At 38.6% G+C, this 259,323-nt stretch overlaps 10 protein-coding genes across 20 annotated transcripts; 4 read left to right on the forward strand and 6 right to left on the reverse strand.

Moving 5' to 3' along the window:
• Nucleotides 1-17,474: 17,474 nt before the first annotated feature.
• On the forward strand, nucleotides 17,475-41,084 carry LOC134633815 (testican-2-like). The gene is given in 9 exon segments (XM_063482883.1): nucleotides 17,475-17,521; nucleotides 28,099-28,213; nucleotides 32,325-32,433; nucleotides 32,922-33,042; nucleotides 33,750-33,869; nucleotides 33,973-34,191; nucleotides 36,177-36,239; nucleotides 37,187-37,324; nucleotides 39,021-41,084. Coding segments are annotated over 9 exon segments (1,059 nt in total). The 5' UTR covers nucleotides 17,475-17,493; the 3' UTR covers nucleotides 39,167-41,084.
• A 1,763-nt stretch (nucleotides 41,085-42,847) lies between these two features.
• On the reverse strand, nucleotides 42,848-50,117 carry sar1aa (secretion associated, Ras related GTPase 1Aa). The gene is made up of 7 exons (XM_063481967.1): nucleotides 50,041-50,117; nucleotides 48,592-48,664; nucleotides 46,899-47,018; nucleotides 46,190-46,255; nucleotides 45,108-45,211; nucleotides 44,871-45,002; nucleotides 42,848-44,777 (listed from the first exon to the last, which is right to left on the reverse strand). The coding sequence occupies exons 2-7, from the start codon at nucleotides 48,647-48,649 to the stop codon at nucleotides 44,661-44,663; spliced, it is 597 nt and encodes a 198-aa protein (XP_063338037.1). The 5' UTR covers nucleotides 48,650-48,664; nucleotides 50,041-50,117; the 3' UTR covers nucleotides 42,848-44,660.
• A 950-nt stretch (nucleotides 50,118-51,067) lies between these two features.
• ppa1a (inorganic pyrophosphatase 1a) lies at nucleotides 51,068-54,972 on the reverse strand. The gene is made up of 11 exons (XM_063482884.1): nucleotides 54,817-54,972; nucleotides 54,560-54,624; nucleotides 54,167-54,220; nucleotides 53,909-54,028; nucleotides 53,737-53,823; nucleotides 53,528-53,654; nucleotides 53,291-53,418; nucleotides 53,041-53,126; nucleotides 52,053-52,122; nucleotides 51,701-51,740; nucleotides 51,068-51,622 (listed from the first exon to the last, which is right to left on the reverse strand). Exons 1-11 carry the CDS (start codon nucleotides 54,875-54,877, stop codon nucleotides 51,594-51,596), a joined length of 867 nt encoding a protein of 288 aa, XP_063338954.1. The 5' UTR covers nucleotides 54,878-54,972; the 3' UTR covers nucleotides 51,068-51,593.
• A 1,901-nt stretch (nucleotides 54,973-56,873) lies between these two features.
• lrrc20 (leucine rich repeat containing 20) lies at nucleotides 56,874-60,641 on the reverse strand. Of its 5 annotated transcripts, none has more exons than XM_063481969.1 (5): nucleotides 60,500-60,641; nucleotides 58,275-58,363; nucleotides 57,870-58,019; nucleotides 57,527-57,694; nucleotides 56,874-57,437 (listed from the first exon to the last, which is right to left on the reverse strand). In XM_063481969.1, exons 2-5 carry the CDS (start codon nucleotides 58,342-58,344, stop codon nucleotides 57,301-57,303), a joined length of 525 nt encoding a protein of 174 aa, XP_063338039.1. In that variant the 5' UTR covers nucleotides 58,345-58,363; nucleotides 60,500-60,641; the 3' UTR covers nucleotides 56,874-57,300. The 5 variants fall into 5 exon arrangements, with proteins under 5 accessions (XP_063338039.1, XP_063338038.1, XP_063338042.1 ...); XM_063481968.1 differs by having other exon boundaries at nucleotides 60,363-60,641; XM_063481972.1 differs by lacking the exon at nucleotides 58,275-58,363.
• A 1,139-nt stretch (nucleotides 60,642-61,780) lies between these two features.
• ndr2 (nodal-related 2) lies at nucleotides 61,781-66,301 on the reverse strand. Its single transcript, XM_063482230.1, has 3 exons — nucleotides 66,037-66,301; nucleotides 63,759-64,501; nucleotides 61,781-61,933 (listed from the first exon to the last, which is right to left on the reverse strand). The coding sequence occupies exons 1-3, from the start codon at nucleotides 66,299-66,301 to the stop codon at nucleotides 61,781-61,783; spliced, it is 1,161 nt and encodes a 386-aa protein (XP_063338300.1).
• A 1,039-nt stretch (nucleotides 66,302-67,340) lies between these two features.
• pald1a (phosphatase domain containing paladin 1a) lies at nucleotides 67,341-131,670 on the forward strand. 5 transcript variants are annotated; one of them, XM_063481975.1, is made up of 20 exons: nucleotides 67,341-67,521; nucleotides 78,221-78,418; nucleotides 78,622-78,724; nucleotides 79,691-79,870; nucleotides 80,285-80,449; nucleotides 80,540-80,700; nucleotides 81,300-81,375; nucleotides 82,220-82,374; nucleotides 82,470-82,566; nucleotides 82,754-82,858; nucleotides 83,217-83,312; nucleotides 83,397-83,531; nucleotides 84,424-84,540; nucleotides 84,876-85,055; nucleotides 85,199-85,396; nucleotides 85,655-85,795; nucleotides 85,888-85,959; nucleotides 95,386-95,526; nucleotides 117,828-117,983; nucleotides 129,833-131,670. In XM_063481975.1, exons 2-20 carry the CDS (start codon nucleotides 78,234-78,236, stop codon nucleotides 129,980-129,982), a joined length of 2,613 nt encoding a protein of 870 aa, XP_063338045.1. In that variant the 5' UTR covers nucleotides 67,341-67,521; nucleotides 78,221-78,233; the 3' UTR covers nucleotides 129,983-131,670. The 5 variants fall into 5 exon arrangements, with proteins under 5 accessions (XP_063338045.1, XP_063338047.1, XP_063338046.1 ...); XM_063481977.1 differs by having other exon boundaries at nucleotides 78,224-78,418; XM_063481976.1 differs by lacking the exon at nucleotides 67,341-67,521 and adding an exon at nucleotides 72,109-72,282.
• Nucleotides 131,671-139,569: 7,899 nt separating this feature from the next.
• LOC134633817 (A disintegrin and metalloproteinase with thrombospondin motifs 14) lies at nucleotides 139,570-201,772 on the forward strand. 3 transcript variants are annotated; one of them, XM_063482886.1, is made up of 23 exons: nucleotides 139,570-139,976; nucleotides 140,084-140,243; nucleotides 140,669-141,090; nucleotides 156,191-156,347; nucleotides 159,762-159,958; nucleotides 173,438-173,521; nucleotides 177,928-178,084; nucleotides 180,231-180,336; nucleotides 187,296-187,439; nucleotides 187,566-187,698; nucleotides 187,898-188,011; nucleotides 188,216-188,364; nucleotides 191,140-191,312; nucleotides 191,513-191,646; nucleotides 192,447-192,570; nucleotides 192,816-192,896; nucleotides 195,240-195,403; nucleotides 195,490-195,655; nucleotides 197,417-197,549; nucleotides 197,738-197,945; nucleotides 198,064-198,193; nucleotides 198,780-198,887; nucleotides 199,007-201,772. In XM_063482886.1, exons 2-23 carry the CDS (start codon nucleotides 140,165-140,167, stop codon nucleotides 199,570-199,572), a joined length of 3,729 nt encoding a protein of 1,242 aa, XP_063338956.1. In that variant the 5' UTR covers nucleotides 139,570-139,976; nucleotides 140,084-140,164; the 3' UTR covers nucleotides 199,573-201,772. The 3 variants fall into 3 exon arrangements, with proteins under 3 accessions (XP_063338956.1, XP_063338955.1, XP_063338957.1); XM_063482885.1 differs by having other exon boundaries at nucleotides 139,570-140,243; XM_063482887.1 differs by having other exon boundaries at nucleotides 139,570-140,243; nucleotides 177,928-178,075.
• A 407-nt stretch (nucleotides 201,773-202,179) lies between these two features.
• star2 (steroidogenic acute regulatory protein 2) lies at nucleotides 202,180-205,323 on the reverse strand. The gene is made up of 7 exons (XM_063482091.1): nucleotides 205,260-205,323; nucleotides 205,040-205,147; nucleotides 204,827-204,960; nucleotides 204,540-204,698; nucleotides 204,083-204,267; nucleotides 202,970-203,063; nucleotides 202,180-202,390 (listed from the first exon to the last, which is right to left on the reverse strand). The coding sequence occupies exons 1-7, from the start codon at nucleotides 205,321-205,323 to the stop codon at nucleotides 202,298-202,300; spliced, it is 837 nt and encodes a 278-aa protein (XP_063338161.1). The 3' UTR covers nucleotides 202,180-202,297.
• Nucleotides 205,324-224,996: 19,673 nt separating this feature from the next.
• Nucleotides 224,997-233,595, reverse strand: tbata (thymus, brain and testes associated). The gene is made up of 8 exons (XM_063482327.1): nucleotides 233,403-233,595; nucleotides 230,473-230,637; nucleotides 230,264-230,352; nucleotides 229,524-229,673; nucleotides 229,173-229,254; nucleotides 227,421-227,586; nucleotides 227,290-227,330; nucleotides 224,997-225,092 (listed from the first exon to the last, which is right to left on the reverse strand). The coding sequence occupies exons 1-8, from the start codon at nucleotides 233,593-233,595 to the stop codon at nucleotides 225,004-225,006; spliced, it is 975 nt and encodes a 324-aa protein (XP_063338397.1). The 3' UTR covers nucleotides 224,997-225,003.
• A 12,692-nt stretch (nucleotides 233,596-246,287) lies between these two features.
• Nucleotides 246,288-253,851, forward strand: qrfprb (pyroglutamylated RFamide peptide receptor b). The gene is made up of 6 exons (XM_063482192.1): nucleotides 246,288-246,654; nucleotides 247,876-248,034; nucleotides 249,838-249,899; nucleotides 250,390-250,625; nucleotides 252,714-252,811; nucleotides 252,942-253,851. Exons 1-6 carry the CDS (start codon nucleotides 246,288-246,290, stop codon nucleotides 253,337-253,339), a joined length of 1,320 nt encoding a protein of 439 aa, XP_063338262.1. The 3' UTR covers nucleotides 253,340-253,851.
• The last annotated feature ends 5,472 nt before the right edge of the window (nucleotides 253,852-259,323 follow it).

Genomic DNA, 259,323 nt, shown 5'->3' on the forward strand with positions numbered 1-259,323 from the left:
AATGAGGAAACGTTGAAAGGAAGAACAATAAGAGCAGCAGATGTAGAGGGTATACACAGGATGTTATACAAGCTCCTTTATGACAGGCATCAATGTCGAAGCTGTAATCATGACATCCTGCTGGTGTCAAGATATCAAATCTCCCCTGCCCTCAGATTCGCACAAATTCAGCCACACAAAGCAGGAGAACAGGTTACAAATGACAGCGCACAGCTTAATTAGTCCATAGCTTCGATTAAAAAAAAAAAAGAAGTCTTTGAGCACTTGTCGTATTTCTTCATCGCAACACAAGTTTCACTTTGCATTCTGGTGCATTCGGATGAATCCGCTCAGTGGGAGCTCAGGCCATCACTCGCATGAACAATACTGCGCTGTTCATTCCCAGCCAGATTCCTTACATCTCTCTGAGCAGTGCAGAGAGGGACCTCATTAAGTAGCCATGCAGCCTTTCAGCCAACCACAGAGGGCTGTTTAAAGTTTGCACCTGCTCTACTGCCAGCTTTGTTTTTAATGAGGCTAAATTGCCACATATTTTTTTAGGTAAACGGCTCTTCGGTTCTTTTGGTTATTAAGGTGGTCACAGTGAAGAAAAATATGAGGGATCATTAGGCTTATTGTTGGCTAGGAATTCATTTGATTTACTACAGTGATAAGAGCAATAATTAGATAACTGCAAGTGCTACTCCAATTTTACCCAAGCCTCTCAGCGTGCTTAAATCTACATTTTCAATATTCATTAAGGAATGCCTGTAGAAAGGGAGAACAACAGTGTTTTATAAACCAAACCAGCTCGAGCTTCAGGGCAGCAAAAATAATGTCTTTTATTATTAAAAATCTGTTTATTATTTATAAATGCAGTGATTTTAGATGTAGACATGCAATGAGCTCAAGTGATGGCACGTCTGACACACCTGGCAGTGTGTTTGTTAGTTACAAGTTTGTATAAGCTCAAGTTTTAATCCACACAATTAGTTTGATTCAAGCTGTTCATTTGAAATTTGATTAGACTTAAAAAGTGCCTTTATGAGACTTAATAAACCAAACAATTAATCAATCAACTAATCAAACTGAAAAAAATAATCAGCACATTGTACATGCCGTCTTCCCTTTTGGAGCAATGGTGGCAAATGTTTTGCAGTCAGAGGGTTGCAAAGCGGTTTGCAGGTGGGCAGCAAATGTAGACCAGGCAAAGCAACTTGAATAGCTTGCCACATATGAGATTTACAAACAGGATGCCTAAAAGGGTATGATATGAGCCATCAGCTGGTTAACAATAAGATCAGTAAATCTCCTGGGGTTGTGGCTGAGCGTTACTTTTTGCACTGAATAAACTAATACTTGTTTTATTCCATATTCAGAAAGTCTCCTGCAATAAATCAAATAGCTGTTGCATAGCTTCTTGGGTTAACTACCTTACTCCATGTGATTAAGATTCAAAGCTGATCAGGAAGAATTAGCTTATGACCCACTCTTATGGTGTTTTCCTCCCAACTTTGTTTAATCTAGTCTGAATCAGTTGATGATTTTGTACATTTGTAACTTTTTAAAATAAGATAACTTTATTGTCATCCATAGGTGAAAATCATTCTGTATCAGGCAGCTGCTGTCATACTCTGAGAGCAGGCAGGACTCAAAGACCCAGAATGCAGATCGGTCAATTTATTGACAGTGATGTGAAAAAAAAAACAAAACTATTTACATTGTATTTTAAAAAAGGGAAAACATCCAGGGTCTCTATGTACAGTATCCTAGCCGACTGTCCGATAAATTCCACTTCATCTTTAGACTCGATAGCAAAATAGACTTCTCTCTTTCCAACTCAAATGCACAAATCCTCCTCAAGGAAAACAGTGCAGGCTCCTGGACAGAAGAGAGAATGGTGAGAGGTGCGTACACACGGACTGTGATTCGTTTAGTGCTCGAGCACCGACTGATGGCATGTCCTCAGTATTTGAAGGGAGCCGACTGATCACCAGATGAGAAGCAGGTGAGTTGATGTCATGTTGCCATGTCGGAGAGTGGGGACCAAGAGGATCCTGCTTCTGAAAGGTAACGTGTTACAACACACACCGTTCCTTCCTGTTTTCTCTACCCTTTATAGAGAAGGGCTGAAATCATCACTAATCAACTAACTCCAAATAGCTGGCAGCTGGACTAGAGTGAAATCTCCACTCCCACATAGGTGTGGCCTCTATCTCACACAAAAACACAAAAGCATCCAATATTTGAAATAGAAAATATGCCAACCTGATGTTTAGTGGGAGATTCTCTCAATTATCCTACCATGTCATATTTTACAACACACACACACAGACACAAGCAGAGAGAGAGAGATGGAGAGTGAGAAAAACTGGCAGGAGGACTGAAGGACTACGACATCTGCAGCATCTAGAAACTCAAACATTGACACAAATGAAGACAAAAACCCTAAATGGACACACAGACCTTGGAATAAGTAACAATTAATAAATAATTAAAAAAACAATTAACCTCAAACACCTCTCCCCTTCTCTGTCATTCAGTCACAAGCTGTTCATTTATCAGTTTAACTGACAGAGAAGCAAAACAATATTTATGGCGGTTATACATAAATAAGGGCACCCTGTACCTCCTCCCAGAGTTTATCAATGCAAACTGAGAGTACAACACATGTGAGGGGTCAGAATAAATCTTGATAGCCAGCCAAACTGTAGTTTGTTCACGTTCAAAGTGCGACTACATGTCCACAGAGTTTGATTTAAACCGACTAAACAGCACAGGTGCGAAAACGCTCATAATGTTCTGCGACACAATGCTTGCTTCTCGTCGGCGCTCACACATTACTGTCCACTGAGCCAGATTTGCCCATTTAGCAGCTGGATCTGGCCATGGGCCAAGTCTTCATATTTATCTTCATCTATTTTGTGACAGGCCGCAACAAAGCTAAGGTGGTGCTGCCTAGCATAATCCCTCTGGAGTCACTAATGGCTTGTGAAAACCAGTGTTTGACTACTAATTGTGCTGCAGCAAACAAACTAATGCTTCATTCACAGATTAAAGTCATTCTGTGAAGCCAATGAGCCGGCCGCTGATCCTACATCAGCACAGCTCCAAAGTGAGGGTTCTGATAAATGCAAGTCCAGGGCTCACCCTGTTTTTTCTGCATATGAACGGCAAACATGATTCTGTTTCATCATGACACTGAGCTCCTTTACTTAGCTCAAAGACACACTGCCAGCTGTGGGTTTTTTCTGCTCCTGTCATCAACCTCAGCCATTTATTAGCCTCCCACAGGATTTATGCTCCTGCGCTAACAGCCAATGTAATTACGGATATGAAAAATTAGAGGAAGAAAACAGTATGCAATTGTTGGAAATATGATAATGAGGCCTATTTCCAGTTAAAAGTGAATGACAGAGCGAGGGTTGAAAATTAAGATGGGACAAACCATAAACGTTAAACGAGCTAATAGTTATCCGTATTTCCTCTGCTGTGAATCTGATCAGCCTATCACATCAGCTGTGGTTTTTTTTCTCGTTGCACACTAATGAGATCAAAATAGCAGAAGTGGTGGAATGAGATGCCTTTTTGTCCTCTTGTGATTACCATGCATGTCTTTTACTGGTGCCGAGGTTTGCTGCGAGTGTTTGGGGCTACTCAGATTCGACTCACAGTAGGAGGAGAGAAGAAAGAAGGTCCTGCAGGCTTTCCAGCACCACCGTTGGTGATTCTTAATTGAGTGGAAAGAGTGCTTTTTTTGTAGTTGCTCTTATGGAGGAGCACTTATCACTGGGTAGCAAGAGAAAGACATTTGCTTTTTCATAAATATCTTCTGAACAGTCCAAACATGCGTTTTAGTTTTGTTTTAGTATGAGCAAGAGAAAGCAACTTGTTGTGTTAGGTGTAGATTAATGTGTCTCATAATGGAGCTTGGCTGTTCCTACAACATCAGTGTTAACTCACATCAGCAGCGATGATGGCCTGAATTCCATCTTTTTTAGCTATTAACTTCGCAGTGAGTTGCTGAAATGTCGGGCTGAATAATTAGTTGTTCCAAGGTTCTTCTGCTGGCTCTATTGTTCATGCATTATTTATAGTGGCATCTGCCTGAGAGTTGTCTCTGTACTGGGGAAGCTCCTCTATGCCTGCTGCTCACAGAGCGACGAATGCTGCCACTCTGCTTGTGTGTCTGTCTTCTCTCATGGCAGGCAGGGTGGCACACCCAAAATTCAACCAATGATCAATTTTTAGCCAAAAGAAGAAGAAGAAGAAGAAAAAGTCTGATACCACTGCTTTTCTTGAGTCTATAGCAAAATGTGAAAGTCTGGGAAAAATCATAGAGTTAATAATAATAATAATAATAATAATGATTATGAAAAGTTACTATTGCTTTTCACAAGGGGAGAATGAAGTTTTTCCTAAATTTGATGGCAATCTATCCAATAATTATTACTCCAATTCTGTTTAATAATCATCAGGAATCTGTAATTGCTCACAAAAATTGAATCCATATATCCGAGCCGTGGACCAACTATGAGTCCTTGAGCATAACATTGCCATCCCTGCAGCGATGCTGGTAGCCAGGATCACAAGCAAAAAGGAAAACTTAAAATTAAGCAACAAAGGGAAACAAATTTAAAAAGAAAAGAAAATCAAAACTAGACCCTGTATGATTTTAACAGATAATTTGTTTCTGATGGAAATGGCTGTGTTTTTGTTCGATGTGTATCTGATGTGAGATCCTCCCCAGAGATCATTTTTATTCAGTTATATCTTTAGCTTGGAAAAAGATAATTGACACTTCAGTGCTTTTTCTCAATTCACTAAAACCCATTGACTCATGTTTTCAGGGACATGAGTATTATTAATTTTACACTTTCAGCAAACAGGACTCTCAGTAGCTGAAAAAATGGAGCCAGAGTTTAAGTAGAAAACATGCAGCTCCTCAAATATTCACTGGAAGCTAGCTTCCGAACCATTCCCACGTTAAAATTCACAGCTTGAAGCAGAAATTAAAAAGGTTTACAGCTTAGCAACACATTTGATTTCTCTTTAGCTGACTATTTTGTTTTGTATAAATCTCATTTAAATTGTATTAAGGCTGGATTAATGGTGTTGATGCTTTAAATGACAGACGTATACTGATACAGGCGGCTATAGTGTCTAGCTGTCTGCCAAATGGCACTTCAGGTAGTTTGAGTCACACTTCTTGAATGCATTTGGGTTGTTTACGCCTTTTTGGAGTGTTTTTGTTGGAATTATCTGGCAAGTAATTTGTTTTTGTTACAGTTAGTTGTACTAACAGGTGGTTGTCATGTCTTTGTTTTCAGTAAGTACAATCTCTAGTGGTGTTACTTAATATTTCAGTGCTAATTAGCAAGTGAGATGCATCCATAGGTTATGTTATGGATGCACCTTGATAATACAGCTAGCTAGAATTAAAAAATAACTTAGCAGTCGACCTGCTTGGCCAAATAGAGACCCATATGGCTCCAGAAACCAAACAAATCAAGACAGCGAGAGAGGAAATGCCTCATATAACTGTAAACGAAAATACAGTAGTCCATCTTCTATGTGCAGTCTATAATTTGAGACTCATATCCCGAATTCTGTAGCCTCGATAAGCCATTCCCCTATAGCTAGAGAATGGAAATAAGATACTTTTGCATGCTTTTCTATATTTCTCACTGCCGCCTGTCTTGACAGCCACAACTAGAGTCAAGTGTCAGATGTGAAAATGTAAAACTACAATAATTATAGCCGGGCTACTAGTTATTACTAGTTAATAATACATACAAGGATTAAAATACCACAGATCCAATATCCCAAAGACTGTCTGTACTTTAGATCACATGATAACCAGTTTACTGTCTATTTAAAAACATACTCACTGTGGCCGCTCACTTTGAATTGTATAATAGCTTTAAACATTAGCCGTATAAAAGCTGGACAAATAAAATATAATGCATGTCCTTGCAGACAAAATAAATGATGAGGTTGGCATTTGTCTCCGGGAAGTTCATCCGCCAGTAAACTACAATGAGATCCCTCTCTGTTTATCTGAACAAATCTTATTGTACACAGACACAGGGCATGAGAATCAGTTTACCCTTCACGATGTAAACACTCTGGATCGCTTCACCTGCTGAAAACACTCTCCAGTAAGGGTGCAGTCGTGGGACCTGTTATTTCTGTGGAATGTGCTAAACCTGGTTAAAGAAAAAAAAAAAATACACAAATAACAGCGCATACATTAGATAGGAAAAAATAAATTAGGGCTACTGAAAAGTGTTGTCCTGAATATATTTAGGTCTGCCTACGGTGTTTTTTTTGTTAATATATTTTTATAGATGTGTGTTTGGGGCCACCCCATTATTGTTATGAATTGCCTAGGTCCATGCTGCACTAAACACATGCTCCAAGCAAACACAGCTGTATTGCTTATGTTCAGTAACAATGGGTGTAATAATGCAAGGTTCTCAGGTTCAACCTGGCATTGATAGATTCTTTGCTTTAGGCCACAAATCATTCACTGTTGAAACAGCAGGGCAAGTACTTTACAATTAGGCCAGGCAGCTACAAAAACTTAGAGGACATGCTCTTGCCTGGAGAGAATCTGCTTCTTTTACTGTCTTGCGTATGTTTTATTTTCATGTTGGACGAGATGGGGTTGACTGCCCCGGAGCCATACTGAGGAGCAAGGAGAGCCGAGCCACATTTCTGTATTAACCGTCAAAGCAAGAGAGAGGTGTCAAGGGCATGCTTGCAAGGCCTACGATCCCTTCTATATTCAAGCTGTATTTAGTATGTGTGGCTTTTGGAAGATGTATTTGTTGGTGTGTGTGAGAAAGACAGAGACTGTTAATTCATTGAGTTGGCAGGGTAATAGATATACACTACAAAGTCATATTGAAATGACCTTAATCAAGCAAATCGTATAGCAGGGATAGAGAAATGAGCTAAAGCACTAATAGCTTTTTTCTCAGTTGAAAGAACCCAGCAGAATCTCATTTATAGCGTGATGTAGTCCTTCCTACAGCCATAACGCGACATCTCAATGTGCCTTCCTGTTTTACTGTAATATCCCATTGCCATTGCAGAGATTAGTACTATCAGCAGCCCCAACAACCCAATTTGTTCTCATTGCCATGGCAGACGGGGGGAATTAAATGTAATCAGCCAGCTAGCATATTTAACTTAGCTACCCCTGCAGATCCCCGTGGTATTTCAACTGGAATGCTTATCATAATTATCTTCTCTTAACCATGCTGCTGATTTGTAAACTTAGAGTTATAAAAGAGTTCTGCAGCTTCAGCATACTTGTCAGCGGACCCAAATTATTTCAAACGGAAGGCACAGTTGTTAAAAATTCGGAGACGGCAAATAAAGTAATAATCACAGGCAAAGATAGATGGTAATAAAAAGTATATTGTAATCACAGTTTTCTTAGAGGTTTGCAGAACACACATGCTGACAGTGCATTACAGTCCACTCAAATGATTGCACAGCTGCTCGGTCACAGCATAAAAAAAAGCTTTACACAGATTTTTGGCTACTGCATATCCGTCCAAGTAAAAGAAAATTATGTCGGTATTTTTTTCTCTGTGTGCAAAAATGTTTGTTTGCCTCTTCTTACATTCTGACTTTCCTAGTCAGTCTGTTTCACTCAGCTCCAGTCCCACTGGTTTGTTTTAAAGAAATAAATCTTTTAAAACAAGATAACATTCCATCATTTCACTCCTAAAACACCTGAGCGCTGTAGCTTGTAACAGCTGTTTATTGAAGTCTATTTTCAGTTGCACATCAATACACATTTGGCATGCTCGTGAGCCTCAGGATGGTACGTGTTAACCTGGCTCAAAACCTCTGAGTCAGCACTAATGTTACCAGCTTAAATTCAGATTATTCTGCTTTGTGGTCACTGATGGTTGTTCAGGTCCTGCAGGTTGGATTAAGGTAGTCAGCAAGCCAACAAACTACAGCCAGTACTAATAGTGATGAAAAATGATCGCATGTACGGAATAGACACAGCTGTGGAGGTTGTTGCAGATGGGCTACTTTTCCTATGGGATTTTCATTTTTTCACATATTTTTTAAAGGCTAAACAGCATTGCTCACTTACCTCCCTGGATTATACTTAACCTAACCTCTAAAGCAAGCGTGAATATGTTTAGACAGCCAGGAAAAAGCAGTTTGATATATTAACTTAAGATAAGACTAAAAAAGTATTTCAAGTAAACTACTGTAAAAACACTGTAAATGATAGAGAAAGTCATGGAGTCTTTTGAATAGTAATTCTTCTACTGATAATACACTTTAAAAAAAATCTTCTGGGACATAAAGAGAGATACTGTATCTGGAAATGCATATCATACAATTTCCGAGGATTAAACTAAAAGAAGCAGGGTTGAATTTTCTCCTCAAAACTGTTGCTTAATCCTTGAAAATGTCCAAATCAATGAAAAGCTTGTATTTTAAGTAGTGAAAGCTGCAAGACATGTTTTATTCCTCCAGACAAAAAAGTCGGGTTTTCAGAGTTTATTGGCATGGAATTTATTTTCTTAGCCTCCCCCACATCCAATATTGATTTAAGCTCCCGTGGTAAAGTTAGGGTGCCAGGACCAAACAAGATTTAAGCTCATTCATCTGTTTATGTATGCTGATAACTTTTTGTGTTTGCCAATCAATACCGATGAGTCTACCTACTACAAAGTGAAAATAGCACACTGGCTTTAGATATTTTGGTCTCTGTGGAGCCGCATGCTTCAGCTCGTCTTATTATGGGTTTTTTCTGCTAATATTGTATGCAGAAGCAGCATAGCTCAGCACAGGAAAGACGACCCTGCATAAGCTGCAAGCTCCCTGGGGCATATGTGTGTGGAGCTCAACCTGAAGGCTCGCCTCTTCTCTTTCTGCTTCTTTGTTTTGCAAATGGGGTGGAAGGAGCGATAAGATGATGCAGAGACTCTGCTGTTCTGGGGTTCTGCTTGGCTCAGCAGTGGGGCCCAACAGAATCCATTTTCCTGCATCTGTGCTGTCCTCCTCCTCTCCAATTACTGCATCTCTCAGAGCATGCAGTGCCTTGATTCAACCATGGAGCCTCTACTACAGAAAACTGAGCCTGACCAGTGTTTGATGTGTCACTTCATCAGTGATTTGAGACCACAGCTCCTGAGAAGAAAAGGTTTATTTCTGTGATGCAACTTCCTGAAATTTTCATCTTATTAGCCGACGGGAGAAGCTCTTAATGTTTTTCAGACTTTTGTTTCAGGGTTGAAATAAGTCTCCTTTATTTTCGCTATAAATAAACTAGAAAATGTTTTTGCCGGTTGGTTAAATTATCTGCATTCATCTGCACGAGCTGATCTCCTCTCCTCACTCATCCTTATTACTTCTGCATTTCAGCAGCACTGTGCGAGCGTTTCAGATGGATGCACGCTTGGCACTTGGCTTTTTTTTTTTGTGGCTCGGGAAAAGAGACGTGCCCTTCAGTGTGTAGAGATGGCTGCAGATTGTGCTCTGTACTGTACTGCATTGCAGGCAGGCGTCTTACCTTGTGAAACAATATGCGTCCTTCGCCTGCAGGCCCCCGAGCACTCCGGCTCAGATGATCAATTTGATCCAGCTCTGTGTTGCTGGGCTGCGACTTAATCCCATAATGCCCTGGTATTTTGCCGCAATCAAGACCCCCCCCCATTTTTCTCTGTGGATTTCTTATTTTTGTCTTTGGAGTGTGATGAAAAATCTCATGCTTCTTTCATAGAGTAGACGGTATGCAATCACCCTAAACAAACTGTAATGCAACCAAAGATCGTGTAAGGGTCTGCCAAAGTGAAAGTGATTTGAGGAATTGTTGCATTTAAAACCACATAAGTTGACATGTGGGATCAGAGGAGATGTGAAAATATGTACTTAGCTGTTGCCTTGTGATTTCTGCTGCATGTTTAAGTGAAAACTGAATGTTTCGCCACTCTAAAGTCAATGGGTTCGGGCCGTAAGGCTCACAGCGTCATTTTTGAACGCTCTAATGCATTTCTAAGTGTTTCAATCTGTGGTGGGTCTTCACCATTAGTGCCTCGCTCATTTCTCTGTCATTCTAAAAGACGGCAGGGTACAAACAGAACGAGACATTACCTCCACCACTTAGGCCCCAGCGTGCTGATTCAAGGCGCCATAATGACATGGCAAAGGCAAGATACACTCCCGCTGCTCCCCGGTAACTACAGAGAGATGGAGGGTGGAATGTAAAATTACGAAAGCCTCCGCCTGTGTGCCCTTTTGCTGCAATTTAAAGTAGGTAAGGAGACATAGCTAATTCGGCTACATTAATCAGGCAAAGCACATTACCGTGCAAATGATAGCTGGAGGAATGACGAGCCGACAATGTCCTGCCAGTCAGCTAGGCAGCCAAGACTGAGTGATCTGATGGGATGACACAGCTCCAGCACAGTGTGGAGCAATCAGCTGAGGAGAGCCTCTTGTAGTTCTTCGTTCATTACAGACATGACCCAGATCACTAGTCCATCCATCAGCCTGTGTTTATCCAGTCGCCGGCAGAGTAAATGACTTCATGAAGCTGGATAAATGACAAGTGGGGGAAATGCAAAATGCCCAAGTCATCATTTAACCTCTAACTCATATCCTGCTGCTTAAGTGATGTCTTCACTGCAAATATCATCTTCAGAATACCAATAAGGAATACTGTGGAGGATGTAGCATGCAGTTATTGCCCTGAGAGTGAGGGATTTCATCTGGAAAGCAGAACTTCCTAACTAAAAATTCCTGATCTGTGTGTCTGTTTCTGAGTGAACGGCAGAAGGCGGCGCTAAGACTTGTTTACTGTTGATGTGTAAAGTGTTGCATCTGGATCTAAATAAATCAAAACTAAATATAGTTAGAGATAAACATGCTGATCGATGGGATTTTTAGATTTTTGCAGGACCACTTGATTTCCAGTCTGGCCAGACTGTACCAGCAATGTCAATTACATGCAGATGAGCTGCAGTGATGGAGCAAGCAATATGCATGCACCATGATGGATCATTGCAGTGGTGTAGAATAGATGCTAAGATTGTTTCTGCTAAGCTGAAGTCAGGATTTGCTACAGCAGCTCTCACTTAGAGCCCACAAACCTGCCTTCCTTTTTAATAAATCTTGTGTTTGAACATAAATACTCTCTTCATTTTTGGATTACTGCACAGTATGTAGTCTGTGTTAAAAGTGTCAAGGCTGTAGGGTTTGCCACTGAATTGCACTTGACCTCAGACACTCGACTTGCGTAAACTTTACAGATGGCTCTAAATCTCTTTTTACGATATCAATTACACAACACTGAGTGTCTGATGGTAATCCAGTGGCCTTTTTTTCTTCCTCAGCTATGAGCCATGAAATCTACTTTGCCAAAGATACCCATCTTAAATCACGAAGTATACATTTTAAGACATGTTAATCCCATAAGCAAAGACTCAAAATGATTCACACCACTCAGAGCTTGTTAGCTGTGACTGCCTATTCCTGTAAGCCCAAAAAGCTGAGGTATCACAGACATGTTTGAGCTTTAAAGGTCAGCAATAAAACTCTGGATCAATTCAGAGTAAAAGTGTTGGATTAGCAATGTGCAAGAGGTTATTTTTGTGAAGGTGGAGTACAGTTAACCATTTATCTAAATAAATCCTATGATTTTCGCAGTCTGTTAGCTTTGCTTTGTAGCTTTCTTGGGGGCAGATTCTCTCGTTTTCACACTTTCTGACAGTTTTGTTCTGGCAAGCTCTTTCTCCTCAACACTTGATGCCATTTTTATCTTAGGCTTATCATGTTTGGTGAAGCAGCCCTGTGATGGACAGGCGACCTGTCTGGGGTGTACATCTGGGACTGGCTCCAGCCCTACTGCAACCTATAACTTGTTTAAAATATGGATAGATGTTTGTTGAAGCTGTTTTTCTTCATTAGCTTAACGCCGATGCAGCCATTGTCATACAGCCTCCAGATGCTTGTGGCTGGTAATGTCATCACATGACCCGACGCCACTTTCTTGGTGCCATATGACTATTTACATCACATGAAATCACATATTTGTTTATCATTTCACATTTGTTCAAAGTAGGGTGCCTTTTGGAAGAAGTGAGAATTGTTGTTCGATGAACATATACAAATATGCAATTGTGTGCATAACTTTTGTACAGGAGGCGACAGTTTGTGACTTATGATGGAGGTTATTAACTTTTTTTAGTTGTCTACTATGGACACTTTTTCCTAACACTAGCCATACTGCAAATTTTGCATGCACGTCACATTTTCAAACATCAAAACTTATGGTTTTTTTTATGATTTTTATACCCCAATATCCTGCCAAAGTAAGTTCAGCTTCCCTCTATGGTTTGGCATCACAGCTCAGGACAGGGTTGTGCATGCATGGTACCCATTGCAGCAGCCACACTGATTTTGGTGTTATTCCTCAGGACACGAGTGTGCACTTGTCTTGCACTGGTGATGTTGGGGCTGGCTGGTTCAGGGTTAGCAGTGGTATTTATGTCCCCAGCAGACAGGCTCAGGCGACATGAGGTAGACGTTAATTCAGGAGAACGCAGTCAGGCTTACGGCCAAATGCTGTCAGCCTAATACCGGTGAGCAGTCCAGGGGGAGCAGTCGCAGCATCTGGATAGTCAAGCTCCATTAGCCTCCTGGCTCTGTTTTACACCGGCTGCATTACGGCCTTGTTGACAAATGGCAGAAGAGGTGGTTTGTGTGATATGAATCACATAACTCAAGGGATCGCCACCATGAATATCACACCCTCTTGCTCCCTGATCTTTCCCCTCCTCCTTCCCTCTCGTCTGAGCTCGCTCTGAACTGTAGCAGCAGCCTGGCTCGGATTCAGTGGGACAGCATTAGCTCTCAACCTTGGTGAAGGACTAAAGACAGCCTCAGCTTGGTGTCCTTGCTGTCACACTGCTGCTGAGAGACGATAAGCACTCCAGCCTTTAGGACATTATGTCGGGCTCCCGTTGGTCCTGGCAGCACTGTGAGCTGCCGGGTAATTGCAGACTTGAAAATAATTAATTAATTGTTACATGTGATGCTTTTACAGTCTTGGAATCTTAGTTCACTTGTTTTCAGATTTTTTTTTTAAATCATATTCTACCCAGACACTTCCCACATGTTTGCAAAACCTGATTTTGTGCCTAATTTAAACACTTAGCAGTTATTTCTGCTCGGTTTATGTCGCAGTGTCAACTTGAAACTTAAACGATTCAGTTATAACCTTCGAAATGTCATGCGAAGATGCAGATCTGAAAAAGGAAAAAAAAGTCATTTGATACAGCAGTGGGGGTGTTTACGATTCACACGACACATTATAAGTTTCTTTTTCTTCTCCTCTTATGATTCCCTGCAGAAATTCAGCCCATTTGGAGGATAGCAAAGAGCAATATTGCTTCTCGTATATGTAGCACCAGGACATTTTCCTGCCACTGGGAAAGTATTTACTTTAAAGAAACTGTCTCCGAGGTGAAATCTAAAGTCCTGCTGTGGACCGGTGATGAATTCTTACTTCAGTCTTTTAAAGCCTTTTCGCTGGCTTTTTGGCTTGTCCTTGTGAGGCCTGTAAAATGTCCGTGGTGATATATTAAGATGCTGTCACAGCTCTGTTAAGTAGACAGGTATGGCTGTGGGTGTGTGAATTAGGTATATTTTACAGGGTTGAGCTGCTGAAATAAACCATGCAGTGCTATATTTCTCTCAAACACAGCAGAGCGCTGAATGATGAAACACACGGGGAAAGGCTGTGGTGGGTATTGATGTGTAATGCCCTTGGACCGAAGCCAAGACGGTAAAATGGAATGAAAGGAAAGCAGTCACTCCCCTTTTAACTCAAGGTTGTACTTTACAGAAGCTATATCTGTCTGTGTTGTCACTGCTACGCTTAGTAAATGTTCTCTGTGTGTGTGTTTGTGTGTGTGTGCTGCAACTATATAAAAAACAACCCATCTAAATCACATCCGTCTGTTGACTTTGAAGATTCCTCCACCAATTTGCCTGTATTTTTCCAAGGTTGACACTATATGTCATGGCTTATCCATAACTTCTGAGCTACAGGAAACTGGCTTTTGGCACTTGCTTGTAAACATCCAGAGAATGGGTCCTTAGTGTGCAGGACGCCTGCCAGCTCATAGAAGTGGCAGCTGATCATCCTCAGTTAATAGGCGCTCATAATCCTTTGTGAATGTCTTATGTTGTCCCCGGAGAGGAGTGAGACTAAGGCATGTATTTGCAATCAGAATGCATTAAGGGCTGACAGTTTAACTGCTGCCATAACTGTTATAAACCTACCCACTCTTTCTATGTTAAATGGAAGCCTGTAATGAAAACTGTAAAGTGTCTTTTTTTGTCTCTAACAACGTCTCTCTTTTGTCTCCCTCGCTGCTGCTTTTAATCGCCACAGGAAGTTGAGGTTAGTGTCTCTTTTGTACTTTTGTGCAACGCATTGTTTGTCTTTGCTCTGACACTTTTTACACCCTTGGTTTCACCTGCATGATAGCTTAGCACTTATACAACATCACTGTTAGTAGTAGTAGTAGTGATTTTTTCCCCTTTCAATCCAGCTCCAGCAGTGTAACACAAACATGATTAGAAAAAATGGCTAAAAAATATAAAATCCAATTCGAGTACAGCCAAAGTCAAACACACTCAAATGAATAAATAATATTAAAATAATTTGAATTGTGGTTCATGAATAGAACACTTTACTTCAAAGTTATGTCAAGTGGTTCTACACAACCATGTTAAATAAGTCCTAAGAAACAGTTTACATTTATTTGATTTATTCATGTTATTTCACCAAAATGCTATGTTTTGGCAGGTTTACTCAATGGCTTTTTAAGTTTCTTTGCATGTTTTTATGTTCACCGCAAACCGCTGTGGCCTGGCGTTAGGCAATGGACAACTGGTCGTGCACCTCTTGATTTTTGTAACCTGGCAGGTTACAAAAATCAAGGCAGGTTGTGCCGCGGCCGCTGCAGCTGCATTGAAGACACGAGTCACCGTGTTGGTTTTTGCTGCCATTTTAATGATATTCTACTACAAAGCTCAGAGATATGCAGATATAAAGTGGGAAGTGTTGCAACAGTTTGAAAACTTTTTTGGAAAAACTTTTGAAAGTCTGTGCTTCTGGTTTTGACTTCTTTTCTTCCTATATCAGTCTGAATGCTGACACCTATAGTTCAGGAGAAAACTGCAGCGGCTTCCTGCACCTTAGCGGTGGGCATACTTAGAAGTGACTCTGTTGGGTGCAACCACTTTTCATAACTCTGTTCAGTAAATCCAACTAAAGAGGCTTCTTTAAAACCAAGAGTTTTAGTGAAATTTCATTTTCTTGAGTGAAATGCATTCTTTAAGAAAAACAGTAGAAAAACAGGTATAAACACTAACACTATCCCTTTACCTCCTCCCTCTGTACACTGTATTTAAGCCTTCAGCTATACTTGTTCAGCTTGACTTGAGAGCTCAGTCTTCGTGTCCCCTGAGCAGAGTAAGACTGAGCTAAACTGAACAGACCTGATCCTCGGGGTCCTCTCTGGGCCTTGTGCCGAGTTGTAACCGCTTAATAGTTGATCCTCTCTGTCCTGACACACAGAGAAATGGGTCAGCATGGATACAGCCTGGGGACGCAGAATTTTTATTATCGTTCCAGCGCAGTGCCGCCAGGGACACACTCTAAAAAAACAGAGTTGGTTTGCAAATATTCCCTTTGCACCAGTGCAGCAGCTAAGATAGTTCAAGTCCTTTTATGAGATACATTTAAGCTTGCTGAGTCTTATCTTGCACCGTTTACTTTATGTTAGAAGCTACTTCTGCAACAGTGAAGATGAGTTTGGCAGTTCATTTCTGACCTTGCTTAAAGCTAAGGAAAAACAAATTTGGCTTGAGGCTCACATATTAACTTCTTCACCACCTTATAGATATAATGTCACAAAGTTGACATTTTTCATGATAGTAATATGAAAGCTTTAGAAAAGAAACAGGTTTATTTTATCCTGTTAAAGTCTTACGTGCAACTTGTGATGATACATATTTTGCTAATAATGGAGCGGGTTTTTAATACTTTGTAATTTCCTAGCTCACAGAGAGGACATTTAATACTTTAGTTTTATAAGCTGTATTGTAATGCTTTTCATCCTGTGGGTCCATGTTATGGCTTTAAGTTTTAGTTTTAGTTCAGCGTGACGGGCAGGTCTAAATGCGCTGTGTCCATGCATCAGAGTCAAGTCAGCGGTGCAAATCCCAGAGCTGGTGTATGTTGCTTGCATAATTGCCCCTTATGCCATGCCTAACTTTACCTTCCGTTTTTTTCCGTTCAAAGGTTTGTACCTCTGAGTTTTTATCAAAGAACCAGATATTTTCTATCATAGTTGTGCTGTACTGATTATTCAGCAGAGAGAGCTGCATGCTAATCCAAAACCACAGTATAGCTTCTCCAGTGCTGCGCTTTCTTTATAAACACTGAAACATGTTGTGGTTTAAAAAGAAAAAAAGAAGAAGGGAATACTTAAATTTCTGTACACACCCACATTTTGGCTTTTTCAAAAGAATTTTTTTTTTTAAACGATTAGATCTGGAGATTTGTAAGGAGACAGTCAGTCAGCCTGATCTCTCCAGGGGAATTCACACTAAATCTGAGACCTTCAGAGCCAAAGTCACCTCCAGAACAAATCCCTGACAGGGAACAGCCTGGAAAGTCTGGCTTGATGATCTCAGGCTGGCTCGTATAAGACTAAAATTTTATTTTAATATGAAATAAGAGAAGCATAAACTCTCAAGAGAAATAAACAAATATATTATTATCTCAGAGTCTGAAAAAAAGGCTGATTTAATTTTTTAAATTAAGAGCAAGCTTGTTACTGAATTTGTTAGGGTGTAGTTTTTTACCAAACCTATACCTAGGGACAGCAAAATGGATATAAAATAGATACCACAGCAATGCAAGATGTGGAGGCAGATAATAAAAATATGCAGAATTTGACTGGATGTTGTGATTTTGACTTACAATAATATATAAAGTATAAAAGAACGTCATCAGCTAAAAAGTACAATTTAAATAGCAGTGGTAATAAACAATAACATCATGGTGAAACCACTGCGTTATTTGGGCCTTAGGCACACTCTTTCTAGTTATTATTATTATTATTTATATTACTTTTAAACCTAGGGCTAAGGAGCTGCCAAGGTTTTGTTGGCACCATTATTTGCTTTTAGCATCTCTCTCTTTTCAATTACAATTAACATGAATGAGATGAATGTATTTGATTTTCTCAATTCATTCTGAATTTAAAGTGCCATTCCAGTTTCCATATAATTATGCATTTCTCTTATCTTCCCTGATTATTTCTATTATTCTGAATTTTAATTAAGCCTCTAAAAATCCAAGAGCAAATCTCCTTCATTGTGTTGCCTGGAATAAATTATTAAAGCCATTAATGCAAATATGTTTTTTCCTTCCAGGATGACTACATCAAAAACATGGAGGAAAACATTGGTTCTGATGAAAGTAAGTCATAAAAACTGATTTTATCTGATTGGAAAGGATTGTCTTTGAAGAGCTGAGGATTGATGAGTGGTTTCATTTAAAGCCTATTGTCTATTTCAGTTTAAGTGTATGGTAAAGTACAGCATTCAGAGACAATTTTCACAGCTCAATACTTCATGTTGAAATAATGAAAAGCTAAGTGCTCTTTGCCTTTATCCATCTCCTTTAGACAATGAAATGGTGCAGCACACGTTATCAAAGCGCCAACTTCTTCTTTTAACTGCGACAGTTGTCTGAGGTCATCCAGCTCGTGGTGAGCGCTGGTGTGAGGTGTCAGAGATTGTGAAGGGTGAGAACACAGTTGTGATTCAGGAAAGGAGAGACTGAGCCTTCAGTCAGATCCATTAGTTTGAAAAGCCTGCTGTAATTGCTTTTGTTGCTGAGGGCTCAACTCAGAACTCCCACCAGGCTCCATTTTTCTCCGTGGGGTCTGTTCCTAGCTGAGAAAAGAACTTCAGCTGTGGAGGTGGAATAGACAATTTGAACATGAAGTTCAGTTGTGTAATGTTTCAGTTAAACGCTGTTTTGTTTTTTTCTCATAAAAGACTCCATACCTCTGGAAAGATGTTATAATCTTTGATATTTCATAAGATCATTGGGGAATTGCACATTAGGGAAAACAGTGGTTGGAGACCATGGCACGTACAAAATTATTGCAACCGTGTGAAATTAATTTGTGATCTGCCTTTTAAATAGTTCCTTTAAAGGGGGCCAAGTCTAAAACCACTTGCTTTTTTCAAATTGACTTTGGTATGTCAAAATAGCAATAAAAAAGCAATAAGATGGAGTCTGTCTGCTATTAGTTCATGATTGGATGGGATCAAGTTAATAATTAATTACAATCTCTTTGTTATATACGGAGATTAACTATGTAAATCGGCAAAAAAAAAAAGCTGTACTGATTCATCCAAGTGTTTTGAAACTTTACTAACATTAATCTGATTTCTCTAAAAAATTTCAGGCAGAGAGATTATTTTTAAGCAATAAACAACATAAATGTGTAATTTAGGCCATATTTCTAAGGCATATTTTTGAAGAATATTAAAGTGTTGCTCAGTAAACAGGTCATTTCTTGAAATTAATATGTCAAGGTTTATGATTCATTGATGTTTTGTCCAAATGTTATTCATTGTCAACCATAAGTCAACCATTGCTATGTCAGGTTGTATCTGCCTGACCTTTAAGTTTAGGTTCCTGTGCTTGTTTTAACAAAGCAGTCACTCTCATCTTAGCATGCAGTGACGAGCAATCCCTTTAAGAAGGTCAGGGTAATAAAGTGCGGTATGAAACATTTCACAGGTCAGGGTATATGTGCACTAATCATACACGCGCTAGCTAATTAGCAGCTCCTAACAATGTGTTCTAGCTGCAAGGTGAGAGTGGGAGGTCGGGTTGTAATGCCACACCCACACTTCCTCTAAGGAAGAAGATGTGAGAAGAAGCAGCTGGAGATGTTATCCCAGTCATCTGTTCTTAGCCTACAACAAGGGGAATAACTAATGTAATCTCAAGAAAACGCCTCGCTTGCTGTAGTGTGGGCGACTTCTATTTGAATACCATTGATTTCATCCGCATCACAACTCCCTTTGGGACTAATTCTGCAGACTTAATTGATCAGAGCCCTCTTCATTGCAAATTCAACAAGACAGCAAAGAACTCCAGCAAGGTGTACCTGCAAGCCCTGGGTAGAACAAAGGACCTAACCGGAGACTTTAGACACCTCTGGTACCTTTTTAAGTGAGCCAATTGAGACATCAACTCAGTTCCACAGACTGCTCGTTGTTCAAGGGCAATTTTGAAACAATAAGCTGCCCACTCGCTGACTCTGATTTAACAGAGGAGCCTCATATTCAACCTTTATTTATGCTGAACAATTAGACTATTTTTGTCCCTTTACAGAAGCATTTTACTAATTAGATTAAAAAAAAAAAAAAGGTGGCTGTGATTACACGTCAACGTGTACAACCTCAGGAAATTGTTCAAGCATAATGTGTTGTCAAAGAAAACAGAGGTGAACTTGTGGTTTGCATCCTGTGATAATCATGAGAAAATAAACGTAGCTGCAAATTGCTCCAACTTGGCAATTAAAACTCAGAACATGAAAGAGTCTTCTAAAATGAACTTAAATGGAAATCCACCGAAACGGGACAGTCTCTCTCATGATTTACTGTTTCATACTTTAAATGTCCGGCAGCCCAGCAACACACTCTCTGCAGATTTTCTTTTTCCCCCAGAACCGCTAAGGTACTTTATTAAATGTAAAAATAATGGATGATGACAGCTTTTGATTGATGAGCCTGTCCAACTGCAAGGCGCCATACTCGGTGAAGAATTCAGATGCGAGCACAGACAACAGCGGCAACGCTAATCGTGGATAAGAAAGCAGCTGGAATGGTTTTGATTGCGGTGTAATAATAATAATAATGATCTCTGATAGATTGCACGGGGGCTCAGTGCAGTTGCGTCGCTTTTGTTGACATGATTATAGGAGGATTTAAAACCCATAATGGCTCTATCACATCCTGGCCCTGAACTAAATTCTCGATGCAGCATATTCTAAACAAAACGAGTAGAGCTGAAAAACATACTTGATCTTCACTGCAAATTAAATCTAGTGTTTAAATTTCATTTTTCACATGTGGGAGTTGTATATGAGCGCCGTATGACAGATGTGTGTGATTTTTTAGCTGCTGCTTCGAGGCAGTTACACAGCTAGATATATGCTAATTGTGCACAAGGGGAAATGCATTTTGCTCAGGTCAGTGCCATTTTTAAAGACATGACAATAAATAAATAACAGGAGAACTACAAAAGATTTTCATAAGGACTTGACACTTGACATATGAGCGGGTTGCACATCATTATCTGAAACAATACCATTATCTTCCGGGCTGTGCATCTGTACGGAAATGCAGTGGAGCAGTGTGTGGCACAGTTTTAGGTCATGGAAATCATTTGGAAGTTCATTTGTTTCCTGGCAACCTTGTTTAAGATGAATCCATCAGCTACTTTAAAACTGCTAGAGTCAGCATTTATATAGTAACAATGATTTTGTGTAATGTGACATTGTCATTGTAAATTTCCGCCTATTCCATCAGTATGTGGGGCATTTTAGCATCTATCAGATCTTAATGTTGTTTTGTAGCCTGCAACTCTGCTGTTTTGCTTTGCTGTTACTGATGTTGTTTACCAGATGCCACAGCAGCCAGCTGTTCTCAGGAAAAAAGCTCTTTGTAAACCCTCGTTACATTATTTTCCACCAAATGGGAGGCGGACAAATTTGGCAATTGGCTGGTAAACATAGTGGAGCTCTAGGTGGCCAGACCTAAAAATTCAGCTGTTTCTCTCACAAATTGGTTGAGACCAAAAGGGACCTAAAAGACAAGTAAATATTGCACGACTCTGGGTGTGCTAATGTATTTTATGTTCCAATCCCCCATCTGTCTTTCAGTGTGGAGTTTGTATGTTCTTCCCTTATATGCATGGGTTCTCTCAGAATACTCTGGCTTTCTCTCGCAGTCCAGAGGGGTTAAGTTAAGTGGTGATTCTAAATTGGCTGTTGGTGTGAATGTGACCATGAATGGTTGTCTTCCTCTCCATGTTGGCCCTGTGATTTGTCCAGGGTGTACCACACCTCTCGCCTTATGACACCTAGGTTAGGCTCCAGTGACCCCAATATAAAACAGTTGAAATAAGAGATGCAATCTCCCCAGTGTGTCATGGATCTGCTTTGGTACCGCCATTACATGGCTGAGCCCAAACTAATTCAAAGTCTCCTTTTGATGTGTAGGAGTAGTCGGCTGTACTCTGAATCTCTTCCAAATGACCTCATCCTATCTTCTAAGGCTTAGCACAGACTCCCTTCAGAGGAAACTTTCTTTCAGTCACTGCCCACAGCTCATGACCATATCTGAGGGTAGACACGTAGATTAGCCATTAAATAAACATATTTGCATTTATGCACAGCTCTCTTTTCACTGTAACAGGTTGGTACAGCATCTGAATCTCTCAGACAGCGGTTCCAGCCGGGGAGGTGATGTGATGCTTGAGCTGCGAAACATGGAAGACAGGGTGGACGACCTCTGTCTCTTGGGGGGGGGGGGGGGGGGGGGGGGGGGGGGGGGATGAAAGCCATGACAAACTTAAAAGGGGGAGAGACTGGTAGAGGAAGATATGGTAGCGTGAAGACATGGTGAGGATGGTGTTTAGACCATTAACAGATGGAATACCAGTAACAAAATCAAGCTGGATGTGGGACCAGGGATGTCTCGGAATAGGGAGGGGCTGAAGATGCCCTGCAGAAAGTTGGGTGGACGCAGACCTCACGCAGACCTCACGAGCAGAAACAAACTCACGGACATCCTGAGTGCCACCAGAAGACACGTCGGAGGAGTTGGAGGGTCATATTTGGGCCAGGATGCCCCGAGAGCAGGGAGAAGCGTGCAAAGCCTCCTGACAACATTGGGAGGGAACGACCAGCAGGAGTTTTAGAAGGTGCTGGTTCAGCAGACAGGGCAGCACAAATGGTGGAGTGGGAAAACTGTCTGGAGAGTGCTTCCACCTTAGCATTTTTGGAACCAGGACAATAGGCAGGATGAAAGTTGTAGGATTCAAAAAAAAAAAAAAAAAAAAAGAGCCTAAAGAGCCTTTGTGGGATTGAGTTGCTTGGCTGTTTGAATGTGTATCAAATTCTGATGGTTGGTCCAAATTAGGAATGGTTCTTTTGCCCCAAGAAGCCAGTGCTGCCACTCCTCCAAGGCCCACTTGATGGCCAGCAGCTCCCGATCCCCGACGCCATCTTTATCCTGTTTTCCTTCTTTCACCCCAACCGGTCGCAGCAGATGGCCGCCCCTCCCTGAGCCTGGTTCTGCCGGAGGTTTCTTCCTGTTAAAAGGGAGTTTTTCCTTCCCACTGTCGCCAAAGTGCTTGCTCATAGGGGGTCATATGATATGATTGTTGGGTTTTTCTCTGTATTTAATATTGTGCTATCTACTGTACAATATAAAGCGCCTTGAGGCGACTTTTGTTGTGATTTGGCGCTATATAAATAAAATTGAATTGAATTGAATTGAATCTTGGTAGACCAGAGGAATCTTATAGAGAATGGACTCTGGAGCGGGCGTTCTGTGGGAAATTTTCCGGTCTTGGGAATGAGACAACAATACAGACAGCTAGGTCCCCAGCCCAGGATTTAACAAGACAACAAGGAGATGTGGGGGCCATGTCGAAGAACTGCTGGAATTAGCAACTGCTCCTCCAGAGAAGGGAGGAGACGGAGGAGCTGTAGATCTTTGGAGCTGGAAGGGTTTAAAATCTGAGTATATTGCACCCTTAACCCACAATCTATGGGGTATGCTTAGTAATTCTGTCCATAAATATTATGAACACAATCGAAAAAGAATCAAAATCCACTATGAACCAAACTTTTTACTGTTAATCTCAATCAAGCTCTTACTACGATTATACATGGATCAGAAATGACTAAAACCACATTACAGTCAGTTATATCACACAATTTGCTTCATACTGTGCTCAGGGCATGCTGCCATGTGACAGGAGAAGCAAACAGTTGCTATCATCCTGTCTGTTTTTGGAGTAAAGGTAACACTTTTTAAAGTAGATTTTCTAGCTGAGCAGTGGACAGTCACAACAGCAGGTGGAGTTTTCCTCACTCCAAGGAGGGTCATTGGTGCTTGGTTTGGGGCTTGCAGTGTAGCAGAAACAGCTCTCCTTCCCATGTGTGGCATGACCAGGGTATGTCCCAGCTGTCTCACGTAGATTCAGCAATGATTCCAATGTTCTGATAACTTCCAGGCTTTTGACCGGAGTCCCCCCAAAAAAGAAAGTGTTATGAAATCAATAGGAACAAACTGAAAAATTGGGACAATTTATAAAAACAACACACATTTTGAGATATGACAAAAGATAAACCTCTGTGGTCTACATGGAACCCAGTCGGTTAAGAAATCACATTAAATGGTAACATATTTATTTTTTTATAATATATAAGCATTAAAAGCATATATAAGCATTAAAAGCTTGCTTCTGTTACCCCAAAGATTCCAAAAATACATTATTATATCTTTCATGAGCTTTTTCATAATTTTACAATTATCTAACTTGAAAATTCCTTCCTCTCTTGGCTAACATAAATCCTGTCACTCTTTCACAAACATGAGACTCTTATTACGGGTAAATCTCCTCCTTCTGTTATACGGTTTGCAGGTGTAGTTTAGTAAAAAGAAAGTAGATCCTACACAAAACTGGTCATAATATGGCTGGTGACTTTTTTATTGTTCTTTTTTCTGGTTGTTGATGTTTTTAGGGTTTTTTTGTTTTGTTTTTTTATTACCCTGATCATGATTTCTCAAAAAACAAAACAAAACAAAAAAAACCCAGCCATAGGTGCCAAATGTATGTGCCACTTATTTAGATTGTAAAAGAAAGGGAGCATGTTTCCAGAACTGAATAACTTAAAACAAAACAATCTAAATGGCAAAAATTGCACTACAGGTCAAATGAAAAGATATTTAGATATTCTGTGTGCACCTGTTCAACTGCTGGTTAATGTAAATATCGAATCATCCAGTAACATAGCAGCAAATCAATGCATTCAGAGGAGAACTGCAAGACTGCTTTGAGCTGACATGTTTGGGCAGAGTCAAATATCCCATTGTTACAACCGAGGGATGCTGAAGGGGCTACTATTTGCGCCACACAATTTGTGTGTGTTTTCTAGTGGTTTTTGTTGTTTCTTTGGTATGTCCTACCAAACATTTAGCTGGTGCAATGCATGGCTCACTGCAAAGCCCATAGCTGTGGTTTCAGGTGCTTTCAGGTCATAGTGAGTACTCAGATGCTGAGTGGGAACAGTTTATGGTATATTACACCAGTAAAACAAACCAAATTCTGTTTCTTGCCTCCATGAAAGTTAACTGCCCTTGAATAACTGGAACCTGTGTTAACAAAATAAAATGTTAAAGCTCATATTCTGATAGTAACCACTCAGCAAATGCACAGTGACAGACGATGTAAGACAAACCAGACAAAGCCTGGGGAAAACTTGAATGATGACTTGTGCTAAGGAGAGCTGATGTGACACATTGAGTCATACTGAAGATATTAGATAGCTTCGCTTTTTTTTCTTTATTGTCAAGAAATAGTCAAAATGATATATGGGGTGACAGATTGGGGTGAATTTTGTTGAGGTTTTACGTCCTAAATCAAAAGAGAGGTTGGAGACAAATGTACTATCAGCAGTAGAGTCTGTCTATTATTCAGCTGCTGGGGTTAAATAAAATGACAGAGCAGACTACCTGTTGGACCAGATGAAGCGAATAAAAGTCAAGTGGTCACAAAAAGTGTTATATGGAATGACAGAAAGTTTATGAGCTTTTGCCGCTGACAGAGTCTAGCTATCTGTCTTCGGGCTTCTCTGCTGAATCTAAATGCTATGTCGTGAATTTCCACTCAGCAGAAGAACAATTTGGACAAATTGGTTTGTAATTCAGTTAAGACAGACAGCAAAAATAATACCAGCCCTATCCCACTTGTATTCATTTTCTTTTCTTTTTGGCTATTTACAAGTTGTTGCCCTTTGAAATGATAATGCATCTGAAATCCTGCTCTACTTTGAGGTTAGTTTTTGTTTTATCGACTTCTGTTGCTCAAGGGAGTTTTACAGAACGGCAGAGTGTGTAATCTAGAGTCCTGTGAAGATGAACCAGGGGGATTTTTCTCCTCGTGTTTTAGATTCTACTGCACCTGCAAGTAAATTTGTTTTTATGCAAAGTAATATGTAACAAAACATTCATTCAGTTAGGAAAAATTCAAAATTAAACTTGTAAAAATATGCCCCACACTCCTAAGCATATTAATGAATATGAATGTTTATTCTGCAAGTGTCTCCATATCATTTCAGTCGCACATGTATGTAACAGCCAGTGCATTTTTCTGGGTTTTTTTTCTAAACCGTGTGGTACAATATGACACCAACACAACATGATCATGCCCAGCTGGGATGGAGTGACTAATGCCTTTCAGCTCATTTGGGCCACTGAAAAAACATCTCAGAAAAAACCATCAAATTACTGTTTTATGAATTCTTAGAGCCACACCAAAAAGTAATCAAATGTCTTCATCTAATTTGTTGTCAAGTAGAATTAAACACAGAAAAATATGTTTTTTATTTAAAAAGGGGGAGCATGACCCAGGTCTTTAATCTAGACATTGTGTTTTATATATATCTGGCTTATATCTTGCATTGTTTAAACAAATTCATCCCAACAAACACAAGTTGATATAAATGCCTCACATGTAGCAATACTGCAATCTTACCAGGAGCAGGGAAAAATCCCCCCCAGGGCTGGACTGTGCAGATTCCTCAGTCAGACCTCAGTTAGTCTGTTAAATATTAAAGTTCATGACTGTAGAGAAAGACAGTCATGAAAATGTATGGTTTGTTTCAAAGGTTGCCAGGAGAGCTTACGTGTGAAAAGTTGTATCTGAGCAAATCATATGTCCATAAAACGTCTGGAACAATGTTCTTTGGACACATGAGACCAAAATGGAGATGTTTGGCCATAATGCACAGTTGTGTTAGGCAAAAACAAGCAAATCAACACCTCATACCAAATATCAAGCATGGTGGTGGAGGCGTGATGATTTGGGCTTCTTTTGCAGCCACAGAACCTGGACATCTTGGACATTATGCTTTTTACATACTACTGAAATGGGTTATATCTTGCAGGGTTTACACATCCCATTCATCCCACTAAATATAAAAGCTTCAGATATAGCTTTTACTCTCACATCTTGTGACTGGATTGGCATTTTAATGGTGTTTGGAGTCACTGAGTCGATCATGAACTCCTCTGTGAGGCTGTCTGTCCAACAGCTAAAGTTCGGTGCAAATTAGGCAGCAGGAAATGATCCTACGCACAGCAGCAAATTTAACAGAATGACTCAAAAAATAAACAGTCAAGGAGTTGCAATCCAGATCTCAACCTGATTGAAACACAGTGGCAGAACGTTAAGAGAGCTGAGCTTAAACAAGTGCCTGCAAACCTCAATGAATTGACACAATATAGTAAAGAAGAGTGGGCCTAAAACTCCCCAACAATGATGTGAGAGACTGATAAATACAGAACATCACTACTTCAAATTATTGCTGCTAAAGGTGGTCGTACGTAGAATCATGAGATGTACCTGGTTTTCAAAGGACACTATGCAGTGTGAAAAACTCTTTTATATGACTGTATCTCAGATGTCCTGAAAAATAACAACAAAAAAATAATAATAATAAGCCAATAGGACCAAACACATTTTCTCCGTAACAGACTGTACATTGTGGAACAAAGGCCTGTGGAGGACAAGCTAGCACAAAAGTGCTGCCAGACTCTGTTTTTTTATTAACTACTGTCAGCAGCTTGGTCTCCTGCATGGTCTTATAGTACAAAAACACCACAGGCAGACAGTATTTCTAGATTCTCTCTGAGTTGTCTTGTCATCCACTGATTCTATAAAAGTACAATGTTCCCTCATACTTCCCTAGCATCTAAGTATTACCTAGTCGTGGGATTTGCAGGAATCTGGCTGGCAGCCACCTTGTATGTTGACCGTGTTGACTACAAAGCAGCTGCTCGAAGCTGACTCAGGATTTCACAACTTAAATTTCTCCTAGCGACTGCCGACTGCCGCTTGCCACTCACTCTTAAATTTATCTGTGCGTTTGAGTTTTCCCAGCTCGCTCCGGCAAGGCGGTAAATGGACTGGGACGGTGTGACATCCACTTTCGGATGGCATTGACCATTGGCTGAGAAAGGTGGAGGACACAGTTCTATTTCCATCTCAGTCTATTAGAGGGAAGGAGACTGGCGTCGAACAATTCAACTCCCTGAAGATAGAAGGAGACATTAAGGGAGACAGCATGCGGAGGGGAAAGAGGATGGAAAGAATGGGAACGTGGAAGACAAAGATGGAGTGTGTATTTCTGTGTGAGAGAGAAAAGGCAAGCTGGGGAGAGACAGTGATAGGTTGACATGGGGGAAGTGAGATGTGACAAGCTGAGAGAAAGAGATGCTCAATCAGTGCTGTCAGGTTTTCTCACAATCACAGACAGCCTGCAGTTGGAGACTGCAGGCAGTACTATTGATGATAGGCTGCCTAATGACAGCTAGGCGCCCAGCAGTGCTGACTAAATAATCAATGGACTCATTTGTTCACACTGGTGGAATATTTTTAAATACACATTTCATGATTTTTATTGTATACGCCTGTGTCAGAGAGAGGTTTGTGAGAATGGATCATTTGAAATGGCGCAAGAACACAGAACTTGATTAAAGCAGCTTTCTCTTTTTGTGGGGTTGCAGTGTTTGGTATAAATCTACTGAAGGCATGCTCCTTGTCAAAAGTAACAAAAACAGCCGGTAGCTCTCCATTTGTCTGCTGTAGGTGACCGAAATAGAGAATTAAACTGCAACACCTTAGGTGTGAACGACACCATTGGATTTTCACTCTTTGTGTTTTTGTGTTTGCAGCCCTGGACACCACCAAGGATCCGTGCCAGAATGTGAAGTGCAGTCGCCATAAGGTGTGCATTGCTCAGGGCTACCAGAGGGCCATGTGTGTCAATCGCAAAAAACTGGAGCACAGGTAGGAGGAGCTGCAGAGCTTCGATGCTTTGCTTGTTTTTTCAAACGTGTCGTAGATTTCCAAGTGGACAGGATAGTGTCAGCAGTTAAAAGCACTAGAATTATCAGTTGGACAGTTAATGAATAAAAAGTAGCTTTTATATAATGTTTGAAAAATTCATGGTTAAATAGGCCATCTACCAATCTTGTACTGTCTTACTCTGTGTTGTTGCTGTTGTTTTTGGACTTTCTTCGATTGTTCTCAGATTAAATTCTGTAGGTTTCGGTGTACATAGGTCATTTGTAAATCACTATCACCTTAATTTTATTGCCTTGAAAAAGGGCTATGTAAATAAAGCTTGAATTATTGGCTAATTGATTGACTAACAAATTTAAGAGGGCTGTGAAGTGCCATGAGTGGAGCTTAAACTCTCCTGCTGAGCAAGCTCTAATTAGAAATGGCTTCGGGTGGAAGATTCACACAAGAGAAAGTGACAGAATGTCCAGGAAGTGTATAAAGTTGAGTGAGAATATGTATTAATACTTGTAACGTCAACACTTTCTTGGTGGAAATGACTAAAACCTGGGCAGCTGGTGAGTGGGAGAAGAGATGAATAAGAGCAGGTTAAGAAAACAAGTTTTCAGCTGAGACTCACGTGTTGCTGGTATTTGTAAGAATTCTCAAGCCCACTGAAGGTACTTTTAAAAGACGGCGTCAACACGTTAACAAGCTAACTGCGCTAACGCACTAGTTCCCACCCATGTAATTGAGCATTGCGTGGCACATCCGACATAATGTTTTACTTTTGTCCATGACACGCTTACCTTCAGGGTCATACTTCACATGAAGACCAAAATAGTTCCAAATGCCAGATCTGAATGAGGGTGGGGGAGGTTCAATTTGCCATGTTGCAACGAGCTTAACTTCTGTCTCGCTAGCTTGCGCTGCGCTCAGTGGATCTGCGCTCGACAGTGCAGCCTAGGCGGATAAGTCGAACGCAGATCCACTGAGCTCTCAACACAGACAGCATCGTCAGAAGAAAAGTTGATAAAATAAATTAAAAATTTTGTATTGTTCGATACACATGCGTACCGAACCGAAAGCACTGTATCGAACGGTTCAATATCGATATGAGTATTGTTGCACCCCTAATATATATATATATATATATATATATATATATATATATATATATATATTAGTGTTCATTTTGATATTAAAGTCAAAATTTCAAGAGGTTGTTTCATGTCAAACAACTGCTGCAGCTGCTATAGCCTACCCTCTAGAAATTGTCTTGTGTAAATGAGTTAGTGAAATTACTTTTTTTTTCATTTGGCCCTAATACTCGGTATAATGCTGGTAACTGCTCAACAGTCTGCACTTTAAAAGAGGAACATTTTTTGTGAAATAACAAAAACTTTCTGCTTTCAAATTGCAGGACACTCTAGGCAATAAGCTATTAGAACTTTTAAAGTAATTTCACACATTTATTTCTTACAATTGAAGTTGTGCTGATAGATTATTTCAGTTACTACAGCAGCATTTCTTTATCATGAAGAAACACTGAGACATTATGTTGAAATTGCATATTGAGATATCTCAAGGATTAAATGTGTAGTTAAATGTCTTTTACAATAGCAGAAAGGGGAGTTTCACTGGCTCAGATCAACGTGAGCACTATGTGGTCCTCAATGTATAATGAGATTGACGTCCCTGCTTTATGAAAGTCGCCATGGAGATAATACCAGAATATGAAGCAAAAGGAGAAAGATGGTTGCGCTGAAGCTCTGAAATTAGAGATATTAGTAGATATATTAAAGAAAAAATGGCAAGGGCTGATCTTTTAAATGGACCCGTGTTGTCCTTTTCTAAATCAGTACGAGATACTTTTGTCACATATTTCAGAGCACTGTATGTTACATATAATAATAGTCGTGACTTATCTTATATGCACATCTGACTGACAGAGCATGTAGCTGCAGTTGGTTAAACATTAGCCACTTGTATTTGTAATATTGCGTTATGGAGCTGAAAGACGAGATCTTTTAATCTTTTTTTGTACCAGATACTTTGATCAAAAGCAGTCCTAGGGACAATTTAGTAATTTTGCCAATATAGTGATGTGTCAGTAGGGTTTATATTCTGATTTCAAATGTTGCCCTCTGCACAAAGACCCTTTAGTTGTCTGTGAGAAACAGTGAGAAGCATTTATCTGTTCTCTCACCCATTCATTCCACTTTCTCTGAAAAACAAATGAGCAGAGTTGCAGGCTGAAAAGAATTAATGGAGTGAATTATTACTACCTGCAAAGTCTATCTGCAGCGACAGGCATTTATCTTTTTCAATAAAGTGCTTCATTTACAGAGTCACTCCAGAGACGAGAGAGACTGTGTCGAATAATGGGTAATAAGCAGGAACGCAACCGCACTAAACCGTCCTAGCATCATTAAGTAGCAGCCGCAGAAGTCGTACAGCAGGCCCTGTGCTTGTGCTCGCCGAACATGAAGTCAATCAATGTGTGAGGGCAAAGCAACCGAGGGGGATTTCATGAACGGCGCATCCAAATATTAACAGGCACATTATGACTTTCTAGCGGTTATAATCAAAAGCGCCTTGTGGTGTTTTGTAGCTTGCAGGATGTATTAAATGAGACAGAGTTGTAATGAAAACAGCTTGTTACAGAGGATTTGTAGCTATGTGTTTGACTTGTACAAGCTGGCAAATATTATAGGGTCAATTCATCCAAATTAGAAAACATATTCACTCACTCTTTCAGATTTATAACATGTAGCTATGCAGAAAAAGTATGTTTCTTTTAACAAGGATCTCAGAAGTTTGCCCCTGAGCTTTCTGGAGTGGAATTTGTTTTGTGTTGCTCACAACTTTGAGAAATTCCACTTAACGCATTCACCAGCAGCTGCTGCTACATTACATTTCACACACTGTGAAGACTCTGTTGTCCAAGGAAGTTTAAATGCATTCAAATTTAAAAGAAATAAGACCTGAGCAAGAGGAATGTGCGGTTGCTGACAATCCTTTTCCAATTTTCATCAAGCACCTAAATCAGATAAAAATGTAGTTGCTTGAAATGTTTTGTTTAAAAAGTAAATACCTCCAGTGAAATACTATGAAAAAGCCATACTTTGAGTTTAAAGCTACTTAACTTTTAGTTTAGCTGTAATTATATGATAGATAAAGTATCATACAGTAGAGGCTGACTAACTTATTGGCCACTACTACCTCTTTGCTGATCTTTTTATATATGCATTTGTAGCAGCCGATAAATCAGAAGAAGAAACACCCTTCAACCTTGTTATGAGTTTGCCCACCAGAGGGCACTCTTGTTAGAAAGCCACAAATACAACAACCAGCTGGTCCCAGCAGTCCAGTAGAGGATAAATGAGTAAATAAATAACCAGACTTAACACATTTTTTAAAAATCTGTTTATATTTTGTGTGTCTGAAAAAAAGTATTGGCTACTATATAGAAATATTGGATTTTAAAATCACCAAATATTGGATCAGTTCTTAAAAAATCTTTATTAAACAGACGTCTGGAATTCACCTCAAAACTGCTTTCTTTGGTGATAGTTTATGATTGACTAAAAAGTGAATAGCTGTGAAAGTAATGGCATCAGCTTCAGCTGTACATGTAAGATTTTCTAAGAGCAAAATGGCAGTCAAATAATCCAGGATTGGAATCTAAGAGAGAATTGCCCCAGATCACTACTTCCAGAGTGAGGGAAGTAGTGATCTGGGGCACTTAATGCCTTACTTTTGGACAAACATGAAGATGTTTCTTTTATCTGATGTGCTTGCTGATTCTGTGTATGTGCATTTTTATGTCCTGACCAATGAAATTAAAGTAGATTTAGATAATGCTTTATAATATCTGCCCCAAAAAGTGCTCAGATTTGTTTCAAGATGGTGAGATTTCCAGAAAGACTTTAATTTGATCCTCAGATTGTTAGCGAGCCATGCTAACATTTAGCTCCAACTACTCGGTTAGTGAACTGTGGCTACTCCCAACTTGTGTTCTTAAAGTAAGAAATGGACAGATACCTCTGATATATATATATATATATTTTTAACTTTTCTTCTTTCTTTTTTTTTTTTGTTCATTGGATTTCAGAGGCAAACAGTCAGGGCAGATGGAGGTGCAGGAAGGCATCTGCAAGCCTTGTCCTGTGGCTGCCTCCTCACCTGTGTGTGGCTCTGATGGACATAACTACGCTTCAGAGGTAAAAGCACCCACTCAACATAATTGCTTTATTTATTTTTGCTTTATTACTAAAAACATGCACCATAAAAATCCTGAAAAGAAATGGAAAATGGACGTGACATCATTTTAAATAATGAGATGAGGCCAGTCAAGCGCTGTTTCCTGCTACACTGACATATACGTGGGTGAAGCAGGGCAGCACAATTCATCACTGTTAGCAGGAGGATGAGTGCAAAGGCACAATGTGGCCAAGTGATTAATGACTGACGTCGCTTTGAGCGCATCACTGTATACTGGCCAGTGCCAGGAAACTTTATTGATTTATGTATAGTTTTTAATTTTGACCTTGCATGAGAAGACAGCAAAAAAATGACAACTCAATTTTGCTGTGTTTCTCTAAGTGCAGTGTCTCATCTGAATGACCAATCTCTTTTCCTGCGGTCACCCCATAAATATTTTAACTGCATCCTCCTCTCTCGCTCTGTCTGTCTGTTTCTCTCCTTACAGTGCAAGCTGGAGCAGCAGGCTTGCCTCACAGGCAAAGACCTGAGCGTCATGTGCTCTGGATTTTGCCCTTGCTCCACAGCCTCCGTTTCCATAACAAATGCCGACACAAAGCACGGCAAGTGTCTTTTCTTCACCTCCTTCGTGTTTGTGCATTTCAATTTTGGGAGCCAGCATCATCGCTGTCAATCTTCGTGAGTCAATAATTCAGAAAAGGAAAGTTATGATGCACATTTGGCCACACACGCATTCTTCTTTACGGATAGGCCTCGCAGAACAGCTCAGCCCGATGCTTGCTCAATATTTGGCATCAATACTCACCAATTTCAGAGATTACTGTTAGCTGAAATCCACCCCCGTGGTTAAACTGGTCTTTCAATCATGTACTAATTAATTATTTAGAGTGTACACTATCTATGATTGCAGCCAAACAGTATTGATTGGCTAGATTCTTGGGCATGTGAAAATGCCAATTGATCCAACGAATGAAATGTTACTCCTGCTTTTCATCTGTAGTCTTGAGTGAGTGCTTAGCTACTGAGAGTGGATTTCTGTTGGATAGCAGCAATTTGCGGCCACAGAGTTAATTGCGAAATAATGTTTTCTTTGATTAGCACATCATGCACTTAAATAAATCACAGTTTGAAAACCCAGCTGTACAGCTCAACAACCACTCTACTGTGAGGAAAATCTGTCCCTTTAGTTCTGTTCACTGTAGGGGCATTATAAAGCAGTACTGAGTCTGTGCTTGCCTTTAGGGAAAGTGACTCAGGTTGCTGTTAAGTGTCTGCCAGGATTTTGAATGTAGGAATTTCCTTTTTTCTCCTTCAGAGAGCTGCACTGGGCAGGACCTGGCAGACCTGGGTGACCGTCTGAGAGACTGGTTCCAACTCCTTCATGGAAACGCGAAGCAAAATAACTCTGGCAAGCCTGGAGCTGGCACCGCTTCAGGTTAGAAACTCACAAAACAGCTTTATTCTCTGCATCCTCCAAACTTACGACTCAATTGTGCAAACAGAAAGAAATCAAAGTAAAATGCTTTAATAACCGACAGCACTGGACAAGAGCCTGGTGGCCAGCTGCAAGGACTCCATAGGCTGGATGTTCTCGAAGCTGGACACCAACAACGATCTGTATCTTGACCACGCTGAGCTGGCGGCTATTAACCTGGACAAGTATGAGGTCTGCATCCGACCCTTCTTCAACTCCTGTGACAGCTACAAGGATGGGAAGGTCTCTACAGCAGAGTGGTGCCTCTGCTTCTGGAGAGAAAGTGAGTGGATTGATTTTCTCTGAAGAAGCACGGAGAGCGGAGTCTATTTTGAGTCAAAGCTCTAAACAGGTGAAATAAAAGCTAGGTTAATCAAAGGAAACACTGGGTATGCACTGACTGCTCATGAATGCTATGAAGTGTGATACACAAAATCTGTTAAAAAACAGCGTGATATTCTAAGTCAAGGATTAAGGATTAACACATTGAAATGTGGCCACATATGGTGGTAAAATAAATGTATCATCTTTCAATCCGTGACATTGGGCGAGAGGTGGCGTACACCGTGAACAGGTTTCTAGTTCATCACTGTGCCAACAGAGGAAAAGAGCCATTCACACTCACATCCACACTCATGGCCAACATTATTCTGGGAAATACTCTACAGTGTTCTGCTAAAAACAGACACACTTAGCATGTTGTAGTGGGGGAAAGCAAAGAGCTTTTCTTAATCCTGAATTTGAATATTTTTGCACTTAAAAAACAATAACATTTAACATGGTGTTCTTTAACCTCATCTACATACTTTAAAGCACAAGGTCCTCTTCACTTTAGACTTTGTCAGTTTATAAGATGTGCTTGGATCTGTTTATTCATCACTAAACTGTAGTAGACAGATCTAAAAAAAACAACAACCAAAAACTCCCCATCATGACTGGCATATCTCCTGCTGTCCAATTTGGGACTGTTTTTGTCATGTGGTGTTTTCGTCTTTGACCAATTGAAGGTAATTCTTCATGCCTCCCTAAAGCTTGCCCGCAAATGAGTTTTGTCTCTCTACCTTGTTAAAGAAAATGTATTCCTCACTTGGTTTAACCTCAAAAGCCTTCTTTAGCTGTCAGTATCTCTCACTGCTGGTCACTACTATAAAATACAGACTGTATCTGAAAGATAGACATCTGTATTTTCTTTAATTGGCCAGCAGGGGGTGAGTTGTGTTGTTGTAAAAAGATCTGATTTTATTCTCTACAGGGTTCATGGGAATGAACCCTCAATTAGTCATTTCAAGCCTTACTGAATACATCATTATGTTTATTTTGTAAAGTACGATCTTCTTTATACTAGTAGTAGTCAATAACACATAGATATTATTTATGGAGCTGGACAAGGTTTTTTAAACTATTTCTGTTTAGTCACAAACACTCTGTACTGGTTTTGAGCCATTGCACTCTGATCTGTAAGGTATGATGAACATGTAATCACAGTAGACTCGATTAACGTGGAAAAACTGAGACATTTTTGTTAAAATTACACTTATTAATATGAGTAAATATGCATTAATTTTCTTGCCTGGCCAGCTTGAGGTCAAACTGGGATAAAAGAGTTTAATATTAATGAGGTGGCGTGCTCAGAAAATTTTTCGGAGCTTGAGGATCTTCATAGATGCTATCTCACACATAACCTTACCTTCAGCTACCCACATGTGCCCCATCTGACCTTTAATAAGCAACAGGATTTTTCTGGGACTACGCTCATTTGCAGGCTGATTGACCCATCGATCAAGTGTTTAACCTGCATGCAATATATTACTCTTTAAGCCATTTTTTAAAAGCACAGTACATTGATATATTTTCTCCTTGAGGTGTGACTTGATAATAGAGTAAAGAAGATCTAATAATGCACCTAGTTTTGTGCAAACACAAGAGCAACTCTGTGAAGATGGAGAAATATTTCTGTGAATGTTCAAAAGTACAGAGAAAGGTTTATCGGCTTGGGGGTCAATACAAAGTGTCTTCTTCTTCTTTGTTTCCATTTCTGTCTGTTCTTGAGGTTCAGCTTGCTTTCTTGTCACTCTCGGGCTACATCCATATGTTCTTTCAGGCAAGTTCTTGACAATCGATCACCCTCAAGGGAATGAAATATAAGACTTCTTACACAAATCGATACGGACAAAAAGTGTAATTATGAAGAGCATTGATTGAGATAAAGTTTAGGCAGACTACTTTTAGGTATTGTCTGTTATCACTTTTCTCATTTGATTCTCACAGAGCCGCCATGCCTTGCTGAGCTGGAGCGGATCCAAGTGCAGGAGGCAGCCAAAAAGAAGCCGGGTAAATACATTTTTCATTATAATACTGTGCTGTTAAATATATATTTGTAAGTTTTTAAGCACTACACTTGCACAGGAACATATGTTGAGCAGGATCTTGTTGCTCTTTTAACTCAGATCCTTTCAAAGACATACTATGTCATACAGCTCAGCCATGAACGGTACCATCAAGCTGGTGTGTGCCCTCAGATTGGCTTTGAGTCTCTTGGTGAACTTATGTAACAAAGCACTGGAAGCAGCAGGCAAGAAGCTGTAGAAGGCTCATTAAAGAGATCACAAGCACACGGCTAGGATTAGGCCCTAATCAGGCTGGGAGGGGGGGGGATTAGGGGGCAGCACTTGGCTTTGGGAGAGAGCAAGGCTAACACAGAGCAAGGCCGTCTGGCCCAGCGAGAAACGCCATGACACAGGCTCTACATACTGCGTTCTCAACATACTGTACAACACAGCTGCTTTTCTTTCTTCAGCTCCAAACCTAGAGATTGGTTCTCCAATCCCTGAAGCCCACTCGTCTTACTTATTGTGATTTTTTTTTTTTCACAGAATTGGGGTGGGGAGGGTTGGAGCTTGTTAGAGAGCTTCAATTTGGATTTGACAAGTGTCCTGAGGGATGCTGAAACAGTGGAGCTCTGTCACAGAGGCTGTCACTATATTTTCATATGCCACTCTGGCAATAGAAGGAAACACACCACATCACCAAATCGTATCCACCAAACATATGTGTGTTTGTGTAAAACAAACAGGGAAAGTTTTCACTGTCTCCATGGCATTCTCTGCCAAAAAGCTGCCTCTCTATCCTAACTGATGGTCTTATCACAGGTTCACTAAGGCGTGCTGGCATTCTCGTTTGCTGCACTCATTTTCAGCATCAGTATCAGGCAGCTGTGTGTGCTCAGGGTATCAATATTCAAGAAATGGCTGCGTGTTTGTATGTGTGGGTCTTTGCAGGGATGTACATTCCCAGCTGCGATGAGGACGGCTACTACAGGAAAGTGCAGTGCGACCAGAGCCGAGGGGAGTGCTGGTGCGTGGACCAGCACGGTGGAGAGATGATGGGCACCAGAATCCATGGCAACCCCGACTGTGGTAAGAGGATGGCAAACAAATACTTTCAATCTCCATCTCCTGAAGTCGTGTTTTGTCTAAATCCTTAAAATTAGGTACTTATCGCAAGTAAGATGATTTTAGGCAGTTTCTAATGAAAATCAGCTTTGTTCAAATAGATTTCTCAAGCCAGGGTTATTTATTTTGTCTCTTTTTATTACTGATATACTTGAAATTTCACTTTTCATATTTAAGATTAGACAGGTTGTAATTTTCTCATTACATTTCTATGGTTTTCCATTTGTTTTTACATGCTCTGAGCACTCAGTTGCAAACTTGAGAAGTTTTTACATTTTCTGCAGTGCAGGAATTAATTGCTTCGCTCATTCAATCCCTTTGTGGATTTTAGAGTCAGAAGAGCTGTACCAAATTATTAGTTTTGTGTCAGAGGAAGAAAAATAGTATCCAAGATTCAGTCAGTACTGCTTGTTTTGTTTGATCAAAAGTCAAAATCCAAACAAAATTAGCTACCGACAAGAAAACAGGCAATTCAGCACTAATGGAAAACAGCTCTTCCTGCAGAAAAATACAGGTCAATTGGCTGGACCAGAACACTGTCCAGAGTATTAGAACAAATTCTCTTGGATAGGTTTGATAAGAAAAATAAACAAAATGCAGATTTATGTGTACTGAACCAAAGATACAACAGTGTCTGCTTGACACATGAAAAACTTTGGACAGAATTAATCATGGTGAATTGTTTATCACTACACTATCTTATAAGGGTCAAGTATTACTGGTATTCAATCTATTTACAACAAATATGGTAGGAGCATATTTGAATCCTGGCAGGCGGGGGTGCTTTCATCAGTTCTTTTTATTGAGTGAAAATATGATATATATCCATTGTATGGAGAGTCTTATTTACCATCTTAATCATGCCGTAGTAAAAGAGTGGAGTGATTTCTGCTGCAACTGAGGACTAGAAACAACATTTTCTCTCATTCTATTTGGCAGACCAAGCAGTGACTAAAACATGGCATTTGGGCCAGATCATCAGGACTGAGCTCTATGATGGTGATTCTGTGTAGCTCCAGTGTTGTGCGCAGAAGCAAATGTGCTTTCAAACATCTTTTGCATGTCTACAGATGATTTTTTTATCCTTACCCTACTCCAGATTATACTGATTATTTGTTATGCTTTTAAAGTAAAACACAATAAGCCAATAAGATAGACAGGTGCACTCCAAACATTTATGACTGGTTATTTATGTGGCAATTAATAGATTCTAAAACTATAGCTAAAATGGTTTTAACTAAGCCTACAAGTAAGGCCTTGAATATAATTTCCATATACATGAGTCCACTAGGTTCTGCTTTGGTCTGAGTGATGTTTCATCATCAGATGGTGAGCTTTAGTGTCCTTGGTGTGTCTGCATGCTTGCCAATTTTCTGTGATCATGCAGACTTACCCGCAGAGACTTTACATTACAATGCACCAATTGTGAATATGCCCCAGGCGGCAGACTTCAGAGACGTATAACAGGAATGACTACTCGGCCATCATGTCTCCAGCTGTCTGTGTCCGTGTATGCAAGAGAATAAAAATCAAAGCTTTAGTGACATAAAATATTGTTCTTATTTCAGGAAACGAGTCCTGTTTGTGTTGCCGTCTCTGTGTGGTTCTTGTTTTTTTTATTTCCTTCTGAAATTAAGTTGATCTGATCCACTTTTTACAGATGAAGTGATGGGATATTCTGGAGATTTTGGAAGTGGAGTGGGATGGGAAGATGAGGAGGAGAAGGAGGCGGAGGACAACGGGGAGGAGGCAGAAGAGGAGGAAGAGGAGGAAGGTGAGGCAGATGATGGAGGATATATCTGGTAGAACTGTATGACCCCTACACGGAGAGCATGGCTGCTGGCCTGAAAATCTACAGAGACGGCTCTCTCCTAAAAGCTAAAATTTATGGGGTTCGTGCTCGGGAGGTACGGGATTGTCCTGGTGGGATGTGTAGTGCTTGGCAGGTCCAGTGATGAAACGATGACCAGTTTTTTTTGTCTTAGATATGTGTAATTGCTTCATTCTATTCTCTGTTTTTTGAGCAACAGAGCTTTTTTTGGTTTGTTTTGCTGTCCTGAAAACCAGGACCCACTGACTACTGCACCATTGGTAGCTGAAGTCCATCAGAATTCCTATCTTGTTCAAGCGCCATCTATGCATATAGAGATTACCAGTAATTTTGTATTGTGTAAACTGTTGCTTGGTATTAGAGTTGTCGTCCCACTGGAATGACTAGAGATCAGAATTTAAACAAACAGTTTGACATTTTGGGAAATAAGCTTATTCATGGTTTTTTTTGCAGAGGTTAGATGAGAAGCTCATTACCACAGGAATAAAGACCAGGGGAAGACAGTTGCTTTGCTCTTTCTGTATAGAAAAAGAAACAGCCAAACATTTAACATTCATCCTAATAGCCTCGCAGGGAGCTGGACTCAATCCCAGCCATCTAAAGGGGTCTCCAGTCTATCACAAGACCAAAAAAGTTAACATTTATATCAAGTTTGTTTGAACCTTATTTTAAAAAGCGCTAGGGGAAGAAACAGTCTGACACATCATTTTCTTTTTCACACTTTGTCTACAAATGAAAATGTGATAATTACTTACCTTAAAAAGCGCTAATGCCTGGGTTAGGATACCTTTAAAAGTAGCTACACTAGCTGATCCTACCTGACATGAAACAATCTGACAAATGGACCAGTAGTGATCACATTAAGAGAATTATAGATCTGCTTCTCCCAGTAGCTCTACATCTGTTTTGGTTCCCTCTCACCACTCTCATGACACCATTTTCTGTTTCCGAGACACCTGAAAAGCAGGCACTACCTCCCGATCAGCACCAAACAGCAGATATACACATTTACTGTAGCAGCTGGTGATAACAGTGGAGCATTTAGCAGCTAAAGGACCAGAGATTTCCCTTAGGAGTTGGTAGATCAAATCACACAGTTACTAAAGCAGAGTAAATACTGGATTTACATTTGCCAGAAGATAGTCATGAATGTGATAAACGCTAATATTCTATCATTGGTTATGTAAATAAGTTCACAATGTCAGCTGTGCCCACAGCTTGTTTCCTCTGCCTCAGATGGCTAAACAATTTCACAGTAATTCTGATCTCCAACTTGCCTATTTAATGCTTTTTAAGTTTGCTTTCCAAAATGTCAAACTTTTCCTTCGAAGCAGCTCAGCACAATGTAGTTATGTATTTCCAAACTGATTATGTATATAAATCCAGTGAATCAACTGTGACGGAAGCTTAGAGGATTTCAGGTCACTATGGTTTCAAACTATTTTTGTGAAGGTCAAAGCAGTTTTTAAATTGTACATGTTTTACTATTTAAGTGGACGCACAGAACTATATACAGTACCTTTATTCCCAGATGGATTATTGAAAACCTTTAGAATGTACTTTAATGACCCAAACGTCACCCACAGTAGAAACCACTAGTCGCTGTCCTCTGCTGACTCTGAAATCATGTCAAAGAATGTGCCACAGATATTTGTTTTCTTTGCAACTTGAAATACTGTATTTTGTGTTTCTAAAAGGAAGTGTGCATTACTTGAAGTTCTGTGTGTATACTTGAATTTACACTGTATTTTTTTTTTCTATGAAAATATTGTTGCCATGTCTTCATTCTTGCTATCGATAGGCCACACATTTGTTTGTTTTTAGTATTGCATGTTAGTAAATAAGAATGTAATTCTTGGCTGAGCACTTTACTAATAAAGGCAATGGAGCCAAGTCGTATGTTGACTTTTATTCTTACACAGTATATCACAGATTAAAATGATCACTTAGAGACGGATGTGTTAGGAATCGTAGTGACGGTGGCACCGAGTCACACGCTGTCTTTCACTATATTTGATTGTGAGTATTTTTAGATGATCCTGCAAGACATGCAAAGAAAACTGTGCTCAGGTGCCTGTGGGGAAATTACTGTATAAGATAAAGCTAAATTAACTGTCCTCATTATACTGGGAGAAAATAACCTGAAACTTGGCCTGCCACACATAGCCATTTCTGCTTATACTAAATCATGAGCTGGTTGTGTAAACATGAATAGAACTACGTTCTTATCAAATTTGGGTCCCCAAAATAGTGCATGAAACACAGAAGGCTGTCATAGCTAAGGCATGCTAAAGCTGTCAGTACATTTAATCATGTTTAACAAGGCATTGACAAAAACCAATGTCATCATGGAGCCTGGGAATATTTACAGAGATATTTGGGTGCCACCTCATGCTAGAAGAACAAATTACAGCAGCTGGCTGCTAAATGAATGATAAATGTTTATGACGGCACTGTTTGAGGTCAAACGGATTACGCAATTGGGAATGAATGGATCTGAACTTCATTACTTAGCAATCCTGCTCAGTTAAAATCCTTGGATCAAACCACTTCGTCGTGAAGCGGGTCTGACAAATCTAAATGCAAGCCTCAAACATGCAGCGATTTCAAAGCCAGGACTAAAAAATTCAAAGTAATTTCTCAGAAAAGTGACAACCAGTGAATGGCCAAAAGAACTGAGTTAATGTGGTCACTTCTCTTGGAGAGTATTAGAAGTCTGGCAGCGCTCTGAAATAGCTGCAGTCTGCTGATATTACGGGGTGCATCACCATAATTAAGCCTGGAGATAAAAGCGTTAAAGCCTTTCTACACGTCGATGAGTGAAAGGAAAATTTCCGTGATGTGCTTTGGCTGAAAAAAAAAAAAAAACATGACTGCATCTGCTTGAGTTGCTTGGGGTATTTAATGACAGGTCTGAATCAAAAATTACTCCAAGATTACCAGCTTGGGGCTTCATTTTGGCTGATAACTTAGACACACACGCACACACACACACACACACAAAATGAATATTTAGGAACCATCTGTAGCAGCAGTCCCGAGTCTTGCGATTCTATCCCCATTCTTATTTTATTAGTAAAATAATGTTTTTTTAATCATTACAGTTTGGAAAGGAGGTTTATTACTTCTTGTAATAACTATATTAATAATTCTGTTTTATAATTGTATTCCATCTGGAAAGATCAGGTTTCCCAGTGGCATTAAATTAAAAGAAAAAAATGAATACACTGAGATTCAATGTGGTAAAAAAAAAAAAGTTAAATATGAAAATCGTAATTGTGTGAATATTCTCCATAGCCTTATAATAAATTATACTGGACAGCCATGATAAATGCAGTTACAGAGTGAATTGTTTCCTCCAACCAAAACAGAAAAGTTGTTTCAGACTGGTTACTTTCCACCTCTGACGTGTGACTCATCTTATAATGACAATGCTAAGATAATAATATACTATAATAAACTTGTATGAATAATGTACAGGCTTAAAATATCACCCTGGCAAACATTTTCGTAAAAATCCTTGGGGCAAAGTTAAATCCTGGCTCCAAAAATCCATATTTATAGCAATTCCACCTGAAAAAGGAATACTAGCATGTGAAAACCAGTGGAAAAAGAATCAATCAAAGAGACAGGGCCATTTTGGTCTATAAAAAGCAGGTTTTATTACATGTCAACCGCTTACTAAGTAGATCAAACTTTCACATCGTTCTGTGTGGGTGATGTTATTTAACATGAACCTATATTCACTGATAACTGCTGAAAATATCAAATCAAGTACTATACAGTTACAAATAAGTCCTTCATAGTGTTTTTTTCAAGGGCAGTAACTGTACAAGCATTTACATCAGTATTATACATAATTTACATGTGTTCGGTAAGTGGTACACAACGCTGTTGAAAGGAAAAGCAGTTTGTTAACACGCATGCTACATTTTAGTAAACAAACAAGACTCCCTGTATGAAGTCTGTTTTTATACATATCTTTTAATCTGGGTTGTAAATATTCCTTCACATATTAATAAACCACATATCTAAACTGTAAACAAGGGCTGCTGAAAATACGGTGCAAAGATCACATGCCTCTCTTCCTGTTTTTGTACTTCATGTTTCTCGTAATGAGGATATAAATGTATACAGTGCGTTGTAAAAAATAAATAAATAAATATCAATAAAATATTTTCATGCATCGACTAAGAAAAAAAACAAAAAAATGAATCAAAAGCAAACTTAAATTTCAAGTATGCTGAATAAGATTGGATTAATTGTTTAGTTAAGCATGTAAACGTTTGCATGTGCACTCTTGTATCTTTTCAGACAGTCATAAAGTACCTGCAACACTTGAACCTGGGTAGTTATTGAATTTAATTTATATCCCAGGCTCTAGATATAATGAATCAAAACATAAATAAAACCCTTTTTTCAGTCTCTTATTCAAATATTGCTGCTTTAACCTGGACTTTTTTCTATGCTTGATTCAAGTAAGACCATGAGGAAATACTGAGCAGAGAGATGAGACACTCTTTTAGTGGGAGCTGGTTAAGACTAAGATGAAAAGACTCAAAAATACATATATTCTTTCCTAGTCTGACCTATATTCTATGAGGGATGTTTTTTTTCTTACAGTCTTTGTAATACAATAAAGCAAAGGACAGTTTTTTTAATCTTTCAATTCTATATTGGACGGCCCATAGATGATAAGCTAAATAAGTCGGTCCTCCTGTCAAATTAGCTGCCTTCAACCCAGATCCTCAACGCGTACAGGTTGATTTCACAAAAACCAACAAGCCAGCTTCATTAAGATGCCGAAAGCAAGCAGCACATTAATCACAGCACACTTATCAACATGATGTCTAATTTCACTCAGTGTACGCCATCATCTTTTCATTTAACTATTTTTTCACCTTTCTTGATGACCAAAAATGAGATTTTTATGTTATTTTGGCTCAGCACTCAGCATTGAAGATGTTTTTTTGTTGAAGTCCAACATCTGGGCCTGTTAATCCTAAGTCATTAGCATACATCTTTGGCTTTATGTTTTAAATGCTAAGGCTGTGCACTAACAGACAAAACGAACTAAAAAACATCTTCTGTAGTTTCTTATTTATCTACAAGAATCTGAAAATCTAAACTAGACCGTCTTAACGCAATTCCAGACTAGCCCCTCACGATCCCCTTGAGCCCTTCTGTTTCATCACTCGCTCACTACTAAATTCCAAGATAAACGCAGAAGTAATGCAACACTGAACCGTGCATATCTACATTACTGCATAATGCATGGCTGTAATCTGGTATAACGCAACCTAATTTATATTTCATGCAATTCAATTGTCTCTCAAATTAATAACACATTTAGGACAGTTCACGTGAATTTAGGAATTAAAATATTCTTAGTAGTAAGACCTGAAATTTGGATGGACTGACACTAAGGATCAAACTTCTACATCCTTTTTGGTTAAGCTCATCTCTTTGTCAGTCAATATACTGTGATAACCATCTGAAACCTTCCCCATAGCCTTGTTTTTTCAACACGCTGCACATGAAAATCTCCAGGGGTCGAGCATTCAGCTCCTTCAGCGACACATTTCCCTGTCAGTTACAATAAGGATCAATTAGGATGACGGTCATATGTGCTCCTGCATATTTCTGTGAATTAAGAAAGAACCCTCAAGACATGCCTACCTTCCCGGTAACTTGGCCATCAAGTGCAAAAGCTCCTCTAAGTCCTCCTTCGCTGATAGCTTCGGGACGGTCAATTTTATTACCTAACACCAACACTGGTACATTGACTATGGTCTCATCTGCAAGGAGAGCCTAGAAAAAATAAAAGAGAGACAAACTAACCAGCAATCCATTGCTAACACACAAAAACAGTCCTGCGTGGTGGAAACAGTTTGTAACAGCAATGTTTAACCTTACATCAAGTTCAGTCTTGGATTCTGTGAGTCTGTCATGATCTGCACAGTCTACAAGAAAGACGACTCCATTCACAGCTGGCAGGTAGTTCTTCCAAACTCTTCGTGCTATAAAGAAGGGAAAATGGCTGTGAATTAGCTGTCTTTGCAATAACTCAACATGAGTCTCTGAAATGCAGCAGTCTAACTATAAACCTTTGAAAATATAATTGTGTCCTGTTTCCTCTAGAGAAGCGGTAGTTCACACATCCTCACATCTAAATACACACAAATACAGATTAATTATTTTCAGCTAATATGGCTAATTATGCCTCAAGTCAAGTTTAAGCTGCTTGCCACTAATAGCAATGATAAACAGTGTTACTTATCTAATATTAAAGTCTAATTAGACAGCAATGGACAGATGTGGAAATAGCATTTTAATTTGACTGTACAAATCAAATATGGGTTTTCGTCTTACCAACAGATTTAGATCATTTGGATAATGATTTTCAAATGAAACTATAGAGGGTTAGTATTCTCTATCTTTATTTTTAATAGCACTGGTACAAATTCTAATTACAATACATCCTGCCTTTAAATTTTCTGTTGACATGTGTACAATGAATCAGATCACTCAGCATTCAAGCGTGAATGCATGCGCTAAAAATATCAAATTGAAGAAAAACAACAGATCAGTGTGACGGGGGTCTACAGAGACACCATGTGGCAGCCATGTGCACTGATTTGTCAACCTGTCAGTTTGGTTATACATGTTTCTGATGACAGGAGGTGCTACCGCTGAAGATAACATGGGCAGCAGTCACTAATCTTCAACTTTTCAACTTACAATAGTACAAGTGTATTTTGTGATCTAGTAAACTCGTTTCCTCTCCTTTCTGTATTTAATAAACGTTAAAACCAAATGAATGGGGCGATGTGAACACATATGCTAAAGGTTTGAGAATCAATCAGATGCTCTAAGCCCACAGAAATGTAGTGTTGTTGCTATCCTGTGCTAAATAACTTAAATAAATAACACAAACAAAATAGATACAAAAAATTCAATAGCGTCTCACTGCCAGCAGAAATGGAAATAGATCTCACCTTGTACATGTCCTCCGAGATCAAACGTAGTAAATGTCATGCCACCGATTGTTAGCTCCTCAGAAGCTTTGTGTGAAAGAAAATACACCTGAGATGTTTTTGCACATGAGAAAATTTGAGATGCACAGACAGAGGAATGTCAATGACATGCAGGGACCTGCACTGCTAAAAGATGATGTTAGACTAATCTCAACTTTGAGGCCACAAATTAAAGTGAGCCCCAATGATGGTGACATACAGCAGGGTGGGAAGACTGCCAGCTATAAAGTAAATTGCACTTTATGCAAAGATAAGGCTTAAAGGTGTCAATCGCTTAACTAATACAGACACAATTTTTTACTAATAAGTATTGTATCACCCTGCAGGTGATTCAATGCCCCAACACAACACATAAGACAGTCTATATGACAGGTGACACCTTTATAAGAGAATGTATAACAGTAATAAAGTATATGTTGAGGAACACTACAGTACACTATCTACACTTTAGCGAAATACTTGCATGTTAAAAATAAATCAGCCATTATCTATTTACCATATAATGACTGTATAAGCAGCAGAAAAACAAGGGCAATATCACATGGTTTTATGATCATGGTATTTTTAGAAGACAGCGAGATCACAACCTGTGGCCTAATATAAAGAAAAATCCAAACCAACACCTGGAAAAACAGCACATGGGTAATATGCACTCTAAGTATCCCCTTACTTGGATGCAGTGTTGGAACGTGCTGCCCAAGCCTGTCATCTTTCAGCATGTGTAGGAGCGTTGTTTTACCGGCATTGTCCAGGCCCAGGAAAACTAGCTTCCCACTCTTTTTGTAAAGACCTGAAAGGATTCAGAAGAATTCTTATTTTATTCCACTTCAGGCTGCGCTGCACTAGAAACGTATTTACAAACAACATCATACATGTACATAACATAGATGTAATGTCACAATTCATTTTGAGATCAGCTACTACACATAATATACTATACCATTTTTTATTAAAGCACTTTTAAAAACAACAACAGGGCTGCCCAAAGATCATTACAATAACACCAAACATAAAACACAAACACAGGCCAGAGGGAAATGATACAGAGACACACAAAAGCTGTAGAAGTTAAACAATAAAGGAGTAAATAAAAAGTAATTTAAAAACACAGTCAACACCTCACACTGGGTCGAAGGCCAGGGAGTAAAAGTGTTTAAACGAGTTTTAAATAACAGCAGGTGAAGGAGCCTGCGTGATGTGCAATGGCAAATCAATTTTAGAGCTGCAACTGCAAAAGCTCTATCACCTCTGAGTTTGCTGGTCTGCTGACCTCAGAGAATGAGACGGGACATGTGGATGAAACAGCTCAGACAGATAAAAAGGTGCACGACCATTAAGGGACTTAAAAACAAATAAAATCATTTTAAAATGGATTTGCACCAGCTGGAGGCGAGCAATTGGAGCCCTGGCTAATTCCAATAAAAAGTATGTTGTAGTCACCGAGATGTGATGGTTTAAAAAACGCATGCATGACTGTTTCAAAGTTGTAGAAGGCTGACAGAATAGGCTTGATTTTTCACAGCAGCCTCAACTGTAAAAAGTGGGATTTTACCACTGTGTTTACATGAGCTTTACAGTAGGATCCATTTTCACACCTAAGTTTGTGATTATAGATTTCTCGTATCGGGCCAGATAGGAAAGGTTGATGCAGGAGCACTGTTGGTGCCACTGGATCTAAATAGTATAACTTTTGTTTTGTTCTCATTAAAATTTAGAAAATTTAGCGCTATCTATCCCCTAATGTCAATAAGGCAATCAAAGAGAGGTTGGACAGAGCATGCAAGATTGTGTTTCAATGGAAAATAAACTTGACTGTCGTCCACAATGAAAGGAAATATCACGTTTCCGAAAATGCCAAGTGGCAGCAGATATGAAGAGAAAAAAAGAGAAGTCCGAGAATGGAGCTTTGCGGTAAGCTCATGGTAGGGTCACCAATGCTGACACAAAAACTTCTATCAGAAAGTTAAGACGTAATCCATTGGAGAGGTGTGCCTGTGATGCGCACCTACTCCTCCAACCTGGAGATGAGGATCTCGTGATTCACACTCACCACAGTGCTGTGGTGAGTTTTAAACCCAAACTGGAACACTTAAAGTATTGCATGCCCGGGTTTGTAAGGATTTGATTGTTATAAAAAATAATTTCCAAAGCTATCTATATGTTGAAAATCTTGCTACTACAGGCAGTTTATATAAACTTCAACCAGATTGATTAACTGGTGTAGGAGAAGTTAGGGAACAGACATATAAGCATATGCTGTGATCATTATAGTAACATGTCAGTGCCTGAACAAAATGCACCAAGCTTAGGATGGGAGTACTTAGAATGGGGTACATCATTTCAGAGCAGCAGACAGTACTCACCTAAGAACTGTAAAATACTACTAAACCCCCTGTAGATCCAGTCAAATAAAAATGACATCCTGACAGCGTGCACCTAAAACAAGAAAGCAGTTTACTAGACAAAATAAAATATGAAGCATAGAGATGCCAGCATTATGATGCAATGTTTACATATTTTCTTAAGAGCATAGTGGGTTTGATTTGTTTATCTACAGTGGACTGGAGACTCCAAGCTTATCGATTTCTTTTAGCAATGTTTCCACATAGCAAAGAAATGATGTAAAACTAATGCTAGTGGAGCAGTTATAAGGGAGTCTATAAGGATTCTGACCTACACAGAATCAATAATGGCATCAATTAAATTTTATAAACATACATCAACATTTATGTAAGTAACTCCCATTACAATTTTTAAGCAAAGTAGTATTTATTGCAGGATTTCTGATTTGCAAAGAAACATATCTTCTAACAGATGCCATTTTGGCTTGTCACACTGAGTCATCATACCTAAAATTTGGCAAGTAATAATGTCTGCAAGAGCCGTGCCAAAAAGTGATTGTCTGCCAAGTCTAATATCTTTGCTTATATTGGTAGTCAACAGGATTTACAAAGGAAATATATATCAGATAAAGAAATTTTGCAAATGTCTTTATGACTTTGCGTTATTATACCTATTCCGTGTTGTACACTGTGCTCAATCCAGACCTTTTTGGCCACTTAAAAGATCCGTATACAACTGTTTTTGTTAGCATTTTAGCAATTTATGCTGTCCTCTTGTTCAAATTGTCCTTGAAAAATACTTTTTTAAAATGTCAATTAGAATTTTTACCTGGATAAATAAAAAAATCATATAAAGTGACTTTGCCAAAAGCTGATTGCAGCTTCTACCATGTGACAGGAATTTTTCTGTTTCAAAATTACTTGATATCATTCATTAGAGATATGTTTAACCATTATTATAGGTTAACAAGTCACTTACAACAGTTAATCCCTTTTCGGCACTGGTCGAAATGAGTCTACAGCTCATAACATGAGGCATCGATAGGGTTTTTTCATATCTGTGACATAACAAACTGTTATCTCCTTCACCTACAGGTGTAGCAAGGCAACTAACGGCGATGCTACCCATCTGTACCTAATGAAATATTTACAAAGACTAATTGTTAGATCGGACTTAATGTTTCACCATGAATTGAAAGCAGAAACAGTGCTGCAGTTTTAAAGGACGCCGCAGTATTTAGCTTCCTGCTTCGGCGAGTCTTGTGAAAGATTACCCTGGTCGGCTAGTTAGCATTGACATTGTTAGCCCCGGCTCTTTCTAGAATCTGACCACAAGTGGGTCAAGACAACGTCTAAGAAACGAAAACTGCGAGTGAAACCAAAAATAAGAGACAGCGACACCAGAACAGGCTTTTTCCCATTGACTTGTTAAATAAAAATGACAGTACTCTCTGAGTTTAGCTCGCTTACCTGCAGCACCGACAAGCTGACAGTTCTCGGTAGTATCACTGGTCTCCTTGGAAACAGTCAATCAGGGGCCTCCTCTTCTTCCTCGTGCTTTAGAGTTTACCGCATGACTTGCATTGGTGCCCCCTACCGTCGACCAGGCGCCACCGACGCTGCAAAGTGTGCTATTAATGTGTGCTGCGCTGTGAAAAGGTTACTATTCTTAAAATTTCAGAAGTTTATGTCAGGATTTTCACTTTGTTCTGTTCTATACTTATACTGAACTCAGAGAAATAATTATGGTATTTATACTCCAACACCTTTATTTGGCAGCTGTTGCAGCTTGTTCCTTTACTCATAAAGTAAGACTTTACGAGTAACACTCTACCCATAATACTGTGCTTGCAAAGTCTGCTTTGCTCCAGTCTCAATGAATAATTTATAGCTCAATAAAACTCTAATCTTTCGTCCTGGAGTATGTTCAAAGAACCCAAAGCAGGGCTTAAAAACGAAAAAAGAAACTGATGTATGTTGTTATGTATTTATTACTTCTACATGTTGTTGACAGCTCTTCTTCCCCTCTCACATGATTTTATTCAATAATAGTTTGAGTAAAAGAATTTTTGAAGGTTCGTAGGCTCTTGAAAGCAGGGCTTTTTCTTTACAAACTGTGCAAACGTTTTGCAGACTTTCACAATAAGGTGATATCTGTTGCATTGCTCATTTTTTAAGGGGTATGCTTCTCGTTTGGGGTGCAAGAGCTCCCGGGTTCAGATATGCACTTGTTCTAGCAAAAGCAGGACACAGCTAGAGGTAGTCTTTGAATATCTTGACCATATTATGATATTATATAAACTATATTTAGTGTTTCAACATATCTGATTTAAGTTACACATACATTATGCACTAGGGCCTCTATTACTTGACCGTTTAGGGGCACCCTTTATTTGCAAGTATAGTTTCTAACCACATTGTAAATGCCTTCAGTTCTTATTGGAAGTGACTGTTTAATTGTATGCTGCAGAAAAAAACAGCATGAGACCTTTTCACTCACAGCTAAAGGCTTTAATAGGAAGTCATTTATAATCTTAAACAGCTATTACATCTTAGGAACAGTACATACATCATGTAGTAGAATTGTCAATATTGTCACATAACCCAATGAATTATTGAATGTAAGACTGTAAAGAAATGGGTTTATATGCCTTTTATCAAATATTAAAGAAGTTTCTTTCTGTCTGTCTAAACAAATGCTGTTATCCACTTTAGAGTCACATTCTTTTGATAAACACAGCTATAAATGATAATGACAATATAATTATTGAGTTGACATGGTTTAATATAGTGTTTATTTTTCAAAGTAAAATCAAATTGCATTAAAGTTAAATGACAAAAAATAATGAGAGCTTTCATGTGATCTGGATTAAAAAATAACCACATCAGCCAATGAAGGTTGAACAACCAAGCAAGTAAATGTTATATGAAGTAACCAAGACACATCAAATCCACAGGAATCAAGGAAGGAGGGATGTGGGAAGACTTAACATATTTCTTGTTTCCACCCAGACTGTACCTTCTCACTTGTCATAGTAGAACCATTTGTCAACTGAAAAAAGTAAAACATAAGATTTAAGTTCCATGAAGCAACAACACAGAGTTGCTGCAAATATCTATAAACACCCACCTGAACTTGGAATAAGTTCTTCAGCTCCAAAAGCACATGCCTGTAAGAGTGAAATTATTAAATGGTGATATATTTATTTGCTTAACTAATCACCTTTAAAGTTCATGAGGAATACATGTGCATGTCATTAATAGACTAATTAAATGCTGCCAAGTTCTCAGGGCCTATTTTCTGTTTTACAGGAAGCCATTAGATGCTGGTTTCTTTTTGATCTCAAAAACATTACTCTTATAGAGAGCAGCTGGAGTGAAATGAAGAAACCGCCTTTAGCATTTCTCTGTTTCCAGTTTCTTCACTAATCAAATAGGAAGGTATGAATGCTAACATGAATTTAAAAATAAAATGGACTTACAGATTTAACTACTGCCTCGGCATCCCCAGCAGAGCAGCAGAACGGACTATCTGAAACGCTGGTGTTCATGCTAATCAAAGAAAGGAAGACTTTTTTAAATTGAACAATTTTCTGCCTATACACATGTCTTTCTCACCCCCAAAAAGTGCACATATTTATAGTGTTTACTTAGTGTTTTACTTACTCCAAGAGACACATTACCAAAGTAGCTACAGTGCTGTGAAAAAGCATTTGCCCCCTTCCTTGTTTCTTATATAGATTGGGTAGCATATTCCTGTTAATAAATGAAATTGTTTAAAAACTGCATTTTGCATTCCCTCGGTTTGATTAAAATTAAAGTTTGTTTGACGAAGAAATCAGGAAGGGGGCCAAATGCTGTTTCACAACACTGTACATTATATTCTAATCAAATCAAATCACTTTTATTGTCACGTCACATGTGCAGGTACACTGGTACAGTACATGAGAGTGAAATTCTTGTGTGCGAGCTTCACAAGCAACAGAGTTGTGCAAAAATACAATAACGTAAAAAAAGTAAAATATAAGAATGGCTAAATCTGAAAGTAATAAATATATGTACAATATATAAGAGTATATTCATTACTGGATGTGTATACTAAATATGTTTCTCTACGTGTGTGTGTGTGTGTGTGTGTGTGTGTGTGTGTGTGTGTGTGTGTGTGTGTGTGTGTGTGTGTGTGTGTGTGTGTATGTGAGTGTGTATATACATATTTTACAAATGAAATAGAGTAAACAATAAAATAAGATATATAAAATATACAGAGGTCGGTAGTTGACATGTGCAAAACAGACATGTTCTATTGTCTATTGTCTATTGTCTTCCTGCTCTATCATCTATGCAATGCAAATCATTGGCTGGAGAAAGTTAGGGCAGGAAGTGCCTCTAATAGCATCTGTCACATAATGTTGCCGAGCTTTATATTCACACAAAGCATTTTTTTTTTTTTAAATTAATCAACTTGTTTACCAGTTTAACTCGCCGGCATTGGTCATCTTAGAAATCAGTGCCTTCCAAAACTCATGTGTGCTCTTCACTGTTTTAATGGCAAAGTCCTGGAGAATACAAAAGAAATACAAAATCAAAGCAGCTATAAGTCTCTAAACTGAAAATGTAATCATGTATGTATTGGGACAGATTCAGTATAGCTAAAAATATAATATCAGAAGTGTAGTCTGATGTCAAACCAAGACCTAGACTAAAATGCTGAACGCTGTACCCGGTCCTTGAACTCTCCGTTAAAAGCAAACTGATTTTCAGGTTTCCCATCTGGTACTTTGTATCTTTTAAACCAATCAACAGTTGCCTCCAGGTAGCCGGGCTTAAGTCGCCTCACATCATCAATATCTGCATGAAATGGAGAAAATGGAAAAAAAAATTTAATTCCAAAAAGCTCGCACAGTCTTCGCATATTTTCCAGCAACATAAACAACTTTGATTTTTAAGTAATCCCTACTGTTAAAACTGCCAGCTTCTGGGTCCTCAGTATTGATCACTATGACTTTCCAGTCTGTTTCACCCTCATCGATTAAAGCCAGAGTTCCCAACACCTTCACTTTGATTACTTCTCCTCGAGAGCACACCTGAGGATTAAAGATACTGTTTTGAAAAAGCTGCAAAAAGCACCATTTCAGTAAGTCTCTTCAGTCAGACTTGTTCCAGTACCTTATTTCCTATGTCACATATATCGATGGGATCATTGTCTCCGCAGCATCCTGTGTCGCTGTCCTTGTGGTTGGGGTCTTCCCATGTCTGTTAAGGAGACGAGTATGGGGTTAACTGAACAGAGACATGGCCTAGTTTCCTGCTGTACATATATCATCTGAGTGGGACTCGCCTGCGGTATAGCTCCATAATTCCAGATATAACCTTTGTGGGGAAACACATTTGCTACATAACGAAGATTGCCCTTCTTCACGTCTTGCTTCAGTGGATTGAGAGGATCTTTAGTGGCAATCTGTGAAACAAAGACATTAAGTACAAAAATAAAAATAGAAGGAAGCACTGACTTAGATTGTAGTCACTACATTACCACAAATATGGGAGCGATCGTAGAAAGCAACAAATACATATTTTTGCAAGATATGTTATGTACCTCCATCTTTGCATTTGTCCACCTTGGAACTTCAACAATGGCATGAAAAATATTCTAAAAATGGTAAGAGACATAGCTTTGTTACTGTTGTACCTGATGATGTATTCTCCTAGTGGCTTATTGTGCTACTTATAGACTGGCATAATGGTTATCTAAGGTAGGATACAGATCATTGCACCTATGTCTAAGGAGTTTCAAGAGAAACCCAGCAGCTACCACAGTTTTTGTTATCTAGTCAATGATTTGTCTAAATAGTCAAAATAAGGACATATGTATTTAAAAAATGCAAATAAATTAACCTGCAAGACAAAATACGGCACAGTCAGCAGGTTTTCAATGATATAAGTTCTTCTCTAATATCCCAAAAGACTAACAGCCACACATGATGCTCACCTCTGCTTCATTTGCATAGATGGGTACATCGTGAAAGGGAGAGATGTATTTGCCCTCAGAGTTTTCTATGAAAAGAATTACACAGTTTCATCTCCCTATTCAAATAAATAATATGGGATCTTTACATCTACTTAACACTAGTGCTCTTGTGATATACCGCTACATGTTATGCAAGCAGCTATTACACTATACAAAATCCATGAAGGAATTATTTCCCACAAACAGTCAAACTAGTTCATTCAAAGAGCTGTGCTTACTGAAATACACCCTGTACTCCTGGGTGTTCGGCCTGCCCTTCTCCTCGATGGTAAAGCTCATGTCTGCTGTTGGTTTAAACCCCTCCAAGTGTGGTCTGTTCACTAATTCAGCAGGACTAAGAAGCTCCCGGCAGACAGGCAGTCATGTAAGACAGGGGAGCAGACATGCGCACTTCTTAAACCTATGGGGTTAGAACCCAGACAACTACCTGTATTTGACAATGGGGCTGCTGTGGGAAAGGCGTAAACACCTGGTGACAGAACCATGCTGGCTTCTGCCTGTTCCTGTATGGCTGCTGTGTTCAAATCACATCTAGCACTGGCATCTGTAGCTTACAAAAGTAACCCGTGTGAAGCAGAGTTGCTCAGAATAGTAATCAGCAACTAATCCTTTCTGTTACCACTTCTCCGTGGCTGCCACATGCATTCTGCAGCACAGACGTGAAGTTTCTGCCTTCTCTGTGTGTGAAGTGATTTGTTTTCGAGTTCCCCGTTACAAGCTGTGGCTCCCGAGAGTTCTTTTCACAGAAAAACAGATGGAGCTGACAGGTGTTAGCTGTAAGCCAATTAACACGGCAGGATTAGGTGGTGTGCAGTGTTGTGACTTCTTACATCTCAAGTTTCACTTTAACTGTTTGATAACATACTTATGAGCGTGTTTTTGGAAACACTGAGAAAAAATATTTAAATTAGTTTTGATTTTTGCATGCTTATGTAATACATTTGAGCACCGAGTCCTATTCTACATGAATGCCTTTAAGTTTTTATATTAATCTTTTGTACCAAAGTTTAATTTTTTTTTTCATTTGCTTGTTTTGTTTTGGTTGAACTTTTTTATGTCACTTAAATCATGCATTTCATTTATATATTGTTATCCAAATAAAAAGTAGTGTCAGAGTAAAAGTGCATTAAAGCACCTTATGGGAAAAAAGGAAGAAAAACACAAAATACATGTGTAGCAGTAGTCTTATATCTTTGTCGTCCAATTTCTATATTAAAATCATGTAACTGTACAGTTCTTTATCATATATAAAGTATTAACTTTCAGCTATTTATATGAAAAATCCTGCTGTAAACCTAACTAAAATGTGCAGTGCCAAAAACTGCTTAATATAACCTGTCAAACTGCACAATAGCACTAAAGAAAGAATGCTCCTCTGCCTATAGGTACGGTAATTAAAACACAGTGAATTAAAGAGGAGCGTGATGCTGAGTGCGAGGTCACACTCTGGGAAGCAGACAAGTCACGTGGCACTGAAAGCTTGCCACCAGGTTAAATGTCCAAAGAACACTCTCCTTTGGCAGACTTGTAGATGCTGATGACTTCTCCCAACAGAAATTGTGTATTCAAACCCATTTTCACCCTAGAAAAGGTTTATTTGGATTATTCGTTCACCAGATCTTCTTGGTTTTCTAATGATACACGCAGACTTGAAACTCTCCGCTCAAACATCAGGTGAAATAATCCAGACTCAGCAGGGATGCTATTTAAAGTGTTCTTGAGGAGTAAATTACTTTGAATTGCTCTTCTGAGCACCTGTCTCCGTCTTCTGGAGCTTCTATCACAGTTACAGTCAACTGGAATTATCCAACTTTGAATGTGGCTACAATACCTTCAGGCATCTTGAAAGGATGTTATTCTGTGAGCTCATCATACTGTATCTACCTGCGTGAGAAGTACCTGCACTCAGAGGGTGAACTACAGACGACATTCTGTGTGTACAGACTATTATCTTAGCAACTGCTTTTCTCTTGCTTGTTTAAATTATTGCTCCAGCTGTAATCTATGTTCTAGTCCAATTCTTTAGATTTTATTTTTGCATGTATAATATTTAGCCAAATGTTTCTTCTTGCAAAACATTTTTCAGGTGCAATCTTAGCTTCCAGTCAGTTGTATTTGCATAGCCAAGTGCTTCACTAATACAATACAATCTGTTCTTAGATCCTTGATTTGGATAAGGAAACACTCACCCAAAATGGTAAAAAAAAAAAAAAAAAAGAGAGAGAGAGACTTGTGAAACATGAAAATATTTAAAAACAATCCTGAACACTTTTGTACTTCTGTGCCATTTAATACAAACTCAGTATTGTATATAACATAACCATCTCAGCAAAGTCACCAGGTAAAAAAGACAAATACACAAAGACTGCTTAGTTTGCAATGTATATTTGTTTTTTCCCCTATCAAAAACAATAAATAAGCCATAATAAATATATAATTTGAAACAATGTCAAATGGTGTATCAAGAATGAGTGATTTAATTTCCAGAAGTCTTAATACCAAAAGTAGAGCCTACAGGGTTCCCAGCAGCATTGAAAAGTCAAAGAAAGAGGTCTCTGCACAACTCTGTTTTTGTTGCTTGTACAGTATAATGATATCCTGAAGTATTTTTGTCCTGCCTGTAACACAAAACTAATTCAATTTAAGCAATTAAAGGCACACAGCTCCATGCTACAGGAGGTGAAATACATTTATCATGCATTTTAGGACTCTGCTGTTGACAAAATGTCAAATTTACGAGGAGACTGCAGAGCTGACTTTGTGTTTGAGTCCAGAGGGTTTGACTTCACATTCAGCCACTTCAGCGATGGCATGTCAGACAACTTCTCCAGTGGTACTTCTGTAGAGGAAAATTTAAAAGACAAAAAGACTGAGACGTGTAAACATGTACCTTTCTCACAAAGAGGATACATTAACAATTTTTTTTACCAGTAAGGCTATTTCCCTGAAGATCAATATGCTCCAGTGTGGCTATTTCAGTAAGCTTATCAGGGAAGATGGAGAACTTGTTATTAGCCAGGTTGATGCTGGTCAGATGCTTCATTTCCGACACAGAATCGGGCAGTTTGGTGAGCACATTTCCTTGCAGGTCCAGTTCTGCAAGGTATTTCAAGACACGAGTAAATCGAAGGGTCGCTTGGCTGTTTTTCCCATCAGAGCACGAAGACATTCTGTCAACGTTTGTGAGGTGAATAGCATGTGAGATTAACAGTATACTAAAGCGCAAGCTTTTAAAAAATTAAATAATTAATAAAAAAAATACATCATTTACCTCTGAGCTGAGTGAAAGTTGTAAAGAACTTGCTAGAAACGGCCTTCATCTCATTGTCAGCCAATGTGATAACTCGGATGTTTTCTGTGACAGTCCTCAGGACTTTGAACACACCGTCTGGGAAAGAAGCTAGCATGCATTTTGACAGGTCTGCGGAGAAGAAGAAGAACATAGTTAAAAAATAATCAAACATTAACACAGTGTAAATCTATAATTACTCTGATAATTACACATGATTACTTACTATTCTTATTATTACATTCTGGCATTTCAAGTTATGAAGCAGTCAAATTTAAGCCCATGTCGCCACCTGCTGGTACTATCTCTGACAACAAATTCATTTATATGCTCTGAACAAAGATTAAGTGAGAGACAAAGGAAAGAATATGTTAAAGTGTATCTTACCCACACTATCTTTTCCCTCCTCTACAGTAGCATTAATCCTCCGGGCCACTTTTGCAACAGCCTCAGCCATTTTTCTGCTTTAACTTTTCCTAAGAGACATAATGCAACATTACACATACCTCCACATATAAATGGTAAGATGATAAAATAGTAACTACACTATCAGTCAAAGCTGCTGCCCATGCTGATATCCCACTGAAGTCAGCACAACACAGTCGATGCCTGTTTTAAATTTAGCCACAGGCTAAAAATGAACCTTCTAAGGCTAAATCTCATTAAAGATTGCTAACACTGATAAATGTCACACTTTAGTTGTTTAACGTGGACACACTCCAAATTTTTGTGCACTTTTGGTTTTAATTACATTAAGGCAATTTCTAACAGAATTTAATGTAAAGACCTGACCTGCAAGTGTATTAACAGCAAGTCAGATGGATTCATATTCTTCTTCATATTCTTTTTAAACTTAGCACTGGCACAATATTAAGGTCTTAGTTCTTTGCTTATCTACATCTACATTCTGAACTGGTTGAGTTTTTATAACTAGTTATGTTTGTGCACTAATTCCTACTCAAAAAAATGATTATCAACAATGAAAAAATAAAAAAATAATCAGAAAAAATAGCTTTTCTCATATATTGTACTTTCAAGTACGCCACTGATGAATATATTTGACATGTCAAGAGTTTTTTTTTTTGTTCCAGTATTCACAATTTTGAATGAACAAGATTAGAAATTAATATAAACGAAAGACAGCTCAGGTTAAACAGTTGAGTTGTCTTCTTCTTTTGACTGTTTTATGGGTTGACACAGTGGATCATCTGCCTCTATCTCACCCTACTTCTAGCATCCTTCTCTGTCACACAAACTCTCTGAATGCCTTTTTTCCACTACATCCATAAATCTGCTCTGTGGTCTTTCTCTTTTACTCCTGCCTGGCAGCTCCACATTCAGGTATCCCTACCATCTTATAAACCTTTCCTTTCATTCTTGCGGCTATCCTTCTATCACACATCCCCCCTAACACTGGTCTCCACCCACACCATCAAGCTGCCCTTGCTTTTCAGCTCTCTTGTCCACTGCCTGTTCTGTTGCTTTGTTTGGTTGACCACAGGTATTTAAAGTCATCTATGTTTACTACCTTTACAGGTTCACTGTTACACCCGTCTCTCTCTCACACGTGAAATCTTTCTTCTATTGACTTTCATTTCTCTTCTCTCTAGTGCATATCTCCACCTCTAAACAATCCCTTCCAACTGCTCCCTGCTCTCACTACAGACCAAAATGTCATCTGCGAACATCAAAGTCCAGGGAGACTCCTGCCTGACATCACCTGTCAACCTGTCAATTGCCACTGCAAACAAGAATGAGGCTCAGAGCCGATCCCTGATGAATCACACCTCTGCCTTTAACCCATCTCTCACTTCTGTCACACCTCACCACTGTCTTGTTGTCCTCATACATGTCCTACAACAGCCTAACACACTTCTCCACCACTCCTGACTTCCTCTTAAGAGTACCACAGTTCCTTTCTTGGCACTCTATCATATGCTTTCTCCAGATCTAGAAAAAGACACAGTGCCGTTCTTTAAATAATTTTTTTTAATTAATTTGAAACTATCTGGTAATTTGTGGTAAAGTAATATTAAAGACTTCTCCAAAAGTTGAATCTGTTCATCTGGACGTAGCGTTTTGTGGGAGAAACGTTTCGTCACTCATCCAAGTGACTTCTTCAGTCTTTCATATTAAAGTTTAAAGTTTCATATTAAAGACAACTCATAAAACATTTGTTACATTGAATTACAGAGTGTTTGAGAGAAATTCAACTTCAACCTTTGCCCATTATTAAAACCCATTAAGTCCTCAAAGTGGAAATAGTAACATAAAACCCCAGAAACGCTGCTTCAGTTGAGCCTTCACGCTTTTCACTTCTGGTTAACCATAAAGCTAGTAAATAAAGCATGTATGCTAACATAAAAATCTTTAGACCTACTTCAGACCTACACTACCAGACTAATATAAATCCCCCAGTTGACAGACATATAGATATGCTCTGTGTCATTGAAGCTATACAAAAAAGTCACTTACCTCAACTAAAAGCCTGCTAGTATTACCAAAACGTGCAAACGCTGCCGGTGTTAGCTAACTTAGCTTCAGCTTCTCAACCCACCAGGCAAGTTTAACGAGTGTGTATTTTTAACCAGGGGAGGGGTTGGCTGGCTCACCTCTTTGCTGCTGCGCTATTTTTTCGGTCAGTACGATACATTAGCATCACCTCATATAAGCAAAGAAGTTATCAAACAATGCAAAAGCAAGTTAATGCTTAGCTTCGGTTAGCAAAACATGAGCTTCGGTTAGCTTGCTAGCTAACATACGTGATATTCACGAGCGTCAGTCCTGCGCTTTGAAATTGCAGAACACGAAAATTTAAAATATAAAACAAAACAAAAAAAAATAGCGTCATACACGAATTCCATAAGTAATAAGGCGCAAATACCACAACTAAATAATTTAAACCATCTTTAAAATTTATTAAACACGTATAAAAAGATTTTTTTAAATAGTTGCTGGTTAATTCAACTATAATTAAATAGTTAACCACATCTTCCTGAGTGGAAACTGACATTACGAAGTTAAATGTTGTCTTACCTCTGAGTCCTGGTCAGCTATTGCCAGTCTGACCTCTGCCATAGTCATGAATCTGGCAAGTTCCTGGTTAGTCAGTATATTTTCAAAGGATTTGAATACAATGAGCTCTATTGCTTTAGAAGAATAGAACCTAGTTTAGCATTGTTACAACAAACTGCAACTTTAGAGTGTTGGCTGGATATTCCTTTTACAATGCTTTATTTTGAATGTAAGAGGAATTTGGCAGTCACTTACTATAGATGACTGAAACAGCTAGAAAAGTCCACCTATTTTGAGTGTGAGTGCTTTTGTGAAACACAGTTCACACACAATCCTGTTGCTTAACATAAGCTTCACCATGCTATTTGTCATGAAACTGTAGCATCTTAAAAACCATATACACCACATAATTTTTAACCAGCATAACAAAATACATATTAAGGGTGCAACATGTACATATAAGTAATTTTATTTTAATATTTACAATAATATAACAATATAAATAGCCATTATAACAATATACACAAATGGTAGTCAACAATAAAACTGTGCTGAAATATTAATCAACATTACCATTAAATATTTACAATTATAACAATTGATAATTTAAAGTGAATGAACTTCAGTTTGTGACAATAGGTGAACCCCATTTTTGAGTTCACATTTTGGTACATCTCAAAATGCAACTATTCTTACAAACCAAAGCCTACATCACACATCAAAATGTTGTCTCTGTACAAGGCTCCGACACAGTCTTGCAGTGCTTTCTTCCTTCTGTATAAATGTTTTTATTTATTTTATTTTATTTTCAGAAATTACTTGGTTCTGTCAAGAATTTCTGTACAGTGTTAAGCCTGCAATGCAGCTGGTTTTAGCTTTCACTGGCACCCACACTGATCCACAATCATGTCCTCGTGGTGTCGAAGGAGCATTTCTCCATTTTCATAGTACAACATGCTCAGTGGGCTCATTTTGGTTGGTGCACAGCAGGGTGAGGCCACTCTGTCAGGGTGGAAATGCTTCAGGAGACTCTGGAAAAAGAAAGAGAGAGGCTTTAGGCCAATTGTAGATAACTGCAGTTCTTTAAAGAAATATAGTAATAGCGTTAGCCTATCTTAGCTTACTGACATACTGACCCACTTACTGTCATCTGATATTTGCTATTCTGCTTTTCACTTCATTTAGTAAGTTGTTTTGCTTTGTTGATTTTTGTATTTTGAACATTTCTGTTCATTTAAGCTATTTGTTATATGTTTTGTTGTGTTTAACGTAATATTTTGAACCACTTTAAACCACAGACGTTCTGATAAATAATTGTCATATTTGAGATAAAAAAATTATATCTTGTTTTACCCTTTTTCATAGTGTGGAAAAGGAGTACTAACAGATTTGTTATGATGAAAAGCTTCAAATCCTCACGTTTTACTAAATTAGCAAAACAAAAAATAATAAAACAATTATTATAACCTTGCGACAGACTGGCAACCTGTCCAGGGTGTACCCTGCCTCTCGCCCTAAGACAGCTGGAATAAGCTCCAGCCAGCCCCCCCCCCCCCCCCCCCCGACCCTGAAAAAGATAGGTGGTAGAGAATGGATGGATGGATGCCAATTATTTCATTGTAACATTGTAACACTGTACAAGAACATAGAAAATTTGACCCTTCCTGGGCTCTCTTGGTTGTTTTTAACAACCCACAGACCAGATTGCCACACAAAAGTCAAAAGAATGTGATGTTTTTGCATCTGTTTATTTACCTTGCCTCAACCCCTCTCTTTAATTTCCCTACAGCAGGGACTATAGAAAGTGTGCAACTCTAACTAATGTTAAATTGTTCTTTTTTATTCGTTTGCAGCTGATGTTACATATTAACCATTGCCAGTATTTCTAAGTCACACCTCAGTGGCTAACCTTGGGCTTGTTTGTTTGCTGCTGGGAAGTACTGAATGAACAAATGTAAAAAAAAAACAAAACCAAAAAAACACACACACAAAAACTAGTAACTATGATTCATATTTGCATAGTGATTCAAGTATTTGAGATACTTGTTTTGTCATTTTGAAAGTATTTAACAACACTTTTGGGTAGAAAAACACAGGAATAATTTCCTTTTTTTAATATATAGCTTACCATTGCTGTTCTCTACTGTTTGTGAACCCCCTTAGAGAGGCCCTCCACCCTTTTTCTTCAGTCTTAACTGGTGTCAAGTTAACATTGTTAAGACATCCATCAGACAGCCACCACCACACACTTGACCAGTATGTAGTGCATTTTCACAATGATATGTCTCTGATCTAACACATTACTGTAGCTAAATGTCTCAATTTTTTCTTTTTAGTGAACAAAAACATTATTACATTATTACTTACATAATACATTACATTACATAATTAGATAAACATTATTTGACTCAAGAGCCACTGAGGACTTCCGGTAAATTGAGTTAAGTGGTATTTTTGCTTGCCTGCAGATTTTTCATAGTTGTTATCATTTTTGATCACGTAAAGTTTATTTTATTACATATTAGTCTGAAGTACTGTTTCCATAAGTTGTACTTTAGCGGTTTAGCTACAGTTCAGCCACTTCCATTGCGAAGTAATTGGTATTTTAAAAGTTAGCAGAATTGCTTTAAAGAGATAGATAGATAGATAGATAGATAGATAGATAGATAGATAGATAGATAGATAGATAGATAGATAGATAGATAGATAGATAGATAGATAGATAGATAGATAGATAGATATGCATATATCTGCCAGTGATTGTGTGCATATGAATTTTTAAATGGTCTGCATACAATGTTCCTATGATGATAATATGAATATGTGTAAGAACAGAAAATCTAGATAGGCACTCACCTGCATGTAGGCATGATTGGTTGGATTTAAGTCTTCTCTCAGAGGACTAGGGCAGGAGCCTTCACAGCGGTAGGCATTGTATTTTTTAGGAAAGACAATCCAGGACCCCCAGCCAATCTGATTAAAGTCGACATGCAGGTCCACTTTGTGACAGAGCGATTTTTCACTCACTCTTTTGAACAGCTGCGGGGTTCTTGCTGTTTGCTCCCTCTGGCCCCGTTTGCTCCTTCGCCTCTTTTTGATTTCAGCAGGGGAGAAGAACTTGGATTGTTCAGCTGTATGGAGTAAGCTCGCTTTAGCCTTTGAGTTTTCATCAGACCCTGTGTGTGAGAAGACAACCAGCAAGGCCCGGTCACTCACATCCTGGTCTTTTGTCAAACTTCCTTCATAAACGGGCTCATCGGGAAGAGGCAGGCCTCGCCTTTTTTTTATCGTTTTCCTTCTTCTTGACACTCGTTTGTGTCGAATTCTTGTTGTTGATTTCTCTTTGAGCCAGCTCAAGAGGGGACTTGTCATGTTGAATACTTTCCAGCTCTGCGATGATGTGACTAGTGACGATTCTGTGAGCAGTGCCAGCAGATGCTGATCCTGGTCATGGTGGTGATACACCTCCACACTAATGTTGGAAACATTCATTGTCCGAGGTAGCTTGATTCTCAACTCTGCTGCCTGGATTTGTTTGTCAGCTCCCAGCGCATGGAGGTCAAAGGTTGCCACCCAGGATCTATGTCTGTACGTCAAATCTGATATAGCAAAAATGGAAGAATTAGCATAATTGAAGAGCACTTTGTATGACACAGATTATAATGACTGATTATTATGCCACAATCAGGACCATTATTGTGTGTTACTGATGCATGTAAACCAACAAACAACCACCTGTGCAGGAAATTAAAAAAAAAAAACCCAAAACATCACCATTATTATATTACCAAACATTAGATTGCTGTCTTTCCCTCCTCACCACACAGGTGGTAGATAGCTGCAACTTTGTGAGCCTGGTTTTGCTGGAAATCTATTCCTCTAAGCGTTTTTCCTTCCTTAAAATCTCCAAGTGCTTTTGAAAGGTGATCACCGGATTGTTGAAGGTTACTTTTCTGATAATTTAGGGTCTCGCCAAATTAAATAAACTTATGGAAGGTATAAGTGCAACATATATCTTAACTATGACATGACATTTTCAGTGTGCAGCCTGCAACAGCTTTATTAAAGAAGATGCAAATCAATGAGAAGGCCTACAGCTTCAACCTTATGTGTTTTGCTTGTTTAGTGGATTTAATCAGCCAACAGGAATTATTTTAACCTAAAATGTTTTTCAGTTCAATTGAAAGTTTATTTACCTCATAACAGAAGTCAGATAAAATTAAAAAATGAAACCTTTAATAAACATGCAGGCTCATCTGGTGAGAAAATAATAATATATGTCATCTAGAACTTCATGATTAGGGGATTTCAGTAATCAAAGCTGCTTATGCTTTTTCCCAACATAACCCATTCATTATGCTACCCATGGACACCCTGCTCTGCGCCCGCATCTGTAAAGAGACCCATTGTGATTCTAAACAGGTGTGGTTCCGATTAATCTAAGGGATGAACGCCTTTTAAACATTTAACTTTTGTATTGTCCGCTGCCTATTGAGTTCGACTCTTGATCAAAAGTGCAAACCACCCGCGCTATTAATCCACTCAAACCAAACACGTAGCCGAAACCAATCACTTAACACATCCCTGCTTCTCACGGCTTCTGCATATCCTCTGTCAAACAAACAGGTAGTAACTCTAACACTTTACGGAGATGTGAAATTAGATTCTGCAGCAGGGATTGGGGGGTGTCCTGTGCTGGCTGCTTGTGCCACCGTTAAATCCAGCGCTCTAATTTAATCAAACCAAGTGCGAAAAAGAACTGAAGGAGGTTGTTGATTTGACTAAGCAAGAGATTTGTATAGGGGGATGTCTGGCGAGGTATCTAATCAACATCACCTATTTAGCGAAGAAGAGGTTTGCTTTGAGAATTAGAGAGAATACCGGCCTTTTCACACGCTGATCCCTGCATGGTTATTCACCCCCTAAGCGGAATGTGGATTGAAAACCTCTGAGGTCGTCTGGCACGCAGTGTTGACAGAAAAACTAAACCCCCTTAACATCTAAGATGATTTATTAATGGTAGAGAAGACATCTGACCCGAACCAAAGCTATAAAACACGAATGTCAAACAATTCCCTGCACGTTTCTGACAAACAAACCAAATATTTTTATGAAGCAATGAGCCAGATCTTACTTTTAGCCATCATACTCTTCACGGTGTCTGCTTGTCTTGCGGCATCTTGCTCCATCGTATCCATAAGGCCTGAAAAATTCGACTTGAAATTCCTGTAAAGTTGCATCATGTAGCTCGGCAGGTGATATCCAGTTCCTCGGTCCATCACGGCAAAACGGTGCAGCGGCCTCATAAACACCCCATCGCTGGATTTATGAATCCCTTGAGCCAGCAGCGCCAGCAAAGATGCATGGATCGCAACGCCCAAAGCTCCCCATGAGCGCATGTTTTAGGTCGGTTAATGACAAATTCCTCCTCTGGAAGAGCAGGGGAGCCTTATATACTCTCACCCACCCCCTTTCACGTTTAACAAGTAGCTGAGAACATTAAAGGAAATTGACATGAGTCCTCAAGACTTGCTACCTGACAGCTCATCATCTATTCAATTGGTAATGAGGCGCCTGGGTTCGTGTTTACAAGGAGCACAGGTTTTGTTTGCACCATGTTCTGTGGGCTTCTGCAGCCTGACTCCCCATTCTCAGACTAATTGTTTCATCTGTTTGGTTTGCACTAATTGTTAGGCTTTCCCATAGTCTAATTTAGTCTACTACGGGCCCCCTGAAATGCACATCAGGGACAATGAATGGGCTCTATAACCCATCAGGCATGTCTTCGTACAACAACAACAATGGCAACAAAACTATTAATGTCAAAACATCACTGCAACCAGTAATATAGGGAACGCACATGACATTTATACTACATTTATTATGCATTTGTTAATAACTTGGCCTAATTTAACTTCTAATTATACCACAAATGGCCTTTTGTGACAAGAATATTACGATAAAAGATGGAGACGGATAAAACAGGCCTACCATAAACTGAGATAAAGTCGCTGGAAACTTAATATAGACCTCTGGGACACTATCAAGCAGCACAGATAGAATGAAGCAGGAAACACGTCTTATCTCGCTCATATTTAACTTTAAGATGTTTACTTTTAAAGCTATACTATTATATAAAGCTTTACATCTTCTTTATGGTCAGCAATCAATATTTATTGAACTCACTGGTGTTTTTCTGGTTAGAATTCCTTAAACAACGTATTAATTTTATTTGTAATGTTTATATATAAGCTTTCATTTTATTAATAGTAGTAGTATACACCTATTATAAGAATGCTTAATTTCAAAGTGGCATAAGAGCAATGAACCTTTTAAATCTTCGCGAAGTTAGCACGTCAAAAATCTTGGTTCCTGCAAAGAGCATCTGTGGATAGGTTGTCGCAAACTGCGCATGCGCTATGCGTCTCCATTCACATAATGAAATCCTTTTCCTCGAGAATCTCCCGAGAAAGGATAAAAATTAATGGATATTTTTCATCCATCTGTATAGTTAAAAAGCGGTGCACTTTGAGGACAACGTCTACACCGGAATTACCGAGGTCCGAGGTCTGTTTTCCTAACTGGCCCGTCGCTTTTTCACCTACCGTGTGCTGAAATGGTGAGTAGCTTTAAAGTTTACGGCTCTTTTCTTGCACGAGTCATGGCAGCTAAAAAAAAAAGTTGGCACTCGTGCCGTTTTTGGACCCCAGTATCCCTCTAGATTACAATCTCCAGCAAATATGGATTTTGGACTTTTGCTTGGACTAGACTTCCGCAGTGAAGGATATTTTCATGATGTGCTTGTGTGGCTGATGGGGCATACATGTGCTTGGCACCCCCACCCCCCATCTCTCCATGCCTGCACTGCATTGTGCATTCAATTTGGTGTTTTGGGCGCTGACAGTGATAACTAATAAAAAACAAACAAACAAGTTGTGCAAACCACGATAGGCAGTTGAGGCTCATTACTATGGAAATGCATAAATGGATAACTGTTAACTTATGTTTTTATTTGCTTATAAAAAACAAACATTTTCTAGGATGTCCTGATGTGTTACAGTGCAACGATTGCACGCGCATGAAAATTACATTACAGTACATGCATGCAAATGATAAAAGGTTTGAGAAAAACAATGTGTTATGCTCTGCGTAATGCATTCGTATCACTTATGCAAAAACTGGATATGTACTAATAATAGGTGTGTTTTATATGTTAGCGCTCATAAGACAGGAAAATGAACCAAAACAAATACTTCTACATACAAATACCACTAACAGAAACATAATCTAAAACCGCGTCATGTATTTACATGTGCATGCATAGCATATACAGTATATAATAGGCAAATAGTGACGTCATGCTGCATCTGCGTAAAGATTTTACTAAAAAAATAAATAAATAAATAAAAAAATACTAGGCCTGATATCCTGATATAAAGTCTAAAAGCACAAAGCACATGATGTTCTTTGATGTATTGTGTTGTTGTCAAGGTCTTTGTTTACTTTGGTCCTTCCAGCTGGTTATCCTTCCAGGCTCTTCTGTTTATATCGCTTTACCTCATGTCATGGGGGGTGGGGTGGGAGTGGCGGTGGGGTACACTGAAACTGCCTCTGATTGACCCGATCAAACCAGGAGTATCAGTTAATCAAGAGTGATAGAACGAAACTCCTGGATGATTGAGCAGCCAAATACTAAATGGTGAGCCTTTTAATCTCAGTTTATCTTGATAAGAGGGCTGGATGAGAAACTTAACTCCTACGTGTAATTTTAAAAGTTGTTTGTTTGGACATGCCCCACGAAAAGCCCCCACGTTGTTTCCAAAATGATTTATAGTAGATCTGTTCATAGGGATTGAGAAATGTAAAACAGGTGTTCAGTTAGGTTCAAGTTTCCTTAAGTCCCAGTGCTGCTTGTTGAAATTGATTTGGATGCATATTTGCAATCATTTATGAGAGTATTGTGCCAAGTCAAGGTCAACTGAGTCAATACTGAGAGGGGCCAAATTCGGGATGGGGTGTTGCGGGTCCCAACTCTCTTTTCGTATTTTCTGAACTTGCACAATAAAATGGCTGTGACTGTTCACCTTCCCCATGTTCATAATGAAACTATAAATAACAGCTGACTGCAATAAAACTGCTAGGACTTAATCAAACACTTATAATCTATCATATGCATGTTTAGTTATACAGCCCATTACTAACTACATAAATTAAAAATGCAGTGCAGGTGAAATGAGTCATAATATGCTTTTATGTGGAAAAGAAAGTACACTTTTTTCAGTTCTAAGGTCTTAGTGATACCTAAGATCTTAGAACTGAAAAAAGTGTACTTTTCAGTGAGGACATAATTAAACATGATCTGGTCCTTGCTAAGTCTTCAAATTAGGTAAATACATGCTCATATGAACAATAAAAAATTATGTATTACACTGTGTCAAACTGCCAAAATGCAGAAGCAGTGTGTGGAAAACTAAGCACACCCCATGATTCTATGGGTTATAGAGATCCACCTTTAGCAGCAATAACTTGAAGTAATTGTTTTCTGTTTCCATTTATCAGGCTCTTACAATTTTGGCACACTTTAAAATGTTGAATTAGTTTATTGATGTTTGCAAGCGTCTGATCTCATGGTCCAGCATGTCAGTTGGGTTAAGCTTTGGATTTTGACTGGGCCATTGCACCTTGATTCTCCCTGATTCTCCCATGCTGCCATTGTCTTTTGGAGAAAGGAGGCTTTCTCTGGACAATCCATTTAGTCTTTTTCTAATCATACTGTCATAAACTTTAACATTTTACATACTAACTGAGCCCTCCAGAGTCTGAGATGTAGCTCTTGGGTTATTTTGTGATTTCTCTGAGCATTGCAGGGTCTGACCTTGGGGTGAATTTGTTGCAATGTCCACTCCTGGGATAATTGGCACATCTTGTTTTCTACATGTTCATAATCTTTATAAATTACATAACCCTCCTTCCTCTGCATTGTGTTAACAAACACCTGAATGCTCTAGGCGGGCAGACTGTGAAAAGTGCTTTTAGAGAGAAGGTTGCTAATTATCAGTTAATCAGGTTTTTTTGATCATAAGCACTTGGCTGCTCCTAATCATCAGTGCAATCAGTAAAGCTGTACTGCTTCCAATGTCTTGTTGTTCCTTTAATTGTATTTACATAATTTACATAATGAGAAGCATTTAAAAATGTTTTTGATCTTCTTACATTCTGATAAAAATATTTGATGTAAAAATACTTCTGATAATATCAAAATATTTGGAGGCATGCCTTCCAGTAAATATAATTTCAGTCATATCCAAAGTTACTCAGAGGACATTTGATGTAAATTAATTAATTTCCCAGTGGGCACTGTTTTCTGATTGTGATAGTTGTCTGAGTGAAAAGAAGTGTTTTGGAAATTAGATAATTATCTAAATGCAGTTGTTAATTCTTACCACAAGGTGTCATATTTGATCAATGGACTCAAGAGAATATTGCGCTGTACGTCCACCCAGAACATGCCCCCGTGTATTTGTAATTAGCTATCGTTTCATCTTCCCAAGGCCTTTGAGCTGCTTAGGTATTTTTAACTTGACAGTGATTGATTAGGGAAACATTTTGATTTGGGAACAGTGTCCCTGTGCTGTGAGAAAGATGAAAAGACTATCTGAAAGCGTTAATAATGTATTTCATTTCTAATGTGTTTGGAAGCTTAGAACTTGTCTCAGGTGAAATACTTCCCCCTTCCTTACAATTGCTCTTACAAGGCTCTTAGCAAACTGGCTTTCTGGAGATAAGATAGACACCAGGCCTGAGAAAAGATTTGAACAAGAGAGGTGATAAAAGCTGTACGGTCCTTTTCCAGTGGGGACATTAAGCAGAGAGGATGTTTTTTCAGTCTGCCATTGAATATACTCTTATTCTAAATTATGCTTTTTTTCTGATTTTAAAAAAAGGGAAGGTGCATGAGCCTGTGCCTAGGTGGGTCACTCATTAGCTTTATGACAGTTTATTACAAAATCTCCCCCCCGCCGAAAAACAAACGTATATTTGTTACTTCTCACTTCCTGGGTGGATTCATTCATGTTTTGAGGTTTGCGGGCCATGGGAGGGTTTGGTTTCACATTCACGGTGTTGCAAAAACGTCAGAATCTTTGGCCTGCGCGGCTGCAGGAAGGAAGGAACAGGTGTGGCAGCAGTAGATTTTACATCCATATCTCGAAAAAACCACTTACCACTTTTGCAAATCAGCTTGATGTGGACACTATCTTGTGACAGATTTGTGATCGCACATACTTTTGTAAGAAAACATTCTCACATGCAGTTCACTCAGACGATAAGCCCGATGTTGTTGGCCGTTTTGTTTAATAATTTGGAGCCCTAAGTGTAAATGCACTTACCCAAATGGGTAAGTTTGGCAGAATTTCGATACAGGTATTTTTGCAAGCAGTGGCTGTGGCTGTGTTCGTGCCTTATTCAAACCTTAGGATGCTTGCTGTTTGAACTGACATACCCTCAGTGTTATGACTACAAAGGGTACAGCACACAGGCATTTACAGCTAAAACTCAAGCTTAAATCTAAGTATTTGCCCAGCTGTAAGCCTGTTTACTTTCGACATGACATGTGTTAACTGCTAATGAATGGAGTAATTAGCGCATTGCAGTGAATTAGGCTTATGTTGTCGGTGTTGCAAGTGTACCTTACATTCTACAGTGAGGGTTTACTGCTGCATCTGCTCGTAATTTGTGTAAGAAGTGACGGTTTAGTTTGATACAGTTGCTGAAAGGTCTGTGTGTTCAGAAGGTATTGTGCTGCCAGGAGGCTCCGGTTTATGATTGGATGGTGAAGTGGATGGTGAGTAAGCCTCTGGGTCCGCCTCCACATCCTCTTCACCCCACCCCCCCCCCCCTTACACACACACACACGCACACACACGCACACACACGCACACACACGCACACACATGCGCAATCAGTTTCATACACACACAAATCCGAGCAACCTTGCACCTCATGCGCAGGGGATGCATACAAAAAAGTAACAAACAAACCAACAGTGGAGCCCCCCACTCCACCTCCCTGCACACTCCCGTCTTTTCCTACTCAGTGGCTGTCTGGGATCTGTCCTTACTGAAGGACATGTTCATTGACTTGCTTTATAAGGACATGTTAATGATGCAAGACTGCCGCCTGCTGTAGTTTGATCAGGAGGCAGAGACACATTGCCTCACAGAACAGACAGAGATGCCAGTGGGGATGTCTGAGTGAGACTGCTTGCCTGCCGGAGAGCTGTCATTTTGGTTCTTTTTAACCCATTATTTTCTGTTTTGTGATTGTGTTTCTCTGAGACTCGCACACCTCTCGGACGGTGGAATGAGCAGCTGAATGTCAGGTACAGTTGTCATACTTTGCATTTTCTTTGTTGTGACACTTGACTCCTGTTGCTGGTTTGTGGTCGCAAAACGTGTCATCAGTATGTTTTCAAGAGGTACAAAAGAAATGGCATGCGCTGTTCTTTAGATGCACGCTGTGATTTTACATGAGACTTAAGAGATGTAAAATATCTTTTTAATATGTTTACCACATTCTTTGATAATACCAGTCATGGCTGATATTCACATAGCTACATGGATTGCATTCTTAATGGCATGTGACGCCTAAGCTCTCCTCTTAAGTGTTTATCCACTCTCATTCTTCTGCCGGAGTGACCAGCACCTGTTTGAAATGATTCAGACACCCTTGACCATCTTACAAAACGCTGCTCAGTCAAGATCTGTTTGCACTTACACAAGTTTATCACTTCAGCTCGAGTTGCAAGCCAAATGTAACATGTTAACAACTCGGTGTAAAATCTATCTGCTGTCACTTGAACCGGCAGATCTGCCAGAATATTGTGGCCAGACACTGAGGTTTACAAAAAGTGAAAACCACACCACTGCAGGCTTGAAATAAGAAGATAAAATTGGCATCTTGAGATGAAATAAATTACAGACAGGGTTTTTAAAAATAGATTTGTAAACCCTTTTTAGCTGGGGCTCACTGTCAAGCTGTGATGAAAGCAAGAATGCGCAAGGCTAAAGGTTACTCGTGATTTATGTCGTATCACTGCAGTAGCAGAAGCAGAGTTTGTTTGTGCCTCAGTGGATTTTCAGCTCTTACTAGTGCTACGTGCCATTTCCTTTAGATGTCGTCCAGTCAGTGTGTGCACCTCGGCTGTCAATCTGGATGCTAACTCTTGCAGTGGAAAAGCTATTTCACACATTTGATCAGATTTGAAAATAGCATTCTCTCACCATGCATCAGCACGCTGCTTCTTTTTACCACAGTGTGCTCTTTCTGAGCACATTGCCAGGCCATTTCTTTTGTACAAAAATTAGCAAAAGTCATAAGTTGACACAAATTCACAATGAGGTTTTTGGAACAGTTGAAGGAAAACACAAAAAAGATTTTTTGCAGAGGAAGCACTGAGCTCATTTCCGTGCAGAACTGACATTTTAGGGCAGGAACTAGCAATGTCCTGTGGAATCACGCCTGCAACCCTTAACCTCATTGGTGAAATATGCGTACAGCTGCAGGGAGGAAGTTTCAGAGAGTACATGTAAGCGTTTCCTGTCAAGGTGTGCTTATACTTCCTTAGCTTGCGTGGGGGTGTGACTGAGTTTGGTCGAAGGGTTTTCTTGGTCTAGCCTGTGATGAGAGAGAGTGGGACATTGTGTCATTGTTATTATTAAATACAATTAGGATTCAGATGTCATACTTTAAGTTAGTGCACAGAAGATCAGATGTTTGATGGAGATATTGTGTGGCTATTTCCAGACACGACATGACTGCATTGCACTAAATCAGCTTATTTTTGTGTACCCAGCATGCTTTCAGCCTAAACATTTTCAGACTGAACGAGTGGCCTCCATGGAGACCAGAAAATACACAGGATCCCTGATTATGAATTAGGTGATGCCAATTTGCATTGAATATAGAATTTTAATGTGGCGTTTGTTGACATGCTGGCGGCTCTCCTCTCAACCTCAATGTGGGAAGTTGTGTTAAAAGATCTCCTGCGCACTACAAAGTGATACCCATCTCTCTTAAACCCCTGCATCTCGTATGAATAAAGGGTGCTCTGCATCCTTCCTCGGGGCCACCAACAGATGCATCCTGCAGCTGCAAGCTCCTTCCTGTCTGCGCTCAGACCCTTTTGTCTGAAGACGTTGCTACAGCAAAGTTGGGACACCGGCTGAATTTAAATGGGGCTGTCCTGAATGGAGCAATACTGATAGGCTGGCAGTAGCTTCTGGTTTCCATGGTCGTAAGCCCACTATGCTGTCTTTGAATTTAAATATTAGTGCCACTGGTTAACTTTCACCAGCTGTTCACAGCGTTGTTGGCAGATTCCTACACAAACACAGAAAGCTGAATTCAAGATTATTGTTTTTGTTTGTGTGTGCATTTACTTATTTCATTGAATTCCACTTGTCTTTCATCGGACCCGCACACAGTGCAGCATCAGTGCAGTGCTTCAGTGTGTGTGCAGTACTACTCTGGTTGATGTGTGGGATAAACAGCCTCTCTAATGAGTTGCCTTGATTGGCTTGCCAGTAGGATGTTTATGACTGAGGGCTATTTCTACACAGGCCTCCACCCCGGCTGCCCGCCGGGGGCGGAGACCAGGTCTGCCCATGCTGAAATTAGTGCAGTTGAAGAGCTGCTCTTGCATCTAGCAAGAACGTCTGTATCAAAGTTTGTGCACCGTGGTCTTGCAGCAGTGGTGACAGGCTGCAAAGTAAGAGAGCAGAGCCTACAGTGTGACCATTTCCTTGCTGAAAAGTCAAAGCAAAGTATCACATATCCTCAATTATCAGATGTTTCGCAAACAACCACATCACATATGCGATAAGATTTAGGAAGTCCTAGTGCGTGGCTGAATATAATGTGAGAATCAGTTTTCAGTGTTTTATGGCCTTCCACTAAACCACAGAGCCATGCATAACTGTGGTGGTGGGTAAAAGAAACCTACTGATTAAATGCCCTTAAAGGGACAGAGATCGAAAATTAGTCTGCTCTGTTTCTACCCGTTACTTTAAGGGAAGAACAAAGCAAAACTCGTTAAGGTGAACGGTTTGCCTTAAAAGTGTTAAAAAGACCTCTCTTAATGACACCTTTGCTCGTTCACACTAATCTGCACCAGGCCTGCAAAATATGCTTCATTTTTCATCGTGTGTCGGCATTTTGGAATCAGATCCATGTGATGTCCAAACCATCAGCATTCGCAGTGCTGGCTATGTCTTTCTACTACTGTCAATTTGGCTCTTTTATTATCTCTCCTAAGGGCTTAAATGCGCAGCAACAAAGCCACCCCTCTTTCCGTCTTCGTAGCTTGTATACAGAATAGTGAGGTGGCATGATGCCACAGTATTCCTAGCTTGAATGCTCTGTAAAAAAATGGGCATATCTTACATGGATAGTCCAAAACTGGCAACACTTTTACATCTGCTACATCTTGTGGTATACTTGGGCGTACAATGTTTACCACAGCTTGTTTCTGTATCGTTTATGTGGCCCACACGTCGAATTTGCAAGTATAGATTGGTTCATGCCACCCTTATTCATTAAAAATAAAAGTTTCAAAGGAAAGAGAAGAAATATTGCAATTTCCTGCTAACATAAGCAAAAATTATGAGATAAAAGCAGAAGTTAAAAAGCTTTGAAAAAAATGAACATATTTCTGTGGATCTGCTTCTGTCAAGTGAATAATAAAGTTATAATATCATGTGTTGTCTGTTGGAAAGAGTCAGCTGTGTATCATCTTTGTGCATAGCCTGCCCATGTGAAAGAAAGCTAAGCTTTAGCCATCTGGCTGCCAGATGTATTGCTACTTCCCCTGGTCTCCTCTGTTGAGACTCCAGTCTCCTGCATGAATCTATTCCCCAACATCAGTCAGGAGACGGAGCAAAGACGAGGAGGACGTTGTCTGAAAAGTATAACTTCTGAAGTTTTGCCTGAATGCCAAGCAGCCTGGCACTTTGAACTCCCACAAGGGGTGTTTCCCTCCGACTGGGGGTGGGTGAGTGGATTCAAAGTAGGAAGATTTCTTTTTTTGGATGTGATGCCAAGTTCTCACACTCCTTTGGACCATGGCAGAAAGAAAGCAGCAAAGAAAAGGCTCTGGAAGCACAGATTGCACCTCATCTCATGCGTAAGATATTATATTTTACTGGATTGTTACGTCGTGGAGTGTTTTTTGTTACGTTTCCTGCGGTGGCCACAAAATTATGCTAACAGAGAACCTTTTGGTATGTGACGGGGACGTAAATAGATTTGTGAAGCTGCTGGAGCACAGCATTGAAAACTTGGCTTCCTCCTATTGAACTCGGGCAGGGTTTCTGACTCTTTTGCCTTCAGTCTTTTCACGCAGCTGTTATTTGATAGAAGCATAATTACTGAAATCATATGATTATTTAAACTATTTGAACTGCAAACCATTTATACTGTACATTAAAAAAAAAATCCAAACCAGGAAACACGTTGTGCTTGTGAGAAGAATCTTTCTGCTGAATCAAAAAGTCTCCGAGTACAAGGCTTGACCTACCTTCTTACCTTCAGAAGCAACAAAGAGGACAGTAGCTGTGACTCATGCGGCACTTCTCTCACCCACAGCCTCTCTGCACCTTGAAAACCCACTCAATTCAAAACTGATGATCACACAGAGGTGCTTTGAGCTCAGCTAGAAGACTAAGCTTCCATACGTCTGAGCTGTGTGACATTCGGTAGATTTTGTGTTTGTTGGATTCATTCTGTCTGATTGTGTTTGGGGACTCAGTGTATTATTCTGTTCATTTAAGTTAGGGGTAATAGGTTCCCAGCCAGCTTCGTGTTGCAAGCAATGTTAATGAGCACTGATGGTGTGGCCTGCTAGGCTGTCAGAAGTTTTGTTTGTTTATCTGTAGAGCTCCCTGGAAAGCTTGGTTTTTATTCAGAGGAGAAAAGGTTTTCTTGAAACCTGGCTGGCTCTCATTGGAGACTCTAAACCCCTACCACTATGACCATGATGAAACTGTAGAGAAAAGAAATTAATGGTTAAGCCTAAAAATGCGGATTTTATGAGTCATTGGCTGAGCCTCTAGGCATAGAAAAACTACCCTGATAATGTTTTTCATAATACATGATAGCTCAGCTTATTTGATCACATATCCTGAATACAATTATTTTGCAGTTTTTATGTGATAAAATAATTTTTTGCTCATAAAAAGAAAAAGGAATTCATTTGAGATCATATAAAGAAGTAATTCTTATTTCTATTTTTTTCATTAAGCAGATCGCTAAAATAAAAGCAGTTGTGTGTCCACAGATTTTTTCTATACTCAGCTTTGAATGCTTGCCATGTAAGAATTGCAAAACTGCAATGATAATCAGAAAAATTATAGTTCAACATGTAGATTCTTTCATTCTGATTATATGTTAAGATCGGTGCCATCCAAACATACTGATTACCGTGGCTCTGGTTAACCATATTAAAAACCTTCCAAACAGACCCTTTGAGATCATAATAGCCTTTAACGGTGTTTCCAGTTCTTCTACAGATATGAGAATGGTACCGGTCTTCTTATTTAGCTCTCTCAAAGATAGCGAATCGTCTGGCGACCATGAATGTCAATACCTAATTTCCTGAAAACCATCCGGTAAAAGTAAAAAACCTAAATAACCTCATGGCAGCACTTTATCAAAACACAAGAGAGATACAGAGAAGGACCTAAGCCTTTGGGGGCCAATATAACAGACCACCATCAGTTTTAAGAATTTTTAACCTCGTCATTGTTTATGAATTCAGATACATTTAAAAATCTAATAAAGCGCATGGTTTTGAGGCAGTTTTTCAGCAAATGCAGTCCTCTTTTGCCCTGTACACATATGGCCTACCTGCAAGCAAGCAAAGCCTGCTCAAGTGTAACTCGTCACACTTTTTAAATGTATAGATTTCTTTATTATTACAGGAACTTCAGTGTCTCTCTGTGTCAAATTTAATGAGATCACTGGTGGGCAATCCTCAGCCGTGATACTAGCATAGAAAAAAATGTTTCATGATGTGAAAAATAAAAAAATCTGCATAGTAATTCAAAATTCTATTTATATAGCATACGCTGATGAGTAACACCTTTTTCTAACCTATTCCTAGTCTCAGTGTGAGACTAGTACTGAATAAGTTTTCACACCTTAAGTATGTTTGTAAATGATGTCACTCTCCAAATACACACTGTTATATGTTCCGCCGCTGTGTGCGTGCTTTCATGTGTGATTGCTTCCTGTTTCTAAGTCCACTGCGATGCCATTTACAGCAGCTTGTGGAGCATGGGTACAACTGCCAGTGCCGCACCACAGCCCGTTTCTGTTGCGTCGCCGCTTGAGAGTGTCCATGGCAACGGGATGGCTGACAGCAAGCAGTCTCTTTGCATGAGCCCCTTCCAGACAGTCAACATCCACAACAACAAGGCCAAGTCCATCATCACCAACAAAGTTGCACCTGTCGTCATCACGTAAGTCCCTCCCCGAATCTACGTTCTCACAGTTGGGTGTGAAACCTTTTTGATCACTGAGGTGACACCCCCCTCACCCTCCAGCCACGGTGTTTGCCCCCCGTTATCATCTCTTTTGTCAACCCAGGCCAAGCAAATAGCAGCTGATAATTGAATTGGCCTCTCTGCACCATCCACACCTTGTTTTGTGTTTTGCATTGCAGATATAATTGCAGACAGGAATTTCAGATTCACGACGACATCCTCAAGACCAACTACAAAGTCGGTCGGATATCAGACACTCTGCCCGAGCACTACCTCGTGCAGGTGAGGGTGCCGTGCTCTTCTTGTAGCTGCGACAAAGAACAACACTGTCACAGCAAGCTGTGGAGTCATCTCACCATTCTTTCTTTTTCACATTTACATGTCCAAATTGCAGAGTGGTGTAGGAACATTGTCATGCGCTGTTTTATGATCAGAGGCAGCCATTAAAACGGGAATGTTGTCACCCTCCTCTCAAGGCTTTGATCTGCTCTGTCAACTGTGCTGTGGTAGTTCAAGCATACAGTGTTTTGTCAGTGTTAACTCACGGCTCCTTTTATGTGTAGAGAGGTCAGGAGTTTAATCTTGAGAACATCTCCTTAAAAAAGTGACTTCCTTTCTTTCTACCAGTAATGTTTGTCTGAGATGTTGTGAATGCCTAATACCTGATTAAAACTTGATTTCTGGAGCTGATGCGGATATTGAAAGCAGTAAAACTACTAATCAATCTTCTTTATATATTTATATACTTATATATTGTGCACATAGTAAGTTAGAGCTCTTTTTAAAACAGTAGATTTGATATTATTCCTCTGTTTACTCATATTGATATAACAAATTGAAATACCAACTAGAAATGGGAAAACATATAATGTAAATATAAGAAAAACCTGGAATGTCCAATGGTCATGAGGGTGTCTGTATTTGTTTTTTCAGTGCGTTAAGCTTTCTGGATCAGTGCAAGGAACAGGTCTACTAAAGATCTGGGCGGGAGGGCATAGATTGAACTTTCTGAGACAACACAGTAACCGCATGTTATCTTTTTGGTGTTGTTTGCAAACACAGAGGACAAAAACCTGAACAAAATCTAGCTTAATCTTGCAGCGATGACACAAAGCACTTCTACATGTAAACACAGTGTCAATTTTTTTAACCACTGTAATGTTTACATTGCTACTCTCCCAATGAAGGCTGGGCTGGAAGTTGGAACAGTTTGTCTCAGTTCAGATTTATATGTGCTCTTCTTTCCAGGGGGAGTACTTCATGGTCCAGGATGTGTACAGCAAGGCTGATGTCCTAAACACCACGGGCAGTTATGGGGCGCCCAACTTCCGCCAAGTGAAAGGATCCTACCCCCTGTATGGCATGGGTCAGCCCAGCTTGAATGGGTTCAAGCAGGTTCTCCAGAGACTCCAGGCACAAGGACAAGAGGTCACTGCCATAACTTGTGTACAATTTCACTGTGCCCCTCTTAAGCCTTCGATAGGTTTCTCTGTAGATCCTATTTTCCTGTGCTGGTGCCAGTTTAGCTCTGCCTGGCCTCTTTCGCTCCGTGTTGTCAGTAAATATTTGAGGAGTCAAGTGCTCAGTGGAGGCTGTGGCTGGATTGCAGAACTGAGCAAACAGAAAGTTGTGGTCATGTGCGCCAGTGGAAAATGAATCTTTCTACTTAGAGCAGCTAGAAACCGGCCGCAATTAAAGTGAAATTGACAAAATTATACATCGGGTTTTTAAAACTCTGTATTCATGTGCTCCGTGTCATATGACGAGAAATTGTTTCCAGCTATTTTTAAAAGTAGTGTCGTTTTAAGGAGGAGGCCTGTTTTCCCATATTTCTTCCTACAGGAGGTTATATTCGTCTGTGTAAGAGAGGAGCCCGTTGTTTTCTTGCACAAGGACAATGACTTTGTGCCATATACACCGAGGAGGAAGGAAAATCTACATGAGAACCTTCATGACCTGGAAAAAGAGGAGAGGGTGGAAAGCCTGGAGCTCACCATCAGAAAGGAGGTGACAGACAAACTCATGCCTAATCCCTAAGGGTTTTTTTTTGGTCATTTGCAACAGTATTAAAACTCTCCTTTCATCCACGCTCCACAGCTCCATGACTTCGCCAAGCTCAACGAAAACGTCTTCTACGTCTACAATGACATCGAGTTCTTTAAAGACGAGCCACAGAAGATATCGATCACATGCGAGGAGGACATCCATGTGACCGAAGAGGTCTACAAGAGGCCGATGTTCACTATGCCGGCCTACAGGTTGTTTACATTGTTCCTTTATTATGCCTGAGCTCCTCGGGTCACACGCACGAGTTTACACGAAGCAGCGTGTGGCTGCCTGCTGCTGAACATGCAGGGAAGGTTATAAATAGTGGTGCTTGTTTGTGCAAAGACTGGTTGCCCTGCGTTTTTTTGGAAACGAGAAGAAACGGGGGCGTAAAAACTACAGATTGAAACATCCTGTTTGCAATCAGATCTGCGGTGTCAGCTTTGCTGAGATGTTGTGAACCGCTCGCTGCGTATCCAGGCCAAGAGAATGTATTATTTCCATAGGAGAGCCCTAAAGCCTTTACTCTTAATCTTTATGTTTCGTAAACGATAGGATGCTTTATTATAAATAGATTCAAAGTGCAGGTGTTTGGGCTCATCCTGTGATTCGGATCTCTCCCATCATCCTTTGCGGTTTGCCGGAAAAGGCATAGTTTCTATCTGATGAGATTAGGAAACACAACATTAGGGAGCTCGGCTGTAAAGTCTTAAGGTTATATGTTTATGTGCTCTGACCTACATAAGGGCAGTATTGACACAACATACACAGGCACGGGTTCAACTCTGGGTGACAGTGTGTTGTTTTGCAGGTACTACAGACTGCCACTGCCCACAGAGGGAGCACCATTGGAAGAAGACTTTGACGCATTTGTTAACATACTCAGGGTAAGCAGATGTAAAAATGTCAATCACGCTACAAACCCAGCTGTTACATAGTCCTTTTTTGGGCTTGTTTTTTTATATTTGGATCTTGTTCTGATGTACCATTAAAGTTATTCATGGCCAGAGCTTTGGAGAGCGTCTGGAGTTTCTCACTGAGGTACTGAGAAAGTAACGCTAGCTTTTTTAATCCACATTTATGCCATTATCTGTACTGTATGTGTAATCAATCATTAATAAGTCCCCCAAAAAAAGGCAGTAAGGACTCATTTCATGTCCATTCTTTGGTCATCCACTTTGTCTGGTTTCCGTCCTTCCCTTCACTCATACAGGATGTTCTTTTATTCTTGTTGTGACCTTTTTTGGAGTCACTTGCAGCAGCCGTTCCCATTCCCTGTGGTTTGAAAGCGGATTCATTTTTTGTGTTTGGATCAGAGCTTTGTTTTAGTAAATCTTAGTCACTCACTCTGATATTTCTAAAGTGATCAATTCAATGCGATGAGCCTGATATCGTTGGTTTGATGGCCCTAGATGTAGAGTTTTAATGGAGAGCTTCTTGGAAACGAATTTGATTTCTCTGTACCATGCTGCTGTACCATGTGTGAAACAAAATAAATAAATAAATAAACTGACATTTTCTAGTGCAAAGTATGTATTATCTATCATGTGACAAGCCAAGTGGGCATCTTGTGTCCTACGTAAAAAAAATGCACCCAATCCAGGAAGTACCCTGCTATTTTTGGTAGTAAGAGCAGATCTGTTGCACAACTTGGCATTTGGGACTTCTGACATTGTCTGCAATTCATGTGTGAAAATAGCTTAACTCTCATGTATGTGTATCGTTTTCCAGGAGAGCCCAAGCTTGTCTCTGGGCCATGGTGCATCCCAGAAGCTGCCTGCTCTGCTGTTCAGTTGCCAGGTGGGCGTTGGACGCACCAACCTAGCTATGATCCTGGGCACGCTTGTCATGAATCGCCTCAGGGGTGATTCACAGCCTCCACCCCAGTAAGAAGTCCAGATCAAATAGAAAATCAATGACAAGTATTTATTAATTAATTAATTTTTTTTATAAAGGCAAAATATTTGTTTTGTTTTGTCAGAGCTGAGGAGCCAGCTGCTTCAGAACCCAGACCACTGTTCCAGGTGATCCAGTCTCTGATCAACAAGCTGCCTAATGGACAGCAGGTCATGGAAGAGGTAAAGCTGATAATGTCTGTCTACATAACAATGATTTGAAAGAAAAAAAAAACATAATAAATTCTACGTAGGTCCCAAATAAAGATTTTATGCAAAAACGAGAGGTACAAAGTATTTTATTACCCAAACAGGTATTTAAAAATAAATTGTTCATATATGTGATTCATTGTCTTTTTCTTCTTCACAGGTCGACCAGGCGATTGCCCTGTGTTCAGAAATGCACAACATAAAAGAAGCAATATATGAGAACAAGAGTAAGCTGGAAGGAATTGGTGAAGATTATCAAATTCAGGTTAGTAATGATATAGATTTTTGAAGTTTGTAACTTGGAACTTCTCTTTAAAAGCAGCAGCTTGTGCCATAAATATCTCATAACTTACAGGGGCCCCCGCTGCTCAGTTTATGTCCTGCTTAATAGAAGACGTGTGAGAGCACAATCAGCCTTGATAAACGTCTTTTATCAGTGAGGGCCCTCGAGCTGATGGACGACTTGATTAGCTGATATCATTAATTGATCTCTTTCCTGTCTTTCAAGAAATAAGCTTAATTATTAAAGCAAGTTTGGTTAAAGTGCTTTGCTAGAAAAATTATAAACACCTTGTAGAAGCTGCTACTGTGATCAGATAATCAAGCTTTTATTCCTCTCTTAGGGAAGCAGTACCAAAGACTACTTTCTCAACAGAACAATGCAGAGCTTGGAACGATACTTCTACTTGATTGTATTCAATGCATACCTTCATGAGCAGGTAAAAAGTTTTTTCAGCATACATGTCTTCTCTGGGACCATGAAAAAGAAATTGTAAGTCGTAACTATGTGTTGTTTTTTGCAGTATCCTCTTGCCTTTGTGTCCAACTTCAGCCAGTGGATGTGCTGCCATGCTTGGCTGTACAGGTTACTGGCCTGCATGGATCTATCAGAGCTGTCCGCTCCAGCAGAGCTGGTCACTAAAGGAGCTCGAGTGCTGGTGGGAAAATCAGATTATTATATTTAACAATATCATTGTTGTTAACATTGTTGATGATGTGGAATGATGTGCTCTTTGCTCACATTTCATTCAGAGCCTGATTTATAGGCTATTTTTAAATTCAGATCTTTGTTCTTGTTCTGTAAACCTTTAACTTGAAGATGTCAAGCTGTGTCCATTCTTTCAGTTATTGTGATTTTATAACAATGCAGATAGGTAAATGGTAATTTGTAGCACATTTGTAAATGATTAAACCTCATAAAAACACCACTAGGTTTCACAGAACAGATTTACAAGAATCAGTCACAATCCATACAACATTTAACCACAGGCTAAAGACAGAAAAGTCACCAGTGCCACTAAGGGGGCAGGCTAACTGACCAGGTCGCTAGGTTTGTGTGGCTGCGCTGAGCAGATGAGGATTTGGGGCAATAGTGCATCATTTAATTCCTGTTTTTGCATCAGAAGCTGTTAAATAAAACAAATATTTCAGATATAGTTTTGAGACATGTTGGCAGACAGTGAGCTTAAAAGAAACAGATAAAATAAGAAATAATAGAAATATTGAAAAGTCTGCTTGTTTTGAGTTGCATCATTGCTTGGATATTTTTGTGTGAAGCTGAAATTCTCAGTCTATGTCCTTGGCTAGCTTTTTCTTTGTAAACATATTCCTGAACAAGTTCCCTAAATCTGTTATGATCTAATCATCATCTCCCTACGTTTACCCCTTTAAACTAAATACATTTCCACATAGAAGCCACCATGCTAGCTGCTGGTATGAAAACACATTTCATGCATTCATCCAAGATCTGTCATCTGTATTTGTGATTTTTAAAATCACATCTTTAAAAGCACCGTATATTACATGCTGTGAATGACTGTGTGTGTGCAGGTTGCTGATGAGTACTTGGCTCCTGACGTGCTCAGCACAGTAAAAGAGATGAAGGCGGTTAACTTCAGACGAGTGCCCAAGATGTCTGTTTATGGAGTGGCTCAGCCAACATCTGAGGTGCAACAGATTATGTCCTACTTTAATCAAAATGAATGCAAGAAAAATGGAAGATTTTTTAATTTGATCCAGGAAGAAAGAAAGAAATGTTTTTGTAATCTTTGCTATAATTACTAAAAGACACACTTTGATATTTTAGTTGTCTTAAAATAAAATCATTTAAACATTCAGCCGACAGTTTTGTAATAGTTATCATCAGTATGCATTTATGCAGTCAGATTTATTCATAAGTACAAACAGACTCAGCAGAATGAGTCATGATTACTTCCCACTCGCCCACGCTCACACTGGACTTCCAGCTTCTTGCCCTAATCGTCTTAAGTTGCTGCGTGCAGGCTACTGGAGCTGTTTTGGCCCATCTGACGGATGAAAAGAGGAAGCACACCCACGTGCTGTGGGTCAACCTACAGGAAGAGCTGGTGTTAGAAGGAAATGGCCAGATTTTTGCTGTGAGGGAGCCCACGTGTCTGGACCAACACATCTCTATCCCATCATCTGACCCAGAGCTGCTAGAGGTAGAGAGAAAATTCTTTTTTTTTCTGTCTTGTTAAATGTTTTTCATGGCTTTTATATTAGGTTGAATAAATAAAGAATGTCCCAAGGATTTTAGTCTGTTCTTCAAAACAAGTGAAAACATTTCTGTATCCTCCTCCTTTAGAAACTGGAAACATCCCTAAAGGAGGAGATTCTGCAAGCGCAGAAGTGGCTGGAGGTGATCCTTGAGCAGGAGAAACAGATGAAGATGTTTAAAACCTGCCTGACTGTTCAGGAGATCTTCAACCAGCACAAAAGCTCTCACCAGGGCCTTGTCTGCAAACGCATCCCTCTGCCAGACTGCAGCGCACCCAGGGAGGAGGTAATGATGTGTCAGCCTGTGCGTGTAAACACGTGTGTGTACAAACACACGCGTCCTTTCAAACATGCAGTCTCAAGAGGCAGAAACAGCTTCTGGTTCATTTGATAGGTGTTTGGATTAAAGACAGCTGAGAATGATTAAGACTTTTGCTCCCTCTAGTGGTTAATAATCGTAGAACCAGAGCTTATTATGATTTCAATTTGTCAAAACTGTTTATTTGTTATATTTAATATTTTTTTCATGTTTAATCATCTGCAGGACTTTGATAAGCTACTGGAGGGCATGAAGAGCTCCTTGGCCGAGGATTCCCACTCAGCGTTTGTTTTTAACTGCTCCAATGGCAAAGGCAGGACCACAACCGCTATGGTCGTCGCCGTTCTGACTCTCTGGCACTTTAATGTGAGATGAATATTCGAGTTGTCTGCTTGTTTACTGAGAGCCACTCTGTATAAAACCACTTCAGCTAATGAAAACTTGGCTTCCATCTGCAGGGTTTTCCTGAGTTTGCTGAAGATGAGATTGTGAGTGTTCCTGATGCTAAGTACACAAAAGGAGAATTTGAGGTATGTGCACTTTAAAAAACAGTATCTTCACCAGCTTGTAAACGCATAAAAACATCTTGAATTTTCCATTTCTTTGCATAACGAACATAAATTTACATAAACTAAAACAGAGAATTTAAGATTGGTCATTATCTGTATTACAACAATGTATCTGAAATTATTTGAAATTAACTAATTTATTCACTCAAAACTGAGTTGTGATGAGGTGTTTGAGCTAGTATGCTGTGTTTAGTTGTAGCCATGCTTTAAGGCCAGTTAAAAATACTCCACAAGTCTTGTGGTTTATTTAAATGTGACTTTGCAAACTTCTCCTGGAAATTCTTCCAAACAAGCCATACTTGTTTTGAGTCATTTTCCAATTGTGTTGTCATGAACTATTTTTTTTTAACATTTAATATGTTAACTGTGATCTACATAGTCTGTGATGTGCCTTTTGGGTCTGAGCAGTCTCTGAGTGGTCTGACCTTGAGGTGAATTTGCTAGGATCTACTCTTACCTGATACATGTTCTGCTGTTGTGCTGAATTTACAAGATAATCAAATCTTGACAGTCAAATGCAACACTTGAATACTTGTTTAAACACAGGTTAATGAAGCTAGAACACCTGTAGGTGGGATGTTTTTGGTTGTGCATGGTACTAATGGAATCAAATACACTGGGAAATAACAGCTATCTATCCGGTTTTTAAGTGATGACGTATGAACCCTGCGTGCGGGTCCAAACTACTCTGTGTTTATTACAGCTCTGGTTTTTAACTTTTAATGCTTTGTATCTTGTTCTGTTTAATCTGAACAAGTCCCTAAAAAAAGTCAGTTTTAAAACCCTACGATGTACCGTAAACTACAGCTCACCCATGCAGTGGTATATTAATGACTAACCATGTATTGTGGATGGATTATCTCAGTTGTTCTCCTGACTGAAGTTTGGTCCGTTTACAGCATCCTGCCATGCGATTGCATTTGTCCCTACCATCAGGAAGCCTCACGTTAACTTTTATCGAGTGAAAAAAGTTAGCTTTTATCCTCCAGCTTCACTGTGTTTATATCACGCTAACATAGCTGTGTAGCTAGCGATCATGTAGCACATCATTATATACCAGCTACCCCAACTTCAGTAACCCTACAAAAAAAGTCACTGCTGTTTAGTTTTCTGTCTTTTTCAGAAATCCCTCAGTCAGATCATGGTATATCATGTTTAGGTGGAAACTAGCGAGCTAACTTCCTGCTAACTTCTAACTCCATTAAGTTTAATAAATTCAGTTTCTCATGGATGCCTGGATGTTAAACTTAATTCTTACACCTGGTAGAGCAGCCACACTGATCCAGCTAGAAGACGAAAGAATTAAATCAGTTTGTAACTCTCAGTGATGCGGCAGTGTTCATTTGACTTTGGGACCTGAAGCGGAGTTTGGACTGGTGTTCTGACAAACCATCCTATTTGGCAAACCGTCCTGCCCGTAGAATAATTTTACAGTGACGTCTGAAAAATCATCCTACTTTGGCAAACCATCCTACCCGTAGAAGTGGGGGTAGGATGGTAATACAGCTTCAAACTGTATTACCCTTCAAGGACCTGCAGTTCAAAAAAGCGCCCCTCCGACAGCCAAATCCATCTGTTCTCTGATTGGATAGTTAAATTTGTGATTGACATGACATTGACCAATCAGATGAAAGGAAGAAAAATAGGGTCAAAATTCGTACTTGTAACTTGCAGAGTTACAAGTTGAGTTGCAGAGTTTCACACGTATTTTTTTGGCTAAGTCCACATACAAATCTTTTTTACGCACACACAAATTCTTTTTACACATACAAATCTTTTTTACACACACACAAATTCTGTTTACACATACAATCCTGATTTACAAGTACAAAACTGATTTACAAGTACAAAATATTTATGACCACAATTTGAGCCCATAGTTAATACATACTCATTTTTTTTTAATTTCAACTGTCATACTAAACCAGTAAAATCTGGAACACACTGCATTTAGCGTTTTGTGTATGCCAGCGTGTCCTCCAATTGGACATGAATAAAACTCATGAAAGATCCTCCTGGCATCGTCCTTGGGTTTTACTAGAGATACCACTTTTTTATGTCCAATACCGATACCGATATCATAAGTTTGGATATCTGCCGATACCGATATGACTTCGATATAGTGTATTTTATAATCAATAAAACTGTTTGTTTTTTTTAATATCTTGCTGCATTTTGTATAAGTTCATATTCAAGTTTTAAAAAAACAAAACACTAAAGCTATTCTGTTATACCTTTATGCAAAAAATACTCTGCACCCAAAATATTTCATAGTTCAGGAATGCTGACCAATCTAATAAACTTAATGCTCTGATGATTCAGTAAGGACATCTCCTGATTTCATCTTCATGTTTCCCTCGCACCACATATCCAAACCAATATCATGACCCAGCAGCTTGTACGGCTGTGGCTCCAGCAAACATCAGCTGATACTAGAAAGTAATATTAAATAAATTCTAGCAACAGCTTATCAAGCTTAAACGTGTTGCTGTTGTTCATTCACTGTTTTCCTCTTTCTGGTGGAAAGTGAGCGATAAAGAAACAAGAGAGACGGGACTTGCGACAGAAAAGCCGATCAGCTGATCATTGAACAGTTTCATGATTGAAGTAGCAACAGGAGAGGGAGTGGGGAGAGAAGAAGAGGCAGCTGTGCAGCGTAAAGGCAGAATAACTTCATCTTTGTGTCTTTTTTCATTCTAGTTAAAGTACATGACAAAGCATGTTCCTTGTCACCTCAGTACAGAACTTTAAAGTTTGACCTCCTCGGCTGTAATTGGTCCAGCCCAGAGTCCATCATGACCAATTGGCCAATCCACCACCTTTCGTTGTTTATACCGTTACAAAGTCATAATAATAATAATAATGATAATAACAATAATGATAATAACAATAATAATAATAAACATCAGCCCATAAAAACGAAAAATCACCTTCGGCGGCCGATGGCCATTCCAGCTATGGCTCCATTTATTTTGGTTGTTAAGCTTAACATGGGAATGCTTTACAAACATTCAGAGATGAACTTACACACTTGCTTTACTTCTCTGGGATAGCTCTCTCGGAGATGAAATGTCGGTTTGGACGCACGAAGCGAGGCTCCAAATCTTTCACCAGACTGCCAACAGGTCTCGCACACCACAGCCGCTTTATCACGTGACGCATACTGCTCCGACGTGCTAAGGTCATGAGCTGGGTTACGCCATGTTGCAAGTTTTGTGAAAGTGCTTTTGATTGATTGATTGATTGATTGATTGATCATACTTTATTCATTCCAAGGGAAGTTGGGTTAAGGCTGCCAGCCGTGCCAGCGCCATCTTACCCCTCCAACCATACATACATTACACAAACATCACATGGTGAAGACAGGTCAGAGGGGTATAACATGGAAAATGCACAACATGAGGAAAGATAAGGAGATAAAAATAACTCCCCCCAGAATGAGCTCCAACAGGGAGATCAGTTTGAGAACAGAAAAAACACCTCTGCACATAGCACATGAAAAAACTCTTAATACACCAAAGAAACACATGACAAGCAACAGCCAGTGTAGACAGTGCATCCGGGCCTGCAGCATTTTGTCATAGTTACATCACATTTTTTATTTCTCCCCGATATCCAATCCAGTAATTTAGGTCAGGATCGGCCGATACTGATACTGTATATCGGATCGGTCCATCCCTAGTTTTTACTAATCTTCTGGTTCCAGAAAAGATTTGTCCATCTTCATCAAAAATATTTACAAATGAATTTAACCAAATATATGAGTTGTTAGTATTAACAATAAATTTCTGACCATTTAGTCTGAATTGTGAGACATATTGTCCGAGGTTTTGCCTCTGAGCCTTGTCATAGCCGGAAGGTTAGCAGTCAGCAGAAATGAACGAGTAAATCTCTTCCCATTTCTTCTCCATATGTAAATAGACATTTTCTTTTGAGCTTCAATATGTGCAGCAAACAATGCACATAACCTATTAAATAACCACATTACCTAAATAGACTTAACATACCATACAGATATTAACGAATTAGAATTTATTAGTCTTATCACTCAGCAAGAATGCACTGCAAACTCGGTAACATCAAATTTGTCCAAAAACTTGACAGCAGACTTAACCAAAGCTGCAAATTCGACAGTTTTGTGCAAAAAGCAGATAAGGATTTCACTTTAAAATTAACAAACACTCACAATGGCTTAGAAAATCAAGTATCCACGTCAATAAAGTGCTAATACTTACCTATTTTATAAATATGAAAACGGAGTAGCGTTAAATCACAGCTGGTGTTCTGACAAACCATCCTACTTTGGCAAACCGTCCTGCCGCTAGGATAATTTTACGGTGACGTCTGAGAAATCCTCCTACTTTGGCAAACCGTCCTACCAGTAGGATAATTTTACGCTGGCTTTTGACAAACTGCCCTACTTTGGCAAAACGTCCTACTGAAAGAAAGTCTATTTGTCAAAAGAGTTTAGATAATCTTCTTTTGTCTAAACTTGTTTTTGGTTTTTTTGTTGCTAAAGCTCTCGCAGTTTCTAGTTGGGCATTGTAATGCTTTTTGTAAACATCTCCTGCCCCCATGTGGCCATTTTAATGAATCACATCACCAGGTGCTCCAAACAGTTCCTGTATGCCATGCTGTCTGTTCACAAAGAGGTACTGCACACTTCTCTTTAGTTTTTTCTCTGCACATGTGATTGAAATCTTTGGCCCAGCATAGCCAAAAGCCGAAGCTTTTCTTTACTGGTCTGAATGGTGTCTGTGAGTTGGAGCCTCTGGCTGTTTTTCTTGATTCAGAGTTGTGACAATGAATCAGTGTTTGGAACCTGCTGCCTTAGTCCATAGCATTGTAAACATGAACGCACAGAAAGAGGCGAAACTCGGCAGGCGCACAATACCACATGCCAATCACAGCAGCATGTCTGCCGGAGTTTCTGGGATACACTGGTTGGTCACCACGGAAACCTTGTCTGCCTCCAGTTTAGCCTCTGAAGAAGGGTGCTGCTATGTCTATGAGGTCCAAAGCATTATGCAACAGACGAACTGGCATGGAGTTAAATAATCCTCTCCTGGTTTGATGTCTTGCTTGGTAATATGTATGAAGCACCTTGAAAAACATTTACACTCAGCAGGCTTTTTTTAACAGTTCCCCAAAGCCCCTGTAAACCGAAACAGTGACTCTTTGTTTATCTATCTGCAGGATTATGCAAAAACTACTAGGCCAAATTTCATGAAAATTGATGGAGAAGTGGAGAAAAAGAGGCAAAAGAAGATCCTAAAATATTGCATTTAAAGTTGCAGAATAAGCTCTTTAAGTGTTCCTTCTGTTTATTTTTGTTGTATTGCTTTTTATCCCCACTTTTGTTGTTTGCCTTGTGTAAAGCATTTTGTAACAATGTCTTGAAAAACTGCTATACATAAGGTATTATTCATAGGTCTTTATAGCAAGTGTGTAGGGCAAATGTTCCAAAAATGAATCCCATAAATTCCATTCCATCATTAATTCCATAAAAAAGCACTCTACACATTCAGTTCAGCACCAAAGGACATGAAGAAAAGGTTAGCATTGGGTAATTACTTATAAAGTAAAATCTGGAAGGAATTGCATTCAGAAGATGAACCTGGTATCAAAATGATGATACAGAGGAGACGTTTCATATGCCCTAACTTGCTTGGGCACCTTACTGATAAAACCCCATGAAAGTTTATCCAAAAAGCAACGTAACTGGTTGAGCCACCACTGGCAACAAGAACTGCTACAAGGTGTTTTTGATAATTGTCAATGAGCCTTTCACATTGCTGTGGAGGAATTTTAGCCCTCACTTCTTTGTAGAATTAATTTAATTCCACTTTGAAGGGTTTACAAGCTTAAAAAGCCTGTTTAAGGTCATCAGATCATGTTCGGCTACATAGCCTGGGTGCGCTTGAGCTTTAGGGCACAAAGTGATAGCCAGACTTTGTCCTTCAGGATTTTCTGGTAGGGAGCACATTTAATGGTTCCATCAATTACAGCGAGTTGTCCAGGTCCTGAAGCAGCAATGGAGCACCAGATGATCACACCACCACCATGTTTGACTGTTGGTGTGATGTTCTTTTTTATGAAATGCTGTGTTCGTTTTATTCCCGATGTAAGGATGTGACTCAAACGTTCCAAAAAGTTTAACATTTGTTGCAGTGGTTTTCTCCTTGGAACTCTCTCATGGATGCCATTTTTGGCCATTGTTGTTGAGCAAGTCTTAAGATGTTATTCTGGGTTCTTTTATGACCTCCTTGATGAGTCGTCGATGCGCTCTTGGAGTAGTTTGGTAGGGCAGCTGTTTGTGGGAAGGTTCGCCACGATTCCAAATGTTGTCCAAGTGTGGATAATGACCTATCATGGCTTTGTAACAGTTTCCAGGCTGATGTCATTGACTTCTCAGCTGTTCCCGCATGTCTTTAGATTATGGCATGATGTGTTGCTTTGTGGGTTCTTTTAACCTACTCCACTTTATCAGACATCATCTGTCTAAGTGATTTTTTGTTTCAACAGTTCTAGCTATAATCGGTTTTCCAAAAAAATATGATTGATCACGATTAATTGACTATGTGCACGAGAAAATGCTTCCTGGTTTGAGACCGGATGTGGGGTTGTACATTTCCGGTAGCTTTACTTTGCGGTCAATCGCTACTGCGAAGATATGCTCCAAAATCATGTCCAAAACACGAAAACGGAAAGATCGCATTAAGTTACAAAGAGCAGAAGGTGGGAACACTCACCACTGTTGTGTCATAAAAAATCTAATGATCAATTTTGACGTTTAAAGAGTTTAGATCGATCAGCTGTTTACATCACTCAACACAAGCAGAACTGCATTACAGAATCAGAAGACACATCGTCCACATTCAGAAGCACATCTATGTATAGTGACTGGTCTTATGATTTAAACAGGCAAATGTTCAGCATTCAAACTACAGGTGAACAATAGTCACACCAGATGTTTCCCCATTATGTCGATATCAGCTAGTCAAGTACACACCTACACAGCATGTTAACAAACCGTGAAAAAAAGCCACACAAAAAATGAATGATTGCTGGTAAGGGTTTCTATACATTAGTATTTACGAAGGGTATGTTGTGACTTACCTTCAGAATTACAGTGGTCCCTCGCTATAACGCAGTTCACCTTTCACCTCGCTGTTTCGCAGATTTTTTAGTGCAAGTTTGCATGCTTTTTTTTTTTTTTTTTTTTTACATCACATTGTGTCCTGCGTCCTGATCCCTGCAGACGATCTCCTCCGTGACGTCTCTCCTGTACAGTACACAATCGCCACATCGATCGCTAGCAGTGTGACTCTGAAGTGCAGTACTGTATGTCCACGATGTCCATGCGTCAAAAAATAAAACTGGCTACTTGATTTCACCTATCGCTGGTTATTTTTAGAACATAACACCCACGATAAACGAGGGACCGCTGTTTACAGATACTGAGAAATATAACATTTGAATCCCTTTACTCTTTTGAGAAAAAGAGAGGCGCTGGGGAAAAAATATCGACAAGTCGATGAACATCATTTACAGATATATTGGGTAAATGCCCAAGACATCTATAGAAATGTAAATCGCCGCTTGATTTATTCATTTGCTTAACTTGTTTTGGACCGTAAACAGGGCGCGAATAGGACACCGGAAACAAAGCTCCCCACAGGAGTTTCCGCACCGGAAGTAGCATATGCTAACGTGCACATAGTCAATTAATGATTTAACAAGAGATGCACTTCTTGTTTCACACGGTGCCAGGCAGGTTTAGTTAGCTTTCATCCTTAAAAAACATGAAATCGTCATTTAAATATTTCCATTTTTTATTTGCTCAGGTTATCTTTGTCTTATATTAAAATAAGTTCCATGATGAAACATGAAACATGTAATTGTGACAAAAACTGAGAAATCAGGAAGGGGTACAGCTGTTTTTTGCAGGACCGTGTGTGATAAGCCATTGTATTTATGAAATATTAAGATAACTCAAAAGACCTTCTTGATAGGAAGGTAGAATTTTGCCTTAATTAAATTTTTTAAACAAAAAAAAAAAAAATCAACTAATTTTGAGGGATTTGATGGGAGCCACTATGGAGGGAGCCTTTAGTGATCCATCTAGACGCTAAAAAGCTATAATATTTTGTATCTTCACTATTTGAAGAGCCATTAGTTGAACCCAAACATAACTCCAAATGAATGAAACCTCTAACTCGGCAGCATCATTTCATCAGGTAAAAAGTGAGACTGTGTCAGTATTAGCTAAAAGGCTTGTCTGAATCAACATGAGCTCAATAATCATCTTAAGGTTTTTCATCTTTGCATATTTTATGTAACAGGAATTAACTTAGCGTGTTGACCTAAAAGGACAGACAAGCCTACTTTGCATTAGGCAAACAAACCATCAGCCTGTAGTTAATTAAAAGGCATGTTAGTTAATATGGGACTGATAACAGGTCACCTCTTTTTGTGGTGTAAACTGGCACGCTTTGTGTATTTCGCCAATGACTCTGAATAGGGCAAAAAGTTTTCTCCCTATTTTTAACTTTGTATTCATCTTGATGTCGTTGTTAGTATATAAAAGTCACAGAGGGGCTACCAAAAAAGTTTAGTAAGATGGCTTTTAGCTGACCTGCTACACAGTGCTGCAGTTTTACATCATCCAAACATGGTGATGGAAGCATTCCATATTTCCACTAGGTCAACACACAAATCAACATGCTGACATACATTCACAGCAACGTTTCATTTAGGTCAGGACTGACAGGCAGTGCTCTAAAAAATAAGCTGTGTGTTGCAAAAAGAGCTGTTCGTTTTCTTGCTGCTTAAAATAACAAGAAGACTAAAAGCTAGTCATAGTATTCGTTTTAATGCTTTTTCATTGCAGTGATGCAAAGTGTTGAATGCAAATGCAGAACAATAACATATTAAAACACCAATCCCAGTTTTATTTGAATGATTTCAACAACTTTCTACAATGTTGTTTAAAAAGAATTAAATCATAGAGAAACCCCATAGAGAAACCGTTTAAAGTGCAGCTGTTTTTTTTGATTATGAATAAACTGTCCCCAGAGAGGTCCTAGAGTGCTTGGAAAATTGGATCTTTTGATACTTCTCTGTCTTAAGACAAAGATCCATCATTTTCTATCATTGCTGTGATTTAAAAAGCTATTTCCACTTACAAAAAAAAGAAAGTCATCCAGTAAACTGTGATTGTGGGAGCTTCTACTCTAGTTGCAGTATCATGCTGATTCAATAAAAAAAAATAATTCATATCTGTCTTAGCCAGTCTGGTTAAATATTTCAGTCTTATCATAACTTCAATATCTGGGTTGGAAACATACTCTAAAACGAGGCTTTTTTATTTTTTCTTCTCTCCAGATTGTAATGCAGCTGGTGCGTCTGCTCCCTGATGGCCACAGGATGAAGCGGGAGGTGGACATGGCCCTGGACACTGTCAGCGAGACCATGACTCCCATGCACTACCATCTGAGAGAGATCATCATCTGCACTTACAGACAGGTACACCACATTACTCTGTCCTAAAGACACAGGGCATCCATTTTTAGTGAAATAGATCCAAAACATTTTTTTCTTTTAGGAGGCTAAAACAAATCTACAAAAATGTAGATTTGTGTGCTGTATTGATTGTCGGTGCAGTTTTGCATGTGCTCCCATAGATGGCAGCACAAACTAGTTTTTATAGCTTCACCTTAAACCCCGCAGAGATGAATGAGAGGGATCCACTGTGCAACTCGGTGAACTTCCTTTCAGGTCTTAATGGAATTGAGTGGGACCAGAAAAGGCAGGAAATGACAATATTATGAGCTCTTTATCTCTTGATGAAGAGTAATGGTCCACTTGGTGTAAGGTTGCATATCCTGTGGCTCTAATCTGCTTTCATTGCTACTTGCATTGAATGCCTTTCAAGAAAAAAAGACCCTTTAAAAACAAGAAATAAGGAGAAAAAAAACAATATGAAAGGTGTTCCATGCAAAATATAAAGAAGACAGAAGCAGTTTGTAAAAGGGGTTTCAGGGTCAGTCCTCATGCTGTGCTTTAGCTATTTGTAATGCAGTCAAATCATGGTGCCTTTGTGCACTGTCAGCTGTTCTCTTCATGCTGGGTGCACTCAGTCCTGTCTCCACATTTTCAATGGGCCTCGTTGTCCGATGGAATCTGTCTTTCACGTGTATTCTCTGCCTGCTTGTCACTCTGTGGTGTCAGGCTCCACGGGGGAAAAAAAAAAAAAAGATTCCCTTCAGCTCACTTTATAATCGTTTGGATCAATGTAATTGTATATTTGGATTGAACTTAGTAAAAGTGCTCATTGTAATTGAATTTGCAGTTTAAATTTGTGAGGTAATAAAACTTGAGAATAAAAAAAAAAAACAGGAATAAAAACAATGCATTCGGCATGTTTGTTAGCTCTCACGTATAAACACAGTTGGTTAGAAAACTCTACGTCATAACTGTAGCTGCTGATCATGTGGGCACACTGCTAAAAAGATGTCCCTCGGGGCAAGAAACTGCAGTCACATTTTAAACAAGGTCCTTTGTTAGCCAAACTTATTCAGAAGAAAAAACAACTGAACAAATGGCTGCAGGATTTATAGCCCTGGACTGAATACTAACACATCCTGCAGAGTAGTGGGCAACGGGGTTTTTGGAGCAGGTACGGGTTTATTGAAATGAACCAAAGAGACTTCAGAACTGACTAAGTGATGGTCAGAGCTACATAAAAGAGTAAAGAGCAAATGGTATTTGCATTTCATGCACACTATATACAATTATAGCCTTTTATATTTTGTTTTGTTATGCTTTGATTAGTGTACTGGTTTTAAGTTTTCTGCAGGTACTTTAGTATCATACGGTGTCATTGTCACAGGAGTAAATGATGGCCAGTCTGAAAAAAGAACCAGAATGTTGTTAATCAGATTTATCCTGTAGAGCTGCCATAGTGGACCTCAGATTGGCACTGTGTTCCTGTTCCAGCGTTTTTCCTTCTGCCTGAACCAGCAGGCCAGGTGATAAACAGTGCCAGATGTGGCTAGAACTGGCAGGCAGCAGCAGACTAAAGAGGGGGGAGGGAAGGGGGGGACCCCCCTTCCCAAAACACACACACACACACACACACACACACACACACTCTCTCTCTCTCTCTCTCTCTCTCTATCCTCACCTCCCCCTCTCTTAAAGCACCCTCCTCTCCTTTTGACAGTGGTTGGAAAATATGTCTTTGATAGAGAAAAACTATATTTACACTGGGACACAAACCATTCACCAGCTTACAGAGGGGCCTGGGAAGAGGGGTAAGGAAGGTGGGTGGGGGCTTTGGGGGGAGCAAAGGCAAAGGGGATGTCTCTTCTCAAAGGGCCTGCAAAACTGCTTCTGCTGACCAGACTTGACCCCAGGTTGCAGATGCATTCTGCAACATCAGGGTCAGTGCACTCCAGAAGTTTCCCCCTCACTTCCTCTGTCTTCTTCTTCTCTTCTTACTTATCTCGTCTCGTCTCCTGCACTGAAATCAGCTGCTGTGACCTTGATTTTTGTTGTCAAGCTTAGTTTTTATTAGAAAATCACCTCCAGCAATTTGTGTACACTGGAGTATACTTCAGTGTTGTTCTGTGACTTTGTGGAGCTATTTGGATTTAGTGGGGCTTTTTTTTTTAACAATTTGTTTATCACTCAAGAATCATTAATTTATATAGTCAAGATATAATTTCTGTCCACCCTCTGGCTCTGTTTGTTTGTTTGCCTGTTGTGGGCTGCATCGTGGTTATGTGCCTTATCTCCGAACCCCATTTCTGCCAACGGTTATACAGTCAGGTCCATAAATATTGGGACATCGACACAATTCTAACATTTTTGGCTCTATACACCACCACAATGGATTCCAAATGAAACGAACAAGACATGCTTTAACTGCAGAGTGTCAGCTTTTATTTGAGGGTATTTACATCCAAATCAGGTGAACGGTGTAGGAATTACAACAGTTTGCAAATGTGCCTCCCACTTCTTGAGGGACCAAAAGTAATGGGACAGAATAAGAACCATAAATCAAACATTCATTTTTTTAATACTTGGTTGCAAATCCTTTACAGTCAATCACAGCCTGAAGTCTGGAACACATAGACATCACCAGACGCCGGGTTTCATCCCTGGTGATGCTCTGCCAGGCCTCTACTGCAACAGTCTTCAGTTCCTGCTTGTTCTTGGGGCATTTTCCCTTCAGTTTTGTCTTCAGCAAGTGAAATACATGCTCAATCGGATTCAGGTCAGGTGATTGACTTGGCCATTGCAAAACAGTCCACTTCTTTCCCTTCAAAAACTCTTTGGTTGCTTTTGCAGTATGCTTTGGGTCGTTGTCCACCTGCACTGTGAAGCGCCGTCCAATGAGTTTTGAAGCATTTGTCTGAATATGAGCAGATAATATTGCCCGAAACACTTCAGAATTCATTGTGCTGCTTTTGTCAGCAGTCACATCATCAATAAATACAAGAGAACAAGTTCCACTGGCAGCCATACATGCCCACGCCATGACACTTCCACCACAATGCTTCACTGATGAGGTGGTATGCTTAGGATCATGAGCAGTTCCTTTCCTTCTCCATACTCTTCTCTTCCCATCACTCTGGTACAAGTTGATGTTGGTCTCATCTGTCCATAGGATGTTGTTCCAGAACTGCGACGGCTTTTTCAGATGTCGTTTGGCAAACTCTAATCTGGCCTGCCTGTTTTTGGGGCTCACCAAAGGTTTACATCTTGTGGTGAACCCTCTGTATTCACACTGGTGGAGTCTTCTCTTGATTGTTGACTCTGACGCACATACACCTACCTCCTAGAGAGTGTTCTTGATCTGGCCAACTGTTGTGAAGGGTGTTTTCTTCACCAGGGAAAGGATTCTTTGGTCATCCACCACAGTTGTGTCCCGTGGTCTTCCTAGTTTTTTGGTGTTGCTGAGCTCACCAGTGCGTTCCTTCTTTTTGGGAATGTTCTAAACAGTTGTTTTGGCCACGCCTGATGTTTTTGCAATCTCTCTGATGGGTTTGTTTTGTTTTGTCAGCCTAATGATGGCTTGCTTCACTGGTAGTGACAGCTCTTTGGATCTCATCCTGGCAGTTGACAGCAACAGGTTCAAAAAGCAAACAGCACACTTGAAATGAACTCTGGACCTTTTATTTGTTCATTGTAATTGGGGTAATGAGGGAATAACACACACCTGGCCATGGAACAGCTGAGAAGCCAATTGTCCCATTACTTTTGGTCCCTTAAGAAGTGGGAGGCACATATACAAACTGTCATAATTCCTATACTGTTCACCTGATTTGGATGTAAATACCCTCAAATAAAAGCTGACAGTCTGCAGTTAAAGCATGTCTTGTTCGTTTCATTTGGAATCCATTGTGGTTGTGTATAGAGCCAAAAATGTTAGAATTGTGTCGATGTCCCAATATTTATGGACCTGACTGTATGTCTCAAGTTCATCAGTTAGCTCTTCAGTCCCATGCTTTACCTTTCAGACCCAAGACTGCAGGTTGCATAGCTTTGTCTGATTTATAGGTCCAAGCAGCTTAAAAGAGTGACGTCACAGAAAATGTTATCACCGAGGATCACTAAACTCCACCCACTCCATTGAGATGGTATTAAAGGGAAAGAGGACTGAGTGGCAGAATTGGAGATTGTCCAAAAACCCAACCCCTAATCCATTTTGTTGGGTGAGAGTTTCATTGATTTTTTTTCCACACAGGTGGTGAGAAAACAGAGATGCACAGAACTAGAGTGAATGAGTGGCAAATGTGGCTCCTTGTCTGTTCAAAGAAAGGCCCTCACGGTTTGGACGGGGCAATGGAAAAATATTTCTAGGGAGAGGAGATTGCTGTGAGGATTTTTTTTTGAGATAAGGTAGTGAATGTCTTTAGGAAAGAAGAAGGGGGAGTAACTGGCTAAATACTCCAAATTCGCAGAGGTTGAAGGGACCACCGCAGGCACTGACAGGAGGATTAATTTTTACTAAGAGCACAGGATTAGTAAGAAAGAAAGTGAAATAACTAGTGAGCTGAGGAGTCCTGCTGTAAGGTTAAAGCAAAGATTATTTGCTTTGGAGTTAATATTGTGCAAGTTTGCACTTCAACGTCACCTATCTCTTATACTCTTTTGGCTCAAGGGTCTTTGTGAACACATTTCTTCCCAATTAGGATTACCACTTGGCAAAAGTGGGCAAATTACAAGGTGGTGTTTTAATGGCCAGGAAAAATATTGGCAGGAATAGGAGCCCACCAGAGTCAGATGCTTAAAGAACTGAGAAGAAGCTTCTATTTAGATCCAGCGCAAGGTGGGAGGCCCGGAGGTTGTTTTTATTAATAACTTCCAGCTTGATTAATGACATATATTATTCAGCAGCGACTCTCCACAAAATTACAGATGTGGGTGACCTTATTGTGCAGACACTTATTCCAGAGACTACAGAGTTGAGATATAGCTGTGTAAATGTGTGGAGATACACACTAAGGTAAATAATGCATGTTTGGGGAGTTTCTGAAGTTGTTTGATGAGTTATGTGTGGCTGCTGTCCTTCACTTGCTATTTAGAAGCTGATTTATTTTTAAAGGATTTCCCACGGTTGTAAATAACTGCGCATCACAATCCTGTATATGTTTAAAGTGTTTATTAAAGTCTAGCTAGCAGCTAGGCCTGCTTTCATCAGTGGTTTTAATATAACCTCATATGTTACTGCCACTAGGCATTTATGTGTGTTGTTTATAAACTGAAGAGAGTAGACTGATTTTCACATATCCTCGCGAGTGGCAGCAAAGATTTGGCTGAGTGATTACTTTAATGATCTTCTTGTACGTGTCTCACTCCCTTTCAGCAGACTACACTCCCTTTAAATTATAATTCTGAGGTATTTATAGCCATACATACTATGGTGGGTAGAGTATATGCAGGTTTTTGTTCGCACCATATGCCGTGACAGGTGACTTCACTGATTAGTATGGAGGATAAAGTAATGAGTACAATCACCTGCTGCAGTGCGTCATCGAGGGAAAAAAAGCGAACAAGAAGTGAATGATTCAGCCACCTGAATTATATTCTCAGACTTTTTATAATTCTTATATTATTCTTATATAATTTTTGCGGCTTACTTGGATTTGTTCAAAGTTTAATTACATCTTTACTTTGTACTGTACTGCCCTGCTGTGTTTTGTAGAACTCTAATTCAAATCCAAAGCCAACAGGTTCTCCAGCATACTACCTGCAGTGATTGTAAATGTTATTTGCAACAGGATAAGACCCTGTAATCACAGGGTCTTTCAGTTTTCTGCCATTTTGATAAATTAGTCGTAAAGCCTTCATATTCTTTCACCTGCCAGCATCTGACTATAGAGTCTGTCTAAAGTCCTTTTAAAGCCATGAGAGAACACAGGAGGTAATTATAAAGAGAATGTACAGTGAGTTAGGATTATTTGTTCTGCCTCTACTCATGCACCACCTTTATCTGAACCAAAACTTGTGCTGCTGGTAGTGACAGTGTTTCTGAGGCAGACTTACGCTCTCTTACTCATGAGAAGCATGAACTTGGAATAGTTTCCCAGATTTTCCCAACAGTGTCCAGAGTTCATGTGGGAAAACAGCTCATATGACCTCCCATTAGATCAGCCCATCTACCTGAAATGCAGTTTTCAAGGATTATTGAATTGCATTAGGCTGATATGAATTGTCTTGATAAATATCAGGTATTCAGCAGAATGAAAGCGCACTGTAAAATGACCATAACTTTGAAACAAAGAGCTTCTTAAAAAAAAACATTTGTGAAAGAAGGATTTGTTGCCAGTCTTTGCATACACTTAAAGACAGACAACCATTTACACTCACACCTGTAGGCAATTCAGAGTTACCAATTAACCTAACCCCACTAACTGCATGTCTTTGGACTGTGGGAGGAAGCCAGAGTACCTAGAGTTTTCTGGCCTGATGGTGGAATTAAACTCAGGACCTTCTTGCTATGAGATAACAGTGCTAACCACCACACCACTGTGCTGCCTTATATTAGATAATGTTCCCTAAATTAACTACCACATTGGATATTACATCTATTAGGAGTAAACTGGCAGTATGTAAGATGATGCACAACATTATAGTGACTGTTGTTTTTCCCACCTGTTGTTTGCATTTCTAAAATTTAATATTGTATCATTATTTTGTTCTCCGATACCTGAGAAAAATATATGTCTCTTTGTATCGCCAGATGTTTTATATTTTTTCTCATCAGCCACCTGTTTGCTTCAACTGCCATTTCACACTGGGCAGGTAGTGTTAAGCAGTGTCGTGGGAACTGTGTGAGATGTGGAAACAGGCAGCTCACCCTGGTATTTACATGAACCAGCACAGCTTCTGTTTTTTTTCTCAGTCCAGCTAAAAACATAGGGTCAACAGAAAGCTGCGAACAGCTGCTGGGATTGCCCATAAGGGAGTTATTTCATTCTGTTACTTACCTACTGTAGCATTAAAAACGGATGAGCTAATTAGTTTCGTTGGCATACCTTATAAATACATCTTGCTATCACGGCCCAGCTTTTAACATAGTCTTTCTCTTACAAATAAAAACTGCTCAAGCAATAAATTGCCTTGTTGCTCAGTTAAATGCACTCTACAGTTTTACTGCGACAGGTTTGTTTAATCGCATAAGATCAATAATCCATGGGGGCTAGCCTGTTGTAGTAAATGTAAGATAGATATGGCTCTGTACTCAACATTCATGCTTTAGTTTGCTAACTTTACTGTATAATAAAGGTGGTGTTAGTGTTATTTAATTTTTCTTTCTTATCTTGCAACCTCGACCAAACACTGCAGTTATCTTGTGTGTGCTCATTTCATTTGCTCTAACAGAGATTATGCTCTCATGCTCTGCCTGAATTTACATGCTGATCAGTAACGATTATTACTGTTCAGCATGCTTTCACCCTGAATAACTGAACTACCCTCGTCTGCCCTTTGCCCCGACTGTCCCTCCAGTCTCCCTCTTAATCGGGGACAGTACGTCAGACCTGGGCACCGCACAGAGGGGTTACCTCCCCTCACACACTAAACCTGTCAATGCCTCAGGCCAAAAGACCAGGAATAACTGCCTCCAAAGCCATGCAAGTGTGCTTAAGCATGCTCCCAGTAGCTGTGGTCATGGTCTGTGTGAGCTCCAGCTCAGTCCCAAATCATTTCATCAGGAAAAAGTCCACCTTTCTGGCATTTACGCCATCTAGCTACTGGCAGTGAACAAACTGGGAACGCAGTTTCACTGCTGAAGTGACTTAAATGCCAACCATGTGGATTATGCAAGAAGTCGTTACTGGGTCGAGTTGCTCCAGGAATCAAACTTTGAGAATGCCCCACTGGGGAAGCCATGTTTCATACGCGAAGACAGTTGTGCAACAAATGAATGCAATGTCAACAATTGCACACCTTCTTCCACAGAACCATCACAATCTTCATAGTAACAAGCATTTTATACATGCTGGCAATTGAACTCAAATGCATTTCCTAAGGTATGGACATAAAATACGTTTAAGGCATAGTTCATGTGATTTTTAATTTAAAAAGGTTTGTTTAGTATGCTGGCCAGCTACACCCAGCTGGTCTGATCTCATAATGGCTCTTTGTTCCTGTAGCAGTCGTACATAAGAGTAAGTTTAAGTAGTGCTGCTGCAGACATCCTGTGGTTGCAGTTTAATAGTCAGATTTGCTTAAAAAGGTTCCAAAGTGAGTGAATTACCTGTGTGCCAGCCATAAAAATAGCCAATAAAAGTTACTCCTGTGCTTCCTTTTTTGACTTCTTTACAATAGCATACAATGGTTCATAGTTCATTGTATTCTAGCATTGTAATGTCCAATGAAAATGAACAATCAGCATGAGTTGTAAATGATGCGTATCATTCAAATCTTAACTCCTGCTCCTGGAATTTTCAGCATTCAGTGATAGGCTATTAACCGCACTGGTGAACTATAAACATTACACCGCAGTAGTAAAATTTGCTTCTAATAAGGTTGTAACCTTGCACGAAGAACAAAAAAAGAAGCCCGACAAATACAGATTATGAGTCATTGCAACAGTTACAGTGGCTTGCAAAAGTATTCGGCCCCCTTGAACTTTTCCACATTTTGTCACATTACAGCCACAAACATGAATCAATCTTATTGGAATTCCACATGAAAGAACAATACAAAGTGGTGTATACTTGAGAAGTGGAACGAAAATCATACATGATTCCAAACATTTTCTACAAATAAATAACTGAAAAGTGGGGTGTGCGTAATTATTCAGCCCCCTGAGTCAATACTTTGTAGAACCACCTTTTGCTGCAATTACAGCTGCCAGTCTTTTAGGGTATGTCTCTACCAGCTTTGCACATCTACAGACTGAAATCCTTGGCCATTCTTCTTTGCAAAACAGCTCCAGCTCAGTCAGATTAGATGGACAGCGTTTGTGAACAGCAGTTGTCAGATCTTGCCACAGATTCTCGATTGGATTTAGATCTGGACTTTGACTGGGCCATTCTAACACATGGATATGTGTTTGTTTTAAACCATTCCATTGTTGCCCTGGCTTTATGTTTAGGGTCATTGTCCTGCTGGAAGGTGAACCTCCGCCCCAGTCTCAAGTCTTTTGCAGACTCCAAGAGGTTTTCTTCTAAGATTGCCCTGTATTTGGCTCCATCCATCTTCCCATCAACTCTGATCAGCTTCCCTGTCCCTGCTGAAGAGAAGCACCCCCAGAGCATGATGCTGCAACCACCATATTTGACAGCGGGGATGGTGTGTTCAGAGTGATGTGCAGTGTTAGTTTTCCGCCACACATAGCGTTTTGCATTTTGGCCAAAAAGTTCCATTTTGGTCTCATCTGACCAGAGCACCTTCTTCCACATGTTTGCTGTGTCCCCCACATGGCTTGTGGCAAACTGCAAACGGGACTTCTTATGGTTTTCTGTTAACAATGGCTTTCTTCTTGCCACTCTTCCATGAAGGCCAACTTTGTGCAGTGCACGACTAATAGTTGTCCTATGGACAGATTCCCCCACCTGAGCTGTAGATCTCTGCAGCTCGTCCAGAGTCACCATGGGCCTCTTGGCTGCATTTCTGATCAGCGCTCTCCTTGTTCGGCCTGTGAGTTTAGGTGGACGGCCTTGTCTTGGTAGGTTTACAGTTGTGCCATACTCCTTCCATTTCTGAATGATCGCTTGAACAGTGCTCCGTGGGATGTTCAAGGCTTGGGAAATCTTTTTGTAGCATAAGCCTGCTTTAAATTTCTCAATAACTTTATCCCTGACCTGTCTGGTGTGTTCTTTGGACTTCATGGTGTTGATGCTCCCAATATTCTCTTAGACAACCTCTGAGGCGGTCACAGAGCAGCTGTATTTGTACTGACATTAGATTACACACAGGTGCACTCTATTTAGTCATTAGCACTCATCAGGCAATGTCTATGGGCAACTGACTGCACTCAGACCAAAGGGGGCTGAATAATTACGCACACCCCACTTAGCAGTTATTTATTTGTAAAAAATGTTTGGTATCATGTATGATTTTCGTTCCACTTCTCACGTGTACACCACTTTGTATTGGTCTTTCATGTGGAATTCCAATAAAATTGATTCATGTTTGTGGCTGTAATGTGACAAAATGTGGAAAAGTTCAAGGGGGCCGAATACTTTTGCAAGCCACTGTATGTACTCATATTGGGTTTTGCAGTATTGCCAGCTTTTAGGGTTGTCAGAGAAAGCCTTAATAAAAGCAGGAGTTATACTAGATCATCATTTCAAGAGGAAGAGAAAAATATAAATAGACAGAACAAGCAACGAATAGCAACGCGGCATACATTTCATTTCCTTTAAAAAAGGTTGTGGTGGCAATATCATAATATTTACTTGGTTGTCCTGTTTCAGTTAGCCACACGAGGGGAAGTATCTAAAATGTATATATATATATATATATATTTTTTTTTTTTGTAGTTTGTAGTCGTCCAAGTTTCAACAGTATTATTAAGGAACTTAGTGTATGTGCAGTCCTCATGAATTCTTTTCCATCAACGTTGAGGAATAGTGAGAAGAAAAAGACATGGGAGGTCACTTTTTGGACTGCAACCTGTCAGTCGCGTCTCTCAGACGTGTTGAGGGGAAAATATGTGGTTGTTCCTTGTTTAACTGAAATAAGTATGACCTTCCTGAAAAACAGGACACTGTCACAGATTATGGCTTCTGATCTATGTCCCTCTGTGCATCTTAAGGGTGCTCAAGCCCAGAGAAAGTGGCTGCTTTTACATTTTAAATAGTGATATGAATTTTTAATCCCTCTGCAGTGTGGTTAGCAAACAACGTGGTCTTTAAAGCAGCTTTGTGGCTCCCTAGCAAGGAGAAAAAACCCTCAAACATCAATTACATCAAAATACATTTGCTTTCTGTTGCTGACTAACATCAATGTAGAAGGTCATTAGTGGCTAAAAGTACAAATTTGATTAAAAGAACTCCAATTAGTTTGAAAATATTGAACGTCTGTTTAGCTGTAGCTTAACAACATAGCATTTTAATGCCTCACTATTGGGTTTGCATGCATAAGATATTGGGTAGCTCAGTAAATGATCAGTGTGGGAGTCACCACTTGTGTTGCCAGGCATGTGCACGTACAGAATGTACCATAATGGGTGTGGTTATTGTGGGCAGATATTCCAGTCTCTGAGTAGGCCCTGCTGATGAGCCCTGTCTCCTCCTGTGGCTTCTATAATCTCTGCTCCCCAGACGAATCATGCATTTCTGCTTGCTCTATTGTCAAAAAGATTGACCTTGCTTAATCAAAAGCCTGTTTATTTTAGATTCCTTTCTTTAGTTCTCCATCATATTAGTTCTGTTTTTAAGGTGTAATTTGGGGTTAAATTCTTTTGATTGTTAACTATAACTGTTATAAGTTCAGTGTAAATGTCAAGTGCAAATATCTGTATTGTGATACAATTAAAAATCCTCACGGATTGTGTTTGATTTTTAAAGGCTAAATGGAAAGACTGGATATCGATATATATATGTACAATATGTGGCTTGAAACTGCTTAAAAGCAGTTAAAACTTATGAGTGACTGGAAAAAAAGGAGGATTAGAATCTGTAGAAACCATTAACATAAAGGCACCTTCGTCTCCTCCTCTCTCTGGCTGCGGCATGGGTTCTTTTCTGTTTTAAAAAAAGAGTTTTTCATATTACGTTGATCCAGTCCTGAGACTGGAAGCCGAATGATGTATAGCTTTGATCGTTTTGCCATGGCCAAACTGGCAGAGGCGTTCTGGATGGATGCTCAGGTGTTCATAAAAAAAGTGCAAGTTAAAAAAAGGTTCTGAGGCTCAAGCAGCCTAGAGGAATATAAAAGAAATGCATTCATATACTTCTCTCATTTTTACATCTACTGGAGGATGAATAAGCTTGGTTTTGAAAAAAATATACCCACTGACCACTTTGTTAAGTACACCTTTTCAGCTGATTGCTAATGCTGAATTTTTAATCAGCCAATCACAAGGCAGTAAATCAAAGCATTTAGGTATGTACACATAGTTATGACAACCTTTTGAAGTTCAAATGCTACATTAGAATTAAGGTCATTTAGTTGATTTTGAACGTGAGATGTTTTTTTATGCTAGATAGACTTGCCTGATCTGCTGGGATTTTCCCTCAGAAACCATATCTAAGGTTTACAGACAATATTCCAAAAATATGAGAAAACATCCAGTGACCAGCCGATCTCTGGGCAATAATGTCGTGCTGATACTTGAGGTCAGAGGAGAGTAGCCAGACTGCTTTGAGTTAATAATAAGGTAACAATAGCTCAAATAACCAATGTATAACAACCCAGATCTGCAGAAAAGCATCCCTAAATGCACAAGGTTATATGAAAGATATCATAAAAACTAAACCAACCAATAGGCTTAGAGCAGATCAAAAAGTTATGTAGTTACAATGTTACAACTCAGATATCTTATAGGACATATTAATTGTTATTCTAATTAGATCAAAGTCTAACATACCAACCTACCTTACTCATTGTAGCCTTGTGAGCATTATAACTAACATATTAGGTGTAAAAACATGCTTTGTGCTCATGTTTGACTATGAAACAACCTCTAGTGAATTCTAGATGGTGGCATCTGAGAAAAGGCAAGAGCAATAGATCTTACTGGGGATGACTTTCTAATGCAGTCTCTTTTGTGTGTATGTGTGCTTATCTACACAGACACACACGCCACATTTGTTTGTGTGTATAAACAAAGAGCCTAGTTTGGTGCAGCCCTGGTTGTTAGAGGACATGGTTTGGATACCCACAACATTGTGTAAATCCTGGAAAGCTGGAGCTTTGTTGCGTGTCCTCATATTGTTTCCTATGTATTTCCTGGCTCTACTTCTACTATAAAAAGAGAACATAAGACTTCTTTGTCTTAATTTCTGTTAACATACATTTTCAGTAAGCTGTGCCAACAACTTTCAAGTTATCTTTTAAAACATTCACCTGGATGGAAAGCAGTTTTGTTAAATTGCTGTCCGCCTCTGGTTTAAAATCAGCATGTGCAGCCTGCTTGACTTTGAGATGTCTGTGCATTGAGTTGAGAAGCCGTGTGTAGGCTGCCTGTCCACTTTAGACAAGGTAGAGTTTGGCTTAGGATTTGGGTGGGAGGTGTTCTTGTAGAATCTGATGAATGGCTGTTTGTGCAAACTTGCGTGGTGAGGGCCAATATGGATTGGCCTTTTTACCCCTCCAACCCCATCAGCTGGTAATTGGCACCATATGTCAGACAGGCAGACCTCTCCATAATATGCACTTCTCAGCTTGGTCCTTACCCATATGAGTCAAGAGACAGGTCAACCTTCAGCACTGGACTCCCAAACTAGATAAGTCATGCTTTATTAAAAGTTAAAAAATATCAGTGTACATATTTTGTTTTGCATGTTTTCTGCTGAAAATGGTCAAAACCCACAAATTTAAATGTTTCACTCTTCACAAACCAGCCTTACCATCATGACTTGTAAGCAGCTGTAACCTAGAAACAAAACCCCTAAAATATATTAGGTGTTTACTGTTTGTATGATATTGAACAACTTCAATGTGTGAAGTCATTTGCCTTTAACATGCTCCGCTGGTAGAATGGCCGCCAGTAAGACTAGATTAGTTGGTCACGCTTCAAGAACTATGGATGATGAAGCATCCTAGCTACAGTCCCACAGAGGCCGATGGCTCAGTCCTTTTGGTGTGTTCAGGCCTGTAAATGGACGTTGGAAGACAACTATCAGGACGACATATCCAATAATTGCTTTTCTAATCCTCTAGTAAAAGGGAAAAATCATTTTCAAACTGCTTGATGTTTTTGTCAGGGTTAAGAGACTGTATAGCATGCTGGCCTGTGAGGTGTCAGTACTGTCAGCGCATTTTTGCCTGAGAGATTCACGGCAAGAGATGGACAGAAATTGCTATCACCCTGAAAAACCCTGGCGGGCAAAATGTTAGTGGTTTGATAAATGAATAGCACTAGCTACACAGTAATTGACTTGCCTGTCAGCCTGTGTTTGGGTGTAGGTGTGACTGGAGGTGCACATTATCACTGTGATTTTAGTCTTTAAGCAAGCACAGATCCAATCATTGCTGCCTCGTGTTGTGTTTACAGTCATGAAAACATGACAAGATTTTCAGATTGACAATTTGACCCTTCGTCGGGAACCTGGGATTGCTCAACATCTGGAACACTTTTATACCAAACCTTATGAGGCACAGTATTTCTTTTTACACAAGACATAGGCACAGGTCAGGCAGCATATTTCACATGTTGGTGGCATAACTACAGCTGGAGGCTATGACGCTTATACAGGGATTATTGTGAACCTTTGTCTGAGCCTCGTCTGATGTGTTAGAATTAAAAACAGAGACAGAAAAAACGTGTCTGCTGTTGTATTAAATCACTCACAATCACATATCAGAGAAATCGAACTGATATTCTGCAGTGCACGTTTCACTTCAGACAATGCAAAAAGAAATTGCTGCATAGAACTGAAGCTGCCTACAGCACGCACCATCTTTCTAAAGTATAAAGCTAATAAGAGAGACAAAGAATAAAACGCTGAAATCACAAATGCTGTAAAACACAGGGATTACTTTTATGAACTGCTTAATGCTCCTTTAAAATTCAACACATTGTTAAATTGATTGATATGCCACTTAAAGAAGAAATGTAAGACATCTGACTCAAAAATGTTAAGTAGGTGTGGTTACAGTGCATTTGCATCCACTTCAAATGTTTAAGAAGCAGAGTGTGCGCTGTTCAGCAGTCAGATTACCTGAGAAGTTTGGAGTTGTTTTGCTGAGACTTTGTGCATGCACAGTGGTGAAGTGGCCTCACAGTGAGAAGGTTCTTTTCTGGCGTATGCTCCCAGGTTTCTTCCCACACTGGTTAAGACACACTGGTTGGGTAAATTGGTGATTCTGAATTGCTTGTAGGAGTGGATGTGAGAGTGTGAGGTTGTCTGTCTTGCTGTAGTAGCACTGTTAACCCTGTGATAGACTGCTGACCCATCCTGGGTGAATGACTTACTGAGTAGTGGTTTGCAATAGATGTTTTGATAAATATTGTGGCTATGTTTGAGTCATTTTTAATGTACTGCACCCACATCTTGCCACGTGCAGCATCTCTATCCTGAATAGTGTATTCCCACCTGCTTCTCTTTTGGATTTTAATTACAGGTCTTATTATTTTTTCTTGTGGTGTTGGTAATTATTATTTGACATTTTTTGCCCTCTGGTATAGATTTTAAGTTGTGGGTGCTATTACAATTATTAAAAGTGTTGAGGAAATTTCCTATTATATTACACTTTTCTTTGATATACTTAAACTTTCTGCAGAGTAACACAAAACTACAGCCCTCATTTCTTTATATTTTGCTAGAATAATAGGAGCCAGGTGCAGTGATTTACTGAAATATGTGCAAACACACATGGAAATAAAGTATATAAGACAAAAACAGAATTTGTACAATTTGAATAACCTTGAAAGTCAACATTACAACTAAAGAAATGGGAAGAAAAGTGTTTTTCTGACAGGCTCTACTAACAACCTAAAGATAACATTTAAAATTGGTTGTTTGGCGTGTTGTCTGTTATCACAACACTGGTTCATCCGTTGAGTTCGGTGCCCTTTTTATGCTTGAATGACTCATAGATCATTGTTATGTGGTTCATAGTGTTATGCGTTTTTTGTTGTTGCTTTTTTCAGGTATGTTCTAGTGACAGTGGATTTGGGTATGCATATAGTGTGTTTTACATGCTGTACATCCATCTAACATGACATAACCCAATAAATTCTTATTATCTGAGGTACTAGCGCTGAAAAGACCTAGATAAGGCACTTCCAGTCATGCAGTTAACTGTGTGTCTCCCTTGTGAGTGTTTGTGCAGTGATAACATTTTTTAAACACTTCTCCCACTTTCACATTGTCCTCGCTCAGAAGTCTGCTCAGCCAACCAGCATTCCTGGACTCTCTCAACAATGGTATGTGTTTGGCCAGTCTCCCTTCTCATTCAGGGCTGAGGAGCGCTCAGGACATTCATTATCGCACCTCAGCAGCTGGTTGAATTATAGCTTTAACCTCTGATAGTCCAAAAGGGCTGACCAGTCACCTCCTTTGTTCTTAAAAACCAGAGATAATCATGTAATTCTCAGTTACACCCCTTTTTTCTAATGCCATCAACTCAGAAGAAATTTTTCTACTTAACGTGCAATAGCTGGAGAATTTTAAGAAACCTGACTACCTTCTTCTCAACAAAGCGAGCAAGAAGTAGTTCTTAGTTTAAAAAAAGAAAAATGCTGAGCAAAGAGTAAAGAATTGTCCCAGAAGCTAAAAATGTTATATACGCAAATCTAAAACGTTCAAGACTGACTTGTTTCCACAAAAAAGCTCTCTTTCTTTACCACAACCTTTCCAACATTGTCTTCTGATGGAATTTCTGATCGTGCTCAAGAGGCCGTTGAACCGCACACATGGCTCTGCTGATGCAGACAGACAGATGGCAGCCAGCAAATTAGAGCTCAGGAGATTGTTGAGGTGTGAATTATGTAATCCTTGCAAACTGAGCTTGTGTGTGTAAGTGTGTGTGTTTGCATGTGTGAGTGAGGGAGAGAGACACAGAGAGAGAGAGAAGTCAGTTGCAGTGGTAGGTGCCAGGCTTTGGCATTGTAGTTTTTCTGGCTAAGAAAGGAAATGCTGAAAGCCCCATGGGGGTGCAGGGTGCACAGGGTAATCAGGTTCACATACGTTCACCTGCCCTCTGGCTGTGGTCAGTGTTAACTTAGGAATATTGAAAAAAAAATGAGGTGTGCATATTCTTCATCTTTCTTCCCCTTCCTTTGGGGGAGTTGATAAACAGACAGCACATCCATTGTTTGCCTAGGTCTGGTTTCTCCACCACTCTGCTGCAGATGCTTGGAAAACCGGGATCCAACCACAGCTGTTTGGGAATGGACAGGAAACCCCTTTCACCCCCCTTTCTGTCTGCTGCGTCATTCAGCTCTGGAATGATTGCATTATGGTGTGCTGTGCACATTTCAAATTACCCAAAGTTTTAGCCCACCTACTCATATTCTCTGTACAGCTCCCTAAATGCCTTTGCTGCACACCGGGAGCAGATAACCTTTTAATTCAGCTTCATTCATCAAAAACAAAGACCACTGCGAAAAAGCATCATTAAACCATACTGCACTTCTCCAAGCACTTACTTTCTCTTAACCTCCACTGACATGGTATTCAATCCAGTATGTGCCTGGATGGCAGACCTTGTCACTTTGTTTCCTGGCAGTGCTAAAGGCTTCTAAGTAATCAGAAGGAAGAAGCCAAAAAGGGAAAGCACCTTAACACTGTCTCGGCACTCTTATGAAAGCCTGTCAGCATTCACCTTGGTGTTGTTCGCAGCCTATAATTGAAAAAACAACTCAATTACTAACCTTACTTTGAAAGAGATTGCATGTAATAGCTCAAAATCTGCTACAGAGGTCTGCCTTTGTTTGGTGTTTAACTCCAATATTTTGTATTTTAATTTGTTCAATAATTACTGCAGGGTTTTTAGAGGATTAGTCAGAAACATAATAAACCAAATACATTTTTTCAAAAGAAGAATTTAATTAATACATTCAGTTTTTTACATTTTATGTCCAACGTTTGCTTGGCTTTCCCTCCTCGAGACAGTGAATTGGGTTTGTGAAAATACTGTTTTCTTGTCTCTTGAATAACGACAGGGGGGTTACTGGAGCATCATATACTTTAGATGATTGCTAAGTACTCTAGTGTACAGACCATATGTTTTGGTTATGAAAGTAATTATCACAAGAATAGCCATGTAACTATTGCAGTTATTTAAAAAGAGTGGAGGTGAAGAGTTGGGTAAAGCACAGGGGTAAACAGCTATTGTGAAAATTAGGTTGTACCTAGAGCAGGGCGATATGGCCAAAAATATTTATCACGATATATATTTGAAAATTTGCGATAACGATATAACTGACGATATAATTGATGCGAGACAAAATACAACTCCACAACATTACTAGCGCAAAAAGACAACCTTCCATTTATTTTCACTTAAACAAGAAGCTGGTTTTTATGTGCATTACAGCTATATAAAAATTTAACAGTGTAAATGCAAATTCCTTGCTGAAAGTTTAACCAAAAGGCATTTCCAGTAGAAATGGGCTGACATATCCTGAGCATAACCATGTATAATATCCACTGCAGTTAAAAAGAGGTGCTTTGCAACATTAAACTGCAGTGTGCAGTACGTATTTTTCGGACCATAAGGTGCACGGGATTATAAGGCACATTAAGCGAAACAAAGCAGTCAGATAAATCAAACTTTATTCAACTCGTTCTTCTTGCTTCCTCCACTTCTGTACCATTGATTCATTAATGCTGTATTCTATCACAGCTGCTCTATTCCCATGTTGTTGCAGTATATTAATGACTAACCTCATATTGTGGATGGATTATCTCAGTTGTTCTCCTGACTGAAGTTTGGTCCGTTTACAGCATCCTGCCATGCGATTGCATTTGTCTCTAACTATCAGGAACCTTAACGTTAACTTTTATAAGTGGAAAAGTGTTAGTGTTCATCCTCCAGCTTCACTGTTTATGTTAAGCTAACATAGCTGTGTCGCTAGCGATCACGAAGCACATCATTATATACCAGCTAGCCCAACTTCAGTAACCCTACAAACGTCACTGCTGTTTAGTTTCCTGTCTTCATTTATGTTGGACGTGATAGCAGAGCTGTACGTTTGAATTTTTTCAGAAATCTCTCAGTCAGAACATGCTATTTCATGCTTAGGTAACTAGCGAAACTAGCGAGCTAACTTCCGCTAGCTTCCTGCTAACTTCTAACTCCGTTAAATGTAATAAATTCTGTTTTCATGGATGCCTGGAAGTTAAACTTCATAGTTACACCTGGTAAAGCAGCAACGCTGATCGTTTTATTAAAGATGAAAGAATTTAGACAGTTTTTAACTCTCAGTGATGCTGCAGTGTTTGTTTGACCTGAAGAATACGGAGTTTAGGACCCAGATTACTCCCAGATTTAAGAGCATCTTAGTCCGACAAATACGGCAATAACGACGGCCCGCTTGCATGTTCTGCAAAAAAATGTGCTTTGTCGTGTATCTGACGGACAAACTCCAAACCAGTTCCACATCACTGAAGTTGCACCATTTTTACAAACCAATTCTGGTTCATCTGTTTCACTCAACAATCGGCCATGTGCGTATGAAAACAAAGGCACTGCGCATGCGCGTTTTACTCATATTCTATCGCGATATTTCATTTTCCTATTGTTGCCTAACATTATACCGGTATTACCGTGAACGGTATAATATGGCCCAGCCCTAGTTGTACCTGTTGATAATTGCATGTTTTGAGCAGTTTCGCCTGATGACTTACCAACTGCCAACTGATAATGGGTTTCTTCAACAGATAAAAGGGGAGAAAAAATGGAAAAACATCACTGGGTATTGTATCTGTTGAGAAAGTATATCACACACAGCATGAAGCTGTCTAGGCACAAGTAATTTATGTGTCACCCAAATTATTTAATTGCAAGGTATTTGAAGGCTATTTAAGATTGAATTTTTGGGTGTTTGGTCTGTTTCATTGTACATGATGTCATGAATGAGCAGGATAGATGCATTTCATCACAATTTAACTTCAAGAAGTTTATATTTTTTCTATACACATATACGGTTTATATGAATTACAATATTGCATGTTAACACAAAGTCAAATGAGTCAACTCACCTCAGTGTTTTTGGTGCTGCTTTTAGCCTCCTTAGCTTGAATCTGCTGCCATTAAAATCTTACTGGCAAACAGACAAAGTGAATGACCCAAACCAGAAGTAAACAGAGAGTAGGTATTTTAATTTAACACAGTCCTGTGAAAAACTAAAAACACTATTACTGCTTCCATAGGAATTAAGACAGTAAGTAAGTAGCAGCCAGGTGCTTGCTAATCAAATGCACTTGAGGAAGCAGAACCCAGCACAGCACTTCTTCGGTTTGTACTGGAACAAACCACAAGATTTCTGCAAAAATGTCCTTTGAACAGATGAGACCAAAGTGGAGGTGTTTAGCTCAGCACCATGTTTGGTGAAAACCAAACACAGCATATCAGCACAATTAGCTCATACCAAATGTCAAGTGTAGTGATGGAGGGTTGATTTTGGGCTTGTTTTGCAGCCACAAGATTCGGGCAGCTTGCAGTCATTGAGTACTCTTCTGTATACCAAAATATTCTTGAGTCAACTGTGAGGCCATTTGTCCGATGGGAACTTGGATGTAACTGAGTCATACAACAGGACAGTGATCCCAAGCACAGCAGCAATTCTCTAGAAGAATGGCTGAAGAAAACAACCCCCTCCACAACTAATAGTGCAAACCCTAGTTAGTTAATCTGTACTGTGTCCTGACATTTGTATCCCACTGAAGTTTTTTATACTGCAGGAGAGGGTTAAATGTGGCTCGTTCAACACGACTATTATAATTTTTGACAGCTGGTTCTTTGTTTACCAAGCAGATAGCTGAAATCCGCGAATACTTGAGACCCCCTCTGAAAACGCTTAGAAATGCCTATTCTAACAGTTCAAAACCAAATATATCTTAAACTATCATTCTAAACACTTAAATATAATTTCGAAGTCATCTTACAACATTACCCTTAAAAATATACAGCTTACAGCTATGCACGAACACTCCTGTAATGGTGGAAGTTAACCTGAAAACCTTTAGGAGTTGACTGTGGTCCTGCTTCTTCTTCTTTGGCAGAATTGTCAAAGCCTTAGAAATCTGCTTCCTGTACATTGCTGTTGAAAACTGTTAGTATAATTTTCATGGCTTCTTGAAGACGATGTAAAAATTAGCGAATAGGCAAATTTTCCGTGAATAATTTGGAGTTACGTTCCACAGAAAAAATCGAATAGGCGAATCCGCAAATACCTAACCATGAATAGGCGGGCCTTGGCCATATATGACGTATTATTTGTCAACACTTCACCAAAGCTGGACTTCTGGGACTAGAGTTACTTTAACTAAAGGCTTAAAATTTACTTATTTAATTTTAGAAGTTAAAAATTACCCTTTGGAATACTGATATGAACCCCTTATCCATTATGATAATCTGCTTTTGCTTTGCCTTCATATTAATGTCACCCTTAATTTGCACTCACTTACCTCTATTACATTTTGTGCATGTATTTTTCTCACAAATCCTTCATTTGAGATTTGATAATTGTGGGAGGGAGGAAAGACCACTCTTCCCTGTGATCCGCAGGCTGAAACCTGACATTTAATTCCATTTGTGATTAAATTAGGGAAGCTGAACACTGTGATATGACAGCTAGCCACTTTTCGGAACAAATGAAAGTCACAAAGAATTGAAGATATTAAATGTCTGGCATTTAAAACCTTTGGACAGTTTTCTAGCAAAATGTATCTGCTATTTTAGGCATGACACTAATTGAGACCTATTTTACTTTTAAAATGTAAAACTGCAAAAGTTCGAGTTGGACTAAATTACTGTGTAGTGATGTTGTGCCTGTTGCAACAAGATTAGAAAACTGTTGATAACTAATCTTCACAAATGTTATGCTGCTGTCGATGCAGTTTAGAGGATATACACTCTATCAGTGGAACTGATAACTTGATGGAGTCTGTGACTAAACGATGTGTTGATGGCACGCAGAACTGAAGTTTGTGTGAGCAGTCAGTGAGATGGGGAGCAGGGATGATAATGAAGCTGAAAAAGTTACGCAAGAAATCACTCTGCTGTTCTTATCATGTTTTCTGTCATTGTCTTCTGTAGTTCGGTAAAATTTTGTAAATATTTCCATTAAAGTTGTTCCTTCAGTGAATGCACCCAGATTGTAAAATCAGAAACTTTTTAATGATTTGAACACTGTGCCTCCATCAAGGCAGGTTTGATGGCAAGAATGCTCAATATTATGCAAAAAGACACATGCAGGAGGCTGCTGGAGACATAGAACTAGCTACAGCACACACACACACACACACACACATACACACACACACACACACACACACACACACACACACACACACACACACACACACACAGAAAGAGTCTATATGCCTGCATAGCTTTTAATACTACACAGAGTACCAATCTAAAAATGGATGCTGTTTACAACAGTTTCTTCCACATTGGAAAAATGTCATGTCCTTTGCTCACTTACCCTAATATGCTTTTGTTTACTCTTTTTTTTCCTTTAGATCAAAAGTGGTAAGACAGAGAAGGAGTGTCAGCAGCTACTCCTGAAAAGCCTGCAGTACCTGGAGCGCTACATTTACCTCATCCTCTTCAACACATACCTGCATCTAGAGAAGAAGGACTCGTGGCAGCGCTCTTTCACACTTTGGATGGAACAGGTACAAGATTTCTGCCCTGCTTTTACCATCATAAGCATTTTATATACATGAGATTGGATTTGTTTTAGGTCCATCAATGGATTAAAAAGTTTGGTGAGTGAGATGCAAGGAAAAAAAGATTTGTTTTTTTCATAGTTTCCTTCATTCAACTATCAACTGCATTTAAAAACAGTCAGAATATCAGAAGCATTAGTCTGTGAATGCTGGATCTGCTAATGCTAACGTCCCACTAAGGAAAACAGTGGTTAGAGCACGATTAATATTATTCTGACAGAGAACCAGTGACCTTGCGATCTCGTCATTTTTGACATCATTGCTTTGAAGACAGGGATCAGGTCTGTGACCACTTACAGTCAGTCAGTTGTTGTTTTCCCAGCAAATTCTGTGCGTCAAGATGGGGATAAAATCTATATCAGCAGACTGATAGCAATAAGTCTGGGATCAGTTTGAGATTGAATGGGGTCAAGTTAGAAATTGCATGCAATCTATTTGTGATAATATAGTGCAAAATGACTCAGATTGACTGCATTTTGTTGGCAATATGTCTGCGTTTATAAATAAATCGCAGTTATTTGGAAGACTTCTCCAATCTTTATGATTGTACTTGCAGTCGGACTGCAGTTTTTTGGAGTGAGGTTGGCTCCCACCAAGTGACTTGTGAAATCGCCTAATGATTGAAAGTGGTCACTCAGAGGCTATGGATGCTGCATGCATACCCCTCTTGGCAACCAGCTTTCCCTGCAACTACCTGAAATCAATTGCTGAATGCAAAAAAAAAGTCAATTTGATGACCAGGCAACCACTAATTTTTCCTAGTCACAAGGAGATTGACATTCTGTTCTTAGTCTAGTATAATTGAGCCATTACTGTATTAGTCTGGCAGTGCCTAAAACATGCAGGTTTTCTAGTCTAATATGCACCTTAGCATTGTCAGTAAATAACACAGTAACATGCAAATGCCATTTATCATTAGCCTAAAATAGAAAAAGCTGGAAACAGGAAATCAGTAACAGACGTTTTTTTTCTGCATGCTCCATTTCTGCACATTGTAAGCTTGTTACCACAGATTCATAATAGTCTTCCTCCAGGAATTTACAAGCTGGTTCTGATTCCTTTGAGGCCTGGTTCTTGACACACTCAACTTCATATTGTCTCAGCTCTGTGCTTTTGTTGTCACATTAATCGTTTAGCCAGCTGTGCCTCTACAGTAAAAGTCGAGAATTTATGTGCATTCCAAGCAAATGAGTAGTCTGTAAGTGTTACACAAAACACACACACAGACACACACACAGCAATTAAAATTTATTTTGCAATATGTTAAAATCACATAACAGGAAAAGCAAAAAACCGACTAAGCAATTTTAGTGTGATCAGCCCACGGGTGGGGGATTTTAAATATAAAGGAACATTGTGTTTAATTTATAATTTTCCTGCATTCGGTTTTAATTAAAGATGTTAGATGTCTTGTTTTTAGCCCGCCTTTTCACTAAGCTCTTCAAAAACCTGCAGCCTCCTTCCACGGAGCAGTCATCATTGTCAACGTCACACTATGTTGTGTCCTCAGGCTAAATCATGAAAGTTTAATGTCTGGAATCACCGTGTCAGAATGAAGTCGCTAAAACTTGTGATCAAAAGCAATCAAACAAGCCTTGGTCATGTTTGGACACGATATGTTCGACATTGAGCTTAAAGGCTATTTCCCATTCTTCTTCATGAGGAGACAGTCTGGAGGTGGGCCCTGGAATGTTTAAAAATTGCTGAATGAAAATCTCTTCCTTCTTTGTCCTTATTGGGGTGGATTAGACTCAAAGGAAAAACTGAGAATTCCAAAATAGACTGGAACAATCGTTGTGAAAACAATTGTCACAGAAATATGCGTGGTCAATCGGGGCATATTCTTCCTGTTATGAATAGCAAATATATGTGGTGCATCAGGGTGACTCTAATGGCCCAGTTATGCCATGAGAAAATAGAGGCATACACACTGGGAATATGGAGATACTGCTGCAAAGCTGGCAACAGACACATTAATACCCCTAAAATATCATATAAAAAATGACGTGTCTGTAATTTGACATATAGCTGTTGGTAAAAAACACACACACACCACTCTGGTCTGGCCCTGATGTGGTGCCTGTTAAGTTGGAAATATAATAAAAAACAATCATTTTGTGCTGTTACATGTCAAACATATTGAGGAAAGTGCACCCTTCAGTTTCTTGTACGTCCCAAAGAGCATTTTTCAGATTACAAAAAAAGGGAAAAAAAGATGAAGGCTTTCAGTTATTTTTTTATTAAACTTTACCTTGCAATGAGATTCAAGACATTTTGTTTATTAGTCCTGTGGAAAGTTTTTCTTTAAATTCATTCTGAAGGAGCATCCACACATGTAGCCAGTGTGCAGCTACTGTGGGTCCCAACCCTGGATAAATGGGGAGGGTTACATAAGGAAAGACATCCCATCTAAATTCTTTGCCAAATCAAACATGTGAATCACCAAGTGAAGGAGGATTGGTGTCACAGAAGTGAATGCTAGGGATAACATAACTTGATCTGCTGTGGCGACCCCAAAGGGGACCAGCTGACAGAAGAAGATCTTTTTAGTGCTAACCACAGTGAGGAGTTTTCTGTGCAAGTTTGCATGTTCCACCTTGGCTTGTGTGGGTTCTCTTTGGGTACTACAGCTTTCTCCGCATCTGTATCTCTGTGTTGGCTCAACGACCTGTCCAGGGTTTACGCCACCTTGCTGTACATGACAGCGGTTATAGGGTCCAGCCCCCCGTGCAACCCTCAACTGGATAAGCACTCAGAAAAATGAATGGGTTGTATTTTTATTGTCTTTTAACACGCCACTGACTTACAGTGGCAGCTGGCCCACAGAGGCTGTGAAGTCAAAAATAGTTAGGATGAGTTCCATGCAGATAATAAATGTTCTAATAAATTAATTACAGATTAATAAAAGGATAACCCAGCGTCATCAGGATTTCTATTAAATTGACTTTTTTTCATAATTTATAACGTGGTTCAGTTTGTTAAAACACAACCTTAAAACCTAAGTGATAAGATAGCTGTGGGCCTGTCTGAGCAGAAAAACAAAAATGACTGAGCATATCTATTTAGATGAGCCAGTACAGTAAACTGTCACCTCTATGGGCAGTGGCAAGGTCTAGAGGGAAACAAGATAGGTATATCACAGCCATTTTTCATCTACACCTCTGCCATCAAATGAGCCACAGACTGTTGTTGAGGTCTGTCTGCCTTCTCTAGAACATTCAAACCCCCTTTTTGACATTCTAAAATGTAAAGCATCGTCAAAATATAAAGATCAGATAAAATAAAAATTGCGGGAGCTCAAACAGTCTGCATCAACAATGTAAATTTAATACAATATATGTACTCACTTGTTTTTCTTGTACATTTAAAAAGCCTACACATAATCATAGGATAGCTCCAGTATCTCCAAGATAATGTGAAAATCCTGGAGTACATGAAATCTCATGCTATAATGATTGATTTGTGTTGTGGAAAATAGTCATTTTTCAAAAAGACAGGCACTTTGCATACTGGGAAAAGAGGAAAATATAAATAAAGGCCTGATATTTGTCTTCACATATTAACGTTAATTATAAAGTTCCACAGGGTTCTGTGCTAGGACCAATTCTATTTATATTATACATGCTTCATTAGGCACTTTTATTAGAAGGCATAGCATACATTTTCATTGCATAGCATACATCATTCATGCCGATGATACCCAACTTTATCCAGCCGTGGAGTCATGTAACACACCAATTAGTTTAACTGCAGGATGGTCTTAAAGACATAAAGACCTAGATGATCTTGAATTCCTTGCCTCTAAATTAGGATAAAACTGAGGTTACTGTACTCAGCCCAAAAAAACTAAGAAACATGGCATCTTACTGGATGTTTACTCTGGATGGCATTACCTTGGCCTCCAGTGACACTGTGAGGAATCTTGGAGTTGTTTTTTAACAGGGTATGTCCTCCAATCTAAAAATTAAATAGGCAGTAGAAAAAGTTTAGCATTAACCTAGCATTTTCCTTTTTGATGAAACTTATAGTTAGGGCTGGATCAGGTGACCCACCTCACTCATCTCTTTTCTCCTCTGTTTATACATCACTCTGCCTTTAATCATTAGTTATTATTAATCTTCCACAGTGTGTCTTTTATCCTGTCTCCCTCCTCACTGTCAACTGGTAGCACCAGATGGCTGCCCCTCCCTGAGCCTGGTTCTACCAGAGTTTTCTTCCTGTTAAAAGGAAGTTTTACCTTCACACTGTCACCAAGTGGTTGCTGAGCAGGGGTCGTCTGATTGTTGGAGTTTTCCTCTGTATTAGTGTAAGGTCTTTACCTTACCAAATAAACCTTGACGTGACTGTTGTTGTGATTTGGTGCTATATAAATCAAATTGAATTGAATTGTCACTGATATGAACAAATGGCACTTTTTCAGTTTTTATTATTAAATCCATTTTAGATGTATTTTACTTTGTGTTGTTAACAGAAAGTGAGATTCTGTAATCACAAGTGAAAAACTACAGACTTGTGGCACGTTATTGATAATTAGCTGATAATTTGTTTGTTGCTAACTCATATCAGTGCTACATACATTGGTACTTCAAATTATCACATTTCCATCAGAGGGCAGAGTTCAGTGTTAATATGCAGATCACTCCACACTGAAACTCATCTTAAAGAAAGTTCTCTTTGCTGCTGCGCTTTTGGGAGCTGCTACTTCACATAAATCTAATTTCCCTGATGACCAGAACTGACAGCATAATCAATGTGACAGTTCCTTTGCTTCATGTTAACAAATTACACCAAACGGTGGATGATTTCTCTGCATTTTCAGCACTGACATACTCAGTAGCTTTTTTGCATGTTTTTTCTTAACCCTTCTCATTCTCCTACTTACATTTTATATGTATATTTACAGAAGCTGTGAGAAAGTATTATAATATGCAGATGTGGGATAACATTTGACAATGATCCTCTATTCACACAGATATTATAAATACAAAGAGTTTAGTATATTTTGTCTGAGCTTAGTCAAAAGAAAGTTTGTCATCTTGTCGCAGCACCAGACATAGTTTGAGTGACAGATGATATCTGGGAAGTGCAAGTATATCATTAAAATGAATGATGTCACTCCTTGCAGGCATGTCCCTTTATCACCCCGTACATACAAAAGGCAGATATTGATTTGAACCTGTCAGACTCGGGCCTGAGCAGCATTTGGCATAAAGGTGGGAATTAGATGTCATCTTAAAGAGATCTTGAAGGACTTGAAGGCTTGAAGATATTGCAGTGATGTCAGCTACAGCTGTGACAGTAGTGACAAAGACATTCAAACATCCAAATATCTCAGTTTTTTCCTTTATCCTCTTTTTAAAGAATTATCTCAAAATATCAGTATTTCTGTCACCACCATCAGTATTGTGATGTGTTTACTAGCCTACTTGGAGCACAATCTGGCAGTAGCCCAGCCAATCGGCCCCAACCAACCTCGGGGCATAATCGTTAGCCTATCACCAGTGACCGTGGCAGGACCGTTAATGACAAACTGCAGTGCCACAGGCAGCAGTCGGGGGGTCATCACTATCGCTGGTCACGCTTTTGAAGCCATGGTTACACAACCTGTCAGCTCAGAGTGGTACATTCTGTCCTGCATCCTACATTGGCTGTATGTACGTGGGTATGTGTGTGGACTAATTTGATCTCTACAGCCACTAAGCAAGAGCACAGTGTTCCCAGTCATGCAGGGTAGCATCCTTTGCCTTTTATATATTTAATATACTTTGCCCTTTTGCTTTTGTCATAACTATATGTTCTGAAGATGAGGATGCTTTCACAATATAATATTACAACTACCCACTATTTCCACAGTTACACTTGTAGGCAGGTTTTTCAAGGTACTTGGCAGAGAATTTATTTTGAGCTAGACTATCTGAGAGTTTTCTGTGACTTCATGTTAACCCAGACCGGCTCGATGATATTGAGATATAGGCATAACATTTGGTGCAGGACTCCATGTTCTTCTTCTAGCTAAAGATAGTTCTTTGTGACTCTCTGTGTCAGGATTTTCGGGTTTATTGTGATGCTGCTAAAGAAATTTGGGAGCAATCTGATGCCTCCGTAACATTTATGCATTGTGTGATGGATAAAAAATAAAAAAAATGCATATTTGTCAAAGTTTTTAAATAGATGTTGCTTACTGGAGAAGAGCCAGAGGTTAAATTGGCACATTGGGACAAATACTGTACTTCATTGGGCAATGGCCATGGCAGCGTATTGAGATGAGAGTGAAAACTTCAGATTAGATTTTGAAATTGAAATCTATGTTTGCTAATCAAAAGTGCGGGCCTTTGCACAATAGCTCGACTTGTGTACAGTGCATACCGCAGATGCCTGCAGAAGTAGTACCCTATCAGTCACTCCAGCTGTTTTGATGTGTGGCACAGAGGCCTCCCTGTCCCCCCCTGCACCGGGCTGGTATGTGCAGCCTTTGAGATAGCCGACTGTGGGAAATACCTCCTCGCTGCCCTGCCCCCCACCGCTCCACAGCACCGTTTGTGATCTCTTCAATGAAACATGAAAGATATCTCACCAGCAGCTCTGCTTGCTGTCACCCAGGAAGCTGGTCGCCACACGCCAACAACTTCAAGGCCACTTTACAAACAGAGAGCACCAGAGGGAGCATGATGCTACAGTTTAGCCTCAAAGAACAAATCTGATTTAAATTGTTTGACTTTGAGTTTTTTTGTTTTGTTTTTGTACAGTGTGGAGGGGAACTTAATTACTTTCTTTTTAACATTTATGTTGAGAAATTAGTTTTGTTACAGTAATGTCCCAGGAATCCATGAGAAGTAACAGCGGATGTTAAAGTTGTTCATTTTATTTATAGTTATAAAAGTCACTAAAAATAAGAAGAGTTACTGTAATCCTCAAAATGATTTTTGTGCGGTAGCAAGTTGTCAGGGTATCACAGCTTGTTTTCAAGCACTTTTGTGTCCAGGTGTACAGAGACTGAAAAGGATGCGATGAAGGGAAAACCGTCACAGTGTCAGTGTGCAATGTTTTCTGAGATTGAAGAAGATAAATATTACATCTGGAATATCTGGAATTACTTATTGCAGAAGGGGATCGCTATTGTTTCACACTTGCATCTATTTCTTTAATTCCTATGACACAGACACTGTTATATGACCTCAGCTTTCAGTGACCTCCAGCCCTCTGCATTGCTTAATGTTGGTGGTGTGGGGAGGGAATGTTGTGAGCAGTGCAAAAGGAAGCATAAGTGCAGCAACACAGCCTTGATTTCCCCTTTCCCTTGTTCTCCAGTGGTCGTACATCAAGAGCTTCATTCATTCAGACTGAAGAGGATGGATGGGTGGATATGTTATAATATAACTCTTAAAAAGTCAATCTGCCGGCAGCGCTACTTCATTTTTCTTTTATCTTGGCACACTAGATGCTACGTTGACTTGTCGTCCTCTCTTTGGGTACAAAGTTACTGTACATTACAAATTATTTGTAATATTTGTATATTGTAATATTAATGAGCCTGACTGTTTTTTGGAGATGGTAAACTAAGCGTCCTTACACTTGCTTAACTCCTTAGCCAAAAAACATAATTTCTTCAAGGTATTGGGTCTGCCCTGCAGTCGTCTCCTGGTTGGATTTGCTTAACACACTTAACACACGGAGGCATGTAATTAATGCATTACCACAACACTTTAAATTCACTTTTTCCACTTCTACCCAGACTTACTTTTTCAGTCACTACCCACATCTTGTGGCTATAGATGATGATAGGAACGTGGTTATGTATTAACCTCTTCAGATTAGAAAGTCAGTTTTAAAAGTACCGAGTGTGTCAGAATCGGACTTTATTAAAGCGGTGCTTAGCACTGTTTCCTCACAGCAAGAGGGCCCTGGGCTCAAGTATAGTCTGGGGTCTTTTTGGGTTTAGGTTCCATGTCTGTGTTCCACATGTCTGGGGGTTCTTTCCTGGTACTCTGGCTTTCTCCCACATTCTTAGCAACACACATGGCGTTTGGTTAATTGGTGATTCTAAATCTACTGTAGGTGTGAATAGTTGTCTGTCTTTATGTGTGAGTACTGTGAAGAGTTTAAAGCCTGTCCAGGGTGTACCCCTCCTCTTGCCCCATGACAGCTGGGATAAGCCTCGCCCTCCCCCACAACCCTGAACTGGATAAGCAGAAGAAAACAGACAGATGGATTTTGCTGTGAGAGTTTTGTAAGTGGATTCTTTTTTGTTTGCCACATTGAAATCCCTTCTGCTGCAACAGCTGAACTAGTCTGACTGCAGCTGGCATCCACTGTGAAGTCACAAGCTTTACTGGATTTATCTTTTTTTTGTAAAACAAGAGAATAATGAAGAAAACTGGATCAACACCAACAGCTTTGACTCCACAAAGACTGTATGCAGTCACTGTCATCCCCCTAATATGCTCTTTTGGGCCTCCCTAAGTTGATGTTTTGTATTTTCTGATGTTTCATACATTACTTATTTAGACAGGCAGGCTCTGGGGTGGATGAGTCAGGCTATGCATGTTAACAGCACAAATCCAGAGATTCATGTGGGCGTCAAATCGACTGACTAATGGTTCCGCTGCACTAAGTCAGTTTCTCCTATCAAAATACTTGTGCAGCTTTTGAACTGTTAGCTGTCCACGAACTCATAGCACACAAACATTAGAGGTACATGACTGCATGAGCTAGTTATTAAAAAGCTGTATTAAGACGGGACAATAGAGGCTACATGATCACTCATTTCCAACTTAAAGAACCAAGCCAGTGCCGACTGCACAAAAGCAGAAGTTATGTGATATGTATTTAAGGTTTGAATTTTGCATTGTAAGCAAGTAGATAATCCAGACCACACTTTGTGGTGCACGTGTTTATTTCTGCACAAAGCTGGCCAGCTAAGCTGTAATCACTGTTAGTGAAAGGGATATCTTGATACTATTATTCCTCTTCATTGTTCCCATATGTCTTCTTCAGCATTTACCTGACAGCCTACTTTTAAAAGGGTTTCCAGCAGCACGTACGTACAGGATTCCCTCGTAGCCCCGAGAATATGACCACAATTATATTGCTCATTTTTGTTTAGTATGCAAATTTGCTCCCTCAAACACTGTCCTTATTTACCCTGATGTTCAAAAAGTTTCTCTCTCTCTACTCCAAAATTTGCAGCTTCCTTGACTGCCTCAGGAGAAAAAGGGAGAGGTTAAATTGGCAATGCATTTTAGGCCACGTTACTTCCACTGAGTCATTCCCTGGATGTCTGTTAGGGTTATATAGACCAGATTTAGGTTCAGCTGAGTCCTGTATCGATTTCAGTCTGAGCCTGCATAATGGAAGAGATGACTCTGAATGCTTTTGTGCCTTTCAAGGAATCCAGCACAATTTTTCTTTCTTACTATATAGTTTTTTTTACATGTGGGAATTGAACTTCACAGTCTAGTGCATTGCACTGGGGCTTCTCCTTCAAAGTAAAGTGGGCAAACTGGGGCACTCGTCATAGGGCAGTTAACCTCTTAAGCCCCAAGCCTAACTGATCTCCTGCCTTTTGCCCCCGTATCAGGGGGCGTTGGGGCTTAAGAGGTTAAAGGTTTTTGCAGGGAAGTCGGCTTTGACTGGGTTTTGTTTTTATTTGTTTACGTTGCTTGCCTTTATGGCCAGATGTTTCTGGTTGTCTGTGGTGTTTCCCATCAGTCGTAGCAGACCGTGAGTCAGTATGACCTACTGCTTAACACCGAATTCTCAGGAGGCAGATATGTTCTCATTCATTCAGGAAAGATTCAGACAAAGTCCACTGAGCATATACTCTTCCCGTGGTGCTGTTCCAAGGCTGTTCCATTACAGCAGGGATTTGGGTACTTATAAGTGAGGTAATTGGTGTAAATTAAGTAAAGCATTGCACTCAATTAGGCTCACATAAATATTGGACTGCTTTTGCTGTTGACTTCATTCACTCAAACACTGTTGGTGGTGACCTAACATGCGAGTTATTGGCTTTAAAAATTTCAAGAAAATCTCCTGCTAATGGACTCTGAAAAAACACCCAGTGCAAACTTCCATTATTTCTGTGAGTTTTAAGCGTGGCTGCTATTTATAGAGCCCTACCTGGAAGCCTTGTTCTGACCACTTGCATGTGAACTGTGCAGTTTCATGAGTTCAGGAAGAAAATATTGACTTTGTGTCAAACTTACCAGAGCTTCATTTCGTGACTCATTTTGTAATGAGTTACAAACGAAACATGCAATACATAGCACTTCAAGCCTGGAGGAAGAACATCATTTTCTTTCTTTCTTTCTTTCTTTTGGATAGGGTTGAGATTCTGTGAATTTGTCACTCAAAGTCAGATTCTTACCGTGATGTTAACTGTAATGCCCTGAGGGAGAGTGTCCTTTAAAAACCACGTGAAATGTGGTGTGCGCCTTTGTGCCATTGTGCTTCAGCAGACCGAGGAGGCAGGAGGGTTTTTTTGTGACATCTAGACAATCTTTTTTTGCCACCACCTTTACTGCCCAGATTGGGCTCTCTGTGACTTTGTCCTCTTCCCCCAAAATGAAATTCAAGTTGGCAGTGGGGTCACGCTTTTGTCAAAGGAAATGAGACCACAAGTGTTCATATTATCTAAAATTGGCCTTGAAAGAGGTAAAGTTTTTGATTTTTATGATTGTGGAAACTTTGAGATGACTGATGTGGACAGGAAGCATAAGGGGTGACTCACTGTTGTTATGATGATTTGACAAATCACTCTATTCTTTGAGCCACCATCACTGCTTCAGCATGACTAGAACATGCGTGGGCATACTCAGGTCTACAGGTACAAATTCTATTTTTACTTATTAAAAAAATAAATACAAGCTATTTATATTGACTTCCTGATAGGGGATGATTCACCTTTCAGTTCGTCTCTGAAGTCATTTCGACTTTCAATAGCAATTCATTTTTTTTTTTTTTTTAATACAATAAATGTGTGGCTAATTAACTATATCTGAGGAAGACTCTTAAATGAATAACTAGTTGCACTCAGTGCCACATGCAATTTTGTATATATTTACATTTTTAGAGTAAAGCTTAAAGTAATTAAAATGATCTACATTTTAAACATCTCGAAGCTCGTTTTGGCTGCTCACTTATTTGCATGGGGTTGCCAAATGAGATTGATCTGAGTATTTGAGACTGAAGAGGATGGATATGTTATAATATAACTCTTAAAAAGTCAATTCTGCTTCTCTAAAAGGGTACTTTCGTTACTTACAGTAGTATTGTAACTGTAAAAGAATGCTGGAATTAAAGGAGCAGAGCCTGCTATGTTCTGGGAAAAATGCTTGTTCCTACATTTCCCACAATCCAAAGTCAGTAATTCTCAATAATTTCATTAAACGCTTTATTTCCTAGTAAAAGTCCTTGATGACCTTGATGTCATCGTTATGTCATCAGGATTTTTAAAAGCTCCCTCCAAAACCAACGAGGACACTATTCAGCTGATTTTACAGGCTGATTTGGTTTCCGCTTAATTTTTTTCTTATTGCACTGATTTTGGCTGAAAATAAGTATGGTCTTAATATTTTTACCCAAGTGACACAACCGAATTCTTTTTCAGCCACTTCTCCAAACCCGGAGTTGAGCCCTGGTCTTTCATTATAACAGCTGCGCATCTAGCAGCCATCAGAAACCATGCTGAAAAAGTGGAAGTCCATGTGTTTGTGTGGTCACAAAGGACAAGAAGAAAAAAAATCTTGGCACGCCATGTCGCCTGTTCATTAATATTTTGTGCGTTTCTTTGGTAGGTGGCTGCCAGAGCCGGAGTTTATGACATCCTCAACCAGCTGGGCTTCTCTGAGTTTGAAAACCCGAGGGACACGCCACTGGCCAGGCTGCGCTGCCGCTGGCAACAGCAAAACATTCTGTCACTTCCTTTCCGCGGGGAGTTCATCTGAGAGGGGATCACTGTGAATACGCCAAGACAGTACTGTGCTTTTCAGAATAAAAGACATTTACAATAACATAGTTATGCCTTCCGTATTTACCCTTATTTTCTGTATATCTTCACAACATCTGTTGTTTAATGTTACTGCTTTTTTCCTTTTTTTTCTCACTTGTGATGTTAACAGTTTTTAGCTGTATTAAAGTCTTTAAATCTCAGCAAGATTCTGTATTGGAAGTTGTGCCTTTACATCAGTGAATTTATTAATGTACTAATTTGTACATGTTTCCTTTCTTTTCTTTTCTTTAAATCACAGTAAAAATATGCTCACTTGCGACAGCTCTTTGAAACTTCAGCCAGAACTAGAGTTAAATGCTGTTATGGAGGAGGAGATCAGAAAATTCCAACAATTTATGTCACTGTGCATCTGATCCACTTTTTCAGAAGAGTCCCTATGTACATATGGAAGCTGTCAGTATTTAAATAACTGTGCTGTTGAGTTTTCCAAACGTTATTTGATAAGAGGATTTTGAGCGTTGCAAAGATGCTAAAATATGACAGCACTTATATGTTCCTCTGTTGTACCTGATTTTTTTTTTTTTTTACATTTGATTATATCTGTCATGATACAGGTACTAACATTTTTATGTGTTACATTTGACTTTGAAGCGCTCTGTGTTTTTTTGTTTTTAAACTTTGTTTAAAGCTGTAAAATTACTTCTGTCATGTGATGTGATTCTGCATTCTGCCCATTCTTCCTTCTTGTCAAAACATGGTCCACATATATATTACCAATAATGCAAATTCGCCTTCCTACACAGCCTCAAGCTGCTCATCTGCAGCTTGATGCAATAGAAGTCCGCAAAGCTTTAAAGCACCTTTGATGTGTACATTTGGAGGCGTTACTTTTATACCACCTTGGCTTGGGGAGCTTTCACATCATCCCAGATTCAAATTATTCATCTGCAAAATTAATGGATGGAAACAGCATCTGCAGATATTTGATGTGACTTGTTTTTTTTTTTTGTTTTTTTTAAATACACTTAGTGTTTATTGATGTGGATAAATATACCATTCCATAACTGCAGCTGATGTTCATTTCTTCAGTGGAGGGAAACAGCTGCATGATTCACTGTTTAGAACAAGAGTTTAAAGTTGCATTGTCTTTCAAACATTTACATCATTGTTTTCTCTGAATGCATGACAACACCAGATCTGTAGAGTAACTTTAACCCTGCAGGATTTCTTTAAAGTCTTGACATGTTCTTTGTTTGAGCATGTTACCGCTATATTATGAATCCTGCCTTATAACCAGAAAGATAAGCAAAAATCAAAGGATCAAAAATGATCAATTGTTCCTCCAGATACCTGTCATTCTTGTTTGTTTCATTGTGGCATTGCATAATGAAAGTGCACCCTTCAAGTTATCAAAAACATTGTGGTGATTGAAAATGGGAAGAAATTTAAAATACACAGTTTGTGTTGGAACATCTAATACCCATCTTTGTGATACTTGATTAAACACACAAATGTGCAGGTTGTATACTAAGAGATCCTGATATCTTAGCTAGGCTTTTAATTTAATTGTTTTTTTTTTCTTTTTTAACAGGCACTCTTCACAGAGTAAATGTCTTTTATTTGCTGTATGTACCAATTATTTTCTTGTTTGGAAGCTAAAATAAATATTTCAGATAGATCTAACAGAGTTTCTGCTTTTGATATCTTTTTTTTTTTTACGTGGAGAAAACTAAAACTTATCCATCTGCACCAAGGATTCGGATTTTTGTGCATAGGAGGGTTTTATGATTTTATTTTGCACACTACTGTCCTCTGTGCCTTGTTTTATTGAAGCTTCTGAAGTCTCCTGCGATGGAGCCAAATGATTGTCTTCCCTCCTCGGTTTCCTTTCTTTTTTCCTCCTTATCTCAGCATCATCTTTTGCTGCAGATACGCACCGCTGAGAACCCTCTCATATATCCGCGAGGCCTCTTTGTTTTGTGTCGGTGCCAACCTCGGAGAGCAGGACAGGTTATGAGCATCGAGCAGCGTACATTTACCCAAAACAGATGATTCATTGTTGGGCTGAAATCTTAACATATTCCATACACAGTAATAAAGAGCTTAGGCAGATCAAAAGACTAATCTGAGTTGCGTTTTGATGTGGACAGGTAAGGTCTTAATTAAAAAAATATGGTCAGTGTTTCAACAATGGAGGCCTGTGTGAGGATTAAAAGCCACCGGCCGGCACATCAGTGAAGCTCACTTGGCTTCGCTGGCCTGCTTTGAAAGTCTGATATCCCAGATCACTTCCCGTCTTGTAAGTGCATAGCAGGCTTATCTTCGGGACTACGGAAGTTGTTAGGACTTTATCACACCACAGCCTATCCTGGATTATTGTAAATGGAAACAAAGTGAGCCAGATTGAAAGGCTTCCTGTAGAGTTTGAGACTTTATGAGCTAATTCATCCCTCTTTGTGAGAGGGTTGGCAGGCCCTGAGGCACAGATAAATTCACCATAACACTTATTGTACACTGTTACTCTTTACCAATGGAGAAAAATTGGCAGATATGGAGAAGGTCTATTCAGTTGCAGCATGTGGCCAACTGGACTCCAGGTCAAGATAAGCCCAGGACATGAGGACCATGCTTGGATGATATAGCGGCCCCTCGCCTTTGAAATTCTTTCCAAACTCATTGAGATACTCCCCAATGTGAAACTCAAGCTAGTGGTTCTGAAGGATCCAGAAATTGCAGCAGACAAAGAGTGGCATTCAGAGGTGAGCAGCAAGAGGGGATGTAATGAACTTCATGTGAAAAGCTTCCCCCTGCAGATGAGAGAGCTGCTGAGGACAGGAGGCATCATGCCGGTGTAAGGGGTTCATGGGTGCATTGCCATCCTCTTTGATTGTTCTTGTGTGTATAAAGAACTTGTGTGCCTTAAAAAACACCTTGGGAACTCAAGTCTCAAACCTCTCAGGGATTTGATCAATATTAATAAGATTGTTAAGACCTTGCTCTTAAATCTTCTCTGGCAAATACGTGTCTGGGCCTTCATTTACCGTGAGCAATAATACACAATCCCTGTTAGGTTATTACACACACTACTGATCCAGGTAAAGTATCAACTGGCATGATAAAAAATACTGATTGGATTGATAGTGAGCTTTTAAATGCTTATTCCTATTCCCATTTGATCTTTTGGGATACATCCCCATGACTAAGGCTTTCTTATTTAGAGGCAGGGGTTCAAAGCATGGATGATTTGTTGAATTGTTGAATGAGTTTAAGCAGACTACATGAAAATAAAAGTAATGTAGTGGAGCCACTGGTAACACTCGTTATAGTAAAAGTCTCCATTAGGTTGCAGGGCATTCAGACGTAACCAAGACGACCTGCTGAAGTTCAAACTGAGCATGAGAATAGGGAAGAAAGGTTATTTAAGTGACTTTGAGCATGGTATGGTTATTGGTGAGACAGGCTTGTCTGAATCTACTGGGATTTCCCACACAGCCAGCGTTTACAGAGAATTGTCTGGAAAAGAGAAAATATCAAATGAGCATCAGTTTTTTGGGGTGAAAATGCTTTATTGATGCTAGAGATCAGAGGGGAATGGTCAGACTACTTCTAGCTAATAGTAAGACAACAAGTACCCCTGAATGAGGTATATAGAAGATCGTCTCTGAATGCATGTTGAACCCTATAGTAGATGGGCTACAAGAGCAGAAGACCATACTCGGTACTACTTCTGTCAGCTAGGAACAGGAAACTACGTTAAGGCTACAATTTGCACCAGCTCTCCAAAAGTGGACAATAGACATTTCGAAAATTTTGCCAGGTTGGATGAGCCTTCGTTTCTGCTGTAAAATCCAGATGGTAGACTCAGAATATAGCGTTAATAACATGAACGTTTGGATCCATCCTGCCTTGAATCAATAGTTGAGGCTACTGCTAGCAGTGCGATGCTGTGTGGGGATATTTTACAGTGGCTTGCAAAAGTATTCGGCCCCCTTGAACTTTTCCACATTTTGTCACATTACAGCCGCAAACATGAATCAATTTTATTGGAATTCCACATGAAAGACCAATACAAAGTGGTGTACACTTGAGAAGTGGAACGAAAATTATACATGATTCCAAACATTTTTTACAAATAAATAACTGCAAAGTGGGGTGTGCGTAATTATTCAGCCCCCTTTGGTCTGAGTGCAGTCAGTTGCCCATAGACATTGCCTGATGAGTGCTAATGACTAAATAGAGTGCACCTGTGTGTAATCTAATGTCAGTACTAATACAGCTGCTCTGTGACGGCCTCAGAGGTTGTCTAAGAGAATACTGGGAGCAACAACACCATGAAGTCCAAAGAACACACCAGACAGGTCAGGGATAAAGTTATTGAGAAATTTAAAGCAGGCTTAGGCTACAAAAAGATTTCCCAAGCCTTGAACATCCCATGGAGCACTGTTCAAGCGATCATTCAGAAATGGAAGGAGTATGGCACAACTGTAAACCTACCAAGACAAGGCCGTCCACCTAAACTCACAGGCCGAACAAGGAGAGCGCTGATCAGAAATGCAGCTAAGAGGCCCATGGTGACTCTGGACGAGCTGCAGAGATCTACAGCTCAGGTGGGGGAATCTGTCCATAGGACAACTATTAGTCGTGCACTGCACAAAGTTGGCCTTTATGGAAGAGTGGCAAGAAGAAAGCCATTGTTAACAGAAAACCATAAGACGTCCTGTTTGCAGTTTGCCACAAGCCATGTGGGGGACACAGCAAACATGTGGAAGAAGGTGCTCTGGTCAGATGAGACCAAAATGGAACTTTTTGGGCAAAATGCAAAACGCTATGTGTGGCAGAAAACTAACACTGCACATCACTCTGAACACACCATCCCCACTGTCAAATATGGTGGTTGCAGCATCATGCTCTGGGGGTGCTTCTCTTCAGCAGGGACAGGGAAGCTGGTCAGAGTTGATGGGAAGATGGATGGAGCCAAATACAGGGCAATCTTAGAAGAAAACCTCTTGAAGTCTGCAAAAGACTTGAGACTGGGGCGGAGGTTCACCTTCCAGCAGGACAACGACCCTAAACATAAAGCCAGGGCAACAATGGAATGGTTTAAAACAAAACATATCCATGTGTTAGAATGGCCCAGTCAAAGTCCAGATCTAAATCCAATTGAGAATCTGTGGCAAGATATGAAAACTGCTGTTCACAAACGCTGTCCATCTAATCTGACTGAGCTGGAGCTGTTTTGCAAAGAAGAACGGGCAAGAATTTCAGTCTCTAGCTGTGCAAGCTGGTAGAGACATACCCTAAAAGACTGGCAGCTGTAATTGCAGCAAAAGGTGGTTCTACAAAGTATTGACTCAGGGGGCTGAATAATTACGCACACCCCACTTTTCAGTTATTTATTTGTAAAAAATGTTTGGAATCATGTATGATTTTCATTCCACTTCTCACGTGTACACCACTTTGTATTGGTCTTTCACGTGGAATTCCAATAAAATTGATTCATGTTTGCGGCTGTAATGTGACAAAATGTGGAAAAGTTCAAGGGGGCCGAATACTTTTGCAAGCCACTGTATATGGGACACTGTGGTGTGAATAAGGCATGGCGGGACCACAGATCTGCATTTTGAGCCATCTTTATTCTTTCTACATGCATCACACTACAACAACACTCTCAACCCTGCTTCCCCGTGATTTAACACCGCGGGCCGGATCTGCAGATGCAGGTGCGTCCGCACGGCACCACAGACCACGCCCCACCACAGACACTTTAAAACTGAAGATCAATCCAATTACCCACCTTAGTATTGTTGCTGACCATGTCTGTCCCTTTATATCAACATCATGGTTGCTTTCAGCAGGATAACACATGTAAAGCTCAAAACATTTAATAATAAAACAAATAGCCAATTAGTTTCAAGATCTGAATCTTATAGAGCACCTTTGGGATGTGGTACTATGGCAGATTTGCATCATCAATGTACACCTGGCAAATCTGCAGGAACTGTGTAGAGGAATATTTCCACTAAGCTGTTGAATCTACGAAGACTTAAATGAGGTCTGAAAGCTAAAGGGAATCCAATCGATACTAGCAAAATGTACCTAACAAAGTGGGTGGCAAGTGTATTTATACTGCATAGTAATCAGTCAAACTACATTGCAAAGTTAGACCTTTATTTCAAACAATACCTGAATGTTAACTTAACAATGTGTATTTAAAATTATACAAAGCTTGATTAGCTGATTCGAAGCTGAAACAGAATGCTCTATTTGTTGTGATGCCAAGGAACACAAAACTGCAGCGCTGTGTAAAACACAGGCAGAAGTCATAACTCATCCCATGTGTCATTGTATTTTTGTCCTCTGTTTTAGGCTCAGCTGTGCAACATCAGTCAAATAAGCTTAAGCTGTTAAGTCAGTGAGTTAAAACTATGTTGGCACTTCGGGTGAACAAATAGAAGTTCACATAGCACTAGATTTAGCTGCTATTCTTTCAAGCTGTCTTCAGTTTAGTGATATGCTCTGTATGTTGGAGCATAACTCAAATGTTTGGCAACCTTTTAATATTTTATAAGCTAGTGATTCAATACAGTGAACTTTACATTCAATCTTTCTATAGTCACTACTTTTTATGAAACCAACCCTTGGTGTCAGATCAGCAACATTCTTTTGTTGCTTTTTGCTTTATTGGATAATAGTCTTATCTATAGACTCATGACTTAACTTAAACTTTCCCTCATGAACTTGAGATTTAAGACTTGCTCTGACAAACTTGGACTTTGTTGAAAAGATAACTCTGTTTCAGACATGAACAGGCCACAGCAATGTCACATTACTGCCACTGTCAGTGTCAGTGAGTCTCATTATACATGCAAGACTATCAGAAATGCACAGAAGGCTTCTCGGCACCTGGCAGCTGAGACTGACTCCAGCACCCCTGTGACACTAAGATTCATAAGGAGTTAAAGAGATGGATGGATGGAGTTCTAAACATGTTCTTCGGAGACCCAAGATGTAGATGTAAATGAACAGTAATTGAAAGGTAGAGGTAGTATTCCGTGATATGTTTTTGGTAATCTAAGGGTAGAAGGAGTAGTTTATCATTGTAGCAGATTCTTAAGTGTGTTTTTCAGACTTATAAATTATGTATTAAAAAAAGGATGAAGATCCCCTGGCGTCACTCATTTTTAGTTTTTTAAAACAGTAAGAGTGGAGAGCTGATGGGGGAGTGAGATGCCAAGAATGTTGCACACTCATACAATAGGGAATGGTCAGTCGCCACAAGCATACCCTGCTTTATCATCTATTTTAGCATAAATGGGATTGTAATAAATGAGCAAAATAAATAAGATTTAAAACAAACACCTCAGACCCTAGAAAATCAGAAAAGTGTTTAGAATTCAAATCAGCAGAAGGGCAGTTTTCTCGCACACTTCTATAGAACTGGAATTTGCAACTGCCTACTTGCCATTTAAAAGAAGCCCTAATACCTAACCTGGGCCCACAGCTAGAAAGAGGAAGTGTAGTGTAATTTTTGCATTCATTTTCCACAAAACTGAATGAAAAACAATAGTTTTTGAAATATAAAGAAACAGACAGGGTTAATTTAGTTCTGTTAGAGCTGCACAGGACTCCCAGATTAATCACATCTTTTTTAAAAAAAAAGGTAAAGTGAAACTTGTGTGCTCATTTTTAACCATCCGAACACTTCAGACGCTCCTCTTCCCGCAAGCTGCCGGGCAGACTAGCAGCTGCTTTGCATCTCTCTGCATCTCAGAGATGAAAAGTCACATATTTTCTCAGCACGCTGGCATGGCTAGACCACATTACAGCACACATTGAGGCATCCACAATTCCACACTCTATACTGCAACTTTTCCCCTCTGCTGAAAACACAGTGTGGGAGAAGACGTTTGATTCTTTACAGCTCCACCTGACAAAATTAAACCAGGCACTGTAAAGAAATTATATTTTAGGCATGGTTTAGGCTTTGAAGCCCATCTATGTGAAATATGAGCGGGAAATCTGCCAGCTAATATCTTTTTTCTCTCCTTTTTTTTTCCAGGAAAACTGACTCTTACATGTCTAATTGTACTTGAAAACTGGATTTGGAGACAAACCTATACCGAAGTTTTGATCTTACACTCCTGTTGTAAAGGACAGAGTGTTCTGTAGTAGAAAATTGTTCTGGTGTGTGGACTTAACCACAGACTGTAAGTGGAGCTATTCATTTTAGAGGGGAAAAACAAGACTTCTAATTGAATACTATGTTATATTGTGGAATGTCAATCTGGCTTTTGGAAACACATGAAAAAAAATCCTCCAAACAGTATGGATGGAAAAACTGCATAAAATCTTCTCACAAGGCAGTTAATGGTTTCCATCTCTTAATGCTGCGGTTAGTTTCCATTGCTTATTAATGCACAAGTCTGGATCACCATCCAAAATCCTCTCATTGCTGTCCTGGGGCAATGACTGCTCTAAACCCACACCTGCTCTGCATTGACCATCCTGGGAGTTTAATTAGCCCAAAATTAAAATATAGGCAGAGTACTCTTATCTGAGGCCCAGACGCAGTCGAGGAACTTGGGAGGAAAAAGAAGGTCCCGTCTAGACTCATGTTAGCCCAGCCCCCTTCTCTTCCTTTGAGAAGGATTGCAGAGTTGTTGGTTCAGTCTCAGGCTGGTTGTCATGTCTGACTAAGTCTGGACTCCAGCAGACTGAGCAGTGGCCAACAAAATCCTGGTTGCCCGAGCAGATCCAGCATTTTAATAGGCTGTCATTCCACCGATGGAATCTGCTGCACAGTTTTCACACATCCTAAGCCTCAAATGATGGCTTTGGATTTGTTCCTTTTCTCCAAAATGGAACAATATGCTCGCAGTGACATCTGCAGGATTAGCCATGATTATTTAACTTTAAACGCAAACCACTTGAGGTCATTAAATCGGATCATGCAGTGTGTATTTTGTTGATACCAGAACATGGAAAACGTGCAGTTATATCAAATCGCTTAGTATCCCTCTAGCCAATGATAGGCCTGAGTTTTCAAAAGGCACACCTGCACGTTACCCCAACATGTACTTTGACTCTGCATTTAAAGGATCTATGAAGGCAGATAAAAAACGAAGGTAGAGTGTTACATATGGTAAAACCAGTTTTAATGTGCAATGTTTTCTTTATGTTAGTAAAAAGGGTACATAAGGTAATTCACGTTATTTGCCTTGGCAGAAACTGAAGCTTCAGAGCTTTGGTTGCATTTTATAGCTTTTTTGCATGAAATAAACAAGAATCGACTGTAGCCGTCAAAAGTGTGAAAAACGTGAGCGTCCATCTTTCAAACCTTTACTCTTTTTTTTTTTTTTTTTTTTTTTTTGACATTTAAATGATTTTTTCATGCTATGCTTCGACAGTTAAAGCGCCTCTCTTCATTCATGGACATTACGCCTAACGCGTTTTTTTTTTTTTTTTTTTGCGGACTCGTGTGTAAACACTTAGGAGTTATGACAAAGCCTCTGGTTGAGTTTGTCTTCAGAATGAGAACTTTTAGAAGTTTAAAAGTCGCAAGGCTAAATATTCGGTCGTCTAGGGCAGAGATGGCGCTCCCACTATTGGCTGGTTGTGGCTTCAAGTCGAGCAGTTGAGACTTACGCAGCCGAGCCATTGGTGCGTAATGGTGCACGACTGGACGGCAGATGTTTCACCACCGGGACACTCTGTCTCTGCACACATTATCTGAACCCTTCTGAGTTTTTTTTTTTCTTCTTAGCGTAGGCGTGTGTTAACTTGGTCTCCTTACGATTTAAAAGTTACCTAAGAAGAAAGAGAGGAAGAAGAAGGGGGAAAAAAAGTGGACAACCTCTTCAAACCGTCCCGGTTTTTACCGGGGAGTTGTCGTCATCAGTACCCCAGATGTCCCCCCCTTTGCTCCCTGAATGGATAGGGCAGTCTTGGTCTATGCAGCTCATTGCAGGCCAAAAGATTGGAAACAACTTGTGAGTATCCGTCAGTTTGGCGTCTAGAGGGAAACGCTCAGAAATGCCCGGCTGCTTCGCTGGAGCTCAACTCTGAGGACTTTTCTCCTGCATTTGTGCTTTTCCAGGAGGGAGAACTCTGCTCTCAGTTTGCAGCAAGAAGGAAAACTTAGCGCTGAAGTGGCAGCTCTCACATTATAGTCCTCGCTATGGATTGTATGTATTTATTGATGTGCTTTTCACTCAGTCAAGTATTTTTGGAGTGTATTTTCGCAGCAGAAGCGCATGGTGAGTTATCCATTCCGTTTCCCTTTATTTTTTACACATGTTTTTACGGTGCAGAGAGATGCCCTGTAAAGTTTATAAAGTGGGGGGGAATAATGATAAAAATGAAGCCCTGCATCTATTGATGGGTCATACATAATAAACCCTGACAGCCTTACTGTTCAATCAATATAGGGTGTTGCTGTATTTCCACATTTCCACTGTGACTATCCACTGTCAGCTATATATAGTTGTTTCATAAAGACAGTATTAATGCTAAGATAATTCATTGTGTCATAATAAATATTATTTGTCTATATTTTGTTTTGTTTTTTACTCAATCGTGCATGTGTAGTTTCTGTTTAAACTGCTTAGTTGTCATTTCCTTTGGAACTTGCTTTGCATAGGTCACTACTGTCATTCTCACTTGACACTGTCTGTCTCATCAGAAAAAATCTCTGGAAAGTTAAGTGAATATGGTCTTATCGTGCCATTCAGCACAGACTCCCATGGCCGGTACATTTCTCATGTGGTCTCAGCTGGAATTGGAAGTAAAGGTGCTGCTGCTCCTGTTGTTGATGCTGTCTCAGGCTTTGGCAGCAGAAGAAGGGTGGCCCGCAGTGCCCCTGAGATGCCCTCAGTCACCTCAGTGTCGGCTCAGCACTTATTTTTCAATGTTACTGTGTTTGGGAAAGAATTGCACCTCCGCCTGAGGGCCAACAGGAGGCTGGTGGCCCCAGGGGCTTTTGTGGAATGGCAAGAGGACTTTAAGGAAAAGGCCAAGGAACGAATCCAAGGAGACTGTGTTTTCAGTGGAGATGTGACTGACATGCCAGATGCTTCTGTGGCTATCAGCAATTGTGATGGACTGGTAAGTGTCACTACTGCAGGTGTGAAACAGTAGTATGATGCTTTCACTTCTTTGACACTGTGTCAGCCAGAATATGCTTTGACATGTATTTTTTCATATCCAGAAAGTCTCCCGGGGCACTTAGTGATTCCACATAACATCATCACATTAGATAAAAAGGGTTACATCATCTGAAATCCTTTGATGATGTTAAAAGGCTGCTGTCATCATGCCAGCATGGATACTTAATAACATGTTTGCATTGTATTAAAGAAATGTCAGCGTTATTTACAAAATGTCTCTCACAACATCTTTACAATGCTGCCCATCTGTATATATTTTCCAAAACATCCCACCCACTAGGCTCTGTGTGGACTAGCTTGAATGCTGTTTTTTTGTTGTTGTTGTTGTTATTAGACTCATTTTCCCAGGCTAGATCAGACCAATTTGGAAAATTACAGAACAAACATCTCAAAGGATGAGCCTGATTGCATTTCTTTCTGCTGATGACCATCTGAGTGTTGATAACATAGACGTAAATTCATGTAGCAGGCTTTAGCCTAGCCTTTGAAAATGTCAAAATCAGTGAGCTTCAGGGATGTCTTCTTATTTTTGAATGTTGTTTTTATGCAGAGTTGACATGACAACATAACCTCTCATAAACATAACATAGAAGGTCTGATAACTGAACAGCTGAACCAACCACAGGACATTATAATGATGCCTTGGTCAAACTTTTCCATAGTGTAGTGGAAAAAGTGTGAGTGTTTTAAACCTTTGGTACGTTGGTAAAGTTGTTAGGCAGTTCTTAAGACTCGTATTGTATTTTTTATTTTGTGGTAGTGTAGTTTTAACATTGCAAATACCTAAAGCCAACATGTTTGGTGAAATGTAATTACATTTTCTGTAAAATGGTTGAAAAAAAAAGTTATAGGTAGTTGTGACACAGCACAGTTGGACTTTATGAGAGTAAGTGTACAGGAAGCTAGTTCAGAGGAAGCTGTAAAGACAAATTTGAATCAAGAGAGAACTAAAGAACAAGGGGTCTGTTTACTTCCTATTAAAGCCACTAATCCATCTAGCTATCCATTTTGTTATTATCCAGTACAGGTTCATGGGGTGCTAGAGCTTCTCCCAGCTGTCACTGGTACACCCTATTAACAATCACTGTAGCACAAATGACTGTAATTAACTTGAAGAGTTGAGGTGATGCTCCATAGGTAGCAGTGAATGGATCTGTACAGCATACAACATTATTTACTTCTGCTTCTAGATAAAACAAAAACAAACAAATACAAATTTTATTCTAGTTTTTGCACATGTAGCGGTTGCCGTTGTTTTTATAGGGTAGGGTTCTTGCTCATAAAATGCTAGCATTCTACTAATGGTTTACCGCTTATTTACTGTGTAAAACAATGAAAAAAATGATTTATCTCCTTCCAGGATTGAACTGGGGATCTTTTCCTCATTGGTCTTATTGTGCCATTCGATCTGTAAATGACTATGCTATAGAATCCAGATTAAAAATTGCCAGAATTTATTTTTCAACCAAGTAAAAGTGCTTTTCCCCTCAATATTCCAACATATACTGTATATTTTGTTAAATATACTTTAATTTAACTTTAATATTTGTGACTTAACATGCTTTTACTCATGCAGTATACTTTTATACGGCATAGGATGTGTGGGAAATCTCTTGTTTTGTTTAATGCTTTGACTTAATTATAAACCAGCCACATGTGACAGTTTGAGATAATAAAGCTAATTTTTAACTTAGCAATTAAGTCTCCTGTGTTCCAATGACTCCTTTTAATATGTAGGCGTAGGAGCCAGGTGAGGTGGTATAGGCCATCCAATTAGAACGCAAACTTCAGCTTATATACTTGAAAGAATTACACTTACTGAAAACAGTCATAAGTATTCAGAATGTCTCCTTCATCTCAGTCTTGTGCACACCTATTTCAGTAAAGTGTTGCCCAATATTACATATCTACAAAGTGTATTAATGCCTCTTAGAGCTCGAGAGAACTACAGTTAGGCAGTAATTCTCAGTGGGCATCCATGCTTTATATTGCGATAGTTGTTTAGTTCATTAACAGTATGAAATTGTGGCTTAGTGTAGCTTTTGTGAGTCAGAGCTAATTAGCTGCAACTTATACAGGTGACAATTAATGGTGGCTTAATATTTGAAACATGCAGTTTGAATATTTTTGTACTTTGCTAATAAAAAAATTAGGGAGTAATAGTGTTTAAGTAAGGCTTGGTTGAGCTTTTTTGACCACTTTGCCAGATCCTAAAAGTCAGGTCCTAAAAGGAAACAGCTACTGGACCCCATCACCAAAGCTGAACAATGAAACTGGCTTAAAACATTCTTAGGTTTGGCGTAGTTCAGAATGAAAGACCACATTCACAAGAGGCCTGTCTGTCTTCTGCAGCATTGTACTCCACTATTACCAATATTATGTGCCTCATTTTGCACTAACACAGTCTCTTGGTATAACCAATATAAAGCTGTGTTATACTGACAGAGCAGAGCGATGGGAGGTGAGACACTAATGGATGTTTGCAGTTGGGAAAATTAGAGTGAATTTCCAAACAAGCATGTGACATTTGAAATGGCAGGCTGACCACATTGAAGCTACCTTTGAGCTTTACTGAAGCAGCTCCTGAACTGTTCTGACAAAAACCGCATGCGTGGAAGTAGAGTGAAGATAAAGTCACCTGGAAGCTTTTGAAATCCTTCACAGGAGACAGATGCATGTAATGTTCAATTTATGATTCCTTTTGTAAAGGACTACACATTGTGAAACACTGATTAAATAGTTAATCCAACCTTGAGTTGAAAGATTATTGAGGGGCAGTTCTCCTTTCAATGATCATCTGTTAATTACAATAGCAAAGAGGAAAAAAAGAGATGCATCAATTGAAAAGAAAACAACCTTTATGTACTGATTCAAGTCTGCAGGTGACAGCAATTAACCTTGTTTTGACTCTAAGCCATATTTCAACTCTGCTTCCAGATATGTTTGTCAAAACAGCGGAGCTTTTTGTCTCGCACAATTCGAAGAAACAATAGAGGGGTCCTAATGTATTTAATTGGTTGCCATCACTATGCCATCACTACTGCCATCACGTCTTTATTATAATTAACACAAGAAAATATGCTGAAACTAAGAAAAAAGCAGATAGAAACACTTCTCTCTTCTTTTTGAATGTAACGATAGTGAGCGGTATACAGACAATGAAATGCAGTGTTCACACAGAAATCACAAGTTATTTCTGAAAGCCAACTGTGTACCCTTCAGTGGCAACAAGTGACACACTGGCCCTATGCAGAACACTGTCCTATTCACCTAGAAACATGGTAGAAATGTCTGATTTGTTATAAAGCACAGTATAAGAGAGAGCAATCCTGGTGTGTTTTTTTTCTCTAGTTTAAACCATGTTTTCTTAGCTATTTTCTAATATTGTGTTCTGAAAGCTTCTGTTGTGCTTTTTCAGTTAAAATTTGTTGTACTAGCTTTCTTGAACTAACCCCAACAGAAACTTTTTTGTTGGTTTCTGTTTTCCAAGCCCCTATTTGTACCCTCGGTTTAAAAGTAGTAGACACAAGCATATTCACTAACTTGTCACATAAGGCTAGTCAACTGGCTTGGTCTACAAGGTTCATGGGATACTATTGTTGTGTCTCAAATCTTAAATTTAAAACTGCACTGGACGCTCCTTGGATGGTCTTTTTATAATGACAAAACAAGGTAAGTGTGGAATGCACTGCATTTGTGAGCTTTAAAAGTCCCCATCTTGGTTACAGTATGTAGTAGAAAGAGAGGAACTACCAACCAGATTTTAGCTAAATTTGTTCTACAGGCATTAGATCTGCTATATTTTGTTATACGGATATTAGGCCTCAGTCACAAAGGCCTAGAGACCTAGCAACCGAGTGCAATCAAGGTGAAAATGTTTATTTCCTGAGTGCTTCCTGGTGGTTGCTGGCAGTTGCTGTGAAATCAATCACTAAAACTGCATTCACATAGGCCTATGGATGCAAGAGCCCCCTGGTAATCACTGGTTACTAGATAAATGAGTGTATTTTGCAGCTATTTGAGGAATAGTTGATGGAGGTTGCTGGTAGTCACTAGGGTGAAACTAGTCGCAAAGAGATATGTTGTGCACCACCCAAAAATCTTCTTTTCATTACTTTGCTCACTAGCAGTTTGTTTTATTAGAGGTAGTTTTATTAGAAGATGCCAACTTGTCTGCAGACTCATGCAAGCTACTTGCCAGGCAAGAGTGAAACTGTTAAAAATGCAAGACAATTTGAAAAGACCATTTGCATTCAGAGTAAAAGTTGAACCTTTTGAAATATGTTGAAAATGTGTTGATATCCTCCATTTCTGGTTTGTGTCACACTTTTTGCATTTTACTTGAATTGTCAAAGGCGATCTATTATTTCTCTACAGGTCAGAGAGTAAATGGAGAGTCTTTTCAAATAAGTTGACAACTCCATGCAAACTACAGGTAGCTATTTATAATTTATAACCGTTTTTTTTGTTGTTGTTGTTTTTTTTTTTTTTTTTTACAAATTTTTACAAAGGTAGAAACGATATTAGAAACACCCTTCAAACATTTTACAAGTGTTGATGATGGACAGTTTGTCCACCAGAGGGCACTATACAACTTGGCTAAAAGTGTTTAGAACACCACAATAAGCTCATCTGAGCCAAGTAAGGTAGGAGGTAAATAAGTAACTTATGACAATATCTTGTAATATCTCAGTTAGGGTTTATTGAAAAAAACTACACATAACAAATGTTGGGGAAATCTATTTAAGTTTGTTTATGTCTGTAAGAAAGAAAATTGACTAATAGATTGGATATTTAAATCACCAAATATCAGTGTAAGTCTTAAAAATCTGCTAGCAATTGAAGCAATCACGAGGAGTCAGCAACCTCCTGCAACCGCTCACCAACTGATCAGGGAATACACATTATTCTCTAGCAACTGGAGGTTGCCACACGGTCTTTGGGCCTGTGTGACTGACCAATAAATTAACCTGGTAGTATTATATTCTCTGGTATATTAAAGTGTCCATTTAAAGAATATACACATTTACTGTGTAAATTTACTGTGGTAAACACTTCCTGAACTTTTATAACCTCCAGTTAAATGTTATGTTTCCCACTTGTCAATATGATATTGAAAGGATGCTGCAGTTATTCCTTACTGAAGCAATGAGCTCATTGAAAATAATAAAAGCAGATAAGAAAATTCTGTTACAGGAGTGTCCTTCACAACATAAACCACTGGGAAAGCAGTATGATATATGAGGCTCAGAATAAAAGATAACATCAAATTAACATCATTTTGTATATATTTTTAGGTAAGATTTGAGTATGCTTTTACTCTGAAACAAATGCATTGTTTCAAAGGCAAATTGTTATGAGGTAGAAATTTACATTTTCACAGACTGATGTGATCAAATCACGCAGTAAATAAAAACCCTAACACTGAAATCTGCATGTGATTTAAAGTTTTTTTTTGTCACTTTGTGTCAAGAAAAAAAAACAAAAACAAAACAAAAACATGCTGCTGCTAATCTCCGAGATTAGATCTCCACGAACAATATTGCACTTTATCGTCGGTCATGGTGGCAAAAGTCTTAAACTCAGTAAGGAAACCAAAACTATCTGCATCACTAAAGACCGCTAAATACATGTGGGAAACTATGCTTTGTTTGTCGTTTAGGTGAACTTATTCTTTAAAAAGGCTGCTGTCAGACTGTTACCAATATAGTACATGTGTTTCCTTGCATCAGAGCCAACATAAACATGGACTTGTTCGTGCATGCAGGGATTTTCAAGCAGCATTTTTGAAGTTGCACAAACAGCTCGGAGGCAAATTATTTAGTCTGATGTGTCTGCTTTACGTACACCGAAGATCAAGTATGATGAAAGGACTCAGTCTGAAAAGGATAAGAATGCGAGTCATATGCTTAGATTGTTAAATGCGGGCCAAATCTTTAAGATGCACTCTAAGTCTTAGGCTACGTTCACACTGCAGGTTTTAATGCTTAATTCCAATTTTTTGATCAAATCTGATTTTTTTGTCTGCTTGTTCACACTACAAATAAAATGTGACAGCAAACGCGCTCTAGTGTAAACCCTCAAAGCGGCCCGCATGGGCAAAAGAAGACGTCACACACAACGCGCTCTGTTTAGACCCAGACCAAACAGTATTGTTTGACTGATGGCTCTTAATATAAAGACTTGTTTCAGACTTTACGTTTCCCAATTTTGCTTTAAGTTATGAAGTTATTTTGTTATTTACATATGGCCTAATAACTACTATACTACTACTACTACTATCCTTATTGCTGTTTTAGAGAGAAGCGGTGCTTCAAAGGATAGTTGCAGATTTCTGTCAGAATCTGCAGATTATACAGTACAAACAAAATGTTCACGTTTCTCCAACGCTGTCTTCCCAACAGTTTCACTAACATGTACACTGGATGGCCAGGAAGCGTTCACGATGTCTTCTCCGGCGCTGATAATTGGCGTCTGTCTTGTGTCAGTGACGTAAAAGACGGCTTTAATGCGACATGACCATTCAAACAGCAGTCGCTTTCTAAAACATCAGATATGTATCGGATTCAGTACCACATACGAAAGTGACCCAAGTCGGATTTGAAAATATCGGATTTGTGCTGTTCACACTGTCATACCATGATCGGATATGGGTCGCATATGGTGAAAAAAGTCGGAATTGATGCGCTTTTGCCTGCAGTGTGAACGTGGCCTATATGTACCACCAGCACTCAATCTTCAAAAGCTTTTTGATGGACTTCAATACAGACCAAAGATTTTGCAATTTCACTTTGTATTTTACCCATAGTTGACTACAGCCCAATTGCAGTGAATCCCACACACTGTGCTAAATAATTATCTGGATGGAGATTGAAGTAATGTGGCTGTAGCCTGAATTATGGGAAGTGGATAGCACAGTTTTAGAGTGTGTATGTGTGTGTTTTTTTTTTAAATTTTCATGACAACAAAGTGCTAAAAGGTGAGGAACTCATCAATAGTCATCATAATTCTTGTCTTGCAATTTTTTAAGCGGTTTCATTCTCTTTACTACAGCTGTATTTCAGTGATAAGCCTCTCTAATTTTTCCTCTGCAGTGAGGCTGCTCCCAGAAAGATGACTCCTACAAACAGATTAAACTATCTGGTCTCCTACCCTGTGTTAAAATGTGCAAGATTTCTGGCATTTGAATCTCATTACAATATGCAGAGTAAAGCTGCTTGTTAATCTTGAATATATTTGGTTTCACGGATTTTTAGCTGAACTTGCAAAGATAGAAAGTTCAACATAACTTTGTAAGTATTTGACAAAAACAGATCCACACTTTCAGTTTCATTTGAAGGTGCTTTGCATCTAGTGACTGCCAGAATCTGTGATGTCATCCTCTGAATGTGGCTCCTGCTAGATGGCAACAGCTGTGCGCTCCAGGAGAGCATGAGCTATTGTTGCGAAGCGATGAGTGGTGGCTATGATGATACTGTGTCCTGCTCATGTGTTGGGAATTAGCACAGATGATGGGCTGATTGTATTACATGTGTGATAGTGACACGAGTGCCAGATAACCGCGGGAGGAAAAGCGCTATTTCTGTGTCCATCAGTTAAAAAGAGGGTGAGCCACCCGGCAACAGTCAGTGAGTTGGGAGTTGGCTTACTTGTGTGTGTGTGTGTGTGTGTTTGTGTGGTGGGGTGGGGATGGTAGGGGTGGTGATGGTGGGGTTGGGGTGTTTTCCATCCACTGAGAATGGAAAAATGCTTGCATAAATTGTTCTATTCATGAATCTTTGCAGGGACTCTGTTCTGAGCTTTTCCCACTCCAGTATTCCAGGATTCTCTGGCTTTCCAGTACTTTGCTGGCACTGAGGTAAAGTCACTAAATTAAGAGCTCCATCAGTGGAAGCCCAACATCTCAGCCAATAACGTGATTTATTTCCACTCACTCTAATCCTTATTTGTAGCAGCTGTGTTATGTCTGCATAAACAGGTGCTCATTCAAACACACACTGGGATCCAGGACACACACAGTTACGTTTACTGCTGCTGCTACTTCTTTGTGTACCAATTTTACCTTGATGCTTATTTCTACAACTGTTCCTTCTACAAAGTTTATTCTTCTAATTCTTGAAGAAGGCTGTTATTACTACTTACCTCTCCTTCTACTCCCATTAAGAATATTTAAAATACTAATAAAAGAAGTATATTAATAGATTATGTAAATTTTCAAGGAGATTCAAATCAGTTTGCTTCTAAAATCAGCCTGTTTTTCCTTAAGTGTTTATTTTATTCCTACATTATTGTGCATGCATGTAAATATAGAGTATGTAGGCTTATGGCGATTATACCCCTAATTTTCTTCATAGTTATCTTCTTGATCACATGGTATGCGTGCCCTTTCTGGCTCAGCACAGTGAGATGTGAAAGTTGATAAAAAGGAATCATGTAGTAATCCCCAGCTCCCACAACCTGTCTTATACGATTATTTCAAACCCTCGACTCTGCTGAGTCCAGCATTGCTGAGCCACGATTTAGTTGCTGGCTTACTGATCATCCCGGTTTGCCACAAAACCTTTTATCCAGCGTCACTGACATGGCTGTTGCTGCCAGTATATTATGAATATTGAGTCAGAAGTCCCATCTCTTCTATCCATCAACAACGCTGAGGTTATGCATCTCGCTTTGGCCTGTTCATGAAATGAACCGCCTGACCTCACGATAAAAAGAGGACTTAACTTGCCCTCAGAGACTGGGGGCAAGGATTCTAAAACCAAAATTATATAAACATTCTCTAATTACAGGTTAAGCTACAGGAATGATAGCTGGATTTTGATTTCCTTACACGTTGCAGCACAAGCATCGGCAGCCCTTGGCACTTGCTCCATTTTTAGATTGCGTTTTCCTTTCATGGACTATAAGAGATGCCTCCATCAGATTATCTAAGTAGATGATGTAAAAAGATCGCTGTGAATGATCCCAGAAGCATGTTGTGACACTGCCTTTGTGTGCAGCATGCATGTCTCTATTCATATGTAATACACTGACTGAAAAACAGCCCGGGCTGTAATTTCTCTAAGTGAGGCCCAATTTTCTCTGAGGATTGTAGGGGACACGTTTCACTCGCTGGACCGGGATCCTGTTTTTGCTTATCTCTCCTTCAGTGGTTGGAACCAAAGTTCAATAAGGCGGCAGATAATTAACATTAAATATATTAGATTATTTATTAATACACAGCCGTAACTCATTTAGACAGAAACATATATGAATTGTGTGACCAAAGTATCTTTTCCACTGCTGTACATTTAGTTATTAGTGTAGTCAACTAGACTTTCAATGAGGGTTTCTCTGCAGCTCTGCAGCAAAAAGTCATTTTTCACTTTGACTGCTTGTTGTTGAAGACAGACTGAAATTATTGCAGTATCTGCTGATACTGTTGATAGCTGTAGAAATGTCCCACGGATGACTTTTTGATAAGAAAAAAAGTTTATTTTTATTTTGAAAGGATGATTCTTATGTTTATTTTGAGCTTCAAAAATTGGTTCCTGGACTCTACTGATATAGCCTTGAACATCACTCAGTAAAACACATGTGTCTTTATATCAGAGATGCATGTGAAAACCACGGATGCCAAACAGGCACACAGGCAATGCAGGCAAAGTTGTTATGTTAAAATCAAGTTTTGGGGAGTTTGCTTGTGGTTGTTGATAATGTTGAACTTTTTTACTTCACTGTGTTCACTCACAGTTTTTAAACCAAGCAAATTAGCCGTAGAATCACACATTTGCTGTTAAACAAGACCATCTTCCAGGAGTGGAGTTTTTTCACCTGTACTAACATTATTTCTGCTCCCATGGGTATCTGTGCTATTCTGAGCAGGTGACTCACCAAAAACAGTTACTAAGAAATTACATACAGTAAATATCCATCTTCAAATTTGCTCTAACCAATGTGTGGAATTTAGAGCACTGGTGAGCTTAAGGGTCAGCAATATTTACCTGTTTCGTGTGGTCTCTGTGACACGGCTGAATGTCTCAAGTTCAGAGTGTTTTTCATTACTTAGGCAGGCATAGCAAGCCAAACCGCACACTGAGGTCAATGCACACTTATTCATGTGGAACAGGCTTTTAAACCACTGTATCACTTGACATAGAAAAGCTGTGTTTGTGTTTTGTTTATTAGTGTCGCTGCTAAGTGTACTTTTTCATTCAAGTCGTGAGAAAATAAGTTTTTAGAAATCAGAAATAAATGAAAAAGGAAGTATTAGCGGCAAATATTTTAATTTAAGCAACAGTTGAAAAACTGCTCTTTAAATGACAACTGTAGCTCATAGATGTTGTAACAAAACTTATGTCATTGCCTAGACCAGCCTTGACCATAGATTTTACAAATGTTTATATCTGGTGTGTCTCTGTAGGCAGGTCCAGATGCTGCTTCTCTCTCTCTGAACAGACCTGACTTCACTTTTTACCCGCTGTTGAAATAAGAGACCACAGAGGAAGTACTGGAGCATGTCTTACTTGGCATTTCCTGGTCATGGGCTGGAGAGATTCTTTCACTCCTCTTTGACTTAACTGTCACATGTCCACCCTTAGAGTCATGGCTTTTGTATCATCTGTCTTAAGGGACAGCACGCTGAGAACTTTTTTTCTTCCTGTTTTTTTTTGTAGGCACACTGCTCTATTTACAGCTCTGTATTTAGATTTCTTTTTACAGCTGTAAATACACACATTCTTGCCAAAGTCTTGTTGGTGTGCCTTCTTCAGAAGGATAATGATAGGCTGGGTAGCTTTATTCTCTTAGTTAAGGGCAGAATTATGAAAAATACAGCGTGCTCACACACACACACACACACACACACACACACACACACACACACACACACACACACACACACACACACACACACACACACACACACACACACACACACACACACACAGTACAGCCTTAATAAAAACAAGATATCAGACAGAAGCAAAGTGTCAACTTCATATTTGCTTTTCTTTGCTACCAAAAGACACAGCATTGCCTTTCTTTGACATTGGGCTATGGGTTTCTCTTCTTAAAATCTGAATATGTGTTTTTTTCTGTTGATATGTCTTTACTGGAAAGAGTTTGCAGCCAAGTGTGAATAGAAACATAAGCTAACAATGTTCTCAAAATTTATACCCACCAGGTTTTTCATTGATATTCGTGTCTGCATAAGTTTCATTCTTTCTGTCTTTTTGACTAGACTAGATTGACTAGATGAACTCTAAATTGTTAGTGTGTGTGAATGTGAGATGTCTGTCTGTTAGCACTGTGGTACACTGGTGACCTGTCTGAACCAGATGATTCGGGGGGGCTACATATACAAATAAATGGGCAGGAGAGAAAATGGAGCTAAACTCACCTTTTAAAGGAAAAGTATTACAGCAAGTCTACAAAGGAGGCGTTCCAGTTGCTTTTATTCAGTAACCTGTCCCATTAGTGCCTGACTCAGTCAAATAAACTGTCTCAGTTAAAAGCAAAGCCTGTGATGTCTGCTGTAAAACAAGCAAATATGTGTTAGGTCCTGAGCATTGCCAAAATGATTGCACACTCAGTATAGACCCTGAATTAATTTTGCATAGGATCTTGGATGACGTGATCTATGCACATCTGTAAGTAACAAGATGTGAATGCATGCAGAATGCGAATGTTTGGTGATTGCTTATACCATACTATAGGGTAGTCTTGATTACCTACTGCACTGATGAACTTCTCCTCTGTTTTGATGTTGAATAACAGCATCTGAGAATTGTCACTTTTCTGCTATTCATTTTACAGTGATGTGAAAAAAGTTTTTACAAGACTTTATGCAGTCCTGTGAAAACTTAAGTACAATGTTAGGCAGGTAAGTAGCAACCAAGAGCTGCTAATCAAATGCAATTCATTAACTGATGATCAGTAAGTGTGACCGTCTCTTTAAAAGCCAAAGTTTTGGTAGTCTGCTAGTCTGGAGCATCAAGGTGTGTGTTTACACAGTGCCACGATCTTTCCAGGAGTGGATGCTCTAAAAATTTCACCCCAAGGCCAGATTGTGCAATAGTCTGAGAAGTAACACATGAAATAAGTCTGAATAAGAAATTAGCAAACGAATAGGACATGCAGACATTGTCAGAGTTAGAAATAATAATTTTAATGGAAATGACGAATGTGTTCTTCAAACCTTGCCCAGCCTGGCAAACTGTAGTCATTCTAGCTATCCAATTTTTAAGATAATCTTTCACCCAATGCTTCCTGGATAATCTTCCACAAAACGGATTGGCTTGATGGAGTCTTCTCTGTAATATATGGTCAAGCTGCTCGCACAATAACTTTACCACCTCCACAGCACACTTAGACCATCACGCTGCCTCCACCATGCTTGAGTGATAGTGTTAAGTACTGTTCTTACATGTTACATCATTCATTTGTTCTTCTCTTTGATATGAAGGCCTTACGAAGAACTTGAACTCAACCGTCCACAACACCTTCTTCCACTCTTCCATTGTCCAAGGTCTGCACTCTTTTGCTCATCTGAGATTTGGCTTTTTCTTGACATTTCTACCATGAAGTCCAGCATCCTGAAGTTGCAGCTGTCAGTTGACAACCTGTGAGGCATCTTGGTCTTAAACGACACACTCAGATGTTTGTCTTCTTACATGGTTGTGTATTAGGGACAATTACTCTTTTGTTTCTGTCTCTGTTCCAGTTTTTTCTGCTCTCAGAAGGGAGTAGTTAACAGCATGGTAAGAGAGTTTAAGTGTCCTCACAGTTTCTCACATTGAATAGCCTTCCTTTCTAAGCCCAACAATAGGCTGACAGGTTTAAAAAAATGTTCTTTCTTTCTGGCCATTTTGAGTCTGTAAACAAGCAAACAACGGCTGATGCTTCCAACACTAATCTAACCATAAAGAAAGCAATGCTTCCTTGTTTTTGCTCCCTTGTTACTTTAGCAGTTTTCAGCTGTGCAACACAGTTGCAAAAATTGTTTTCTATTAATCAATGAGCCTTGTTATATAATTAACTTGGATTAGGACCCATACCCCTCTCGTCCTAAGACAGCTGGGATAGGCTCCACCCTATCCCAAAATTGCATTTTGTTTTTCTTTGGGGAAAAAAAAGAAATTTGCAAGTGATATCAAAATATTTGGTTGCTGGTGTACATCTCAGACTCGACAGGCCAAGCATGTTAAATTTCAAATTTCATAACAATAGGAAAAGACGGAACAAGTATGACTTATTTGGAAGGGTTGCCAGGAGAAAGACTCCTCTGTTAAACAACATGGCAGCAATGATGCGTCTGAACACACCACAAGACTTCTAGAACCAAATTAAGGACAGATGAGTGGAGATATTTGGCCACAGTGCACAGCACACACCTCATACTAGCTGTCAGGATGACAGTCATTTTTCAGATTGTATGGAATTCTGTGAAAACTCATTCTTTCCCCCACGACTGCATCTATACAAATCTACAAACACTACTTTCCACTGATTTTCAGGTCTTTTACTGTTTTGATTCATTCCTCTCCAGCAGGCAGGTGTGTTTAAACTGTGCTAAACTGTGGTAAAAGCTCAGAATTTCATTTGAGCAACTAAAGAGACAAATATATATGCCTAGGACAGTACCATATATTGGTAGTCACAAACACATTGATTGCCACTATGTAATTTTTCAGAATTTTCCTTTGTACCTGAGTGTTTTTCTTTTCGGTTTGGTTTCAGAGTTTCCGCTGTCTAGTTTCATTCTGTTTATGTGTCGGTTGTTCTTGGCCAAAGCATAGTTTTTGCAGGTTTCATTAAAGGTTTCCCTAGAAAAAGCCTCTGATCTCAACACTTGTCTTTTGGGAAGTGACAGTTACACTATTGAAAGTTTGCTACTGCTCATGAAATCATAAAATGAAATCAATTACAGAAACATTATTAAATAAAGGTTTAAAAACCTATCAGATGGTATTTTGTTATAATGAACCAACCAATATTCCCAAGAAACGCACCTTAACAAAATAGCCAGTATGGAAACACAAACTATAGTTAAAAGACACCTTTGATTCTGTTTTCTTACTTTTATCATGACTGACAGAAGTGATGCATTCAATCTGTATATGTACTGAGTTGCATTAGGTATACAACAAACAGAAACTTGAAGTGGAAACAAAAACCTGTCTTGGATTCTTTGTTGTCTACTTGCAAATTAAGCTCCTTTATTCCCTTCTCAGAGTCACATCCAGATACTATTATGCTAATAGAGAGAAATGCTATGTTTTTTGTTTGTTTTAAACATAATATTTCCAGTGCAACAACAGACCTACTCTAGTTATACAAATAAATATCAGGTTTGCTTACCCACTGAATCAGATCTTTTTTTTTTTTCACTGACGTTCAGCATTGCTCCAAGGAGAAATCCACTTTCGAAGAGACAAACACGACTGTTTTTCCAAACCTATAATTCAGTGCTGCTAAAATAAATGTTGAGTGTTGATTAAAGAGGATGATAAGTCAATATTTCCATGCTGGTGTGGACAAAGTTACTGCTCTACTATTCTTGTTGGTCTATACTTACCTTTGAATGTAAACAGCAAGGTCAGAGCTCCTCTCAGTGGGTAGCTGATGCTTGGATTCTGTATTTTCTAATGCAAGCAGAACACACAAAAAAATCCAGGTTGAGACAGTTGAGTATATCACAAAGCAAACTGTAAACTTTACCACAGGCTTCGAATTCTGTGAGCATCCCAGACTGGCATCAACGCTTGTAAGAGTATCCAGCTGAAAGGATTTCTATAAACTCTTTGAAAAACTTAAAGCAGATGGAAATATAACACTGAACCGAGACATCACCACTCATCATTTAACACAGGGTGAAAGAAGACTGACATTCAATGAATCTTAAAGGGCCCCAAATTATGTCTACCTGCGTCATTCCACGTACTGAGCCCTTTACTAAATCTTCCAATTGATCAGGCACACCATAATTACTGGCTCCAGTGGAAGAATTGTACTTTCAAGGAGGAGTGGTACACTCATTTTGAGCTCTCTTTTTCCAGGCAGGCCTGATCCGGACTGATAATGGGGAGTTTTTCATTGAACCCCTTGAGAAAGGCCAACAGGATGTGGAAGTGAAGGGGCGTGTCCATGTGGTCTACCGCAGATCAGCCATAAAGCAGGAGACAGGCCAGCGAAGGGAAGACCTCCACAATGAAGGTAGGCAAGGAGAGGGAGTGTGATGTAAGTGGAAACAAAAAAAGCAACTATATGTAGGTTTGAGTGCAACAACTGTGTGCTCCGGCCAAGTAAGGACATATGAGTAAGTGCAGAACTGAATACATCACTGTATACCAGGAGCGGCAAAATTGATGTCCTGAAGGTTGGTGCATTAGCCACAGAATGAACAGAATAACAGAGGATAATGAAAGTACCTACGTCATACATTATTATAATTATAAAGAGCAAAAAAAACAACATATTTTGAACTATTTATTACTTGAACTTTTAATCATTTTGGTTTCTATTCATTATTGTATCTATTGTATCTGTGTAGTAATATATTATGAAAGTCACTGACTGTTTTTTCCTGTTACGTGAACATTATTAACGTTATTGTCCTCTGACTGAAACTAAATTTGATTTTCTTAGTGTGCTACAGTGTAGTAATGGTATATAACTGTTCAATAAATTGAGTTTTTCTTTCAATTAGATTCGCTCTGTGGTAATTTGGCGATAAATGGTGATAAATTGTGAAAATCACTAATTTGTTGCTGTCGACACACAGAAATTCACATAAACTGCTTCACTTTATCTTGCGCCTCCATACAGACCTATCAGCAGAGGCAGTGCTCACTACACCAGCTGGTAAAATGAGGAAAGCTGGGGTTTGGTGGTATTATTGGGGACTGGGGAATTTAAGAGAGCTAGAGTGGGAAGTGACCTTTCCTTTGCAGCCAAATGATTCAGTTTCATCATGAATTCCTTCTCTATTCCTTTCTTCCTGAAAAATAGCTTCAGCATCTGGCGCGAGACTCTTACTAACCTCACAAATTTTCTGTAGCTATAAGCCTCTATGGTTTATCTGTTGCTCTCTAGTACATATGTTCTTTGTAACAACTGTAGTCAAGTCACAAATTTACAGTCCCAATCCTCTCTTTTTTAAATGCCATTGTGAATTTCACTGTAGATGCATTCTCATATAAAGTAGCATATCTATCGTTGATGTTGATTTCCTGAGGAAAGAAGCAACATTTCATATCTGGCATCATTCAGACTAATATTTAACTTCACCTGATGTGTATGCTTTTGATACCACCACATACATAAAATAATCATATGATCAGAGTCAAAATTAACTTAAACCAAAATTAAAATATATGCTTTTTTATTTGATGTCTGTATTCATTCTGTAATCTGTACTTTAACACATGTAAAAAAGGCAACAGAGGTTCTGGTCCAAATCCACCTCTTTCGCTCTCTTTCTATCTATCTATATATATGCATTAAACCCACACACAGGCATAACACTGGAAAACACAATGGGAGGATAAGTGGACACTGTGACAAAGGAAAGACAGCAGTATTTATACAAACACGCATGCACGCACGCACGCACACAGACACATGATCATGACATAAAAAGCTCTCTCTAAGCTCACACTAAAAGTCCTTTTTTTTAATACTTCTGACAGGGGGGCTCTTTTTACCTCTCTCAGGTACAATTTTTAGAGAAATTCCGGTCATTACTCTGCCTCCTGATTTAGCTTCCTGTTCAACGCTATCAATAGCTCTCATGTGGAAAAAGGCTCTATGAGATTCCTATTTTAGTTTCAAAATGGAGCCTTATTTCTGATCATTTCCTGCCTGGTAGCAGAATGAATTGCTTAGTGTAACCATTTCCAATAGGTGTATAGGTGTAACCAACTCCTAGCAGTAGTAAATTGAAGTGCAAAAAAATAAAAGGTTGGTTAAATGCTATCTTATTGCCGTCTTCCTTTCAATTTAATTCAATTATTTTGATTCAAGGTAATCAGCTACATCTGGTGGAAATGAATTATCATGCTTGATGCATCTATTGTTAATTTATTTAATTCTTTATCTTAAATTTAGAATAAATTGTGTCTCCAAGAGATTTGCCTGGGGACAGTTGTTAAAATAGGCTTTGCAGAGCAGCATACTGATTGTTTGTCATATGCATTGTTCTCCTATGAAAGCCTTTCCTGCTATGTTAAATTATATGTAATGTCTGCATTTGCACCTGAAAGGCTTGAGTCATCACCAGTTAAGGTGTGAAATAACAAAATGTGGATAATCAAATTGATATTTTGAAAGAACTTGCTATGATTTAATGTGGTCAAATTTTTCAACATAGTGTTTGTTTGATGTTTGGTGTAGCTATCATGCTTTAAAAGCCTGTATATTTTTGTGAAATCTGACAAAATGATAAGACATGATTAATGTTTACAAAAGATCTGCTGATGAAAATAATTCATGCATATAGAAATATCCTTAATATCTATTAATATTTGTGTTTTCACACACAGAACCAAAATCTTATTAAAAATGAATAAGCAGTGTCTGTTTTTGTGTAACTTTGGCAGCTTCAGCAGCGGTACATTTCCCCTGAATGTCATCTTTGTGTTCATTGCCTCTGTGGTGGTGGAATCCATGTTCACATAGTTTATGTTTACCAATTAGTATTACAGTTCTAACAATGTCAGCCACAGAAAGATATCATCCTGTACACAGACACTCGTTTTCGTATATTAGTGAGGACATCTAATTTACATAATGCTTTCCCGCTTGTGTTTTTTTTAATTTAACCTTTATTTAACCAGGAAAATCCCATTGAGATTAAAAACCTCTTTTTCAATGGAGTCCTGGCCAAGAGGCAGCACATTTCCAAACAAATACATACAAACAAACAAGATTAAAAATTACACAAAACAATTACACATTATTGAGGCAGTCTGTAGGCCTTTGAGTTTAGTTTTAAAAACATTTAAAGACATCAATTCAGTCAGTTTCCAGTCTTTCTGTAACAGGTTCCACGAAAAAGGCGCAGAGTGGACAAAGGCTTTCTTACCCAACTCTGTGCGTGACAGGGGAACAGACAGCAGCAGCTGATCATTTGAACGCAAGGAGTAAGAACCACTATTTGTCCTTGTGACCAAAGTACAAATATAAGGAGGCAACAATCCAAGCATAGCTTTGTAAATGGTGTTAACCATCAAAAATGAATGCCTAATCCTAATCATAACCTAATTGTAACTCTGGCACTAAAACCACATTTTGAGCCTCAAAAATACCTTCAAATTGGTGGGGATGAGCGTTTTGTCCCCGTAAGTGAGTGTTGGTCCCCACAAGTTTACTGCCAATTTTCTGTCCTCACAAAGATGTCTAAACGTGCACACCCACACACACGCACCTATCTATCTATGAGATGTGAATGACCAACAGTTTAAACTACAGATGTGCTATAAAAATGTAGAGCCCTTGCCCCTGTCAGTAATCCCAAAGGACTCCATCTGATTATCGCTTAGGGTCAAAGAAAAGCATTTGCTTTATGTCACTTTGACACCATCTGTTCATTGGCTTTCATTAACTGGTCATCCTTGTTATATTTTGCAGTGGCAGACATTGGGATTGCAGACCTCCCCAAAGCTCTGGATCTTGTTGAACATAAACTTTCTGAGTCTGAGCGCAAGAGGAGGCATGCGAAGAAAGATGACTACAACATCGAGGTGCTGCTGGCTGTTGATGACTCGGTGGTCCGTTTCCACGGCAAGGAGCATGTCCAGAATTACGTTCTCACACTCATGAACATAGTAAGTGTTATTATAAAGAATTTTAAGGCTGCAGCATTGACTAATATGCATAGCATTTGGACTGAGAATTCCATAAAATACCATTCAGATACATATTTATGAATCAAAATACATATCCATAATTTGTGAAAAGTATAGTTTAATTTTACACTTTAAACTGAGACAAAAATTGCAATAAAATTTACAGTTACAGTTGTAAAACAAACAAACAAACTCTGCTATACTGTACAATCAGACCACTGTACTGTACAGACCACTGTAGTAAGAGATTGTTATTTTAAAACTTTAGTCATTCATATTTCATGGTGTAGATGTTTGGGAACCATGTGCGTGCATGGAAAGCGCACCATGGGAAGAGTAGCAGCAGGATCCCAAATACAGAGGACAAATAAATCAAGAATACTGACTAGTAAAGAGAATGATTAAATAAGACAGCATGAAAAGGTGGAACTGGCTTGGAGGTAGATTCCAAAGCAGCTTGCAGGGGCAGAAACACAGATGTTCTGAGCTGATATACCAAGATTGTGTTTAAGCTTGACTTCTTGGCCTGCGCTGGAGAACAGAGTGTCTATATGTTAGGTCATTTGTAATTAATTTGTAAGGATACTGTTGTTGGCTAGGTCTAGTGCAGTCACTCAGCAGACAATATAAACCAAAAAATAACAATTAAGAACCTTAAAATAAATTATAATTTTGCCATTTTTGTTCAAAAATGATTCCAAAACAGATTTTTTTTAATAAATGCCAAATAGCCATAAAAAGAGACATAGTTGTTAAAAGCATGAAAATAGAAATGTCAAATTTCTTGAGATTAAATTATGCTAAGTCTGCAATAATTTCCCCTTGTCCTCTTTGATATCAGAACTCGCCACACTGTTCCCCATAACCCCCACTCTCTTGCTGTTCATGGATTACTAATAAGAAAAGAAGAGGGAGGGAGAAACTCTCAGCTCATTCATTATGGGTTCCACCAGCTCCTACCACCATAATCTACTTATTGGGCCCAAATCCCTCAAGTCAGATTTTCACAGGGTGCTGGTTTCACTCTGTAACAGTTACCATTTGGACCCTGCATGGTGGTCTGATTAGCTGCGCTAGACCAATTAGAAAGTTGACTGGGAGCTGTACAGGGCAGTCATGGAAACCAGCGCCAGACGTCCACTCATACTGCCAAGCTCTGCTTACATGGAATGATGTGTTTATTTAATTAGGATATTATATTCACATTCTGTTCCCAAATGTCTTCTTCAGAAAAAAATGTTTGACTTTTAATGACCTTAGGTGATTATACTGTGTAGTGGCTGCAAATGCACTCTGTAATTCCCTCTGCAATTATCAGTCCTTGGTGTCTAGTACTCTCTGATTAGCACTTAAGGGTATTTCACATCACAGACAGGAGTAGTGAAATTGAGGAAGTCCTTAAAGCTAAAACTGACTGAACTTTAAACTGAAATCAAGTAAAGGTCTTAAATGTAGTATCCATATACTCCACCTCCCACTGAGCAAAATTTGATGAGAGAAATGTGCAAAAAAACAGCAGTTTAAACAAACGAAGGTCAAAACTCTTTGGTTCCAATGGTAAGCCACAAGCTTGCTGTGTCTGAAAGAGCTCACTAAAATCCCTCTGAATCCCTGGTCCATGGCTGCAGAATGTGTAGTACCACCTGGAGAAACTCTCCCTAAGGGATTGATTACTGGACATCCTGTCTGCACAAAGCCAAGTTTGACTGCTGAGGTGCCTACTACACAATGGCCGGGTTGTTTAACCATGAACCAGGTTTTGTCCATGTTGATGTGATGCTATACACAAGCCAGGGACACCTAGTGCATTTTACCAACAGCTGCTACTCTCATTTTTTGGCCATAAGAGTCCTGTCTTCTTTGTGCTCCTCATGGCTTTGTAATTATCCCTGTGGCAGAATAAACCCCTTTTGCATAGATATGAGTAAAAAAATATGAATAAATGAAAACCAGCTTTAGTGTTTACAAATGTCGTAACTTCATGCCAGTACTTTAATAAGTCCCCAGTTTGATTTACTATAAACACATATACAGTACAACATATAGGTCAGTACAGACCAGTCTCAGTTCTGTTGTAATGAATTCAAGAGAATTTGGGGTCATTCAGGGGTTCTTTACTGCGTTTATTGACCTGTATGCGCTTCTGTGAATAGAATATTTGCTTAAATTCTTGGGTGTAACCCTGTGTCCCTGAACAAATTTGGACTTGGAGGATATCCTTTCTGTGGTGACAGAGCTTTTGTTATGGATGGTCATAATTTTTACCTGCTCAAAGCTTACTGACACATACTTGTTGGGTTTTTTTTCTTAGCAAAGGAGTGGCACTCTTTTGCTCTGTTTGCGGTATCCAGAAAGTGGAAAGTCCTACTTGTAGTGTGGACATCAGTGCTCATGGTAATTAAGACACTCTAAAGCTGAATGTAGAAAGGAAACTTCTCCATAAAAAACACAAACAAACAAAAGAACGCCAAAAAAAAAGCTGATGCTTTGGCAGTGAAAGCTTTTATCAGTTCTTTTTCATCTAATTGCTTCCTACGTTTCCTGTTCATCCTGTGTTGGGTAGCTGGTTCTTGTAGCTTTCTATGCTCATATACTGTTCTATTTTAGAGGGTTGCTGCTGTTGCATCAGTTAAATCGTTGGACTTCACCTCAGGGCTCATGCAAGCTTCAGTGTCCAGTCAAACCAATCATTGATGACCTTTTGTAGATTAGTGCTGTATGACATTAGGAGGTAGGAACAGGGTAAGGCATTGTTAGTGAAATGGCAAATGGACTGCAAATTATATGACACTTTTCTAATTAAGAAAATAAAGAATTAATACAATTCTCATTCATTTGTTAGTCACCTTTAATTTGACAATATCTTTAAAATCTTGGGTTTCAATGTATTTTAGCTACTACACTGATTGCACAATTTTACACATATTTAAAGAAAAGCATCCAGAAACAAACCCACTGAACTGATAAGATGTTACTGTATGGTGATGTGGGCAATGGAAAAAGCTGAAATTCATTTTTAGAGAGTAAAGGCCAAATGGAGAAGTAAAAATTGTCCCTATACTTCTGCCAAAGGCTCACATGTGCTTTTGAAGATAAATTAAATGAGTTGTGGTGGTCAAGGTGAAGCTACAAATATTTCACTTGGAATAAAAAGACTTTCCCAGAAATCCAATTTTTTCCTGGAAATGTTAAGCTACAGCTTGTTGTTATCTTGGGTTAACAAATAAAAGAAATTAAATGCAAAAGGACATCTTACAGTATCTTCAATACATTGTGGATTGGATTACTCTGCATTTTAAAGTATGATTCCGCCTTTTTTAGGTCCTTGTCCACCATGGAGCAAGACTCCACTCCACCAATCATTTATTAAAAGTATAAATTTGCAACAAGTTTCTTGAACTTGTTCATGTGAAGTTTGCATGTTTTTTGCATTTATCTGGGTACTTCCTCCAGAATCTCTCATAATGTTTCCAAATTGATTCTACATTGGATGTACACTGGATATAGGTCTGAATGTGAGTATTTGTCTGTATGTGTTAGCCCTATGATAGACTGGCAGCCTGTCTCAATCTTTGGTTCTGTGTCAGCTGGAATCTGCTTGTTAAGTGATGACGGATCAACACTGCTTCCCAGTGCGAGCTCCAACTGATACAATGCATTACAACAAGTTAAGGCTGTGGCTTTTTAACGTGTTGTAATGCATTGTGTCTGGTGTTATTTAATATAAATAACCCTCTAAAAATAATCAGTGGTCATTGCTGGCTGGCTTTGTTGGCTTTTTATTTGCACTATTTTTAAGCTCTTTAAAGCTTTTTAAAACCTTATGTAACTAAAACTCATGGCCTCACGGTTTGCCAGAGACCAAATATCTCAGTGCTTCAGAAAAGAATCACTGTGAACTAAGTAAGAGTCAGTGTGGGCATAGGGTCGGAGATAGGATTGGATAGCATAGGATCAGGTGATCTCTTGACTGAATTTTGGTCCTTTTTCAAAGTCTCTGCCACATGATTGCATTTTTCTCTGACCCTCAGAACTGTACGTATTCATTTTTTAGGTATTCCTCAGTCATCTTTAAATAGAAACTAACAAGCTAACTTCCTGCTAATTTCTAACTCTCCTAAACTTCATAAATCCGCTTTTTTCACAGATGCCTAAATGTCAGACTTTATTGTAACCCCTGGGAGAGCAGCCACACTGAACATTTTCTTGGAGATGAAAGAATTTGAGCCGTTTTTAACTCTCAGTGATGCCGCAGTGTTTGTTTGAGTTTGGGAACCAAAGAAGAGTCTGGACCCAGAAAAGCCTAATGACGTCAGACTTAAGAGGTGGATAGCTCTAGACTCTCCATGACCCTGAACTGGATAAGCTAAAAAAGTACATGGGTTGAACTGTTCCAGACCGTGTGAAGTAATACAAAGGAAAGGCGTTTCAATGCTTCCTTTATTACCTTCTTTACCATACACAGGCTCATCCTTTATAAAGGTAAAGCAAATAATGCCACCCCATAATCCACAGTGACGCACTATTCATGCCAAAACTTGTTGATATATTTTGGAACTTCAATGACAGGCTGTTAAATCCACTGCTGAACTATTATTATTATGCTTCGGTGATAAAATCTGCTTCTCATGAAGTTGTGTTATGGGAAGAAGTCAGCAACATCATGTATACATAAATCTCTCTCAGTTAATTCAGTCTGCATTAGTTATTTCCAGATGGAAGTAAAAAAAAAAAAGTTTTTCAGGTATCTGTACTTTATTTTACTTTTAACCTTTTATTTTACTTTTCTGAAAAATGTTTACATCCTAAAATTTAACACAAATATACTTTTTACTTCTTATGCTTTCTTAATAAGCTAATTTCTTTAGCTTTAAAAGTACAGGTGCTAATGAGTTATGGTCACGCTACTTTAGCTTCTATTGTTAATGTAACAGAAAAGTAGCAGGCACAAATCAATGAAGTGGCAGGTAATCTCAAATGCAACATTTCTAATAGCTTAACAAATATCTGCAAATAGACAAAGTGTTTCTGTGCAGTTTGTCACACAATGTGTCTATTAGCTAACAGTGCAGCTGCTGTATTTCTAAGGGAGAGGAAAGAACTCAGAGAAAGAGAAAACTGTATAAAACTCAGGAAGGACACAAGTAGAAGAAGAGAGATTATTTTTAAAGATAAGGACTTCTCAGTCATTTGATAAACTGGACATTTTAAAGCTTACATGCAATCTCCTCATCCAGTTGTATATGAAGTTAAGTTTTTTTTTTAAATATTGTGAATTATCCTGCACAACCAATTGAAATATAAACATTTTCAGTTATGCAAAGGTTGCATAAACAACCTGAAAGCAACACTGGTTAGTTTGCAGTACTTTGAAGTTTACAGTGGTGCATTGTTTTGGACTGGTGGAGCAGCTGTGGTGTTCATGGTCAATGTTAGAGGAGCAGACATCAAATTAAATTTAAGCCGATGATGTGGATTAGATTCAGTCACTTAATTCCACCTTTATACTATTTTTATATTGTCCAGGTATTGGAAATCAGTTAATGTATTATAGCTTATTGTAACATCTCCTATCATCTGGTTGAATTCAGTTGGCTGAATCTAAGAGCAACAGTACAGATGAGCTCATCTGTGCTGTTACCCAACTACTACGTTGGCAACGGCAGATATAGACATATTTTTTAAATTCTCTTGTGTGTTTCTAAGCATTCTACATAACAGGTGTTCAAGCTGATCATTGTGTGGATGCTTTATGCATCCACACTATTGTTTTCCTGTTTCTCTTTCTTCTTTATTATTATTCCAGTTGCCACTTTTTGTACGTTTTTTGGCACTTAACTACTTCCACAATTTTCAGCCGATTTTCACCATTCAAATTTTAAACTATTCTGCTATTTCTGCTAATGGGTGCTATGACTTTTGGTATTTTTTGCTATTATACTTTTTAAGATATTAAGCTTTTTATGCTTTTTTTTGTCCCATTGAAATGAATGGAAAACTTCCAAAATTCTGCTAAAACTCGCTTGTTTTTGAAACTTAACTACTTCCTCATACTTTCACCTAGAACAACCATTCAAACTTTAAAATATTCATAAATTTTTCTGCTATTCTTATATGATTCAGCTTTTTCTTATCTGTTACCATTTTCATCTTATCCCTCTTTTAGTTTTGAGTTTCATCTTTGTGATTTTTCACAAAATACATGCGTTGTTATGGTTGTTATGCACTTGGCTTTCAGTGAGCCACTGTAAGTTTTGCAGTCTTCTCTTCATGTCCGAACAACTTCTTGCTACTCGCTCAATTTTCACTCAACCCCCACAAATTATACATCAAAACGTAGGTATTTTTGCTGGCTTTCAGAAAATGTCACTATCATTGTTGTGGGATTTATAGAATTTTGGCAAATCTCCTCAGAGCAACACAAAGTCTCAAAAATCCCCATAGAAAGTCAACGGAGAGTTCATTTAAAATCACCGCTTGATTTCTGTAATGAGAGGCATTTTCGAATCGTCATATCTCCCGAACGAGGCAAAGTTAAGACTTAAGGCTTGTCCCAGTATATCTTCAGACACTCCTGACGCTCACAATTCAAGAATTTTTTCCTCACCTATTACCGTTCTGAAATGAGTTAGACTTGTTTGAGGGTAGGAAATTCGTCCTTCGCTCAGATTTCTTCAGATTTCAAAATCTGGAAATGAAGCACTTTTTTCTCTCGTCATAACTTTTTGTTGGATTTCCACAGAGACCTGAAAATTTCCATGACTGTTCACCAAAGCCTGCTGTCTCTTACGGTGAAAGAATGATATCGATACTCCAAATAGATTTAGACTTAGAAAGCTTTGTTCGAGGGCAAGTCAGGGCAGTTTTCTTTTCGCCTCTACTCAGTTATGGTGCATTAGAAGTCAAATATCTTCAATAATTCATATTTTAATGATAAATTGTCAACATTTGAAGATTCCCCCATCTCTTCTGAACAAAACGGTGTAAGAATGACTGTTATAGCCCCTACGGTTAGGAAATTATGGCCATTTGTTTGAGGGGAGTCCTGACTATGAGAAATAGACTGCAGAAATCCTGTCTCTGTTCTGCGTGTGTGTAAAAAGAGGTGCACCTGTTTTGGCGGGAAAAAGTACACATCCTCTCTGATTGGTGGATTCAAATTTAGCAGCTCCCAGGCTGCTTGACTGACCTAGAAACTTGATTTTCTCTCCCTGTGTGTGTGTGTGTGTGTGTGTGTGTGTGTGTGTGTGTGTGTGTGTGTGTGTGTGTGTGACATGAGAGAGAGAGAGAGAGAGAGAGACTTTTTATGGGAGCATCTTATTGTATGATTCAAATTCAATATATTTAGACTGGTTCACTGAATTTGATCCTGTGTGTCTCTCTGTGCTTGTGTGTTTCCATATGTGTTCATATTTGTGATTGTGTGACTGTTATACTTTTTTTTTGCTGATTTTTTTTCATTTAACAATTACATTTGAGGGACCCTTAGCATGTTCAGGATTTTTTCAGCTGTCCATTTTGCTTTTCCAATTTTTGTATTTAACTTATTACTATTGTGCTAAGTCATAGCATTTCTGCTGATTTACAGTATTTGTGCTAAATACAGCACAAATACTGTCCTCCATTACGACAGACAATGAAATCATACTCTTTCTGCTATTTTATAGGATTTGTACTTAATATAATATTTCTGCTTAATTATAGTATTTCTGCCATTTTATAGTATTTGTGCTAAAACATAGTATTTCTACTAAATGCACTATTTCTGGGTAATCATTGTATTTCTATATATTTCTGCCAGGTCCCCAGGGAGTCAGTCCTCTGTAAGGACTGTAATATTCAAACTTACCTATCAGGACCTGGACGGCTTCCCAGCCAGCCAATCATATCTGAGCCCTGGCACATTCAAATTTGCATATTGGGGCCTTCATGGCTTCTAAGACAACCAATCATATCTTAGCCCTGGCACATTCAAATTTGCATATTGGGTCATTCATGGCTTCTAAGCCAACCAATCATCTATGTCATATATCTTTAATATGTCATATTTGTATTTTAAATGGTCAACATTTCAAGATTCCCCCATGTCTTCTGAACAAAACGGTGTAAGAATGACTGTTCTAGCCCCTACGGTTAGGAAATTATGGCCATTTGATTCTTTTTTCGTTTCACAATTACAGTTAAGGGACCCTTAGCATGTTCAGGATTTTTTCAGCTGTCCATTTTGCTTTTCCAATTTTTCTATTTAAGTTATTACTATTGTGCTAAGTCATAGCATTGCTGCTGCTTTTCAGCATTTGTGCTAAATACAGCATTTCTGCTAAATCATACTATTTCTGCTTTTTTATGAGATTTGTGCTAAATACAGCATTTCTGCTAAATCATACTTTTTCTGCTTTTTTATGAGATTTGTGCTAAATACAGCTTTTCTAATAAATCATACTATTTTTGCTATTTTATAAGATTTGTGCTAAATACTGCATTTCTGCTAAATAATATTATTTCTGCTTTTTTATGAGATTTTTGCTAAATACAGCATTTCTACTCAATCATTCTTTTTCACCTGTTCTATGAGATTTGTTCTAAATACAGCATTTCTGCTAAATCATACTATTTTTAGTTTTTCATGAGATTTGAGCTAAATACAGCATTTCTGCTGAGTCATACTTTTTCTGCTATTTTATGAGATTTGTGCTAAATAGAGCATTTCTGCTAAATCATAGTATTTCTACTATATTATAGTTTTCTTTCTAAATATAGCATTTCTGCTATAGAATAGTGTTTCTGCTATATTATAATCTGTGCTAAACTGGAATATTTTTGTGAAAACATTGTATTCATATAAAATTATAATATTCATAGTATATTACAGTGTCTCTGGTAAATCACAGTATTTCTGCTATGTTGTACTGTTTTTCTAAATCATAGTATTTCTGTAATGTTTAAGATTGTTTGGCTAAATATATTCATTCTGTTATCCTATACTATTTCTCCTAAATTCTTGTATTTTTGAGAAGTTATCATGTTTCTGGTAAGTTACAATATTTCTGCTAAGTTCTGCTATGCTATTGTATTTCTGCCAAGTATTATGTTTCCTCTAAGATATTACAGTTCTGCTAAGTTACTACATTTTAGCAAAGTTCCTTTGCTTCTGCAAAGTTTTTACAACTTCTGCAACTTTTTAGCTTTTTCAGCTAGTTTCAGCAGACAGCTTCAGCGTTCCAGCATCCACACTGCATTTTCGCAGGAAATGCAAATTTTTCTAGTTACAATTTGAGTTTTAGTTAAAATGTTTGCATTTCCTTGTATTTATGTTATTTCATTATGATATTAATATGACATAAAGTTCAATTTGCTTTTTCAATTTTACTTGAATAAACAAGGTGAATCAGTACTTCAACACACACAAGTACAAATCTGTACTTCTACTTATCTGATGAATGTGTGTACTTTTGCCACCTCTTGCTATGTCCATTGCTGTATTGCCAGGCTTTAGAGTTATCATATAAAAGCAGAAGATAGACTGGGTTAGTATGAGCAGGCAGGATGACAAACTAATGACATTATCACAAGCATTTCATTTTACTGTATAGACTATATTTCTTCCAATTTTAAATTACAGCCTTGGTAATGAATTGGTATTTTTCATGCTTCTGTTTTCACAGGCTCTTTTTTTGCATGACTTGCATTAAACAGCACAGTTAAAAACATGCTGGATGAGCTAGCTTGTCCATCTCTGTGACACTGTCTTTTCAACACAGTAGACCCACATCAATAACGTATCCATTCACATTTTTACGGAGCCTGGTGTAAGTGGATTCTCTGCGTGCCACATTTCTTTATAAATTCTGTTTTGCACCTTTCCTTGACTTTGTTGCATTTTCTATTCAGGTCAAGGAATAGTGATTAGGAAAAGTTTTTAGGAGGTAACTTTTTTTGGTTTATTGGACTACAGCAGAGGTGGGTAGATGGGGGACAGGTGAGGTGGGTGTGGCAGACTAGTGACTCAGAAGAGAATGGAAGTCTGAGGACATCTGGTGGGGGGATGGGGAGATACAGTGAAGCATGGACAGTAAACAGGGCTCAGAGTAAATCACTGATCAAGCCAAGGAATACTTACAGCTTTTAACTTTTAGTAAACCTATTAGACTATTTTGTATTCATGTTTTGGTACTCTCTAAACAAATAAGATGTTCTTTAATTTAGTTGCTCTAGATCAGGGATGTTAAACTCAATTTGCATTATGGGCCACATACGGTTTACTTTGATCTCACTAGGGATTTATGCTTCAGTAGGATTTCTTTGCCATAGCTATGTCTTTACCGCAAACCCCTCTAAAACCCTACAACATATCTTATGGCGTAACCTAACATGACACTACATGTTGTGGGAGCACAGCCCGCAACTATTGTGATTGGCCTGTTCAACATGATAATTTATCCTTTTCATTGTAGTTTTTGAGATATCATGACAGAAATACAACCACTGTCTCAGTATAAGGTTTAATATTTATAGCATCAATATAAGATCTCACAAATTCCTGGAGGGAGTTTTTGGTAATTATCCGAAAGGATGTAAAAGATTTTACAAAGAAGAAGAAACACTAGACCAATCATGTATGTTTGCCCTTTAAAAATACTGACCACAATAACGAGTGGCCCCAGCATGTTATTTGTTTCTATCATAGCTAACACCGCTGGTTCACATCAGAGCACGACCACACCGTAATATTAAACACACATAATGCACCAGACACAACCAAAGACATCAACCTCTTACGTAGGTTACTGTAAATCATAGGCTACAAAGTTTCACCCTAGGAGTGTAAATTAGGCCTTAAGTGGTCCGGACACCTTTCTGTCAGTGTGAACAAGTTTAATCACACATTTAATCCCTAAGATATCTTAATATTTGAAAAAGTGTAATTTTAACAGTACGTCTCAGTTTTTCTACAAGAAATACTGCTGTATTAAGTGAAAGAAATTTGAGAGGAAGACTCTTTGGGTTTAAATTATAAGAATTACATGTGTAAATACAGAAAAAGTTTGGGTAGCTCACTGCCCACTCTGTTGTGTAATTATAAAACAAAAAGTTCTATTATTTTACAGAAAATCTGAAATTTCTATAGTAGTGAAAAAGCTATTTCATTGTTCATCTATTAGTACACTGGTGTGGTAATTCTGGATGTCTTCATTAGGAAAAGCTATAAAACTATTAAAAAAATACAGTTCACATTTTCCAAAGCTTTCAAATGGGTCAGATTGGATTTTTTTGCTTTATGAAAATGAAGAAACGTATTGTTAAGTTCTTAAGCTTTATATCATCAGCCTAGCTGTTGGAGATCATGTTGAACCTCGAATTGCCAGTTGACACTTTAAACAAACAGTCGATAAAAACAAAAGAGAAAATAGTCTCATTCAAGCCCACACAGCGCCTTGATTCTCAAGTACAAATGACACCATCAGGGGCTATACTCAGACTCAGTGTTATTACAGTGGTGTGACAACCACATACTGCACTCATATAATTACTATTAGTGGCTTGCAGTAAGGCAGTTAAAGCGTGGCACTGTTGACAGAAAAACAAATGAGAATTTGTCAAATATTGTTCACTCTGACTACTTTGGAATATTTGCTTTGTAACTACCTCTTGTTGATTAATAAAGCTAGACTAGGTGTAGAGCTGTCATGGGCTAAACAAAGAGGTACTTAACAACAGCAACAGGATATAAATTGGTAATTGCTCTGAAAGTCATATGAAAACAGTTGCAGGATGGTTAGAGACAGATGAATGAAAAAAAAGTTCAACTAAGTCGTGTAGGGAGACGGGAAGTTGATGCGTTTTCATCTTTTCAATACAGTTTTTCAAAATAATCTCACAGACCTTCTCAGAGAAGTCACATATAAAACATTTAGTATCAATACTTGGAAGGAAAAGGTTTGTACCTCCCAAAGAAGAGCGCCTACTTCGAGAAGGAAACCAAAATATATCTTTAGATAATCTTCTTCAACGGTTTCATAAGGTAGCAATTCAGAATATTATAACTCGTATTATTGGTGATGACTGAATGCACTTGTTACGATATCTTCTCATTTTGCACTGAGAAAATAGACGCACATTTTGTGATTTTGGTCAAATCGGTTCAAAGTTTTAGGAGTATGAAAGCGCTCATCCTCAGGAAAATCTTACGTGAGGGAAGTGAAACTATGTTATGCAAGCTTGTAACATAAAATACCAAATTTAATATGAGCCTGTGTCAACCACATGCTTTAAAAATCCAGTTTTAGGCAGATTTTCCCCTGAAGTCACATGGAGAAATGTGAAGCCAAATTGCTTATTTTTTATTGCAATCCAAAACTTAAATGAATGATGTATGGAAAAATAAATATCCAACCCCTTGTTTTGCTCTGAACTTAATTTATCCACCACAAAGCAAAGCAGATGATTGACTTTATGAGGCCCGTAATGAGTGCTGACATGTAGCGACCATCTGATGAAAATAAAACACACTCGAGTGGAAATTGGACTTGGGTTTGAATGGGATCCTAGCTTGGTCCTGGGTTATGCATCTACATACCACAGCATTCTTACGAAGCCAAATAGCAGTCCACATATTTCTGGGTCAGGCTCCTTTGCCATTGCATAACAGCACTAGTTTCACTAAATAGTTGCCAGTCTTAATAACATATTTCATCATGATTCCAAGATTGTCGTAAGAGATTAAAAAATGGTTTGAGGACTCGCTGCTGGGCCCTGCACCTCAGACATAAAAAGGAGAACTGGTTGGATCAAGAGTTTTAGTGCAGTTCAGTGATTTAAAACAACTGTTTTCTTCTTGGTTTGTAAGATTTTAGATAAAGCAGGATGATTTCACGGGAAGTTTTTAACGTAATATTGTTTTACTGATTAAACTTTATTATTTCCTAAAGGATTACTACAAACATTAATCTTCTCCTAAATGTTTTCTTAGCAGCCTGGAAAGGAGCAGCAGCAGCAGTTGTGGAGGCTGTTTCTATCAAAGTTATATTGTTTACCTGGCTTTAATTAAACTCAGCGGAAAGCATCCGTTTATGCATTTAAATAGTGTCACTTCACTTCCTTTCTTGACAGTTGAGGACTCTGATTTGCATACTTAGAGCAGCCATAATTAAGTAATTAGTAATGCAGAGCAATGAAGTTTCCCTTGGAAACTCCTGAAGCTAGAGCGAAAACTCTGCTGTCGTTCTGTAATGGTCAGTCGAAGGTCCTTTTCACACTACTTTTAGCTTTTAGACTCGAGTGTAATTTTATTCCTGCAGACTGTTTTTGTATTAAAGTTCTGCCTTAAAAACCACCATGTTCATGATTGTATTATTGACCTTTGGGTGTTCAACTTGATATCACAAGCCACTTTCATCAAAAGCACTCTATGCCCTTTGTCATTCACATCACTGACACATGCTGTTAATTTCCTTTCAGGTTGATGAAATCTACCACGATGAATCTTTGGGGACGAACATCAACATTGTCCTTGTCCGCATGATAATGGTGGGGTACCGGCAGGTGAGCCATGCCACACAATTTGTGTACTGTATGTGCAAGCAGCATTTCAAATGAGCTTTTAAGGTTTTTATACCGCAGGGCTGGTGTAAAAGGCATATTCTCATCGTCTGAGCTGTCTGTGAATAATACTGCCTGAGGAAGCAAGATTTTTAACTGTGTTCAATTTTATTTGGAATAAAAACAAGAAGGGCTGAACTCACCGCTATGACTCAAGAGAAAATGGGAGAAAGGCAGCGAACCCTTTTACAATTTCCAGTGAAAAAAACATGTTTTACTGAATGCAGGCTCAAGTATTGTTGTGGCCTGAAACCGTATTCAGTAGCACTCGACCTTGTGCCCAAAACTGGGAGGTAGAAGAGCAGGTGCTAAGAGTAGTTAATCCACTGATGTCTAAAATATCAGTCCTTTGTACAGATATGAGAGTGGTGTTATCTTTCTAAGTCCAAGCAGTGAGGTGAATAAGGATTTTTCCCATAATGTCAAACAAATAATTTAAATCTGAGTCAGGTGGTGCGTTCACAGTAGAGGCACCAAAGTAACAAGCTAACTTTAAGATTATATGGAAAGCTGAGTTTCATGCTTTGTGGCTTGGTTTCTACTTGGAAAAAGAGTTGTTTTGGGCCATTACTGCATATTCAACACAATAAAAAATTGAGATGGGTAAAGTATAGGTTTGTCAAGAAGATATCATTTATCAGGATAAAGAAAACACCACTACATGTAGCACAGCTTCCTTATTTTACACCAATTTTTAAATTTTTTTTGTGCACACTGCAAAAAACCTAAAAAAGACAAAAACCCCAAAACAAAACAGGTTTTTAGTGCAGAGTATTCTAACATTAAACTGGTTAAAACTAGAATGGCACTAAGCGAGTGGATCCTTCTCCAAAGCCAGTGCTTTTATGCTGCAGTTTAAAAGAAAGGATCTGTTCGGTATCATATGATCTGATTTCTCTGAATAAGGTGATACTTCCACCAAGGAGTGAGCTAGAGCTTATAAAAATTTCTCTTTTTCTGTTTTAGATGATGCATTTGAAACTACCCGGTTATATTTTGTAAAGCTTAGTGGATAGATGAAGCGTGGGGAAAAGAAGAACCTGTTACATTTCAGTGCAAATCCAAATTATTTTAAATTATTTTCTTTAAAACTGTTAAATAGAGCAAGGCCATGGTTGAAATAAGCTCTGAGTGCTCTTCTACTTTCTAGTACCTGTTAACTTGCTTATTAACTTATTTATAGTGACTGTGAATCTCTCCCAGCAAAGATGATTGGTAATTCTGATTGAGTACATAATTTAAGTGAAGTTAAATGATGAAACTAACATAGAAAAAGAGAGTTCATAGCTTTACTGCTCCACTAAACTGACTTGAAGTTTAGAATTGAATAATTGATTATACCTTATGTGGTCATGGGAGGAAAGTTCTTTTCATCAGATATAAATATTTTTTTAATCCAACCTGTTTCTCTTCAACTTTCCTTCAGGAGAGAAAAGAAGAAACCAGTTTGAGAAAAACAATCTTCTCAAGTATTTGAGTGACAGGAGAATCACAGGAAGAGCAGTGAAGATGAAAAACAGTTGAGATTTATATACGGATTCATTTATAAACTAAGCAAAGTTTTCTTTTGGAGCTTACTGTTACTTTTTTGTTTCTTCTAGCTAACAAGTTCTTAGGCAATAAAGACGTACAGTGAGAAAAAGAGAAAAATATATGTTTAAGATCATAAATTGGGGTCAGGCTGAGATGAAAGAAAGACTGTTTCTCAGATGCTGAGTTTAACAAGTGTACGAAAGTAGCCGGTGTGATATTAGCATTTAATTGAGCTCAGCTGTCTGGTTAAAATAGATGTTTTTTGTATTTCTTTTGGGCAATACTGAACTGATCGCCTGATTATAAGAAAAGGTAACTGTAAGAAGCCCCCATTAAAACACTAAAGTTGATTCAAAATCATATTAAAGCCCAGTGCCGGCACATACCATACATATTTAATAAATAGTGAGAGAATAAATGAGTAAATATTATATTAACGTGATTGATGGAAGAAAGCGACAAATAAATATTGTACAATAGCTCAGTCACTTTCACTTTTGCTCAGGCTTTCTTTAGTGTAATGAATGATTCAAATGTACTTGTACCATGTGGTAAATACTCATATTAATAACATAGAATAAACAAGCAAAAACAAAAGCGAACTAGTCAATGCTAACTGGTCAAATGATCTTCCATATCTTCAGTTTATAGAGCTGTACATCAGTATGTGTTTGTTTCTGTTCACCTCTTGCCACTTAATGCCAGTCTTGGCATATTTGCTCGTTATCAGCTGAACACATTATAATGAGGTATGAAATACCGTATATTATACACGTTGGGGCAGATGCTAGTGACTCATTTGCTTTACGCACGTATCCATCTGTCCACACATGTCATTTTATCTACATGTCTGACTGATGCTGCTTGGAAACTGGGCATTTTTATTTGGCTTCTGTCTGTTTGTCAGAGCAGAGAGATGCTGTTTACCCAGCACCAATTAGATGAGCTCCAACATGCTCTGTGTGTCACCGGCCCTGCTTGCAGCACCCACTCAGAAAATAAAGACAAATGTTTGGCCAGTTCCTCCTGGGTGCCTTCATTTCTCCTGGCCTCACGTTGTGTGTGTCGGTGTGTGTCGGTGTGTGTAATAGTAGTAGGGTTATCAGTCTCCAGAGGGAAATTTTCTGTATGTTTATGACACGAAATACAAACCACAATGCATTTACTCCTTTACAACCCCCCCCCCCCCCCCCCCCAAAACAAAACAAAACAAAACAATGGGGACACTGGCAAAAAACCCAGCTTGGGCTGTCAGATCAGCCTCATTGGAGGGAAGGAACACCAAAGCCATCATTTGATGTTCTCATGATAATAATGGAGAAAATTGTTCAGTCAAGATTTTCATTCGGGTTATATTTGTTGGCCAACAAACGCAGGAACCTATGATTCACAATATTTTTTTTAATGATCTAACCAGTGAGTGACCTCTTATGCCACATGGATGTGGGCAGTTTGACTCACAATAGAAAGGAGCCAGATGAGCTCATACTAGGGTTATCTAAATATCTTGATAGCATTTTTGACACGATGGTGTCAAGAAAGACAAATAAAATTACAACAATAACAGTAACATCAGTGGCAACACTATTTTTAAATTGTCTAAACAACTGAAAAAATACAGTAACATAATAATTTGTTACATTACTGTCCGCCTGTTTGTGACTGCTGGTAGAAGTAGCAGGATGAATTATAAAATGTACAGAGCTGTACTCTCTGCTCAGATTCAGCCAAACGCTGCAAACTCATCAAGTAGTGCAAATGGATAATGATTCAAAGCATACTGCAAAAGCAACTGAAGAGTTTCTGAAGGTAAAGAAAGTGATAGTCTTCAATAGTCAAGTCAATCTGCCTGATCTCAACCCAACAGAGCATGCTTTTCTAAATGCAGTGAATGCAGAGAGACCCACAAACAAGCAGCAGCTGAAGTTGGCAGCAGTAAAGGGACTAGACTTCAGGCAGTGATTGGCTACAAAGGTCTTGCTGAAGGTCTTTGGTCACATATTAATTGTTTGATGTACAATTCATGCTGGTGGTGTACAAGGCAAAAATACTAAAATTTTGTTTTGGTTCATTTAAAGGTATATAGGTCTTTTTAAAAGTATATAGTTAGTGCAACACAGCAATATTTAGGTCGTCTTGAATAGTGCTGTGTGACATGTTTTATAGCCTATCAAATAGAGTTGGCGGCATAGCCTGCTACTATTTCTGTCTAGTGGCTGGTAGACTTTTCTCAGCTACTGATCTCTTGAAATTTCTCATAAGTTGTTCAGTGTTGCAGACTCAGCTACTTCAGCTGCTAGTGAACAGACGGGCTGTGTACCTGCCTGTGTGCTTGTGCTGTCTCAAGTTGTGTATCAACTAGAGGTTTGTTAGCCACTACAGCTCACTGTAGTGGCTAAAAGTTTAGTTGTTTTCTCTTTAATGTCACCTTCAGAGATTATAATACTACACCATTAAAATCTCTGCTGGACATGTGAACGTTACGAGTTACAAACCTATTAATTGTTTCATAATCACTGGGAATTTAGCAAAAAGTAAAACTAATACCTGTAATCCTAAAGGTTCCCATGTTTTTCTAACCAACATGTCCCTTTTTGTCCTCAAATGCACAAAAAATATAACTTATTTTCAGCTATTTTCTTTGACAGTTTTTCAAATAACAGTACATCTACTGCACTGATGTAAAGGTATAAGGGTGATGAGTCTTCTTTCGCCTTAGAATGAGTGGAGTCTTGTTAAGGCGAACGGCAGGGTTACCCTCCTATTTCTTTTTACAGTCTGATAAAGTTTTTTTCTTGGTCCTGTTCATTCTGCAGTCTATAAGCCTGATCGAGCGTGGCAACCCATCTCGCAGCCTGGAGCAGGTGTGCCGATGGGCCAACACGCAGCAGCGCCGCGACCCTGACCATGCCGAGTACCATGATCACGCCATCTTCCTCACAAGGCAAGATTTTGGTCCCGCAGGTATGCAAGGTACTGTATTTTTCTCGATCGAGGCCTGTGCAGACTGAGTGCTGATATCTGCTTCCATTCACAAAGGGGTTGGCTTCAAGTCTTGCCCAGGTAAGGTTGATGGAAATATAAAAGTGGGAGCTGCAGCTGAGGTCCTGAACCCAATTCCGGAAATGGCAACCTCATGAGAAAATAACTGCTGAGTTGTTTCCAAAACCTTGCTGACTTGACATTGACGCCACCCTGGAAAAATCAAAAATTGAGATACTGAAGAAGGTTTTTGGCATGTAGAGAAAAAACAGAACATGTTTGTTAGTTTGCCAGTTATATAAACTAATTGTTCTTTTTTACTCAGTCACTGTTGGAAAGTTCAGTTTGAACTTTTCTGTACTTTCAGTAGATTATTGTCAATCCAAATATTACTGTACATGTATGCAGTCATTTTGCAGCAAATTTGTGCTATACATGTTGTTCTCCTAGTTTTATACCTCACCATGTGTTTCTTCTTTTCAGTCCTTCAAAACAAAATTTGAAGTGAACAGCCAAACCTGCAGAAAACACTGGGTCCCGAATGAACAAACCTCTGTGCTTCCATGCACTCAATATCTTGCATTGACCTGTGTGTATTTTTAACTTTTATAGAGCACGTGTCATGTTTCGAGGACAGCCTGGGGCTACCTGATTTGCTTGTCACACCTCTAAGTGTTACCATAGCTGCAGTTGTGTTGTGTTCATAACAAACCTAGTTTCTATGATACCTTGAGCTAGGTTGGGCTGAACCCTGTGCTGCATCTCAGGGTCACGAGCAGACCTCACACATTCTTGTCAAAGTTTAGCGGTGAGATGGTAGATTTTGTGTCCAAACAAGTAATGGGCTGTTGGGTAAATAGAGTGAGTTAATGGAGCAACAGGAGATGCAGAAAGTTGTCTTAAATGGTGTCATTAGATGATATTGAGTTTGCCACGTTTTAAAAATGTTACCGATTAAATCCTCTGAAAGTGTTTTTGATCTGGTCTCCTTGGCACCAAAAGATTTAACATGATGTTCCCAAGATGTTCAGTGTTTGAGTTTATCAACCAGATGACAGACACCACCTCTCTCCTCAATCTTCACATCAGCCATAGAGAAACACTTTTTTTTATTACTGTAGTAATTGCTGCACCTTTTTGCTTCAGTGTGCATAGCTCCAAATGGCCTTTCATGGGAATGTAATCGGCATTCTCCTGAATTCCTTTTATCTGCCTTTCAGATAAAGGGTCATGCTCCACATCTGCTTTCATGTTTTGCAACTTCACTTTCAGTGTTAATATGTCCATTTTGTTTTCATTTATGAATAGAGCCTTTAGTCATTCTCTTCATAAAGGCATCGTCATCATGCTGTAGCTAAAGCTCACTCTGCTGTGACTGAAATAACCCACTGCAGACATTCAAATAACTTGACATGTACACATGGCTTTATCACCAGCTGTCTGCCTGCTGCATTTTCTGCTTTTTTACCTGCATGCCAAAAAAACAGTCTTCTGATGGTCAGAAAGCATGGAAATTATCTGAAAGCTGCGGCAAAAAAGAAGGCCAGAATGGGCGTGCTTCTGATCCAAGCTGATTCGCACTAAGCTGAATTGCTGCACACCTCTTGATCGAGTTATGTTTAATGTCTGTGCTTTGCTTAAAAGTTTGTCGTCCTCGTGAGCTGTGTGAAATGTTGTGGTACCAACCAGGTGTCTGCTGGGTAATAATGATGGCAGGCTTCTGAAACTGCTTTGGGAGTTTCTTTATGTTTGACATGCAAGCTGTGTACAGCTACTGCTGCTATTGAGGGATTTGCTAGAAGTATTTTACCTCTGTTCGTTCACCTTAAATGAATGAAAGTGCCACTGTGTGAATGTAGCCTACTCTGTCTGATAAATCACAATGTAAACACACAGATATGTGATGCTTTTTTTCACTGAAAGAAGCTGAGCAATCACCATCACTGTCTTTATAACTCACACACACACTCAAGAGCCAGTGTCACAGCCAGCTGGTCACCAAGAAGAGATTAAAACCTTCACAATGAATGCAATTACTCCATATTTAGAAATCATTTTCCACTTTGTTGCACTGCATGAGAATGTCACCACTTTCATTCTTGATTATCAGGGCTGTGTGGTCTTTTGTGTCGCTCAGGGTATGCTCCAGTGACAGGGATGTGCCACCCACTGAGGAGCTGCACTCTGAACCATGAGGATGGCTTCTCCTCTGCCTTTGTGGTTGCTCATGAAACCGGCCATGTGTGAGTAATGGCATCATGATGAATGCCCAGCAGGGCCACTCACAAGATCTTTCTGTGTGCATTTAAGTTGATAGTTTTTGTGTGATTGTAGTTTGTGAACATAAACAGCGATCTGTTGTTGTGAAAAAGCATTTCTCCAGCTGCGTTTTACACATAGATATGAAAGCAGTATTTTTTTAAACATTATCCTTTCTGTGCCTTTTTGTGTAGACACAAAACATGAGAATGAGGAGAATCAATTTTTTGTACTTAAACTAACCTGTGGTTAAGCAGTAATACTTTAACCATTATGCTATCAATACATCTACTCCCGCTGTCAAGGTCAATGGTTGCTAAGGTAGTAACAGGCTAAAAGTTACTGTAGCAACAGGCTGAATGTATTTAATAAGTGTATGGAGCTGCTTATTAACAGTTATAGTGCTATACAAAAGTCTTTAGTAACCCCTCATAATATGTTGGAGGGAAAATGGAAAATAGGTGCACTGACCTATTGAAACACGTGAAAAAACGCACAGACTCATGGAAAGTTAGTACAGCTTTAATGAGCTTTAAGATTAGTATTTGGCATTACCACCTTTATTGTTCAAAACAGACTCTCTTAGACAAACTCTTGTAATAACACAGTGAATACATTTTTTTCTGTGTTCATAATTCCATAAATTTTAGATAGAGACTCCCCAACACCACAGATTAAAATGTCAAACCATGACAGAGCCTCCACTGTCTTTCACAGATGGTTCTTGACACTCACTCCTGAGTGTCCAAAGGTGTCTTTATGACATCATCACTGCATGAACCAATGAGATTGTCACATGACATTTTGGAATGGGGATATTTATATTTTTTTAACTTAATATTTGAGTGTTTCTTAGTTTTAGACTAGTCGGTTAGTCTAAGAAATTAATTGCCACTAACATCCCCAATGTTGTGTTATTATTGCAATAAGAGGCAACAGGAAAAAAGGCTGTTTTCTCTACATAATAGAGCTATAATACATGTTTTTTTTTAAATTATCCTACTTTTATAAAATGGAATTTTATTTAAAGAATATGTATTTAATTAAAAAATATCTATTTATCTAAAGGGGATAACAAAAAGGGTGAAGAAAACAAGCTTTTTTGCTTGATTTAATGAATAAAAATAACTGCAAGCAAACTAGTGACAAAGATACTTGGGCAGGTTGTCATATTATAGAACTATAGAAAATAGAGATGCACCAGGTGGAAGCTGTGGCTGAATATAGTATTCAAGAAATAGGAATGTAATATCTAAAAGGTCTGTGCTCATTTGAGCCTCACAGCTAACTGAATTCAATGAACAGTCGAGGCATGCAGTATGCTCACTGCTTTTATGTGTTCAGTATGTGGGTTGGAGTGAATGTGGATAGACAAAACATACAATGACTTGTGAGGGCAAAACGGAAGAAATGTTTGTGGTACTTTTAAGTTAAGCACCAAAGACAAATGGTCAGGCATGACATTCTCATAATAAATCAGATAAAATACTGCCACTAATTATTTCTGCATTTGTGCATTTGAAATGAATTGAAAATGTGTATGCAGTGACACCGTTTGAAAGGTTTGAGTGAATGTCCATATATATTCTGGCAATTATTTCATGGTTCAGGATTCTTCCCATCCATCACACCACTGGGACAGGTCCTGTGTCATCTATTTGCTGGATTTCTTCCTATTTCTGAGAAAACGACTTTCGGTTCCACTGCTGCCACTTCTTCTTTAGTCTTCCACTTGTCCAGTTTCCTTAAATTTTTTAAGGACCCACTGCACACCATGCTGAAATATGCCAAGTTTTCAGTTAATAGTTCTTTGGGAATCACCCTCTTGGTGCAAAAAATCCCGAAACTTTATGCCTGTCACACTGTGTTACTTTTGGCATTTTTGTGGATTCAGCTAAAAAGAATGGGGAAAAATCATGTATTTTTGTGACAGGCTGCTAGTAACAGAGTGCCTAAAGACTAGAGATGGCACGATACCACTTTTTTATGTCCGATACCGATACCGATATCATAAATTTGGATATCTGCCGATACCGATATGAATCCGATATAGTGTGTTTTTTAATCAATAAAATTGTTTTTTAATATATTGCTGCATTTTGTATAAGTTCATACTCAAGTTTAAATAAACAACAACACTAAAGCTATTCTGTTATACCATATGTAAAATATACACTGCACCCAAAATATTTCATAGTTCAGCAGTACTGATCAATCTAATAAACTTAAACCTGCACCATCCTTCCTATTCTGGTATTTTAAAGAGTACTTAGCAGAAATATTAAGCAACCTAACTAATAGGGTTGCAAACTCCCAGCAAAAAAACCCTCCACCCCCCACCCTCCACCTCATGATGCTTAATCGAAGTAATCAACTTTTATTTGATGCAGTGTGAAATAAAATGCACAGAATTAAATTATTTTTCAAGAATAACTAAATAGATTCAATGTCTTTCTTCAATAGAATTGCAAACTGCACAGATGGTATCTTCCCAATGGAAAAAGCACTATAGCTTACTAGGGTATATTAGACTTAACAGTTAGTATATAAAGTAATGGACTTCTATACATTTTACATCAGATTAAAACTTTGGGTGTAAGATTCGGATATCTATTTATTAAAAGCTAGACATTTTAAATGAGAATAAGAAAGATAAGTATGTCTTTGTGCCCCCTTTTCCCTGTTCATGCCCTATCGGCCCCCCTGGCTAAACTTTGCTAGATCCGCCCCTGCACAGTTACCAGCCGTCAGCTACGTAGAAAAGGATTCTGGTGTAGAAAGTAATATTAAATAAATTCTAACAACAGCTTATCAAGGTTGAACGTGCTGCTGTTGTTCAGCTGCTGGTTTCCTCTTTCTGGTGCAAAGTGGGCCAAAAACAAAGAAGAGAGACGGACTCCCGACAGGAAAGCCGATCAGCTGATCATTAAGCAGTTTCATGAAGTAGCGGCAGGAGAGGGAGAGAGAGAGAGAGAGGGAGAGAGGCAGTTAAGCTTATATATAGCATATATCGGTTGTTAAGCTTAACGCAGGTACGCTGTACAAACTTTCAGAGATGAACTTTCAGAGATGAAATGCCGGATTGCTAGCAAGGCTCCAGGCACGCAGCCGCTCTATCGTGAGCACACTGCTCCGACGTGCTACGGTTATGAGCCGAGTTACGCCGTGTCGCAAGTTTTGTGAGGTGTTTTTTTTTTATATTTAATGGATCGGATTACATTTTTTATTTCTCGCCGATATCCGATCCAGTAATTTAGGTCAGTATCGGACCGATACGTAATATCGGATCGGTCCATCTCTACTAAAGACACAAGGTTTTTTCATATTTGATTTATTCGTTGGTCGGTGTCATGTGGCTTAACAAAAAAACAGACAAACAAAAACCGAAAAAAAGTCCTTAATGTTAATTAGAGGAGCGAACTGCATCCACAGCATTTATAACTGTCAGTGACTGAAAAACATAATAAAACGTGGGAACACACATGCTATAATAATAACGTGCAGTGCTTTTTAAAATAATGTTAATAGTTTGAGTGCCAGGATCTTTTTTTTTTTTACATTTATTTATAATTTATTTATTTTTTAAATTTAAAACCAGACCAGCCAGTTTAGATTGTCACATGATATATTTTCAGCAGATGGACTGACTGATGCAGACACTGTCAAAGAACTGTTAAAAATCTCCTGAAACCCTCTCCACGGCTGATTCAGTCTCATCAACCAACAGGATATGCAGGACTCTGCATGCAACAACGCATGACAAGAAAGCTCAGGATGAAAGTCGTCTTTGCTTTTTCATAACCTACCCATTAGAAAACATGTTAAAACTGAGCAATATATACATCATATATTTTACACTAATAGTGTTTGATATTAAAATGTGATCATTTTACTCAATTATTCATCATGACTCAGAATGTCAAGTTGTTTTAAAAAAAATTCAAAAAATTTAGATGAGAATGGTTTGAATATATTTTGCCTGTTTCTCTTATCGAAAATGATTGAAGTTTTATATTCTGCTTCAGTCAGTGTTTGAGGTGTGAGGCATGAGCCTATGAATGCAGAACTATTCTGCAACAGACATGGTCAGAGGTAGTTGGATTGGTGTCATTGCACCCTGCAGAGTTTTTAATTGCACCAGTTAATTGCAGGTGCAATTACCGTTGCTTTGCAAAATAACACCTGTAGAAAGTGAAACCCACTTGATTTCTTTTTCTTTTTTCTTTTTGTATTTTCCTGCCAGAAGCAGTCAGATCTGAGCAGCATTTCGTCTGAAATACATTTATTTTTTGCCTATGGGGCATGGATTTATTACACAGCAAAGCCTTTTATCAGATATGTTTAAAAACAACCTCTTGTTTTGAGTCCAAGTTTGCCTCTTTTTTAGTTTGACCTCAGTTAGTTTTTAAATAATGAAATAGACTTGCGATTTTACAGCATCGTTGTTTTTCTGCGATTCAAACACCTGCTGACCTCACAGCAGTCATCATGGGATAAGATCACATCTAATCATCTGCGACCTGTTTGTGTCTTCATGGCTGTGTGGGCTTATTTGTGGCCTCCTCAATCCAAACACATGAGAGCTAGCTGAAATGAAAGCTACACATTTCCAGTAGGTGTGAATATGAGTTTGCGCTCTGTGATAGACTGGCAACCTCTCCATTATATTCTCTTCCTTATGACCAGTGCACACAGGGGTGAGCTTTAGCTTTTTGTGACTCTTTAATAAAGGCAATAGAAGTTAAATGAAAAGAATATATTATATATCAAAATCAAAATATTGTTGTCACTGACAGCAGTAATATTGGCATGATATATTATTAGGTATTATTTTCAAACCCCTTAAAGGCAATATTTCAGTTAATTGTTGGGAGCAAGACACAACTGATGTATTCTTAATTAACAGTTGAAGACTGTTCCTGCGGTTTTGTCCACTTGTCTTAAACTACATGTGGATATCCTGCTGTGATGCTGCAGTTAAGTGTTTGAATAACTCATGACAAAGAAGAAAAGAAGGCAATTATTTTGTTGGCATTCAAATACTGTGTCCACAAAGCTTCACCAACTTGATAGTTCAATTTAGAGCTCACCTCCCTTGTTAATCGAGCTTCTGTACTTTCTTACTGGAGGTTGGCGTTCCTGCAGTGCAGCTTTAATGAGGTTTGCAATTACTCTATATCAAATAAACAACAGTAAAATTTGTTAACATTTAAAAAACACAGCTTCCATAAAAATGTCTAAGGGAATCATAAGTCCGATGCTGATAACCACCTGCACATGCACTCGCCTCTAATCTCACTTGTCCAGCATTTAGCCTGCTAAGATTGCGCTTTGACCGTGCCTGTTTTTGTAAAGCATTATCTGCCTGGTTTCTGTCAGTTAAGCCACTAACTTATCTCTCAAAGAAATATTTCAACATTTTAGGAAATTGTTTTTCTCTGTTGCATAATGTTAAAAAACAACATTTTGATTGTTTTTATGATAAATTTTAATCTACCACTGGCAGCCTTCCCCTATAACTTTATACAATAATCAAAGTGTATAAACAATATGGCTGTTTTATAGTTTCCAGGCAGCAGAGCTTCTAGGAGATTATTGGTTAGGGATTCTGGTGCAATAAAATAGCAAAGTGACATTTTTACACTTGTATGATTTAACTCGTACATACTGTTCACATTTTAGTTCTTCACAGTATTGTCCCAGTCAGTTTTGCGCTGGGTCAAGAATTCTCTCATAAAATGTGTTTGTTCCACATTTTGAACTGCAGATCTATTTAGACGTATAAATATTATAAGATGATTAATTAATTCATTTACAGCAGGGAGAGCATATATTTTTGGTTATACAGCATTTGTTTTAGTTGGAAAAACATCTACTATCACAAAATATCATGTCCTGTTTTATCCAAAACATGAAAACATAAAATAACCCTAACTATAACCTCTATGGGGACCTATGCAGTAGTTGTGGGAATACAGACAGTGCCTGTGACAGTGTCAAGGTTCCCCTTGAAGTATTCCACCAAACAAAATCAAAAATCAAAAATCACAGAAAAAAAAAGAAAAAAAAAAACCCCACACAGAGACAGAGACAACACAGTATCGAGATTTCCTAAAACCACAATTATTCTTAAGCAGACACACAGTGATAGATCTAAAATCCATCTGAATGGATACAGTACATGTCAAATTTAACCTATAATATTGTAAATTCACAAAAACTTGTATAACTTGTATGGTTATACCAAATCTATATTGGTATAACATTTTTAATATTATCATTTTAGGAAAAGTCATCAATTTTTATGATAAATGAGTAAGATGTTTTTAATGCTATCAAATGTCAACAGTATGTAACGTTTTAATAAGTATTGTAGCATTAATGTGATAGTAGTGACCCAGTAATGTGTGTGTAGGCTGATTTTCTTTTTCTACCTGTTGCTCCTGCCATTCTCCATGCAAATCTATATTGGCTGTCTGCTACCTGTACCTTCATAATTAGCATATAGACACGTGAATTCAGATTTTATTCCATGAAAAGAATAATTAAAGAGTACTTGAAGATATTTTTTAAATGGTTTAATTTGTAGACATTAATGTTTTATAAATTGATGTTTCTGTGTTTGTTCTTCATCTATACCGACAGCTGTTATCCGAACTGCTTCAAATGTCACACGTGTATTGCTGGGGACCCTGCTGTGACTTAGATGGAATTGAACAAGCTTGTAATTTTGATAAAGAACAAAAAAAAATTATGATAGCTGACAGTTTCCAAATTTCGATCAGTGTTCAGAAAGTGCAGAGGTGCAGTACACAACTCTGCTACGCAATCCTGTTGTATTCGTAGTGCATAACAACAGACAGAATTCAGAAAATATTGTTTGCTGTGACTTTATCTCTCGCCATGCTTACAATCTATGCTCTTCTGTACTTTTGCCCTTCAGGTTGGGTATGGAGCATGATGGCCAAGGGAATCGTTGTGCTGATGAGACCAGCATGGGTAGCATCATGGCACCACTTGTCCAAGCAGCTTTTCACCGCTATCACTGGTCACGTTGCAGCAAGCAGGAGCTCAACAGATACATCCAGTATGTTTGCTCTTTGCACAGCTGTTGTGTAAATTAATTTGTTTCTTCTCTTTTCATATGCGGTCTGCTCCTGACCTCGCATTGCATATAACATTTATGTCCTTATTATTCTTATTGCTTCCTCAGCTCCTATGACTGCTTGCTGGATGATCCCTTTGAACATAAGTGGCCCAAGCTTCCTGAGCTCCCTGGAATAAATTATTCAATGGATGAACAGTGCCGCTTTGATTTTGGTGTTGGTTATAAAATGTGCACTGCTGTAAGTAACCTTTGTGGCCCCAAGATATATAGATTTATTCATTTGAATTGTTTATTTATTCTACCATATAATAACCATATAGTTGAAATAATTAGAATATTCAACAATTTTTTAATTAGTATTTTTTAATGCTGCTGAGGAGTATCTATGTTTCCAAAAAGAATGAGTGCTCAGGTTTGCTGTTTAATTGCTCATTTAGTTTCGAACCTACGACCCCTGCAAGCAGCTGTGGTGCAGCCACCCTGACAACCAGTACTTTTGTAAAACTAAAAAAGGTCCTCCAGTGGATGGAACAGAGTGTGCACCAGGAAAGGTAGGAAATGTCTCTGAATCATCTGTAATTTTATTTTTTCTTTACAATAATTGCTAAGTGGAACTCTCTAAAAATAGGAAGCAGAAATAGAGTTTCTGAGCAATATTTTCAGAGAAGCCAAATGTCATCAGTTTGGACTTTTTGACCTTTCTTTTCTTCTTCCTTTCCCCCTGTCTCTCAATTTTAATGGACACTGATTTTCAGTGGTGCTTCAAGGGTCATTGCATCTGGCGAACCAGCCAGGAGCCTCAGGGCCATGATGGAAGTTGGAGTTCCTGGTCAAAGTTGGGCTCTTGCTCCAGAACATGTGGAGGTGGAATTCGCTCCCGCAGCAGACAGTGCAACAATCCTCCGTGAGTGCTACAGCAACAAGGAAGCTGAATCTATGTCGCAAAACTAAGAAAAAAACAGAAAATAAAACAGCTATACGGATAGTGAAAAAATAGTATTTGATCACACAGTATCATCAGTATCAGTATTCATCTAAAAGATGTTAATGTACTATATAAGTGTGAATGAAGAGCTTCAGAGACGTTTTTTTAATCCAGTCCCGGGTTTGTTAAGCTTGACTTAGATTTGGTTTCATTGATTTATTTATAAAACTATAAAAACCTCATACTTGTGCGTTTATACTTTTAATGAAGAGAAAGGTCAAAGTGAGGTGTTATGATGGTGTAATAGAATTAAATGTGATTTCATTGTATTTTAACAGTGTACCTTTAACAACAACAGCTGTTTACAGGAAAGAAGAAAAAATTATAATGTAAGTAATTTTAAGTAGTACAGAAGTTAAGTAGTGCATAACCTTCAGGTTATTTTACAGGAAAGGAGACACAAAAGATAATGTAAATGATTTTAAGGAGGATGTAAGTAATTTTACTAGAGTAAAAAACTTTGCCACAATAATTATGATTGCAACCTCTGGTTGAATCTCTAATACTACGCATTGTTTGTTGAAGTTAAATTTTGAAGTGTCAGCTTTCACATTCTGGCAATTACCATTTTAGGATTTTCTTTGTTTGTTTGTTTTTAATCAGAAACAAAGAAAGGAATTACACATACTCAATGCTAATGCAGTATCAGCTTGTAAAAGACAAGGCTGCCAAACCCTAAAACAGGCTCTCGCGCCCTATTTTATTGTAGTGTTTGCTGAGACCATAGAGTATATCTAACATACAGTAGCAGTCATTGCCACCTTATTTCTTTTTGCAGCCAGAGCTCTTTGCCCCCAGCTGGTCATTAGAAATAATGTATTTACTCATTACCCAATAGAAACACTGATAGTTTACAACATTGAATGCTTTATTTGATAATTATCGTACATACAAATCCCTGACCATGATTTTTTCCAGCTGAGATTAGCCGACATAATCAGTGACTGCATTCCATTTAGGTTTTCATTTTACTGAGATCTCAGAATCAGAATCAGAATCATTATTGCCATTAAAGCAATGAAACTTTTAACAGTGAAATTAAGGTGCAATTTTCTCAGTGGACAGATTTGATCGGATCTGCAATGTGTTCTAATTTTAGGATCATCAGATTTAAGTGTGCAGATTCTTTTGTTGATGTTCTTTTATTAACTGTAATAGAGACACATTCCTAACCAACTTTAAGGCTAAAATCAGATGACCTGTTCACGCGTAATGCACTGTGTGTTGGCCTTTTGTGTAAATTACGTAGGTAGAATACGTATGTAGAATTTTAAATCTGGAGTTTGTGAGTAAATGTTGCACTTTTTCGAGAGTGCAACATGTGATTTGCATGATACAAAAGCAGGGGTAAAAACTAAAGGAAACTGCAAATAATAGCAAGACAGCTTCAACTTTGAAAAATTTTACTTTCTTTTTTTCAAATACTCAACTGGTAGAAAAGTTGTCACTCAGTGCTTTAATCAGAGCTTGTAAACGTCAGTAAAGCAGATTGATTTCTTGCATGAACTGCACAACAACATACCGTGACAAATAATATGTAGGACATAATGTAGTCTGCTGATATATGGGATTGATTAGCACAGCAGACAGTTTGATTTTCCATTGCAGGAAATGCACTGGTGTAAATAGTAACATTATTTACAGCATGATGTTTCAGTTAGAGATTTCTGACATTGTTGTCCCCTTAGATATAGTTCTGGCTCACTGGGGCTCATTGAATGAATTGGAGGTGTTCTTACAGGTGTTCTGACATCAGTAACTCAAACCTCTGGCAAATTAAACTTTTACAATAAAAGACAATAACTGTACAAATAGCACTGAAGTGTTAATGGTTAGTTGTATGCAAACATCTGGATATCCTTGAGAAAATAATATCAAAAGTCAGTGCACTATTACTTATTATGTTTAGATGAAATAAAAATAAATTAACTTTGTGGACCTGGCTGAGGATTTGTAAGTAAATCCCACTGATGTGAGACAGCCAATTGCACTGGAAACTGGAAAGTTTCCTGCAGTCCTTCCAGAAAGTCAAACAGAAAATTGATTTTTAGTATGTTGTGTGTTCAGAACAACATTAAAACAAGGAAAACTTGGTGAAATTCTCCAATCAATTTTTAAAAGTTTTAGCTGTGTGTGCAAGCTGTGATATCAGTGACAGAGCATGTTATGCTAAGTATCCACCTTTTGGGTTCCTAAACTTTTGTGCCTGAACCATTTTTAATTTTTTTTTAAATGTTTTAAAGATTTCAACAAGTTTCTTTTAATGTTTCTTGGCTAAAGTGATTTGATTTGTATTGTTTGACTTGAAAAAAACAAACAAAAGCAAAGTGTCTATTCTAGGTCAAAAATTTGCATACAGCTTTGGTGTATTACAATTTCAATTACAGAATTCAAACATATTCTTTAGGCTTTTTTAAATATCCATATTCTTTTTTGTAGCTAGGAGGATGGATCAGGTTTCAAATATTTAATAGTAATACACTTACAACTGATTTTAGTCTAAGGAGCTTGGAAAGAAAAGCGTCTGGAATTCTTTAAGTTGCTTGAAGATGTTTCACCTCTCATATAAGAAGCTTCTTCAGTTATAGACTGATTTTAGTCTCGTTCAATTACAGCCCAAAAATGACATTTGAATCTTTGGGAACATTATGAAGGAAGTTTGCTCAACAGCATCATGTTTTTGTCCTTGATCAGACCTGCCTACGGTGGTAGAGATTGCCCCGGGTCTGCGTTTGACTACCAGATGTGCAACACAGAGGAGTGTGCAGGCCCTTACGAGGACTTCCGTGCTCAGCAGTGCGTCCAGAGAAGCAACAAATACCATAAAAACATCAAGCACACCTGGCTGCCTTATGAGCACCCAGATGGTAAGAGCTGGCTCTCCGCTTCACTGGTGAGCTTGAAAGTTTTCTGCACAGCAGCAAGAGGACAGATGGTATTTGCATTAGCAGCTTTTCACAGGAACATTAAGAGTCATGGAGGTGTTATCAGACTGTCAGAGCTTGCGGATGTCTTTATCACATTTGATAATCAGGGTGTGTATAAATGTGTTTTCATGTGCTTTCAGAGGCCCGTAAATGTGAGCTGAGCTGTCAGTCAAAGGAAACGGGAGAGGTGGTATCTATGAACCAGGTGATGCATGATGGGACAAGATGCAGCTACTTAGACCCATTCAGTGTTTGCGCTCGAGGAGAGTGCCTGGTAAGCGTTTGCTCAAAAACATAAACTTTGACATATTTAAGACATAATGAGATAATCAGGCACGTCTTGTGGTTTTTACTACAACACACAAAAAAGTCAGTGACCTTAAGTCTTCAGACTTTGCATTTATATCATTTTGCACTGGGAAGGTCGGTCATCCAAGATACAATTAGCAGTAAGCTGTTTACATTTTAAATTAAATGGAAGAGATTTTGTCTTAGGGTTTGAAATTCATATTTGGTTTTGAGAGTATTTTGCCTTTTCTAACAATAGTTTCTAAAGTACACTATCAATTTTAAAATAAACAAATTAAAAGCTATATATAAGAGCAATTTTATTCTGTTTTCACACCTCAAAATAAATCCTATGTCTTATTAATGCACTATCTATGCATTGCTTTACACCAGAGGTTATACTGCTGTGACCTTTAGTAGATTCTATTTTAATGATGGCAATGTTGTTTAAAATTATATATAGATATTTAATTACTGAAGTGTAAATGATTTGAATAGAATACATCACCTTTTGCCCCTTGACATGGTTTTTATTTTGTCTCCATTTTCACCTTAGGCCCAGTGTGGCAGCGTTGTAGAGAAGACAATCAGTGTTTTGGTTACTCTTTTGTTATGTCTAGACATGTTTCCAATATGCATTATATTTTACAAGGCACTGTCCAAATCAGACATGTGCTTTGTCCTTCCATGGCATCATTCTCCCAGCAAAACAATCTGTGTCTCTGTAAAAGTCAGTCACAGTGTTCCACTGATGTGATTGACTGGCTGTGCCTTTTCTCCTTACAGCATGTAGGCTGTGACAAGGAAGTTGGGTCTTACAAGCAAGAGGATAAATGTGGAGTTTGTGAAGGAGACAACTCTCACTGCCGCACTGTGAAGCTGACACTCACCAAGACCCCTAAAAAGAACGGTAACTATCAACTGCAGGGGCAGGACAATGGTGAAATGGATGTTAAACCCTTAGCTAAGAACGAATTTAATGACTAGTTCTTCTATATTTTAGCCACAGCCTGCCTATGTACCAGCCTTTACCATTAATCAAGACCCTGTCTTATTATCTTGATTTAGAAATAATTGGCTTCTTTAGAGCCCCCTAAAAATACAACTTGTTTAAAGCGCCGGGCTAAACTGTGCTCTTTCTTTTTGCCTTGTTAGGAATGCTGAAAATGTTTGACATCCCAATAGGGGCCCGCCACATAGTCATTGAGGAGAACGAGACCTCCCCTCATATAATTGGTGAGTGCATCCCACATTTTTTTCATGTGTGGAAACATCTGATGCTTTTGACTGAAAATAATAGGGCTGGTTTGCGAACAGAATTAGAAGTCAAGGGGTTTGTAAACCAGATTGCAACATATTTTCTCAATAATAAAGAGATTTCAGAGTCAGCTCACAGAAAGTATCTGAAATTTCTTTGATGGAAGTAAAATTTACAGAATAGTGATTGAGTGAATAAGGGGGTAATTATTAGCAATAATATGACCTAATAGCATCTTATAGAAACTTTATAGGGACTTTATAGGTTTTGCAGACAACTTCACGATCTATAGTGAGAGCGGTGTGCAGGTGGATGAGCCTAGAGAGGTGGAAGTATGTGCTGGACAGAAGAGGAGAGAAAGTCAGCAGAAGCAAAACAGAATACATGTATATGAAGGAGAAAGAGGCAAGAGTAACAATGAAACTGCAAGGAACAGATGTAGTGAAGGTGGATAAGTTTAAATACGTGGGTTTAACCATACAGTGCAATGGACAGTACACAAGAGAGGTGGAAAAAAGAGCGTAGGGTGGGTGGACTGGGTGGAAATGAGTGTCAGGCGTGATGTGTGAGAATAGGAGAATTTTCACTGGGAGTGACTTGGAGAGATGGGATTAGAAATAAGTGCACCAAAGGAACAACTCAGGTTGAGTGGTTGGAGGTGAAGTTAAAGAGGCAAGGCTGAGATGGTATGGACATGTGCAGAGGAAGGGTGTGAATATATGGAGCTGTCACACAGGAGTAAAAGAGCAAAGAGCACAAAGAAGATTCATGGATGCAGTAAAAGAAGATATGCAACGTGCTGATGTGTCAGAAGAGAATGCTACGATGAGATGGAGGAAGATGATCTGGGGTAGCGACCCCTAAAAGACGAAGGACTTTATTTTTGTTTGTGCAGGTTTAATAACACTTATGCATCAGGAACTACAAAATGTTATAATAATAATTCATATAGCTTCCTATAGCATGCACACCCCACCACAAATTGCTCAGAAACTGCTCAGAAAACACAATAAGAAGCCAATGATGCTGTACCAGCCTCAGACTCTTTGGATTCTTTGTCTAGTCAAGCATCTGCTTCCAACTTCCTGGTACCAGACACAACAGGACACCCCATAGTTCATGTGCTGGTGATCTTGTGACTCAGATATGTTTTGGTGGCACAAGCGTAATGAAAGCATAATTAGGGAGTTGGTTTTAGTGTTGTTTCCCCATTTGTAAATATCCTGCTTCTGTTTTGCCCTCTGCTTCTGTAGCCTACCACATGAAATAGCATGTTTATCCATTTTTAGGGACTATGTTTAGTGAACCTCAGGAGGAGTTTGAGATGTTTCTCTTTAAAGTTTTTATTTTATTTTATTTTTTACATTTTTATAAACAATGTTTTGACATCGACTGCCTTAGAGATTAAAGATCTTGACTCCACATTTTTGAAAGAGCAAACTTCAAACTTTGAAGAGCAAATTTTGGAGTTTTAAAAGCCCATTTGATGTTTGAAATGTACATTTTAAAATTAAATATGACATTAAAGAGAATGGCAGGAGACTCAGCTCTACTGACATTAATATATGTTAAGAGGAGGATCAGTGTTCTCTTTCAGATATGACATTTTTATCACGCCCTGAAAGCAACAAAGCAGAAAATGAATTAGCATGCTTACGTTTTTGCAAGTGTGAATGCTAAAGGACTTTTGTTAAGGTCCGAAGAAAGCAATCATCACCTCGTTTCCAGAGAAGCCAAAGTCTATATTATATACAGACTCTACATTATAGATAAACTTTGGCAGGAAAAAGTGTATTTCTTATAGTGATATATAAAGTGCAATTAGCACAGCTGACAGGTTACATCGTAGGTGCAACTCCAGTGATGTGAAAACAGCAGATGGTTTTTTTATGCCTTACTTCAAAGCGAATGACTTTCAAATTGCTTGCGTGCAGTTTACAGTGTGAAGCTGTGTGTGAAAAAGGAGGACACTGTCTTCAGTTATGGAGACAAAATAACAGAGTGATCCTTTTTTTTATCCTAGTATGAGCCTTGGGGTGACTGATGAGTCAGAATCAAACAGCTTTCAGCCAAGCAAACCATCTTCCTTTTTGGGCCACTCTTCTCTCCTCTGACAAAACAAAACACAAGTTGGAAGAACTGGTGTCAGAAAGCCACAATGGCATATTGACACATTCTCTGCTTAGAGCAAACTTTCTGTGGTGGGAATGGGTTGATCCCAACTTTGAATTTGTATTTGTATAAAACTTAAAGATTTGGACATCCCTTCCCTTGGACTTCCCTCTGCCTCCATAAAATATCTGTTTCTTCATTACTGACAGCTGTGAAGAATCAAGTAACTGGAAACTTCATACTGAATGAAAAAAGTGAAGATGCCAAATCAAAGACCTTCATTGAAAATGGTTTACAGTGGGAGTATTCCATCGAGGGTGAGAGGGAGACATTGAAAACAACTGGCCCTCTGCATGAAGGGATCATAGTCCTGGTGAGTGTATCAAGTAAATTTTCCGAGCTTCAGTTTGTCCTTCCAAATTTCTGTTTTTCTAATAACGTTTGTTCACTTTGCTGCAGATCATTCCTCAGGAAGAAGATGCAAAAGTTAGCTTAACGTATAAGTACATCATACATGAGGACCTGCTACCACTTATTACCAACAATAATGTTCTCCTCGCCGAACTGGACACATATGAGTGGGCACTGAAAAGCTGGTCTCCGTGCTCCAAACCCTGTGGGGGAGGTCAGTGAATGTACTGAAGCTGCAGGTTTTTGCGTAGGCTCTAACAAAAGTAAAGATAAATCTGGGCAACATTTTTTTTCTGTTCAATTTTTTTTTCCTGCTTTCAGTTAAACTACAGAAATTAATGTTAAATTAATTAAAGAAATAAAACATCTCACAACAGTTCAAGGTTTTAATAGCTTACTATATACCATAATTATATAACAATAATAAACCCGTTTCACCTGAGTTTTATTTCTTATATTTTTGCATTTAATTTGCTTCTGATGTTCCAACTTAAAACACACAATTATGAATGAATTAATTATGAATTATGAATATCTATTTTTGTGGGGAGACATGAAAAAATAACAGAAATATAAGGCCAAGCATTTATTGTCTCTGCAGACAATTAGTTCAGTCTTTGGCCTTTGAGACCACTTTCAGCCCTTTTTTGCCGTGTTGACTGAAGTCTTCGTTTCTTTAGCTGCTTTTCTTTCTTAGGGAACAAAGCTGGATGCATTGATTTTCTCGTGCTGTGATCTTTTTTGGTCTGCCTGACCTTTGCTTTAGATAAAGTGATCCAGTTTCTTCAAAGTAGCGTAGACTGTCAGGCAGTGCTCTCTTAGAAAACTTTGCATCAAGCCTAGATTTGACTGTGAGAAAGCCCCACCTTACTTAGATTGAGACTTCAGTTTCTGAAGCTTTTACTTAGCTCTGATTTCATGTTTCCTCCCACCAAAATGTCTCTTAATAAGCAGGTTTTTAAGCTTAAAACTTGATATTTCTAAGAAACAAACTGCTGCTAGAGGGTTTACTTTTGATGCACTGATCAAACACGCCTAAGTGTTATCTAAATGCACTGATGGGATGATATAGTTACCAACAAAGAGTCCAGAATTATTCAACTTTGCTTCAAATTTTTTGATTATTTTAAGCTTTGACAGATTTTCTGTGTAGTCTCAGACTTTTGGACCCTACTATATATTTGTGTTTTTGCCTCTGTGCATCCATACAGGCAATTATAAATCAAGCGATCAAGATGTGATTGAAGTGGAGATATTCAGCTTTAATTCAATAATAACTGTTTATTATTACCACCAGTTTTATACACAGTCCCCTATTTTCACAGGCTCTAAGCTAATTGTACAACTGACTGATAAGAAGTGTCATGGCCAGATGAAGCCTGTTTCCGTGTTCTGGATCTGGAGTTGATTCTGAGTGTTGAACTTGTTGAACTTCAGTAGCTGCTGAAACTCTTAATATGTGGTCCAAAGAGACATTGATGCAAGTAAAGGAGGTCATCATTAGATTGGAAAACTAAAATGAACCCTTCAGACAGAGAGCAAAAACTTTGGGATTGTCTAAATCGAGACTCTAGTCTTTGCAAGAATGAATGCACTAGCCAGCTCAGCATCACCAAAAGGCTTGAAAGACTGCAGAAAACAACAAAAATGCATGATTGCAGAATTATTTCTCTGCAGGAGAAGAACTAAGAGCACCTTACCTACCTTAAGGAGGTATGCATATCATTGTGAAAGACTACAATCAAGAAATCAATGCAGACGGTTTACAACAAGCTGCAAACTATTGGCTACACATTTAAGAACAAGAACGTCAAATTAGGTTTTTTACAAGTTGAATTTCTTTGTCCAATTACTTTTGAATCTCTGAAAATTTGGGACTCTATATAAAATTATTTTTTACAAAGTGATGGAGGTCACATGGTATATGATCTATAGTCTTGCTGGTACATTCCTTATGTAATTTTATATCCATTAGGCATACAGTACACCAAATATGGATGCAGAAGGAAGAGTGACAGCCGTTTGGTGCATCGTAACTTTTGTGAAACCAGCAAAAAGCCCAAACCCATCCGAAAACGCTGCAACACCCAAGACTGCAGCCAGCCCACGTGAGTGACCTTAAACTACAGCACTGCAGCTCTATCAGCATTAGCACTTTTGAAATTGCTTTCATACCGTATGTCCACTCTGACATGACTTTACCATTTTAGTGAGGATGTAAAAACTAGTGTAGAAAGGTTATTTAATTTTGGAATGAGAGGGATAGTTTTATTCAAACACAGTGCTCTCTTGATAGGTGGGTGGTAGAAGAGTGGAGTCCTTGCAGCAAGACCTGTGGAAAACTCGGGTACCAAACCAGGTTGGTGCAGTGCATGCAGGCGCTTCACAATGGTACCAACAAAGTGGTCCACAGCAAACACTGCACTGATGAACGCCCAGAGATAAGGAGAGCCTGCAACCATACTGTATGTCCTGCCCAGTGGAGGACAGGGGCATGGTCTCAGGTGAGACAGGATATTCCTCTTCTTCTTCTACTACTTCTTCTTCTTCTTCTCAGTGTTCTCGATGAAAGCTGATGAAAATAAAACATATTTGTGTGTGTGTGCGTTGGGTGTGTCGCAGTGCTCAGTGACCTGTGGCGAAGGCATTCAGCAGAGGCAGGTGGTATGCAAGACCAGTGACAACACCATTGGAGAATGCGAGGGCGAGAAACCGGAAACAATCCTCATTTGCAAATTGGGACCATGTTCAGGTGAGATGCACATGCATGTGCTAATAGAGGAGAGATTTGGCTAGCTTGCTACTAGTCTCATATACACCATTAAAAGGACACTGCTTCTGCTACTGACTTGTGACAAGTTAAGCATTATGAGTCTTGCACATGTCATCATAATCCTGGCAGCAGATTTTAGAGAAGTGTAGTGTAAAACGTGCGTATCATTACACAAGAATTGCCTCGTGAACATGAGCAGAAATCCTCCAAAAATAACTTTGTGTCACTAATGGAAACAAAATTGCTGCATAAGACCCCTGAGACCCACATAGGCAAAAACTTTTTTTCAGGACTGAATACGTTTTCTATTAATGCTCTTTGTATTAAATATCCTGTGCACACAAAGACACTTCTTTAAGACCTTAAATATTTCTGCACCAGTGCCCTTCCTCAACCTTTCTCATTTTGCTTCCTCTTCAAAGAGTTGAGTGCCTCCAGTTCTTTCAGTTCTTTTCTTTTTCCTTGCATTGGCAGTAAGTGGAAAATTATGTGCTTTAAAAACACACAAAGAAACACAAAGAATTCCAGTGTGTTATTCTTATTTTTTTGCTGTTACACTCTTCAGGACATCTAGGGTCTTCTCTCGACACACATACAATGGAAAACTCTACAATAAAAGACGAAGCTGTCTATCTAAGAGTTCCAGAAAACCCTGTCCAAACAATCTCTTCAAGTAAGTTACAATGCAGTTTTTTTTTTCAGAAATCAATCACTTCAATATAAACAGAGTAGAAGTAGAAATGTTCATTTCACCACAGTTCTTAGTGATGTTCTCTGTCCTGTTATTACTAGATGAGCCATGTCTGGGGGATAAATCGATTTTCTGCCAAATGGAGGTCCTTTCCCGGTATTGTTCCATCCCTGGATATTATAAGCTTTGCTGTGAGTCTTGTGACAAGAAAGAAAGCCTCACCACCCATGTTCCTGACTTTCACAACACCCCAGTAGCCTTAGCTGAACCTGACATCTCAGCCCTTTCTCATCCTGCCTCTTCCAAGGCACCTCATGTAGCCACAACACAGACCCCGCCAAAAACCACTAAAGCCATCACTCGACGGCGTCTTTTTACTACCCCGGCGCCAACTACAGCTGCCACTTCTCAAGCTTCACCACAGACAAATGCTGCTCTGCCCCAGCATCCCACCAGCGAATCCTTTCTCACTGCTGGAAAGAGAGATTCAGATGCTGGGCCTGTTCTACCTCCGGGGCCACCACGGCCTACAGCAGACTCAAGTGGAGTAGCCTCTAAAGAGCACAGCCCAAACAGCACTTTAGACCCAGCTGCTGCAAGATCAAGAAGGGACACTTTAGGATCAGAGAGGGACTCCAGTCACAGAAACTTGTCGGCTCAGAAATGAACAGTGAACAATGTTGTGAATGTGCTGTTCGGTGAAATGGTCTCAAACATCAGCACACCCTTTGCAGTATGTGATTTACTCAAAGTTTTTCTTTATTATTATTATTTTTTTTTTCTGTCCATGATAGTGAACTTAGACCAGCCCAGTGGTGGTTACCTCATCAAAACTTCAGAGCGATCTGCGCGCACGGCGTCGCTCGGCCGTGTGTGCTTCAAATATGAAATGGAAAAAAAACCCACAAAGTTTAAACAAAGGTGCTGTAAACTAAAATGACTTCAAAATGTGATGACTGCATTGCTACATTCATGTTTTTATCTGTGTACAGTTGTGCAAGCCTGTTTTTTTTTTCAAGTGCATTAGAACTACTATTAAACTCGTGAACATAAGGAGGTCATAGACTATGGTTTTGGAGGTGCGCGTGCCAGCTATGGGGTCTGGAGTGTGCCACCAGAATAATTATAAACCTTATACTGTATTTATAATATAGATCTACATTTTTTAAAGACAAAAAAAAATCCTTATCCCTGTTTAGTGTCATTGTCTCTGCCAGTTGCCATTTTATGACAGCTTTACCCACATATGAAATGCAAGAAGTAGCTACAGGACTGGCAGGTTAGTTGTTATGTTGTACATAATAGTTATTACTCTAAACTCAAAAAGCCCTGGCAAAAAAAAGTCTTATGTATTAACCTGGCGTATTCTATCAAATACTATGCTAATTCCATTTATATATACAGTATCCATCCATATTCTTCCACTCTTCTAAGTTCGGGTTGCAGAAGAAGTAGTTTAATCACAAACCTCCCTGCCCCCCTACTCGAGCTCATTTGGAGTCCCAGGTGATAACCCATCCTGATAGGGCTCCTTGAAATTGACAGCTCCCTTTATCCCCATTGTTGCCACAAGAGGTGCCAACCGACTTGCAGCCACAGCTCTGTAAAGCCACCTTGGCAATGGAGATGTGGAACAGTCTGTTTGGACTAAAGTCCCTTGAATCCTCAATCATCTGCCTGTGATCAAGAGTGTCCTGGTGCCACGTACACTTTTATAAACAGCCCTATCCTGGACCATGGTGTTTGACCAATAGAACACCACTCACTGTTTAGGTAATTTAGCCATTGATTTCTAGTAAAGATTCTTTCCATGCTATGTTTCTCGCTTATAATATATGCGCAGAAACACATCAAGAGGATGCGTTAACAGCCATGGCACAGATATTGCTTCATTGCTTTATTGTTGTGACTAAGTTACTAGCTAAAGGCCTAGTCAAACGTTGCAGGGAAATACAACTAAGCCTCTACTGAACCTTTTTTTTTACTTTAAGAAAAATAATATTCTGTCGGTACACACAGTATGAGTGTCAATTTAGCTTCAGTAAGCTTTAGTAAAGTAACAGCAGAGCAATAGCTTGATAAATGTGCATATATACAATGTGCTAATTAGCCATGTGGTCATGTTGCTTACCCTACGATCTGTTATGAGCTGCTAGAAGCTAAATTCAAAGAGTCATTACGCCAAATTATTATTTAAACAACTGCCAGATTATCATATGTTCTTACATTTCTAGCTGTTTTTTCCTCCTAGCTTGATGGGTTTTTTTAAACAAATTGAGTATGCTTATTAAATGTACAACTAAGACAATGGTATAATCGTATTACCTTACTAACTGATCACAATCAAGCACTCGTGAAGTCTACAGTTATCCTGGAGGTACCCTCCAAACCTCATGCCATCACTCCTGGCAGAAAGCTCAGTGGCTTCTCTATCCCTGGTGCTCTTTTTTGGTGTCCGACATACCGCTGATTATCCTCACTGATAGGAAAAAATCATGACTGTTTGCAAGCCAACCCCACTGTAGCATGCCCGCTGTCTGTTTTTGTGGAAGTCAGTTAATTAATGCTTTAAAATGCTTTTCAGAATATAACGCATTATGATATATATTTTTTGTAACTGATGTTTTTCAGATAATAATGTATATAGTGTAAATTTCAAGTTATGAAAAGTTGTGTTGCAACTGCAAAATACAGGCCATGCTGTCTACACACTGTGGTTGGGCGTACTGTTACACCGGTCCTGCATTGCGGTTCATAACGTCATTATTTTTATTGTATAATTCTTGTATATACGTACCTAAATGGAAGCTTTAATGTTAATATTTATTGAATTTTTAAGTGGTATGGTGAACAAAGTAAAACACATTTGAAAGATGTTGCTTTTGCTCTTTCCTCTGCTCATATCCATTTACTGCAGTTATATTTTACTTTGATCTTTTTTACTCCCCTGAGTGGTGCGCATTCATGACTAAGTGTGTTTCAATCAAAAACATCCAGTTCACACATTCATTCTGTCTGATCTAACTCTTAGAAATAAATCACAAGCACTGAAACACATTCAAGCACTTTATTAACTACGTCCAGTCATATACAGGGTGTATCAAGAGACAAGTGATGCCTCTTAATCAAATCTTAATGAGGTTTGAGTGGCACAATGTGACAATAATTCCTATTAGAAGCCAGTCTTCTTCTGCCAGGCTGGCACTGATCTCTGCCAGCTCTGCTGTGTAAAAATTAGACGCTGAGCATCTCTTCCACGTAGCATTTCCTCCCTCCTTAAAACTGTAGCATTTCGCCGAGTAACCAGGCATTCACTGTGCCACCCATCTTCTTCTGTGAGCAATGACAAGGTGGTACTGTGGTGTGGGTGTCACACAGACCGAGTGACTGAGTCAGCTAAGGCTGAGACGTCTGCGGAGGTGTCTGGTGAAATCCAGCTGTGCCCGAGGCAAAGCCTGATTGACAACAGACTTTGGCAGCCAGCCCTGAGAATAAAGTCATATTTATTAGACGCCTGAATGGTATTTGTTGACTGTCAGTCAACAACAAAACGAGAGAGTGAGGTGCAGGTAGGTGGTCTGCTGCTGTACAATAATTATGCATTGTTCATATGTAGATATTGTTCGCTTTTGAATAATAGTAACACAGAGTCCACTTATTTTCCCAAGCTTTGAACCACATTTCATGGCCTTTTCTTGCTGTTCTTAGCTCAACCATCTCTATGAGGGAAGAGCACTCTCGATCAGCTCTAAAACACCATGAGATGCAGTTGATAAAACACTGAGATTTTGACTTGGAGGCAGTCTGAGTCTCAGTGTCAACATGTACACAGTGCATTACATTTACTGACAGGATTTAAAAAGGAAAACCTGAGAAATGCAATAAGAAAAATCTTCTCATTTAGTTCACTTTTACAGAAACAGAGGAAATGTGTACATTGTTTTTGTTCATGAGTTGTTTAATGTATACAATGTGAAATGGCCAGTTTGTATACGTGTAATGTATATTAGAACCCTGCATTATTTTGCATGTGCAGATTTACATTTATTAATTAATGAATTTACCTTTACGTCCATATTAAGAAGCCACGTGAAGCGACTTTTCGTTGAATCTTCATCCAGGGCCTGTATGACGATGCAGGTTGGTCCATTCTCAGCTCTGTACTCACGCAAAAAAAATGTGTTTTAGTATTCAAATTTCTTTTAGCCTCGCCTGTCTTTATTTTAATTATCAGTAATCATACAGTTCATGTGGTTCTTTGGCCTTTCATGCTGTTGACCAGGGAATTCAAATTTCTTTTATAAGCTATTAAAGGTGCATAAATGCTAAAAAAAAAAAAAGAAAAAGAAAAAAAAGAAAGGCATTTTTAGCCTGTTGCTAGGTGGTTTGATTGGCAATAGTATGATAAAATATGATATATATAACAACCTTCAGGGGCCTAAGATGTATCTATGTGCATAGTTTGGTTTGGAGGAGCTGGTTGACCTCAGACAGAAATGTATTTTAATGTATTAAACTAAGATTTACCTTGCTCTTCCCACCAACTTTGACCCATCTGTTGATAATTTAAGATTACATAATAAAATATCTCAGCAATTGGAATAAAACTTGCTACAAATAGCCATGATCTCCTCCAAATGAAATTCACCTACTGGTGACTCCTACATTTTATAATTAGCACCATCATTAGGCAAACATTAAATTCTGTTCACTACTTAATACATAATATTTGATGTCAGCTCTAATGACTTTCCCATTTAACCCAAGCTATTATTTTTGTGGAACATGTTACGATAGCATGTTATACCTACTAAACATCACTCTATCACTGATCACTGTAGACAAGTAATCATGCTTGTATTAATATTTAGTTTGGCATCACTGCCACATAGCTTCCCTAAAACGCATCCCAGCAGCATTTAATATATAATTGGCTATGAAAATTAACTTTTGCTCTCCTCATATTTTTTTCTCCACTGAAATTAGCTGAGGTTGTACGGAAAAATGAAAATGTCAGACTCATCAAGACAATTTTTCCCCCATTTGTGTTATTTTATCTCCCTTCATGGATGACTAAGATTAACTCAGACTCTTTATATAAGAAAAAGTTCAATTAAGCTGTTGAGTATCATTTTAATTATGACAATGAATGATTAGTGCATCGTCTGCAGACGTACCTTACTAAGCCTGCCTGAGGGGGGAATGACTCCAGCTGAACTGCTGCTCCTCCAAGATAAACGCTGGACCTTTGTTTGCAGCTGTGTCTGACACTCAGGAAATCCCTCTGTCCAATTACATTTCCTGCTGTCCCAGTTGAAACTTCGTGGATGACAACTGTTTGTAGACCAATACGTTTTAGAACCTACAACACACGAAACCAACAGCATTTGCCTTTCGTTTGCAAAACCTGTGTGTATAGATTTTTTGTAGCATTCGGAAAATGCATTTGTTGATGTGAATATGCAGCATGACAACTATAGGTTGGTTATAAAGACTAATTTGCAGACAGGACATGTTGGAAAACTTTGAATATAGCTTAAATAGTATTTGTGTATGTTTAAACTCTGGTATTTTTATAGCTTAAAGTTTTGCAGCTGATCAAGTTTCCAAGTTGTTGAAAGGTGAGTTGCTCACTTTGATTTGCTGTATGCTTGGGTTCCACTGGTGCATTTCTTCAACTCTGACAAACAGGAGGTTATAGAGCTCATCCACACTGGCGTCCAACACTGCCTCCAGCCTAAAGACTTTCCTGCCCCCTGGCATCACTTTGCTACAGATCGCATCACCATTACTCTAAAGAGGAAAAAAACACAGGTTTGTGATCCACTGTTTACTTAGCGCAAGCTTTTTTCAGAGTGCGGTGACCTTTGATGAACTTTGATGAAAGTGCTTTAATGGCATTTTTATCAATTAGATGTTACCTCAGCAACCTCAAACTTCCATCCTTCTTTCTCCTCCAAAATACTGAGAGCCTTCCTCATTGCTTCTTGTCCATGTCGTACATACAGCTGATCTTCTTTTGCTGGCGCAGGTTTTATATCTTTTGGCTTGGCCTCTGCAAAAGACGCCTGTTTGTAATATTTCGGCAAACGCAATCTAAAACATTTAATGAAAATAACACAGTTATATTTTACCATTATGATTTAAACCAGTTTGCTGTCTCCCGTGGTTCTGGATTTGTCCCCACTGCTGCAGGTGCGTGATCTCCTGACCTATCACTGCCATGGCAGTGCGTTGAAGTCCTGCATCATTGAATGAAAAATAAAACAGCTTAGGAGACTTACCGAGAATGCATTGTTTACATGAATAGGAATAAAAAGGAGAAAGTCCTTCTGTAGGTTGTGGACGGTTTACCTGCTATGTTCCTTATATGTGGGTAGGAAATTCCACAGCAGAGCTTTACAACAGCAGGCAGCATGATATCTGTCTTTGGCAGTGACAGCAAAGTAAGAGAGGGTGTCTCTGATCTTTATATGGTCTGCGAAGGACACTCCAGTGAGATAAGGGCCAGAGAAGAAGATAGGACCTGTTCTGAATTCTGTCCTGAAGGCCACATTTGAGACTTCTGTTAACTAAGACAAGGGTTTGGGTGCGATACAGAGAGGAAATTCTCTGAAAAAAAACCCCACACAGGACAACCCAGTTATTTAATGTATCCAACACTTAATCTTAAATATGCTGAGGCAAGATTTTGGAAATTGCAAAGCAGTCCTATTTAGATTTGCAATGACAAAAGCAGTGCATGATCAAAACTGTCACAGCTATGTTTAGAGAACACTGGTTAAATGCATAAGCCTAAATAAGCATAAAATAAGCTTAAATGAGGCATTTTAAATATGCTGGCATTATCTCATGGTTTATTTAACTTCTTTTTCAGTCATCTTGAAATTACATATATGCATGACGCATTTTTAATAACCTTTCAGATAATTGGATAATAAATTGGATAATAAAAAGATTATTTAAAAAAAAAATCCCTCAGAATACTCAGAATGAAGTAAACACTTAGAATCAATTCATCTTTGATGAATAATCAGCCACTCTTTTACCTGTAAGTGAATAAAGGTAGCCTTCGTGAGTTATTTTATTAAAACAAACAAAAAAAATGAAAATAACTTAATAGTAAAAACAGTTTAACCATATATATAATATACACTGCTCTTTCTTATTGAACTTAGGCATAAGCTTCATAACTTTATGACCACTTGCCTAATGTTGTGTTGGTCCCCCTTTTGCTTCCAAAACAGCCCTGACCCATCGAGCCATGGACTCTACTAGACCCCTGAAGATGTGCAGTGGTATTTGGAAAAACACATACTTTAAGTCCTGTAAGTTGTGAGGTAAAGCCTCTGTGTTTCCATTTATTTGTCTAGCACATCCCACAGATGCTCAACTGAATTGAAAGTTGGAAAATTTGGAGGCCAAGTTAACACCTCAAACTTGCTGCTGTGATCCTCAAACCATTCCTGAACCGTTTTTGCTTTGTGACAGGTTGCATTATCCTGCTGAAAGAGGCCACAGCCATCAGGGTATACCATTTCCACGAAAGGGTGTACATTGTCTGCAACAATGCTTACACATGTCAAAGTAACATCCACACGTATGGCAGGACCCGAGGTTTCCCAGCAGAGCATTGCCCCTCATCATCTTGCAATCTTCTGTCTGTTGGATCAGACCATATGGGCCAGCGTTCACTCCTGGGAGGGCAAAGACTGGGAACACCCCACAAGAGCTGCAGTTTTGCGAATGCTCACTCAGTCACCTAAACATCACAGTTTGGCCTTTGTCACACTCGCTCAAATCCCTACATTTTTCCTGCTTTTAACACATCTACTTGTCCATCATGAAGAGATAACAAGATTAAATTGTCAGCAGTCATGATGTCATATTTTATTTATTGAGAAAAAGACTTCTATTATGGAAAATAAATAGCGTACTGACAGCTTAAACTCGAGTTAACAATAAATGCTTTTCTACAAGCTGCACAAACTGATTTTGTGTTATTTCAACATCACAAAAACAAATCCCACAATAATTTTTAGTTGCACAAAGATGATGAAATTGTAAATGAAAAGCCCCAGGTATCAATCTGTTTTCTATGACACATCTGGGAAATTTTAAAAATGCTTTAGTAATTTAGTAGAAATCAAGACAAGTACCAAAAAGCGATTCTCAGTGCAAGCCCTTTATAATAATTGGCAAGACCTACTATTGCAGGATACTTGAGAGGACGTAGGTCTCAAGGGAGCAGAGAGGATCTGAAGAGGGGGGAGCCATAATCCAGCCATATCTGGATTATGGCTCATGCACAAGAACATAATACAGTATGTTTCTAATTTTGTTGAGTTCTATTCAGTGCATGCATGTATGCATTAACATCAATGAAGAATACGCAAATAATAGGTTTCTTCAGTCTACCCTGCTGTTTTCTTCATTCTTCTTGTATGGCTAATAGCTTGCAACCAAGGTGCGATACCTTCACACAAACATGATTTGTGACTGAGGGTCTTCTCAGTCTCTTCTGTAGTCCATTCATTTTGTCTTCTGAGAAAATGTGGCTTTTGCCAGTAGTTAGTTAGCATGTTTTTGTGAATTACTGAAAGAGCTCTCATTTTAACTTTAATTTATAATGTTGTACTTTAAAGTTTGTCAGTTTTTTAGAACAAGACCTAGAAAATTGTCTAATTTTGACACAACTTCTAAAAGTGGATAAAAAAAATAGAAATGGCATAAAATACTGTTTTGTAAGGAAAGTAATGAAAATGGAGAGAACTGCAGACCATTATTACCCTCCCCAGATCTGTTATGTTCACTGGTTCATCAGTCAAATTCAGTCTCTTAATAAATCAGGTTGAAGTCTTCCAAATGATCTCTTCTTATTGGGATTAAGTTGGCTCATGCAGTTAAAGTGACACAAGCCCTTGGGGATAATTGGCAAGGCTTATAGCTATGGGATGCTTGAGAGGTGGTTTAAGTTTTAATGGACTAGAGAGAATGTTAAAAAAAAAATTCGAAGCTCATTTTGGCCAGAGCACTAAAATGTGTCCCTGAAACACAAGGATTATAGCTGCCTTGTAAGGACAAATGTCATGCTGATAAACCACAAGTGGTCCAATCAACAAAGATGATTTGAACATAATGGTATGCAAGAGGAGGTCACAAAAGTAGGGCAGCTTTTATCAACTTAATCCTCTCTCAACTTAACTAATGGTGCTGTTGATGGTTTTTGAATCCACTACTAGAAGAATACTGAACAACAATGGTGTTAATGACAGAGATGGGAGGAAAAATCTGCTCTCCAAAAAGATCTCTAATGCCTGTCTGCAGTTCTCTAAAGATCAAAAGCCAGAAGCCTTGTCTGCTTAAATAGTGTTTGCTGGAAAGATGCATGCAGATTAACCCCAGATACTGAAAGGTTTACAAATAGTACTTTGCTCCTTAACACTTTCAGTGTCCACGAGACGGCGAGACCACTCCCTATGACATAAATGTCATCATCAGACAGTGACCCCAAGGGTCAGCGTGGAAGTTCCTGTGCCTGCCAGTTTTCTGTGACCACTAATCACCACCGACTAGTCCACAGATAATTTACATTACAATGCAAATTTTTAAGTGCAAAATGCAATTAACCATAACTATGCATGAGCACATGCAGTGGACTTGGCTTAAGTGATATGAAATATGAGATGATTTCATCACCATCATCATCATCGTTTATTTGTATAGCACTTTAAGAGCACACCAGGCAGACCAAAGTGCTGAACAACACAGATCAAAACTACTAGCAAAATTAAAAATACAATAAAATTATTAAAAATACTATAAAATTAATAAGAAAGGTGTTAGTTTCCAACAGAGTTAAAAGCAAATGCATTTGGAAAAAAGTAAATGAAAATATGCAATGTTTCACTTTCATTTGTTCTTCTGGGCTTTATTTTTCTACATCTGGAACTTGTGTTAAAATCTGACAAGCTTCAGATGATTTTAATGCAGAAGTACAGAAAATTCCCAATTCTGGATCAAGACTATAGACAGGTCTGTTTTTTTAAATGTTTATTTTTTTTAATGGTGAACACTGTATATTTAAATTCAGTGGAAACTTATTTTATTTCATCACTCAGCCTTTCATTGACTCATTGATTTTTTTTTCAGTCAATTCATCTTTACCAGCACCTATTTCACTGGGAGTTGTTGTCTAGTAACCATGTATATCAACATTGCATGTCTTAGTACATTTTTACATATTTCGAAAGAGCATCAATGATATCATCTCCTAACCACTGCAGTTTTCTTGTCTGTGTATTTGGCTTGAATTAATTATTTTATGCATCATTAAAACACTGGGTCATAGTAGATGCCAGAAAATGTTGTCTCTGTGCATTGATTTTATTATGTTTAATTAGTTTTAATTCCAGCAATTCACTCAAAGCCTCAAAACTGCCTTTATTTTCAGGGATTTTCATATTCTTTCTTCTAAGTTGTCTCTTTGGGATGTGGGAACTTCATAATCTCATATTAGAGGGGGGCTCCATCTGTCTCTCATCTTATGATATGAGTTACACTGGTGAGGTCTCTGTGGATTCTGTGTGGATGTGTGTGAGTGAATTGCTTTCATATCTGTAAAATATTTGGCAGAAGGCCCAGTGCCTCCCTCTCTTCTCAATGCTGCCTTGCAGAAGTGTTGCTGATAGAGCACTGGCAAACAGCTGCCTCTTATCGCTCCAATCCAACAGGTGTCCTTGTGAGAAGGATTCATGACGTAAATGCTGAACTTCTCCCGTTGACCAGGCCAGCAACCTCAAACTGTGGTCACACCACCAGGGAAGAAACATAAGGTATGTGGTTGTAAATTGCATGGATGACCTCCAAAAACATCCAAAACCTTTGTTTTCAAGATTGGCCTTCATCGCAATTTGTGTGCTATGCCAGAAAACTATTTCATTCAGATACTTTTTGACCATAAATGGTCAGTCTGCACATAAGACCTGTTCTTACCAACCAACCAGTACTTTCAATCCTCAGGTCAAAGGGTTTTTTTTTGTTTGTTTGTTTTGTGTTTTTTTTTTTTCTCTTGTCATGCATATTGAGTTATATAAACAAAAACAAAGGTAAATTTTAGAAAACAATACACAAAATAAAAGAGCAGAACATTATGGCACAAAAGCAGAGCTTGATAAGAACAAAAACAAGTTGCACCAGAGGTAACTATGGCAACATATTGGCATGGCTTTATAGCAGTGATTTATGCATACATGAGTTGTACTGTTTATTTTGAAGCCTTTGTTCCACTTTCCCAACTCTCTGCAAATTTCAGTACAATAAAAGGAAGCTGAAGTTAGATTTTCGGAGTGTCTTCTTACATTCATGTGTTCCATTTTTTGATCTCAGTAGAATTGCTTTGAAATAATTTTGAAGCCACTGTTCTGCGTGGTTATGGCTGGTCTGTTTCAGTCAGGATACATCCACAAAGAGACACATTTCCTTCTCATGAAACTCATATACAGTTAGGTTTTTTCTCTTTCATTTTTCCATTGTGCATCACTGCAGAAGATTTTGAAAATATTAGGCTGTGAATGAAGTGCGACTTCCAGCTTTAATAAGGGGTTTAACAAAGGTTTTAAATGTACTTTTTAGGAATTACAAATGTTTTTATACACTGTCTTCCATTTTTAGAGGCTCCAAAACATTTGGACAAACTAATAATTTTAAACAGAAAAATTGTTCCTAATATTTACATGAGTAAATATGGGTTACATGGGTTGAAATTAGATATACGGACTGTTCCACTCAAGAATATACCATTTCATTTACCTTGAGGAACATTTGGTTTGCTTTTGCAGTGTTTCCATTCGCACTGAGGAATGAGTCAGTTCCACTGACAGGTCTACCTGCACATACTGCAACATTAAACAGGTGATGTGGTGTGTTTTGAATCATGAGCTGTTGATCCTGCTTTTCTTTCCCCAACTTTCTGCTACAAGTTCATCTTCACCTGTTTTTTCACATCACTGTCTGGACAATTGACTCTCCAACAACAAATGCTGACAGTCACTTCAAACAGCGGCTCTGTCTAACATACTGCTTATCATATTTAGATACAATCATTATGGGAAAAACTGCTCATAGCAAGACAGTTTATTTTTCATTTTTACTTAATGTACAGTCCATTAGCAGCTCGCTGCAGGCTTTATTCATCTTTTGTTAACTTATTCTTATATTAAATGAACACTCACACACAGAGCGAAAAAGAGAGAGACATATAATCTACTTTAGACAGAGTATAAATAATTTGTTAATTGATTTTCCATTTTTCCATCAAAGTTTATAGAGAGATCACAAGAGATGCAGCACATTCAATATATTTGTTAATAATTAAAAGCAAACCACAAATTATAGGCGATAAAAGCATATTTGAAGACTTCATGGTTTTTTCTTTATGTCAGTCGTGTTAAAAGATCAAAGATATAAATAAAAAACACTTATATTGATGCAGTGAAATTGCTTAGATTTAGCAAAAAGATTACTGATAGATTTACCTTAAAGTAATTATATTTCAAGCAACAATAATTAATCAAGAATGTTTCCTTTTTTGCTGCTTTTCTAATAATGATGTGATTTTTAGCTTGATAAGCTACCATTTAAAAACATTTTTTTATTTTAATCTCTTGTATCCATAATGACAACCTTGTTTTAGCTTTCAAATATGTATTAGGGGGCAAGCTGAGCAGTTTCACTCACAAGCATTTCTCTGTAGCTGTAATTAATCTGGATGTAGTTTAACATCTAAAAATAGAATAGGAAAAAATATAACTTTAGAGAGTTTACACACTCCCGTTGATTCTGTTCAGGTTAGCAAAATCGATGTCTGTGTTTACAGGTGCACTGTGAATAATTCACATCTCTCCATCTTGACTCTCTTGCTGCTCTGACGATGTCTTGCATAGTGATTTTAAGTGATCCCAGTGGGCGGAGAAGCAAATGAAGCACTTAGACAAATGCTGTTTGCAAATAAGGACCAGTTTCTTGTTCTGATGAAAAATGAGTGTTAAGTCACATACAAGCACCTGTTTTGCTAAACAAGCAGCTTTGTTTTGTTTCTCTTTGATTAGAGTCTTTTTTTCTGGATAATTTTATTAATTTAACAACATCACTTCTTTGTTATAAAATCAAGCTTTGCCTGCCCCGGGTCAGCATTGACTCAGCTTCGATTCAGCATTTTGGATCCAAGGTTTTTTACTAGGGTCACTAGCTTTGTGTTTGCATGCTATCTTTGCTTGGAAAGCTCTGATGTAGTGTTAGCTCCAATAAGGAGTTGTATTTTGGCCTGTGTGCACAGACCAAACCCAATATCACTGCTCTTCACCTCCTGAATCAACCATTCAATTTGACCACCTTCCTAATTGGTACTCAGTTCAAACACATAGTTCTTTCACACAAATAAACTTCACCTGTAATCACAGTCCAGCCCTTTTCATCTCCTCTAACACAGGAGACAAGGCTCTGTGATATTTCGACTAATTTACAAAGCTAAGTGTTTTGGCATTTATGGTCTCTTCATCTATTAGGCTTTCCAGTCTTAGAGGTAACTGTGTCACTGATGTGGTCAAAAAAACTTTTACAGGTGTGCAGCTGAGTTCATAGTCAAAGGTTAAAGATGAGTGCATGGCAGCAAAGTGTAAGGTGGATTGATTGTCGCACCTGCAGTGCAACAGGTCTGCTGATTAGTGTTGCCTTCCATATGATAGTATCAGGCAACATTGACAGAGGACTGGGATTCATTACAGGAAAAAATTGGATTTATTGGTTTTTTCACTTTGCTCTTCGTTCAGAAAAAAAATTTTTGGTACCAAGTTTTGGCAAAACCAATTAATGTTGCGCTGAAGAAAATCTGTAATGTCACAATTTACAGCACTGTCTCAATAGTGCTGAAGGCAAATTTGCCTATCAAATTGCTATAGACTCACACTCGCACTCACTGACATGTTGCTATGACAGCTGCACAGATATGTTGCTGGTATAACCTCCTTTCCTTCCTGCGAGCATTTAGTTTCTATTTAAAACTACTGTATTTCTACTTAACATTGGCAGTCTGCATGAAGTGCCATATTTAAATGTTAAAACAGACCAATTTTCCTTTTGCCTGATACCACTTTAGCAGTTTTTAAGCAATAAGTGTGATTGTACAGGATTTTGTTAGAGCCTTTTTTTCCTGCCAAAAAGAGACAGCAAATATCCGAGCTGTTATTTTTGAATTTTAACATGCACTTAATCTCCAGCCTACTGCTGTCAATCATATGTAGCAAAAGATCAATATGAAGATCAATATGGCTAAAAATTCAGCCAGGGACTTGGCCCCAGGAATGGCATTAAGGATTTTTAGTCAGGTTTAGACTGAAATATAACTCAACGACTATAGGGCGGGTTACTGAAAAATTTACAGTAATACAGATGTTAACTGAACCAACTTCTCACTTCCACCTGGCCAGCTTCTTTACTTACTCCATAAAAAAAAATCTACAAATTGTTTTGGGAATTTATAAAAAAAACATATTATAAATGATCTTTTAATATACTCGTGAATTTGTTGAACCTTATTTTAATGTGGCACTCGGTTTGGAGCAGAAAGTGACCATCCTCTGGAGCATAGTCAGAGACTCTGTAGAGATGAGCAGTGTAATAAATCACTTAGACAGAGCATGCGAAAAAGTGTCCTCAAGTCTGTGTTTAGCAATTGTAAAAATTCTCATCATGCTACATAATTTAAAGTGTTGATGTAGATTTATGTCACTGCTCCAGCTTAGGAATGGTAGTGTTAGGGGGCTGGGTCTGTGTTGAGATTTTTTTTTATTTATGTTTTCTTATGTTATATTGGAATAATGTGAAGTTCTTCAGTTGTTATTATAGTTGAGTTTTAGTCAAGTTTATGTTTCGTCTATGTCTCCTTGTTCATGAGTCTTCTCCTGTCCTCTGTGCAGTCTGTCTTGTCCTCTGTGTTTAACTTCTATTCTCGTGTGTCTCTCCTTGTGTTCCGTGTCTCCCCAGTCTGTCATGTTTTTCATGTCTACATGTTCCATGTTGTCAAGCTCATGTTGTCTTGTCAAAGTCCCATTATGTTCCTGTTTTATTTTGAAGAGTCTAGTGTTTCCATGTTCAGTGTGTTTAGTTTTACTTCCCTGTGGTATCAGGTTCATTTGTGTCAGCTGTGTTTCCCTAAGTGTTTCCACTTCCCTCATTACCCTCCTGTGTTTTTAAGTCCTCTGTCTCCCTCTGTTCAGTGTTGGTTCATTAGTCCAACTCACTTCATGTAACATCAGGTTTTAGGATTTTCCAAGCTGCTGTTCAGGTTCATGTTCAGTTTGCCTCAAGCTAGTTTTGCATGTACCTGTTCAGTTTCATGTTCTCATTTTCTTGTTTAGTTTAGCTGTCCCCAATTTACTTTAGTTTTGGTTACGCCCCAGGTTGCCTTACCTTGTTTTCTTTTCTTGTATTCAGCCTAATAAACATCTTGCTTTGTGTAACACTTAGTTTTTCTCTCTTCCATGTCCACTTTGCAAACACACAGGCTGCATGGCCGTAAGAGGTAGGTTAAAAATCAGTCTTTTAAACCTACTAAATACTGAAACTTTAAACTGCAGGGGTTTTGTTGCTTTTTTTTTTCTTTTTTTTTAATTTGAACTATTTGACCATCGAATTGCCACTACTTATTAATCAAGAGTTTTTACCCCTGTGACTTTACACTGAGCTGCAAACTACTCTGGTGTGTTTGCAAAACACAGTTATTTTTCTTCTGCCCGTTGGCTGCCTCCAAAAATTAATTTCTGAACAGAATTGGTGACAAAGGCAATCCCAATGGAGTCCAGTGTCAATTGGTAACAGATCTGAGCTATTGCTGTTAGTGAAGACCAAAGTCTCACTTCAGGCGCACAGGGACCAAAAAACCTGTAATGTGCCCTACTCTTGAATCATCCTCACAAGGGTGACCCAATGGGGCATGGTCAAGGGCCTCCTTGAAGTCCATACATCATATGGTTGAGCTAATTCTCACCTACCCCAGGGCATCCTTGAGAGGGTAAAGAGATTTTCCAGTTTAACACAATCATGATGGAAGTAACACCTTTATTCCTGAATCACAGTTTTGACAAACAGGCAGGCTAAACTCCAATAACTATGATCTCCCTAAGGTTGGAACAAACTGTCTGGTTCCCATTCTTAAATATATAAGTAGAGATACACTCATCAGCCACTTTGTTAGGTACACCTGTTCAGCTGCTTTAGATGGCCTGCTGTAGTTCAAACTGAGCACTAAAGTGGGAAAGAAATGTCATGTAAGTGGCATTGGCGTCCTCGCGGTGGTGCCGTGATGTTTGGTGTTAAACTCCAAATAATTCCAGTTATAGATTTTGTTTGGGCAAACAAATAAACAAAGATTGACTTTTACAAGAGACAAAATGGCAAAGATGAAGAAAGTGGAAGAAGATTTGGAGGAGATTAAGCATTCACTTAACTCGCTGACGTCTGAAATTGAAAAAGTAAATAAGCAACAAGGAATACTAATGTCGATGATGGACCAAATCAAAGAACTAAAAAACCTGATTAAGGAGAAAGACAAGACAATCCAGTTTTTGGAAAGGAAGGTGGACGATCTAGAACAGCAGGCTCGACTTGAGGAAGCGATTATTACGGGTCTGGAAACTAAACACAGGAGTTATGCGAGAGTCACCGAGTCTGGGACCGGCGCAAAAAGAGGTGAAGACGAGCCCCCGACAGAGGAGCTACAGTCATTGGAACGGCAGGTTGTGGAATTCTTTTCGAATTAAAAACTTCCCCTGCATAGTAATAATATATCTGCATGCTATACACTTCCTAGAAGGCACACTAATGCTCCTCCAGCAATTGTAGTGAGATTTGTAAGCCGAAAACACAAAGTTGACTTGCTGAGGCGGTCCAGCCTTTTGAGAGGAAGCGGAGTATATTTGAATGAACATCTTACAAACAGAAATGCAGATATTACTAGACAAGCTCGCATATTACGGAAGGAGAAAAAGAGTCAAGCAACCTGGACCAGCAACTGTAAAGTGATGATTAAACTTATGGAACACCAGAAGAAGCCAAGGTTATAACGATTAAGGATCTTGAGGAATTGGACATTTATATGAGATAACATTACCAAGAGAGGCAGATGGTTACGACCAATTATGGGTATAAGCTTAAAAACAATTAGTTCATCCTTTACAAGAACAGATGCTACTTCGGGTGGAAAAGGACAAGAGGAAGTTGTAAATTGGACATGGAAGAAGATAAGATCAACGGACTTCAAAATATGCTGATAAATAAATGTGCGATTGTTAAGGATCCTTTTCTTTCTCTTTTGAGGTCAATAGATATTCTTAGAATAATTATGCATAATGCTCGACGACTCAGATTATAAACCATACGATTTTGAAGCAGGTATTGACCCTGAAAGGAATGTGCTTAATACAATTAATGTCACATGTGAATATTATACAGAGGAGCAATTCAGGGATAAGGTTGAAATAGCTAATACATTTTCATTAATTCATATTAATTGCAGAAGTCTTTATAGAAGTTTTGCTTCAATTAAAGATTTTTTGTATAGTTTGAGAGGCAAGTTCCAAATAATTGCTCTGTCTGAAACATGGTTAGATGAGAATAGGGGTTGTCATTTCTGTATCGAAGGGTATGATTTATACTTTGTAAATAGAACTAAGAAGAAGGCAGGAGGGGTGGCCCTTTTTGTTAATTGTGATTTGAAATGTAAAAAAGTTGAATATATGTCTGTGGCTGTAGACGATTTAATGGAGTCTGTGACAGTGGAATTGGACATAGAAAGAAGAAGTAATATAATTGTAACGTGTATATATAGGAAACCGGGGTCACAGATTGAATTATTTACAGAGGTAGTAGAAGACTTATTGAGTAAGGCTAAGGGAAATAAGACTTTATGTTTGTGTGGTGACTACAATATTGATCTTTGTAAAGAGGCAAATGATAAGGCCGCATCAGATTTTTTTGAATTATTATTTGGAAAAGGATTTTATCCTTTAATTATAAAGCCGAGTAGAATAACGGATAAATCAGAAACACTAATTGATCATATTTTTATTAATAGCTTGGAGAGTAATATTATGAGTGGCCTCATCATAAACGATATAAGTGATCATTTACCAGTCTTTCTTACTTTTGATTTAAATATGAAGAGAAAGGAAGAAGTTGGTTTCAAGAGTCATAGAAGGTTAAGAAATAACGAGGCAATTAACAAGTTTAGACAAGATCTCATGGAAGTGGACTGGAAGGAGGTTTATGTTAATGAGGTCAACGATTCATATGGAGCATTTTTTTTTTTTAATTTTAATTTTTTATTTTTTTGCCTGTCCCGTTTGGCTCTTTTGCCATCAGAATTGTTGTCTAAAGGCGAAGAAAGATGCCCAACGGATTTACTTTACCAAATTGACCATCCCAGCCTTGCCGTAATGGTCCATTTGATTCACCTTTTATTATTTATTTTATTTTCATTTGCTGAATCCGGGACAGACTTGATTGGGGGAAAGAAAGAGGGAAAGAAAAACAACTGAGAAGAGGGAGGGGGAAAATGGGCAAAAAACAAAAACCAACAAAATAAGCAGACAAAAAATACATACAGTCAGGTCCATAAATATTGGGACATCGACACAATTCTAACATTTTTGGCTCCATACACCACCACAATGGATTCCAAATGAAACGAACAAGACATGCTTTAACTGCAGAGTGTCAGCTTTTATTTGAGGGTATTTACATCCAAATCAGGTGAACGGTGTAGGAATTACAACAGTTTGCAAATGTGCCTCCCACTTCTTGAGGGACCAAAAGTAATGGGACAGAATAAGAACCATAAATCAAACATTCATTTTTTAATACTTGGTTGCAAATCCTTTACAGTCAATCACAGCCTGAAGTCTGGAACACATAGACATCACCAGACGCCGGGTTTCATCCCTGGTGATGCTCTGCCAGGCCTCTACTGCAACAGTCTTCAGTTCCTGCTTGTTCTTGGGGCATTTTCCCTTCAGTTTTGTCTTCAGCAAGTGAAATACATGCTCAATCGGATTCAGGTCAGGTGATTGACTTGGCCATTGCAAAACAGTCCACTTCTTTCCCTTCAAAAACTCTTTGGTTGCTTTTGCAGTATGCTTTGGGTCGTTGTCCACCTGCACTGTGAAGCGCCGTCCAATGAGTTTTGTAGCATTTGTCTGAATATGAGCAGATAATATTGCCCGAAACACTTCAGAATTCATTGTGCTGCTTTTGTCAGCAGTCACATCATCAATAAATACAAGAGAACCAGTTCCACTGGCAGCCATACATGCCCACGCCATGACACTTCCACCACAATGCTTCACTGATGAGGTGGTATGCTTAGGATCATGAGCAGTTCCTTTCCTTCTCCATACTCTTCTCTTCCCATCACTCTGGTACAAGTTGATGTTGGTCTCATCTGTCCATAGGATGTTGTTCCAGAACTGCGACGGCTTTTTCAGGTGTCGTTTGGCAAACTCTAATCTGGCCTGCCTGTTTTTGGGGCTCACCAAAGGTTTACATCTTGTGGTGAACCCTCTGTATTCACACTGGTGGAGTCTTCTCTTGATTGTTGACTCTGACGCACATACACCTGCCTCCTAGAGAGTGTTCTTGATCTGGCCAACTGTTGTGAAGGGTGTTTTCTTCACCAGGGAAAGGATTCTTTGGTCATCCACCACAGTTGTGTCCCGTGGTCTTCCTAGTTTTTTGGTGTTGCTGAGCTCACCAGTGCGTTCCTTCTTTTTGGGAATGTTCTAAACAGTTGTTTTGGCCACGCCTGATGTTTTTGCAATCTCTCTGATGGGTTTGTTTTGTTTTGTCAGCCTAATGATGGCTTGCTTCACTGGTAGTGACAGCTCTTTGGATCTCATCCTGGCAGTTGACAGCAACAGGTTCAAATAGCAAACAGCACACTTGAAATGAACTCTGGACCTTTTATTTGTTCATTGTAATTGGGGTAATGAGGGAATAACACACACCTGGCCATGGAACAGCTGAGAAGCCAATTGTCCCATTACTTTTGGTCCCTTAAGAAGTGGGAGGCACATATACAAACTGTCATAATTCCTATACTGTTCACCTGATTTGGATGTAAATACCCTCAAATAAAAGCTGACAGTCTGCAGTTAAAGCACGTCTTGTTCGTTTCATTTGGAATCCATTGTGGTTGTGTATAGAGCCAAAAATGTTAGAATTGTGTCAATGTCCCAATATTTATGGACCTGACTGTATATCGATCATCTGTTGAGAAAGAAAAAAGAAAACAAGCAGAAGAAAAGGAGAGCAACATAATAAACAACATCACAATGATATATGGGAATATGACAGTAAATACTAAATATTAAACATTATTGTGCAGCACGTAAGATCGACAGCGCACAGTGTGCTTTGAGGTAGGAGCCAAAAAGGGTGTAGTTTGTGTGTGTGAGCATCCGTGTGTACACCTGTGAGCATGAACGCGCTTGTTTTTAAAAGGTTCCTTCATGTAATGATCTGCTAGAGGGTGTGGGGAGCCATAGCCCCGTCCTCCAGGGCATGAAGCAGGTATGGAGGAGATCAAAACTCCAGACATCCAGAGGCCCCCAGAACACAAGAGACCAAGGAAGACCAACGGAGGGGCAGCCGCGCCACTATCCCAGAAAGAGCTGAGGAGAGTCCCAGATGAGGGGTCACTCAGCAGCCGCGGAGCAGAAGCCAGGGGGGGTTGCAGTGACGTGCCCGTGAGCTCCACTGGCAGCCAGCTGTGCCTGAGTGACCGAGCCCCAGGCCGAGAGGCCGAGGGCACCCCACCTCCGAAGTGGCCCGAGCAAGCCCCAGGCTCCAGGCCCCGATAAGCAGCTGCCAAGGAGTGAGCTGGTGTGTACCTGGGCGCCCATCCCCGGACACAAAGAACCACCAACGCACCGATGTCTGAGGGCGTCCGCCACCGGCAGGGGAAGTGGTGGGGGGAGATAGGCCTCCAAACCTTGGAGGGCTTGAGATGTCCCCAGAGAGGTGGCGTCTGATACCCAACCTGACATATAGACACAGACATACAGGCACACACAGATACAAACATCCATTCCCACCCTCATGCTCTCATAAGCAATTACTCCACACTCAACCAACGTGAAGACAGACATAAAGAGACGCTGTACACACAATCACACTCCCCAAGCGTACTCTAAGAACCGGGTCTAGGTACCCTTGCCCCTGGAGGGGGAAACTGCACCCAGACCCAGGTGGTGTTACCCTTTTCCCTGCGGAAGGGGAGAAGCAGACCGCCCCGACTCCACAGCAGCAGGGGGGCTCCACATTCCAGAGCATTTTTAAATACTTACTTGGCCTTGTATGATAAACATTGTCCATTGGTATCATTTAAGTATAAGAAAAAAGAATAAGAATTTGAAACCTTGGATAACTAAGGGTCTTGCAAATGCGTGTAAAAAGAAAAATAATTTATATAGGGATTATATAACACAGAGAACTAAGAATGCGGAAATGAAATATAAAGTTTATAAAAAAATAAGTTGGTATTAATATTGAGGAAAGCCAAGAAAGACTATTATAATAAACTTTTTCAGGAAAACAAGAATAATATTAAGGGCATTTGGAATATTTTTAAAGAAGTATTGGGTAACAAGAACACACCCTCAGATCTGCCTATTTATTTCATTAAGAATAATCAAGTTGTTGATGACAAGACTGAAGTAGCATATGAATTCAATTCCTTTTTTGTAAATGTTGGACCTACTTTAGCAAATTTAATTAGAAAAAATGACGACCCAGAATATGAGGAAGTTTGGAAAGGAGAAAGTAGAGTGGTTAATTCTATATTCTTAGCTGATATTACCATAAAAGAAATAGTAGCAATTGTAGAAAACTTCTGACTGTGATGGTATAGACATGGTTATAATTAAAAAGACTTTAGATTGTATAAGTATTCCTCTTTGCTATATTTTTAATCTCTCGTTACAATCAGGAGTATTTCCCGATCAAATGAAAGTGGCAAAAGTGATACCCTTATATAAATCAGGAGATAAGCATAGTTTTAATAACTATAGGCCAGGGTCTCTTTTGTCACAGTTTTCAAAAGTGCTTGAAAAACTGCGCAAAGACTTGATAGTTTTATTGAAAAAAAATCAACTAATAAATGAAAATCAATTTGGGTTTTGTAAAAATAGATCAACGGCATTAGCATTGTTGATTTTCATTGACGATATTTCATCTGCAACCCATAATAATAAATACACAGTTGGGGTATTCGTTGATTTAAAAAAAAAAGCTTTTGATACGTTACAATATTCTATTTTGATTTCTAAATTGTATAATTATGGTGTGAGAGGAGTGGCATTGAATTGGTTAAGGAGTTATTTAGAAAATAGGTCGCAATATCTACATTATCTCGGCAACACCTCTGAAAGATTGAAGATTGTATGTGGCGTTCCTCAAGGTTCTATTTTGGGACCTAAACTTTTTAATTTATATATTAATGATATCTGTGACGTATCAAAAAGGTTAAATTTTATTTTATTTGCAGATGACACAAATTTTTATTGCTCAGGAGAGAATTTGAAAGATTTGGTTGAAATTATGGTTTCTGAGATGTTAATATTAAAAAAATGGTTTGATGTAAATAAATTATCTTTGAATCTGACAAAAACAAAATTCGTGATATTTGGCAATCGTGTAAAGGAGGAAGAAGTCATTATGTCCATTAATGGAGAATTGATTGAAAGAGTTACTGAATTTCGCTTTTGGGGTGTAATAGTAGATGAAAATTTGACGTGGAAATCACATATTGAGTATATTAGAAAGAAGATGGTCAAAAACATTTATATTTTGGGAAATGTAAGAGATTTATTAGACTACAAAACAATGCGCATTTTACATTTTTCATTGTTTTTCTCATAATTTAGTTACTGTGTGGAAGTTTGGGGGAATACATATGAGAATACTATAAAACCTCTAAACTTATTACAGAAGAAAGTGATACGAATGATTCATAACGTTAAATATAGAGAACATACAAATAAATTATTTATAAAATCGAAACTATTAAAATTAGGAGATTTAGTGAAACTACGGACATTATTAATTATGTTTAAGGGTAAAAATAATATTTTGCCTTTTAAGTTACAAAGATTATTTTTAATGTGTTCGGGGGAGAAGACAGCAGAAGGAAATTTTATTTTAAGCATCAGCTAGCTAGGACTACACAAAGATTAATGAGTCCAACGGTTAGGGGTATACAACTGTGGAACTCTCTTCATTATAATCTAAAGAATTGTATAAATTTACATTGTTTTAAGAAGTGTTACATGTCTAAAACGATAACACAATATGAAGAACGTGAACGAAATTGGAGTTAATTGAAAAAGGATCCTTTATTTTTTTGCCTCATTTTATTCTATTTACTTATCTTTTCTCCTTGTTACTATGTGGAGTGGTAAATTGCTGATTGTAAATTTGTTGTTTGGTTTGCGTTAGGACCAGAGATAAATGTTAGTTTGTTCCTTGGTTTTTGGTGCCCACTTGTAAGATAAGTTGGATTGCAGATAGGGGGCTGGGTTTAATAAGAATATTTTCTTCTTCCTGCTCCTTTTTCACACATGGTTGCAGTGCTATACCGATAGAAAGTGTGGTTGGTTTGTCTGAAAGAACTAACTGTGGAAACTGTTGAACCAAGTGTGAAATAAATAAATAAATGAAATGAAATGAAATGATCATGGCGTGGCTGTTGGCTATTTCAGAGCTTTGACTCAAGACACTTTCAAGCTGATATAAAGTAACTCAAATAACTACTTGTTATAACCAAGGTATGTAGAAGAGCATTTCTGAACACTTAAAATGTAGAACCTTGAAGCAGATGTGCTACACTTTACATGGGCTCACCAAAACGGGACAATAGAAGAACGGAAAAATGTTGTCGGGTCTGATGAGTCTTGATTTCTTCTGTGGCATTCTGATAGTAGGTAGGGTCAACATGAAAGCCTGGATCCCTTGTACCAGTGGTTCAGGCTGTTGGCTATTGTTTAAACACTACACACTACTCAAATATTGTTGCTAATGTGTTCATCCTCATATGAGCACAGTGCAACAATGATCTGATGGCTGCTTCCCCCAGAACGTGCCATGCTACAAAGGTCAAATCATCTCAAATGAATCTCTTGAACATGACAGTAACTTCACTTTACTCAAATGGCCTACACAGTTTCAATCCAATAGCGCAACTTTTATGAACGGGAGATTCACATGAATGTGCAGCTGATTAATCTGCAGTAACTGCATGATACCTTGAAACCACAAAGAATTCAGGCAGTCCTGAAGACAAAAAGAATAGATAGATAGATGGATAGATAGATGAATTCAAAACTAGCAAAGTGTAAATAATGAAATGGACAGTGAGTGCAACTCAGATCTGTTGGTCCACACTGGTCAGATAAGGTGTTGGTAACGTCATTGTCTCCGAGATTAAATTAAAGGTTAAATCACATGTCGGTGTGACTTAATTACACAAATTGATCTTTAAAGTAATTTGTAACTGTAACAAACTACTGGAAGCAATATGAAACCTAAATTGAAAAAATATTTAATCTGTTAGCTGCATAAACTAAAAAAGGCTTTGCAGGTGGGGGATCTATTTTCTTCTTTTCTTAACTTTTTGTCTATGTTTTTTTTCCCCCTGTGCTGTTACAGTTAGGTTTATAACAGATGAAAAACAAAATTAAGGCAACAGGGAGTACTTTGTTGGTTGCTAATGGTTTCAGAAAACATTATGAAAAATTTTATAATGGGCTTCATTACACACAAAAACTTGTAAACATGACAAAATGCAGGCATTCACCACACAGCGTCAATTATGCCTTAGGGGGCAATATTCTTGGGCATGTAGTGTTTGGTAGACACAAAGAGGAGAGAAAGCAGCGGCACTGAGCTGCAATGGTGAATGTGAAAACTCTGACTTCTTAGAGCTTCTGAAACGTACTTTCTTCAAAGTCCTTGGTTGAAAAGGAAAAGCATGGCATCTATGTTAGTTTTAAAAGAAGAGATATAGAAGAAAGGTTGGTTCAGGACAGAAAATCTTATATAGCATAAACTGTTAAGAGTATTCACTATCATATCTATATGTCATAATTTTTGTTGACCAGTTTATGACTTGATTGCCTTTTTTTTTTGCTGCAAAAAAAGAAAAAAAAAAGAACAGCTGATAGTTTTGTATATCACTTAAATGTATTGGCCTACACATTAGCGGATAATTTAAAAGGAATGCAGTACATTATGTAGCGTAATGTATATTAAGGGCTAAAATTATGGTAATAATGACTTAGTCATAGGAGTAGTTGTAAAAGATCTTTGCACATTAATGCAGCAATAAATATTTTGGTGTATATAAAATTACAGGCACACTTACCAAATAGGTACTTTTATTTTTCATGAATGAACTATTTATTTATGAGCTGTTGCTTGTTTATTACTTCATCTGTGAAGCAGAACCTGACTCTGGCTTGATTTCCATTGTTTGTTTCTCTAACAGGCTTCATTTTTCTGCACTTGATTCTCTTCCATGCTGCAGTAGAAATATATACAGTAAGATACTAAAATAAGACTGAAGCTTTTAGTATAAGTTCAAGCTCACATTATTTTGTCTGGCCAGCCCTATATGTTTATATGTTTTATATATAAAATCAGGATAGCTAAGTAAGCTCTTTGACTTTTTTCAAAAATGTATTTATTTGAAAAGTAAAATAAGAAAAACTGATCAAATCTTCAGATTCTGGAAACAAATTAGTTACTAAATGTATATATATATTATTTATTAAATGTTGCTTCAATCAGTTTCTAGCCATGATACCTTTGAAAGCTAATAAGCAAATATGTAACAGTATCCACATTTATTACACCACACAATCACATCTACAGTATATAATCCTATTGATTTACAAATGAAAATAAAGATAAGCTAACTAGGTATTGGGCTACATTTCTCATAGCACATAAATAATACAATATAGCTAGTTTCTAGGAAGATGATTCAGCTCTATGCATTATCCCCCTCCTGAAGTGAAGGAACCTGAACACTTTCTGCCTCTGAATGGACTGCCAGGACTTCTGCATCACCAATCCGCTCTGTAAAGAACACTCCAGTCAGATTCATGCTAAGAGAGTAATTTTCCACATACTACAGATCCACAAATTCTATCAGGAAAAAAAAAGAAAAATGGAAACTCATTATGTTACACAGCTGTTTTCTGAATTTATTGGTTTTGATTCATAGCAGATTTTAAATTTGCTCTTATTTGAGCTGCTCAAGATTAATATGAATAATTGGATCCCTTCTAAAATGCATTACTTATTTCCGCAAATGCCTTTCCATTGTAACATTTTATCTATAAAGTACATTATCGTTTCTATTGTCAGAAGTAACTACTTTAAATAGGACATTATTTTTCAACTTTCACAAAAAGGAATCATTTAAAGAAGCCTAAGTCAAGTCAATCAAGACAAAATCACTGGAGGAAAAGGAGCATTTATAAGAAGAGGCTGGCTGAGTGTTTTAATCACTCTAGGGATGTCAGTCCAAAAAACTCATGCCAGCAAAAGAAGCTCAGAGAAGAGCTGTCTTTCAAGCCAAGGACAGACATAAACAGTGTGGCTTAGGGTAGCTTTGTAAAATGTAAAGGCCAAACTGTATATTAACTATACTCCAAAAGTAGGGATGGGTACCGGTGTCCGGTGCCATGATGGCACCGGTTCTGACATAAACGGTAGTAACCAGACCGAAAAGCAGGCACATTTCGGTGCTTTATTTCGGTGCTTTTTTTTTCTTTTCTTGAGATGTCATACACTTTGGATTCTAGCCAATCATTTTACCTTTACAAGGATAGTAGGCGGGCCCAGGTACGTACGTTCTTTTAGAGCAGAGCTACAGATTAAAAATGCCCAAGGCCAAGCGCTCAAAAGTCTGGCTGTACTTCACAGCAAAAGATGCAAACTCAGCAGCCTGCAACAAGTGCTTTAAGCCCCACGCCCCCGGTACCGCGAGCAAAAAGGAGGAGATCACGTTTAATCGGTTATAACACGGGGTGAGAAATATAAGTCCAGACATGTGAGGTATCCACAGAAACCTCTGAATCTCAGCTAAAATGTCATATAAACCATTTCTACAACCACCAAACTCAACGAAAACAAGCCATGATTAAACGAGCAGTTACGTAAATGCGCAAAAGTCCGCTAAACAAACAAGGCGAACCAGAAATTCTCCAGACTTCATGTAACCGGCTAAAGAAAAGCTGGTTATCTTCCAGAGCTATCACCAATTCCAAACACCAAGTTTCACCATACTCTGACCAAAATTCACTAAATGAGCCGCAAAAGAAGACCACAAAAACACACAGCGGCGCAAATGCGCTAAGACAGAAATTGGCTTACCCTCCAGATTTCCTCCGTTATTTTCGCCGGTAGCCGGTAGCCATATGATTATCAGCAGTTACCACGCCTACCTAGCCGCATCAGAGTCGTTTTCCGTCAACAACCTCCATTTTAGACCTACCTATAGACACGTGACTGGACAGACGTCACATGCAGTAAATTTGGGCCCACGTGGGTTTTGGCCTTGGAACGTCTGATTGGTTGAATTAACGTGAACGTGGCATCGTTACTGTGACTCTATTGGCTCAAACAATTAAAAAGAGGTGTCAATCATACAAATTGACCAAAAGAAACCAAAGTTACAGCCCCTCAGAGTTTAAAGGGCCAGAGGCCAATTAAGCGCTCCATAGCAGAAAAGGCCCATTACCATGTAAATGTATGGTTAATTCTTCAAAAACGTATTTTTAAAAAAAGCATTTTTAGGCATGTTAATAAAATTAATTAATGACTGCTCTTAAATACCTAAAAAATTCAACTGGCATGGTGTCCAATTGTGTGCCAGAATTGGACATTTTTGTACAACGTCTGGATATTCATGTATTGACAGCGCTGTAATTTTTCACTGTTTCACTTTAAAAACATAAATCTTTGCACATGTTTATATGTTGTTACGGTTCTTATCATTTTGCAGAAAAAAAGAGACTGCTAAAAATAAAAACATGAGAGGTTTTTGGACGAAGTTTGTGTTCTCCATTCTTTAAGCACCGGTTCGAGCACCGTTTAAGCACCGGCACCGTTTCAAAAGTACCGATTTGGCACCGGTATCGGATAAAACCTAAACGATACCCATCCCTATCCAAAAGACAGGAAGAACTAAACTGTGCAAAACTTTACATGTTAAAATAATTTTTAAAAATACATACGTAACAGAAAAAGTCAAGTATAATCAAATTACCTGGTTTTTCATCAACGGCGGTTTGATTGACTTGGTGTGAACTGTGGAAGTGAATAAACAAGATTAAACCACATTTAGCTTGAAACATTTCTGCGCCAAAAAAAGAGTAAATTCTGACAGTTCACTCTCACCTCCTCCTGTGTGTTTTTCCCCATGGCTGCTCAAATGACGCAGCATACACAGACGGAGACGCTCCTGGATGAAACGCCTGTAGCTGCTGGAAGTTCCGCTGGTTACGGACAGAGAGGTCGACACCGTCCAGAGCCTGTCTGATCATCCCCATCACCAGATCTTTTTCTGCAGTTGAGCAACAATACAACAGGAGTAAAAGCAAAATGTAAATATTTACCATAAAAGTGAAATTAAGGTAATTCTATAACCATTATTTTTGTGCCGTCTCCTGCCCCACCCTGAACCTGGTTCTGCCTGAGGTTTCTTCCTGTTTAAAGGGAGTTTTTTTCCTTCCCATTGTGGCCAAGAGCTTACTCACAGGAGGTCGTCTAATTGTTGGGGTTTTCTCTGTATTACTGTATGGTCCTTACCATATAATTTAACATTCCTTGGGGCACTTATTGTTCTGATGTAACACTATATCAAAAAAAGTAAATTGAATTGAAGAAAAACAATTTATGTACCTTTAAGCACCAGGTGGTGTTTGTTAGAATCTTTTTCAACAGCATTTGAAAGGTTTTTAAAGCTGACTGGAAAGAACTGAATCATGAAATTGAGAAGTTATATAACATGGAAAACAGGACAAGTGTACAGATTTAGTTCTCATATACAGGAGTGTAGAACTGATTGTAACAATGTCCTATGCCTGTGGGACAGTGATTAATATACTGCAGTCAGATATAGCATTTAAAAGCAGTTTATATATTGTATACTATATATGTAACAAGTAAAACAAGTATAGAAATTCATTCATTGGCCACTTTATTTGATGCACCTTGCTAGTACAGGGTTGGATTTTTGCCTTTTGCCCAACAAGGAAGCCTGTGGTGTTTATGCAATGCTCGGTGGGTTTTAAGAGGCTCAAAGAGTGCTAAGAAAATGCTGTTACAAAACAGGATGCATTTGTGCTTTCATGTTGTTTACTCCAAATTCTGACTATCATCTGTCATCTGACTATCAATTTTGCCGGAATGAGACAGACACTCTCTCTTCTTTGAAAATTAGGCTTCAAACTTTCTTTTTGATATAGCTTATAGTTAGGGCTGGATCATGTGACTCTAAAACCATCCCTTTGCTATGCTGCAATAGCCCTAGTCCACCAGAGAGGCTTCCAAATGTACACTGAGCATTTCTTCCCAAATAACTTCCCCTCCACTACTGTATTTAAACATTAGTAATCATTCATCTCTGGCTCTCCTACAGTGTGTCTCTAGTCCTGTCTCTCTCTGCTCTCTTTCCCCTCACCCCCAACCGGTCACAGTGGATGGCAGCCCCTCCCTTGATCTCGTTCTGTCAGAAGTAAATTCCTGTTAAAACAAGCTTTTTGCCGCTCTCATCAAGTAAATACTCATAGAGGGTCATTTGATTATTGGAGTTATTGGAGTACAGCAGTTTCTGAAATATTCAGACCAGCCCGTCTGGCACCAACAACCATACCATGTTCAATGTCAAATAAATGACCCAACTCTGATGATGAGATATTGGCATTACTAAGCAGTTAAAAGAGCAACCTAAAAAAGTGGCCAGTGTACATACATGTACGTATAGAAAAAATCCAAAGTGACAAATTAATTGCTAAAAAAGTAGGAGGGCGATGCAGTGCCAGACTCTTGAAAGTGCATGCATTAGGAAATGGTCTAGAGAACGTGTATTTATTACTGGAAATGGTAATGTACATATCTCCGCTGTGTATGTGGAATGAGGATTTTTACCTCTTTGGCCTGAAAGAAGAAGCCACTGCTGCACTGTGGAGAGGGAGTCTGTCTGCAGGATCTGACAAAGTATCTCCAAAACCTGACAAGAAAGCGACAGGCCGTCACAACAGTAGCTCAAAGATCACATGAATTTTTATTGAACTTATTAGTGAACTTCTCAAGAAACTTGGTGACAGTGTTTTGCCAGAGGATATTTTTCAGATATCTAATTAAGTGTAACTTTGACCAAAAGCTGTACCCTCTGTGATGTTGGATCTTGCCTTTTTAACCCTTTTTTTTTGTTTGTTTTAACCCTAAAACACCTCATATTATACAGTACAACTCAGGATCAGTTAACCAGTATTTTACCATAAGTTCTTGATCATGGAAGGGTTGAGGATGGCTCATGCGCTGGTATTGAGATTTGCGCAGGTAGGACTTGGAGGATGGAGGAATAAGTCTGCCAGTCTGAGCTGAATATTGAGTCTTTCGTCGGACAAACTTTTCCTCTGGTTGTTCCTGCAGTACATGGATACATTTTTCCAGTATGAAATCTTCTTGAGTTAGAAAGAAACTGAAGAACTCTACAAAATTAAAGCGATAATGAGACTATAGCCATGCAAGCAAGTATGTGAGATTGAACTAATCTACTACATCAGCAAGCTAGCATGCACACGGAAGACATGAAATGTAATATTTCCTATCTCTTAGCTTAGTTTGTAAGGTAAATCAGCAGTCTTTATCAGTAAACATGACTTAAAAGTTAAAAAAAAATACCACATTTATCATATACAGTCATCCCTAACAAAACTATTTTGAAACCCAGATTGCTGACTATGTTGTTCTACCTATAATAATTACTCAAACAGATGTGTCTTTACCACTTAAATTAGAAAATATGTAAAAAATAATGAAAAACGTGAAGGTATTAAGTATACTGTCCATATACTGTCACATCCAATCTCTAAATTCCCTTTACCATCAGGCACTGGATAGCCATAATCAAACAAAGGATTTTTTACTGTATGTCAAGTACTGTAAAAATACATGAGAATTCAATTATTAAGACGCACACACACACAGAGCCACACACAGACGCATAGTAATACCTCTCTTTTGTCCTTTTGTGTTTGGGAAGTTAGACTGATTTTTGCAGCCAGTTCTTTGAGTTCATCTCTCCAGGCTTCTGACAATAGTGCTGTGAAAAAAAAAGAAACAATTACAAAACGATTAAAGCCATTACTCAAAATTGGCTTCTTTGGGGACCATTAGAAAAGAAATAAAGACGTTTAGGTGTCATATATGTTAGTACACATACCTGATTTAGTTTTGTCTCCGCAGACTCCATAAAAATTTTGAGCAAGCTGAAAAGCTGGCTCTGATGCTTTACTGTTTATGTGGCTCTTGAGAAGTGGATGAGGAAATAACGATGAAGTGACACACCAATCATCTCTTACCATGCAAATGGGTCTGCCTGTGAATCCTGCGGGAATGAGAAATGCTCAGTATTCACCCTGCTCACAGAAAAGTGCTTTAGAGGCACAAATCCATCAAAGCAGTACCATTTAAAAAAAACTGGAGCCAGCAGAATCCCTGCTGAGAATAAAAGTGACAAGTTCATGGGAACCTCAGGGATGTAACCTTCTTTTCTACCAGTAATCCCTTTCATGTTACACATTGGCATTCCAGGTGCCCAAACAGCTGCTTGAAATATTTCATATAGAGCAGGTTGTGAAAGAAGGAACGCTTCAAGAATGAAGACCTTGTTAATGGCTTTATCTCATATATTAACTTTAATTAGCTCTGACAGGTAATCACCTCGAGTCAGAATTAATTAGTACGCAAACAGATTGTTATTCAGTGTGTCCCAGGTAGATTAGATAATAACCTCTAAATTAATGCAGCAAAGAGACTTTGCAGTCTCAAGCTGAAAAGCATTTGGTAATGACAAAGGGAAAATGCTAATTGAGGACAGCAGAATAAGATATTAACACAACATTATCACATTAAAAGGTTTGTAGGAGATACACTCTAAAAACCCTGATGTATTATAGCTAACTTGCAATACACAAAAGATATAATTTGGTATAGTTTTGTTTGTTTTAATCATATTACATTTGTATTTATAGTGCAACTAAATTTTACTGTATTTCATACTAACTTGTGAACATTAAGATGTTGTTACTTTGCGACTGAGCATGCTGCTGTTAGCATTTTCTTTTAAAAACTATGCTAAAGAGAGCCTTACAAAAAGCACAACTACACACTTCTAACATGTTGTGGGAGAAGTCTGCCTTCAGCACTTTCTGCCAGGCTTTCTAACACATGGTTGACATGGGAAAGGGTTTTACTGAACCTAAATTTGGATGTTTTTTTTTCTTTTTCCCAAACCTAACAACCTGGATCAAAGTTGAAAAAGATGAAAATAATAAGCCAGCACTGACTTTAGTTAACAAATACAAACTCCAGTCTCCTGGGTGAAAAATATCTTTATTCCAGCACAGTCTCCTACCTTCATAGACTTTATTACCCCTTACTTTAACTGAATTTTAGTGATGGATGGATACTTTCTTGGACACACTTAATTTGATTCAGTTAAACAGTTATTCAGTTATTTGCTATGATTTCTTCAATAACTTGTTTAATTCTTGTTTGCATAAACAGTGCAAAGCATTAAGCTAAATATCACTGACAAATTATATATAGTGTGTCCAACTATCAGGGCAGCTTTAATAAAAGCTGCCTCTAAATGGAAACAGATTTGATTTAAAAAAAAAAAAAAAGAGATAGATTCAATTCAATTTTATTTATATGGAACCAATCACAACAACAGTTGCATTCAGGCGCTTTACTTTGCAAGGGAAAGACCTGACAAAAATACACACTGTGCCACAAAAGGCACGTATGGCATGTATGCTAAAAGTACCAAGTCAGCTGACTCATCAACCAGACACTGTCCACTCCCATAATGAAAACATGGCATGCAAAATTTGAATATACGGTGCACCCATGCACAGTTGTGGTCAGATTACATCCACTGATCACAGGCATAAATTGGTAAGTTTGGGCTTTTAGTGATTTCTTTGAATCCCTCATTCGGGGTGGAATGATTGCACAACATACATATTTGATGATGTTAATAAACTATAACTGAGTGCACAAAAATCTGGATGATTAAATGTCCCAAATTGCTGAGGGACATTTAACCAGATATAATGAACAAACACGACATTACGTAATAAGTTTGTATAACATTTTGACCAGGACCACAGTACAAAAATGCCTTATTGTTTACCTATGCTTAACAGCAACACACACCTACAAAAATGCATATATAAAATGGCATGTGGGTAATTTTGTAGACTGGACTAATTCACATGCGATCCCTTATGTACATTTATACACTAAGTTATCCTAGTGGTAGGTGTGGCTTCAGGAAACCCCAGGCAAGCACCCCTGTGTTCCATCCATCCTGTTGGATGCTGCTGTAAGACATACCCACAGACCAACCTGACCCACTCTTCCCCACCTGACATAACCACTTACCTGCCAGCCTGTCTGACCCACTCTCACCCCACTTGCCAAAGTCACTTACCTTCATAGAGCATTAAAGCGAGGCTCTCAGGAAAGGAGAGGAGCCAATTCTGTTTTGTAGAGACTTACCTCAACAGCTCTGGCCAAGGAAAAAGAGACACAACTATTTGGTAAATTCTGAAATCATTTGCCTGGGCCTGTGTTTGGTTCCTGCTGAACAACTACTAAGAGACTGATTCAAAGACTCCATGTTTTACTGAAGTACCTTGTTGTCATTTTTATTTGAGAATACTGTACTGCATTTTGAGTCCATCAGCGTGAACTTTGAAAATGTTCATTTAATTACAATTAAAAGATTTTTTCATAAGGTGTTTTAAGTCCATAAATACTAAATCACCTGCAGTCTAGTCTGTTGGCAGGTGATTGCTAGGCAACAACATAAATATGCCATAATATGTGACATAGATAAGAACCTTCAAGAGCCTGAGGTGCACCAGGCCCAGTTTTAGCTGAGATTTTTGTGTGTGTTACAGTTAGATCATTTGAACCAAGATGGGAGCTAGAGTATTGTCTTATGTTTATTTCTTAAAAATTATTCTTATTTATAGCACCTAAAACACACCTATTAAAAAAAACATATCTTAGGGTTTATTTGAAAATAATACATTTAATAAAATGAATGAATATCTTCCGCTTGCCCAGATGTTTGCTCACCTTGAATATGCCTCATCCTGTGCGGATGAGGGTTGTGCCGGGAGAAGAATGAGTGGTGACTCAAGGCACCAAAACATGGACTGCTTTTTGTAAGCGTCTTGGTAAATTCAGGAGTGAATGGGAAATGGTTAATCTGAGCAAATTTCCCTTCGGCTGTCATCCCCCTCGATTCCAGGCTGTGTGCTCTCGACATGTCTGGGCTGAAAGCTTTGTCTCAGTCTGTATGAATGAGGGAAAAGTTGTTGAGTAAAGTCCTATTTTGAAATAAAGAGACAGAATGTCAAAACCCCAACATTCAAAACTACTTTGATTGCAAAGTTATGAACATACATGCTAAACATAAATAAATAAATAAATATCAAGAACTAAGACAGACTTTCCTTTGACACCCCCCTCCCACCCCACAACCCACGCCCTCAAATGTCTAACATGAAAAAAATTACAACTTTACCCAGAAAATTGCTCAGAAGAAGCACCCTACCTCTGAAAACAGGCACCAGCTTACAGCCTTTGGTCTGCAGTGCTATGTGTTGTTTTTGTTGCCAAGAAACCTGAACTAAACAAAGGTGTCTGAGCACTGCCACACTGAGCCACTTCATTCAGACACCATTTTCATATGCAAAGCAGAATGTATTTATGCTATTCTGCAGTGATTTATGAAAATCTCAAAGTTGAGGTAAGAAAAAAAAGCACCGCTTTGTTTTTACCACAAAATTGAGTTTACTTTCCTATCTTTGAATGCCATTTTAATGTGGTCTTGCTGTATTGTTCTAGCAGAAAAACTATCGACTGTAGGTCCAGATTGCAACGTATACAACCTTCTCAACACTCGTGAAAAAGAACTGCAAGCCAAGGATCATGTAACCTGATGTAGGCACAGCAGTAAATCTGTGAAGACTGCAGGACTATTACTAAAACTAAAACTCTTAGTTTTACAAATTGAACAATAGCAACTTGTTGCTGTACATGACAGTTACATTAAAGATCAAACATGAAAGACAACCCACTTGCATTTCTTTAAGTTAAATTATCTTTCATTTCTCTATTAATATTTTATTAGCACTTCTACTGCACAGTTCTCCCCTTCAGGCAAATCTGTCGCATCTAATAAGACCAGCATCAGATTAGTTTACAGTCGCTAGAGAAACATCCCATGGGCACTGCTTATTGCCAATATTAGACAGATATGAGAGTTTTCAGTAATCAGTCCCTCCTGAAATGTTTCATTTTTGTTTTATTTCTTAGATAATAAAACTCATTCTCAGCCAGTGCGGTCTATTAGTGCTGAACATCTTGCATAGCCATAAATAATTAGCAGCCTTCTTTCAATTCACAGTCTGTTGTAGATATGACACGTCTTTTAGAGGTAGAAGTGGGTTGGTCTGTAGAGTGCACCTCAAGACAATACACAATGTGCACAATGCTTATTATTCCTTCCTCTTGTTGTTTGTAGGTGAGGTCATAGCTCTGTGTGCTTTGCTTTGTATTAGCTTAATTTAAACTACTTAGGTGAATATATTGTCAGGTCTTGAGAATGATCCATCATTAGAGTAGCCATTTTGCAGCCTCACTTTTCAACAAACAGTTAAAGAAATGTGATATAACCCAATCCATATCTCAACTGTCAGGGCAAACTGTATTTGGATACACTTCACTGAACACAGACAATGTGTGGGGGTATTCAGAAACATTAGTGATTCATACCGCTGCAAGAACTTTAAGAGAAATACGGCAACCTTTTATTCTCGCCAGGTTACACGGGGCAGTATTTCAACAAAGGCAGTTGAAAATATATCTAAGCTTCTTCCTGGACTCAGGTTCAACCACATGAACCAGAAGCAGGGTCAAAGTGCTGTTTGATGTCCTTTTCAAGATTGAGTTAGATAAAATAGAATAGGAAAGATACAGACAGTGTAGGATGTTTTCACAGTAAAGCAGGTGTGAACCTTGATCAAGCGATTCTCGTTTATTTACAGTATAAAGCAAAAGACTCATTCAAATACTGAATGAGTATGCTTTTCATACACGATGGAATTTTTTTTATATTGACTGTATTTTATTATATTACCACTTATATCCTAGCAGTATTTACCAGCAAGTATAGCGTAGGTGGTCACCAGTTGACAGCAGAAATGGCCTGCACCCATGCATACAGACATATTGATTCTCTGGAGTGTTTAATGATATTTTGTGTTGTAGATGAGAAAATCATTTGCAATTTTAGATTGATTTACTGTTAAAATGCAGAAACATTTGCATATGTCTTTCAGATGTGTGTGTTCATGTTCATGTTCATGTTACAAACCTAATTCATTATGAGATGCTCCATCACACAAACTGTTTCAAGGCTTTTCTTGACCATGCCTCTATCCTTTTCAAACATGTTGATGGCATCAAATTCAAAATAAGAGGAACAAGCTACCTCGGCAGCTCCATGTTGGATTTAGCAGATTGTTGGATGACCTTCTTAATGCAACCTCAAATGCCTGTGTGTCTCCTCACTTAATTAAAGCAGGGATCTTTCAGGAATGTTACTATCAGTTTTTACAGAATATGATGCCTGTCTATGTTATGTTATGTTATGTTATGTTATGTTATGTTATGTTATGTTATGTTATGTTATGTTATGTTATGTTATGTTATGTTATGTTATGTTATGTTATGTTATGTTATAGTAAATGATTTCTTTTTGGTTCCTATTACTGTTGCTTTAGTGTAAGCTGCATTTTACTGCCAGATTAAGTTAAAGTGCTTAACAAATTTTTTAGACCACCTGTTATAAAAACAAGAAAACACCAGTTTTTCAGAAAGCATTCATGAGAATTGTTTAAAACTGAAAACTATTGTTATTTATCAGGCAAATAAGAAAACAAATTTACTTTTTTATACACAAATTTGAGCCGGCCCACTGAACTTCTGTGAGAAGTCAGAAATTAATCAAGCATAACATTCAACCACTAAAACAAATTTTTAATGTTGAGGAATGCCACTAAAAATGCAAGTAAATAACTGTAATTTGGCACAGCTTGAACATACAGTTGCAGTAACTATTACAGAAACATTAAAAATTTAATTTATCAATTAATTTAAAAAATGGTAATTCCCAATAATGCTAACTTAAACATAGATCTGTCATTGCTTTAATACATTTGTTACACACTACATTGTGAGCAGGGCAGGGCAGGGATAGTTAGTGCCAACCAGAAAAACTGGGTCCCATGTCTGGACTTGAGCTACCTTGCTGTGTTATTAAATGCTTGCAGCTATTTTTTATTGCTCCTTCATGTTGTTTTCCTGCACCCAATAACATTCATTCAATCCACTGAAAATATTAATGTACTATTAACATTCTTCTTTTTTTTTGCCTTATGGACTTTTCATATAATTAGGGTGTCATTCCTTTTGTCAGGGTCTTACGGGGCAGGTCATAACAATAACAATGTATTTACAGCTAATCCAGATTTGCATATAGTTTAAAAGAATCCTAAAGGAATACTATTAGATTGTTAGAATGATCTGCAATAATAAGTCAGACAAATGCAGTGGAGAAAAATGTATAATAGTTGAAATATAGTGGAATAAAAGGAGGGAGCTGTATTGCATGGATGCAAAAGTAGTTCAAATTTGAACTGAAGGACACTGCATTCCACAGCTGTTTTTCCACCCCTCCTTAATTTTCTTCTTTCGTCTTGGACAGAACTGTTATTTTAAAGATTCGTCATCATCTTGTCATAACATTGAAGGGGTATCTATAAACAAAACCAGCCAACTGTAATTGTGAATATTTTGAAATGAGTATTACAAAAATGTAATCCCACATAAAATGTCCACTACTGCAACAAATCACTCAGCACAATGCGACACATCACTGCTGTCGAATGTGTTGGTTTTGTGTCAGATAGAGATGCAGTTCTATGGGTTAATCTCCTGTCTGGTGGGTAGATGGAACTTAATAAAAACTAGATATCCCTCTCTGAAGGTAAGTGCATTCATCATCACAGGCCTCCAATACTCGCTGAGACATCTTTTTTTATGCAATTCTGTCCTTGAAATAGTTGAACGGGGGTGTACACCAAACTAGGACTCAGATATCTAATCAGAAATCTTATTTCCATCGGTGGGTAAAGAGAGTTTATGGTTAACTTCGTAGCGTGAATCCCCAACTGCATGCCTGCATGCTCTGGCTGCCATAAAGAAATAGAGTATAGAAAATATATACTATATTGCATAGAGTAATTTAAATAAGCACGTAGTACAAAAATGCTAATGTTAAAGAGTTAAGCTGACATAGGGTGATATACAGTATTTGATCATGTCAAAGTTAATGAGACTCTATTAATAACTGACATTACATTTCACCTAAAACCACTAATGAGAACCTCATTATGACATTAGATGAAATACATTGGATTGTATAAGCCATTAGGACTTATTGTCCAGGAACTATGAAAGTCTGGTGAAACTTTTAGTGTAGTCGATGTGGAAAAATGTGGCTGATATTGCAATGCCAGCGGCAGTGCTCCTGGGAGAATTCTAGAAAAGAAATTAACACGAGGTCTTGCAGAGTAATCTAATATAAAATTCCTGGTGACAGTGTGCTTATTAAGATCATTAGTTGTAAAAAAGACACGGCTGGTGACACATGTCAAAGATGCAGCAGTTCCTGCCTGCAGTTTTTCACTAACAAGACTAATGAGTAAAGTTAACAGTGACAAGGATGGAACTTAATAAGGACTGTGGAAGGAAGGAATTGATCTTTTTCAAACTGGTAAAGGTAAACAATTTTTCTAAAGAGACGTCTTGGGATACTGTACTTCAAATATAAAGAGTCCCAGGTATAGATTCATAGATTTAATTTTTTATTTCTTTTTTTGGCTGATTTGCAAACTATGCAGTATTTTATTGCATGTACTGACTTTATGCAGTACTATGAGCAAATATTTCCCCCTTCCTGATTTGGTTTTCTTTCTGTGGGATAAAATTCCTCCAAAGCAAAAATAGACTTATTGCCACTTATCACACACACTTTACTCCTACCAACAGTGTCACAACCAGTTATGACATTTAGGGGGCAATTATTTTTTTATTCCCTTAACAAATGACTCAGGAAACTCAGGAAAGGGGGCAAATACTTTTTCACAGAACTGTAGAGAGACATCAAAATCATAATCTGGTTGGTAAAGTCGTCAGGAGAGCTCAAAGTTATTTTTACATAAATATTCAACAAGTCAGTTAAAAATCCAGTCAGACAAGATTAGAACTGAATCATTCATCATTCATCATTATTTGTTTAATCCCTGTCTGGTTTGAGTAGGACAGTTGTGTGTTTCTACTGAACCTTGGAAGATAACTTAAAAATCAGTCTGCATTTTATCATCTCCTCATAAGGGCCCAATATTGTCTAGACTAAACACGAAATACTTCTAAATATTTCTTTCTTTTAAAGTGCAAAAATAAAGGTTGCTGAAGTGAAGGGGGAAATTATATGTTTTCTCTACTTCAGCTGATTCATTTCACCTTGGTAGAAATTTGTCTTGTCCATTTCTGCCCAACTGTGTTTTTATACTGACCTCTTAACCAACAGCGGGTGTAGTCATTTTCTGTTGACCTGCACATGCAGTTGTGCTGGCGGAGGAAAAACATCACATGTAAGGACTAATATGAGTGTTAGCATTTTTGTTAAAAATGTGAAGAAAAATTGCACTGATCTCCTTCTCTTTGATCTCCTAGATGATCATTTCTGTAGCCCTTCCTTTCTTCTATTCACACACCTGTAACTCGTGGATGTTTTGTGCCATGCACTGTCATACCTGAAGACTCAGAGTATCTATTTTTGCACCTCTTGTTTACAGTATGCTGTGCATCAAAATCTAATTTTCTAAAATTAACTTGTCTCCTGTGCCTTCAGTTAAACAACTTCAGTTGCTGTCCTCAGTGAATGATGTTTTTCACTTGCATATACATTCACTTGTCAGATACACCTGATCTACTGAACTACTGATTAAGCATCTTATCAGCCAATCACACTGCAGCAGTTCAATGTATTTAGGCATGTAGACATTGTCAAGATGACCTGCTGAAGTTCAAACCGAGCATCAGAATGCGGAAGAAAGCAATTTAAGTGACTTTGAACATGTCATGGAGGTCTGTACCATACAAACTGGTCTGAATTGTTCAGAAACTGCTGATTTACTGGGATTTTCCCAGACAATCGTCTCTAGGCCAAAGCTCAGATGAGTGTGGACAGACTGCTTGGGGCTGATAGGAAGGCATCAGTAACTCAAATGACCACTCATTATAACCAAAGTATGCAAATGAGCATCAAATGAATGCACAACTCATTAAACCTTGAAGCAGATGAGCTACAACAGCAGAAGAAGAGGATTGAAAAACACTGCCCAGTCTGATGAGCCTCAACCTGATTTCACCCCATCTTCCGCTGTCAGCAGGATAATGCTTCATGTCACAAATCTCCAGTCAACTCAAACTGGTTTCTTAACCATGACAATGAGTGAAATGCCCTTGTCACCAGATCTTAGCACAATAGACCACAGGATGAGCATGAAAGGATGTACAGCTGACAAGTCTGCACCGACTGTGTGATGAAGGGGAGACAATTTAGAAAAGCAATTACATTTGAAAGTGTAATGTAAATGGACTCAAAAAACGACTTGATGAGAATTTAGATACAATTAATCAAGATGCAGTGTTTTCAGGTTTCATTCATTTTATGAGCTGTATAATCAATTCTACTCATTTTTCCAGCACATGTAATTTTTTTAAATTAATGAACACAACAGAAACTCAGAGAGTTCCTTGATCATCAAAGTAGCAAATGCCCGCTGAGCTACTTCCTGCAAACTTGTTGTTGTAGGAAGTTTGTAATGCCAACACCACTTTGATGGCATTAGAAAAAAAAACTTTAAAAGTCTTCACCCTGGAAATAAGACAAACAAGACAAGACACAACAGGCAACCAGTGTCCGATGCATACCCTGTTCACAGTGAAGCTTTTAAGTAAAGCTAATCTAAGAATGTGTTAGTAGTATGAATTCTGTGTGTGTCAGTCTACAAAAATAACAAAAGTACTGATTGGTGTTCCCTGAGGAGACTAAGCTTACCAGTGAAACTAAAAATGGTGTTAGATGAAATGAATAAGAACCAAAAAACAGGATTCCTCTGAAATGTAATTCCCAAATTTCATTTCAGTTCATTTAAAGCTAATTCAATAAGAGCCACGTGTGAGCAGATCAGAGTAATACCAGAGAAAAAATCATTAAGTGGTTAGAAGACATTGTCTGGAAACCACAAAGGTCTGTAAAAAAAAAAAAATTGCATCCATCCTTCAATGAAATCCATCTAGAATTTCAGGGATATTTCAATGTGGACAAAAGAATTGCATTAAAGTATACTAGTTTATTTGCAGCTGAGTGTGTTTTAGTTTAAAAAAATCTTCTTTACATTACGATTCCCTATTTCCTTTTCAGCACCAAAAAAGTCAGACAAGATTTCCAGGTTTTACTGAGAATGATCCAGTAGAAGAGTGAAGGATGGTATTTATCTTTGAAGTGGATTATTCAAACTGAGGGGGGTTGGGGGCAATCAGAGCAAGCTGTGCAGGCAACCAGGCAGAGGACAGCAGAGTTGTACTGAGGTTGATCTAACCACAAGAGACTCAAAACAGCTAAGATTTTTTTTTTAATGAAAAAACTTTAACCACACTTAAATTACGAACCGAATTTCAAATAAAATGTTGTGAAGCTGTGTAAAATACGAATTAAATGAATTGAATAAATTGCAAATCTCATAAAGTTATATTTGAATTACAATAAAACATAGAAAACATCAAATCTTCTCCAAACAGCAGTCTGAAAGTTTATTCAAGTAAAGCAAAAAAAAACCCAAAAACACTAGCATCCCACAACAACAGTGGATGTGGACTTTCGCTTCAATTCCCAGCTCCTCAGCAGGAAAAAGAGGCAGCCAAGAAAGCATTAAAAAAGGACACAAGTGGCTGAGCTGGACAGTGAGTTATGACAATGTTGGCTCATGGTGGGAAAGGCTGGTTCCAGTTAATCACCAAAGGACAGCCCCAGAATTTAGATTTGGTTGGCATGTGGTCTTAGCATGTTTAGAAAATCTGTCAACAATGGCGAGTATGATTGGTTAGTGTCACAGGGAGGCAAACCACTGACAGAACAATGAGCACTATGTGACCAGGGTAGATCAAGGTTGGGAAAAGGCGTAACAGGCATGCAGGATTAATAGAACAACTTTTGCACAAATTCAATAAGGAATGTTTGCTTTCACTTACCTGCCTCTATTCCATTTCACCGCTTTTACCTTCCCACATTGTTTAATTCATCACTCTGGTCGACTAGTTTTCTTGCCTATCATCTGAGAGTCAATCGGTCTCTGTTCTCTGTGCTGTTCTGTCACTTTGGATTTTAGTGTCTCGTTCCTGTGAACTGCCTCCCAACCTGGTTGCTTAGAGTTTTCTACCTGTTTCATTACCACCCCATGTTTTACTTCCTACTGCTGTTGGGATTCTCTATGCTGCTTCATCAGTGTCTAGTTGCCAAATAATTTATTATAATAAATTTTGTTCAGTTCTTTTAAACAATCTCTTCTTATTGTGTTTATTTTTTCCGTGGCATTATTGGATGGTGGAGATTATAAAAGGCAGAGTTACACTATGCTGTGAAGTTTGTGAAGCTCTACCCTTACTTTAAACACCCAGGGACTGTAGATGGGCAAGAAAGGAACCCTGTGAAAGCAAAAGCACAGATTACAAGCAGACAGTACTGTCAGTGGTCTTTGAAAGTCTTCGATTCCTAGAGACCAGTCGTCCTGATAACCCTTACATATTTACTGCATTTTCAAACTTTGTGTTCAAGGTTGTAAAAAAGATTGTTATTAAAGATAAACATGTACTTCTAGGAAATGCGTGTAAAGCATGAGGTATTTTTCACTACCACAACAAAACAAGACAAATGTAATATTTGTATGCATTGAACACTTGAACCAAGACCCTGATCTCAAGGCTGTTTCTTTACAAATTAAAGAAGGAGCTCAGGTAAGGCATTTTTATATCTGCCAGTCATAGCCACCTATGTGATTGTTATGTAAAACAAATACATGCTTGTAGCTGTAATATTTGTAGCACTGGGTTAGCATAAACCCCAGAAAGCTTACTAACATCTAAAAAATGTATAATCCACTGCTCGTCCTTTCAAACAAGTCCTGTTTCTTACTCATAGGTAGTAAAACACTGTTTTTTCTATGTCTGTTGTGCTCAGTAAGCAGAAAGAGAGCTCATGCATTTCTTCTGAATTTGTATTCATGTATTCAGCAGAGGTGAACTGTCTTTTATTTTATTTTATTGTTGTGCTCAATGTAGAGAAGCACCTGCACTGTATTTTTAGTTTAGTCTTTCTAAGCTCAGCTTGCCACATGTACCTAACACTTTCATTCCAGCCTTCACCGTTACTCCACCGTGCATGCATGTGATTTTTTTTTAATCAGACTATTTACTGGTGTTTGCATCTCTGTTTATCTATGAATAAAACAAAATCGTTACCATCTTGGGATTTAAATTATGCCAGGCTTATATTTTGTCAGTTTTATCTTGTAAACAGCATGACTACATGGATGACTAGTGTGAAAGCAGTGTTTTTTTCCCCTAACACCACCAGCGGGTTGACATTTCCAAACGTTGCATTTTTGATTTCATACATTTTTGATTAGCGTCATTATTATTGTTAGCATGCTAGTTGTCCAGTATTTTTTTTAATAAAAATAAATGACATTGTCATCAGTGCATATAATTAGCATGTTGGCATGCTGAAAAAAAAAATCTAAGATAATGATCATTAGTACCACCGGATTCAAGTACTATTTTACGTCATATACCATGGGCCTCTAAATGTACCGTCCAAATTTATGTTCACCAATTGGCCTAACCCCACTAATGTATAAGGTATTTCTAATATTTCATGTTGTGCAGACCACTATAACACAGCTCAAAGTGAAAACAATTAATAAAAACTCGTATTCTTCCTTACACTGAGACTTGAAAATTGCCAAGTGATGCAGATTTCTTGTTAAAATGATGAGCAGGCTCATCAAAACTCAGCAGTGATGGCTGATGATTGCAGCTCTGAAATTACAGGAGTGGTTATGGGGCAGTTTAACTGGATAAAAGCAAAAAGAGTAGATGTGCTCTTTACACAGTGTGGGGTGGAGTCAGAGGATGACAACAAAATACATTTGGTTTGAAATCCAGACTTAACACACAATCTACTGTAACTTAATGGGTTTAATTGAAAATCACAAACAATCTTGTACATTGTCATTCAAATCTCTTTTCATATTACAGTGAAAAGTCAGGCTGTAACAATCATTTTAGCATTGAAGCAAATTGTGGATCTCAAATCATGCTGCAGGTTTTTTTTTTCCTTTTGACTTCAGACAAAATAAAGTCCTCCTGGCAGCACTTAAACTATTTCAAAAAACACTGACTCGCCTGTGAAATCATTCAAATCTATATTGAATTGAAAATTGCACAATAGCATATAAAATGTTAAACCCAAGAAAGTATTATTATTTAAATATATACTCATGATATAGATATATTAGGAAAGTTGCGATGGGTGCGTGCTTACTACTGTATTACATGGCCTCTTATTTCAAGAATACTTGCATTTGGTAACTGGGGAGAGAAATTGCTGTAATTTTCAAGTAAAAATGTTTTTCCATTCTTGCTTGATATATGACTCATTCACAGTTTGGAGATGCCTTGTTCCTCTTTCACTTTATAAGGCGACTATTTTAAATGGTTGACGTGTCTGTTAGGCATGGCAGTTTTGTACCCGACTTCTTCTTCTTTCAGCTGTTCCCACAGCAGATAATCTGCCTCCATCTCACCCTTGGATCCTCTTCTGTCGCACCAGCCCTCAGCATGTCCTCCTTCACAACATCCATGAATCTTCTCTGTGGCCTTCCTTTTTCTCTCCTGCCTGTCAGTTTCATATTCACCATCCTTTGAACACTAAACCCATTTATCCTCCTCTGCACGTCCAAATCATCTCAATTTTGCCTCTGTCCTTTCTGGTCACAAAAAAACTAAAAACTAACTTTAGTTTTGCTACCCCCAGCTTTGCCTCCTGTCTTTCTATTAGTGCCACCATACATCAGGTCTCATTATTATCTTGTAAACCTTCCCTTTCACTCTTGCTGCTATATTTCTGTCACAAATCACCCCTGACAGTCATCTCCATCCACTCCACCCTGCCTTCACTCTCTTCTTTACTACTCTTGGATGGTTAACCACAGGTATTGAAACTCATCCACCTCCTTGCTACCTGGTTGCATCTCCACCTTCACAAACATATTTTGTTTTGCTTCTACTGGCTTCATTCCCTTTCTCAACAGAGCATGCAGTACCTCCAACTCTCCCAGCTCTCTTTAACCTCCTCCCTAAACTGAGTACTGCTCACAATGCTTTCTGCAAGCATCATAGTCCATGGACACTCGTGCCCTTGATGTTCGCAGACAGTATTATGGTCTGTGAGCTAGATTGCTGTTTTATGTCCAAAAGGTTGTCTTGCTGAAATAAGCCTGACCTTCCATGAAAAAATGTTAGCTAGATAGCAGCACATATTGCTCCCACATCTGTATTTATTTTTCCACTATTAATGGGACATTCTGGGATGTACAAGTGTCATCCGCACTGATGCACCCTAACTTACTGGCTCAGGAAGTATCTAATGACAGTCCTGCTCCCTTTTTAGCCTGGAGGAAGCATGAATTTCAAATTTGGATCCATAAGAACGTCTTATCACTTCCCCTCAGTCAATCTTGAGTAGAAATTACAATTGTGAATACGGTGGTAAACTGTGTTTACAGACAATGCTTCTCAGAAGTGTGCTTGAGGAGATACTGTTGTTTCCACTCAGCTATGTCTGTCTCCTATGCACTGCTGTCTGAAGAGCTCATTGATTACAGCTGTTCAACAATGTTTTTGTCTCTTTTCCTTGCTTCCAGAGATTTCTCGTAACTGTCCATTATTTTTAATGGCTTTATGTAACGTAAATAATATATCCTGGTCTTTTTTGCAGCCTTATGGAGAGCACTATTATTCTGAGCTATTTTCTCAGGCAGTCTTTGTGAGTGGTGAAACGTATTTACTTTTAAAAGACTCCAGAAGCAGCAAATGGTTTGCTCCAACCCCAAAAGCTTTTACTATGTTGTGAAGAAAAACCGGTGTGATGCAAGACCGTGTTAAAGTTTTTTGAAGTCCTTTTCTGACATCAAATTTCCAATGAGCATATATTTATCCAGAAAACTATACAGTTTTTCTCTATCAATGTGTTGGCTTTGAACTATTTTCAAACAAATATGGGGTTTCACTGAATTGCAAATGACTGTATTTTGCATCTGTGTTTTAGTTTGGTTCATGGAGTTGCCAAAATGGTTTGAAAAATGTCCAATTAATTTTCTTAATTAGCACCCTGCGTGGAGTGTTAACTAAAAAGAGAAAGTTATAGACGGGTTAATTGTTTTAAACTGCGTGTATTTGTAGTTTAACAGGACTAAACGATGTAATCTGAGGATAGAGGCATTCATAGAGCCTATGGTACAACTTCGTTCATTGGCCTGTCACTTTGTCCTCTGACCAGCTCGTTTCACACGGGCGGGCGCACACACGGAGCACACATCTGCAGCAGCAGCTACAGCATCGGGGTCTGGTGGATGAACGAGGCGAGGCAGCAACACCCAGATGCGCACCTGTAGGTTAAAAAAAAACAGCTTTCCGCTGTTGATTTCTTTATTTTACTTTCCCCGTGCAGTCAAGCTCGTCTCAAGGTTGAGGACACAGCTCAGGATGGCCGCAGCTTCGACAGATTCGGGGCAGGGCTCCACTAAAATAACTCCTGAAGTGCTGCAGGAGATGCTCCAGTACTACAACCTGAGCCGTCAGGAGTTTATCAACACCTACAACATCCAGCCGCTCGTCTACATCCCCGAGTTACCGTACAACGCCAAAACCACCTTCGTGATCATGTATGTGGTTATTTTCGTCCTGGCTCTGGCTGGAAATAGTTTGGTCATCTACATAATTGTGAAGAAACGGACGATACAGACGGCGACAGATATTTTTATTTGCTCTCTGGCGGTCAGCGACCTGCTCATCACTTTCTTCTGCATACCGTTTACTTTGCTGCAGAACATCTCCTCTGAATGGTTCGGCGGTGAGTTATAAACTTATATTAAGCCACCAACTTTTTAATAGTAGGTCAGGCACGAGGATCGTTATCTCGATAAGAATAATATTAAATCGCGAGACTGCTGCTGTGAGGGGATACAATTGTGTCATTAGGTTACACCTCGGATTATCCATGACTTTAACTAAGCGCACAAGCTGAATAATAATGATACATGCTGCACCTCAGAAAGATGTCCCTTTCTTACTATAAGTCACAGTACAGCTTCAAAAATGCAATGAATGAAATCTAGTACAGCAGCACATAAAAAATGAAATGTGTACATTTCAAGCACCAGAGAGAGTCAGAACAGGGTGGGAAAAACATCCTCGGAGGAATGAACTTTTAAAGAGATTCTTGGAACCCCACCATGAGCTAATGCCTTTAAATGACAGATAAAGACCTCCTGTCTCTTAAAGGCTAAAAAAAAAACCAGATGGTTATGAGTCAACCTGAAGGGAGTCACAGCAGGAGGCAAGTGAAGCACCGCTGGCTCCAGACTGCCAGTTGATCATATTTAGTCCCCCAAACCATGCACTGAAGTATTTGTGGATAAGTGGCTGTCGATGTGGACATTTAAATAATTAAATTAACACACTTACATTGTATAATGTTTTATTCTAAAATTACAGACTGTTTTCTTGATATGTCCACTTCTGTTACAGCATAGATAATGAAAGCTCATGCTCATATCAAACTTTATTGAATGCAATGGATACTGAATATAATGAATACTGGATAATGGATATAACTAGAACAATTTGTTGTTGTTGTTTATTATTATTTTTAAAAGGGGTGATTCCATTTGCAGAGTCTTTAAAGTGCTGTCTCGTCACAGTGTGATAGGGTGTTATTTCAATGTCTTATAGTATCTTAAGGCTTGTACATAACTGTATTAACTCTCAGTGATATGAAGCATTAAATCTACAACCTCTAAAAACACTAGATATGAATCGTTACCTCTTAGGCTTGATGTTAAAAATCAGCATGTGGTTACTAAGTGGGAGCTGTTATATTAAACAGTTTTTAACACTGACCTGCAGAAATATTGTTAAAAGCTGACAAACAACCTATCATAGCAAGAACATAGCCAGGTCTGAGCTTCTCATTTTAATAAATAGTCATCATAATTTGTAAAATGTTTCTTCTGCATGCTGCATTATATTCATTATTATATTTTTTAAATTTATTTTATTTTTTTACTTGCAGGGGTTCTGGTTTGCAAGGCTGTTCCATTTGTACAGACTACAGCCATAGTGACAGGCATCCTAACAATGACCTGCATTGCCATTGAGAGATACCAGGGCATTGTATTCCCACTGAAAATGAGGAGGCAGTACTCGTCCAGAAGAGCATACAAGATGCTAGGTATTGATTGTTTACAAGAGTGGCATGTTGTACTTGTGCATCCTCTGTTATGTGAGAACAATCACAGCAATGCTGATTCATAGATAGAAATACATGGGGTTTTACATGTGCGTGTTGCCTACACTACACTTCTGCATGCCAAATTGACAAGACACTTATCGGAGATTCAAATAAAGCAAGTGTTACTCTCGAGCAAACATGCATGTGAAATCTTTTTAGTTCCACTCACTCTCAGTTGTAAATGGAGTTAGAATAACCAAACAGTTTGCCCGTGAAGTGTCTCCCTGATGCACTGTTGAGTTGATGGGTTTTGCACATCAGTTCCTCAGCATGCTTTTACAGTGGTTACTCATCACCTTCAGCTAGTTTAAGCTGCCAAGAGCACAAAAAATCTTTACAATTTAATCAGAGAAATGACCATGCAAATATCTCTGCACACCACCTGTGCATATTTGAGTGAGGAATTTGTTGACGCCTTAAGCAAATGAACTAGGGGGGCTACAAAAATAGTTATATAAATGGAAAGTATTGGAGAGAGTAAATTTAAGTGTGAATGCAAATGTGAGTGTGAACTAAGAGTATAACTTGTACTGGAATGATGGGAAAAGGAAAGTATGAAAGAAGGAAATGAACTGCTTTAAGTATAGCACATTGCATAGGGTGCCAGGTCACTAGTGTTTAGTGATGATGTGACTGCTGATAGAAGTATCAGGATGAATTCTGAAGTGCACAGGCTGTACTCTCTTCTCAGATTCAGCCAGATGCTGAAAAATTGATCAAACAGCACTTTGTAGCGCAAATGGATAATGATCCAAAGTACACTGCAAAAGCAACCCAAGAGCTTATGAAGGCAAAAAATTGGATATTCTTCAATGGGCAGGGGGCTCACCTATCTCAACTCAACAGGGCATTCTGTTTAGTTACTTTAGACAAAACTGAAAGCAGAAAGAAGCACAAACAAGCAGCAGCTGAAGATGGCAAAGTCCTGGCAGAGCATCTTAAGGAAGGAAATGCAGGATTTGGTGATGTCCATGGGTTCTAGATCTCTGGCAGTCATTGACTGTAAAGAATTTTCATCCAAGTATTAAAAAATAATCCTTATATCTAAAAATGGGGGACAGTGTATAAAAATCACTGTAATTAAAAAACAGTTAATATAATTCCTTCCTTAAACCTGTTGTGTTAAACCTGAAAGTATGCAGACCAATCACATCCTGACTGTTTAATTTAAATCCACTGTGGAGGTTTACAAAGGCAAAATTACAAAGGCCTCCACAGTAGAATACTTTCACTGATTTTTAGGTTTATTGCTGTAAAACATATATTATTAGCATAGTTTCTAGGGGAAAATAAATTCCCACAAGTCTTCAGTGTTGAAGGTTAAGTATTGCCTGCCAATATTTTGTTCGTAATTGGTTATTCTAAATTGGTCACAGGTCTGTAAGTGAGGTTAAATAACACCCACCCACCCACCCACACACCCACACACCCTCTTTAAGAAATACTCCGTTTAAATTGAAACCATGTCTAAAAAAGTCAATACATTATGCCATACAATGTCTGGTGTTATGGGTTGGGCTTTGCATTATTGGAATAAAGAAGAAAGGAAAATGCAGGTATCTCGCAGAGATTCCACATGATTGACAGATTATGAATTACATAAGAGAGGTATTTAATTGTAGGGCTGCTGCGACTGCTGTTTGTCACGAAACAGTTGCTCTCCTTGAAGTGCCTTAGCAGACACAGTATTAAAGTTATAGGTTTTCTATTTGATGGTATTAAATACTTGTTTGTTTCTTGCAGGACTTGTATGGATTGCCTCAGTGATAGTGGGATCACCAATGCTGTTTGTGCAACAGTTAAAGGTAAGTGCCCTTCAGAAAACACATAGGATTGCCTTATTTAGCTTGAAGAAGGTTCACATTCCTGGTAATCCATCTGAACACAACAGATGAAAAGACAGGTTGGCTTTATCTTAACTTTCCACGATCTGAATCAGGCTCTAAATTCACTCACAGCAGAGCCATAAATTTTGTGAAAAGATGCTTTTTTAATTGAGGCCAAAAAACTACCCTAATTTTAATCTTGTGTTTGGGGTTTAAAGCTGTAAAAGTAATCAATTTTAGTTGGTGGGATGGCATAGCATGATTATACCATATGTTATGTCCTCTCAGGGAAGCCTACTACTATCAGATGGCCTCCTTGGCACACCAAACCTGTCAGAAAAAAAAATATGCATCAGTGTGAATCAAATGTAGTAAAGCATTGGATAAAAACCACCCTGTCAGTCAGACCTACTTCAGCTGTCTTGACCGTTCTTCCATGACTAAAAGCTTTCCTTTTTCCATATCTCAGGTGAAGTACGACTTCTTGTACGATCACTACCATGTGTGTTGTCAGGAGAGTTGGAGCTCGGTGACTCACAGGCAGGCGTACACCACCTTCATCATGGTGGCCCTTTTCCTGCTCCCTTTGGCAGCCATGCTATTCCTCTACACACGCATTGGCATAGAGTTGTGGATCCGCAAGAGGGTGGGTGATGCCTCAGTCCTCAACACCATGAACCACAGGGAGATCAGTAAGATATCAAGGTGGGTTAGACAAGTCTGATGGAGTTATTTAACCGCCATATTTATTTGTAAATGACATTTCGTTTTAGTTTGGCTTTGTTTGCATTCTAAATAATAGAACTGAACTGTCAATAGCTGAGGGTGGAAGGTCAAGAATGGGGTCACTGTTGTTGCATTATTGCCCTTGCTTCATGGTCTAGTCATCTTTACAAAAAGAAATGAACCTGCTCTTCAAAAAAAACAAAAAATTTAAACTATAAACTTTTATTTTATTTTTTATTTTTTTGGTTAAATCAACAGTTAAGCAAAAAGAGAAGAAGGAAAAGAACACCTGTATTTAAAAAATAAGGAGATTAGGTGACATCTACTTGCATGCCACGTTAGTTGTTAATTTTACGCTATTAATATCAGTGCAAGACTGACAGAACTCCAAAGAAATTACAGTTATATTTAAGGGAAGGACAGAACATTATCTTTACTGACTGAAACTAACATTAACAGGTGGTTTGCAAGAAGATGCAACACCTGCTCTCTGCTGTACTCCACTCTACTCTCCTGAACATAAACTATTAGTCATTTGAGCAATGTTGTTGCTCTTGTGGAGAGAACATGTGAAAGGCAGAGACTGAAATGGGTATATGTTTTGACATTTAGGGCCAGGAGAATCGTTAGGGCACTGCACTTAAGATACTTTTGCCACCTGGTAGCATAGTTTGGACCTGCAATATGTGATACTGGCTGAGTTCATTTCATTAAAGATATATTGTATTGTGAAAAAGAAAGCTTTCACAGGACTCTAACTAAGTACAACTTTAAAGCTCCCATAGGAATTAAGAGATCAAGCAGCAGCCAAGTACTGCTAATCAAATACACTTGATTAACTGACTATCAGCAAGTTCGAGCACCTTATAAAAGTTGAGGTTTTGGCAGTTTGGTGGTCTAGAGTATTTAGGTGTGTCAACACAATCTTTACAGCAAATTCAACCCAAGGTCAGACTGTGCAATGCTCAGAGAAGCTAGAAAAGACCAAGGAGCTACATCTCAGGCTACGGGTCTCAGTTAGCATGTTCATGACAGTAGAATTAGAAAGAGATTGGATAAATATGGCTTGGTGGAAGGGTTGCCAGGAGAAAAACTCATCTTTCTAAAAATAAGTTAGGTTAGTTTTTCAAGGTTGCATCTAAAGAAAGCACAAATCTCTAAATAATGTCCTTTGCACAGAGGAGAAAGCACAGATGTTTGGCTGTAATGCACGACACCACATTTGGCAAAAACCAAACAGAGCGTATCAGAACAAACACGTCATACAAACTTTCAAGCACAGTGATGGAGGGTTGATTTGGACTGTTTTGCAGCTACAGGATCAGAGAACCTTATAGACATCAAGTCAACCATGAACTCCTCTGTATACCAAAGTATTCTAGAGTCAAATTTGAGGCCATTTATCCAACAGCTAAAGCTTGGCCAAAACTGGGTCATACAACAGCACGATGATCCCAAGCACAGAAGCAAATCTCCAACAGTTTGGCTGAGAAAGAAATTAGTCAAGGCGTCGCAAAGGCACATTCAAAGTCCAGACCTCTACCTTACTGGAATGCTGTGGTGGGACCTTAAGAGAGCTGTGCAGGAACAAATGTCCAAAATCCTCAATGAACGCAAACAACGTTGTAAAGAAGAATAGGCTAGAATTTCTCCACAAAGATGTGAGAGATCAGAAAACAGCTTCTTCGAGGTAATGTTGCTAAAGGTGATTCTGCAAGCTACCGAATCATGAAGTGCTTAGTTTTACACAGGACTGCATGCAGATTCAAGTAAAAACACTCTTCTTCATGTGACATAGAAAGAAAGGGGACCTAAGAAGATTTACATTTGAGAACAGGGAGCTTGCTCTAAGCAAACTTTTAAGCACATCTGAAGAAATTCACACAAATACCGAATCACTTCCACAGTGACTCACTGTTGCATCTCTCTGGTACATTCCAATGCAAGAAGAGTGTCATGATTAATGTTCTTGGTCACACCTGCTTTTTCCCTGCAATAAGACGTGTTATATTTGTGTAGTTTACATTTTTTATATAACGATTTTTATTTTTTTTTTACCTTCTACAGGAAAAAGAAAAGGGCTGTGAAAATGATGATCACCATTGTTCTGCTATTCACAATTTGCTGGGCACCCTTCCACACAGTCCACATGCTGTTTGAATACTGTAAGCATTGCCTGGTGCATTAAGGGATCAGTGAATTTGGGAGTAAATAAAAAAAAGATCTTGCTTAATTGCACATTTCCATTTATTAAAAGCCTCAATCCTCTTTATGTGTAATTATCCTCTCCTCCAGATGACCTGGAGAAGAAATACGACGGAGTCACACTCAACATGATCATCGCCATTGTTCAGGCCATCGGGTTCTTCAACAGCTTCAACAATCCCATCGTCTACGCCTTCATGAACGAGAACTTCAAGAAGAGTTGCTTTTCCACCCTCTCCCACTGCATTCGAAAGCCTACCCAGCAGAGTGGTGCTGTGGTGGCGCCTAGACTGAGTGTGCAGTTCATCAAACCCCAAAGTAGAGAAGCCTTCCTGGAGCCAGACGAAGGCAATAGCCTGGAACCGCACTCAGCAGAGAAGGGCCCTTCGACGTCATCACACGGAGAGAGCTCCCTGGAAATAATGGGAGAGAAAATCTCCACCATTCAAACGGAGCTCCCTGCAAACAGCTCCTCTCAAGTAAAATGAGAAGGGACTGTCCCGGATCTCAGGTGTTTTAATTGCTTACCTTCGATTGCCACGCTTGCTGTCAATTACTTTCACTTCAGGCCAGCAGCTGCAAGGACATCAAATGTGATTTCAAGTTTCACTGATGTGGCTGAAAGATGCAAAAGTCCGAAAGCTTGATAACATATCTCTGCAGAGCAAGGAGTTAGGGAATGTATTCCCATGCTGGTCAGGAGCGCAGAAGAAAGATTGTTAATGAATATCACAAAGAGACACTTTAACTATAAACTCTGAGTAGGGTGGTCAGACCCTACTGAGAAATCATTTCCGCTTGTCTCTGAAATCTGGAGGACATTCAGCAGTTCTTCGTGAAAGCATAATGATGCATGAGTGTTCAATGTCACCCCAAATGACCTGAAATTGCATTAAGGCACAGCAGGAACTGTTTGGAAATGAAAATGTAGAGGACTTTGCAGAGCTATGCTTTTAGAAGAGATGCCTAATCTTTCATCGACAGCTAAATTCGCATTAAGTTGGCATTTGCATTCAAGTCAGCAAAAACACCTTGTTTCAGGTTAATTCAGTTGAAAACCTTTAAGATCAGAGATTAACCTCTTTCCATGAGTCACCATCCTTTAGATACAAATTTTTATTATATCACAGAATGTGTGTAAGCCTATTTTGGACTATTTAATCATAAGCTGAGCAGGTAAAATCATAAGGTAGTAAATATAGCCACTGTACAGTTTAATAAGATTAAAGCTCCCAATACATGAAGGTATGAATACTAATTTTCAAACCTCTTCACACTGTCGGCTTTCTTAATACACTGCTTTGCAAGGTTGCTGCTGCATACAAAAATAATCTTCGTCTGAGCTCACAACAACGGGTGCGTCAATCAGAACACACAAGCATGGCAAACCCAACACATGCACAACACATTATGTCAGCATTTGAAGTTGTAAATCCTTATTTCTTAATCACTGGAAGAAATCTGCACAACGTGTTAAACACCTTTGAACTACAAAATACAGATCTGCCCCTCTTTGTAGAAACCAGCATCCTACAGGAACAATCATAGAAACGCAGCAGGAAAGGGTTCAGTGGGCTTTGCTTTTACAGAATGAATCACCGTTTACACAACTGTGGAACAGTCAGACTGGGCTGTATCCCAGTTCAGTCTCTCACTGGCCATTGTTTACACTATGATCCGTTTTAAATCTTCTACCTTATAAGATAAGATAAGAAAACCTTTATTAGTCCCACACGTGGGAAATTTGTTTTGTCACAGCAGGAAGTGGACAGTGCAAAAGTTATATAGCAAAATTAGAATACAATAAGAATAAAATACTGTACACAACTGTACAGAATAGAATAAAATAAAATACTATATACAGTAGAATAAATAGAATAAAATATACAATAGGATAAAAATAGAATGCAAATGCTTTATACAACTGAGTAAAAATACAACTTTGTCAGAAAAAGAGTATTGCACTTAGTGTTATTGCACATGTGTGTGTTTGATCAGTTGAAGTCTTTGTTGTGGAGTCTGACAGCAGTGGGGAGGAAAGACCTGCGAAATCTCTCCGTCCCACACCGTGGGTGCCGCAGCCTGCCACTGAAGGAGCTGCTCAGTGTTGTCACAGTCTCCTGCATGGGGTGGGAGATGTTGTCCATCAGGGATGACAGCTTAGCCACCATTCTCCTGTCACTCACCACCTCCACTTGGTCCAGAGGGCAGAGCTGGCCCTTCTGATCAGCCTGTTCAGTCTCTTCCTGTCCCTGGCAGAGATGCTTATCCAGCCACTACTACGATAAACAGAATTCTGCTTTTAGGAATATAGATGAAAATATGAACAATAGCACCTGAATAAGCCTGCAAAGTGTATTTTAACAAAACATACAGTCACATTTAATTTGCTAAATGGCTGTCCATATGACAACATCAATGAAAATTGGAATGGAAGTGGGTGGTCATAAATTTAAGGCTTTCTTAATGACTTATAGAGCTTTGGACTACAAGCCAAATCCATTTATAAGTGATGCAGACATTAGAGTAAAACATTTAGAGTAGGGTAAAACATACTCCACATTTATTCACAATGTAATGTGTGAAGGCTGTAGTCGCTGATGTTTTTCGTGCAAAAAGCAATGCAAATGTGAACACAAAGAAAGCAATCAGTGGTTGTTCTGTTGACTGTCTGAAGAGTTTTAGATATGCATACTGAATGCTGAACAATGAATGTAAACAAAATGAGGTGTAATCATGACAGGAAGTCTGTCTGCCTTTTTTATTATTACTCACCATGGAAGAATGAGATGTTCAAAAGAGTGAAACAGCCTAAACCTGCTGGATATACTCAAGCGAGGAAGCGAGGTACAAGTTGTGACTGTGGACTTCTTATAAAAACACAAACAGAAGAGTTTGTGAAGTCGGTCTGTGTAATATTTTTGCTACTCTGATGTCTTTAGTGTTAAAGTTTAAGTACGTGTTCATTTTGGTGTTAAACTTTCTGTCTTGGAGCTCATCAATTGTGCTTAAGGGAAAAAATATTCTTATATATTTCTAGGTTACCTATATTTGGCCTAGATTTGATTTGCACGTTTTAAAGTATTTAATTCCAAAGCTTTAGCTTCTCTTAAACCATGACTGTTACCGGTACTTACCTGTGTACTGTTGTGAAACTGTGGAAGCTTTAAAAATATTATCAATATGCTACTTTTAGCATGCATTTTGATTTTTTATGAATCATGCTATAATTTGCAATAGAGTGCACTACTGTAAATAAGCAGCATCTCTCGGCCTCAGTGGTTCTGAACAATCAGACAGCCTTCTTATCTCACTGCTGACAACATGTTGGATATAAAACTGCCCATTTCTGCTATCTAACACACACAACCATTACATGACAGGATGCGCACAATCCATGATGCAAAACACAAGTTTCATGCTACGAGTTTGCTCACCAGAATCAAATCAGGGTTTCAGAAAATTTTTAATAGGAGCTCAAGTCGTGTTTATTCCTTGCAGCCACTTGTAAACGTGTCAGCTAAAGTTAAATCTGTGAAACTGGAGGCGCTTATTAAACTCTGAGGAAAGACTCCTACAGCAGTGTACAGCAACACACGATTTCAGCTCCTTTTAATCTTTCATCAAACTCAGATTACATGAATTATTGGTGAATCCCATTGATAGCTGCCTAAAGGTGCATAGTATGTGCCTTTTGTGTTCTATGTAATACTGAGCATGAAGTTCAGGCTTCGCTTCCGTTTTAGTATTTTTCTGATTTTGAATGATTGTGATTGCCCGGATTATCAAATGTAATTGGATGATGCTTTGTGTGTGCTGAAAGCTATGTTTAGTTTAAACAGCTGGGCCCCAATGATGCTTTAGGCTGTCTGGATTATTTTTGATGTGTTCTGCAGCATTTTTCAATCACTTCAGCTGTTAAACAGCACCATCTTTGTGCCATGGGACCTCTTGATTTACAAATTTACACAGCACTGAGCAATGCTCTGATTGATGAAAGAGTAAATCAGGAGAATGCCCCTGCTGTTTTTCTTTGGAGAGTCGCAAGCAGAGATATGCTGTTCATTTTCAGTAGTATTTCCACTTCATATCTTGTTATCCTGTAGTTTATGGCTTTGAAGTAAAAGGCTATGAATGTCTGTCAAATCTTAGCTCTTGGAGAGAAAGCTCACATAAGCAGTAGTATTTTATGCTCTTGATGTAGTAAAATATTCCTCTCTATGGTTTCTAAAGCGCTCTGTGGTAAGTAGTCTGTGCTGGTAACAATAGATTGGCTTTACTTTTTACAACTGTGCAGAATTTAAAGATTGCATTGACAATCAACCCATCGTTCATTTAAAAGACCGTGACTGGACTGAAGGTTGTTACCAGACAAAACTTAAAGGAGTGAACGGGAATTACAGGAAACAGATGTGTGTCATAAAGTTTGACTGGCAAAATGATAGAAAGAGACAAAAGGAGGACAGACACAGGCTGTCAAAGAGCATTAGTGTGGTGCTTCACTCTTTGTGAGAGCAGATGTGCACCCTTTTCATGCTGTGAGCGACATGTTGTCACATAAGCATGAGCAGGCTGTATTTGTGTACGAGGAGACCGGATCGATTACCCTCTTATTTCATGAATTATTTCTTGTGCATTAAAGAGCTCTTTCTGTATATTCCAGGTCTCTGGATATTTTTTTAGAGTCAGAATTCCTTTTGACAGCAAAACTCACTTTTGATACAGTACTGCGAAAAAAGTCTTGTGCCACTTCATCTTTTCCAGTTTTTGCTTCCAAAGAGTTTGAGCAATTTCAAATGTTAAAATTTAAAGTGGTCTTGAGAAATAGTTCGAAAGGTTTTCCAAAGGTCTTTTAAACGTTTTAGGACACTGGCTCCCTTTTGACTCTTTTATAGTTCAGTCCATGAAGCTGAACATTTCTGGAGGAATGCTTATTGTTTGTTGAACCAGTTAACACTTACCTATGAATCATTCAAGCATAAATAAGGCTCTATAGTCAAGGCATGAACCATGGTTATAATTACACACAGCAGACAACATAGCAAAAAAAAACCAAAACATTTTAAATAGCATCTTTAGGCACTTGATTATAAACAGCTTAGATAGATAGAAAAGCTTATACAGAAACACCTAGAAACACCTTCTAGCAATGTTAAAAAAAATGCAAGGAATTGTGTTACTGTATCTAAGCAAAAGAATAGGAACAGTAAGAAACTTATTGTGATGTTTCAGTTTTTTCCTCCCCTTCTACTCAGAAGAACAGAATTTCTCTTCCAGAGTAGTTATGTGCTTAAGGACACACACACAGGGGCAAACATTTCTGAAAGAGGTTATTAATGGGACTCATCAGAATTCAGCTCAACCTGATATCTTGCTGTAGCACCTGTAATGCTAAGCAAACTAACAGATGCCTTGCAGCAATATGAAATACGTAAGTGCTTAGTTATATTTGAAGAGTCAAAAAGAATATGCCACCTAAAATCTGTCTTTTAAATATCAAATATTTACCCCATATAGACAATAAATTCTGTTATTATTAGTTCTCAATTATTCAATTCATGGAAGCCATTAAGGATTCCAGTGTTAACCCAAAGTCACAGCAGGGGAGGGGAGAGGGCGTAATTGGTCATCGGAGATAAAACGATAAAGATTTCGCCTGCAAGCTCCAGGGATCTTCTGAAGTTCACAGCTGGGCTTCCAATGAATCAAGAGAATGTGACTGGCATACACTGTTATGGACAAGAAAAAGGTTAAACACAAACCTTTGGTTGTTGCATTCAGATTAAAAGAACTCTCATTGGCGAAGGCTGCCACAACCAATGACAAAAGGATAAAACAAGCCAGCTGGGCCCCAAAAAGCATTTTGACCATATTACTGTATTTTTCATTATAGCACTCCAAAAACCTTTTATTTCCTGATAGCACAGAGACAGGAATGCTTCTTTTAACTACTGAGCACACAAGTACTTACCGGTGTATTGGACTGAACTTTGATCTGAACATCTCTATATTTGATGTCAAACCTCTTTCTACCAACAACATGAGTAAAATTCAAGGCTTTTCCTTAAAAAACAAATTTAACTACATGGGGAAAAGCACAAAGATAACTCATTACACATTAGTTTCAGCAAGTGCAACTGCATTCACATTCTTAATTTAGAAATACCAGGAGGTAATTTAAAAGCTTTTTAACCATGAGCTTTTAGGCTATACAGTCATATGAGTGCTCATTTGCAGCTACTTCAGGTAACAGACATTCAAATGAAAGAAACTTTGGCTCAGCCAAGCTACAGCAGCCATCAGTGCAGCTTGAGTGAATTAATCAGTTAAAGGTAAACTAATAAGGAGGTGCCAATTTAGCTCACTTGTTCAGCAGCTGACCGTATGCGTTAGGTTATCTGGTGAGTCTCAGTGGGCTATAGCTATAAGTGTGAATGGTGCAAAGTGGAACTTCTTTTTACCTCTCCTCATA

This window comes from Pelmatolapia mariae, linkage group LG8, assembly GCF_036321145.2.
Source record: "Pelmatolapia mariae isolate MD_Pm_ZW linkage group LG8, Pm_UMD_F_2, whole genome shotgun sequence".
Classification (NCBI taxonomy): domain Eukaryota; kingdom Metazoa; phylum Chordata; class Actinopteri; order Cichliformes; family Cichlidae; genus Pelmatolapia; species Pelmatolapia mariae.

Coding starts and splice junctions, on each gene's coding strand:
- sar1aa (XM_063481967.1), bottom strand. CDS start 48,649: ATGTCATTTTTATTTGACTGGATCTACAGGGGGTTTAGTAGTATTTTA. Junction 45,212..46,189: donor TCTCGGAGGACATGTACAAG/GTGAGATCTATT, acceptor CCTTCTTTATAG/CACGAAGAGTTTGGAAGAAC. Junction 44,778..44,870: donor ATGGCCAAGTTACCGGGAAG/GTAGGCATGTCT, acceptor TGTAACTGACAG/GGAAATGTGTCGCTGAAGGA.
- ppa1a (XM_063482884.1), bottom strand. CDS start 54,877: ATGAGCTTTACCATCGAGGAGAAGGGCAGGCCGAACACCCAGGAGTAC. Junction 54,029..54,166: donor GGACAAATGCAAAGATGGAG/GTACATAACATA, acceptor TTTGTTTCACAG/ATTGCCACTAAAGATCCTCT. Junction 53,419..53,527: donor AGAAGCTGGCAGTTTTAACA/GTAGGGATTACT, acceptor CATTTCATGCAG/ATATTGATGATGTGAGGCGA.
- lrrc20 (XM_063481969.1), bottom strand. CDS start 58,344: ATGGCTGAGGCTGTTGCAAAAGTGGCCCGGAGGATTAATGCTACTGTA. Junction 58,020..58,274: donor GGAGGGAAAAGATAGTGTGG/GTAAGATACACT, acceptor TCTTCTCCGCAG/ACCTGTCAAAATGCATGCTA. Junction 57,438..57,526: donor TCAGGGAAATAGCCTTACTG/GTAAAAAAAATT, acceptor TTTCCTCTACAG/AAGTACCACTGGAGAAGTTG.
- ndr2 (XM_063482230.1), bottom strand. CDS start 66,301: ATGCGCTCATGGGGAGCTTTGGGCGTTGCGATCCATGCATCTTTGCTG. Junction 64,502..66,036: donor GAAGAGTATGATGGCTAAAA/GTAAGATCTGGC, acceptor TTGCTATATCAG/ATTTGACGTACAGACATAGA. Junction 61,934..63,758: donor CCAATCATGCCTACATGCAG/GTGAGTGCCTAT, acceptor TTCTTTTTCCAG/AGTCTCCTGAAGCATTTCCA.
- pald1a (XM_063481974.1), top strand. CDS start 76,022: ATGGCAGAAAGAAAGCAGCAAAGAAAAGGCTCTGGAAGCACAGATTGC. Junction 82,859..83,216: donor GTGAAGATTATCAAATTCAG/GTTAGTAATGAT, acceptor TTCCTCTCTTAG/GGAAGCAGTACCAAAGACTA. Junction 84,541..84,875: donor TGGCTCAGCCAACATCTGAG/GTGCAACAGATT, acceptor TGCTGCGTGCAG/GCTACTGGAGCTGTTTTGGC.
- LOC134633817 (XM_063482885.1), top strand. CDS start 140,165: ATGGATTGTATGTATTTATTGATGTGCTTTTCACTCAGTCAAGTATTT. Junction 191,313..191,512: donor GCCTTATGAGCACCCAGATG/GTAAGAGCTGGC, acceptor ATGTGCTTTCAG/AGGCCCGTAAATGTGAGCTG. Junction 197,946..198,063: donor GGACAGGGGCATGGTCTCAG/GTGAGACAGGAT, acceptor GGTGTGTCGCAG/TGCTCAGTGACCTGTGGCGA.
- star2 (XM_063482091.1), bottom strand. CDS start 205,323: ATGCTGCCTGCTGTTGTAAAGCTCTGCTGTGGAATTTCCTACCCACAT. Junction 205,148..205,259: donor ACATATAAGGAACATAGCAG/GTAAACCGTCCA, acceptor TCAATGATGCAG/GACTTCAACGCACTGCCATG. Junction 204,268..204,539: donor CAAGCATACAGCAAATCAAA/GTGAGCAACTCA, acceptor CGTGTGTTGTAG/GTTCTAAAACGTATTGGTCT.
- tbata (XM_063482327.1), bottom strand. CDS start 233,595: ATGTCGAGAGCACACAGCCTGGAATCGAGGGGGATGACAGCCGAAGGG. Junction 230,353..230,472: donor CGGAGACAAAACTAAATCAG/GTATGTGTACTA, acceptor TTTTTTTCACAG/CACTATTGTCAGAAGCCTGG. Junction 227,331..227,420: donor GGAAAAACACACAGGAGGAG/GTGAGAGTGAAC, acceptor TCACTTCCACAG/TTCACACCAAGTCAATCAAA.
- qrfprb (XM_063482192.1), top strand. CDS start 246,288: ATGGCCGCAGCTTCGACAGATTCGGGGCAGGGCTCCACTAAAATAACT. Junction 249,900..250,389: donor TGTTTGTGCAACAGTTAAAG/GTAAGTGCCCTT, acceptor TCCATATCTCAG/GTGAAGTACGACTTCTTGTA. Junction 250,626..252,713: donor GAGATCAGTAAGATATCAAG/GTGGGTTAGACA, acceptor TACCTTCTACAG/GAAAAAGAAAAGGGCTGTGA.